The sequence below is a fragment of the Xiphophorus maculatus genome, chromosome 6, assembly GCF_002775205.1.
Source record: "Xiphophorus maculatus strain JP 163 A chromosome 6, X_maculatus-5.0-male, whole genome shotgun sequence".
In the NCBI taxonomy this organism is placed as follows: domain Eukaryota; kingdom Metazoa; phylum Chordata; class Actinopteri; order Cyprinodontiformes; family Poeciliidae; genus Xiphophorus; species Xiphophorus maculatus.
Window position 1 is genome coordinate 18775891 of NC_036448.1, and position 288358 is coordinate 19064248.

Here is a 288358-nt window from a genome sequence, read left to right on the forward strand (position 1 = left end):
GCCCCAAACCTGAAAGCGCCATGGTGGAACAGGTGAAGGCTTTAAGCACTTACAAGTGCTTTGACAGTGAAGAGCAGTGTGCCTATGAGGTGATTACAGCATCCTATTAGGAGATTTTGAAATATTATGATGTGTAACAAAATTTATTTATTTCTCTCATATGATTTTTCTTCTTCCAGATTGTAAAGGAGATGCCTTTTTATCTTGAGATCAAGCATACTTACCTGAGCAGCCAGAAAACATCAAACATCAACTTTACATTCAATCCACCTGCAGCTCCTTCCTTCTGCTCAATGAAGGTAGGTTTCTGTTCTTTGATTTTGTATAATTTTTTTTAAACATGTGTATTATGTCTTGATTGTGCAATCAATTCATGCACCATGCCATTTTATGGTGCCCAAATTTGTCTGTAATAGAGTCGCTTATTAACTCTGCACAGGGCCTCGCAACCACTTTGTCTCCTGCAGTGACAAATCCTTACTGCCTCCTCCACAATCTTGTTAATGGTATGCAAATTGTATATATATATATCTCCACTCTCTAACTTTATCTCTACACAACAGGAAGTGGTCTGAGCCAGGTCCCAGGCTACATGGAGATCTGCAACAAAGGCTTGTGCCCTTCAGTGGAATCAGTAACATGCAACAAAGAATTGTAACTTCTAAGATGTCAGTGTCCCTCATTTCACCTTTTCTTTAGGTTTCATGTGTCTAAATATTCTCTAAAAATAATTTCCATAAACTGATCCCCACAAAGCAGTTTTCTTTTCTTACTGATATTAGTGGAGTTTCATTAAATGTAGCAATTAATTCTTTGAATTCATCAACATAGCCAACAGACATGTTACATTAAATAATTTTCTTCTGCAAAACTATTTTGTTTTTACCTTACATCCACAAGCATTAATGCATTTTATGGTGATATATGTTGCAAATCAACACAAAGTGGTGTTTTTGTGCATGATTGTGATATGAAAGACAACTTTTGCAGGAATGATTTCCAAATAAAAATCTGGAAAGAGCGGCATTTGTGTTTACTTTCTCAATGACAGAAGCAATTACACAAATCAGACCTGAATGGCATATGGAGGAACTGTGAATAAAGTCACTTGTGAAATTCAGTTTTTTCTACAGCTATATTAAGATATTCAGACCTGCCAACTGTAAGCAGAGCATCTTGTGGAAAGTAGGACGATTAAAGAAGTCTGCACCCATGGGCCTTGGCTAGAACATGACCATATTAAAGTATAATAACACTGTGTCACATTGAAGTAAAGTTCAGGTTTTAGCCTCTTGTGAGGTGACACAAGTCACAGAACAATTTTCCATTGTTACAAAGAACATAAGATAGTCGTTGTTGTTGTTTATTTTTATTGCCGAGTGCTTTTACACGGTCCGGTTAAACTGTAAATAAAGTAAGAAAAAACAAAACATCAATACGTAGTATTGCAGAATTCAATCAACACAAACTTAAACATAGATTTATTAGCTAGGCTTTACTAACCTGTTATAAGGCAGTTTATTCTTAGAACACTTTGTCATATAATAAACATCGGCATTCAACTATCAGCGCAGCAAACACAGCTAACATTGGGCTAATTAGCGCTAGCAAATTCAGCAAGCTCCCGCTTAGAACACATAACAAAAAGCTAATCTCCCCACAGCTTACAGCATTAATAACTCACCACGTTGGGCAACACTCATGAACGCCAGTAGAATATGATTTTTATTGTAGCTTCAGCTAACGGCAGTCTCGGTGTACTTGGTATTACTGGCTTGCCGCAAGTTTCTTCTCTTGTTTCACCTCCCCTCCACTACCAATGCAAAACCACTACAGAGCCCCCTAGCGGAATGGGAGGAGTGAATCCAACATCCACACTTCATCCATGTGAACTCTAACATGAAAAATAAATTCTCCATCTTTATTTTGTAAATTTCTGATTTGATGTTCACAATAATTATGACAGAGGTATGGTTTGTAACATAATCTTAATATTTACCTACAGCATTTATCATGTCGTGAATCTATCTATTAATAGATTCACAACCATATTAATGGAAGTCTCAATCAGTGCGCACAAAGCTATAGGATTATGTAAAAGTCTTCAATAGCAAAACAGACTTTTGAATAAATCAACCATAACCTTTGGGCAAATTGTTTGTGTACCAAGACGTCAGGCTGATTCCTTCATCACTATGTAACTCTTCCTGGTTTTAAAAATTCAAAAGTTTTTCTAAGATATATATATATATTTTTTTTTTGCAGGTCATCCTCTTTCAAGAACTTTATGAGTTCCTGATAAATGAAGTTGAAATAATTAGCACTGAAATATACTGAGTGTCCCTAAGAAAATGCTTCCCATAAATCTGTTGCAACTATACGCTATATCAGTAAGAAAAAAAATACATTGTTGTATAAAAAAGACAGTGTAACATTTCTCTTCTGACCCCTAACCGTAACAGTTTGTATTAGTTTTTTGTTTTTTTTTTGTCATGATGCCAGAAGAATTTAAACTGCTGTGGTTATGTGATGCATGTGACTCTTTGTTTTCACATTGTTGGTCTGAACCATGACTAATCCAGTTGAGCTGTGAACAAGTAGAAGATAAAAACTTTGTCTGCTTGAAATTGATTTGATCCGGAATATGACTTGTGGCTCTTGTGGTTTGTATGTGCACAAATGAGTGCTTTAAAGTGTTTGAACTCTATCAAACATTTCCAGATTGGTAGAAGCTGATATCAGCTAAAATTAATTTCCCAGGTTATTTGGGAAAGTCCTGATGATGATGTTATAGCTATGGAAGTACATGTGTACTTTTCAGCTTCACCTCTGAACTGTTTCCTTGGCTAATTTCATAGAAAAATCCAAAAACATGAAAATATAAATATAAAAATATTTGTGAAGCTCCACTAGTCTGGTTTATCAGACTAGTCTGGGATGTAAGTCTGGTTTTGTTTGTTAAATTTTGGACCCTCCCATTAATCAAGAAATTAAGAGGACGCTGGTGGGTGTAGCGGAGATGTTTTTTGCTTGTCAAATGTGTGGGTGTGATTAAAAGGCTTAAAAATGATTTAGTGGTTTAACTGTGAAACTTTCTTCATTCATTCGTCGTCCCTGTTTTAGTTTGTTCAGGTTGTTGGTGGTGGTGGGTGGGTTATTCCCCAGCTGTCACAGGGAAAGAGGCAAGTGAACCCTGGGCAGATTTAGTTAGAGAGCCGATGCTGAGACACACAAGATGGACAACCACGCACAATCCCACTTGCCCCTTTGGTCGATGTGGAATAGATCACACTTCACAGCTCTTAACATCCATTATCCCGCTGTTATTTCTAGCAACAAACTGGCTCATTAATTCAAAGTGCCAGAAGCCTCCACAGCCTAACTGGCTTGAAAATGAGGGAGGGAGCATAAACAGGAAACCGCAATAATTTGCTGACTTTAAATGTCATTCTTCTCATTTGAACTTGCAGAAATAATTACAATTTGGGTATTAACAAAATGTGAATAAAATGTATGTTTCACATCATCAAGCTAATTTTAGTATCAGGCAAATATAACTTGATTAAATAGAAAATGTAGTGCCGACATGATGGCTTCGTTATCAAAATGTTACTGCCAAACTTGTAGAATCAAGAAATCACTTAATAGAATCTGCATCATTACACAAATGAAGTAAAGTAAAAGACCTCAAAAAGCAACACACTATGCCCCAATTGACAGAAATTTAAGAACAAAAGTTAGCTGCAGAGCACTTTTCATAGTCAATTGTAGAAGCATAAACAGACATTTAACCTCGACAGACACAATGAAATGATCAAAATGGTTATACTACCTAAGCAAACAGTCAAAACAAGTAATTATTTGTACACTAACTGAATAAAATTAAGAGAAATGAATCAGTTATAGAAAATGAGGAAGTGTGAAAATGCAATTAAGTACATTGGATTAGCAACACTGGAAACAATGGAGATATTCCTTGTGTTGGTTCAGTTTTCATTGCTTGTGTTTTGGATTTGTTTTGTTAGATTAGATGTTAGATTATGTTTGTTTATTGTTCAGTTTTCCTTTCCTCTTTCATTCTCTTTGTTCATGTTTCACTTCGCTTCAGCCTACCATTCTGCTCCCAGTCCCAGCTGATAATGATTTCCTCATAAGGCTCCACCTGCTCCTTCTCCAGCTGCATCCATTCACCTGTCTCTCTGTGTGTCATTTCCACTTCCTCCCTAGTATAGTTAAGCTCCCTGGTTTCATTATTTTTCACTGGTTCCATCCATTGCAATCTGCTGGTTTTCCTGTCCTTCTTTGGCATCCAGTGTTGCTGTGGTCCAGTGGTTTCCTGAATGTCCTCCATGCTACATTGTTGTAAATTTCTTTTTTATTCTTGCCTGTTCATCAAAATCTTTCATCTGCCAGTTCTCTGAACTTGGATTCTCCATTCCATGCCAAATGAGAGACGTTGTCCACAGTTGCTGAGTGTATGAGTGACTCATGTAAGAGGTCATTAAAACAGTCAGAATATCACTTAAAGCAATGTTAAGCTAACAGTGTTAGCCTCAGTTAAGTGTCATTATTTTAACAATAAAAAGACTGAAAAATGGAAAATGCCAAAGCCACTGCTGATCAAAAGAACACAAAGATCTGTTTCATACGTCTTAAAAAGTCATGAATTTTGTAAAAATAATATTTCTGAATAATATTCAAAAAATAATATTTCAGCAAGGGCGTAGGTTTGGTCTAAGTTTTGGTGGGACCTTACAACTTACTGACCACCAACCTGCCCCTTGCTCTGCTGTCTGAGCATCCTATGTGAAAAAGTATTACATAATTAACAGACCTATTCTACCTCACATTCAGTGCTGACCTTACTAAACACCTAACTTTACAACAAATGCGTTGCGTGATAGATATCTAACTTATGGGTCCACTCACTGTACTTACAGCCGAGGTAGCGAAATAACTTCTAATGTCTGTCGTCCTTTTCTTTTTTGGTGGCAACATGGTCTCGGAGACTCATAATAAATGTCAAACTCAGAAGGAGACGCGTTCACTTTCAGCACCATGGACCAAGCTTCCGTTCCGCGTGTGGCCTGCTGGCCGCCGCCTGTTGCAGCTAATCAAAGAACGTAGATCCACGTTCTTTGAGCCAACAGCGGCATGGGTCGTCATAGTTCATAACAGCGGATTTTAAAATGAATGCTACCACTGCGTAATATATTGAAATATTAAACTAATCAGAGTAGATTTTCGTTTATTTATTTTGTTTTTGTTAAAAAATACTTTTTTTTTTAATTAATATGGCAAAAATTGGTCGGGACTATTTTATATCCCTTGAATATTGGTCGTGACATGTCACGACCGTCCATACCCAAACCTACGCCCATGGTGTTCAGAAAACTTATGCCACAGCTGACAGTAAAACATGATGGTGGTAGTGTGATTGTCTGAGCTACTTTGCTGCTTCAGGATCTGGACAACATGATGTAACTAATGGAACCATGAATTCTGCTGACTGCCAGAAAATCCTAAGGGAGAATTTTAGCTAAAATGTTTGTGTGCTCAGTTTCATAGAAAGAAGAAGAGCATTGCTTTAAACAGGCAGTCCGTGCTCATCTTGCTGAATTAAAACAATTCTGCTCATCAGAGCGGGCCTAACATTTAGCCTCTATGATGTAAAAAGACTCATCTCTAGTCATTACACTTGATGGCAGCTGTTCCCACCAAGGAAACGGCATACAATTTACATTTCTTCTGGCTTTTTTCTTTTTATTTGCCTGATTTGTTTGAGGACCAGAGCCAGACAAAAAGTGGGGGGAAATACTAATTGCCAACACTCTATGGAGATTGTAAGATTTTCCTCTTATTGAACGCTGCATTTAATCTGTCTGCAGAGGGCGCCAGATGCCAACTGTGGATTGGTTCCCTTCTTAAAATGCTGGTGTCCAGGACAACCAGGACACGACTCTGCAGAAAAAGCAACGGAGTGTCATTTGTTCATTTTTGCTGCATTTTTAAGCTGGTATGTGTCAGAAATAAGATTTAGATGTGGTACCTCTTCAATGAGGACATTTTATATACTGAATGCTTCTGACACATTTTGAGAGAAACTTTGTGTGTGACCTTGCAAAATGACTTTGTGCCTCAGAGCTTCTGATGAGAGAACAGCTCCATAATAGGCCACTTATTGTGTCATCTTGCAGTGGCATCATGCCAATGTTGTCATAAACGCAGCATGGGCCTCTGTCTCCATCCTGTGATTTTTCTTTTGTTTTACATCACGTGCTCAAAATCAAGCTGCGTTTTCCACTCCTATTCCTTGTTTTCTGACTTACCCAGCTGGCTAAAGAGTTGAAATATTTGAAAACTAAAAACAGCCTCATTCTTGACCAACATTTTTTAGAAATATATATTCTGAAAATCTTCAGCAAAAGATGAGATGTAGCTTTAATTCTTTAAGCAGTTTACAAGAAAATGTAAGATAAAATTATGAGTTACATAAAGAACAAGTCTGTTCTTATATATTCTAACCTTGTATATTAAAAGGTTGGTCTTATATAAAAAAACAACATCTCAGAAATTGTTTATGAAGGTGCAAAAAAAAAAAATTCATTGTAAACAAAGTAAATGAAGCTGAACAATAGCAAGACATAAGAACTGAATCCAAATGGAATCAGAAAGACCTGACAATAAATCAAAAATGATGATTGGCATGAATATCAAGAGGGTGATTACTGAATGAGGACCCATTGTACAGATGGGTGACGGTGGAAATTGAGGGAATCATCTGGTGTGCATTACAACAAAAAGCCATGGATATATATATTGTTCCAAATATAGAAAACCAGATGAAAATAATCAAAAATTCCATTTATTTATTCAGCACCTATTCTCAGCAAATATATTAATTAATCATTCATTAATTAATTTGGTTGAATTTGATCATACCATCAGATCAGTTTTAAGCTTTTATATCCAAGTTTCTAGCTCATGAAAAATGTGTAGCACATGTCTTAAGTCAAAATCAAAACTGTAGCTTAGATTGTGACAGGATGTTTACGCTTTCCACAAGCAAAACGATTTTCCAGCTATAGTCCTGGAATCATGCATATTTGGTCACAGCAAAGATGCTGCAGCGCTGAAGGAAAACACATGATCTTTACAAACAGGGCTTTTATTTAACCAATTCACTGTATTGTATGATGAAACTGAAATTCAGGAACAATCAGCAGGCTGATAATCCGCAGCTAAGGCAGAGCCATTCATTAGTGAACTCCAAGAAGCCGGGAGCTTTGTCCAGTGCACTTCCTACTCAGAGAGAAAAGACCAAAATTAAAACTCTAGAACACTTAGAAGTGGATCTGGAAATTCTTCCACTGTCAAGTGAAATAACTTCTTACCTTTGATTACATTGCGAAGGTTACAGTAGTTGGTGCCGTTAAACAGGCTGAACCAATTTGCTGACACAGATGTTCCCTAGTTGCAGATCAGGAAAGAGGATTATTTCAGTTTGATGCAGGGCTAAGGGAAAAAAAATGTATATAACTTGTATAGAATATGCAATGCCTGCAAAAATATTCACACCCTGTAAATGTTTCCACATTCAGTCATATTGCAATCACAAATGTCATTGTATTTTCTTGGGATTTTTGGGTGATAGACCAAAAGAAAGTATTTCATGCTCATGAAATAGAAGAAAAGAAAAATTATGTTTAAAATTTAAGGTATTTTCAAATAAAATGCTGATCAGTGATTAATGGATTAGTATAGATTCCTCTTGATTTATTACTCTGCATAAGCACCCTTTGTAGCTATTACAGTTGCAAGTTTTGGGAGTATGTCTCCACCAGCTGCTTAAACCTAGAGACAGAAATTTTGAGTATCTATGATAAACAGGTCATACTAAGCTAAAAATATTTACACAACATGTGTCTGTCTTCCTCCACTTCACAGTTATGCCCTACTCTGTATTTATCAAATAAAACTTCATTACAACATACTTAAGATTTTAGGTTAACAAAATGTGAAAAAATTATGTGTATGGAAACATTTGCCAAACATTGTTGTATCTCTTACTTGTACATGGCAGCCCAGGATCATGGAGGTCGGTATCATAGTGAAGTTAACTCTTTCAAGTTGGCCAAACCCAGACGTGTGATTGGCCTGAATTAGTTTTGGAGTCACTGAAACAAGCTGGAACACAAATATAGAAAAATGAATATGATGCTGTGCTGCTGGCAAATATATTGTGAAAATAGACAATATACTTTGCCTTACTTTGTATGATGCCATGGCTTTAAACTGAGTGAAAAATACATATATATTTTCATTAGATTCATACATTTATGTCATCCAAAACTCTTAAAAAAACAAACAAACAAAAAAAAAACAGGTAGCTGAAGTCTTACCAGACAATCTTGCAGCTGGCGCAAGTTTAAACCTTAAAGTTTAAACCTTAAAGTTTAAACCTTAATTTCAAACATTTAGTTTAGTTTAGTTTAATCGGAGGAGCGGTCCGACAGCCAGCTGAAGATTTTGGAGTCTGCTAGGGATCAGACGGAGGAGATGACGGTGGGGCTCGGGCGACCAGTGGGTATAATCCACGGCGTCACGAAAAAGGGAATCCAAGAAACCAAAATGGAATCTTCTCGGGAACTCACGAGGAAACACCTGTACACAGGAAAACAGCGAAGGATTACTGCGAGTAAATCTAAGGAAAGCACAAAGAAATAGCTCTAGAGGGCTCTGGGTACCATTACTGGCATAACACTCAGGCGATGAAGTGTTCTTCTTCTTCTTTTCTATTATGGCGGATCACAAGCAACTTTAAGGTGCATACCGCCACCTACTGTACATGAGTGTGTAGCAGCATTACTTCACATCTATTAAATTCTATTTTTTAATTTTGTATTCTTAAGATAAATAAACAATGCTTTCCTTAATTTGTGAATATCTGTTATGTTTCCTTCATTTCCTAATATACCTTTAAGATTCCATTCATGCCCTATATAGGCGATGAAGTGCTGGCAGTCTGCTCCTTAAGAATCCCGGAGATGATGAGCTGATACAACACAGGTGCGCTGCAGCGTGGGACACGCCTCACCATGGCGATGGCCACTGGCGCCCTCTAGTGGGTAGAACAGTGAAGCAGCAGGCGAAAAAAGAACCCACAAAAAACCGACCAAAAACCCCAGAACCTAACAACTGGAGGAAAAGCATAATGAGAATTTGCTAATATCTCCTACCTTTTTTTTTGAGTTGCCTCAAAAAAAGGTAGGAGACATTAGCACAACTTACGTAAACAGATTATTAAAGTTCACTCAAGTTTGATTTATTTTCCTTAGTGTTTTTCCAGTTAATTAAATTTCGGTACCTAACACTGTACATTTATTTTCCATTTCAACAAATAGAAAATAAGATCCTCACCAACTGTGCATTTCTGTGGGACATTTATTAGGATTAAAATTGATAACTAATATATCAGTAAACACACCAAATATTTCAGTAAAAATATTTGAAAATATCCCTGCTATTCACAGAAACATAATTCAGAATTTTAAGAACAATATAGCTAAATATAATTGACATAACAAATCATTTTTGAAATTTTTAAAAATCCTAAAGAACCTGATATCAACCACTGGCAGATGTCAAATAATGGGACCAAAATCCAAAAAGTTTATTATGGTGCCAAGAATTGTTATTATTAAGCTATAAAAAACGTTGCGGATAGAACTTCATATTATCTGAAGATTTGAGACTTAGCTTTAGATCACAACTGTGTTGACAGTGTCATCACTGCAGTCATAAATAGACAGTTTCCTAACAAAGAAGCAAACAGTCCCACAGGTAGAACGAAGTGCCATTATTGTTCAATACCATGAGAAAACAGCAAATTATAATAATATAATAGAAATACTTTACGCAGAGGTGGAAAGAAAGCAACGTCTTTTAATACAAGGCAGCGCTCATTGTTTGATTATCTGATTATTTTGACCGTAAATACACAGTAAATATATTACTAAATGTTTTATCTCTGAAAGTTCAAATTCATTAAAAAAGTTTAAGCCGTAATATGATTTTTGACAGTGCCACGTGTTTTAAAGCAGACAGCATATATTTTTTTATTTGTGAACATACTGTATGATAAACAATATCACCCAGAAAAGAGTTAAGTGTTATTGAATATGTAAGCTGAGACTTACCAAATGGCAATTCTTTAAAACGTGTTTGAATCTGTTGAACAAGGATCAGACTTGTAATTAGATGAACCGCGCTAATCCTCGCCATTCTTTCACTAAGACTCTGCCGCAAATAAAATCATAAATCCTCCAACTGCTGTGCCATAAATGAGATATCTAACTTTCAAGAAAAAGAAAAACAAAAACCGTGTAAATACTTGATGAAAACACTGAGCGATGCTAAATTAATTACCTCAACATTTTACAAGGACATTTTGCCATTAAAAATAGCGCTGATTTTGAGCATTAGGTTGTCATCAGACCGAATGTGCGCCGGACTACTTTTTGATTATGTGATGCTGATGTCCAGACTCCAAAGCCGTGCAAACGTGGCGTTCAAGTGGTGTGGGAATTTTTAGAAAATGTTACTTTAGCTTTCCCCGAATTTTTGATTTCTACAGGATAATGGAGTTACTGTTTCAAATATCACATTCTTTAATTTTCCAAAAGGTGCTTCAAATTAGTTGTTCTGATGTATTTATTCGGAACCATTTTATTTCCATATATTTCTCAACACTGGTTCTCGTTTCAGGTAGTTTTCATCCCAAACTGTTTTGTGGACAATTTGAGCAGATCCGAAGCAACCATTTGACATACAAGTAGCCAGAATTCTCATATTTATCATGACAATGATATACTTACTAACTGCTAACTAACTTCCTCAAACGATGGTGATTAAAACAAAATCTAAACTCCAAAATACCACAATACATACCCTCTATCCTGTCCTCCTGAGGAGCTGATTCTGCTGACTGACATAAATGTTCAGAACAATTGAAGAAAAACTTAACTATTGACATCAAATACCACTTGCCTTCAACTACACTTTAATAAGCTATCAGGACTATTTAGAGTACAGTGGTAAAATGTCTGGAATACAGTTACAAAAACTTTTTCCACTATATAATTTAATTAAACTGTTAATCAAGATTGAGTACAATCTAGTGTAACATATTTCAAGTATTCATTCAGGAAACCCAAATTTTAGTTTTTCAAAAATAAAAGAAACCGTGAGCCACAACCCCCTGTTCACATTAGCAGATGATTGCTCGTACTGAGCCAGGTTCTGCTGGAGGTTCCTTCCAGTTAAAAGGGAGTTTTTCCTCTACACTGTCACTACACGCATACTCGCTATGAGGGATAAGATGTAAATTCAACGACGCAAGTGACTGTAACAATGTGCTTGTCCATGAGTGAATGCTGCAAGTCAATGACTTGATGCAATCTGTTGGGTTTCCTTAGAAACTTTTTAAACTTTGAATAATTAAGCATACTTCACTTTGGTTATTTGATTAAATACATGACAAGAAAGCATTATACAGTTTTCTGGTTTTAATCAGACTTAATGGGTTACACTGAAAAGGAAAAGAGCATTGCAAAATAAAAAATAAAAAGTGTTTTCACTGTGGCTTAACACAAGAACACTTTGGGTCAAAGCAGACTTGAAACGTTTAAAAACCATGTGAATACTTGTTAAACTGGAAAAAAAACAACACAAAAGGCAACCACTTTAATCACAAGCTCTTAGTGAGAGTTAATCCTTATTGATTCATTGCTTTAATGTGCAAAATAAAGTCACAGTCTACTGCAAGGGGAAAAAAAAGAAAACCACACTTTACTAAAGGTGTTAAGGTCAGTTTAACACCATACTACTTTTTAAAGCACAGAAAAAAAAATCACGTGAAAAAAACCCCACAGCTTTTGTGAGAAGATTGTATTTTGTGTCATTTGCACTTTCTCACCCATGTGCTTCTAGTTAATTTGATTTCAGGTGAATGAATGAATTAGAAAGTATAAATATTGAGTCTTTCGAAAACCAGTCAAATTCTGTTTATCGGTTGTTTCAAGCACATTGATGAATAAATCGATATCGAAGGACCAGTATATATTTGTTAGGCTTTAAGATCAAATATGAAACATCATAATATTAAGCTGATAAAATCCTATTGTCTAAACTGTGCAAGATAACCGTGTTACATTCCCAGTGTGTGTTTTTAACAAGGAAGATACACAAAAACAAACATGAGCATGGTCCAAGTTTCAGTACTGCACCATTTCTGTTACTTCTGGCCTGCTATATTTACTTTGAAAAATAGGGAATGTCAATATCATTTGGCTTTAAGGAGAAAAATAAATAAATAATGAAGCCAGATTGATCCAATGTTCACTTCAAGTTCATGGGCCTGAGAATTAGATTAGCACCAATATAGCACAGTTGTCATTAGCATGGTGGTTATTGTGTGAGAATAGGCTTCTGATTCCATATTTCTAACAAAGCTTTATACAAGTACGATTCACTTACCATTTCACCAAAAGTGAAAAATGTGGACAGAAAAGAAAAAAACCCCCAAAAAACACAATACTCTGGAATAGCTTTCAGTGTAAAAACTCAGCATTTCAGGAGCTCAACCTCAAAGATGAGGGTAGAGTTTGCAGGGATGATGGGTGGATAACCCTTGCTTCCATAAGCGTAATCCGGAGTGCAGGTCAGCTTGGCCAACTGACCAAGGCTCATCTGTGGAGGTAGTGGAAAGAGAGATGGTGTAAAATCTTTAGTAAGAATATCCCTAATATGTTAAGCTAAAGAATTAGTCAATCGAAAACATATTTGTTTGCACACTAACCATTAAGTGCATCCTGGCTCCATCTCAAGCTTACATTAATTTTTTTTTTCTTGATTATTTAATAGGTAACAAAAACAGAGGTAAGACTACCATCTAGCTTGAAATCTCAATTACATCAAAAATTGACATTTTTAATATACCGTATTTTCCGCACTATAAGGCGCACCTTCAATGAATGGAATATTTTAAAACTTTTTTCATATATAAGGCACATAGAATAGACTCTACAGTAGAGGCTGGGGTTACGTTATGCATCCATTAGATGGAACTGCGCTAAAGGGAATGTCAACAAAATAGTCAGATAGGTCAGTCAAACTTTATTAATAGATTACAAACCAGCGTTCTGAAAACTCCGTTCATTCCCAAAATGAATAAACAGCTGTTTTATTATTTTCCCCGAGGTAAAGTAAGTGACGTGGTATTTTCGTGACACAGTTTATCTTTTAACAACAGCAAGGTATAACATATAGTGGAGGGGAACGTTTCCTTGGTTCAATAAACATGTAAAAAAACAATCTGATACTGTTACAGTAAATCAAACGTTAGTGCAATCACAATATATATCCACTTCCGCACCATTGATTCGTTCATGTTAAATTCTCGCTGCTGCTCTATTCCCGTGTTCCACTGCGTGACTGATTGCCTTGAGCTTAAACTCTGTGTCGCAAGTGTGTCTCCTAATAGGAGCCATTTTGGGGTCTTTACACAAAGCCCAGCGTGCACCGCGCGCTTCTTCTTCTACGGGGGAAAATGAAGTCGGCGGCTGTTTACTGTAGTTGCAAGACCTGTTGTGGCTCAATATTGGTCCATATATAAGGCGCACTGGATTATAAGGCGCACTGTCGACTTTTGAGAAAATCGAAGGTTTTAAGGTGAGCCTTATAGTGCGGAAAATACGGTAATCACAATTTATATTAAAGTTAATTACTATGAAATAAAGAGATCAGAGTAATTTTGCAATACACATATCTTATTTTGGTGCCAAAAGTCTCAGTTTCCTATACACTAATAAAATCCAAGATGGAGATATTTCCTTTGACATCTTTACATTGGCTTTTCAGCTGAATAGAGGAATTAACCAATAGAAATGGGTGAAAAATGAGTTTCATGACAGTGAAAAGCTCAACCATTGTTTAGGGAAACTTATTTATATAAAACATGAAAGCCTTTTGAAACATCTTTGAAACGTCTCTCAGCCTTTCAATGTTGTGGTGTTTGCACAATGTTTTACAGTGTAATCATTGCACAATGTTTTACAGTGTAATCATTGCACAATGTTTTACAGTGTAATCATTGCTTGCTGTTGAATTGAATACAGAAAGACCACTACATCACAGGCTAATCAAGCTTTTATACTCATTCTGATATATATCAATATTTTTTCAGCATTTCTAATTCTTCGTACCTGAGCTACACCTTCATCCCAGCCGCGGATAACTTCACCAGCTCCCAGTTTAAACGTGAAGGGCTCTCCTCGGTCCCTGGAGGAGTCAAATTTCTTCCCGTTTGTTAGCGTGCCTGTTAAAAGAAGAAAAAAATACTACAATTTGCTGTCCAATATTTAAATAAAACTAAGCTAAAACGATGGAAAATTTTTAGCAGTCAGTTCGACGTCTGACGACATCGACACGCCTGCACTAAACATGAAGGTGCTGTCAGTGAATGGTTAGCATACTTAGCACATGCAAGAGGAAAAGATTGGTTTGAAAGATGCTCTTTCTAGGCTTCGTTTTAGTGCTCGAATTAATTGCCGTTTTGTAATGACCAGGAAGCAAGTTCTGAATGTCGGAGAATTTTCATAATTTTATATCATTTTCAGACGGGAGTCGGGCCATCTGCCCCCGTGTTTCCAGGCTATGTGCTATGCTAAGCTAAGCTAGCTGGACCATTAGCTTGTTATTAGCCTCAGTTTCTCTGCTTATACTCAGAGAATATTTCCGTTTGGTGGTATGATTCCCATTTGACATGACCGTTTATCATATTCAAAGTGAATGGTCGTTTTGTTTTCATCTTTTGAGGAGCGAGAAACGAAACAAAGCTCACCGACGTAATGCACGGCGACCATGCTCCCCTTCTTCGGAAAAGTATTTCCTGCAAATACAAGCCCAAATTTTATTCCAGTGCAGCGCCAACTGAAAATCACATGATATCCGGAAAACAAATCGAAATCAATAATATTTACCGTCTCCGGGTCTAAGAGTCTCGACGTCAACTCCCATTGTTCTCTCGATGCAGTCTTTCCTTTTCCAGGAGAACGGTGTGTCCGAGTCTTCAATGAAGGGCGGAGTTTAACTTGTCATGTCACGTGGTTTACAGGCGCGCCTTGTGTGGCAATATTATCCCGTCAAAAATAGTCCAAAGAGGTGGACGCAGTTTTTTCTTTCTTTCCTTCTTATAAGTACTTTCTGTCTCAGTGTAGTGACTGAAAGCTTATTGATCACAAGAATTTTGTCTCTAATTCTGTATCCTAAAGAAAAATATAAAACTTCAGATATCTCACAAACGAGACATTAACATGCATGTAAAGTCTTACAAAACCCTTATATTGAAGCAGAAAGACTTTCAGTATTCAAGACCCCGCATTGTAAAGACATTATTGCGGGGGAATTTAAAAGTATACTTTTGCGAGGTAACGCAAAAGAAAAAAATCACCATGTACTCCGAGGGGTTCTGTACTTTTCTACCTGTGATTGTAGCGTCCCGGTTGAATAAGATGGTCTCTTAAACTGATGATTCACATTCCTTTATTGAACAGCCTTTTATTGTGAACTCACCGTAAGAGCTACAAAATATACAAATAAAATAACATTAGTACTCAAACAGTGTTGTTCTGACCTTAACATATAAATCCTTTACCTTCTGTGCTAAAATTATGTTTTACAATAGATGTATTTATTAAAATCCAAAATCCCTGTCACGAAATAAAATGCAACGTATTTCAACTGTTGACGGTTGACCATAGTAAATCAGCACCATCTAGTGGCAAAACACAACCGTCACACCCGATAGAGAAATACACGTTCCGCAGGAAAAATAAACATATATACACGACAACACACTCACCTTGTTCCCTCATCAACCAAGCGCCAACCAACCGATTGTCACCCTGAATCACACCCCAACTATCTCCCCTTCACTCCGACTCGTTCATGTCAACTTTCTCTGCCCCAACGGCCGCGCTACTTCTACCGTTTTGCGTCAGTCACCTTACCGTTCCAAGCCCTTTCAAAATAAAAGCATCGACTATCATGTCAACAAATACATGACATGAGGAGACACTAAATATTAGAAAAGTCATTTACACTCCCACCAAATCATTAGAGCTTAACTAAACAAATAGAGCGATAATGATTTCCTTCAGAAAAAATGACCTGTAACCTTTAACCTCTATGAAAACACGAGACATAAGAAAGAATGCAACTTAAACTTAAGACTATAGTTAAACAGTTTCTAATAATAGAATCAGTTTCTGCACTGGGCGTTCCACTATAGAAAGTTTACGGGAACTCTGTCCATTCTCCATCTTCCGTTCTCCAAAACGAATCTTTACTTTTCTTACAAGTCCATCTTTATCTGTTACTACGTCCATTACGCGTGCTAATCTCCATTCATTGCGAGGTAAATCATCCATCTTCTCCATGACAACATCTCCAACCTTCAGATTTCTCTTCGGAGTATGCCATTTCTGCCTTGTTGCGATGTTAGATAGATACTCCCTTTTCCAACGTGACCAAAACTGCTCTGATAGGTACTGCACTTGCCGCCATCTTTTCCGTGCATAAATGTCTTCCTTGATGAAGTTACCTGGAGGGGGCAGGGCTGCCTTTGATTTCATGGTGAGCAGATGATTTGGGGTCAATGGCTCTGGGCTGTTTGGATCACTGAGGTTATCCACTGTAAGAGGTCTGCTGTTCACGATCGACATTGCCTCATAAAAGAATGTCCTTAAAGATGAGTCATCCATCCTGCCTGACGAAAGTGAAGCCGTCGAGCGCAGTATGTTTCGAACCGTCCTGATTTGCCTTTCCCACACACCTCCTGTATGGCTTGAATGAGGCGTGTGCATGTTGAAGTCACACTGCTTCTCAGCCAGAAATGTGATAATGCGGTTAGTGTCCACTTGTTGTAAAGCTTCCTGCAGCTCATTTTTAGCTCCGACAAAGTTGCTTCCTTGATCACACTTTATCTCGCTGACTGCTCCTCTTATGGCTATAAAACAACGGAGCGCATTGATAAATGCGTCTGTAGTCATATCATCTAACATTTCTATGTGCACTGCTCTGCAACAAAGACAAGTGAAAAGAAGTCCATAACGCTTGTGCACCTTTCGAGCTTGTTTGGTTAGAAAGGGACCAAAACAGTCCATTCCACAAAATGTGAATGGTGGCAATGGCTCTAAGCGCACCTTTGGTAGATCAGACATTCTTTGTTCCTCTGTTCCTCTTCTGAGTCTGCGACACTTTACACATTGGTGTATAAATTTTGTTACAGCTCTGTTGATGCCAGGAATCCAAATTCCATTTGACCTGATCTCATTGATTGTCATTCCTTTCCCTTGGTGTTGCACCTTACTGTGGAAATGAGCAATTAATAGCTGAGTGACATGGTGACCCTTTGGAACTAATACTGGATGTTTCAGTGAGGAAGAGAAAGAAGCATCCTTTAGCCTTCCTCCCACCTTAAGGAGTCCATCACTATCAAGAAAAGTGTCCATCTGAAACAGCTTGCTTTTGTGAGGAAGTGCCTTTCCATGTTTAAGCATCTTTATCTCCTCTGGATATTCATTTGCTTGAACATCTTTTAGAATAACACATTCAGCGTTTCGTCTTTCTTGTGCTGTGCTGTGACCTGTTGTTTTATCTCTCTTGGCACAGCGAATCAGTCGAGCAACAGCTTGAGTGGATTTGTACCAAGAAGAAAACTTTGTTAACTTGTCTGCCAAACCTTTCTTCTCTGTTTTGAAAGTGTTCAGCGCATGTGCCCTTTTAACTTCTGGATCTCCAAGTGGTAAGTCCATGTTGATCTTTGCAGCTGGAGGGATTTCTTTGTCCCACAGAAACTGTGGCCCTTTGAACCAGTCTGATGAGATGAGTTCACCTGCGCTTGAACCTCTGGAGGCAATATCTGCTGGATTTTGCTCAGAGGAAATGTATCTCCACTGCTGAGGGGTGCTGTTGAGCCTTATTTTTTGAACTCGATTGGAGACAAATGTGTGAAAACGGCGCGCTTCATTATTAATGTAGCCTAAAACTACCTTAGAGTCCGTCCAGAAATACTCATCAATCTGTGTCAACCCAAGCTCATCCTTTAACATGTTGCTTACAATAATGGAAACAACAGCGGCTGTTAGTTCAAGTCTTGGTATTGTTGTTACCTTAATAGGAGCAACTCTGGTCTTTGCTGTAACTAAAGCACAATACACCTTATCATCTTTGTTTACATATCTTAAATACGAACACTGACCATAACCATATGAACTTGCATCAGAAAAATGATGAAGCTCGGTTTTTACTATTTGGCCAAAGTCTTTAGGAACATAACAGCGTGACATTGTAATTTTCTCCAAGTTCTTCAAGTCATCTTTCCAGTTATCCCATACTGGCTTTAGTTCACTGGGAAGGGGATCATCCCAGCCTGTGCCTTGTTTGCATGTCTCTTGAAGCACTCTTTTGCCTGTGAGTACAAAGGGGGAGATGAATCCCAATGGGTCGTACAAAGATGCAACCATAGATAGAATGCCACGCCTTGTAGCAGGTTGGTCATTGGATTGAAAGCGAAACCTCAGTGTGTCTGAGTCAATGTGCCAGTGAATGCCTAGCGCTCTTTCAAGTTTGGAGTCATTAAATGCTAGGTCACATGCTTGCAGTGGAGAGGCACGTTCAGATGATGGAATGCTTTCTAACACTGTTTTGTCATTACTTACAAACTTGTGTAGTCTGAGGCCACCTGAAGCACAAAGTGTTTGAGCCTCCTGGGCGAGCTGAATAGCTTCCTTGACGCTTGCAGTACTCGTTACACCATCGTCGACATAGAAATCTTTCATTATGAACTGAGATGCAAGGGGAAACTGTGTCTCGTTTTCTTTTGCAAGATGTTTTAATCCATAATTGGCACATCCTGGTGAGGATGTGGCACCGAAAAGATGGACTTTCATTCGAAACTCTTGAGGCTCAGTATTCAGGTTGCCATTTTTCCACCACAAAAATCTTAAATAGTCTCTATCTGCTTCATACACATGAAATTGATGGAACATTTTTTCAATGTCACATAATAATGCAACTTGATGCCGTCTGAATCTGATTAGAACACCATTTAGATTGTTCAGCAAATCTGGGCCTGACAGCAAGTGATCATTGAGACTGTTACCTTTATATTTTGCTGAGGCGTCAAAGACTACTCTGAGTTTGTCTGGTTTTTGGGGATGATATATTCCGTGGTGGGGAATATACCACCTTTCTCCTTCCTTTGCTTCGTTTTGAACTTCCTCTGCATCACCCTTCTCTATGACTTCGCCCATAAACTTTACATATTGCTCCTTGTACCTTTGGTCTTTTGACAGTTTGTTTTTGAGGCTTTGAAGTCGCACAGTGGCGATTTGCTTATTGTCTGGTAACAGAGGTCTCTCCTTAAATGGAAGTGGCATTTCATAATGTCCTTCATTGTTTTTATAAATTCCTTCCTTAAGTGTATTCAGAAAGAGAATATCATCTTGAGACACTGATTTGTTATCCTTGCTATCATCCTTAAAGTCAGACTCGAGAATCTTGAGTGCATCAGTGGGAGTCATTAAAGGGAGTTCTTTGACTGTAACTCTGTGGCACACAGTAGACATGCTGAAAGAGTCATTGTGAGATGATGTGGGGCCTACAATACTCCAGCCCAATGCTGTGCAGACAGCATAGGGTTCACCTTCTCCTCCTAAGATGACCTGCCTTGGTGCTAATGCCTTGGAACAGTTGTAGCCAATTAAAAGCCCAACTTCACATTCTAGCTGTGGTGGAATCTCATTCACTATTACCTTTAGATGATCCCATTGCCTTGCCGTTTCACAGGAAGGAATGTGAGAGCGGTTGACTGGTATACAGTCTTTAGTGTAAGCAGGAGGGAGTTCTATTATTTCTGAGGAGTTGTAGCCTCTCACTTTGAGACCTGAGACACGCTCGCTTGGCACAACTGCATTTTTACCAAGCATTGTGGTGAGTCTTAATCTTATTGGGGTTGACTTAGCTTTGAGACTGTTAGATACGTCTTGGTTAATGAATACTGTATCACTTTGGGTGTCCAAGAGTGCATAAACAAGCCTTTCTTCATCTGGTTGTTGCTCTGAAGAAACCCATACTGGTACAATCATAGAAGTGCTTACACATTGTTCATTGGTTTCTGCATTGAGAGACAGGGTTGTTGCAGCCTGTTCTGTATTCGTTTGAATTTGGTTTGTCTGTGATTTGTTGCTCTCATAGTTAAAATCGTGCAGACAGGTAGGGTGTTTTTTCTTGCACATTTCACATGCAAGTCGGTAACGACAGTCCTTTGCGCTGTGTCCGGGTTTGAGACAACCGTAACAAAGTCTTTTATCTTTTATGTATTTTCTTCGTTCCTCAAGTGATTTGCCTTTGAACTGAGGACAACTGTGAAGCTTGTGTCCGTTGTCTTGACAGAGCATGCATGGTGGTTTAATATTTGACCTTTGTTTTGTGCTTTCCGTTTCTGTTACCACCTGCGTATGGAGAACACTGGAGGTGGGCCTTTTTTCTTTCTGGTAAACTTTACTGGTGGTTTTGGTGACGTCTGTTGAGTGGAGAGCCTGAAATGACGTGATGGGATTGCACACAATCTCAGCTTCAGAAGACATGAACTCAGTAAAGTGCCTTAAACTTGGAAACTTCCCATTTTCTTTCATGTACTGAGTGGCCTGACGATTCCACCTTGCAGCTGCCCAGTTAGGTAATTTTTGAACAAGTTTTTGGTTCTCACAATCATTGAGAATGCTTAAACCTTCTATGTGTGGCATAGCTTCATGACATGTTTGAATGAAGTCAGCAAATGCTCTAAATCCTGCAGAGTCATTTGTTTGTATCTTTGGCCATTTTGCCAGTCTTTCTCTGTACGCTTTTTGTACAATAAATGGATGTCCATACCTTTGGTTGAGGCGTTCCCATGCATCCTGGTAAGCATCACTGTCATTTCTGTAGAAGATGCCATCAAGTGTTTGTTGAGCTGAACCCCCTACATATTTCTTTAAGTAGTACAGCTTGTCTGCAGGTGATATGTTCCTTTTATCAATGAGTGCAGCAAATGAAGCTTTCCACTCGATGAACTCTATTGGGTCACCTGTGAAAGTGGAAGGCTCGGGCATTGGCAGTCTGTTCATGGTAACACTGTCCTGTAATGCTTGGGCTAAATAAAGAACATCAGCTTGTGGAGGTGAGGTGGACACAATGTTGCTTTTAGGGACTTGAATGGGAGCAGAAACTATGGAAGCCTTCTGAGCTGCTCTGGTACTGTCAACATGAACACTGCTCTCACTCTTTATCTCATGGTCATAAGTTATTAATCTAGCTCGAGCAGCCTTTAACTCTTTTTCAGCTTTTAATCTCTCTAACTCACGTTTTTGAGATTCTAGCTCCTTTCTCCGTCTTTCCTCCAAAAGTTGAATCCTTTCTCTTTGTTTTTCTTCTTCTAATAACACTTCATACTCTGCCTCCTTGGCTGCCAACTCAGCTGCAGCCTCTGCTCTCTTTACAGCTACTACTGACCTTGCAGAGTTTGAATTACTGGTGTCTGAGCGTTTACTTAAGTATGTGATAGAAGAACTGTAAATGGATTGAGCATAGTCTGGATTAAGAAGTTCACGTAGACGAGCCTTCACTTTCCCACTGTCATAGTCATCTATGCCAGAGAGTCTTTCATATGCAACTCTGATAATGTCATTGGTGACTGCTTCGCATGCATCTATAAGTCGCCTTGTGTCACTACAGGGAGTAATGATTTCCCTTATTTCTGTATATAAGTTTATGACACCATCTCTTTCTTTTTCTAAGATGTCCATGAGTGAAGCAATTTGACTGTTTGTTATGTCTCCCTTTAATTGCTCTCGTGCCATACGTACTTGCCTTTTCCATTGATCATAAACTTTGATTAGACGTTTTTCCTTTTTGTGGGCCTCCTCCTCCTGATATGCTCGCATTTTTTCTGTGGGCTTCTTTTGACGAACAGAGCATGGAGGCTCCTCTTCCTCGTTGACAGGTAGGTCCTCTGTGTACTCTGTTTCCTTTTCAGATGCTTCCATGCTGAGGACAGGGCTATACTGTTGACCATCAAATCCCAGAAGACCTTACTTGGAGCCGTGAAGCTGGAACCTTAATGTGGCTTTCACTGGGACCTTGGTGCTGAGAATGATTGAACTTCTTAGCTCAGGGTGAAGCTCTTCTCAGCTTGGGTCAAGCTCTTACTGTAGCGTCCCGGTTGAATAAGATGGTCTCTTAAACTGATGATTCACAGTCCTTTATTGAACAGCCTTTTATTGTGAACTCACCGTAAGAGCTACAAAATATACAAATAAAATAACATTAGTACTCAAACAGTGTTGTTCTGACCTTAACATATAAATCCTTTACCTTCTGTGCTAAAATTATGTTTTACAATAGATGTATTTATTAAAATCCAAAATCCCTGTCACGAAATAAAATGCAACGTATTTCAACTGTTGACGGTTGACCATAGTAAATCAGCACCATCTAGTGGCAAAACACAACCGTCACACCCGATAGAGAAATACACGTTCCGCAGGAAAAATAAACATATATACACGACAACACACTCACCTTGTTCCCTCATCAACCAAGCGCCAACCAACCGATTGTCACCCTGAATCACACCCCAACTATCTCCCCTTCACTCCGACTCGTTCATGTCAACTTTCTCTGCCCCAACGGCCGCGCTACTTCTACCGTTTTGCGTCAGTCACCTTACCGTTCCAAGCCCTTTCAAAATAAAAGCATCGACTATCATGTCAACAAATACATGACATGAGGAGACACTAAATATTAGAAAAGTCATTTACAGTGATTATTGCCTTTTTTGTATCTGATCGTTTTCAATGGATTTCTGTAATTTACCACAAGATGCCGCTCTTCCTTTGTCGTGTAAAACCGGAGTTGAGAGCAACGGAACAGCTTAGAAGACAGCAGGCACGTGCAGAGGGGGGGGCTGGGGGTGCTTGAGCACCTGCCCTTTTTTCTCCTTGCCCTAAAGTGCCCTTTTGGTCCAATTTTTTTTTTTTTTTTTTAAAGTTAATTTCCTAAGCCCTCCTCTGATATGTACTAAAATTATTATTTTTTGTTGTTGTTGTTGTTTTTATTTAAAGAAAAACAACATAATAAGCCCTTCGGGTCACCTTGTTACCTTTGACCTTTTGTCCGTGACGCATGACGCAGCTGCCTCCCGCTCAGTCAGTGAGACTGCGCAGTAGCTTACTGCGGAGCTCAACGTGGAGGAGGAAGGAAGGAAAAGTAAGGAAAAACTGTTCTTATCTATCGATTCAGTATTTTATCATACAGACATTAGGCTGTTGTTGTTGTCCTATTAGCTAGCTGTTAGCTAACGAGTTTGGTAGCAAAGCAAGATAACTAAAAAGCTTCTTCCCTGTATCGCTAATGATAGCGGTCATTCTTCATTATTGCTGATGGGGCCACATCAACGATCCAAAACCGATCATCTCTCTATAATGAATATATGTCCGATTATCTAATTTCCTTTGCTGCATAATGTATATTAATTGCATTTATTCTGGCATTAGGTTAATGCATCTTGAAGGGGAATAGAATTTGCAAAACTGCTTGAATTATAATGATTTATTTTTTTTTAACAAAAAGTTTTATTTTAATTTTTTTAATTAAATAACTAAATTTTGTCTTGTTAACTTAAAAAGTTCTTTGCAAAACAAACTTTTATTTGCACACATCAGAATTCTTTTGTTGCAATTTTCGGCCCTGCCCACGACGTCATGTGAGAAGCAAGCAAAACTTTGAATCACAAACAAAAACTTACAATAGCAAGAAAAGATTTATGACATGAGCAAATAAGTTTGTTCACAAATAATTTTTCTCACTTTGAGACATAAATCTCTGATTTTAATTTAAAAAAAAAATTTTAAGCAAAACTTTTGTTTAAAAATTGTTTCAATTCAAAATGTATTGATCACAATTGTATTTTATTTAATTGAGGTTATTATTATATTTTTAATAGAATAATTGTGAAACATATTGAGCTCCACAGCAGAGGCCTCGTTTTCTCTGAAATTAATATTATGTTGTGCTAAGGACTGAAAAACATATTGGTTTAAACACAAAGGTAAATAATTGGTAGTGTGGTTAATACAGTGTTCTTATCATAATTCATTATGTTTTGCTTTTTTCAGTTCAAAGATGCCACGTAAAGAAAGACGGCAGAAACAAAAAAGAAAAGAATTGATAGATGCAGCAAAAGGTAGTGGATTGTTGACCGACTGGGTCAGAACGAGTACTGCAGGTACGAACAAAAAAAAATGTTCTTAACATTATCAACATGTAACCTTTGGTAGTGAACAATATATTTAATATTACAGGGCATCTGTTGTGTTTTTCTTATGCTAAGATGTACTAAATTTAGGTGTAGAATAATGATTAGTTTGTTTCTTGCTCCCAGATGGACAGAAGGAAAGTGATAGATCAGAGGAGGAGACAAAAATGCAGTCAACAACACAGGAAGACAGGCAAGGAGAGGGACAACAGTCAGAAATAAACACTATGGATGAAAATGCAGAGCAACAAGTCAGAGAGAAGCCATTCATATTTTTAATGGACCTTCCACACCCAAATGACCCAGCACATGTCTTGCAATTCAACATAAAATATGATGAAGCATTTATCCAAAATTGTGTAAACCAAGGACCATGCCAACCAGAGCTGTCATTTCCTAAAAATGAAGAAGGAAGGTCTTTTCAGAATAAATGGTATAAGAGTAACCCATGGCTGGAGTATTCTCCCAGTTTAAATTCCATGTTTTGTTTTAGCTGTCGTGTTTTTTTGAATGAAGAAAAGCACATGTTCCGCAAATCATGGAAGACAATAGGATTAAACAGATGGAACAAAGCATTACAGAAAATTAAAGAGCACAGTGGATCATATGCATAGTGTTATGCTCCATATAGAGTTTTTCCTTAGCTTATATTGTATGTCTCACAATTTTGTAATTTATCATTTTTATTAAGCTCTGAAAGCTGTGTGGTTTTGTTAATAGTCTTTCCTAGAATGCGGTTAGATGTGCCCTTTTTTTTTTTTTTGAGCACCTGCCCTTTCAGTGGTCTCTGCACGGGCCTGGAAGACAGTGTTGCCCAGCAACACGGAGAAACTTGACTTCATTATGTCTGATTGTTTAGTAGTTGCCATTTAGTTTATTTAGTGTTGGGAAAAAACAGAAACATACTAAAACATTATTATAAATAACATTTCAAGACCCAGTTATATTTCCTGCTTACAGATTCTATAGTTGTTTTGACTAAAATAGGAGAATCGATTCTTTTGAATCTATAGAGCAAAGATGCTTCAGTAAATAGAAAAAGACTAAAGCAGTGAACACATTCTCCACTTTGGAAAAAAAATTGTCTCCAAAAGCTTTTACCAAGCACCAATTGCAGATACATAAGAAAGAATGCAAAAAAATTTCAAACGGAAAAAAATCACACTGAATAATAAAGTGGAACAAATATAATACATTTATATTCTACTCTCAATGGAGTAATGGAGTCTAAACCAGGCTAAGGGTCAGACGAGGTCTCAGTAGTGTGTCCTGATGGATCATACAGTATGTTGAAGAAGGAGAAGTCAGTTGTATAATTAGGTTGTGCATCCTGAAAAAAAGATAATATGGTGTAATATAACATAAAATAAAGTTCGTAAAGTGCTGGGATCCTTACTTACATGTTGCGTGTGGTCAGACATGTCAAACATGGAGATTTCTCTGGGAACCTCATTATTCGTTATTGTTGACGTGTTCCTGTCAAATTAAGTCAATAACATGTCTGTGCATATTTTAGTATTATTATGTATGTTATGTTCATATTAGAGGTAAAAAAAACAAACAAAGCGACCACAAAAAAGCTTACATCAACTTCCATTTTCGGTTCAGCATGAAAAGGAACATAGTGATGATGCTTCCAATCAGCAGAGTCAGACCAACTGCAAGGCCAGCGGAGAGCGCATCTACAGAAACAGCAAAACATGGAGATAAATATCTGACAAGTAAATTAACTGGTAATTTCTTTCCAGGAAGAACAACAATTGTTTTGCTTCTAATTAAGCATTCTAGGTATAAATAGTTACTTGAATTATTTGAGGGAAGAACCGAAGGCTCAGAGTAGCAGCTGCTCGGTTGGATGGTGATGTCATCAAGAGCCACGTCTCCCTCTGTACTCATTCCTCTTTGATACACAAACACAAACTGTGGGGAGTGAAAACAAATGCTCAAAAAAATATCTGGTAAAAACTGTTACACATCTGGTTGCCTCTTTGAGAGAGGGGTCAACGATCACATTCAGGCTTCACAGGCTGAGCTGGACAATAAAATGTGTGCCATGTGACCTTCCGATAATGTTTCTTTTTCCTGGAGTTCATAGAGACTTTAGTTTCAAGACATGTATCATCGTAACTCTTCGTAAAAAGCAGTGGATCCTGCTGTGGGATCTTACAGTGTTCCTAAGCTCTCACTTATAGCCCAGTCCTTGTTCAGCTGTCCCTCGCTTCAGCGCTCAGACAGGATTTTCAGGCTTTTGAATCTGCCTGATTATCCTTAACACATAATTAAAATTAAATTGCAATATAAAGTAAAATATCTCGGCTAGATTCGTTGTTTTGGGCTTTTATCAGACTCAAAAAGGAATGTTTGATCTGCGACATACTGAATTAGTGCTGATTTGAAAGAAGGAATTTCATTCACAGTTCTAAACATGACCTTTTTCCTTCTCTGCTAGTCTCTCATATATTGTTATTCTTTTTTCCTACCCCTTAGATAAAATTTGAATACACATGAACAATTGTGTTAATTCGTGATGACATCATTTAGCAACTTGTAGTAACTTTTCGGACTTTTCGGACAATCTCCTTACTGATGGGTGAGAAACAGTGGGGGCACACGTACACACACAGCTCTCAAAGAAGGCAACAGACTTACATACCACACATTTAAAGCAAAGTGTTTGTTCATGAAGCAGGAGAGAATTTGTTTTCTGTAGGTTTTGAAACAAAATGCGTATTTTCTTTTTTGTATTTGTGTTCAAAATAAACCAAAAAATAAACCTACTGCTGTAATCTTTGCAATATGCTTACAAACTGTGTTTACTTCAAGTTATATGAAGTTTAAAAAGATTGCACTAAATGAAATACATTAAAGTCCAAAATTATTCCTACTGCATGTTTATAATCTTCCAACAGAGGCGTGTAGGTGAACGTTCTGCACTAAAACCTTAGATTTCCTAACAGTTAATGCATTTATCAGAAAAAAAAAAAATCAATGTTCATTACCCAGAATGCTTCTTCATGTTTAATAGACACACTGTCCTGCAGCCACTGGTCTCCACTGTTTCCTGCTTTAGTCCACTTCAGATGTCCTTCCTCGTTGCCTCCATCTTGCATTTTCCTATAAACCATAACGAGTCAAAATAAAATTAAACCAGGCCAATTTACACTAAATTTCTGTTTGATATTGATTTTTCTCAGACCTGTCATTGATGTAGACATTGAGAGTCCCAATGTGGCTGCCATACATGTGGTACCAAAATGTAAGGCAGTGTCCCCTTGAGGATGGCTGGAACACGTCACTGACAAGGTAGGACATGTCTCCCCACTCACCCACCGAGCTGTCCACATATATGTAGTGACCTGAGGAAACAATGCCAACGTCCCTCATGTTTTCTATTACCGTCACATCGAATATGGATGATCTGCACATCAGACTAGTTCCAAGATTAGAAGTGCAAAGTAAAATCTGATCAAAGAAAGGCTAAGTTAGTGTACCTATAATCCAGACTATGAGTAATTTTTGTATTTTCAAACAATAAGATACACAGCATCAGATTACCATCAGAGGAATTAGTTGTGTGATCAACTGTGGGTCCAGTGTTGGGGTTTGGGGTGGCTCCTGCTCCAAGGAGCCAGCCTCGCTGGTCGACTCTAGCTCCCAAGTTGCTCCAGCTGCAGAAGGACCTCTCAAAGTCACAGAAACCATGCGGAGGGCACTGCGCATCTATGAGCTGCACATCGTCAAAGGCCATATCTCCCTCCAAGGTTGGGCCGGTCTTCACACCTTCCACCAATATCTAAAAGCACACAGCGCATTCCTATTTTCAGTGTAAATATTTCTTAAAATCAGATTTATTAATATTTTTGCAAGAAAGGACATTTATAAAAGATTTTGGTACAAAGGGTTTTCAGACATAAAAACCAATTGGTTTGTTACATTTTTTGTCTACAAATAAACATCATATTGTACATAACTTTAAATCAATTGCAATTTTAAACAGACTGTGCAAAGATCCTTTGAGAAATCAGTCCCTCAAAATACGAGTGATGTCTAAGTTACTAATGCTGATTCCAGTTTGATATGATTTGATGTCAGAGTGCAGAACTGAATTCAACCACCAATAACTGCATCAGCTGCATACATATTTAGCCTGCAAGGTGCATCTCATAGTTTCGATAGGTTCTGCATATTCAGTTGTTGATCTAACTTGTCTGGGGTTTTCACTCCTTATGATATTCAAAGTGGAAGAGAGACTGTATTAGCTTGCTGCAGCTTCCTGTCCACTTGCCCTATGTGTCATGGCTAGACAGCTCTCAGTTTGGGAACATTGTGTACAGTGTGCAAGTGAAATACGAGTTGCTAAATTTTACAAGGTTAAAATTAAAGTGAGGAATTTATGCACCAGATAAAAATATGCATGTACAGTTTTTCTATACAATTTGTTAGAATCACATTTCAATATTTCACTAACTGACTTATCAAGAAGTCATATCAAAACATAGAGTAAGTAGGCTTGGCTTAACCTTCAGTCTTCAGCTAGCCGTGCAGAACAACAGCAGCAGCCAGACATAAATATGTAACTGTGAACAGTGAAGTGTCACATTTTTATAACCTTACAGGAGATTTTCCAAATATGCTAACCACATTAGCATATTCTAATACAATATGAAGTGGTAGAGCTTCATATTGGAGCCGCACAGCAAAAACTATGGTCGGGACAAAATTTCTGTGCTGCAAAGTCCTGAGATGCATAGACGTAAGCATATGCATACAAAGTCACACTAATGTTTATCATACAATGGTGATGAAAGAATGTGTGTTATTTTAATGCAATTTGAATTGCCTAAGGTTTTAAACATATGAGGTCAATTTTATCTTAATCATAATGCAGTTTCAGATTTGGTGTGTGTATTGGTCAACTAATTTATAAAGTGCATCAGATCTGTACTGGGATACAAAATCTTTATAAGGCTTTCAGTAAAAACATCTTCAGAAAAAGCAATCATGACAAATTGGAGCATAATGTAAAAAATATATACTGCAGCAAAGTATATATGCAATCAAAACTTTTATTATGGCTTTAATAAAAGATCTAATCATGAACTGTAATGAAGTTCACTATGTAACTTCATTACATAATGAAACTGAATTTGAGTGACTCACTCTGTATGGCTGAATCCGTGGCAGGAGCTCAGCCTGAGCGAACCTCCACAGCCGACCCTGGTCTCCTGTCTGTGAGAAAATCAGAACCTCCTTCCCATCTAGACTCTGCTGATAAACATTCAGTGTGCCCATTCCTTTGCCATACATGTGGTACCACAGCTGCAAACAAGATCCTTTACCTGAACACAGCAATAATGATACAGAATTTTATAATTATTTTTAACATAACTTAGCATTTACAAGAGTTTGAGTTCTGCCCAAATAAAGCAGCTAAAGACAAATAGTCCTCCAAACGTTCAATTCTAAATGTTTTCACAGTGTAATGTTGATTCTCACTTTCACTGTATAGAGGCGAAGACATTAAAGCTTTTTGGCCAGCTTGGTCGTCCATAGAGGAAGGCAGGTAGTAATAGTGACCCGTGGGTGCGTTGGTGGTGTGGTCACTCTCCGGTCCTGTGTTGGGGTTGAGTGTGCTGCCCCACTTTCTGATCCAATCAAAGTCATCTGATGCTTCCTGCTGCCAGTTACAGCTGCCCTCCTCGAAGTCACACAAATCTAAAAAGCAATTTGATATCAAAGTTTTACTATTTTGTGTTTATGAAGTCACCCAAATATCATTTGCTGTTCTCATGAATTTAAGGATAATTACAGTTTTACTTAGGTTGTGCAATAATCGTACCATCACACAAAATGGAGTTGCTGTAGTTTTGGTACATGGTTGTGCATATTTTATAAAACCAGGTGCCTGCTGCTTTTCCCTTCACCCGTTTTTACTTTTGCAATTTTAGTAATTTTATACCTCACTATGTTAGGATTGAAAAAATGGTCTACTACAAAACATCTCATCCTTACCATGCATCAGTTCTATCCTATCCCAGGGGGATAATAAGCACACACTTTGTATCACAATTGAAATAAATGTTCATTTATCCATTTAGCCTCAGGGAGGAAATAAAATATTTGCCATTTACATGATAAATACCATATCCACTTATCAGCAGAAAGTTATTTTAAGGTATTTTAGATTAACCATGGGCCCATAATTAATTAAAAATGTCTACAAGGAGAAATAAACAGATGTACAGTACAATGTCAGCTTTAGATTTTGAATGCATCTAAAAATTAACCATTTTTATGGCCTGATACCCACAATACCTCAACTCAGACTAGCAAAGTCTGAGCTTTACTCTGTAATGTCACTGCTTAAAATGGAAGAGGTGAGTATTTTTGACATTGGGCTTAAAATGAGAAATGTATAGTTTCTGGTGCAGTTTTGGATGATAAAAAGAAAAAAAAAAAGGTAGATATGCTCCATTATGGGAATTTTGTGCTTTATTACCAGAATCAGGACAAGGTCCATGGATAAGTGAAATGTCATCAATGGCTATGTCACCAGCCTCTCCCCCCACGGAGGCCTCCAGAATCACTTGATGCACTCTTTGCAAGGTCACATGACTCTGAACCAGCAACCACTCATCCCTTTGGCTTCCTGATTGTTGCCACACCTACAGGAAAGACAGGAGGCTGAATCACTTAACACAATGAGGATGTGGGGACGTTTTTGCAACCCAGAGGTATGCATCAAAACTGAGCAGTTTGCAGCCATTGTGCCATACACAAATATCATTTTGCAATCATCATTTCACAACTGTGAGAAAGTTCTTTTAACAGAGAGACAAGTAAGAGGAAACAGCCTTAAGTATTGCTCAATCAGCTACATGGTTGTTTTCCAACAGTGCAGCAGAGGGAAGCATCCAGACTGCAGAGATACAGAATCTGATTGATTGCATTTAAGATGAAGGACCAAAGTTATACATTTATTTTGAGTTTTACCAGTATTTTGTTCAACGAGTCAGCTGATTTCAGAAACATCTTCAATGAACCCACAGTATCTCCAAACATGTGGTACCAAAATGTGAAACAGTATCCTTTTTCACCAGCAGGTGGCAGCAGTAGAGACTTTAACTGTGCTGTGTTATTCTTCTCACTTGGATGAGAACTCTCAATATACAGATACTTCCCTGCAAAACAAATACAAAGACTTAGTGACCTTTGGTCCCTTGCTAGAACATATAACATTCCCTACCTTGTTGTTTGCTCTTATCTGAACTGAACAATTTTCACAATTGTAGAGACAACAAAAGAAATAGGGCAGAAGAAAGAGACTAGGGAACATTTATGTAAAAACTGCCACAATGGTTTAGTCATTCTGCCTAAATAAACAGAGATAATTCACTGTTGTTGAATTATCTCTGACTTAAATATAACCTAATTATTTGTTTATTTAACTATTCTCTATGCTGCTAAAGTCAAAATTCTTTCTAAAAATGTTCACTTGTGGTCACACATGCTCTGTCTCAGCAAACCCTTACAACTGGTTGCTAGCACATAAATCCTCGCAAAGCATATCATATTTATGATTCACATAAGTTAAAATAAATCATATTTTTTAGACAGTTTGGAAGAATAATAACCTGTTCCAATGGTGTGGTCTCCTGCAGGTCCAGTATTAGGGGTTTCAGTGGGACCTGAGCCAATGCTCCAGTCCAACTCATCTTCAGCTCCCTGGACCCAAACACACAATCCATCTTCAAACGTACAGCCATTAGAAGACAGGGCTGAGGAAGAAAAAAATACGTATTCTTAAACAAATGGAACTTTCTGGATCATGTGGGTCACAAAAACCTCAAATTCTAAAACTAAATAGAACCAATCTGTTAGGAAATTTGATGGAACCAAAATCACCTGGTGGCTCATAGGTTGTTTCACAGTTAATAAAGGCGATGTCATCCACAGCAACAACATGGTCTCCAGGAGAGCTGATGGGTCCTGTTGCTCTACTTACACTACTGAACCAAACCTGAGAACACAGATGGCAACACACATTTTTAAAATATCTATGTAAGCTACAAATTTTCCATTTCAAAGTTTTATTTTCAGCCTTAGCTTATATGGGTTTTCAGGGGGCAGTCTTTTTAATTTATGGAAACTTCAGAAAACATTTGTCTACTCCTAAATAAGTGGGTCTTCATCTATTCACAGCTAAAAAAAAAACATAAGAATGAAAGAATAACATAAAAACTATTGCTAGATGTGGGGAACTAAAATAAATGAGTTATCTGAATTTAGACTTAAGCTCTTTGAAAGAAGAATATTTTCTTATTTAGAATAATCTTGCAGACATTTACTAGTTTTGCATTGTGGTAACCAATAGCAACCTTACCTATGAAACATACAATATAGGAAAATATATTGTATGAGTTTCTTATATTTAATTATGCTATATATTCTGCACAATCTGAAACATCCTGCATGTATTAAAATTAAAATCTAAAATGATCCTTTTTTTTAACCAGACCATACATAATGCCCTGCCCATATGTCCATGTTTTTCTAACACTTTCTTGAGAACTGGAAAAATAAAAAGTCCCAAATGAAATGGTAAAAGTGTTGATTTAGAACATGAGTATATCTACCTTGTAGGTCTGCTGAAACAGGCCTATAGGCATTTGCGCTAAGGCCCAGTGGGAGACAGTGTTGTGACTGCGTGACCACAGGATTGCTTCACCACCCTCAGCTTGCTGCATAAGCACTCTGAGTGACCCAGTACTCCCTGCACTGATGTGGAAGTGAAACCTGAGTATGTGGAAGAAGGAAGGAAGTGGAGAAGAATGTCGGATTAGGAGGCAGGTTGCATGGCAGAGAGAGACGGGTTAGGGAGTTTTGCGTTAAGCAATTCATGCAACAGAATATTCAGCTGTAATTAGAACATCTAGATTTTGGACATTTTAGATAATGATTAGAGAGATTTTGTTACTTACAGTAGCTGACAGTAGGGGGATGAAGGTTTGAGTTGGGGGCTAAGGAGTTTGGCTTCTGTTTGTGTGGAATCCTGACTGAGATTTACTGCCATGTAGAAGCCTAAGAAAGAAAGAAGCCTAAATAAACAACTCTGCTTGTAACACTTAAGGATGGAGGAGTCTTAACTGCAATTGCAATCCAAAATATGAATAAAATGTGCAATCTCATAACGCATAAATAAGGTCACCAGTTTGGGTAGTGTGATCTTCAGAGGGTTCAGTGTTGTTATTGGCTTTCTGTCTCTGCCATTTTGCTGGTCCATCACTGGCGTCACTCCACAGGCACTGATCCTTCTCAAATGTACATGAGCCTGGAACAAGTACAGACGTTAGGGAGTATAGGTGAAAGATGAATAACTAAATTATTAAACTTTTCCAAACTTCAAAACTAAGAGACCACCTATTTGCATTTGATTATAAAAGCAACCAGGAGGAACAAATAGTAGATACAGTATGGTTTAATTATAAAAGAGATGCATTTTAAATGCTCACCACAGCCAGACTCATCTTCTCCTTCAGGGCAATCTGGATAATAATTACACTGTAACATCACAGGAATACACACTTTCCCAGCAGAACGCCTGCAAAAAAACTCATTATCCTGCAGGTACAAAGACAAAGACCTTAATTAATATATTTTGAATTTTCAAAGTAGACATTCAACTTACTAAGCTTTCACATACCTGGCAGGGACTCATAGGTGTGGTTGTTACTGGAGGTGTATGTGGGGAAGAGGTAGGCAATGTTTCGGGTAGTTTGCTGTTTTCAGGGTCAAAAATGCATTCCCTGGAGAAAGAGATGTCATCGAGGGCAACAAGCCCTCTTTCAGTGTCCCCAAGCTCATATCTAAAAGCAATCTGAGGAGGAGACATTTTCTTTTGTTATTGATTCTTCTACTTTATGACAGGCATTTGTAATGTAGTCAGACTTTTAATACAAAAGACCATTTTGCGTTAGCTCCCACAGACCTTGCTAATGACTGAGGAGGAGAAAGTGACCTTTGCCCTCTGCCAACTATAGCTGTGGGAGGATCCCCTGATCCACAGCATTTTGTCATCAATACCAGACATCAGTGTTCTGGACTTGGCTGTCAAGTGAGCTGAATCATCACTCATGCTGAAGTAAAAGAATCTCACCTAAAAGGTTCAAATAGTAAAAGAAAGAAATATAAGTATTGCAACATAAAAAATATTTCAGCCAGCAGGGAAAGTAAAGAATTTATGGAGCAGAGACAGGTTTTAGACAGGCAATAAAAAGAGCAAATACTGCAACATAATTGTATATGTAATATATGAGTACAACACTAGTCATTATTTTTTTATACTACAAATTTTGTTATCTTTAATCACCAGTAAAGATTCTCAAAAAGTCTTAAAAGAAAGAGGGTTTTTATTACAGGAGTCTAATCCCACACAGAATATATATATATATATATATATATATATATATATATATATATATATATATATATATATATATATATATATATATATATAAAATCATAACCCAAAATCAATAATTTGAGTACATTTTTGTTGGTAAGGATAAATATTACATATTTTAACAACTTTTAACAAAATCCAATTCACAAATGATAGCCATCCTACTTTGTATGGCCCCATTTTGCCAACAAGACAGCACTTAGTTGTTTTTTTTGGTTTTTTTTATACAATGTTTTACAAGGTTATAACACACAGAGAGAAGTGAATTTAATTAGTTACACAATGTGTACTTAATTAGAACTTCTAAACTAAACTAAAGCATTAAAATGCTCAGAGTAATTTTTTAAAAGGACCATCAGGGGTACCAATGAATATGACAGCGGAAATGTTATTAAAAACTATTATTTCTTAATGTTAGATTGCTGCATCAATTTAATAGATTTTTTCTAAAATATTCCGAGTGAGATTTTGTTAATATATGTTTTATAGTTAGGTTCCAACATATTTCTCTGTAGATGTTGTAGCCCCTTTAACATTTAATCATCTGTCTGAAGGGGTTTAAAATGGTCTTATTTTTAATTTATTTAATGGTGGAGAAAATGACCCAAAAGAACACCTAAAGATGCATTTTCCTTTATGTGATGCATGCAATAAATGAACAAGAGACTCACAGTGCAGTTAAAGCTTGGTAACAATGTCTTTGAAAGAATCTCAGACATCTGGCCCCTTTCAGTCAGGTGACTCCCAGGTGTAATATAGTGACCTGTTCATAAATAATAATAATAATAATAATAATAATAATAATAATAATAATAATAATAATAATAATAATAAAAACCATTGGAATACAACTGAAACTTAAAAAATATTGGAACATCTTCAGCTGAGACTGTAACTATTGATGAAGAGAAGTGGTAAAAGCATCTCTGAGAGTTTATTATACCTGTGGCCAAGTTGTGAGTGTGATCCCTCGGAGGACCATGCCTGGGCCAGCCTTCCTCTCCTGCCTGCCGTGTCCAATCACCTCCTGTTGTGTCCACATCACTGTTTGCCCAAGAACACAGGCCTTGTTCAAAGTTGCAACGCTCCACCACACCTTGATTTTCTGTATATATAGAAAGTAGAGAAGGAGGTAGAGTTTGAGCGGCTTAAATTGCTAATTTAAAAAACAACAAATACATAAAATAAAATACTTTTTATTGTAGATTTACAGATTTAAATATCGAGCTCTGATGCTTTTTGACATTTGTGATTTTTGCGTCTTTACTGCTTTCAGCAGACAGTGTAGAAGCTCACCACAGTCATTCTCATCAGACCGGTCCCCGCAGTCATCGCTGAAGTCACAAACATGGCTGGGATCAATACATGCGCTGTTGTTGCACATGAATGTATTCTCGGAACACGACTGGGGTTCTACAAAGAAGATCCAAAACTTTGAAGTGAATAGAAATTTGATTAAAATAAATTAGATAAAAGCGCTCAATAAGCTAGTGGACTACCAGGAAGGGAGCAGTTGGTGAAGTCGATGTCATCTACAGCAACATGTCCTGGTTTGTTGAAGTTAGTGGAAGCTTCAAACAAGAGGGTAAAATCCTGGGGAATCCGGCCAATCACAACATTGCTGTGCTGCCACAAATCTCCATTGTTTCCAGCTAGCCACCACAATGTGGTGATCCTGGGGCCTTCCTTTAAAAGCACCTTTAGCTCTGACTCTGAAACAGTTACAAACAAGCTTTCACATAGGGGGAATCCAAAGACTTTATATTTCATAGATTTCTGTACCTGCAGACATACGATTATAAAACATACCCTCTCCATGCATGTTGAGGTAAAACTGTAGTGTACAAGTAGAGCTGGCCTCTTTCATGATGGGACTTTGCAGCGTAGCAGGACTCATTTCTCCCCCTCTATCAGCCTCCAATCCCATGTACCAACCTGAAAGGATCACCCAAGTCCTTTGTTTATGTGAAAACTTATGTGGTGCATAAATTAACAAAATACAAATCAGGGCAGAACAAATATTGCAAGAAGAAATACTGATTTGTTGTAAACCAACAGATTTCAAAATATGGGGAGAAGAGGCGCTTTAAATCTTAGAATTAACACTTAGAAAACTAAAACTCTGCTTTGCAGATTTGGAAAAACATCAAAGATGGAGAGATTTTCTGTTTAGCACAAGCACTTAAATGGCGCAATCCAAACCCATGCAGGGATGAGGAAACTGTGGCTAACAACACACAGCATTCCTTGCATATGCAGCACAAAAGAGGAAACAGAAAAAAAAGTCATATTCAGCTTCTTTGTTTCTTCTAACAAACCCCTCATTATGATGCTGGAATCAGGTTTTTATGTATTGTGGAGAACTGACTCCCATAATGGCAGTCAACATTGTTATCTTTGATTTTGGAGAACCTTACCCAGCTCAGTTCCTAGTGTGTTGTCCACAGAGGGTCCACTATCCACTGTGCCGTTCCTTCCTCTCACCCACTGGCCCTGTCCAACGCTGATATCCTGCCAGTCACAGGTGCCATTTTCAAATGAACAGCCCTCAAATCCTCCTGTTTCATTTTCTATAAAGAAAAAAGTTGTATTTACCACAAAGTATGCTTATATTAGAAGAAGAAGAGGACGACTGAAAATAAAAACACAAGTACCTGGGCAAAGACCCTCTGTGAGACTGATGTCATCAATGGCAATAAATCCCTTGTTGTTGCTTTCTGCCTCAATCATAAGCTGTTGTTGAGAGGATGCAAACAGCTTAAATACTGCTGCTTAAGTTCTTAGATGTAATGGATCTTCTTACATTTTTCTATTTACAAGAAAAATTATACATGATTTAAAATGTGTGTTGCAAATATTTCCAGGCTCTTTTACCGAGATTTCCCAAAACATGATATAGGACAACTAATTGTCTTCAGAACTAAGCCAGTCAGTAAGAGCACACCCACATGCAATTTAATCTCAGTACAATTACACCAATGGTGTGAAGGCCTCAGAGGTTTGTTAGATAACATTAGCAAACAAAGAGCATCATGAAGACAAAGAAGGAACACAGCAGACAGAATGTTGTGTAGAAGTTAAAACCTGGGTTAGGTTATAGAACAATGTCACAAGATTTGCACACAATAACCAATCATCTAAAAATGGAAAGATCATGCCTACAAAGACTATGCGGTCCATCAAAGCTGACAGGCTGGTCAAGAAAAGCATTGATTGGAGAAGCAGACAAGAGACTCATAATAACTCTGGAGAATATGCAGAGATCTACAACTAAAATATGAAAATCTGTGGACAGAAAAGGTATTAGTCCTGCACTCAACTATTCTGTCCTTTAAGGAATATGGCATAATGAATGCAGTTAGTCAACAGTCCTCTGCAGAAACAGGAGTTCTATTCAGATGAGACCAAAATTGACCTTTATGGCCAAAGTGCAAAAAGACCCCATCCTCACCACAAAACATAGAGTTGGAAGCAATATGTGGGGCTGCTTTTCTTCAGCAGGAACAGTTAAAGTAGATGGATGGAGCTAAATATAGGTCAATCCTACAAGCAACCCCAGTAGTACTTGCTAATGCTAATTCCACAGGAAACGCCTGTCACAGGCCACATAGGACTTGAGGTTCACCTTCCAGCAAGAAAAGAACACGAAACATGAGCCCAGAGCCATAATTCACCGGTTTAGATCAAAGTCCACATCAGAAATCTAGTTCCTAATCTGTGGCAATAACTGATCACTGACGTTCAGATGCTCTCCATTGGTTTCTATCCAAGAACACACAAAAATAATCCCAAGATTGGAGAATATCAAATCATATTTTATTAGAAAAAAATACATTCTTCTATTCCCTGCCTTCAGTTTCACAGCTACATGCTACTTTGACCTGGTCTATCAAATAACACCCCAATACAATTCACTGAAATTTGTATTTCAGTTGTTCACATGAATGTGAACAACTCAATGAATATGAATACTGTTGAGAGGCATTGTAATTTATTCCAACTGTGGCGATTGTTTTGATTTACCTGAAAAGATTCGGATATGTAAACTGACTGGGAGAATTGGGTCCAGCTGCTGCCACTGCTGTTGCTATGAAACATTAGAGTCTCCTCTCCTCGGTCCGAATGTGCAAACAACCTTAATGTGCCAGAATCACTGAGAGAAAGAAAAAAAACAAAAAAAACAACATTTTTTTTCACATTTCTGCAAAATGAAATGATTCATTTTCCAAGATTTTCTGGGACAATTACTCAGAGTGTTCTCATTCATTTTTCTGGGAAAATAGCTATTTTCCTTGTTTCAGCTTGTAGGAAACAAACTGTTAGGCAAGATTCTTACATCTTTTGGGCTGCTGTTAATGGGATAAAATTATTCTCTTGGTTCACTGATGAACTCTGATACACAACTTCTCTTAGTGTTGCACAAAGTGAAGCAGGTGATTCATGTCTAAATGACTTTTGTTCGCACTTCCTGAGGAAGTTAGTGAGGAAACAACAGGATAATGTCCATCCTTGTACTTTACTGTCACTCAATCTAGGTTAAAAAGCCTTGATGTGACATGTTTGGGATATTCTACGCTCACCTGCTACCCATATGGTACCAGAAGGTGAGACAAGATGGGGTGTCCTGCAGTTGGATCCATTCAGACACAACCTGTGCTACGCTGTGTTGGCCTTGGTGCAATGCTGAGCTCAGCAAAAACCAACCTGCAAGTAAACAGAAGGTAAATGTAAAATCCAAAAAGTCAATGTCTGACAGCTGTAATAATTTATGATAAGTTCACAAGTAAATTACCGTATGTAAATTGGCATAAGCTGGGCAATATTAATGGGGCAATATCAGAAAAAATATCTAAATCTGTCAGTTTTTAATTATTTTTTAAAGATTCTGACAAGCCATAGTTGCAACAGGATCAGAGTGAAGTTGAAAATATTACTTTATTTAGCTAATTGGGATTTATTGCAGCACACAGAGGAGGCAAATCTGGTCTCGGTCACAAAAACAAAGTCAAACTGAAAAAGGCCCTGTAGGAGACTAAGAGTGAGACTTAACCAAAATAATAGGATCTTGAAACAAATAAGAAACTATTTCCCTTTTTACAATGTAAAAAATTATTTTAGCAGCAGTAAGCATAAATTTTCTTTGCTAGTGCAAATTCGAGAAAAAATCCACCAAGTTTAGGTTCTATATATTTAAAGAAATGTGTTTTTCATTTTACACACTGCAGCATAAGGATTACCATCTGAGGTTTGAGTGGTGTGGTCCATTGGTGGTCCATGGAAGCCTCCGTGGGACATGACCCACCCATGTCCATCTTCTGTGTGCACGTTGACCCATGTGCATTGTCCAGACTCAAAGTCACAGCTGGCAGGAGTAGAACAAGCTCCATTCCTCACAGAGAAATCATCAATTTTTACAGTATTGTTGGTGCCAGGCACATGAACGGACTGAAATACCACCTGAAATGATTAGATTTATTGGAAATTGATTAAAAAAAAAAAGGTCAATCCTGGTTACAAGCTTTAAACAATGTATTGTTATTAATGTTAATTTACATTAAAAGGTGCAGGTGAGGACACAGTGACCTCAGCCACTTCCCAGTGTTTGGAGAGGAATCCAGAGCGACGCCAAAGGACATCGCCAAGCTGCCCACTTCTCAGCACGTGAACAGAAAGATAGCTGGAGGTCTCTGCAGGCAACATGTACCTGAAATAGCATGCACATTTATACCCAGACTAGAAGATAAATTAGACAGTTGTGTATAAATGAGTGTGTTAGTAGTACTGGACCTACCAGAAGCGTACACACATCTCTGTATCTGAAGAGTACAGTGGGGAGAGCAGCTCAACTGTCTCCTTCTGCTCAGAATCTGGTATCATCACAGACATGTAGAATCCTGAAAAATATACAAGAAAACAAGCTACTTTTTGCAGACATGGAATGTTTTAATCTTTTAACAATAATTTGTGCCCACTACTTTTCCCGTCCCTGCATGGTGCACAAATAGTCTTAGTATAGAATATTTAGGAATCAGTAAAATTACCAACTAAAGAGATTAGAGGACAATAACATTGCTTCATTATAATATCTGATCAGTATGCCTAAGCAACATAGTTTATCATGATGCTGTAGTTAGCAGCAACCACTGGTGTTTTGTTCTTTGTCCAAAACATTGAAATTGCTGTTGCCATGCACAATACACTCTGCAGCACACAGTAAAAGTTATATCATTTCACTTCTCTAAGGCAAACAAATTTTTATTAGATTTGCATTTTTAAAAAGATTTTTTTTACAATTATTTTTTAAGCAGTTATTTTAAGGTTTTAATCAACTATACACTTTTTGATGATGTTTGTATTTTTTTTTTCCTTGCCATTTGGTCCCAGTTTCATCCTGAAAATTAAGTTTGCCTTTCAGAACAGGAAAGGTTTGATCAGCAATGACTTTTTATATCACAAGTGACATCTATAACAGTATAAGTGCATTCTTGCATCACTTTGTAGTTGCACTCTGACACAGTTCAGTACTGACCATTTTCAGTCCCATAAGTCTTATCCACACGATGCTTTGTTCCCCTTGTGCGATTCCAGAGACCCCTGTCACTAAGGCGATTCTCAAATTCACACCAGTCCGAATCAAATCCACATTCATCTGAAAACAGATTTAATTTGGAAATGCATTCAAAAATCAAACTGTAAGAATTTGGCCTCATTTTAACCTAAGAGTTTACATACTCTGATTACTGCAGCTTCCCGCTCTCACTGTAATGTCATCAATAGCAATGAATCCGTGACTATGGATGTTCCTCTGCCCACTGAACTTTATCTGTTAACAGATTAATGAAATCAAAGTGAGACGGGTAATATTTTGAAGCCAATCCATGTTCTGGATTCTGTTTGTGAACTAATCAATTTAAAGATTTTTACATAATAACATACATTTAGAAAACAATGTTGGCTGCAAAATTTAAAGTGACAGCAGTGCTGCAACAGGTTTGAAAAAGATGAATATATACTTTTGTAAACAATTACCTGAAGTGCGTCAGTAAAGTTTACAGCTACTTGTGTTCTGATCCAGTCCGGGTTTTGGGTTCCTTGACGAGTCCAGGCCAAGATTTCAGAGGACTTCTAACATGGAGTAAAATTCTGTGAGAAGTGTATTTTATGCAACAGTTGCATGAAGCCTATTTGGTTACATACGGTTTGAATCAGCAGATTCAGGGTGGATACTGACGGCCCCAGCATATAATACCAGAATTGAATACAGCTCTGTGACCAAAGATGAGAGACAGAAACCGAGGTAACAGCCTTCTCACCATCCTTCAAACCAGATCCATTCAGCAGTAAAAAGAAACCTTTGTAAAGACAGAAGACAAAAAAATGTTAATTTGAAAAAGCATGTCAGATTTCTCCACAGTTGTTCGTTTAAGACATATTATTTTTGTGTACTGAAAAATACACAGAAACCATTTTGCTCATCTACAACAGTTATTTGGTGAGAGAGTACACACAGGAAATGTTGCCTTGACATCACAGGACAAACAATTATGCAAAGGCACACACCCATAAGGCCAGCTCAGACGGAAAAATTGACCTAACATGCAAATGTATGGACTGTTTGAACCCGGACAAATCCGGATGCTTGGAAGGAACATGCACACTCAGTCCAAAAATACCTCTGGCTAGGATTTTTACCCAGGATATTCTTGTTCCAAAACAACAGTACTAACAACTGCTGCATCATTCAGCCAGGTGGTGATTTGTGTCATCGTCAAATGGCAGTACCTTGATCACTGTCAACAGTGTGATCATACTGAGGCCCATTCCACACGCCCTCCACTTGAAGTCCATTGCTGAGAGTCCAGCTTATATCATCAGTGTCCTCCTGGACCCAGTTACACAAACCTGTTTAACAAGAAGCACACACTGAATTAGACAAACTGAACTTCATTAAAAAAATCTAAAATTTCATCAAAAGAACCCAAAAAGCAAAACGCAGATGTCTATGTTACTATGCTATGTTACTTGAACTTAAATCTTTGAGTTTGACCTTTTTCAAAGCTGCAGTCCATGTTAGAGGGTGGAGCACTGGTAGTTGTGGTGGGAGGGTTGGTCGTGGTGGGGATAAGATCTTCGCAAGATTTGCCTCGGATGATATGGATATCATCTAGTGCAAAACTTTGGTCATTTCCAACTGGACAGTGGGCTTGTAAAATAATCTGCAGTCAAAAGTACAATTATCAGATTTTAGAGCTTTAAAATAAATTCAAGCACAAGAAGCCCAAAAGAAACACAATAATGAAAATGTGAAATAAAATTCTAAATAAGTAACCTTGTGAAGACTGGATGAATTGTAATTCACTCTGTCTTGAATCCAAGTGGAATTCATGTAACCATTAGTACTGAATAGGGGATGCAGAACACCAGCCTCACTTAAAAACACTGTTAGTGTAATGTCTGATGGTCCTGAAAGCACCAAAAATTATCAGTGAGAAAACAAAACAATTTTAAAAAAGATCATATTTACAGATGTTCAAAAGAAATATTTGTTTCTTCAATAAGAGTGACAAAACTAAAACTAAAAACTGGATGGATGCACAAATTTTAACTGAAATTTTGCACATAAATGAGACATTTAAGCACAAACCCTTTTTTATTTGGTAACTAAAGTTGGAACGTTCCTGAAGGACAATGATTTGAATCAACTAAACAAACCCCAATGAAATGATGGACAACAAATAGATAAGTCAAGATAAATGTTTGTTATGCCAAAGTCAAGTCTAGCTTCAGAAATAATTCAGACTGTTCTTCATTTTGGTTAAATTAAACATTTTTTAAGAGAACAGTGGGCCAAAATTCTTTTAATGGTAATGTTACAGACTCATACTCTTCTATCCTTTTTCCAACAAACTTTAAAAACAATGCGACAAAGAAATATGTTAAGATTTTTATGTGAAGTTTCTGGCAAATACAGAATTGTGAGCTTCTGACTCTTGCAACCCACTGACATAAAAATGGTCCAGCTGAAGAACTATACTGTATATATCACAATAGTAGAGAAAGAAAACAGGCACACATTAAGGCGGAAAAAAATCAATGCATTTGTATGAGAAATTTGGTGGAAAACAAAAGCATTTTAAAGAAAGAACAAAATTATCTAATGCCATGCGCATCAGGAGTCTCTAAAGGATTTCCCAGAAACACAATGTTCCCTAGATGTAAACTTCAGGGATAAGACGCAAAACCAAAAGCTGGAAAAAATACAGTAACTGATTTCTATTAATTGCTAAAGAAAATGTAAAATGTACTTACCAATACGCCATCCTTCAGTGTGGTGCCAGATCTTTATGCAACCACTTTCTACTGCTTCCATGGACTCACTCTCCAACTGGGCAATTTCTTCTTTTTCAGACTTAAGGGGCCTTAAAAATGCAAAGTGGCCTGTGGCAACAAAATGCATCATATAAATAAACTGAATTTATTAATTAATTTCAAACATGACTGAAAAATATACAATTAAGATAACTTGTCTTTCTATTCAAGAACACAATAACAACTTCAACATTTTAGTGAGAATTGGCTGACTTTCAGTTATGGAAGCTATAAACTTTTAAAAACTGCTGGTTCATGTCCTCAACCCAAATCTCGCTACAAAGCTATACAGTATATATATATATATAGTTCTGGCCTGAAATGTGGGACCTTTGTTAGTAGTTAATGTTATCTTAAAGGACTGACTGGGGTTTTAATCACAATTAGGCCCTTTCTGTGTGGAATCTGCATGTTCTCTCCACTCCATCTTCTTCCCACGGTCTAAAAACATGAATTTTACCATGACTGGCACTCAATTACATCAACAGTACAGACCAAAAGTTTGGACACACCTTCTATTTCAATGGGTTTTCTTTATTTTCATGACTATTTATAAGGCAAGAAATCCCACTTATTAACCTGACAGGGCAGGTTGACCTATGAAGTGAAAACCATTTCAGGTGCTTTCCTCTTGAAGCTCATCAAGAAAATGCAGAGTGTGTGCAAAGCAGTAATCACAGCAAAAGGTTGCTACTTTGAAGAAACTAGAATATAAGGGGTATTTTCAGTTGTTTTACACTTTTTTGTTTAGTGCATATTTCCACATGTGTTATTCATAGTTTGGATGCCTTCAGTGTGAATGTACAATGTCAATAGTCATGAAAATAAAGGAAACTCATTGAATTAAAAGGTATGTCCAAACTTTTGGTCTGTACTGTAAGTGTGTGCTTGTACACCAGAAGAAAGACATCGACTTTAACTGTGAGTTCAAATGGATTAAACAAGTATAGAAAATAGATGGATTATTCATTTTAACCACCTTTACCGTAATTTTTTACATCACTTTCCACCTCTGACTTAAATTAACACAGAACCGTTTGACTTGGTTAGTAAAATAACTAGCAAGTTTAGGAGTGCACCTATGAAAAAGGAGACAAAACTTCTACAAAGTTAGATCATGACTGTAAGAAATTCTGCATGATGTATGATTGCTCACCTAAAGGAGAATTTGTTGAGTGGTCTCTTCTAGGAATAAGACGTCCATCACTTTGGCCTGAGAGCCAGTCCCACTCTACTTCAGACTCTGCTGGGGGATTGTTTACCCAGCTGCAGAGGTCCATCTCAAAGTCACAAAAGCCTTCAATACAAAACACAGAAAACACATTACCACAATCAAACTGCTTTAATGCTTCCAAACATGCCTAAATATAAAGCTAGACCAAATTTATTCATTGTCAATTACCTGGTGGGGGACAGATACCATTCAAGACGGTGAGGTCATCAATAGCAATATCTCGCGTTGGTTCATCTCCAGCTATTGCTTCAAACACCACCTGGTAAGTAGAGAACAAACCAAAATTTAATCAAATGTTTTAGGCATTGTTGACACATAAATGTACTGTGGGTATAGATTACCTGTCTTGGATTAAAGTAATTTTATCCATGAAATTAACTCCAGAAAAAGAGAAGAGAGATGCTACGTCCTGATTTTTACACGGTACTCACACATCCATTTTATTTAATTTACCTGACTTCAAAAAAGCATATTTTACCTACAATAACAAACTGATAAAATAAACCCCTTGAATATTTTCTTTTAATAAACCAATTTGATTTTGAAAATATCATTAAAACCCATAAAGACAAGAAAATATACTTCTGTGAAACCATCCAAATGTGTGTAATAATCTCCTTTTTTATATTTTCATTTATTGCTAAAATTGATAACAGGAATAAAATGAGTTAATATTTGATTAAATTTTCCCCCAGAAATCATAATCTGCAAACATGATGGTAATGCGAGACTGAGTAGCTACCTGGTAATTGCTTTCTGGATTGTAAAGTGTTACTCTCCCATGCCGCCAGTGCGATCCCTGATCGCCTATCCTTGTCCACAGCTTGGTGGCATTTTCTTGGCTGTCAGTTTGAAGGTAAACACTCAGTTCACCCACTCCTGTTCCTTCCATGTAATACCAGAACATTAGGCACTCCCCATCGAGCGGTGTAGGCTCCATCAGAGATATCATAGCCCCTCTGGATCCCACAGAGTGTTTCCATAACCCGGCACTCAGGTAGTAACCTACAAATAGAGAAAAATGTCTCACAGTGTTGTTTGGATGCACCGATTATTATACAGTAAACCTCTGTATTTTACCGGAAAGTGACAGACTTATCACAGTAATGAATAATTGTAAAGTGGAAGGCAAATTGTGCATTGTCTTCAAAATTTTTTACTAATGAAATGGGGTCTATATACTGTGTAGCATGCTTACAGTAGATGACCCTCTGTACCCGGACAACCTTAAATCAAATTCAGTGCAACTTCAAAAGTAAAACATATAAGTAGAGTTCATCTGTGTGTAATCTAGCTCAAGTTTGTTAAAGAAAATTAGTGAACAAAAGACTCAAAATCGCCAAGAGACACAACAGACATGTCAAGAATAAAGCTGATGATAAGCTTAAAGCAGAGGTATATAAAACTATTTGCCAACATCTCACAGAGCACTGCTTAATCCAGTGGTCTAAAACTACAATCCTCAAGGGCCAAAGTCTTGCAACTTTTATGTCTCTGCTTTAGCACTCTTACCTTCAATTTGAACTCATTAGCAAAACTTTGTAGAGCTTGACTGAATGCTAGTAAGGCAGTTTAACCATTTAATTCCAGTGTGTAGAACAAGGGACACATCTAAAAGTTGCCAGTCCTCAAGGAATGCAGTTTGAAATGACTGATTTAATCCTTCATCTGAAAATGGCAGGGTATATAGTACAACTAAACAAATTGACTAAGGAGGTCCAAAATGATCAGCAATGCATTCTATAAAACTGTCTCTTATGGGAGAATGTTAAAAAGAAAGCTTTTTGTTGACTTTGTTGATTTGAAGTTCTACTTGCAGTTTGCACATCATTCTGACCTCACCTTTCCAACGATAAAACATAACGGTTGCAGCATCAGGCTGTGAGGATTAATCTCTGCACCGTTTTTTTATTTGTAAAGAAAAAAAAAAGAATAAAAACCACTCCCTTATGCATTACAATAAAACCCTACTTTGTGTTGGCCTATCAAACAAAATTACATTAAAACACCCTCAGGTTTGAGTTTATAATATGATGGGAACAAAAAAAAAACACAACAGAAAGGCTGGATGGATATTTTTGCAAGATGTCATGTAATGAAGCTGCAGACCTTGCTCTGTCCCCAGAGTGTGATCTTTGGTGGGACCTGAAGAGTTGGCTGGCTGGGACATGCCTGTGATCCGGTCCCAGCTGAAGCTCGCAGAGGGATGAGGCTGCATGCCACAAAGAGAACCCTGGAAAGTACACTCTCTCTCAGGTGGACACAAGCCATTCAAACTAGTGGCCACCTCAACGTCATCAATGGCAATGCTCCCCTGTGTGCCGCCCACCACAGCTTCTATAATGAACTGGAGAATGAATTGAAGTGAAGATTCAGGACATCAATGCATCTAAATGTGAATACACAACTCTAAATCTACATGAAGGTGACTTATTTATTTCTGATAATTAACCCTCCACAATTGGCAAACTATTTTTAATTGTCAAAGCAAAAATATGTAAATCATAAACTGTAATGACCTGTATTGGTCTGTCGCTGTTGAAGGTAAGATCTGCAAACCGCCATTTGTTTCCCTGTGTGCCACTTCGCATCCAGACGATTGTTTCTGGTTCTCCAGAGCGTTTAGTAATAAACCTCAGGGATCCTGATTACAACAGCAGAAGTTGTTGTAATTACTGATACTTTATAATATTACAGTACTTTATGATAAAATGCTAAAAAGCCTTATTTTATTTGTGGAATAGATGTGTGCAGGGAACCACATACCAATGCTGTTCCCAAATATGTAGTAATGGAAGCTCACACAGATAGTTTGGACGGCAGGTTTAGGGAGGCTGATGAGCCTGGCTGATGATGATATATTCATTTGGTTCTGAGCTTTTATAAGCATGAAGTAACCTGTAGAGAAAGGAGAAACGGAAATACAATTCGCTTTATTTATTTTTTTTTAACTCCACAACCAATCTGTTCATACAAACATGCAGAAATTACTGATCTGAGTGCAAGTATTTAGAGTCAAAAGTATTAATACTTCTTTACCCTTTTCAGACACAACATTTTATCGATCTAATATTAATTTTAAGTACTATAACAACACAAGATAGTACTTATTCAGAAAACCCACAGACAATACTTTACAAGAATCTGTTTTCATGGCGATTGCAACAACAAATCTTTGGGGGTAGGTTTCTAACAGCTTCTGACATAGAAACCTGATTTTGTGTAAACATTTCTTTGTAAAAAAGCTTTAAGTCTGGACAGTGTGGGTCATTCCTCCTTCATGTTTGTTCAGTCCCCAAATGGAGTTTGGAAAGCTGCAAACTGGACTTCAGGATTCTTTCAAAAATGATTGTCTTCTTGCTGCTTTAGAATGGAAAATTTGTGGAATGCATGACTAACACAGGGGTGTCCTGCTCTTTTTAGATGTGCCACAAGTACAAAACACTGGAATGAAATGGCTTAATTGCCTCCTTCTTGTGTAGATCAGTTCTCCAGAGCCTTGCTAATGACCTAATTATTCTATTCAGGTGTGGTGCAGCAGAGGCACATCTAAAAGTTGCAGGGTAGGTGCCCTCCAGGACTGGAGTTTGACACCTGTGGACTAACATATCTAAACCAAGCTGATGTCTTTACCAGGGGTCTCAAACTCCAGTCCTCAAGGGCCACTGCCCTGCAACTTTTAGATGTGCCTCTGCTGCACCACACCTGAATAGAATAATTAGGTCATTAGTAAGGCTCGGAGAACTGATCTACACAAGGAGGAGTTAATTAAGCCATTTCATTCCAGTGTTTTGTACTTGTGGCACATCTAAAAATTGTAGGACTGCGGCCCTCGAGCACTGGAGTTTGAGACCCCTGCTAGCCCCTTCAGAGTTACAATGATCATCCATGCCACTTTCTCTGATTAATGCTAACACCTACTTTTTCATTCTAATTCACAATTGTGCTACTTTGAATTAGTCTATCACAAAAAATCCTAATGAAATACATTGTGAAAAAGTTTAAGGAATATGAATAAATTTGCAAAGCACTAGTTGTTATTGCCTGTCTGGTTAGGTTTGTTTTTATGATATGCAAGTTTCTAAAAACTTTGACCATGAACTGAAAGTTTTAATTTCTCACTTCTCTCCTCTCAATGAACTCCTTATTGCAATGCTTACCATTCCCAGTTAGGTCGTCATATGCCCCATTGCTTCTCTTCCACAACAGACTAGCTGTGTAGTCATGGTACCAGGAACAGGTATCCTTTTCAAAATCACATGAGAGGTTGCCTGATTCCTCTGGGATGTCTCCCTCTGCACAGTTCTCAAAGCTGATATCATCCAGCATAACATGTTTTTGTTCCCCAAATGAAGGCTTGAAAGAAAACAGCAGCTGTGCAGAGACAAGACCTTATATTTGTTGCAGAAAATCAAAAATGCCGTTTTAAACACTTATATTCAGGATTTTTCTCCCATATCTGCTATACTTGAGATTAAATATAAATATCCCAACAACATAAATGCTTTTCTTAGCTAGTACAATAAAAATATTCAGAACTGTATTACTCATTGTCCTCAAAAAATGTAAAACAATGCCCTAATCTTCCATTTTAGAATGCAGTGTATGTGTTTATGCTTTCAAGTGGAAATTTTTCTGAAGTAAAGACAACTCAGTATCAGAACTTAAAACTTCTGTAATGAATTGTAGTATGCAAAATTTAAGATACCTTCAATAAAAAATAAAAAGTTTTAAAAAAACTTAAAATAAATATTATATTGCTGCATCATAATCTTACACTACTTTTAAAAAGGTGAATAAAGAATAGACACTTAGGATCCTGAGTTGTTTTTGAGATTTGATTATTTTATTTCTTCTTGTGTCGACTTGAATTTACTGTTTTGTCTTCTGGCATGGCCCCCTGTGTTTTTTTTCTGTGCAAATTTTTGTGTTCAACATTAGATGATTTTTTTATCATCTACTCCACTGTTCTGCATTTTGGTCCACAATGAACCTCCACCAAACATGACATGGACAAAGATCAATAAAACCTGGAAAACACTGCATGAAACAAAATAGAATTTGTTGGTTTTTAAGTCTTCAAGGTAAATAATAATTTTACTTTCTAAACAACAAATGAATTTTTTTTTTAATCCACAGAATAAACACGTTTCTTTACCAACCTGGTAGCCTCCTGGTTGATTACCAATAAAAGCCGTTGCATTCTCCCAACCATCAGTTTTTATTTTGGAAATCTTTAGTAATTCTCTCTCAACTTTGCCTCTGATCATTTTTAGTTTAAGGGATGATGCTGATGTTGGGGATGAATTGTCTTCATAAATATGATACCAAAAACTGAAACATATGTATGAAGAAAAGCAGATGACTTTTGGTACAAAAAGGACAAGATAAAGATCCCACAATTTGTGCTAAATAACAAATGTGAAATGTTAGTTCTTGTTACCTGATTTGGCATGCCAAAGCAGCCAGCTGGTTGACAGGATACTCCAATGTGGCTTCATATAAGAAATTACTTTTGTCACCATCTATATACATGACATATCCTGAGCACACAAAAAATTTAAATAAAGTAAATAAAAAAAAGAAGAAAACATCTGCTTCTTAAAGTGTTTTAAATGCTCACAATGCATGTTGACAGAGAATTAATTAAAAAAGGAACACTAATGATTACCCCAGGGGGTCCCTGTGGTGTGGTCCTGTCCTGGTACTGAGGTGTTTACCATCTGCCGTCTCCAGCTGTAGGATGATTCTTCACTGGTGTCTTTCCAACCACATGTGTGATTCTCAAAGTTGCATGAACCTTGAAAATAATAATTAATGAAATACTAAAACAAAACTTGATGAAGCCTCTTTGATAATTATATTTTGATGATTTTTTTTTTTTTTACAATAAAGATGAGTATGCCCAAAAGACATATTATCATCCCAGCCTTTTGAAAAAGCGTTGTTAAATTATATTTTACTATTACGCACCGTGTTCCGGCTGGATGGTTATTTGTGTTGCGTAAATCTCTCACTTCCGCCTATGAGTTGTAGACGAATGCTATGTGCTAGCAGCTATGGCTAGCAGCATAATCCTCAAGTTTGGTCCGGGACAAGCAGGGGGGATTTCATTGACAGATGAAAATGTCTGCGTTTTATCCTACTTCTGGGGACGAACAAGCATACCTAAAATAACCGGCGCAACGCATGAAACATGACAGCCTTTCTCCAACCGGGGCTGCAGCCTGGCGGCTGGTTCGGAGCGAACGACAGGGAACTGCGCCGTTACGTTTTCATGCAGGTGGATAGAGATAGACTGAACACAGTGGTCTGCTGTAGCTAATTGTTAGCGTAGCTTTACAGACAAAACTGAAAATAAATTTACCACCATCCCGGTCACAACAAACGGGTGGCGGAGCGGAGCATACCTGGCAGGTGTGTTTCTGTGCATGAGGAAAGTACCAAATCCTGTCGCTAACGTGGTCACGACAGCTATAACTAACTGACTGTGAGAGTTTCTTAAATTGACTGAAGATGAATACACTAAAACTGGAGTATAGATATATTTTTAGAAGTGTCTTGGTGAGCCTGCTGCTTTATTATTAAGTTGAATATAAGTTCGGATCTTGTCTAAATTTTAAAAAGTGAGCTTGGTATATTATTCACAGGTTAATTTTCTAAACTCCAGAAAAGTATTTGTTAGGGATGCACAAATATGAAAATTTGGGCTGATGTTGATATCCGATATTAATATTGCTGTTATGGCAGTATTTATCAATATTTTGTTTTATCAAATTTTCTTTATCTGGTTACTTGATTAATCAGCAGAATAATCAATAGATTGCTCAATTACTACATTAACCATTTAACAATAGCCCTAATTGAAATGCATCAATTGTAGTTGAATTTGAATTTTGCAACAAAAAATTGCTTTCTCCTATTATTGTTACATTAAGCAAATAAAAACTGTTTTCCAAATTCTAATTGATTTTAATATAGCAAAAGTTTTTTTGGACCTAATATTAGTAAAGTGATGTCTTTTTTTCAATGGCGTATATAAAAATCTGGTTTCAAGTGATTGTCCATGACAGGAAGTAGGTAGAGAATGAAGTCTGATGAATATGTCTTACCACAAAACTCGTCATCTGAGCCATCTTCACAGTTCTCTCTAAAATCACAAAGTTTTTGTGCAGGAACACATTCTCCAGATTTGCAATTAAAATTCCCACTGGAACAGCAGGACACAATAGTCCCCAGTCCTGATAACAAGTAGAAATGTGAAATATATGGAAAGAAGTTCAACATCCAATTGTTTTGAATTACTTGATAAAACAGAACATTGATGTTTCCTACCTGACAGAAGCACAAATGTCTTCAGTATCATCTCCAGTCAAGATGAGACAATATTCTGGGGGATTCCAACAAAAATACAGGGTCTGATGCCTAACACAACATATCTTTCTAAGCTTTCAACAAACACTGAGCTGGAATAATCTAAATGGCATCTTTACTACATTAGATTAGCCACAGCTGCAAAACCTTATCACCAAATGACAGCTTAAAGTACAGCATGCACTCAGTAACCTGCAACTTTTGTCATCATGCTTCATGCTGCTTGTCTTTATTTGAAAGTTAAGTAAGACTTAACTTTCAAATAAGTCTTACTTATTTGAAAGTAAGACTTATTTGAAGTCTTACTAGTAAACATTTATGCTTATTCTAGCATTTATGCTAGAATAAGCATAAATGTTTCAGATAAAACTAATCTAAAGTTTTATAGCATCCTGTATGAAGGTGAACTTCGACCTCCCTAACTTCAAGTGCCATGCAGAGCTGAGGAAAGAGTCAAGGTTTTATTTTAACAACATTATGTAAACATTAAATCCAAATATCTTAATATGCAGGAGAATAATCTGTGAAAAGGTACAGTTACGAAACGTGTCACAAAATATTGGTTTTAACTTTTCTTTCAGTGCAAAGAAGAAAAGGGAGACATTTTTTGTTTAATTGAAAAAAAGGGGTAATAACTTGATCAGTTTTACAAACAACCTTTTGTTTGGGGATCTGGTAAAAACTTTATTGCTTAGAGTCTTATTTGCTGGGGTGTTTTAGTAAAATATGGATTTTTAGTGAAAAAATAATATCCCACCAAATTGCTATTATGGCAGTATTTCCATCCATCTCTGGATGGATAGTTTATGTTTTGCAAAGCTGAGGTACATTTGGTAAACTGTAATTAAGCTTTACATGCATTTGTCTCTTTTCTGCTTCAGCAGACTCACACAAAAAGCCTTGCAGTTACAAAGGTTGATATTTCAGCAAAATACTCCAACTCAGAAGAAAGGAAAATAACCAAAGAGGAAGTGAAAATACTAAATGCTATGAAAAATGTAAAGGAAGAGATGGACATCTGAATTTCTCCACTCCAACACAGGATATTATGTTGCTTCACTCAGGATGAACATAATGTTGTTTATATCAGCAACATTAAATGCAACTCTTGTCTCAAATCCTTATGAAAGACTACATGCCTCCTTACATCTGTTACAAGATGTAAAGCTCACTATTGCAAATGGGGGAGAAAAGGAAATGCATCCTCCATCATCTATTCCTTCCTGCTTGTCCTCGTAAGGTCCCATGGGTGAAGGAGATTTGTTTTACCAGACTTAATTTAAAATTGAGGATTTCAGATTAGTTTGGAACTGGACATCTCTGGATGGATAGTAAGCCAAACTGCAAAAACAGTCTGTAAAAAGCACATTTGTGATTCAAGAACCATCCAGAAATTGTTGCCAATGATTGATGACAATATTCCATTCAGTTTAGCAAGGTATGTTATTCATTAATGTACTATAGCTTAAAGATAATCCAGCCAACAGGACTGTTACACAGTGACTGCTTTTTTTCCTGCTGTTTATTAATTGATGTATTTTTGTGTTGGAAAAGCTTTAGTTGTTATCATCTCTGATGTACAGTGAAGGTCAAACTCAATTCTTACAACACAAGATGACCAATTATCAGCCAACATTTAGACACGGGATACTTAGGCATGGGAAATATTTTGATAAATAAACTCCAAATGAGATTGCACATAATTACATAGTTCCATAAAGTTGGAGCTGCTTTCATTAAGTTGGAAGAGCAGCTGTGTTTCATATGGATAGTTGTTGGTTCAATTCCAGCTTCCTTACATATCAGTCTGATCTTGTGTAAGTCACCTATCCCCCTAACTGATTACTAATCTACACATCAGCGTAAGAATGTTTGAGCATGAGTGAATGTGGTTTTAGTGAAATTCCGAATTTCAAAATTTTCTCGAAAGTCAGTGAAGAGGTTTAAGGAGCCTCGTGCCAGAAGCCCATTAAAATGCTGTCTACATCGTTTTTAAACTGTGATTGTGATCGTGAGTGGGAATAAAAATAGCAATAGGTATTTTGTTCCATATAACACAGTAGGAGTGTAACGGGTAAACCTTTTATGGATGCAAACTCGACTAAAAACCCACCTGTTTAGAATTGTATTTGAAACTTAATTAATTCCAAATTTATTGATGACTTAATATCGTGTTTTGATTGTTGATTCTATGTTGCATTGTGTTTCTGTATTTGATATGATGTAAAGCACTTTGAAATGCCTTGCTGCTGAAATGTGCTATACAAATAAAATTTGATTTGATTTTTTGATTTGATTTAGTGGAAAAGAGATTTGAGGTCATAGAAAGAGTAGAAAGCACTAAAAAAGCTCAGTTTAATTGAATCTGAGGATTCAAACCAGAAAACTAGGTAAGAAGTGGGATCCTTGGTGGCATGTGAATTTTGCTTTGTTTTTTTCATACTCATAAAAAAAACTTCATATATGACCCAGATGTTAATGAAAACACATGCTGTGTAAAAACATTCGCTTAAGGCTGCTGGATATTCAAAACTCTGATAAGGTAACTAAAAAGCTAAATCTTTTCACACGTTTTGCATGAACACATAACAGTTGCTAATTATTGAAAACAAAATCTTTAGTTATAGTTGTTTTGAGTAGCTGGAAAATGGATGCAGTTGCAACATAAGGTTAAGTCGTGTCAACCTAATGCCTCAGTGTTTTTTTTTCAAAGTGCATTGTGGTCCAAAATCTCAATCATTCACATTTCTATTAAGAACGTGCTAAATGTTTTCTTATTTATTTGTGTTTACCCAAAGTAATTTTTTTCCTATAGTGAGTGGGGCCATCTTTTTCCATTTCTGGAGTGTAACATCCTTGCGAGGAAAAAACATGTTTGTGTACTAAATGTTTTCTGCATGAATTGTGCTTACCCAAAGCAGCTTTTTTTGCATAATGAATGGGGCCAGCTTTTTCCATTTCTGGAGCGTAACATCCGTGCGAGGGAAAGGCATGTTTGTGTATGTGTTTTTGTGCACGCTGTCCTTACTTCCTGCTTTTTTTTTAGCCAGAAGCAAAATGTTGAAATGTGCCAATCTGAAACATGACCGTTTCTCAATGAAAAGAGAAAAAAAGGAGAACATGTCGGTGTGCTATTAAGATTCCCTCCTTTTCATGTTTGTACTCATATGTCCTCTGCTTGCAATGCAGGGATGATGTCTGCTGCTTTGGGACTTAGAAGAATGTCACCTAAAAGGGTTGCTCTTGCAGCCCTTGTGCTCCTCATGCTAGCATTGCAGGGATCGACAACATTAACAAATGGTATTGTGTAACCTATGTTGTTCTGTATGTTACTTATTATTATGTCAGATTTTGGTGATGATGTTTCTTGTGCATTTTTGTAGATAATTATTGGTGCAGATTTGCTTATAGAATGCATGCCTGAAAATATATTTAATAGCTTCAGATATCCTTTATTGCTACATTTGCAGTATTTTAGCATTTATTTTATATGAAACATGTAACATTTTGACAAATAAGCTTATAAGGTTCTAGTTGTGGCAGTTTTAATTTTATTTAATGAAAAACAAAACTTTTATAAAAGAATTTTCAAATGAAGTGAGAAGTGGTATTTATATTTAAGTCACAGAGACATGCAAACAGACAAAAAAAAACAGACATTAACAAATACATAACCACACTTTGTATTTAAACCTTGCACTTGAATGACTTTAAATTTTGCAGTGATGCTACAGTGATACTACAATTATATATATATATATATATATATATATATATATATATATATATATATATATATATATATATATATATATATATATATATATATATATAGTTTTTCATATATATATATATATATATATATATATATTTAAACTTTAAGTCATAAAACCTGTTTTATTGTTTTATTTTAAATGTTTTTCTTTGCAGATTCCCCATTTATCCTGATGAACAAGGCCACTGGGTTTTGTTTGGCTAAAAGAGGTACTCGCTGCACTGAAATTCGCTGGACAACCGGTAACCGGCTTTTTGTGGTTTCGACCAAGAAATGTCTGGGTGCTCAGGGCAAAAGTGTAGGGAGTGAGGTGAGCCAGTACGACTGCGACGAAAAGAGTGACCTGCAGAAGTGGGTTTGCCAAAACAGAACCCTGCTTAATCTGAAAGAACAGCCGTTCTACATTGAAGTCAGAGCAGATGAATCAATCGTTCTGTCCAAAACTGTTGGGCCAAACAACCAACTGACCATTGTGGGGACATCTAGTGGGGCCTGTACAAGAACACACAGAGGTACAAATCATTTGTGTTTGTGACTTTGTGGGTATGTGGAAGTTGTAAACAATGAAACTATTGAACATCAGTGAAATGTTCACTTCTTTTTTTCCATTTCCTCAAAGTGGAAAATTTGTAGTAAAAAATACTTAAAAGACATGAAAATAATTTTATTCTCTTGAAAAACTGGGTGACTTAACATAAAGAACCTTTTATTTCCCCTGTAGAATATTACACAATTGGAGGCAATGCGTTTGGCAAAATCTGCATGTTTCCCTTCATGTACAAAGACCGATGGTATGGAGACTGCACCACATATGACTCCAAAACAAAGCGCAGCTGGTGTGCAACTGAAACCAAATATCAGCATGAACAGCAAGGATACTGCCCAACTTCTTGTAAGTTTGCCAGCTCTTGCTATTGCTAAGCTCTGCTGGAAATGTCTTTATATGGAAAACAATGTCTTGTTAACAAAATATGACAGTTCTGGCTAATTTAGTCTGATTGAAATTACATGAGAGAATTACATCCTAAGCATTTTATCATAATACGCAGAGATCTGGTAATGACCATTTTATGTGGTTTTGATAAAATAAACATCTTAAACATGCAGGACACATGCCATCAAGTACTGAAATTGCCGATCACAGTTCTAATAAGACAACACTTAAAAGAAATATAGTGTCTGATATATGTTTGAACACAAAACAAAGACAATAAAACAGTTGTTTTTTTATACCTGAACAGCCACAGAACACTGGAACAGAAACTTTGTTACAGGAGCTTATTACCAGGTGAACAAGCAGGCAGCTCTGACCTGGGCTCAGGCTGATGCCAGCTGCAAACAGCAGGCTGCGTTTCTGGTTAGCATTGTCGATCCTGTCGAGAAGGCCTTCCTCACAGGTAGGTGCAGTCGGTTGATATTTTAAATAGTTTTACAAATGGTTTTAGTTTTGCAACTTAACTGCTCCCTGTAGCACTTTTTTATTTTACCAAGAAGTGTTTTTTTTTAAATATATTTTGATAATATAGCATAATAACCATGCTACCTCAATGCTAGTGTTTTTAAAATAGTTGTTATAACTTGAAAAAGAAAAACCTAGGGAGGCAACAACAGCTACAATAGAGAAAACTGAAATAATAGGAATAATATTCCGTCTCGATAATGACAATAATTTTGTCAAGAAAAAGTAGCAACAGGAGCATGTCCTTGCGTCAACAGACCTTCCTCCATGTTTAAATATTCTCTGTGTCTTTATGTAAATTGTAAATTTCTCGTGTATTGTAGTTTCATCCATCATTTATCCATTGTCCTCCAATCCTGGCCTCAATGGTCAATGACCTGCGACTTTTGGGTTAGTCCCTGGGCCAACACATGTACATTAAATGGCTGAATTACTTCCTGCTAATGAGCTCATTATTTGGCTCGGGTGTTTTGAAGCAGAGACACTTCTTAAAGTTCCAGGACACTAGGCCTTGAGGCCTGGGTCTGAAGACCCCTGGTCTATATCCTCTTGTCCTAGCAAATTATTGTTTAATGATATTATTTCAACATCATCAAAACTCCAACATTAAATGTTAGTTAACTGTGGCTAAATAGTCTACATAGAAAATATTGTAGTGGTGCAGTTTTGCTGTTAAGCATTGAAAAAGAGGAACTAAGTATTCACTTTTCTTTTGTTTTGTTTTTTTTACCCTTTCTGCCATGAAAACATTATGCAACTCTCAGGACTAACAGGAACAGGAAGACACAAGCTTTGGATTGGATTGAGTTTGGGCTCAGAACATGGCTGGCAGTGGACTGATGAAAAGCCCTTCCGTTACATAAACTGGGATGCCGGTAAGTTATGCATCATTGATCATCTCAGTAGTAGAGTTTTCCTGATCAATATGAAACAACTGAGGACTTGGTGAAAATTTCAGCTGTAACCATTATTTAAAGGGAATGTTTTACATAAAAACTTAAATTCTTAAATTCAGCCTGTTTTAAGAAATTAAAAGTTTTTGATGCATAAAAATCTAGTAAATTGTAGCCTGAAACAAAAACAACACAGCTTGAATTGTTAAAAAAAAACCCCAGATATTTGAAATTTTACTGAGTTAAAGCTTTTCATTGTTTTTTCAAGTGATGTTTAGATGAACTTATCTGATCATTAGTTGGAGGAAGTTATGTTGCGAGAAAAACTTTCGAGAAACATAAAATATTTGAGACTTAGCTAAAACTTACTGCAAACCTTAGAAAGCATTATGGAGACTGTTATTAGATATATTTTTTTTAATAAAATAAACATTTATACTAACAATAATATTTCTCTAAAATTTAAGAAAACCTTTGTTAACACTTTAACACTAATATGTTCATATTATTTAGACTGTGCTATTGTTTCCCTTTGGAATGTTTCTCTTATTAAAAAAGCTGTGATGCCATTTCAGGTTGGATGTTTAAAACCCTTTGGAGTCTTGGGTCTAAATGGCCGTTTTGGTCTAATTTTGAATTTACCCTTATATTTTCACCATAAAAACTATTTACCTTACCTTGTTTGGTATCATTATTTTCAGAACATCCTAAACTTTGTGATTTTACAGTGTTTGTTTCATTTTGACAAAATTTATTATCACATTGGAGCAAAAAACACACACAGAAACATGACGTCATGCCCGCCACAGGGCGGGCGTCGACCTTAAAAGTTAATATCCCTTCTTCAGTTGTATTATTTCAAATCACATAAAGATATTATTTGGATTATTTGTCCTAAGATTACATTTAAAATGGTACCCTAGCCTGTTGTAGACAGGACGCATCTTACCATGAGTTTGTTGAAAAAACTTTTTTTTTTTAGCTTCTCAGGGAGACTTAATGTTCTGGCTGATTTTTGCTACACAACTTCTCTAAAGGCCAACAAATATCTGGTTACTACTCTAAAGTTACATTATTTGTCACTGCAGGCTGTATTAAACCACCTGCTCAGCTGTTATTCTTTAATTTGTTTCACATCTACCAAGAGGTGAGAAAAAGTTTAGCCTTTTGTGACAGACTATCACTTGAACAATGGCCTTGGAGATGGTGCTCTTCTAGGACCCATTGTTTGATTGAAAACCGATCAGGTTGATCAGTCAAAAAGGGAGATTGATACCCTCTTGCTTCAAGGTTGACTCTTGGAGCACAAGTTGTTTATATAATAACATCAGCAAATGTATTAATGTTCTCTTGTGAAAGTGATGATCTGTAATAACGGCTAAAATATGCAAAAACAAAAGCTATATGGAATAAAATTGCCACTGTTTCCGTATTCTTGGAGGATAGATTGCTGTAAATCAGGTGACTCAATGCAAAAACATAATATTAAACATATGTTTTCAACAGTTCATATTATAAATGAAGCTAGATTGCATGCATAACTAGTGATGAATTGGATGAGAATCTACCTTTCTAATTAAATTTCTGTGAAACTTTGTACTTAACAAACATAGCTACTCATTTTCGACTTGCGACATGTTATGGTCATATATGTGATGGTGCCTTTTTCTTATAATTTCCTTAGTAAAGTGTAAATTTGACTTAAATTACCATATTGTTTCAGGGCACCCACTTCCTAATCCCGGACACAACTGTGCAGTTCTTGACACCTCTGGGCAGTTCTTGTGGCAAAGTTCCACTTGCACAAAGAAACTTGGCTACATCTGCTACAAAGGTGGAATCCCACCAGCTCCGCCACGATGTACTGAAAATTACTTCACACTGAAGAATTTTACATTTGTATTTTCCTCTGCATTATTACTTCAAAGAACTTTGTCATTCAGTCTCTGTATGTTTGTTCTTTTCATCAGTTGAAGAAGGACTTTGCTCAAATAACTGGACCCCTTACAATGGACACTGTTTTTACCTTTACCGCACACCAAAGTCATGGTCCAATGCTCTGACAGAGTGTCGCAAAGAGGGAAGTGAACTCGTTAACATACGCAACATTGAGGACCAAAGCTTCGTCATCTCTCAGCTTGGATATGGTACAAGACATTCTTATATTTAATCACAATATTGCGTGCTGGTCTTTTGTTTCAGTGCCATCGGAAAACAATTGAAAAAGGCCTTTTCCACACCAACAAGGCAGTATTTGTCCTACGTAAAGAAATAGTTCATCAGACACTGCAGAAGGAGAAGACATGTCATTATCAATATGTGGTGGTGACTTCCTCTTAAAATAACAAAAAAGAGGCAACATCAATCTCTTTGCTATCCAGAAATTACTTTAAATTTGATTTTTCAAATGATTTTTGGCAGTATGATGGTTAAACTTGGCATTTTCTGTATATGTTTTCATTTTGAATGGCACAAAATTTTATAGCCAAGACTAGAAGATATATAATGGCAAACAAAATGAGTCCATCTGCTTTAGTAAAAATAAAAATAAATTCTCACAGATTTTGCAAATTGTGCCTTCTGCTAAGGTTTAAAACACCTGTGAATCTACCAACCTGTTACTCAAATTACATGTAAGGACATAAGTTTGCCCATTAAGCCATGGTGTTTCCTTCATTTAAAATCTTGTTTCAAACACTCCAATTGATGAAGAGACAACATGCACATTCAAACACGTGCATACTGAGACATAATTATTTCCATGTATACAAATCTTTGTAGATATTTTAAAATATTTCACTCTTAATGTCCATAGTACCCTCTGATGAGCTCTGGATAGGACTGAATGACAGAACCACTGAAGGGTTGTTTGACTGGAGTGACCACACAACCGTCACCTTCACCAGCTGGGAACCTGGAGAACCCACAGTGTCCACTGTTGAAGAAGATTGCGTTCTCATTAAAGGAGAGGTAAGAAGCATCTGCATTTGTTTTTTTATCTATTATTATCTATTATCAGTAAGACTCACTATTGTCACATATTCACATATTTCAGATAATATTCAAATGTTTGTTTCATTTTATTTGTCTACGTTTTTGCAAATCTTAGAAAAAAGAGATCAGAATGCATATCACTATAAGAGGAATTTATAACTACACAAGGGACAACAATTTTCTTTTACCTCTTAAAATATTGAGGTTATAAATTGGCAACCTAGCTACCAATTGCTGAATTATATGAATTGCAACCTAGTTACCAATACATATAATGTTTTTCTGACTGGAGTATACTACTTTTTGGTATTCATATGTACTTAGTTTCTGCATATATGTATATTTTTCTTGCTATACAATTGTGATGAATAGTTCAGTTGTTCAAATAAAATCAAATTTATTGATCAAATCTTACATAAACATGAACAAAAGATAATATTTTCAGAATAATTTGTATTTGCGCCTCTTACTTTGCCTCTGATCCCACTTTAGACCGTTTGAAACAGGATCAGAGAACAGAAGCAACAAAACTAACAGCTAAATATGAGCATTGCTGTTATTTTTGTCTACTGTGTTATACTTTCACAATTTTCATTATATGTTTTGGGTTTTTATATTGAATATGCAAAAGCTTTGCCTTGCTAACTGCACCAAAAAGTTGTGATAATTGATCACAACTTTTGGTTGTGATCAATTATCATGCTTTTTTGTAGTATTACCAAACACACTTCAAAAAATATATTATATTGATGTAAATGGTTTTAGTACCATCCACCTTTTAAAACACTTCACTTTACTTTTTGCAGAATGGAAATTGGGCGGACCGTTACTGCGATGAAAAGCACGGATATATTTGTATGAAGCAAAATGCCATTGAAATAACTGGAGATGAAGTGGAGTTACAGTTGGATGTCGGCTGCAAACTTGTTAGTGAATTATGAATCATATGTTTTCAATATCTATCGTTTTACATGAGAAAAAAAATACATTACAAGATTACAAGGTTTGTTATAAATGTTTGATTCTAATCAATCACCAAAATCTTTTTAGGGCTGGAAAAGACATGGCTCTTTTTGTTACTTTGTGGGTACTGAGACCAAAACCTTTGAAGAAGCTAATGAAGACTGCAAGAGCGCAGCTTCCTACTTAGCCGATGTCTCAAATGGGTAAAAATTCTCATAGTGTTTAATTACTAACATCTGGATGTTTCTGAGGCAGACTGTAGGTATTAAAATTTACCCAACAATATTTAACAATTTGACTTGCAGCAATGGTTCAGAAACATTTTAACATTCAAGCCCAAACCTTAAGACCAGGCAGCGACTTTCACTACTGATAGATGAAGCATAAATACACAGATTTATTAACTTTTATAAATACCTACAGGGTGGATAATGCCTTCCTTGTGAGTCTGGTAGGACTGAGACCGGAGAAACACTTCTGGATCGGTCTCACTAATCAGAATAACCATGATGTCTTTACCTGGACCAATACAGCGTTTGTGAGATTTACTCACTGGAATGGTGGAATGCCAGGTATATGTCTCTGTGAAATATCATTGCTCTATTTAAGGCATACAAAGCAGAAAACAAAACAAACAGACAAAAATAAAACAATCACTCTTATTTCATGAATCATTTAGGTAACCTACAAGGTTGTGTTGCTATGGCGAGTGGGGTTTCGGCTGGACTCTGGGACATACTGCCCTGCACCAACAAGGAGAAATACATCTGCAAATACATGGCAGACGGGGTAGTTTCAACGGTACCGCCCCAAACTCAAACTCCTCCCAAGTGTCCAGACGGTTGGAATCGAGTGGGAACAAGAAATGTTTGCGCGAAGGTAAACAAAAGTAGCTTAGTGAAAGCAATTCACACGAAAAGATTATTTTCTCTTAAAATTAATTTGTGATTATTATTATTATTATTATTATTATTATTATTATTATTATTATTGTTATTATTATTATTATATGAACTATTAATTTGTGAATGTGATGATTTTCCACACTTCGGTTTAGGTAACTTTTTTTGTTGTTTTTAAGTTTTTCACAGGACCACGTTCAGAGGAGAAGACCTGGTTTGAAGCCAGAGATTATTGCAGGGCTATCGGAGGAGACCTGTTAAGCATCCACAGCTCTTCTGAACTATTGGTTGCAAGGTAATTACTAAACACGTTACTTCAAGTGATCGAAAGTCCTTTTTTCCCCAGACAGGCCCACTTTTCAAATTCTATTCAAAGCATCCAGGGGGCATTCTTTGATTGATGAAAATGTCAGAGTTTTCATCGTTTTTCAGGGAACCAATAGGCATACCTATTGCCTATTGCAATACCTATTGCCTATTGCAATACCTATTGCCTATTGCAATACCTATTGCCTATTGCAATACTTGCAATACCTGGTGTGGTGCTTGGAGCAAGACAGTCTTACTTTCATGTGATGTCCTCCCTTTCCCGAGCTACTACCTAGTGAGTGGTTCTTATCCGTTCATAAACAAAACATACTGTGGCACTGTGCTACAGCTACAGCGCTGCAGCTGATGTTTCTAAAGTGCAAGTGCAGCTTTATGAATAAACCGGAAAATAAATGTCCTTTCTTACTGTCCCGGTTGCAACAAATGATTGATGGAGTGCACCATGTCCATATTTGGGACAAGAGTTTCTGTGTATTAAGAAGGTGGCAACGATCCTGTAGGTCACATGGACATAAAAACTATGAAAAGTTTGTGCAAAGTAAACTAAACGTTTATCTATTAAAATGACTGAGGATGATTAAAGCTAAAACTAATGACAGGAGCTTGCACATTAATTTAATAGGTTTCTTTGTGAGACTCCTTTTAATTATTTTTATTATTAAATTGTATACATCATATTTTGTGTATTTTTTCTCCAGACTGACTTAAATAGTGTGCTATTATTACATTGTTAAGTGTTCTAAGTTGTAGAGTAATTATCAGGAATGCAAGATATAAAAATTTGGGTGCTGCTGTTATGGCAATCTTTATATTTTCCTACACTTTCAACACTGTGCAAAAGTGATGACCACACTATCTACTTTCCTTCTCTACTTCAGTTAAATGTGCCACAATCCTGTTCTTGATTACTATTTCATGTCTGAACAATCACAAACAAGATGGAAATAAACAGTGGTTGTTCATATTGGTGCAGCTCTGCTTATTGGACAGATATCAGAATGTGATTCCAAATGCTGTGGACTTTGAGTTCTCCTTACAACCTCAGATTGTTTTCTATGTGATTAAATCTGTAATGTATTATGTTAATTATATCACGTAAATAATTAAATGTGTTTTGTGTCTAAAAGTATGTTGGACTTAAAGTTTCACATGATTAGGTATTACAACTACTTAGTGTTTATTTACAGTTATCTCCTGGCTGCCAACTTCTGGTCTTAAAAAGACTAGATGTTAAAAATAACTACAGGCTTATACAGTAACTATTTTGGAACTCCTAAACCTTCCTATATAAAATTAATAAAGTGAAATGCAGGTTTATGTCAGTTGGCCCTCTTTGATTTTTTTTTTATTCTATCAATTTTGTCGCAAATTAATTAAAGTATTTGTGGGTCCTAAATCTGTGCACACCTGAAATTGTGAGTCTTTCAAGTTTTAAAATGAGACATAGAAACAGATCTCCTAAAATAACACAATACACAAGTAGCACTGCATTTACCCACAGCATTTAAAAACTGTTTAACACATGTATTTCAGGAAATTCTTATGAATATAGCTATACATTCAAAGACAAGAGCTGTCCTGTTAAGTATATTAAATGAGAAAACGTACCCTATGCTAAAAGCAATTATTTTAGAGGGGTTGTGCTGTTTCCACCTTATAAACAGGTCAGAGGTGAAACAAAAGGTAGAATTCATTGCCTCTTTTAGCTTAGTCCACTCAGCAGCTTATTTGCATAATAGTGACATAGCCCTGAAACATCTCATTACTAAAGGAGCTCATAATAGACAGATCTGTGAATGATGTAAAAAATAATAATAATAATAATAATAAGCACGTTTTGTACAGCCACAGACCTCCTAGTTTAATAGGTACCCTTTAACAGGAATAAATTATATGCTTAAAGGAATTTTTGAATAGAAAATAGAAATTTTTGTGATAAATGTTTCTGTGGAGTTCATAAACCAGTCGTTCTTATAGCAGACAAACCAAGCACCAGCTCAAGGTTGTGGTATCTTTCACAATTGTCTTGGATATTATAAGTTTTACCACATGTTTCAGGGGGCGGATAGATTCAAATAATATGCTGGTACTCAGTAATTCACTTTTTTGTAATCTCTAACAACAGCTCTATCTTATACCAAAGTTTAATCTCTGTGACTTGTGTAATTATGTGCCTACAGCAGAGGTGGCAAAGCTTGGATTGGACTTCACTTTGAAAATCCAAACGGTTATGTATGGACTGACGGAAGTGCGGTTAGTAGATTTTAGTTTTCTTTTTTAAACCAAATATCAATCTGTTCTGTTTTACCTAACATTTCTAAAATAAAATTAACGAAACACTCTTTACTATATCTTTTTCTTATAGTTAAACTTCCAGCACTGGCAGGAAGGAGAACCAAGCAACGCAAACAACGATGAAACCTGTACTGAATTTGTGTTGTATAACTGGGATGAGCAAGGCTCCTGGAACGAGCTGAATTGTGAAAGCTACAATGACTGGTTGTGTCAGATTCGAGCAGGTAGAGAGAAAATATACCTTTTTCTAAAAATATATTTTGATGGTTGTGTGTGTTTTTAGTTCAATTTGTTTATATTACATAATTATATAGAGATAAAAAAAATTTTTCCTGACTTGGATCCAGTCTCACTCAATGGCTGGTGTCACAATTTACAATGTGACATCAGACTGATATTCAAATGCAAAAAATTAAGAAAATAGCATATTTCCCTAAAAGTACTTGCATAACATTTAAACGTGCTTTGTGCTTTTACAGGAGCAACTCTAAAACCACCTCCCAACAATACAGCACCAGGTAAGACTACATTGACATTGTCCTTAAAATTAAAATGCTGAATCCTTTAAATATACTAATTGAACTTCTAACTCACCATAATAGCTCTGGGCTGTGATAAAAGAATGCAGATTAATAATTTTTTTCCATCATAGAAAACTAGCAATTACTTTTAATCATGATTGGAAGAGGGAAATTAGTATACTTAACATACTGAATATACTTAGTGCTGATGTTTAACCCACAAAAAAAAATCCTTACAAATTTGTCATCATATAACAAGAAGCTCTTCAATGTTCATTGCTAATAAGCATTGTTACAAAGAAAACACCAATCAAAATGTCTTTACTTTTTATATGCCAGATTAATAACTTGAATAGTAATGTGACATCCATTCAAAATCTTACAGAATTTAACACCACATTAGACGGTTGGCTTATATGGAAAGGGAAACAATATTTCCTGAACAGAATGTCTAAATCTATGGAAGAGGCTCGTGACTTCTGCAAAAGGAGACATGGTGACTTGCTAGTAATCAACAATAAAGAGGAAAACATTTTCATATGGAAACAGGTGGGTAAAGTCATCTTACCCCACGGCACACTTATATGGCATATATGCCTGTTCATATACAGCATTTACTTTGCTTTTCTCTACAGATTTCAAGAGGCTATGGGTTATGGTACATAGGCTTATCAGTGGATCTTGATGGGTCATTTTGGTGAGTATTACTAATACATACTAGTTATGTATATTACCTAAATAAAAATTGTGCAATTTTATTTTATTTTTAAAAAAATTATTTTTAGGTTCCTTTCTGTTATTTGAATGTGACAGAACCTAATTGATTCAGTTAACCTGACTGTGTAGTCATGGGGGAAAATGCATAAATAAGGGACATATTTTGTCAGCCACTGAGTCTCTTCTCTGTCAAAGGAATTTTTAGAGAATATCAAGGTTTTGTTTGAACTGTTCTGTTAAGATGTTAATATCAGTAAATGTCTGACAATATTAGATTTGCTTTTTATATTGTCTAAAGGTTTCAGAATGAATAGTCAGAGCATGGCTTAGAGAAATGTGGACTTCTGCCCATTTGAAACAATTCTAAAGTCAAAAATGTCAGTCTTTGATGCGAATGCCAGTTTAGAAACATTTAAATCATTGTTTGCATTAAATAAACTATTCCTATTATATTTGTCTAAGGATCCCAGAATGGTTAGGTTTACAACTTAACAATGTTCCAGTTCCAAGTTTGAGTTCTACCAGATTTTGCTCCTTTTTATGATCAGTGACCAGGGAGAGTTACCAATATAAGCTAAAACCTGTTTAATTCTCACCATTCTGTTCCATAACCATTACATTAATTACAATAATATAGCATAGACAGCTCTTTTAACATAAATATACATTACTCAAATGGACTGTCTGTGGTACCAGGTGGTTGGATGATACTCCAGTGTCTTATCAAAGATGGGATGAAAATCAGCCGAATTCCAATGCCTTTGATGAGAACTGTGTTACTATGGGTTATCATAAGGGTAAGTACGGTTATCACAAATGTGCATATTTAAAAGGTATCAAACACTAACTGAAATGTCTGAAAATATTAACATAGTGCTTCAAAATGAAGATGCTATTGAGTGAATCTATGATGTCCATGCAGGATATTGGCGTACTTCTAACTGCGGAAGAGAGGCTCAGTCCATTTGTGAAAGATCAACCTCACCACCTGTCAACACCACTGCAGCCCCAACAATATCTCTCAAAGGTGGATGTCCACAAACATGGAAAAAATTTGGTTCAAAGGTAAAAAAAAAAAACAAAAAAAAAAACAATAAACCAAATCTAAATTAGATTGTGAACCTATGCCAGCGGTCTTCAAAAACAATCCATGAATGCCACTGTTCTGCATTCATGGATGCATCCCTCCTCTTAACACACCTGAATCAAGTGAATGATTAATTTACTGGTGTCTCATCTATAAAGGATTGCATAGAATTTGTACTAAAAGTGTACGTATGCCCATATGCAGGAATGGCTTACACATTATTAAATCCATGCACACATGACAGAAAGCAATTTTCTGTATTTTAGAAAATACAGAAAATTGGTAGTAATCAACAATAAAGAGAAAAACATTTTCATATGGAAATGAAAATATTTCCATATGAAACATTTTCATATGGAAACATTTGAAAATGTTTCCATATGAGCATAGATTGATGCTCTATCTATGCTAGAGCATCAAGTTTGTGTTTTATAGATCACAACCTTTGAAATGACACCAGACTTGTATATAGTTATTCCAGACCCTCAAAAATGCTTTATAATAAAATCAATCATTTCCATTCACGCAAACCTTCATACGCAAAGGATGGCGAATTCCTGGAGCGACAGCTTTTGTCTCCAGTAGGTGAAATGTGGTGTCCATGGGCAAGGACACAACCATGTGAATGGAGCAGGAATCATGTCTAATGATTTTTATGGACAGTGTGGTCCAATTGGCATCTTCATTTTGAAGGGATCCTGGAGCAGTTCAAGCCAGATACCTGGCTTTTATTAAGAATATATTGTGTAGGATTTTAACATCAAGCTTTGTTTTCTTTACATATTTCAAATGTTTTTGTTGCCAACAGTGTTACAAAATAGTAAGTGACCGCAAGGTGACTTGGGAAGGTGCAAGAACACAGTGTGTCAATTTTGAAGCCAAATTAGTTTCCATTCCTACAAGACAAGTTCAAGGTTTGCTCTCATATTAAATATTAATATTTATATCTTAAAAAACCTGTTATGTTCAGTCTGAAAAAAAACCCTAAAATTTGATCTTTGAATTTACAGCATTCTTGATCACTAAAATGCTTACTGCAACAAATACGGATCTATGGATAGGATTAAACTGTATAAGGCAAGATGGATTTTTCTGGAGTGATGGAAAAACAAGGCAATACACCAACTGGGGTTATTCTGTAAGTATAGTCTCAGTTATACTACTGTGTTATGCTTATCAGCAGGGTTAATATGAATTCCTAATTGTCTTATAAATAAATTAGTTTTATTAAACTAATATGCAAACACATTGTTTAAAAACAATGCATATTTTTTGTCAACTTTTGCTTTACTGTACTGCAATGTGAAAAGAATATGATTCAAAAGCAAATGTTTCCATGCAGCAGGTTGTGTTTTTCCTGACCTCATGTGACTAAGAAATTATATTGACTGATAAGGACTAAAGGACTTATTTTTTCCTTGTTTATTCACTCTGATCTATAAGATATTTAGTATTTAGTTAGGAATAATAAAAGTACATCAGTTCTTATCAATAGCATCTGCCTTTGCCCTTTAGAAAAATCAGAGACGTCCTGGATCATTTTATCAAAGATGGAATGAGGTAATAAATAAAAATAAATCTTACATAAATGTTTTCCATTTTTGCTTATTATGGGTTTGAAGGTAATGATAAGTTTTAACAATATTTTTTTATTACTCATAATCAGGAGGAGTGTGTGCTGATGTCCAGCAGTTCAGCTTTCGGGGTTGGTAAATGGCTGATAAAGTCGTGCAATGACACAAACGGATATATCTGTCATAAAGATATCAGTGAGTTCAAGCTTTTGCTGGTTTGGAAACATTTTGATGCTTATAACCTTTTCACTGAAAATAAAATTGCTTTTGCTTTGCTCCCATCAGATCCGACTATCTCAGATAACTCAGATCCAATCAGTCCTACCACTTATGAGAGTCTGGGAAATGACAGCATCAAGGCTGTGACTCAAAATCTAACATGGGCTGAAGCCAAGAAAATGTGTGAAAATGATAAGGCCAACCTGGCTAGCCTACGAACCGAGTGGACAAATGCCTATGTTGAGTTACTGGCTTTGACTCTCAAAACTCCTCTGTGGATTGGACTTAACAAAGATGAGGTAAAGAGCTGCAGAGATCTGAAACCCAGTCATAGGTTGTTTCAAAGTTTAATAATTTGGTTTTAATGTATAATTGTGTTTGCTCATTCATTTTGGGGTTTTCTAACATGCTTAAAAGAAATCCTTTTCTTAATAAGAAATTTGTCCTTGCTTTCAGACTCAAGGTTATTTTAGGTTCATTGATGGCTGGCACTTGAGCTCCACCAACTGGGCCGAATTTGAACCAAGCAGGAATAAACCTTGTGTGTATGTCGATGTGGATGGAAAATGGCGGACAGCTTTCTGCAACCAGACTATGAACAGCGTCTGCATGATGTCAACAGGTGTGACTATTATGGCAGGATTCAGAACAAAATTATATAAAATTCAATCAGCCACTCAACTCATCAAAATCCAAATGCGCCACATTATTGGGTTGCTTTTGTTTGCTCAGCATAAATTTATATGCACTTGTGATTCAGAGCAAATTGCAGGTATAATATCAAGTTTTAATGAATCTCTGTTTATTCAGCTGACTATATTGTACTTTAATTATATATTATTTTGTATTTTAACAATTTAGGCTGGTTTCAGTTAAATGTGGAGATGGCTTTGGCTGTTTGGTACTGAATAATCTATTTGAAATGTGTAAAGAAATACACCAAGACTTTAAGGTTGTACAGTTGTGCATCTTATAACAAAATAATAAAATGGAAAGAATTAAAGAATCTCCCTAAAACACATGTATTTACAAAGATCAGTCTTAGCATATAGGTGTTGCTATCTTCCAGGTTGTAGAAAGTAGCAAACAAACAAACACTCACAACTGCATGTGAAAGTAAGGATAGTTTAAATTTGTTTTTTATGTCCATCACAATTGATGATTTCTTTTCTAGATGTTCCACCTACAGAGTCCACTGTATTTCCTGGACGCTGCCCTGAAGACACCAGTGTGGAGTACCAGGATAGTTACACCTGGTTGCCATATAAAGGCAACTGCTATCTGTTTGTCACAGATGAAATTGAATGGGCAGATGCAGCTAGCAGTTGTGTAAGACATGGTAAGATCAGTTTGTTTAAAATTATGTGGTCAGTTAATATGAGTAAAAAAATGATCCAGTAGGTGCTGAGAAGTTGCTACAACCAAATTATTTTTGATGTTAAGGTGGTGTCCTGACAAGTATTGAAGATCCCTTGGAGCAAGCATTTCTTAAAAGCAACATAGAAGTATTTCAAGACAGCCACACCTCTTTTTGGATTGGTATATTTAAGACACACAAAGGTAAGAAGTTTTTTAGCCTGCTAATTTTTATATAAAGTGTTTTATTAAATTGTATTTGCAAATCACTGAGAATGTACAACTTACTGCAACACCTTTAAGCCTCTTGGGCTTTCAGCTGAGCCAACTGAAACATAAAATATAATCACTTCCTTAATTTTAAAAGTGTTGTCAGCATTTTGTTTTTTTGTCATTAGGGTCGTGGGCATGGCTTGATAAAACTGTCCTCGACTATATCAACTGGGGTGAAGATGAACCTGATTCTGATTTTGGAGCCATAACAACTAAAGATGGGACATGGAGTTCAGGGCGCAGATGGCACGACAGAGCGTATATCTGTAAAACACCCAAAGGTAAGCTGCTTTATGATAAAAAAACATATGATCTCATAACACAATCTGGCCACTTTAGAAATCCCATAAAGAAGAAAAGTTTAAAACTCTTTCAAGACTGATTTTTAAGATTTGTTTTTTTTAAAAAAAAAAAGCAACACAATGAATATGTAAACAATAAAAATATCACAGTGCAAAAACCTGAAACCTTTTCAAGAAGTTTAAAAATTCAGCTTATCTTTACATATCCAGCCAAAAAAAAAAAAACACTTGTCTGCTTTGGTGTTTTGACTTTTGTTTTTCAAATGTTAAGCACAGCGATGGAGGGTTAATGATTTGGCCTAATTCTGCTCCCACACAACCTTGACCAATTAAATTCACTGAGTCGACCTTAAAATGATCTTATTACACAAGTATTCTGTAGTAAAAGATACTACAGAATACTGTAGTACTACAGAATACTTTATTTATGGCAAAAGTCATACATAAAAGAATGGCAGTAATTGCTGCAAAACTGAATTAAGAAGTTACCGAACCATGAAGTGGGATTAGTTTCGTACACTCAGTTCTTCCACTTTGACTAGATCTTTGGTTGATACATACTGCCAGTGGAATCTATTTATTGCTGTGTACACTTGACGATAAACTTCATTATCTGGTTTTTGTTAGACTGTATCTTGATGTATGGACCCAAAACTTCAAAAAGGTTGCATATATTATTTTGTCTTTTGATTCCATGAAGAACATTCATTGATAAACTCTGTAAATTCCAGTGAAGCCGCTCTAAATTACACACTTTACAAGATATAATAAATAATTTCCCTGCTGGGATGAATAAAGTTATTCTATATAGACTACAGCTGAACTTAAGAAAAGAGATTAATTATTTCACCCTTTTTTTTTCTGAACAGTTATGATGACAGATACAGATACAAAACTCCGTAAGTTGAACCTCTTAATGATTTGTGCAATTTTTGATTACTTGTATTTTCTTCCAATATTACAGTCATATGGCACTGAGTAAAAACTTATCCCTGTCTACTTGTTGCATGTACAGAGCCTCATACAGGAGACGATCCACGCAGTCGTGTCCACACAAGTTTGGTGGTTGTGATGCTTATTGCCATCATCTCGACAATGATTGTTGTCGCTTTCTGGCTCTACAAGAGATCTCCTCGTCCCTTCCCCACCTTTGAGAATCCATTGTACTTCAATGGCGAAAAATCTCAGCCTGATGTGGTCGACACCAATAAATTGATCGAGAATGCTGAAGTCTCCGAAGTCTCCGAAGTCTCCCCAGAAAATCCAGAGCCCATTTTCATTCTGTGATTTAGGAGTTTGCACAAGTTGAAGTTGTACAAACTATTCTGAGATTAATTTTACTGTAAACACAACTATGCTTCAGTATTTTGTTTTTAATGCAAACAATAAATATTCAGTAATTTAACAATAACTGTATTTGTTCTTTCTCTACCCATGGCAGAATGTATATATAGTGGCTACATGTGAAGCTCATTTTCTAGATGCTGTTTATTACTTTTACTGTTTGAATGTAAAATGGAGGACACAGCCTGTCAATGTTAAAAGAAGACATTAAATCGTTCACCATAATATACTGTTCATTTTTTATTACATTTCCACATCTGTTTAGGATTGAGCAATGTCAGCATGGTAATTATTGATTTCTTTGAATGAATTCTGCATAATGATAAAGAAAACAATAAAGAAAGCAGGGAGAATGTTTTTTTCCACTGTAATCATGGTAGAGGAAGTCACAAAAACTTTCCCTTGGCACATTTATATATGGCAGCTCTTAATTTAGTACAACACATTTTCATCAGTAAAGAAGACATTTCCTGTCAAATTCTGTCGAAAGAAATCAAATTTAGACTAAATTTAGTGGCACTGCTTATATGTTAAAAATTTAAAATGCATATCTTTAAAGTGCATTAAGTGTATTTGTAATAAATGGATCCTATATATATATACTGTATATGTATATATATAGTACAGACCAAAAGTTTGGACACACCCTTCTAATTCAATGGGTTTTCTTTATTTTCATGACTATTTATAAGGCAAGAAATCCCACTTATTAACCTGACAGGGCACACCTACTATATGAAGTGAAAACCATTTCAGGTGCTTTCCTCTTGAAGCTCATCAAGAAAATGCAGAGTGTGTGCAAAGCAGTAATCACAGCAAAAGGTTGCTACTTTGAAGAAACTAGAATATAAGGAGTATTTTCAGTTGTTTTACACTTTTTTGTTTAGTGCATATTTCCACAGGTGTTATTCATAGTTTTGATGCCTTCAGTGTGAATCTACAATGTCAATAGTCATAAAAATAAAGGAAACTCATTGAATTAAAAGGTGTGTCCAAACTTTTGGTCTGTACTATATATATATATATTCATGATGACTGTACTCCGAGGTAGCGGAGTAGTGCTTAGTGCCAATATAAAGCAAGAATGTCTGTATAAGAACACAAGAACTACTACAGGCAAATGACACAAACCGAAGGAAGGTTTCTGAATTTTGGTTTGAAATACGATCCCTTATTATTAAAAGATAACACCGCATATTTGCTCCCCTGGATGTTTACAGTCAGTTTATTCCTCCGCTGAAAACAAATGTACTTGAAAGTGTAACACAGTTTTGCCTTTTTATTTAATTTTCCAAAAGCTACATTCAATGGCAGACAGTAGTCTCACAGTATAAATATCGAAATAGACCAATCACATGGAACCAATTCAAGGCATTAACAGAAAACATTTGCTGAAGTTAAGGTCTAATCAGAATAGGGAAGTAGTAGACAGTAAGATAAGTAGGAAATAAAGTGGCATGTAATTCACAATGTTAGTTTGTGGATTAGGTTTAAAAGCAACGTCTGAACTGCTTGTTGTTCAGATTATACTTTGTTAGCATGTGTTTGTGTTGTGAGACAAGACCAGACTTCAACTTAAGCCAGAATTACTTATATCCATGGCAAATTTAGGTTTTCTTGTATGGAGGGTTGAAACGGACATAATTTAAAAAAATCAAAAGAAACAGAGTAAATCAATCAATAAACTTAATGTACCCTTTAATTTAAAAATGGAGTGTCATGGTGAGGGGTTACCAGGACTCGAAGGCAAGCAACAACTACGGACACCAAGCGCAGTTTAACAGATTTATTGAACAATGAGTGCAAATGGGGAGAGAATAGAGAGGCGTTGATCTGCAGCAGCAGGGAGGAACCGGGCCAGAGGAGGAACTGAGGAAAGGTGAGTGGTTAAACAGGGAAGCAAATGAAGGGAATGGTGGTGTAACCTGGTGATGGCTTACTGTCTGAGGGTTAGGATGAGCAGAGGTGGGTACATGGGTTTTCCAGCAGTCGGTGCAGTGTGGGATTTCCGGGGGGAGGAGTTCCAGCATGAGACTGAGGGTGGACAGGCAGCAGCGGCTGGTGGTAGTGGAGGTATCCAGGAGCTAGTTTTAGCAGAGCAGCGAGGACCAGGTAATTAGGTAGACTGAGCACGAGGGGTTGATCAGGGCTGGTTCTCTGAGGAGGGAATAGATGAGAGAGCAGTCAGAACAAGCTAAACACAGTAACAGCAGCACAGAGAGCCAGAGTATACCACTATAGAAGCAAAATCATCTGGCGTCTGCCTCAGGGAAGCCGCTCCTATTAAAGGCCTTCGCTGATTGGTCTTGATGAGCACCAGCTGGATCCCTGCCTGCCACCCTGTAAATGTAGAGAAACCACTCCCCTGCAGAACCCAACATGGAGAACTTTGCCTCTTGTTTCATAATTCAATTTACCTTCATAGCAATTTTTTTCAATTTAAATATAAATTTGACTTTTTTTTAAATTTCTTTTTACATTTTACTCGTGCAATTATTTTATTTTTTTAGATTTAACTTTATAACATATTCCTATTAGTTTTTATTTCCATGTATTCATTTTACATGTTTGCGTCATTTGCTACAGATGTGCATTAATGTTCACTTGATCCTGAGCCTTTTTTGTGGTGTTAAATATGTGTGACAACATAAATTGAAGTGAATAAATTGATGGTTAATGTGCTTGGATGATCTAGCAATGTTAGCCCATGTAGTATTTTTCCATGTTTATCATCCATATTTTTAATATGTAATTTTACATAACTTAGCAAATTCAAGTAGAAAAAGAGAGATTATTTGTGGGGGTTTTTTTGGTGCTTTTACCTGTGAAAGGTCCAATTATCCTTATTAGGTAAGAGCACACTTAATGAAGAGCTCTGCCACTCTTAAACTTTGCTATGGCCTTGAGAAAATAATGGTCATTAATACATTGTAATGGGCAATGCACACATTTACTTAAATGGGAGATTGTGGAAAAATCAGCTTTGGTCCTTGCAGAGACTTGTGAATCTTTGTCAATGTTAAGTTCCTAAACAACAAAAGTTGTTAGAAAGTTCAATGTGATTAAAAGCTCATTTCCAAACATTGTAGAACACTATTCCTGTGAAATATAACGTTTTTCCCTTTAATAAAAGTTAGACTTTTGAATGTTTAGCAGTGTGAACTTAATGAAATGTTTTCCAGAGAAGTAAGAAAAGAAAATCACAGTCAGCATTATGAAGACTTCCCTTTTTGCAATTATTTCCCAATAGTTTCCAGATAATTTCTGAAGCTGACATCTACTACATTGGTCTAAATCTTTGTAAACCACAAAATAAATCACATCCCTAACTGTCTACTTTTCATTTTGTATGATTCATAATGTATTGGAGACAGTTGTTGTAAATCTAAGACATATAGCTCTCAAAGACTTGAAAATCATTTAACTTAAAGTCAGTGCAGTTCTTGAAATGCATGCTCTTTGAATATTTAGTGACTTTCTACAACTTTCTATTAAATTGTTATACAAGTTAATGAGAAGCACTTGATGTTGAAGACAAATAAACAGTTGGCTTTCTGATAAGTTATAGTCTTTCTCAAAACACTCTTTTGCAACCACAGGAAGTCTGTCTGTGGTCTCCGTCTACACACATATTTCCCTGTCTATTGGGATGCAAAGACAAGTTATAGCCCGAACTTGGTACACAGAGTATCTTTCTTCATACCAATTGCTCATTCAAATTTCAGGAACTACGTGGTAATTGCTTGTTAGTCAGAAGTAAAAGCCACTAAACTAACCAGACATAACGCTGACTAAATAGAAAAAAAGAGATGTGATGACGTGGCTTGACATGATGCGTCTGCAGATAAAAGCCACAATCTCTTCATATTGACCAACACAACTTCTTGATTTTGTGTAGACATTACATGGATTAAGCTTTTGCCTGGGAAGAAAGTCTAAGAAGAACCATGAGGAGCACATGTATTGTCACTGTGCTCCTACTGAAAATGCTACAGTGCATGGCATTAGATGGTGCAGTATTCCAACTCTTGATTTCAATCTGTTTCAGATTTTTTAAATAGCAGTAGTTGAATATAGAAATCTGTCTCTACTTATTGCTTTTATGTCGGTATAATATAGACAAAACATTTTCTAATAGGTGACTACTGGAATATTTATGAGAACTTTTCATTTTTTAACAATTTCTCTTTTCAGATTCACCATTTCAACTTACCAACGCAGCTGGTTTTTGCTTGGTTAAAACGGACTCCATTTGCCAAGAAATACGCTGGACAACTGCTGACCGATTGCTGGTGCCTGGGAAAAATAAATGTCTGGGAGTCCAGGGAACAACTGTGATGAGTGAAGTAAGCCTCTATGATTGTGATGAAACAAGCGAGCTCCAAAAATGGAACTGTGCGAATGGAACCCTGCTCACCCTCCAAGCGAGCACCCAGCACAAGCTATTTGTTGAGCTCCAAGCAGATAACAGAGCTGTACTACAGACAACAACAGGACCCAACAGCAAACTCACGATATCAGGGACATCCAGTGGAGCTTGCACAAGAACATACAGAGGTATAAAACTGCATTCTTCGCAAGATCCAAGTAACTAATTTTTAATCAGTATCAAATGGAGTACTTAATCACAACTACTTTTTTTTGCTTTTTTTTATTCACTTTTCAGAACTTTATACGATAGAAGGCAATGCAGCAGGAAGGCCCTGCATGTTCCCTTTCTTTTATGAAAACCAGTGGTACTCAAGTTGCACTTTGATCGACTCCATAAATAACCAACACTGGTGTTCTGTTGAAACTAAATTCGAACATCAGACATGGGGCTTTTGCCCAACAAACAGTGAGTACTGAAGAATCTTTTCATCTTAGTAATATAGTACAGTTAGTGTTTTAAATGTATGTTGTTATGCCATTTTAAATTAAAAAAGCACTTTATCATTAGTGAATGTTGATCTCTTAAAAAAAAAAACTTGAGAAAAGCAAAATAACATAAATATGCTACCTCGGTAAATTGGTAAATCTTCATAAAAGTGAATGAAACTCAAGGCTGGTTTATCATAAGCATAAAAACTATAAAAGAACAATAATAAAAGTGCTTTCCTCACAGTAGGAAAGGGTTTGGCAGATAAGTTTCCTTAAGAAACAGGTTTAACTTTTGAGGATTGTAAAGCATTTAAGAGTCTTGGGATGCCCCCCCAAAGTATGGACTGAGGCTCAACTCGAGCCACCAAACACAGATGTGTTTGTATGCAGACTGATATTTCCAACAGCACTTGCTGGGTTTGAGTTCACAAGCTTGAATTATTTCACTCTGCAGCTAATCAATCTATACAATGTAAAAGTTACATTTCTTTGTTTGAATTCCTGAAAAAATCAAGTTTATTTGCTATTTAACCCCTAAGCAGTCACCCTGAGAATGCTTACATGTTATATCTGATATCCTCATGACAGATAAGTTTTTTTTTTAATTTAGTTAGGTGAACTTGTATATAATATTTTGCAGATAAGGACAACTGGATCAAACATCCAGTAAGTGGAGTACTTTATCAACTGAACACCAATTCTGCTTTGACGTGGTCAGAGGCTGAAACAAGCTGCACGCAGCAGAGCGCCTCCTTGCTCACCATCACTGACCCCCATGAGCAGGCTTATATCACAGGTTCAGTGACTTATAAGAACTCAGACTGGCAACAAAATACATGAGCTCTTCATGGTCTTTCATTTTAAGTGTACTTTTATTTCACTCTTATAGCGTTGCTCGAGCCAGCAGGTGCCCACCAAGGATACAAACTTTGGACCGGGCTGACTCTGGATTCAGAACATGGCTGGAAATGGTCTAATGGGGACCCTTTTCGTTACCTTAATTGGAATTCAGGTAGGATTTTTCAGTCTCGTATTTCGATAAAAATCACAAGGTTCACAAATAGCTTTCCTTTAACTTTTTACAAGCTAGTGTTGCTTTTGAGCAACTGTTCTTGTCATTTATATACAACAACAAAAACTCTAGCCACAGATTTGTATTTACACAATCATTTTCTGTCAAGATGAAAAACTAAACACATTGCAAAATTAAATCCTGATGTGAATAAATAGTTATAAGTGACGCTGCAACATACCTAACATTGTCCATCATGTTGTTTTAGGACACCCAGTTAACAATCCAGCACATACCTGTGGAATGATGGATGGAACCGTACGGTACGCATGGCAAAGTTCAATGTGCAGCAAGAAATTCGGCTACATCTGCTACAGTAAAGGAGTTCTGCCTCCTCCAACGGAGGGTAAGAAAATTTTTATTATCAGTTCTGGGAGAAATAAAATATGCTTATGATGTTGGTTACTTATATTTGTACATTCTCCTTTTTGTGTATCCTGCAATCAGGTCTTGATACGGGATATTGTTCAGCACCATGGGTTCCATACAATGGTCACTGCTTCCGACTTTATCAAAATGCACAAAGTTGGTCTGGTGCTCAGACGGCTTGTCGTAAAGACGGAGGGGACCTTGCAAGCATTCGCAATATGGAGGACAATAGTTTTGTCACGTCTGAGCTTGGATATGGTACCCCTATTTTTATATCAATCTTTCTTCTGGTGGTTTCTTAGTTTGGGGTTTTCTTACACTTGACAAACCATCTAACTGCTAACTTGAACATAAATACAAGCTAACTATTTTGCATTTCCTTTTAATCACAATAAGGAATTCTCAAACTAAGCACATAAATTAAACTTTATGAAGTCCAATAAACTACTGATAGATATATAGATGTATAATAGCCATTCCTTTATTTATTTCCGCTGTCTGAAGCCTCCACTGATGAGCTTTGGATTGGACTCAATGACATTAAAACAGAAGGCCTGTTTGACTGGACTGACCACACCACAGTTACCTTCACTAGCTGGGAGTTTGGAAAACCACAAGGTGCAACTAACCAAAACGATTGTGTTCTTATCAGAGGAGAGGTGAGAAACATTATGTTCTCTTTTAAATGTGACAAATTTGAATCTGGTCTGGTATAGTGAAGCTGGGCCAAAAAGCAAAGCTCTCAATTTACCAATGCATTTATAGTCGCTCAACTTATGAGATAGGATCCATGACGGTAGATGAGCTTCCTTCATAGAACATTAACTGTTTCTCCACATAGAAAAGAGTTAGTGGAGGTAGCTCAAGGATTTGATCAGGTTGTCACCCATTTGGAGATTTTTCAATTAAATCCCATTGATAGGAGAACCAGAAATCATTGAAGGTATTCCAGTAATTTTTAATAAATTAGAATATAAAATCCGATGAGTCTTGTTTGTCAGATTAAAAGTACCTTTTGACAATAACAGCCTTTAAGCAGGTTTTAAACATACTTTTCATTAAGCCATTTGTGTTTTTAAAAATAGTTTTATTGCTCAGATGTAATACTTTCATTAATTGTAAGTGGAAAATCATCATAATTTACAGAAGTATACACATTCAAACATCCATCTGCGTGTAATTAATCTATAAATTATTTTCACCTATTCGTTAAGTTCCTAAAATAAACTAAATTTTCTATATTATTTTGAATGGGTCTGCATAGATCCAATCTGTGTATTTGGACAATATAATGTAAAACAAACTGTATATTTTCTTCTTGTAGAATGGAAACTGGGCTGATCGTGACTGTAAGGAGAACCATGGCTTTATTTGTATGAAAGCCAGTGCTTCTGAACCCACTGGAGATGAAATACAGCAGGATGCAGGTTGCAAAACTGTGAGTGATTTTTTTAAGTCTGGAAAAAAATGTTTGATATGTTATCTGGCATAAAAGCAAAAGAGGGAAGATTTCACCAAAGTAAATTTTAAAAATTTCTCAGAAGTGCTGAAAACACAGACCACAGTTTTCATAAGTGATAGAACTAGAAATTCCCAATTTCTAGTTTGTTTTGCTACCTGTTGTATTGTTTTTTTGTTTGTTTTTATGACACAGAAAGAGATGAAAATGCACTTTTTATTTTTCTTGAAAAGGGTTGGAAAAGATACGGTTCCTACTGTTACTTCATTGGAACGGAGAGAAAGACATTTGGAGATGCGAAAGAGGACTGCAAGAGATCAAATTCTTACTTGGCAGATGTTTCAAGCAGGTATATATACATATTTTTACAGGAATGTTAAAAAAGAGAGAGAGTGAGCGAGCGAGGCAGATTTCTAACACCAAAGAGATTTTGTGATACTAACAAGAAACATTTGTTTATAAGAAACATTGTTAAAATCATGAAATACAATTAATTTTCTTGTGAGAATAAACAAATTAAACAAATTTAAACAAAAGAAGAAACAACTGGTCCTCTGAGATAAAGAAATGACAATTAAAAAGCCTTAAATGTATAAACACATGAAATGTTACACCATGTCGTTCTGTATAATCTTAGACCTAGTAGGACTACGTAGCAACAACATCTCATTCATAAAATCTAGCTGTTTAACTAATGTGAAACATACTGTAGTTCTATCATGTTATTTAAGAAATATCTTTACATTATTGCATCTAAATAGCTCAGTATTTAGGACTAACACACCTAACTTAATCTTTATATTTAGCTAAATTAACATATTCGGTACCTCAAAATCAAATATGTAAGTTAAATAACAAAAATCATTCAGTAATACAGCGTCCAAGGTAGGTGCAAGTAAACAAAAGTGGTAAATGATTTATTATTTTATTGTCCATGTTTCCAGGGTGGATAATGCCTTCCTAGTCAGCTTGGTGGGCCTCAGATCCGAGAAACATTTCTGGTTAGGGCTTTCAAACCAGAAGAACCAAGATGTTTTTGAGTGGACCAGCACGGTCCCTGTGAGATATACTCACTGGAACAGGGAAATGCCAGGTACAAAACATCTATGTTCATATAATGTGTTTGAAAGTAACTTTTAAAATGACAGTTTTTAATTTCTTTGCCAACAAGGCCACAACCAGGGTTGTGTCGCAATGACCACTGGTAGCACTGCGGGCCTCTGGGACGTTTTACCATGTACAAACAGAGAGAAGTACATCTGCAAATATCAAGCAGAAGGGGCAGCTTTGACTCCTGCACCAACAACTGCTCCCTCTGACCATTGTGCTGATGAATGGACCAGAGTCCCGACAAGACCTGTCTGCTACAAGGTGAAATTTGATGTTTTTAATGTATGCACTGCTAAACTGCAACGATTTGTCAACATAAGCAACAATGTCAGTTAGACAAAATAGCTGATTGCAATTTTGATTGTTTAAAGTTTTCGAATAATTGAAACACTAATAATATAAGCCTCAATGGCTGCGTTATAATAATTTGAAACCATGAGTTTGCCTTTCTGAGTGTGATTTTTCCCTTTTAACTTGTTTGAGGCAACCTGCACATTTTCTCATAGTTTTAATGATCATGACAGTTTACTGATAAACAAAATACATCAGAGGGTGAACTACAGTCTGAAAGGAGACATCACATCCACTCGAATTTTGCTCAATAATAAGACGAGGGATGAATGGATGCAGACAGATAACAGGAGGTGAACTTCTTGTATTTTTAGGTATTTTCGGAGCGTTTAGAGACTAAGTCATGGTTTGAGGCCAGGGACTACTGCAGAGCAATTGGAGGAGACCTACTAAGCTTCCACAGCGCTGCTGAGTTGAATTTGAATAAGCAATCATCTAGGTACAGCATGACTTTCTTTACCTACTGCCATAAACAGCTATTTTTCAATGAGATGCACCAGAATGTTTTTTTTTATGTTTTCTTTTTCTTTTTTTTTGTTTACAAAATGATCAGTATCCCTTTGGTATTTTCTCAGTAATTGCTAATAAGGCTGAAATCACATTATGGATAAGAAATATGATGTAGCATGCTTACATTATAAAATGTTGTGTATATGTGCCTTTACAGTGAAGTATACTTTTAGGGGTTGTCCATAGTATGCCTCTGTGGGATGCATAAGGCAAGACTGCAAGACAGATTTAAATGAGTAAATACATTTATTAAGCAATGAAAATATATTTAGAGATTAAGCAAGCCCAAAATTTAGATTTTAAGTTAACAGAAATTAAGAGGCTGGTTGCAGGGACAAAGCCAGTGAAACTAGAGTCTCTGAGCCTTTTATAGGAGTGCAGGGAACTTTGCGTATTTGTGAACAGTGGTCTTACAAACCGTGGTCTTTATTCATACTCATCCATATATGGGAGCCTACAGCTGAGGAATGTGTAGGTCACCCAAAGCACAAAGGTCTCATCTTGTACATCTTTGTTACTGAAACTTAAATATATAACTTGTTTCCAGATACTCCTATAGCAGGTATTCAACACTCTGGATTGGACTTAGTGCCAGTGACCAGGGCACTGGTTATGTGTGGAGTGACGGATCCCCAGTGAGTAAACAGATGTCTTTCTTTGCAGGACTTCTTAGTCCGTGTCAAAACTATTTACGCATGTCTTTATCATAATGCTTCCCTTAACAGGTAAACTTTCAGCACTGGCTAGATGGAGAGCCAAACAACAAAAACAATGTTGAATCTTGCGTTGAATTCTCTTCACGCGATTGGGATGAATCAGGGTCTTGGAATGATAATCAGTGTGAAACACGTAATGGCTGGGTTTGTCAGATCCGTACAGGTAAAACGTGGCTATGGCATACAGTTATATAAAGTTATTCTTAAAAACATTTAATGTTACCAAAGTTCTTGTTATAGTTCCCAGTTATACCATATCTTTTATGATTTCTGGTGTGCTTTTTATCTATATGTAGGATTGACTCCAAAGTCACCCCCACCCCCTCCAACTCCAGGTGAGTGTATTATGTCATAACTTCAATACAATAACTCAGTTTTTCAATTTGAGACGCAATAGTCAACAGACTTACTGGCGGTGATGCCAATCATGCTTGGTGATACCCTTGGCAAGCCCCTCATTCTGTGCGCATATTTTTGCTCTCACAAATAGAATATTACTTTTTGAAATTCACTAATCACAACTGTGTTGTTAACAGTCTGTGATCAGTCTGGGTTTGACTGGTTCTCTTCCGGTTCAGGTAGCATGTTCTCCTTGCGAAAAGAGTTTAAATCCTGAGAAGTGCCTTTCTTTATATGTTTACATGTCTGCCAGCATTTCCCCCAGAAAAAATGCTAAGCCCAGTGGTAGGGGCGCGAAGATGGTCCACCAACGGGCCACCATGTTTTTGTAGTAAAAAATGTCAAGTTGACAGGAAATGTATAAATATTACTGGATAATTATAGGTTATTTGTTGACAACACATATAGAGTCTTAAAAACAACAAACAAAAATACAATTAAAATAAGTAATCTAGTATTTTTGCACCTCTGTTAAATCCAAATTAACTAATTAACCAAAGGCTTTTCAAACTCTATGTAATGCTGCTCATATTTAGAGCTGACTCTAGGCATAAATGAACTAAGCAGCTGCTTAGGCATAAATGCTAACATTTTATCACAGACCATAGATGCAGAATTTTAACATTTGCTTATTGAGAATGACAATGTTGCTACATTTGATTTAATGATTTCTGCGTAGATAAAAAAAATGTTTTAAATTATTTAACATTTAAATTTAAGATTTAAATGTGGTATAGAAGTTTAATGAAGAATCTTAGTTAGATTGTTGTGTTACCATCTGATGCGATGAGTTTAATGTTTGTGTTTGAGCTCGGTTTGTTCACAAATACATTTCAGGAAATTACAGTCATCAGTGATTTCTTCTAAGCTTTGCCAGTTAATCTAGGGCTGCAACCTGCCTCTACTGTATCAGACTTTACTCATATAGAGTATCTAATATGCATTATTTGCTATGGCAAATGCGCAGATTACAACCATACCGCTGATGGTTGGCTGCAATGGGGGGGAAATCAATACTTTTTTGAAACCCGGGAAATGGCCAATGACGACGCTCGGAAATCCTGCAGAGAGAAACATGCTGACCTTGTAACCATCAACAGTGAAGCAGAACGTGTTTTCCTGTGGAAACAGGTATGCTTATTCATTCTTCGGTATGGCACAATTCCAACAGCTCATTAAAATATAACTACAAAATACAATAAAACTCAAATTTAGCTTGTCAAAAAGAAATCAACATTCACCAGATTTCAGTGAAATTTTAATTTACTTTAATCCAGGGGTCTCAAACTCCAAGCCTCGAGGGCCGCAGTCCTACAGTTTTTAGATGTGCCACAGGTACAAAACACTGGAATGAAATGGCTTAATTACCTCCTCCTTGTGTAGATCAGTTTTCCAGAGCCTTAATGACCTAATTATTCTGTTCAGGTGTGGTGCAGCAGAGGCACATCTAAAAGTTGCAGGACTGCGGCCCTCGAGGACTGGAGTTTGAGACCCCTGCTTTAATCTATATTAAAAATTCTGTGAACAGAGAGTTTCAAAATCATTCATACCCTTTGAACTTGTTTGCATTTTATCATAAATATATAAAATGTATTTCATTGGGATTTTGTGAGTTAAATTTACACAAATGTTCATGACATTGTGAAGCTGAAGAAAAATAATAGATTTAAACATTAAAAAATAAGAATCTAAAAAGATTAATATTTGTTTTCAGCCCCCTTTTATTTGTCAGTTTTAATTGATCTTTAAAAAGTCTGATCTGCAGATTCCAATTTTGGCCAATCCATATTTTTTTGTCTGAAAAGTTAAATTAAATAGCGATAAAGTCTCTAAGTCTCTCTCATGGTATAGTAAAATGTGACAGTGAGGTTTAGGTAGGTATAATTGGTGGATAAGATTGGTTTCCTATGTAAGTTTTGGATGATCTCCCAAAACTAAGGAAATCAGTGACCAGTTTATCAGTGTTTATGGTAAACATTTTTGCATATCCGCCTCAAGCTAAAAAGCACCTGAGATTGGAGTGTAGATTTATCTTTCAGCATGAGAGGGGAGACCTAAAAAATCTTGCAGCATGTAGTGTGTTTTGCCCTGGCTCAATAACAGATGAGACCTAAAATCCATGCCCCAAGATTAAAAATTTCTTGCTACAGACATTTTTACTGGGCTATTTTATAAAGAAGAATTAATATCACCCACTATATATATTTAAAGCTGGTCTAGATACGCCCCAAAAGACTTCAGCAATCACTTTGGAAATAGTAGGTTCAATAGAATATTAATTCCAGGGCTAAAAACAAATGTAGTAATTTATAACAAATATAAAAACAAATGATAAAAACAACAAAAAAAGGAACTATCATTTCCCATTCCTTTCACAATTAGTTTGGAATATGACAATTATATTTATTTCATTTAATTTTTTTCCCCTTTTGTAACATCAGTATTACAAACTTTGTATTTGGATTATAGTTTCGTTAAGTTCCTCATTTGACTGAGCCAAATTAAGAACTTTATGAATTGGCAAAAAATAGGTTATATGCAGCAGGATTAGAATTGTATTTGCCTTTTGCAAAGTTCACTGAAGTACACAATGTTATGAATTTACACTAGTTATTCCCTTCTGAATTTATTGTTACATTACTCTTACATATTCTCCTGCACTCATAAACTAAAATAAGCCTTTGTTTGAGTATAGATATCCAAACGTTCTGGTTCTGTCTGGATTGGACTAACTGTGGATCGTGACAAGTCATTCCAGTAAGTATATGTTCCAAACATATCTGGGAAAAAAGGAATATCAATAAATCTGTTTGCAAGCTTTCTTCCAAAACATTATAACTAACTATAATGGTAATAGAGCAGATTAATGGATTAGTGTTTTTTCCTTTGCCTGCTTGACTTTGTCTTTTCTTGCTTTAAGATGGATGGATGGTTCTCCAGTAATTTATCAAATGTGGGATGAAGGACAACCTGATTTTATTAATTCTGATGAATACTGTGCTGTCATGAGATCATTCCATGGTGAGTAGACAACTAAATGAAAATAACTGAAAAAAACTATTTTATATGTGTTGTCGTTAGTAATAGGAGCTTTGATATTTGGGAACATTTTAATTGGAATGACCGTGATGAACTGATCATTACATCTTACATCTTTTGAAGTTTGACTTCTTTTGTGATTTTCTTTTTTCTTGTGACTAAAAAGAACTTTCTTTATTTTGTCCTTCTGATTGTATTTTTTTAGATAATGAAGCAAGAGAATAGGGTACTGCAGAAAAATGGTTCACCAGCTTTTACTCATTTAAAAAATACAGATAAAACTAAGACCAGGGGAGGGATATGAACTATTAACAAAATAGTTATTATTATTATTATTATTATTATTATTATTATTATTATTATTATTATTATTATTATTATTATTATTATTATTATTATTATTATTATTATTATTATTATTATACTGCCATAATAATACTACTGGTATTTTTATTTACTTTATTATTTCACATTCACCTACACCCATAGATTTTCTTCTTACTTATCGTATTTTTATTTTAAGGGCCACTACAGAAAGGTTCAAATCATAACAATAATGAAGAAATCAGAAAAATGAAATAACAAGCTATCTGTGTACAGCTAAGAAAAGAATATGAGTAAATTTTGGAATTTTTTTTTTAAAAAGTACAAAAATATGTAAACATGAATAAATGTCACCAATCCCTATGTATAAATACTGTACACACAAAAACGTGAAATGTATATTGTGGCTTCCTAACTTATCATTTATGGTTTCACAGGGTTCTGGCATGATTACAACTGTGGATATGAATTCGGCTTTATTTGTAAGCGCAGTAGCTCACCTCCTGTCAATGCCACCGTGGCTCCTACAGTCCCACCTAAAGGTAACTGCAAAGAAGGCTGGAAGAAGGTCAACTCCAAGGTGAGAATTATCTGAGTAAATAATGAGAGAAAAACATGCTCTTGGAAACAGTTGAGATGAATATGCTACAAGTGATAAAAACCCGTCTGTATCTCTCATAAGAATGCAAAAAATGATCTTAAATGACACATAAAATTGTTGGAGTGATCTAAACTGGCCCTCTGGTTTCAGTTTTATATCTTGAGAGTATCTGGCCCTCTTCCCATTGGAGCTAAATCAAATGCATTCAGTTGGAATATACACAAGTTGTAAATTAATTTCTCATGTCTCAATTTCAGTGTTACAAGATCATAAGTAACGAAAACCTGACATGGCTTGATGCAAGGCAACGATGTAAAGACATGGGAGGAAACTTGGCCTCTATTTCCTCAAGACATGAGCAAGGTTTGTTTTCTCATAAAAGTTTTAAACATTTACTTCAGTTCAGGTTATTTGCTACAGATATATTTACTTGAGTATTTTGCTAAGCCATCAGCTAGCCATCTGCTTTGCTGTAGTTCAGTTATCATTGAGTTTTTACTCCTATTTATGCTTTGTCTTTGGCTACTAAACACCCTCATTAGAAATATTGTTTGCAGGTCTAAACATGATTGGGTTTAAACTGGAATGCAAAGTGATGGAAATTTCCATGCCAATCAGAAAAGCCAGACATTTTATTATATTGTTGATCTGGAGTTGTCTGGGATTTTAATGCCTGTTTTCTGTTTTCAGTGTTTTTAGTGTCTGAAATGGCTAACACACCAAATAGAGACCTGTGGATTGGTTTTAGGAACTCGTATAGCGATGGGTTTTACTGGACTGATGGACGGCCAAGGTCTTATGTCAATCTTGATTTTTATGTAAGTAAACATTGTATGTTTGTGTTGTCAATTTGAAAATGTTATTACTCAAACAATTTATTAAATATAACATTTTGTTTTATATTTTATTAGCGAAACAGGTATTCATCCTTTTCACACTATCCACACCATTATGGTCATATGGTAAGATAAAAACATTCAGCTTTCTTTGTGCAAAATCAGTGGTTCTACAATTTGTCTCCTGCTACAGAAAAATGTTTGACTAATGAGTTGCTACTGCTTCACAGTTTTAGCAATCTTTACAAAAATGTTACTTGATAATTTTGTTTTAATCCCATAAATATTGTGAAAAATAAAGAATAATTTTGTAGTTCATTTACTTATAGAAGAAAAGCTTTACAATTAACCCAATAAAAATGAACTTTTGGTTTTCATATAAGCCAGGTAACCTCCTATAAATTTGCATGTGTAACTGCTTGAGAGCAATTTATTTGTATATTTAATATTTTTAAATCTTGACTTAAAAATTTATATTTGAAGTGAAGATTTCTAAGCTATTTATGGATTATTTATTTTTCTTTTTGGATTCTTTTGCAGCATTCCTATGACGAAGACGTAAGTAATTCTTAGATTATTTAAATTTGAATAAACAGAAACTATTCCTTTTGCTAATGAAACAAGCTTCGTTCTGACCCACTGGCAGAAAATTATCTCCTAATAGTGAGGGCTGTAGACCAGGAGTGGGTTGTAGAGTGGGACCTAACAGAGACTCAATGAAGAAAATATGACTGAATAAATATTATCTCTCTCTGTAATTCTGTTCACAATTTTCTCAGTTTTCCCCTGCGGGGATAAAAAATGTTTCTCTGATTCTGAGGTATACAGATTATAATAATCTTAAAATGTTGGTTTATTTTGCAGTTGTTTGTAATAGTTCGAGATGAGGTGAGTATTTTCTAAAATGTAATTTTTACCATTTTACACTTAACTTTTAAAGGTTTTTTGAACTACATCTGCTAGCCTGTCATTTCTAACAGAAAGAGTGTGCTGTGATCAACACTAATCCTTCACTTACAATTGGAAAATGGATATCTAAATCCTGCAATGACACCAATGGATTTATATGTTTAAGTGGCATACGTAAGTCATTTAATGTGGTTCCTCCTGATAGTTTTCAAAACAGTAAAATTTTCACTTGCCTTACTTGCATACTACTACACTTATCTGTCCCACTTTTAACTTTCAGTCCAGGTCTAGTTTATTTCTCTCTGTGAAAAAACAGCAAATGATTGGTAAAATTGCAAACAAAATTTGCATAATTAATACTTGTAAATAAGAATGTGTAGTTGTGAATTGATTTTTGTAACCTTGTAAAAAGGATTTTCTTTTCTTTCTTTTGACTGATTGGCCAATCACAAATGTAACAATCCAATAAGATTATGGCTGGGCTTGGCTGTTGCAGCCACAGGATCTTATTAAAACCATTTTGATTGCATAATCCTTCTACTTTGCTCCAGATGTCCAAATTTACTTACGTGGTGGTTTTTCTCCTGCAGCGAAGTTAGTTTTAAGTTAGATATGTGACCAACATTCTCCTCATGTTTTACTACAAGCAGCAATGGCTTCTCATGCAGTGTGCTGTTACAGCATGAGATATGTCACTTGGGAAGACTCAAAGTACTTATGCAGAATGCATTGGTTCAATAAGGGACCACCAACAAATTCCAGTTGGTAGAAACATATAAACAGCAAGAACTCAAACCCTAAGCTCAATAGCTTCCAAGTGACCCAAAGAGTGATACTGAATTATGTTGCTACTCTACACTAATGAGATACATCCGATTCTATGAGATTTTATGGATCTCCTACAGAACTTCTCTGTAATCTTAGTGGATTGTTAAATTTTTAATTGACATGGCATTGACCAATCAGCTGTAAAAAATTAGTACCTGCAAGTAGAAACTCACACGAAAGCAAGGGAGTTTTTTTATTTGCATCAGTAAAAGGACATTAACAAAAAGAATTTGTAACTTGAATAATTATTTTTTACAAATACAATTTTTTTTACACAAATTCTTTACTATGGATGCACAAAAAATGTTTCTCCATTTTATTTTACAAGGTTACACAACTCATGCATTCTGATTTACAAGTAGACAGTATTTAATTATGATCATTTATAATATTTAAATGTATACATCTTTAAATGCACACTTTTGCAATGACGTAAATACCATGATGGAAAACTCAAAAAAACGTTACTTATCATTTCTATTTTGAAACAGAACCAAATAAATCTGATACAACTAAACCAACAAATACAGAGAATTACTTCAAAATCCTAAATGATTCCATCAAGCTTGTTACCCAGCAAAAGAGTTGGTATGAAGCTCAGAAGACCTGTGAAGCTGAGGGTGCCAAGCTGGTCAGCGTGCGGAGCGAGTGGACACAGACTTACATTGAGCTGCAGGCTTTGAATCTTAATCATCCTCTGTGGATTGGACTCAATAAAAACCAGGTATGGTCTTTAAAGCCTCTAAAAGTAAACATTTATTCTAGATTCCATTCAAACTTATTAGATGTAATGCTTTCATAATAAAATGCTCACAGGGAATTGACGAAAAGCAAATTTTTACAGGTACAGCACCTGTCTAATGTATTAAGTGGAAATATACTGTTACAAGAATTTCAGTTTGATCAGTTGAAAAATGTTTAAAAGATATTTTAGATATTTAACAATGTTTAGCCCTATTTACCAAATTACACTGAATGTTTCTCCTAGAGTAACACTTTAATTGTAAAACAAGATATTAGCATGTAAGAACATTTACTTAACACGAAACATTAGGTAAGTGAGCCTTATGTATTATCTCCTTTTTATTTTTTGGATGTTATTTTTATTTACTTTCAGACTAATAACTACTTCCGATACATAGAGGGCTGGCCAATGATTTTTACCCACTGGGATGAAAATGAACCACGTAAAGATGGAATTTGTGTTTATGTGGATGTTAATGGAAAATGGAAAACCAGTGATTGTAATCAGAACTACAGCAGTCTTTGCATGAAGTCCACAGGTAAAAGCAAACTAAATATATTCTAAATAAACATATAAGCAAGTACGTCCCTTAATTTTCTTAAATCCACACTTTACTGTTTAAATTTTCTTCCATTTTGCTATGTAATGCTAAATAAATTTTAATAAAACATTTTTGAATTATTAATATAAGTAATTTGTACCACTGTTTATATAATACACAGACATACCACCAGAAGTTAAGTCAGACAATTTTCCTGGAGTTTGTCCAGAAGACCCGTCTCCAAGTAGGTCTGGATATGGGCTTTCTCGGTCTTCATTTGGCCAAAGTCGGTGGCAGACCTGGAAACCTTTTAGAGGTTTTTGCTACCTATTTTTCTCTGAAATAAAAGAGTGGCAAGATGCAACTACTAGCTGTCTGGCACATGGTAGGTGTTTTCTGTGAAAAATCTTTTCTGCAGTAGTTAAAATTTATGTTGCATTCACAAAAAATAACTACTGGTGTGTTCTGTGAAGGTGGAACCCTTGCCAGCATTGGAGATCCCTTGGAACAGGAATTCATACTTAATAACATTAAAATATTTCAAGACACATACACATCTTTTTGGCTGGGCCTGTTCAAAACTAATAAAGGTAATGAATATCACAAAAAGGCAGTCTTAAAGGAAAAACTATCTAAAAATGGGTTTTCTATGTTTTACAAACGTCATTTGTTGTGTCTATCTTCTGCTCTTTGAGTCAATTACATTTAGCGAGTTTTAGATTTTGAACCTAAATGTGTGAGTTTAGGATAAACTTACTGTAGTAAGTTGTGTCAACATTTTTTAAAATTTTGTCGAACCTCTAAGTGTTTTTAGGTTAGCACTTAAAAAAAAAAAAAACTGTAAGCAGAAAAAGACAGGAGTGGTAACGGTTTCCCAGAATGCTTAGCAGCATGTTTTTGTATCCTGAGATGGAAGTGTGTGAGATTGAGCTGACTGTTGTGTGTTATTAAGGCAAATGTTTATTTTCAGCAATTGTTAGCTTACAAAGCTTGAGGATAATGTCCTGTTCACACTAAATATTTGAGAGCAGAATTCATTGTAATGTTTAATAAAACTCATCACCAGATCCAAAATTTTGTTCATGCAATTTGAAGCAAGAATTTAAATTATTCTAAAGTAATTATTTAACCATTTAGTAAAATAAATGGTTTAAAAATAATCTTGTGTTATTGTGAGTGAAAATAATAGAGAAATGTGGCTCTTTAACTAGGTGAGGGCAGTTTTTTCTTTCATATTGTGAAATAATTATTTGGTTTAAATTGCAGCATTAAGTTAAAGTTCACAATTCAAGATTAATGAACTTAAAAAACAATGTTTATGAACTTTAATTTCGGAGTTAAAACCAAAACAATTTTCTTGTTGACTGAAATTGCATTTTCAAGGCAGCAGTTTTTCAAGTTTAACCACATTCAAATGTTTTACAATGTATTTGTGTAATTTGTTATTTATTTGTATTTTTTAAACATTTTAGATATTCCATAAAATACATCATAATAAAATAAATATCTGTCTATCCCCAGGAGAATGGATGTGGTTGGATAAAACGGTCATGGATTTTGAAAACTGGCAAGAGAATCCGTCTCGCTCTTTCGGTATGATTAGTACATCAAACGGGAAATGGCATACGGGGAATCGATGGAATGATAGACCGTACATCTGTAAAGCAGCTAAAGGTAAAACTTTACCATGAATTAAATCTCAGCTGTAAATATTTTTTTTCATTCCATTTTCTAAATCTATTTAGGGCATGTCAGTTATGGTAAATAGCAACTATTGTGTGTTTCACTTTTTACTTATGAAAAGGGAAAAAATAGAAATAGCCTTAATGTTAAATTTACTTAAATGTTATTTTTATTTATTGGAAATGCGTCACATTTTCTTGGTGCTTCACCAACTCTTTGAAGTGACCCGTAGTGGTCTGGAGTGAAGTTTCTAGCAATGACATTTTGAAGTGACCTGGAACTGCTTTTCCTTCAGGTCACTTCAAAATTTTGTTGCCAAATCTTGAGATCTAGTGTCATACGCACCGCTTATTCTATGTAGCTAGCACACTAAAATCTCCAAAGATTGTTTTTATGACCTGAGGGTTTTATGACCTGATTAAATCCCTGTTGGGTTTGGTGTTAAAAACTGATGTATCAAAGGTGGTTCTATAACTTTGTATTACTCTTTTCTCAATTTCTTTCCTTCTTAAGGAAAGAAGTGATATCTCACATAGCAATGTAAGATATCACAACTCCAAAACTGTGTGTAAATTAACTTTTTTTAAACTCTAACTTCCAACTGTTGTGCTATCAAAATCACTTCAATAGCATGTCAGACAGTTCCCTAGCAATATACTTCTCATTTTAGCTATAGTAAAAAGATTGTAGTGTAATTAATTTTATTATCTTTGGTTTTATATTTTCTTTACAATGTAACTTTGATATTTACACCGTATCTAAATAAATATTTCTCGTACTTTTCCTCAGTTTTTTAAAGTTTGTTTATTTGTTTGACTTAGTTAAAGAGCATATTGATACCTCTTTCATTCTTTTGAGGAAAATAGCTGCCAAAATGCTTACATTTCACTGTAAAAGACACATAGACAAACAAACACGGTCCTCTCAACATTAGAGTGCAAGTAATTTAGAAATGCAAGTAATTTCTAGCTATTAAAAAGAAGAATATTTTTTGATAAAGTTTTCTTTTTCTTTCCAGTGTTACTGTCAAAGCCATCACCCACACCAAGTAAGTCATGCTTTCATCTTTTTCTATTTGGGAAAAATATTTGTGTTTCTCTTCATCTACTTTTTTTTCTTTGTAGATGTTGCCACTAGTCGTCAAGGTCGGAGTCGCACAGCTTTAACTGCTGTGTTAGTCATTGCTGGGATCGCAACGGGAGCAGGTATTGCTTTCTTCCTGTTCAAGAAGTCTGGTCGTCAGATGAGAATCATACCAATCCCTGGAGGGTTAACGGCCTTTGACAACCCACTTTTCAACAGCAACCAGTCACAGAAAGATTTGGTGGACGCTAAAAAACTATTGGGGAATGCAGATGAAGATAACAGTCAACCTGTAATAACTATATAATTGTAAAAGACAGCAGATGGTGCATGGAAGTATTCTCTGTTTGGTCTTCTTTGGATTTGTACAGTCATAAAATCATTGTAAATGCAAAGAATGATTTATACAAGAAGATGGTGTAACAATTAATTTACTGGAATGTGTCAAGTAGCTTGTATGTATATTGTATTCTAACTACTGCAAAAGCTTAATTGCCAAATGAGAAAGAAGACATAAACACTCATTGACTTAAAGCAGTGATTCATTTAGAAATGATACAACACCTCTCTAAATATTATTGTTAGAAAAATTTGTTTGCTAAAAAGATCAATCAAGACAGAATTCACAAAAGTTAGAGAGGTTCTATAGATCTTTGATTGTAATTCCCAGCATGGAGAAAATGCAGAGTTACACAATTGGTAGGTTCAGAGCATTCTCTGACTAACAAAGGAAGTTATCTTGCTACATTTCCTACGTGATTAGTGCAGATGTAAGGTGGTGTTTTGCAACCCTGCAAAAACACCTATGACCAATGATTTCTTGTCTTTGCTAACAGTCTTCATCTCCAGCAGGAAATGAACTTATGAACTTAGCTTCCTTACATCTATAATGCTGCAACGTGTAAGTTTCACTTCAGCCGTCAATATGTAATGTTATTCTGAAACCAGGAAATGTCTAGAAGCATAAGGTCAAAAGGCAACAAATGAGTAAATGATAAATCAAATGAATGTGATCAATAAATAATAATTAACTAGTATTTTTCCAACAGTTACAAAAAAAATAATTGCAAGAGATTATAAATTTTGAAATACTAATGTTATATGTTGTAATATTTACAGTTGATTAAAAAATGGCTTATGGGAAATTATACACTTAGCAATAATTAATGTAAAAGCCTTGTCCTGCCATTACAGTCATCAGTGTATGTTCCTACTGGTATTATTAAAGAGGAATGATCTTTGAAGAGGTTTTAAGTGTTTGGAGCTCAAAAGGTCTTCCTGCCATCACAAGAAATCCATCAATATTAAAAAAAAAATCAAATTAACAAAACTTCCTGTCAACTAGTTGCTTTGGTAAAAAAAAATAAAAAATTAAATGGAATCTGCTAATAAAGGTATTCATTTTTCAGTTTTATTTTCATTTTTATAAAGTTGACCATATTGTATAATAAGTGGGATTTATATAGAAGAAATGTCTGATCTTAAATCTGTCTGAAAGATAACTTTAATTATTTTTTTGACTATATAATTTTATTGATAAATTAGATCTGTTTTGTAAAGTGCCTTAAAATGAAATTTGTGTGATATGAATAAAACAAAATGATTACAATTTTATTGATTTAAATTGTCAATTCAATTAAATCATTTTAATTTGAAGGGTCAGAAAAGCTATAATTTCGGTGGGGAATTTTACACAAATCATCGGTAATTATTCTGTTTTGATAATATAATAAATGATTCAAGTTCTAATATCTCTATTTCAACCTGGAAAGACTTGAGCACACAAAGAGCAGCAGTTTGAAAGTTTTACTTGACATGGAAGTAAAATGCTTTGGCACTTGGACTACGGCAGAAGACGTGTGTGCTGAGAATCCAAAATTTATGGTTCCAATTCTAACTTCCTCCTGCCACATGTTGATGTTGGGCAAAGCACTGAACTCAACGTTGTTTGAGGCACAGGAGCTCAATTTTTTCACAGATTAACTGTCTCCTGGTATACAGTCACAGTATAGTTAAAAAATATATTTATATATTATATAGATGCGTACTGATCTAAGATAATTGACAAAGTGTAACAATGAAGAAGCTGGTTCCCAAAGTGTGCCAGGGTAGCTTTGCTCTACAACAATTATATCTGGAAATGGTAGCTTAATTGCATGAATGACTATTAGCATAAGTTTAGATCTGACGTCAGAATAGACAGATGCATAAATAAAATATTAACCTTCATCCACCTGGGCTACTTGCATGAGTGTCTGTCTGTGTGTGCTAGTTTGTCATCTGGGATAGCAAGACGTTTTAAATATGAAAAGAGTTGCAGCATGCATCGCCCCAGGGAGGCAAGGAGTGGGTAGCCTTGAAATGAATGACAAATAAGTTCTTTTTACCAGGACAAATACTTTCAGATTGTTTTGGTGACCCCGATGTACCCTCTCAAAATTTTAATAACTTTGCTTTTCTTTGAAAATAATCATGATAATTGTTCTGTTCCATTTTTGTTTTATTTTATTTTATTTTTTTAATTAAACCTCGGTAAGAGTTATTGTAATGCACAAAGTGTTTCTTGGACAACACAACACACTTGAATGTGAACTTGAAGTATTAACTGAATCAAATTAGGAAGTCAGAAACTGGGTTTGAGAAATTAACAATGACAGTCAGCATTCTGGAGACTTCCTTTTTGCAAGTTTTGCAAAACGGAAGGTTTTTAGTTACCTAAGGCACAGTGATTTGATTTACTATTAAATTGTGCTGTGCACATTAAACCACAGTTTGACTGACTTCCTGTTTTTTTGGATTTCTTACATCAGATTAAAAAAGTAGAGAAATTGTGAAAAGCTTGAGACATTTATCCCTAAGGTGAGTTTATAGAAATGTACCTTTCTGAATTTATTTCAGTGCTTTGTCTGGTTGTGTTGAGTCCTGCATTGAATTTAGGATGATTATTTTAGCAAATATACACATTATAAAATTATTTCAAGTTATTAAATAGGTTAAAATGTTTTTTTTAATAACCAACTGCACACTGAAATACTTGAAAATGTGTTGATATGATTTTAATCAAAAATAAATAAGTATGAAACAAGTCTGTCAGAATTCTGACTTTAAGGAAAACCTCGAAAAGGAGATTTAGTGACGTGTTGCAGCGAAATAAGTCAGTGACTTTAAATCCTTCACTTTTCTGAAATCTCTAACATCACTTCTACATTTTCTGCAGGCGACATATGGATTAAATGCTCAACTTTGGGGCATTTTAAAGGGTCATAATGCTTATCTTATGTGTGATCCTGGGGCTTCTTTTTTACAAATTCCCATTTATTGGAATCAAATGGTACAGTATTCCCGCTTTTGATAGCAGAACGTTTGTGAGTTTCTGGTAAAATGAATGGTTGTAAGCTTTGTTTTCAACCATTGCATATGGAGATTTGAAACAGTTTAACTAAGCAAAAATCTGTGCCTGTGTTGGTAAGCTGAAATGGTTAATCTGAAAAGAAAAACTGTTCAAAACAGTTCAATGAGTAGCTAAAAAAAGTAAAATAAAAAAAAGTCTGTAGCTGATGAAAAAATAATAATCTGGTGTTAAAACTTGTAGCACGCGCGACGACATATGCTGGACAACTGGCAATCGACTGCTGGTTCCCAGGGTGAATAAATGCCTGGGAGTTCAGGGAAAAGGTGTTGTGAATCAAGTAAGCCTATACAACTGTGATGAAATAAGTGAACTCCAAAAGTGGGAATGTAAGAATGAAAAGGTGCTTGCCCTCCAAGGCCAGGAGCTTTATGTGGAGCTCAGAGCAGATAACCAAGTTGTACTATCAAAATCAGAGGGACCCAACAGCCAACTCACCATTTCAGGGGCATCTAGTGGAGCTTGCACAAGAACCTACAGAGGTAGGAGACTCTGTTGCTGTTTTTCTTTATTGTTCAAGGCTGGGTGGTCTATCGTGATCTTTCTGTTTGTTGTAAGGCTCTGTACTTCTTTAATTAAAAGGATTTAGGTGTGTTCATTAAATCTCTTCTATGTTTTTATGTACTTACTTTACAGAATTGTATACAGTTGAAGAAAATGCAGCAGGAAGGCCGTGCATGTTTCCCTTCATGTACAAAACTCAGTGGCACTAAAGCTGCTCTTCAGCCGACTCTGAAAGCGGCAGCCTTTGGTGCTCAGTTGAAACAACATTTGAAAATCAACTGTGGGGCTTTTGCCCAACCAGCAGTGAGTACTGCTACAAAGTTTTGTTTTGGCAATAAGAGAGAGACATATTTACAGTGCTTTCTAAAACTATTCATATTGTTTGAACATTTTGCAGATTTTATTGCAGACCAGCACAAAATATTGGCTAATGGTGAAGAATAAGGAAAATGGTGTAAAGCATTAGTTATCACTTGTTTAATATCAAACATATTTTAATATCAGACAAAAACAACCTGAGTAAATAAGAACATTCAGTTTTCAAGTTTCATGATTTCATGTATTTAAAAGCTATGCAAAGTCAAGCATTTATATCTTTACATTTTTGGTCACTCAGAATATGGCTTTGGTTTAGAAATGTGCTCCAAACCCACTCCGAGGCCTGAAGATCTAACGTGTTAACAAATACAACATGGATCTTTCACATAAAATTCCAAAAAATAATACACTGAAGATTAAATAAATATATAATCTTTCATAGATAAAGACAACTGGATTAAGCATCCAATAAATGGAGCAGCATACCAGTTGAACACCGTGTCTGCTCTGACGTGGTGGCAGGCTGAAACCAGCAAGCAGCAGAACGCTTCCCTCCTAAGTATCACTGATCCCCATCAGCAAGCATATATCACAGGTAAAGTGATGAAAAGTCAAACAAACGCATTCATTATCAGATGTTTAGCTCTTATGTATTTAGTGAGGCACATTTCATGAAAAAACTGTTTGAACTCATCAAACTCATATTTGAACTGTTCTTTGTCTCTGCTTCAACAAATAAGCGCTTTATCTCCACAATGTGCTTTTAGCAACGTGTTGCCACCTGCTGACAAAAGCAGGAAAAACAACCTTCCTAAAATAATGGCCTATGTCATTTTTTGCCAAAAGTGATTTCTGCAAAAGTGACATCATCCTTTGGCAAAAAGAGGTGCAATATTTAATGCAATAACTGTTCAGTTATTTGGAAATAAGTAGAAATCAAATTTAATTATTCAATTAAAAACAAAATCAAAATACTGGATTAAATATAAAGAGAAATTGTGCCCATTTTTTAAAGATTAAGATCATAAATAAAATCTTTATTTAGTACTCAGTTCAGTTGAGCTTCAGACAATGGTTGACAATCATAATTTATTTATTTCGTCTTCCATCTTTGACTTCACTCTTACAGCACTACTCGAGGCAGGAAGTAAGAAGCAAAGGCATAAACTTTGGACTGGGCTAAACAGGAATATACAATATGACTGGGGGTTATACAATCTGGCTGGAAGTGGTCTAATGGGAACCCGTTACAATACCTGAATTGGGATTCAGGTAAGTTTTATTTGTATTAGCACTCTCCATATTAAATCCATTTTGTGTTAAATAAAACCCAAGACATTTAAGTAAATTACAATTAATTCCACATGGAGATGGTGTCTATGGTGCTTATACTCACATCCAGTAAAATTCATTATGTCACAGCATAGTGGCTTAATACTCAGAGAAATATAGAATTTATTCATTACACACAAAAACTCAGTGTTAATGACTTGGATGATCTGATTTAATGTTATCCATCATATTTTCAGGGCACCCGTTATCTGGTCCTCAACATAATTGTGAACTCAATGATGGTGCTGTGAGGTTTTCATGGCAAAGCTCGAAATGTGACAACAAACTGGGTACATCTGCTACAGTAAAGAAGTTCTGGCTTCTCCAACTAAAGGTAACAATAAAGTTCTAAATCTTCTCTCTGTCAATGTAAATCAAAACACATTTTCTGTTACTTCACAGGTCTTGATGTGGGATTTTGCTCAGCACCTTGGATACCTTATTTATACTCATACTGAAAAACCTGGTCTGATGCTCAGTTAGCTTGTCGGCATGAGGGAGGGGACCTTAAAACATCCACAATGTGGAGGATCAAAGCTTAGTCATCTCTCAGCTTGGATATGGTACGTTACTACTAAGCAACATGAGTAAACTATCTGCTTCTCAATTGCCAGCTTTAAGCAAAACTTTGCAAACCTCACTTTGTTGCTTGTTTACACAAACAAAACAAAAAGAGTCAGTGACAGAAACAAAAAATAAACACATTCTGTTTCAAATATGATCGAAATTCAGTCTATTGCAACCTAGTTACAAAGCGAAACTTCATACAGTTTGTTAGTGAACGTTATTACATTGTCATTTTATAATTTTATTCAACTGACAATATGGAAACAATGACTTTTTTATCTACAGCGTCCACTGATGAGCTTTGGATCAGACTAAATGATAGACAGAGAGAAGGCTTGTTTGACTGGAGTGACCAGACCACAGTTAGCTTCACCAGCTGGGAGTCTGCACCAGCAGCTGGAACTGACCTTGACGACTGTGTTCTTATCAGAGGAGATGTAATATCTATATTATATTTATATTGCTTTATGTGTTTATTATAAAATCTATACAGAAAAAACATTAAATGGTGTACTTAGAGACATGCTAAGTACACGTTTCTATGTACACTTACTTATGTACAAGTAAGTAGAAATGTACCTATGTACAAAGCAAGAACACTATGGAACACTTAATTAGTACAAGAAAACATATTCTTGCAAAAAATTATTTAATTTCTCTCAAAGAGTTTGAGACAACTTATCTAGATACTCTGTTCAGAATGTTTTTGAATCATAATGAATTTGTTTACCTGTCTGAAACATCAGCCAAGTAGGAACTGGTTCTCCTGCAATGATCTTTTGCTTGATTATATCTTAGACTCAGTCCCAATAGAGTAGCAGTAGGAGCTATGTCTTTTCCAACCCTTTCATTGAAAATAAAAGTTACATGGTCATGTGAGTACATGATTTCCCCCTTTGTTTTTACTACCATGTAAGTATTGTAAAACAATTCTATATTTGGAAGTTGGATTTCCTCTTAATGGAAATTAGACTTTTATTACATTCTTAAGTGAGAGTGAAATTTCTGCCTTGTCTGCCTTTGTCTTTTCTTGCACTGAATTAGAAATATTTTCTTGCCTGTTTTTCTAAATATACTGCTTTTAAGCAGGTTACATGACATGAAAAAGCAACATTGTTTTGAATTAGGTGTTAAAACTGTTATAAAATCAAAAGAGAATTTAACTCAAACGTTTGCATCCCAGATTGAGCTTTACTCCATCTCCTGAGGATTCAGAAGTACTTTTTTCATACAAATGAAGCCATGTTCATATTCACAATGTCTGTCAATCCAATATCCACCCTACAATAAATAGTAAGCGATGTGCACCGGTACAGTAAACATCAGTGTTCAAGCAATTTTGTCTTTGTGGTCCTTAAATATTAGAATAAACCAAAACTCAATTTAGAAAGTAAAAAGTCACACAAGGGCTCCTATCCTTAAATGAAATGTGAGACAGCATATAATATATTTTAATGATTTTTAACAATAGAATACATATCTGTCAAAATGAACTTTTGAATGCTGTACAAAATTATATAAACAAAATAAATCTACAAAGGAATAATCAGTCTTGTTTACTCAATGCAGTCATACTCATTAGGTCTACAGTACTGAGTAGTGTAACAGACTCTCCAGTCCTCCCTTCATTTAAATAGCAAGGCAATTATGAAGTATGTACAAATGCATAGATTGTATTCAAGCAACATGTTTTATCACAACAAAATGCATAGATTATTCTGCATACACTGAGTGTGACCACAAGATTAGTCATGCTTCCAGATAGACCAAATGCAAGAAAGCAAATAGGTTCAGACGTTTTCAAAAGTAGAACAGAAAATATGTTTATATTAAAATTATATGTATTATATTTAGGTTTTAGTGCTTAAAGTAAAATAAAGCAATAGCGTTCAGAAACTAATTAAAGTGCAAATGTGAAGAAGAAAATTGCAATAGGGAAAGACACATAAAGTGGTTTCTTGAATATGTAATTGAAATATTCAGAAAGAAATTGTGTTTTTTTTGTACAATGTTGAAATTTTGATTTGCAAAATTTTAAATGACTTCACTTTAAACCCAATCCAAGGTAAAGATGAAATTCAAATATCTGCTACACAGAAATTAATGAGCAATTAGAACTTTGTTAGCTAAACTTTTCTATATATGATTAGCTATTTCCAGTTAAGTTTTTAAGTTCTCTTTATGATTGTGGTTTTGATTAAGGAGGAAATTAATGATTTTTTAAGTTTTTGATGACTGATAAATGTATTGCCTATATTGTTGATGACATAGACTTGTAAAAGGTATGTGCATTGCTTATCATATTTGATCAATACATAAAGAAGAATTGACAATAAAAATGGAAAACAGAAAGAACTGTTTTGTCATTTTCATTCATGTTAAAATTATACTGAAGAAAACTTTCTTTTGTCCAGACAAGCGTAAAAAATAAGAAGAACCTCAAGCAACGTCAGCGAGGATAAAAGTGTCTAATTTCTTTTTTGTAAAGGGTTTAAAAATAAAAGCATGTGGGATTATTCAACAGTGTTGGGCTGAAATTGCTTTTAGGTATAGATTTTTCCACATTATTTGCTCCAGGTGTCAGCACTGTCTGTGCATCTAATTTATAAAGCAAACAGCACCGATTATGTCATAGTGCAAACATGCCTGTCGACAATGGTAGGTTTGTGCCAGATCAATAATGCAGAAAAATAATGCACAACCCAATTGTTACCTTCAGCCACAAACACAGCAGGCACATAATGTGAAAGAGAAAAAGACAGACTTTTGTATTACAGAGACCTCCTAATGCTTGAAGGATCATCTTTTTCACCTCATCAAAGGGGAAAAAAATTTAGGGATGGCAATTTTGAAATATTTATTCAATGTCAATAACCTGCACAACTACAGATGCAGAGGGACAGCCATGAGACTGAAACAAAGATGGCTAGATTTTATGTAGCGTTTTGAAAATTTATTTGAAGATTACAGAAATCATATGAAAAGTCAGGCACTCCTGAGTCAATGAAAGGTTCCATCTGTGCCTTCATTTTATAAAGGCTGTAGTGTATTGTTTTTATTTTCTTTGTCTGATGTGCACTTCTTACCAGAATTCATGAGTTGTTAAATGTTTCTCAGTAATTGTATGTGGTAAAATCCAATGCTTTTAAATTACAAAAACTGAAATAAATATTGGAAATACTTCCTATACATGCATGCATAATGCTTTATTGAGACTTGGAAAAGTTGCAGAGTCTTGTAATTCCCCCTTTGAGGGTGTGAATTAGAATTTGTAGTTTGCTTCTATTTTTGTGGAAGATAAAGTGAATCTGTGTGGAGAACGCTGTGGTGTTCAAGAGTAATAAACAGTATGAAAGAATAGACTACATTCAAAAATGACTGTTTCACCTATGAGTGCATTATAAAATGGGAAGCATAAAACTGCATCAGCTTGGGAGTAGAAACATGTCAGTCATCCATGTAAGAATCTTTGTGCCACTGACGTGCATCTCTGTCTCTGATTCGATCCCTATCGCTCTCCCTGTCCTTGTATCTGTCTCTGTCCTGATCTCTGCCCTGGTGGTGGTAGCTGTGATGGTTGTGTGCAGGGTAGAGGTCTGCATGGTGTGTCCGTGTTGGGATATGCTGGTGATGCCTCTGATGTCGGTTGCGTTCGTTGTGCTCCTGCTCATAGCCTTCCCTGTCATGCAGCTGGCCACGATGGCGTTGGTGATGATGGTGATGATGGTGGTGGTTGCTACTGTGGTGGTGATGGGTATGACCCCGGTGGTTGTAGTGTATCTCCTCCTCATCGCCCTCCACCACCACTTCCTCCACCTCTTCCTCCCTCTCCTCATGCAGGGGTCTCCTTGGAGGCCTTTGGCTGTAATCTCTACCTGACTTTACATTCATGCCACCAGATATTTGGCTGTGCTGAGCGTAGCTGTGGTGTTCCATCCGGCGGTGATGGTGGTGGTGGTGATGGTGGTGTGTGTGCTGTGGTCTTTTTGCTTCTGTCCTCAGAAGTCGCTCCTCTTCTTCCTTTCTTTGGCCTTCTTCAACTCTGTCCTCCTGATCTGGGGCGGGTGGGGTCTCCTTGTCTAGGTGGTTCTCACGTGAACCCTTCCTCTTGGAGGCACCTGGCTTCTTACTCTTCTGCTCATCCTTAAAGGAAAAGGACCAGATGAATATCATTTAACTAGTCACACAATAAAATTAAATAACGTGCAATTCCAAATCACAGAGAGAATATGGAGAGATCAAGGTGAACAATGAAAACAATGTGAGGAAGATGGGTGACAAATTTTCAAAATGACAAGATGGAACATTTTCATTTCCAGCTTAAATGTAAACTTTGACCTGGATTTCTTCTGGATTTGTTTAAAAGAACAGACATTATTTTGTGAACATGTTTAAACTATGGTTAAATCCTCACATGTGTAGAAAACCGAGACTTTCAGTTGTTTCCATTCACTGCTAATAATTTACATAACCACTGGTCAGCTTACTTTTTTAGACCGCAGTATGTCAGGTTTTTAAAATAAAATTCTTTCTATCAAGCAGTCATCTAACTATAATAGGCTATAAATTACAGACATTACATAAAATCATGTAATGATTCTACATCATGTTTCCCATACCTACAAAACGGGTATAGTAATATTTCAATAACTCTCACTCACCAGTTGTTGGCCTATTTCATTTCTTCTTCAACTTTGCATAGTAATAGGATGAGAAGACATGAAATTAAAATGTTAGGTGGACTGGTGGAAAAACGTACAGATGAAGCAAAAATAATGCTAAAAAAAAAAATTCTCTAAATTTAAACAAATATTTGTTCACATCACATGAATGAGATGAAGTTTGATGAGATGAGGTGATAGGAACATTTTACATAGTATTTTATATATTTCAGTATGTTTTCACTTTATAAATTGTGTGTTTTATGCACCGGTACTGTTGTTGGAGAGGAAGGCAATGTGTTCTCAGCCAGCTGTGCTACAAGTGCATTTGAAGGCTCCATCTCTGGTGGATGCGTTGCTCTCCAGTAAGATTCAAGGTAATCCGCGATGTGCTCACAGGCATCAGTAAGCTGGTTCTCATCTAATATGACATCAAACATTTCCTACAGACAATAGAAGGTGAGAAAGAAATAGAACAAAATGTGAACACCAGGATGCATGTGTGTTATGATGTTTAATGCAGGAGTAAGTTTATTGAAAACTATATCTGCACTGTGTGTCAACAACTATCTAGAAAAATTAAATCCAGAAAAATTAATACTGCAATGTATAGAACTTCACTGGTGGTCAAGTAAGGTGAGATGTAAGACCGAAAAAAAAAACCAAACAAAAAAACCACCCGAGCATCTGTTATTTTACTGCACGTTAAAGCTACTCAGCATTGATTTTAATAAAGTATCAAACTTGGTCTCGGAGAAGATAAAAAAATTACTTGACATCAACACACGGCATTAGCCAGATTTTCATCTCTTGAACAGAAAAAAAGCAGTTGTAGTTTTTAACAATGTCCAGCAGATGGCGCTCACCGGCGGACACTGGGCCAGCTTGTCTGCTGCCACAAGTTGAACGTTTAGATGTTTGGTTTGAGATTTTCCTCTTGTCTTGATGAGTCTCGTCAGCACCTACACAACACAAAATAGAACACAACTTAAAAAAATGTAAGTATCCTATTTCTTTTGACAAATACAGGGCAATAAAAGGTGTACAGATTTAGAGAAATGCATTCTATCAGGTAGTGCATGGGTGACTGATGAAACCTACTTTTGGTGAAGATATCTTCACATAAACAAGAATTGGAGCAAGCGAAGTCTTGGACACTTGCAGTGGGTGGTTAATCGTGTCTGCATCCAAAACGACTAGCTGCATGCTCCGGGCCAGCTCAAATATACGCTCCACCTCCCCTTGGATCTGGGCTGCAGGAACAGAAAATGTAAGCTTCCAACTCTGAGACAATTTAAAATATACATGATATACAAGATCTCACTGGAAACCTCTAAATATGATAGTACACATATTGAGACTGACAATAGTAGGAATGTTCTAGATCTTTATAACTTTATTCTCATATTTTATCTTATTTTATACTATTATAGAAAAACTGTTACAGTAACTTTAAACAATTCAATAATAATACATTTTAAAAGTTGCCTTACTTTTAAATAAATGCTAATTTGCTGCAAAGATTATTTAGATTTAAATCTGTTAACACTTAATTCAACATGTACAGTCTGGCTTCATAGGAGTGTTAAATTATTTACAAAAGATTTTCTGCTTTACTTGAACTTGTAAACAACTAATAAACAAAGCAAATGACAATTGACATCAGAAATAAAAAGCATGTAAAAAAAAAAAGCATGTTCTACACAACAAAAGAAAATAAGACCTTGGCAGCTCTCACCAAAAGCCTTGCACTAAAATATTTAGTTTTTTGTTATTATTATATGTATAATTTCTTCCCACCACAAAGATAGATGCATCAAGATTTCTTCAACTCATGGCAGGAGTAATATTAAAACTTGTCCACTAGAGGGAGAGCGGGAAAGGACATCAAGTTTTAGTCCTAAAACATATCCGACAACCCACTCACACAGAAGCACTTCAATGCACTTTAGCTATATATTTCAAAGCTGCACAGGATGAAGTCAGTTTTTGTGTAAATGTACTATAAATGAAGCACACAGAAGTGAGAGGGTAGCAGCAGCTGATACAAACATGGGGGAAATGAGAGAAAGAACAGAAAGGAGGTGGAGCTGTCAAAAACACAAGGAAAACCAGTGCTTTCAGTCGTACATACCGGCAGCATCTGGGATGAGACGGCAATGAGAGAGACAAGAGAAAAGCAAGTAAATCTTATCCCTGCTCTTGTTTTAACTGATTTCCTCCTCTTCTATTGAAATGGGTAGAAAGGATCAGAGGGTAGATAGGGAAATGGTTGTGACTATTCTACAGTATAATGTCACAAGGTAAAAAAAACAAAAAAAACAAACTCATATGCTTGGTTTGAACAAGATGAAACTTCCTAAAACTAGGAAGTTTTCTAACTGACAAACTGCTGTAGTTTAAATTTCTGACTAAGATTGTGCTGGTTCTGATAGAAATATATGAGAATAAACAAAGCCTAGCAGCTGCAGATCTGTCGATGCGCCGCTGTTAGGTTTGATTGGCGAACACCATCCTTTTAACGATGGGGGGTTATTATGAATATTTGCAGTAAATATATTTTATGGCATGGTGAACCTGCTAAAAACAACCAACTATTGTTTCAAACATTATTTATTACATCCACTATGTCTGGGAGATAAAAGCAAATAACATTTCTCTTAAGTCATTTCCTTCTCAAAGCAGGAACATGCAAGCTAAAAGCTGCTGAGCAAGAAACAAGAAAAAACATCAGAGGTCTCAAAGCTCTGAGGATCACAGTCAGATTAAGAACCCACTCAATCCACTCAAACCGAAGTAAGCCTGATCTGTGGAGGCTACAGGCTAGTTATTGACTATGGTGTTAGTAGCAAAGCAGCTTTCATGAGACATTCTGTAAAATCAAAGTCACAAAAAGTCTATCTCTATCTCAGCATCACAAAGTCATGACTCATTTGAAGTCTGGGTTACCTAGATTTACGAACGGTTCTCTGAAACATCCTTGCAATAACCCACATCTTTGAGATAACAGTACAAATATACTCAGCAGAATAGAACACCCATCTTGGTTCCAGATTTAGGATATGTTTGATTTAATGTTGTGGCAACTCTGCATATTTAAGGCAAAAATTGAGCAGCAATGGAAGCCAAAAGACAAAAATAGCTCTGACACATTCACTTCAAATTAATTTAGACAGAATGAGACAAAAATTAATTAGGACTTTAAAAATGTGGGGGATGCCACAAGGGAAGTCAAGTTTTCCAGAAAGCAATTATAATAACTTGTTTTGAAACTGATTTAGTTGTCTTTTCCATGAGTGAACTTTTAGAGTTGTGTTCTATCCATGTATTTCTATTAAAATGAAAGAATTCCCAAGGATAATTAGTGCTCTGTACTGCCAGATGATAAACTACAGACCTAAATTAGAGCGTGTGTTGGACCGGTCCATTAAGGCCTTCTTGCCAGGGTTGTTGAGGATAGAGCGTTTCGCCAGCGAGATGTCAGCCGTCACCCTTGTAATAGTGATTCTGAAAAGAATACAAGAGAACAAGCATTATTTCACAACTTTATTAAATTTTACTGTGCATAAAAACAGGTTTGATAATGACAAAGAAAAACTTACCTTCCTTCAAATCTGTGTTTTAGAAAGTCAAATAGTGCTTTTTGCATCATGTCGGTAATCTAGAATTACACAGAAAAATAATAATTCAGCTTGATTGCTTGTTATTGTCGGTGCCATACTGACTCGCTTGGCTGTTAGCTGCTACTATTAATTTGTAAACTACAGTACTTGCAATTATCATTAACTATGCTCTCTCTTTGTTTTTCTTTGTTTAGAACATACACTTGACCTGGGTCGCTTTTCTGAATGGAGCTATTGATAGAGCTTTGCATTTATCTTTGCGTACTCGTTCTTATTCTTTCCCATAGACCCGACCTGACGTGTCCTTTTGTGTTTAGCTGAATCTCCTGTTTGGATGTCATCATTGAGAAAGCTTTAATGAATTCCTTTGTATTTTCCTTTTCTCCCCCCACACCTTCCAAAAAGGCACTCTAGAACCAGTGTTTCCTCTTTTACTTAGCCTGTTTCTGCTGGAGGGATTCCTATTGAACAGGAGATGCTCCTCTCCAATACCGGCAAATGCTTGTTCATATTGAAAGATGGCTCTCTAGGCATTTTATTTATTTTGTCATCATTTAATTATTTTTAAAAAATTTTGATTGAATTGGACTGTACATACTAGAATCTAAATATGACTATATTTTTATATTCCTTTATTTAATCAGGTAAACCCCATTGAGATCTAGATCTCATTTTCAAGAGGGACCTGAAACAAACTTCACTCCCCGTCGGGGAATCGAACCCCGGTCTCCCGCGTGACAGGTGGGGATACTCACCACTATACTAACGAGGAGAGTTTTGTGTTCTCATTATATGATGAGATGTAATTGGAAAAAATCTGGATTTATTTCATTATTTGGTATGAATTAACCCTATTTGTCTTCAGGTGACAATTGTTATGATTTTTTGCTAAAATTATTGAGTTGAGTCAAATGTCAGAAGAAACTCACCTCTAAGCCCTTTAATGATGGTCCCATCAGAACCACTGGTCGCATTGTTGGCACAACATCATACATGGTTACCTGTTCCCCCTGTAGACACAAACACATTGTATGGTTTGCATGAAATGCATCCATTTTGCTATTGTTATAAGAAAGTTGCATTTTGTCTCTCGAGTCTCTCTCAAAAGCCTTAGTTTGTGTTTTAAATAAGCAGGAAAAGCAATACATCTAACACGAATTTGGCATTCAATTGTGTTTTCTGTAAAGAAGATAAAGTAACTGAACATTTAATGAGTTCAACAATCTGAAAATTTCAAGTTGGGCTTTGGGTTTGCCGTACAAAGAACATCTGTTGCATTAGAATGTTGAATTTTCTTGTTCCTTTACTAACCATGATCTAATGTGTCCAAGATCTGAACAAAGATGTTTAATAAGCAAATTGGTTGATGATGCAGTTGCAACATGTCAGCCACTTGTCAACAGAACCACCAAACATTTTTGTTTCTAGTCTCTTATTTATGACGTTAGACTAAATCTATTTTCATTATAACCAAACATGAAGGAATAGGAATCCCATCTGGGAACTGAATACTTTTATACTTTAAAATAAAGTATTTAATATGTATGTATTAAGACAATGAATCATCATTAACAACCCTTATTGAATGGATCCAGGCATTTCTAGAAAGAAATCTGTGTTTAAGAGGAACCTTTTAGAAAAAACAGGTTTATTTGAACGGTGCCTAAAGTCCTCAAATCTGATGTGTAACGAATGTGAAGCAAAACTTTTGTGGTTTCACAACAGTTATACAATTTAGCTTTGTCCCTTACCGGCTTCTTTTTCACCTGCTGGTTGGCTGCTCACAAAGAAAAAAAGAAGCCATGTTAACTTAATTATCATTAAGGACAGATTTTACCCATATGCATTTAGTCTTATTCGGTGCACAAACTGACCTTGTGAAGGAGGAGTGTATTTCTTTGAGTTCATATCTTGAGTTGCTTGAACTGCTGCTTTGCTGAAACAAGACATGAGTTATGAATTATCTCACAGAGATTTGATCAAAGTTCACCGCTTTACTTATAAAGGTCTACAGTCAGTGCTCATTAGGCGCGGGGTAGGTTACATCTGAGAGGTTACACCAGTCCATCACACGGCCACACAGAGACACCCAGCACAAACAACTGTTTACACACACACACAATTAACATAACAGTCAAGTCTGTGTTCACAAAAGAAATGGTAAATAAAAAACACAAAAATCAACCAAAAATAAAATTCAATAATATTTGAATGGCTAGATCCTACGTCTATTTGCTAATATCAGAGATATTACTCTCTCTGTTAAAATTTTGCAAGGTTTACTCAGTAAGAGAAAAGACTGCTAGAAAAATGAACATAATGAGAAGTATAATGACTTAAACTTGTCTAAAGCTGCAAATTCCTCATGAACAACAAATGGCAACGGGACTCAGTTTAAATTTGGTTTCATCTTTCCACTGCTGTGCTGCTGGCTTGTTTTGAGGGATACTTTTCACTGTTAAGATGTGTTATTTTGTAACAGGTTTGCAGATTTTTATCCCCTGTGGTTCTTCTAGGTTGATCCTGGTTATCAATTAAACCAGGAAACTGAGTCTGACTTATTGGATTAAGAATATGCACAATTTTCTTGGTACTATCAAATCTCAAAGACATTTCACAAATATTTTCTAAGATTTGTTTTCCAGGACCCAGTTGAAATGAACTAGTATTGATTTTAAAATTTCTTCTTTAATACATTGGCTTTAGGTTCCTTCCTTAAAAAAATGCAAACTGTTCAATCAAGCAGTATTGTGTGACTACCTGGCCAAGGCCTTGGCAGCTTTTCTGGCTTGGACTTCTCTTCTGATAAGAATGGTTTCCAGGTTAACCGGACTGGGGACGAAGCCCACCACCCCATCCTCCTTCACCGGCCGTCCGATCCACCATTCATTGTTAAATTTCTTCCAATTGCAAAGCAAATCAAACAAGACATTGAACTGTGAATAAAAAACTTTAACACTGATGTTCCCCATAATTATTAACCAGTGTTAATTATAGAAAATGCATCATTACTTGTCATATCTATCAGAATAAATATGGAATAAAGCTTAATAAAACCAAGTTTTTCTAAAGACAACAATATTGTATGCATGTCAGTCTGTGTGGATAATTAAATTTTTTGAGATTCATCAGTACATGTTGGCTTTTTTTCAGTGCATACCTCTTTGACATGCAGGAAGTCTTTGGCCTCAAATGTGACAGCTTGGCCTGGTACAGGGACGTTGTCGTCGTCAGCTGGCATGTAAGAGAAGTTGCAACGTACAGCAAAGGCCACAGGCTTGTACTGAGGGCATAGGACAGGTGCTATAGTTATTTAAAACAAGAAGCCTAAATGTGGAAGAGGTAGAGTACTATAAGTGATGATTTGTAAAAATTAATGGAGGCTAAATTTGATATACGTACTTCAGTTTAACTATCATACATTAGTGAGACAGCAGAGCTAAGGCTAAAGTTGTAAGTAGCATTTGTTATATTCACACTATGACAAATGAGTATGTCTGCTGTGAACAAAAGTGTATTGTGTCTTTATCTTTGCTGTAGGTTAGCCACTGTCACAACATTGCTGACTGAAAAACTTGTTGCTGATGTAATTCTATAGAAGTCAAATGTCAGTAGCATAATGATCAAGCTGCTAATTACTTCACTTTGGACAGATGCGGCTTTAGGGCCAGCAGAGTTACAAGCTGAGGAAATTTTCCATGTTAATTATGCAGCACCGGTGAGAGTACATAAAATCTGTAGAGGAAGATCTGCTTCAATATTCAACAGGACATATCAGCAGGGGTTGCTTAGGGGCCCAGTATATATATATATATATATATATATACAGTATAGATAGATAGATAGATAGATAGATAGATAGATAGATAGATAGATAGATAGATAGATAGATAGATAGATAGATAGATAGATAGATAGATAGATAGATAGATAGATAGATAGATAGATAGATAGATAGATAGATAGATAGATAGATAGATAGATAGATAGATAGATAGATAGATAGATAGATAGATAGATAGATAGATAGATAGATAGATAGATAGATAGATAGATAGATAGATAGATAGATAGATAGAAATGTTACTTTAAGCTCATTGCCTCGTGTTTGTCATTGCAGAATTGTTTGAAATCTGTTAGTTGAAGTACATGAATTGAATTGAATCAGGAATTATGAACGTTCAATATTCCTTTCTGTGATGTAATCTCCTTTTGGACAGTCTTTCTGTACATCTAGTCTGCATGGTAGAAATGAAGGAAATGATGCAACAGCACAACAGTACCTTAGCCTTTTCCAGCTGCACCTGGGCGTTTCTTTCCTCAACGATATCCGAGTCCTGACGCTCTCCCTACAAACAGAATATAATCACAATGTTAAGTGGAAAGTGTGGAGTTACATAAAATTATTTAAAAATATACTGTCATTAAAATACATAAGGACATTTTTGTGCAATGTCTTGTTAATTCTATTATTTTGTGTAGAGTAAGCTACTTTATCTCCAATCAATTAAACTCATCATGCTTAATTTACTTAATAAAATGACACTGAATGCACCTGTTAATGCAAGGCGACGAATAAATAATCAGATAACTTTGTGGCAAGAAATGCAGGTTAATCCCAGAGATGAACTTGGTATTTTGAAATTCCCAAATTAAACAGTAAATAAATCCAAAGTACCAAAACATAATGTAAAAAACATGACATTCAAATTATTAGAAGAAGAAAAAGTATGTCAACACTAAAACTAACAGAATCAAGATCCAAAACACACTGAAGTTACTGATTATGTCAGCATGTGCTCTGGGCAAATCACAATTGAACTCAAATTCAAAAGAAAAATATGACAATTTTTGTCATTATTTGGGGGTTTAAACATTTACTACTGAACTTTGTCCTAATTGGGAGTTTAACATGTGTACAGTCTTTGCAGTAACCGCTGTACACCGTTGCCTAAGTGCTGATTGTTAATGGTATTTCTTTTTACAACACAAAATGTGAAAGACCAATCCTCTATACTAGTTAAAGTCAGTTAATCTTTATAAAATGTTTTAGACTGATTGAATGCTTCACTGATAAACGTTTGACTTAAGAAAGTGTCCTTGAATCACTTTAACATCCTTGGATCAATTTATCTTGAAACCCCTTGTCTTTAATTTTCAGCAAGTGTTGCCACAGATTCCCTGCGCTGGATGCTGGAGTTGCTGTGCCATGTCTCTCAAAGATTAGATTGTCCTCTCAAAGACATGGCAATTAATGGCCTTTGTGTCATAGCCAGGGGGATGGCACAGCCTCTAGTGTGCACTCAAGATATTCACTTATTCCTATTGTCACAAATCACCTCCTCAGTTTCAACAACTTAGTGTGGTGCATTTTAACACAACAGAGAATTTGGCTTCATCACAAATTAAAGCTATTGCCCTATTTAAGACATTAACTGTGAAAACTATGATGTACACAAAGTGAAAATAATTTCTGCCACCTCAGAAAAAATGCACCCCAGATATCACTGCACAGTAGTACAAGTAGTTAAAAAGAGACATCATTAGAAGTTCAGTACACCGTGTTCCAAATTATTATGCAAGTGATATTTTCTCAGATTTTCTTAAATGGTCAATGCAAATGATGGTCAGTATAATTTTCAAGTAATGAACTATTACAGTATAAATCAAATTTTACTGATCAAAGCTCCCCATGAGAACAGTATTTTTTTTCAAAAGTAAAAAAACTCAAAATGCACTGTTCCAAATTATTATGCACAACAGATTTTCTAAACATTTTATAGATTATAAAGAACTGCAAACAGTCATTCTACGAATGTGCAGCATTAAGTAGTCACATGTACTAAAATCAAAAGCTATTTCAATCAAAAACATCTTAACCGACCGAGTTACATGTTAACATAGGACCCCTTCTTTGATATCACAGCACAATTCTTGCATCCATTGAACTTGTGAGTTTGTGGATCAATTCTACTTGAATTTCTTTGCAGGATGTCAGAATATCTTCCCAGAGCTGCTGTTTTGATATGAACTGCATTCCACCCTCAGATCTTCTGCTTGAGGAAACTCCAATGGTTCTCAATACGGTTGAGGTCAGAGGTCAGAGGAGGATGGTGACCACACCTTGAGTTTCTCCCCTTTTATGCCCATAGCAGCCAATGACAAAGTGGTATTCCTTGCAGCATGAGATGGTGCATTGTCATGATGAAGATGATTTTGCTACTGAAGGTACGGCTCTTCTTTGTGAACCATGAAAGAAAGTGATCAGTCAGAAAGTCCATATACTTTGCTGAGGTCATTTTCACACCTTCAGGGACTCTGAAGGGGCCGACCAATGATTCTCTCCTCATGGTTTCAGCCCAAAAAATGATTCCACCACCTCCTTGCTGACGTCACAGCCTGGTTGGAATGTGGTGGCCATTCACCACCAACCCACTACTGCGTCCATCTGGACCATCCAGGGTTGCACAGCAGTCATCAGTGAACAAGTCTCTTTGAAAATTAATCTTCATGTACAGCTGGGCCCACTGCCACCGTTTCTGCTTGTGAGCTCTGGTTAGCGGTGGCCCAATAGTAGCTTCATGCACCGCAAGCCTCTGGAGGATCCTCCACTCTGAGGTTCCAGAGGCACCAGCAGCTTCAAATAACTGTTTGCTGCTTTGTAAGGGCATTTTAACAGCTGCTCTCTTAATCCGATGAATTGTCTAACAGAAACCTTCCTCATTATGCCTTTACTTGTACAAACCCATTTTTGTTCTGAATCAGCCACAAATCTCTTCACAGTACAATGATAACTACACTATCTGATGATTTTTGTCAGCAGAGATCCTTTCTCTTTCCCATATTGCTTGAAACCTGTGGCCTACTGTACTTAATAATGTGGAATATCCTTCTTAAGTAGATTTTCTTTAATTGAGCTCACCAGACAAACTAATCAACCCAGCTCTCTGAAATTAATTATAGTGATTCAAAGAGCCCTGACACACAATACCGTCTATAAATTTAATAGCACAACAAAAAATGTTATCTTTATGACACTAAAATCCAATTTGCATAATAATTTGGAACACGGTGTAGATGCACAAAAGTTGAAAGCAGAAAAATAAACTTTTGCTAACGGTTTATATTTTGAAAATAAATTATATCAAAATGCATTAACATTATTAGAAAGGACACAGAGAGGAAAAGTAAAAAAATTCCCCTGGGACAAAATTATGCCCATTCATGGGTTTTTGTTTATCCATGCCTGGTGTAGACATCTGTTCGCGCAGCACTCGCCTCTTCTGCAAGCCAATGTCACCCAGCCAACAGTGTAAAACAGCCCCACCGAATTAGACCTGTCTTTTTTTCATTTACATGTAGTCGTAGTTAAAAATTATTTGTTCTTTTCATTCACAGGATATAAAACGAGCCTCATCGGAACACAAATTACAATTTTCACCCTTTAGGAGGGCATTAACAGCAGGTGCTGTATGCTAACAAATAATCAAATAATAATATGACAAGCTCCGTACATGCATTACTTTTGGCAGCTTGCTAAGTTGAAACTTCTAAAATGTGTGTGTGTGTTAACAAAATGATAAAGAGGAACTGACTGTCATTTAAGATAAGCCCAATCCAAAGCAAGAGGAAGGAAAATGTGTGTCCCCTGGTAAAGCTTTTCAGAAAAGGGAACATCATCCCAATAGTGGAACAAGGTGATGGTATTTGTTTTGTGCTTCAGGACCTGGATTACTTTCCAAAATTGATGGTCCCTGAATTCTTATCAGCAAGTGTCCGGCCATCAGTTTGGATTACGCAGCAGGACATTGACCTAAAACATATGTGCTAGTCTACTTCTAATTCACTCAAAAGAGAGAATTTAGGGTTTTGAAGTGGATAAAAAAAATTTTTGTGTTTAGTTTAGATTGAGCTACAGTGACATGATCTTTAACAAGTTATTAATGTTCTAAAACTCTCTAAAGTGAATTAGTTAGACCCATTCTGTGTGAAAGAAAGGACCAAATTCCTCTACACCAATAAAACCTACTTTTCCATTTATCATGCAACCATATCTAGGTTTAGAGGGAGTTTTTCACAAACTGTCTTGTTGGTTTGGGTAATTTTTTTCCCTATTAATAAATTAAAGCAACACTTTAAAGCGAAACTTTGCTTTATATTTACTCAGGTTGTTTTTTCTGATATTAAACTTTTATCTGAGACACTTAAGCCGAATAAAAGTGAAAACAGAAAGATCCAATAGCTTTTCAGCACTTTGTAGCAAATGTTTGTATTTAACCAACTATGAAACACAGTGATTGAGGTTTGGTGCTTGGGGCTCTTTTAGTAGCGTTTGGAAGTCAAAACAATTGAAGTGTTATGAAGTAAATTTGGATGCCAATTCAATGCTGAGTCTGGGTCAATACTGAGTAGTTTATTAGGGCAATATTTACCACTACGAGTCAATCTGCAAAAGATGGACTGAACTAAAGAATTAATGACCCAAGAAACCTCCACCATCAAGTTTGGATCTCAGCCAGAGTAATGGTGTGACGAACTTCTAGGAACTATGTGTAAATAAGATTAACACACAAAATGGAGCTCTTAATCTCAGTGTTGTCAAGCTTCTAGTGAAAGAAAACTACTTAAAATTATTGTCCCATATTTGGAGTTTCAAATTATTGAACATTATAGAGTGTATTTCTTTTGTTTGTTTTGTACACCCCTTTCGTATTTTGACACCTGCAAGTTCTATGTTCTTCATTGATCTCCCATCCCAGTCAGTCATATTTTCACCATGATGAAGAACCAGATCATCATAATTATAATACTGTGTTAAGAAAAAGATGAGTCTCTCGTGGGGCTCTTCTCTAAGGTCTCCCAGTAGTCTGTTAAACTTGAGATTAAGCAAGTTTAACAGATGCCAGTGTTTGGACATGGCCTTGAAAAGGCAACAAAAGAAAAAGGAAAAAAAAAGAGACAGCCAACGGATGCTTTAAAGTCATTTGAATTCTGTCTCTCATTCTGTCTACATCTTCTCTGACTTGCTGCTCTTACTGCAGCAAGTCAGCTTTGAGCACCTCTCAGTTTCATCTGACAGGGAGAGAAACCTCTAGAATTATTTTACTGTTGTACACAGAAAATAAGACAACCTCATTTCACATGCAGTTATCTATTGAAGCAACCTGAAACAACAGCAACAAATGCATGACAAAGTATTTGCGGCAATGAAGGCTTAGGCAAAGTAAAGTGAAGGACAAAGATAATGTGAGCAAGTAAAACTGGATTCCATGATGTTCAACCTGAAGGTGACTCATTTTCCATTCAAAAGTGTTTACACAGCTCTTTTGGTGTATGCCAGAGAAGTGCATTAAGAAGGAAGCCTCTCATTGGGAAGATGAAAGTCCCTCATAGGAAATAATCAGAGGTGTCAACTGGCTGACCTGTAGCACTGGCATTCCTTAAGAGGGCGAACTAAAATGTAGAATGGGTCCTTTAAGAAATGCAAACATAAGGGGTATTGCTACATTAAAGATGATAGCAGTGGGTATGCCTTTCCTGGTCAATTTTATAGTTTTCATGAGTATTATTCTCATTAAGACCTAAATGTGTTTACATTTCTAGAAAAACAGTTAGGTTACCAAAAAAACAGCAAAACCAAAATTCTTCTGAGCTTTTGGTTAAATGAAGGTTTGTAGGCAAATTACAATCAATTGTAGAGTTGTCTGTCTACCTAAAGATGGTTTTCTTGTTGCACACTAATTTAACAGATGGGGAGATGTTTCCATAGCAACCATTCAGAGAAATGTGTCACCTAAACACAAACATCGCCCACAGGAAAAGCTAAATCTCCCATTACAACAACTCATCAAAAAAAAAAACTCTTATGAAGAAATTTTAGACCTTTAATTCATACTGCATGCTGTATGGAGTGCGACTTAAAGGATATAAAGTCCCTTTCCAGCTACTGTGTGTTGATACATCAAATGTGTATAAACTGTGTGTTTGTGTGGCTGGTTGTTTGTCCTGTGTGTCTCTCTATGTTGCCCTGTGATGGGCTGGCGACCTGCCCAGGGTATATCCTGCAGTTTGCCCGATGACCACTGGACATGGACACTAGCGCCCCCGTAATCCTGCAAGGATAAGCCGGTACAGATCATGGATGGATGTTTTAAGATCTGCTCTACAGATATTTTCAAAGGAAGCTGATGCATTAACATCCTCTGTTTCCAGATGTTTGTCAATGCTTTTCTATTTTAAAGTCAGTGCAACAGTTTACTAATCTAATTGAGACTAATATAATCCACCAGTTGGAAGTAAGCCCAGATCTCTGTATATTGTTTTCTTTCTGCATCAAAGGGAATATTATCATTTTATCTGATTACAACGGTGCTCTTATTGTCCTCTTATTGTCCATTTGCCAGTCACTAACGTTTGGTGAATTATTCCAAAGACTGAGGATTTCTTTGCCACGCAGTCATTTGGTCATTAACATTTGCGCATTTGCATAATGTGTGTTCTCCAATACACTTTTCTCCGATCCCTGTTTCATCAGCTGCCTTGCATAATTTGTCTGAAGGAGACTGGCTGCGTACCCTCTGCCTGATGCTACTTTGGAGTAGATAAGGCAGCTTTCACATAACATTTTAGATATTCTATTACTCATTTAAACAATTAGCAAACTGGCTTGTACAGCTTGTTTGATATTAGTGCTTTTTATCGTTACTGTTTATGTATGTTTCTTTCAGAAGGAAGTAATATGTAACAGATTCAAAAAGTCAAATTACTAAAATATACTCATGATGTGTAACATTTTAATCAATGCCTAATTGTGTCTTGGTCCTTTCCTTTTGTTCTCCAAACAGGCCTAAACCACCAAGACAAGACTACAGTTAACCACTGATGCGTGCTACCTTAACTACCACCAAGATGTTATCCCTGAAATCCTGTAAGTTGTGAGGTTAGGCCTCTGTATATCTAACTTGATTTCCAACACTTTAAAATTGAGGACAGGGAATTTGGAGACCAAGTCAGCACTTCAAATACCAACGCAAGGTTATAAAACTATTGCAACGTGATTGTTGAGTGCAGAATCATTAACTTTATACATATTACTAAATCTTGTTCAAATGTGTTGAAAATATTCCAACAGTTTTGTTGCATTCTGAAGTAGTTGCATTAACAGTGCACACAGTACCATTGATAGGTTTCCCACCATATTTTTAATGAAATGTATAAAAGTATCAGTGACAATTATAGAAAGGGAATTGACAATATAGAATATGTGGATTGGGATTATTAAACTCCCATTAAATTAATGTAATCTTAAATTTAAGGTATTTGGTGGCATAAAAGCAAATTGGGAAATAATGTTTGAATGGATTTCAACATGAATAAAAAATTCTAAGAATGATTATAGACAACAAACTCTTCTTGATGTTACAAACCAAATATTTAAGATAAAACTTATCTGAATCTATGACCACTCTTCATAAAAGGGACAAGTAGAGTAAGAAAATGCTTGTTTCTATTATACTGTTTTCTTAAAACACCATATATCTGTTCAGATTTAGCCGAAACAATCAATACAGATTCAATAATATAATAGAAAAAAAAATTGTTAATCGCTGCACTAGGATTGCTCCAAACTAGTCACATAATAATCAGCAGTGAATCCCATCAGTAATATTTTCAGTTTTACGCATTCAAAGGTGAGTAAAACATCTGACTAATGAAGTATGAGATAAGGTAATGTTTTCACTGGGTGATTGTTGGTTCTTCTTTTCTGAACAAGCAGCAAATGCTTCTGTAAGTCCACATTTCACCTCCCAAGACCTTGTTAGTCTCTCATGGTTGAAATATCCCTGCTTTGCTTTTACAGCCTCCTGCTTTTATCTGCAGTGACAAAAGTTCAAATCATTACACTTGCTCTTTCTTTTTGCTATTTCAAACAACTCAGCTTTGAGGACAAAATCTTTGCTCTCTGTCTGTAGTATCCCAACAACTAGTAGGTGCCTGATGATGAGATAGTCATTATTAAACACGTTAGTTTTTAACAATGACTATCTCGGTGGTCATTGTTTTTGTTAGTGGTCAGTGGTCATCGTTTTATGCATGATCAGCACAAAATATGGCATAAAAATAAGAAGCAGACCTTGACAATAAGGGATGTGAATGCATGAATAAATATTAAAGTGTATTCATTATACTAGTTTTAAGAAATGTAGCTAAACTCATTAAGAGGATCCGTTACCACTTTTTGTTGCTGTCCTGAGGTTAATCACCCCGATATGTCTTGGTTTCTTATAAAATAATGACTACTGTATGCACATTCTCTTTGCTTTGGAAACATTTTATAGTTTCCAATTTTACTGTTATCATTGCCCAGTTATTCATCAGAAGAAAAAAGCAAAACCAAAGTCATAGCACCAGAGACAGAATAATAATTTAAAAATCTTCTAGGAGAAAGGCTGTGTGTGTCCTAAGCCTTCTCTCTCTTACATTTTCTTCCTATGTCTGTCCGGGTCTCTGTGTAAGGAGATTAAGATAGCATGCGTCAATCTAGGATTTAGGTCCAAAGAGACAAATGCAAATTCCACATTGACTGCCAACCCTGCTTCCTATGACTATGAGCCCACAAGTTCAAGCTCCATCATCACAAACAGACGAAGACTCCATTAACTGTATCAATGTAATTTAATGCTTGACTTTTAGCTCTTTTAATAGATATAGTTCTGGATGTTCCTCAACTCTGTACATGATACAGTGTGTTGCAATATGGCTGGAAGAGTGAGGTCTATTTCTTTGTATGGATATTATTAGGAAAAAAATTGTTATGCTTCTTAGAAATAATTTCCAATTATATTTGAACTACCTGTACTTGAAACTATCTGCAACTCCTCTGTACTTTATAGTCACAAAGTAATGATAACACATTACACACACAACTTGTGTGTGTATATATGTATATATATACAGTACAGACCAAAAGTTTGGACACACCTTTTAATTCAATGAGTTTCCTTTATTTTCATGACTATTGACATTGTAGATTCACACTGAAGGCATCAAAACTATGAATAACACATGTGGAAATATGCACTAAACAAAAAAGTGTAAAACAACTGAAAATACCCCTTATATTCTAGTTTCTTCAAAGTAGCAACCTTTTGCTGTGATTACTGCTTTGCACACACTCTGCATTTTCTTGATGAGCTTCAAGAGGTGGTCACCTGAAATGGTTTTCACTTCATAGGTGTGCCCTGTCAGGTTAATAAGTGAGATTTCTTGCCTTATAAATAGTCATGAAAATAAAGAAAACCCATTGAATTAGAAGGTGTGTCCAAACTTTTGGTCTGTACTGTATACATACTGGAAAGTAACTGAAAACAGGTCTAACTACAGATAATGAAACCTAACAGACAGCTCTAAAGTCTTATTGCTCTACTTCATGCTTGGGAGTAGAACAGATAGTGTAATACCCCAGTAACAACTACTAAGAGGCTTTTCCTATTCTAAGTAACAAGCAGTGGGCCAAACCTGCTGCAATCCAAAACAATAGGTCATCCAGAGACAGATTTTTTTATTTATTTATTTTCTACCTTTTTTTGTTTGTTAAACTTGAAGTTAAACTCAAAAAATTAATGTCTAAGGCTAAACAATATGAAGAAGTAAAAGGTTGAGGAAAAGTCACTTCAACAACAGAGAGAGACTTTGAAAACAGTGTTTGGGCTGGGTTCAGTGGACAGTAAGATCATTATAAATCAGCTTACTGAGTAAATAAATCAAATGAAAAAATCCTGTTTTGTTGTTTGCCGTTTCACAGAACGCATTTACACTTTCCTGTCTCCTTCATTAACGGACAGCAGGTTCTGCAATATCCAATGTTTTGAGTTTGGTAAAATATAAATACATACATTGGATAAAGTTAGTGACATACAGTGAACACATCTTGATTACACTTCAGATTTGCATTTGCCATACAAATACATATCTGAAAAGGGTTGTGTTAGCACTGGGTTCACTTGAGTCAATAATTTGTAGGACAACCTTTCCCTCCAATTACATGTGCAGATATTTTGTCTCTACCAATTTTGCACATTTAGAGGCAAAATTGTTGCCCATTATCTAATCAGAAATGCCTAAGCTATGTCATATTGGATAAAGAGCATCTCTGAACATCAGTTTTAAAGTCTTGCTACGAATTCTTAACTGGATTTAGGCCTGGAGTTTGACTGGACCATTCTAAAGTGTACGTTTTTATCTGAGTCATTTCATTGCAGCTCTGGGTGAATGTTCAGGGTTGTTTTACTTCTGCAAGTTAAACCTCCATATAGTGGATGTCTATAGCTCCTCCAGTGCTACCTTGAGCTTGTTGGCTGGTAAATAAAAAAAATACTCTCCTTGTCAGTTTCTTCAGAACTAGGAGTTCTGAAGTTTTTCATCTTCATAATGCAATTTATTTTATAATGTAGAAACCTCTTAAGCAATTAGAGACAGTTTTTTTTATATTGGACTCACTAACCAATGATTCTGAAGCCAATTGGTTGAGCTGCATTTCATTTAGGCCTATTAGAGGAAATGTGACTGTTTTTAAAGTTATTTGCAAAAAAGTAAATAAATAAACAAAAACCATAAAATATTGTTCTTCCACTATATAATTAGGAACTACTTTGTGTTGGTCAATTGCAGAAAAGCCAGATCAATTACAATAAAGATTAGGGTGGTATCTATTAACGCAAATGAGTTTGTCTTTATAAAATTATCATAATTAAAAAAACAGATACTGTTACAGCTTCAAACAACAGAACTGACCAAACTTTCCTTTCAGAAAAGTTTGATCAGTTTAACTCTCAAAAAGTCCCTATTTCCAGTTGTGATTTTTGCCCTGTTTTGTTGTTCCTTAATCCATTTGCTGCTTCTTTAATGCTGGAGCAAATGGGAATTCACAGTCAGCCACTGGCAATTCCCACAATATGAGAGAGAAAAATCAAGGAAAGAGATTTAATCCCTCTGATCCTCAGACTATTAGTTATGCAACTCTCTGAAGTCTGTCATTCAGCAGGACACATGGTATGATACAAGCATGTGGAAACGCAACTCTCTGCCCCTGCAGCGCTGTGGCTGTTATAGTGAGTGCAATGAAGTGGAAAGGCCTAGCAGACGGGATTAACGCCCAGTGCAACAGATGGTGCCTTTTTTACGCTTCCTGTTCAGCACACACTCGCAGATACACACTTGCAGATACAGGTAAAAAATAAAAATAAAAAAAGAAGCAAAGCAAGAGAATCCTGGGAATTTTACCTTCTTTTTGGGCGGCATCGTTGAATAAAAGTGTCCACCTGCGTTATCCTAACAACCTGACTTCACCGTTCACCTGGCTCCAGTGAGTGATACATGAAGCATGCCATGAGAATGCGCTTACTTCCGTTTATAATGTGTCACATGGATCGATCTCTGCGCAAAGAAAAGTCCGCTCTTTGCGCGCTATTTTTAGCGTAAAATTTCCCAAACGAATCGCGACGCGCAGGAGAGCACTGGAGACGAGTTTGGAAGCTGCGCCGTGTTGAGTTGAGGATAGTTACCCTTTCCAGAGTCCTCTGGGTATTAAAGGCTTATTTCTCAGTGTGGCATCTGTTGCGCCGCACACCGTTCACTCTGACCTCAGGCTCCCGACCACGTCAAAGTTGTCCCAACCTGCCTGTTCGCTCCATACATCCAGAAATATTTCAAGGTGAGAAACGTCTCATTTGTGCAGCAGATTTCATCCTCGGCAAGTGTGACGCTTGATGAATGTGTTTGTGCATCCCGTGCGACTTCCTGGGGTCTGGCTGCACAAATGAGAATATTTTTGGCCCGGCTTCAGGGGAGAGAGATGGAATTAGAAATCAGGCAATAGATAATGCCTTTGTGCGCCCTGTTTACAGCTCAGGACACAGACAAACCCAGCATTCCTCATCCGGAAGGAGTAATCATGAGATTTTCTCACCACTAACACTGTGTTCAGCTGCACGCGCACCCACACGCACACAGAATGATTGTTATATGATGAGGTTATCCCTTCATTGCGCGTGGACTGCATATGGCCGGACATCACTGCAGAATCCCGACAGAAGGACGACTGGTGGCGGTTCTTGCATGAGTGGCGCACTGGGCTAGACCCTTTCAAGAGCCAAACGAGCCTCAAATTATAATGTAAATGAGTAATTAAGCACATGCTTAAATATGAAATAATCTAATTTACATTATAGATTCCAGCACTGAATGAATTGTTTCTTTTAAATTGTTCAAATGTTTAATTTTTAAAAATAAATATGGGAAAAATTGTTTGATTCTAATGTATGTCAGCAGGATATATAATTATTTAGGCGCTTCATTATTTAGCAGCACTTCAAGAGTTTATTTTCATCAGTCAGCCTTTGTCAGTAGATGAGTTGAAGGTTCACTCATCAGATCTTATTTTCTGAATTATTGTGGCATCTTAAATAATCATGATGGGCCAAAGCATAGAAAATATGAAACAATTTTAAAAACTGCAAAATACTATGTGTGTCAGAAATTGTGATTTAAGTTAATGATTTCCACAATTAAGTAGGCATTTATTTGTGTATTCAATCATTTTTGGGACTCATTTAAATAATCAACTATGAAACAAGTATTTATAGATTCATATTTGTACTTATTTAATGCATTTAAAACAGTTTTTATACGCTATCATATGTCTAAAAACATACTAAAGATTTTATTCATTAGAATGTTGCACTGTTGGTCCTGAATAACACCCTCGTCCTGCACTCAGTACACAATATTGAATTCACAAAATGAAATGTTTACTGTATTTTAGATTATTAAAAAAAATCTTCCTTGTGCCTTTTTTAATTTAATAAAACAAAGTGTGATTTTTAAAGAATATGTATTCAGAGCATTCAAATTGGTTCTTAATATTTATGCCGTCCTAATATAAAGTTTTTTGGGGTTTTTTATACCAAAATAGTAATTAAAACCCTAAAAGACTGTATCCAAGCATTGTGTTACATTTTATTCATTTGTTTCTTCATTTTCACTTTTCTAAATCAAATGTTTTGGCTGCTACATTCACCACTCTTCTAAAGTAGGTGATGCAGCAAGACCCATTGGTCACTGCAGCTGGTTCCTATCCACAACTGTGCAGGGTACATCAGCAGATGGGTGATGCAGTGGGGTACTAAAGTCCTCTCGGAGAGCTCTGGGAGGGGAGAAACACAGATGAGAGGTTACATAATTGAAAATGGAAAAGAAAGCTCCATGTCTGTTGTCAGCTTGGCCCAAGCCTGTGACCTCTGGGTCAGACATAAATGTCTGCCTAAAATACTAAAGCACAAAAATCTTTGTACTCACAGACACAGGGAGTGTATGTGATCTGAATCCACATATTTCCACAGTTTTTATAGCAATTTGACAATTTTAGACCTCCTCTCTCTTTTTTTAAAAACCTACTTCTGTTAATTTTATTAGCCAGCAGGACTCATCATTTACATTAATGTTAAGAAGACTCTGAACCAGATGTTCTTATATTCTTGGGACCCCCTGTCTGTCCCTGGTAGTCTGGTTTCTAATCCTGTCATTATCTTCTCCTTGGCCTTCAAATCTCCTCTTATAAATAGTGATACCAAAACAAACAGAATCACACACATAAAGCACAACTTTAAAGCAGTTCCCCCTAAGCTGTTTCACATTCTGTCATTTTACAGCCACAAACCAAAATGTGTTTTCTGTTCATTTTATGATGGACCCAAAGTTAAATTTAATTGTAAAGAGAATAATCTTTAAAACCTTTGTAAAGTACACTATGAGTATGACCTGCATTTGTTTTAGGGTTCCACAATGATGTTCTCAAAACATCATTGTAAAGGAATATAATTATATTTCAGAATAAATATGGGTATTCTGTAAAGAGCTTCAAAGATCTAGTTTAGATCAAATCATTCATATGTGTTTAAGTAGCAAATTCATAATCCACACCTAAAATCTGTAGTAATACATGAAAATCGATTTAAGCCAATCTTAAAGAGCTGGAGCTAGTGAGTAAGCTTTGCATTTCCATTTTTTCGAGCACTTCATTATCACTTTATATAAATAAACACGCTGCTTTGAATTTTGCATTCAAGAGAATTATATTTCCTTGTATGCAATTCTTTTGTCTTAAGGTTACAAATAAGGTTTTATATCCACCATGAAAAAAACAATCCAGGCTGGTTTAGAGTCAGTTGTGTTTCAACTTTGGTTTGGCAAGCCAGTGCCAGACCAGTTCTAGCTCCAGTTGTAAAAATAGATTTTGGAGATAGTAATATTATTAAGCAGCCAAAACACACAAGACAGGGACTGTTGTATGTGGGCTGATTCTGATGTGTCTTTTCCCACAGTGACTGCTTTGATGGGTTTGTACAAATAGTTTGCTAAAATTCATTGATTCTTTTGGAATAACATTTATGATAACACATTTTTGGCCTAAATAATGTGTTTTACTGTTTAAATATTTTAAATCAATCCCAATTTTCTCTTTACTACATTTTTATACACTCATAAAGTTGTGATTTTCAGGAGTCTTTCGGGGGATTTTCTTTTGGCTTTGGCTGCTTCAGTTTCACTGCCACATATGTACCTGACCACTAAAGCATAATGTGTAGTCTAGCTCAGATAAAGTTTCCAGGTTTTTACCAAGTAAATGTTGGTATTTTTTTTCTAGACAAATTACTTTAGAATCTTTAAAAACACTATGAATTTATAAGGGAAAAAAGGCAAGGGGAACTGAATGTTCTATCGACTGCCTTTTCTCTGGTAACATATTGAGAAGTTCTTCCAAGTCACCTGAAAGAGCTTAATAGGCTCAAAAGATATGCAACATTCATTAAATTTCTGCATACATCTCCTCAGAGCCCACTACTGTCAACCCACGGCTTATCCACTCTATCACACGTGTTCATGTGCACAAGTCCGCTCACACATTCATAAACAAGCCTCCGTCACTAAGCCTCTTACAATCAGTGTGCTTGTATGTGAGTGTGTGTTGTTATTTGAGGCCAGAAATGCATGATTGGGCTTCTGGGCCAGAAATGGATGGCACGCACAATTACCGGCAAAGCTCCAGATCCTAACCTCTTACTCAGTCCTCCACTTTGTCCACACAGCTCACTAACGTACATCTGCTTCCAGTCTAAAAACAGAATCCTGACTCCATTATTATAAGCAAGGAAGCCGAAATGCCGTGCTCAGTTTGCCATTTTAAACTGTGGCAATTAAGTTACACCCATTTTCCCTGATTTGAGATGAATCATTGTCTTCCACAATCTGGCTCTCTAATGCAGCTGTAGGTTATGTTTGCCTTGGTAGGAGGATGTGATGCACGGAGCAGAGGAAAGATAATAGCTAGTTGGTTGATCACCATCTGTTTCATCTGACTTTATCTCATCAAAGCAACACACGCTGAAAATGTTCTCATCATTGGGATACAAGATTGTGTAGAACTTTACAATTTCACAATTGTTTCAGCTGAAGAGGAGCCACTTCCACCGAATCATCTGGGCCGTACCTATCGGCATCATTTGCTACAACTTATCTATCAACTGTAGCTCCACCAATAACGGAGAACGTTTTTGGATTTTGTATCTGCTGACAGAAATGAAGATGATGGGTTCGTGTGCTTTCCAGGTTTTGTCATTGTTTCAAAACTTCTCTTCAAACTTCAAACTCACAAACAGCTGTTCTGTCGAATCTGCTACTGAGGCAGAGTGACACAGCATCTGGCATTCTCGGTACATATTTACTTTCTGGAAAGCTGTCTATTATGAAATCTGTCCTCTTCAGGTAAGGTAATTGTCACTGATAATAACTTATCCAACTTTATGCTGGAGTATTTGGGTCATGCATCAGAAATACATATAAAGAAGACTAGCAAGGCCACATCTAAATGGCTGAATATGCTCTGGAGTGGCCTAGTCAATGTCTGGACATAAATCTAATGAAGAGATTGTGGCAACAGGTCAACAGGCCATTTAGGCTTGAAAAAACTCCAATTGTGGCCAAATTAAACAAAAATCTGCAATGAGTGGAGCCCATTTCTTTCACTCTGATGTTAAAGACCAATTTCTCAGTTACTCCAAACACCTTCTGACAGTTTCTACCAAGAGTTATTATATTTTACATACTTTGTAATTACTCAGCCAGTTTAGTTTGGTCAGCTTTTTTCCTTTTATTTTATTGAAAGGATAAAAGTTAATTTTTTATTACGCAACTAGAAAAACAAAAAGCAGCAGGATTTGTATGTAGTTTGTTTAACAACAGTCTTTTGAAAATAACCTTCAAAAATATGGACGTGCAAAAATGTGTTTTTGAGACTGAATTTGTCTTAAGACAGTAAAAGTCTGTCCCTCTCTGGTGTCATCTACTGCAGTTAAGATGTCAACAACTTGCAGTCTTTTTCCAGACGCTAAGGTAAAATTATCTGAACTATCCCTTTTAATCATGTTTGGTTGTACAACTGTTCAACACAAAACTGCTGAGGAGCAAAAAATACCTTCCAAAATGGTAAATTACAAAGTAGTATGTGAACAGAAAAATAATCTCCTTGTAAAAACTGTAATAACCCCCTTTTGACCAGATAACACTAACAGCAAGAAAAAGTCTTTTAAATGAACACTTCAAATCAAGCAACAACTCTCCCCCTCTGTCCTAGTTTCAATCCTCCCCACATCCAACCTGATAAGGAGCCAATACTCACCCAGGAGACGTTCTTTGCCTTCAGCAATTTGGACATGGCCCGCAGGTGGAAAGGCAGAGAACCTGACTCCCGACAGACTCAGTCACATGCAAAGACGCCCAGACTGCATTTAGCAGCTGTGGCAACATCCTCCAACCTCCACTGTCTGCCCCCTTTGCCAACAAACCTCCCCAGATTTACATCTGCCTGAAGCCTTGCCTGCCCATCAGACCCAGCGAAACATTCTGCAAGGAGGAGGAGGAGGAGGAAGAGGAGGAAGAGTGGGAGCCAAAGAGAAACAAAGACGAGCTCCAGAAGTAGCTGTCAGAGGCAGAAATAGAACTTGCATAAAGTTCCCTCCGTCTTCTGCCTGAATCATCCTCTTCTTCCTCTTTGTTGATGGTTACCTTATCACCCTTAAATGACTAAAATCCAAGAGAATGTGATGGTAAACATCTAACTGAAGCATGGCGTAAATGCTATGAGAAAAAAACTTCAGTCAACTTTGCTCTCCTAACATCTGGGGGAAAAGAGATGGGACATGAAGGAAGAAGAACAGTGAGGAAGAGCGATGATTGGAAACTGAGTAAGGTGAAATCAACCAGTTGGAAAAGAGCACAGCAGGTTGGAGGGCAGGGTGCTGAGCTCCAGCTTTAGATGAAAGAAAAACATTGTTTTCTCTCCAACGTCTTTTTTTCATTCCATACTATGTCAAACAGAGAATAACAGGGGGAGGATGAACCTATTCAGCCTTCATGCCTGTATCCCTGCCTGTGTTATCTTCTGCTGTGATTGTAATCTGGCCGATGAGCCTCTGATTGGTCAGGCAGGGAAAGAGAAGGATTGGTAGAATCAGAGATTAATGAAATTATACACGATTGCCTGTTTTTCCAGACCTAAAATCACATTCAAATTGAGCCGTTTCTGGAGCTTTAGTGACAAAACATGATGTGAGCAACTCTGCAGTGAACTTTGAACAAAAAGGAAGAACATTTATGTTTGCGCAATTATTTTGTAGTTGCACAGATGCTTCTTGGCAATACAGCTTGTTCTATTATTTTATAGTCCATTTACTTCCCTTTAAATTGTGTCACATTTGTGAGAAAAATATATTTGCTGGTTAAGCATCATTGTAGTGTTTGCAGCACAATCATAGTTAAGTATATGGGTTTCCTTCCATAAAAAAACTTGTCAAATTCTCTCTGCCAATACCAAACAGATTGTAACTCTTGTTTAATGATTTTGATTGGAGTGGATGACTAATATGTAAAGAAAGAAAACATATTGGCATTTTAACAGCTTATTTAATTTAATAAAACGAGATCTGAGTGTGAAAAACCATAAAGGGAAGCATAGATGCTTTTTAGACATAAGTATTGCCAATAAACAATATAAAAGGGAAATCCTGCTTGATTGTAAAAAGAATAGATTTATGGCCTACAAAATATCTTCTTTACATTTTTTGCACAAAATCATTCTCAATTAATGAGATTTCACTTGCTCAGTTCTGCTTCTTTTTTTATAGCTGTTTTAATGTCTCTTGTCATGCCATGCCACACCATTCAAATTAGCATTTACACTCACACTTTATACATGTAAAGTTTTTAAAATTTTGTTGTGCTTTCTTTCGTGCACAATGACAATAAAATGAATTTTGATTCTGATATGGAAATATCTGCAAACAGATGCACAACTACAGAAGAAGTGGAGCCTCAAGCACAACCATCAAGGAGTCAGCAAGAAATTTCTGAAGGGAACTTTAACAACAAAACATTTGTCTTTTCTAGCAGTCACTGTACACCACATACAGCAGTAAAACCAGCTGACCAAACATGCTGGAGCTCCATTTGGGTTGCTAGGTAAAAGGCTGGGCTACTTGAGGTGGCTAGGTAATGGGAGAAATGTCCACTGATTGTGACTTAGTAATCAGGAGGTTTTTGTAACGGCTAGTTTTCCAGATACCAAAAAACATGAACTTATTGCCAGAAAAAAGGTTGAAACTCTTTTCTGAGAGTGTCAACCTCAGTTTCAACTCAACTCTCAGACTTGAGATTTTTAAGCTCTCAGACTATTTCTTGGAGCAGTAGAGGCTCAAATGGAAGTATAGAGCTACATGTGACTCATAAATATTGGCACATAAGTATTTTTGAAGGATTATAAAGTGAAAAAATAGCACAAATTGGTAATAAATCTGAACTGTTTAGTCTTTACTGAGCTCAACCTTTTATGTTGGGTTTCAGTAACAGTGCTCTCTATTTGACTACACAATGCAGAGCACAATTCAATAAAATATGATGTTCTGTTTGAAACAACTGATGCTTTTATATTCAACAGTCTTTACCAAATTATGCTCACATACATACACGTTCATCAATGAGTCTTCATCAAATGTGAGCACCAGGTATCATTTGTTGTTGCGACTCTGCTTTTATTCGACCTGATTTTCTAAGCTCCTTTTTTTTTCTGGCTTGGTGCTGAGGTGGGCACTCATGCTATGCAGCGGTTACAGCGCGCTGTAATCTGCAAGGTTTTAAGCTGACAGTCGAGAGAGTGCCGAGGGCCAATAGTAAGCCAGCTTCATGAGGGGGAAAATATGGCGACGATAAGGTTTTCTGCAGTTGACGCCATTACAAAATGCACAGCTCTAATTAACATCATAATATCAGCATTAACAGGAATTACCAAAAGAAGTGGAGACACATGTAAAACTCATGCAGTAAGTAAAGATGAGTTGGAGGAGAAAGTTAGAGGAAAAGTAGAAAATTGAACAGAGTCAGAAAGAAAAAAGAACAAAAAGACTGCAATTTCTGTTCAGTCTGGTCATCGACAGATTGGTAAACCTAAACTTGTCCATTTTCTGCCAATATTATTCTATTTACAAAATATGTCTCTGGAGCCTCTGGAGAATCTCGACTGGTTCAAAATCTTCTGTATTGATTTTACTTGATTTCAGTGAGAAATACTTCATCAAAACATATTGATTGATAGACTTTAAATATTTTGGCAACTATCCAGGTGAATGAAGATCACACTTGTGTAGTGTTAGATCAGGGTTCTGATCTCAGGCAGCAAAATCTATAAACTCTCGGTAGCTCAGTTTATGACATGCTAATAACACAAAACATTACAACTCTGTTTCATCACAAAACCAAAGTCATATAGACTCACTAAGTGTGTCCATGATACGGACAACAGGATGTGTCAGAACCTTAATGCAAAAAAAGTTAGAAGCCATTGTTTTTGATCCGAAAAATATATGGTTAGAAATCAGCAATGAAATACAGTGTATAATATCCATTAAAGTTTTTTGTCAAGTACACCATCCATCCATTCATTTTCTAACACCCTTGTCCCTAGTGGGGTCGGGAGGTGCTGGTGTCTATCTCCGGCTAACGTTCCGGGCGAGAGGAGGGGTACACCCTGGACAGGTCGCCAGTCTATCGCAGGGCAAGTCCACCCACAGCTGTAAAGCATTGCCAGAATACTAAAACTACAACAAAAAAAAGAATCTGGTGCAAGCTTTAAGTTTTTGTAGATTAATGACTGTTTTTGGTGTCTATTAATCAGTAAACTCCAGCTTATTCAAAATAAAGTTTCTTTACTTTGTTGCAAGGTACTTTAATTCATTTGTGTATGAGTAATACAAATGGTAGGTGGCCTGAAGATCTTTCCCAGTCATATTAAATACTCAAAGATCTTTACACTGAAGCCACATTAATACATTCACACTCATATCTATATACCAATACTCAGATAAGTAGGCAACTGGGGTTGAGTGCCTTGCCATGGGAAACACTAACGTATGACAGAAAAAAGCAGGACACAAGCCCACAACCTTCCAGTTACAAACTCTTTACACCAGTAAAAAATCTTCCAATGTCTGTTACAAGAGGATTACTTTGGAAAATAAATCTGAATCATTACAGTAAACCGTTAGACACTCTTTAAAAAAAAATTGTAATAGATCTAAGCCTGACTGAGAATAAACGAAGAGAATAAAGTGCAAGAGTCCTCAGTCTAAACTCACTGTTTGTGTAATTGAGCATGCAAACGTACTGCAGATGAAAGACCATGCATAAACGCACATCTGAATGAGTGAATTAACTGCTATACCCCCCTGTAGTCCCTTTGCTCTACCCCGCCGCAAGACTCCACTGTTGCTATGCGATCAAAAGGGTGCGTATAGATCCTGCAGGTGATGCTGCCACTTACATAGGTGGACTGCACTCTCCGCCAGTGTCCCAGCCCACAGCAATGCATCAAGACATCAAGTTTTAGGGAGAGAAGGGGACAGGCCAGATGAGCCTCCCGGTTGGGGGATTAGGGGAGGGTGTCACTTTAAAACCAGCTCACAAATTTCACTTTCACGGTCCATTGAGAGAAGCTCATCAGGGAGTTTGGGGATCCCGTGAGAGACGAAGACTCCAATCTACAAAGTCCACAAGTTGTCGAAGGGGTGGAGAGAGAGGGGAGGTCACCTGGGGAGTCAAGTGTCTGCTTCCTCTTTTGGTCCAGGTGAGACTGACAGCATTTATCTAGATATCCACCACCTATGTAGAATATGTCAGTCTGAAGAGCAGCGGGATTTCTAAATCTCTTGGCATGAATATGCTCACCTCATCTTTAAAAGAACAGGTGGTTCATCTGTCGGTCTGCATATTTGCCCTTCCATCCCGCCTCACCTCTATCAGTGTCTCAGCATCCCCTGTTGAGAATCCTTCAGCCTGCACTTCAGTTCAAACACAGAGAACAGTCTGCTGCTGGAACTAAATATCATTTTCTTCTCTGTGAGTCTCTCAGCGCTCTTCAGTCTCTCCCATTAGTCTAGTCAGAGATCCTGCATCACTCCATATCCATCTTGTGCTCATCCCTCTCTCTTAAGCTCACTGTAGGAGTCCAGAATCAGACAGTTTCAGGTTCAGTGCTCTTCAGTCTTCCTTTTCTTCCTCCTTAAAGATTCCAGCCTTGTAGCCCCTCCTCCTTCTCAACCACTGTCTCTCCTTCTCGCTGCGCATGCCGTTTCCTTCACCACAGGGGCACTGCCTCTTCAGGGGCGTTTCAGCTTACCTGAGTCACTCTTTGCGATCCTGTTGCGACTGTCTGTGCACGTGTATGCCTGTGTGTGTGCAGAGGCTGCAGCTGAAGTGCTGCCCCTCTCTGTTGCCATGCTAGAGCCGGGTAACATTCGGCTAGCGCAGGAGAAACACAGCCTGAATTCAAATGCACCTCCAGTCTGTCAGATTTACAAAGCCTCCTCTTCTGCTCAGCAGCCCCCGATCTCTCTTCTGTCTCCCCCTCCTTCCTTATCTCATGATCTGCCCTCTCTTTATCTCATTTCTCTATCTTATTTTCCTCATCTCTGTTCACCTTGTCCACTCTAAGTGCCTCTGCTGTTGTTCAATTTTGAGTCATTTTCTTTTAATTTTGTGCATTCTTGTATAGGGCCCCAAAAAAGCTTTTTTCCCCCCAAACTTATTACCAACTATATACAACTTAAACATAATTCAGATTAAATTAAATGCAATCTGAAAGTATTTATAGTTGTAGTGAACCACTTGATTGTTACACACTGCTTTGTGTTGATCTGTAATATAAAGTCCCAATAAAATACACTAGAGTTTTTGATTGTAACATAACAAACAACACAATATTTTTTCAGCTTTCTTTGAATTGACTGCACCAGTTCTGAGCTACTTGTTATGACTGTACCCGTTACACTTTCGTTTGTTTCACAATGAACATTATTTATACCTGAACCTAATTAAACAGATACAATTGTCATTTTTTCTTCTTTGTTAAAATTCTCCTCAAGGTAAACTTTCTACAGCCTTGATCACCGTTCTTGGTGTTTTAGACTTATTTGTTACTCAAATTGTGCATAAGCAAAATTGGATCATTAGTTATTATCTTGTAGCCATTCTCTAACTTATGTTTAAGATATGTAATTCAGTATTTAAATGGACATGGTATGTTTTTTTTCCATTTTGAAGAGTGGTTAAAGATATGGGCTTCATGTTTATTCTGCAAGAGAAACAGGAATAAATAAAATAAGCAATGATAAACATATTTTATCAAGTGTTATTTATTCTTACAGAAAGAAATTGTATTGTCATATATGTTTAGTATTACTGTGAAAGGAGTTACAGTATATACTACAAAGTTTGCAGGAGATTTGCATGAAAACTTTATTTGAAGTTGATAAAATGGCAAATTTTGAACTCATCATTGATGATCAGGGATCTTCGAGTCTCTTACCAAGAGAAATGGTGTCCAGACTGCTGTTTTCTTTGATCTTTTTAAGCATTCAGTCTGTCATACTAATGAGAAAGTGTCCTCCGTCACACCAGCAAGCTGCACTCCAATAGCAACCATTATTTGTAATGCGAGATGCACTAATGCCTTATTGCAGATTATGGTATGAATTATTGAGAAGCCGGAAGATCATGGCTGTGGGGATATTAGGGAAAGTTAATTTCAGTTTTTATGCTCATAAATGAAAGCCATCCAGATCTGGTTCTTTACTGCTTGAGCTACAGCTGCTTGGCTGATGTTTTATCACTCACATGGTGTATAAGGTCTTTAACAAGTTTCTCCCAGGGCTTCATAGGAATGAATTATTTCCTCACCTTATATGATTTTATGTTTTTCTTTGTCAGCTGAAACTAATCTACCACAGGAAGAAAGAGCATGTGAATCATGGGTGTAATTCTGTTTAATGTGTCCTGGTAGGGGTGCAGTATAGTTACTGCATTGTATCGGTGCAGCCACTATAGAGGTCTGCACTGATACAAACTCAAACATCCAAAAGAAAACAAAAGAAAAGGACTTAAAATCTAAATTATCTTCAAAGCACAGGCAACATAAATATGATTTTTAATTGATTTGCTTCATGTTTTACATTGTTTTAATAAAACCTTGATTCCTGTTCTGCCAGAACTCAAGTCTAACTACTCTTCATCCTCCTTTAGTCTTACATTTTGGTTATGAATGCACTCCATTTACTTCTTTCCTGATTCCACTGCAATAATTTATTCAGTTAATGTTTAAAAGATAATCTATTACCTCTGCTTAAGTTATTTTGGTTAGGTGTTGTCCTTTAAAGATCTCAGAATCATGTTTTCATTCAACTAAAACCTAAGCAATTTCAGCACGGACCTTTTTGAATTTCAGCTGTTTTTCTTTCAATATTCTTACCTTGAGTTAAACCTGTTAATATATAACTTCTCTTAACAGCACCCTCACATATTTAGTTGTATAAATCTAAACATTTTCACCTGTGTTTTTTCTCTATCAATAAATATGTAACTTTAAAACGTTTGATTACTTTCTGCGTTTAGAGATGTAAGGATTTTAAAGATTAAATGTAGCAAGAAAACAAGTTCAGAAAGAAAATAAATATGTACAATATTTTCCAAAGTACAAATGACAAAAAATATATGTGTGAAGTTGGTGAATATCTACCCCATTATTTTCTTTTACTTAACAGTTATGCACCATATTTAGGCCTATCATATAAAATTAGGATACAATACAGTTGATTTGATTTAATTTGACTGTAATGTGACCAAATGTAAAAAAACAGCTCAAGAGGTATCAATACTTTTTCAAGGAAATGTATAGATTTAAAGAAAGACAGACATGTTTTTTTTTTAACATGTAATTGACATAAATACACTCATACCCAATCTATATACCCTTATATATATCATAAGGCTAATAATTACACAAATGATGTTTCAGTAGGAGTCTATGGTGCTGCTCTTCAAAGAAAACAGTTCAAACATCCACAGGTGAGTTGGGGTCTTTACGCTCCTCCTCAGAACATACTGCTTCTTTTAAATATCCTCAGCTTGGTCATCCATGTGAAATAGATAAAAGTTAAATTTACCAGAACATTTTTGAGAGGATATAGCAAAGGTGTTACAAAACCAAAAACAATAATCAGTGCAACTCGAATGATGAAGAAAGGAAGATCCTGCAGCATAGCTCCAGCAAACGGCAGCAGGAAGCTGTGGGGAGCAATGATCATGCGGAGACAAGAAAGGAAAGCCAGGATGTAAACTGGGAACACCCAAGCTGAGTAGAAAATGACTGGCTCCCCGGAAACTCGCACCATCTCCACTGTGTCCAGCCAGAACAAGAAACACTCCACAAATACCTCTGCCCTTCCATCTTTCCTCCACAGGAAGCTTAGGGGACCCGAGTAAGGCATCAGTCTTGGGGTGGAAGAGTACAGGTATGAAGCGTTTGGTCGTGTGCTGTGAGGGGACTCAGTGACATCCTGCCTTTTGTTGGTTGTGCTGCCATTTCTGGCCTCTGCCTGGCCTGGAGTCACACTGTTCTGGCCTTCATCAGCTGGCAGCTGGCCTGAAACACTGGTCACATGTGTCAGCTGGGTCAGGACAGGTCTTGACATGTCGTAGTCAGAATCCATAATATTAGCTGCAAATGACAATACTAGATGTTATACAAGCTTAACAATACATTGTTATGTTTAAAGTTTGGCATATAGCAATAACAACGGCAAACTGAAACTGGAAGGCAACAGCAGATAATGAGGACAAAACAAATGTCTTGCCTTTCATTCCGAAAGTGAAAATATGAGATTATATGGCTTTGTAGACTCATATTGCTGTGGTGTTATTGGCATAGACGTGCATTTTTTATTTATTTTTTTGCTGCTGTCAAGCATTTTCCTATCTTAACATGTATACTGGAATAATGAAAATATGTTGCCGGAGTTTAAACATGAGAAACAAAAGATGATCATCTGAACACTAGACCATTCGCCATCTTTTAAGTGCGCAAGTTACTATTAAAGCACAGTTCTGAATAGTATGTGTATGGTGGGATCAAGTGTGTAAAATTCAAAGTGTTCCACTGCTTTAGGATTAAGTATGTTTGTTTTTCAGAAAAGTCCCGCGATGCCCTTTTTGTTTCATACCTGAGAGTCCACTAACCGTCTGGGAAGATTATGGACACCGCTACAATGTTTGAGTTGTATATTGGACAAAACAAATGTCTTACAGATAAAGAACTGAGTTGAACTTATAAAAAAATTATCTTCTAAGTTGAAAGCTTACCTTTACCCATGAGCTTGTGAGGCCGTATCCTCTCTATGATATCCACACAAATCAGGGAGAAAAGAACCAAGGAAACAGGCAGCTCTGTGAAATGGTCGAGTTTTTGTTGCTTGTCCAGCTGGACCTACAGTTCAATAACAGCCAAATGGATATTAACATCTTCCCCCATGGAAGTGCTCAGATAATTTTCTAAAGTGAATTTGCAAGAGAAATGTGATTTACAGTAGTTTTGCTGGATTTCTTTTGTAGCAAATATAAACAAGGTGAAGCATTTTGTGATTACACTGTCACTTTGATTCCAATTTCCTTATTTAGTGGGAATATAAATCTGTGAAAAATAAGCTTTGAGTAAGCTACTGCTTTTAAATCCAACTTTAGCATCATGAATAAAATAAAGCAGTCATTTCCTGGATGACTAACACTGCATCACATGTGGAAGAAGCATGCCTGGGTGTTCTTTACAAGACTTTGTCACTCCATTAAGGTTTGCATATATTTGCTTCCACATAGTTGTCTCATGGACACATGATGGTATTTAAGCCAGATTCTGATGTGTACTTAGATAAAGCCATTGTAACACTTTTTGTAGCCACTCTGTTGTAGATTTAGTGTTTGGTATCATTGTCCGGTTCAACACCTAACTCCAGTCAATCTTTAGCCAATGGATAGAGAGCCTCATGAGTGACTCTGTATTACACATACAATGAAATGCAGAGCTAATACAATGTACAAAGACATTACACTCATATGTCACATTGCTTAAGTTCCAGACAGTCCAAGATCAAAATGTCAAAGAAACTTGGTTATTATGATCCATTTATTTTGTTTATCCATCTCAGGATGAGTGTCATTAAAATTTGGGTTAATGGAAAACCTGTTTTTCTTTACTATCTGTTACTGAGTATCTAACATAGACTGCACAGTCTTGTGACATTTCACTGCCCTGGTCTGACTTGCAATGGTGACAAAGTCCTGCTCACTCTTTTGTTAGTGGTCAAATACATCTGGATTGAAGAGTGAACGTGAAGTCGGTTCTCAGTTCTGAGTGTTTACAATTCAGGGGCGAAAAAGTGATCCGTTGTGTTTGGTGTAGCCAAACTTACTAACTAGTCATTGTGCTGTTTCAATTAGTTGTCAGTTTATTCATTAAACACTATACTTCAACAAACATATGAGCAGAAAAGTAAGCTTGCATCAGTTATTATGCTCAGACTTTTCCACAGTCTTCGGATTGGTGTTGAACCGGACATCATATGAGAAATGTTCTGAATGTTAGTGATTAAGTTTAATTTAACTCAATAAGTTGCATAAGTTGCAAAAGAAATCTACAACTCTTCATCACACTGTAAATCTTGCAAATGTAGATACACAAACTAAATCTGTCATTTGTCATATATCTTAATGTGTTTTTAATGATTGACCAAGAAGAGTAACTTAATGTCCAGCTAATGGGGGTCCTTAACAATAAATAACAAAATCGGTGCTTAAGTGTGCCAGATTGACAATAACGGCTCTAAGTATTCAAGATCTTGTTTTTTCATCCACAAAGGGATGGTAATGTGGGTTTGCACCTCAAATAGGTTATTTAAAGAAAATATGAGCCTCTTCAAGGACCCAGTTGGCGTATGACAGAACAACACATCAACAGGTGCATCACAGAGACAGCAGTGATCAGTCTTGAGGGAATTACCTTGGAACTGGCTATTAGAATTGCAAAACATGGCAGCGTTGACAGCAGAAGATATGCCAGTGCTGTCGGTCTCCTGAAAAGTGAATAAGGTTTATGTTGTTAGGGTCACTGAAATATGAGAAATGTTTTGCAATCCAATTTGATCACATGGCACATTAATGTACTGTCTTCTGGTCATTATCAGCATAGGAATGGTTATGTGTGCCTTCGTAATGTTGGGGAAAAATAAACTCAAGCAATAAGATCCGTCAATAAATATAATAAAGAACCTTTATGCGGTGAATAAAACTGTTATACTTCACATTCACCGGCGTTTTAGGGAAAAGTATGTTAAGAGCTGAATGGAAGTGATTTGACTTCCAAGTATTGCTACTCCTTGAGTATTTTTTTTTTATGAAAAACATTTAATCACACTGCCACTATTTTCTGCAATGCATATTACTGAACTTTCCCAGAACAGAAAAACACAATAATTGTATCCAAACAATTTTTTGGTACAGTTTTGTACAGGCTGTCTTTCTAAAATTTCTGTATTTTCCTTCGTCCATCAGCTCATCAACTGACAATTCTGTCGATGCAGACGTAAAGAATCCTCACAGCATATTGCTGCCACCACCATGTTTCACAGTATAATTTGTATTTTCATGATTATGTGCAGCGTTAGATTTCAGTATTCTGCATTTTGATCTCATCTGACCAAAGCACCTTTAGTATATTTGCTGTTTTCCCTACACTTGGTGCATTTTGCAAACATTTTTATTCTTTTTTGCCATTAGAGACACAATTGAGGGGAGTGGAGGCAATACAATCCTGAGAACTGATTCACCAAACTGAGCAGAGGATTTCTGCAGGTTATCCAAAGTTACCATGGACCTCTTTGTTGCTTCTCTAACAAAAGTTATACTTGCTAAGTGTATAACTTAGCAGTTTGATGGATGGCAGCTGATGAATGACATTTTTTTGTTTAACTTGTGCCGTTTCTCCTGTGGTGTCTGTTGTGTTCCATGGTCTTTGTGATGTTATCTTTCCAATAATGTTCTCTAATAAACCTCTGAAGCCTTCACATAACAGCTGGGTTTTTTCTAAACATCGCAATTCTATTTACAAATGAAGTTGAATGCAAATGTAGGGATTGGTATCATTATAATTTGCTTAATTAGGGAAATGAGCGAAATTATGCTTTTCTTTTCACTTCAGTATGTAGTATGTTCTACTTTATACAGGAATGAAACATAACATGACATACATTTAAGTTTGTAGTTGCAGTGCAAAAAAATGTAAAAATATTCAAGGAGTTCAAATATTTTTACAAAATATGCACCAATATGCTCTTAGCCACACTTGATGCAATCAATAAAACGGATTTCTGAATTAGTTACAAGTTTTCATTCCTCCACCTCTTAAAGCTCAACAGATAAAATATTCAGGTTTATGTACACTTTTAGAAAAATAGAAATACCTGAACTGATTCTATTCAATACTTTTAAAATATCAACCACAACCTACAGGGATTATTCTGCATCACAATCTACCTTTTGAGCATATTATTTTTGTAATACTCAAAGGACTCCAATTTATTTCCCTGAGAATTCATATTTTTTTGCAGTATTATTACTTTAGTTTAAGCCTCAAATGTTCCTGATAATCTAAGATTCATTTCAGTCCTCACTAAGACAACTGAAGACAAATCATTGCAACTCACCACTGTGTGATCTCCGAAATGAATCTCCGTTTCTTCAGGATCACGTATTTGAGAGGAACCCACACCAGCAAGGTTGCAGAGGTCACATAGGCAATAGAAGCCGCCACCACGAGCCAGTAAGCAGTCACATTCTGTCCTTTCACGTCTCTTATAATCCTGGCAAATCTCTCCATGACTACAAAAACAGGGACAATGAGAGCTGCAAACTGCAGCACCTCGTACACGATGAGCTTGACCGTCTTCCCTGAGAGCACCATCCCTGAACGCTGGTGGCTACTTGGAAATTGGAGCTTCAGACTTTGACAATCATCTCCCTCAGAATGTCCCTGCAGGAATGTTGAACTCTGCTCACTGCTTACACTGCACTGGAGGTTGTATTGTTTTACTGCCCGCCTAATGAGCTGGTCACATTCATCCTTTTACAGCTACAAAAACAGAAGCAATCCCAATCACATAACCTCAAGAAGAAACTGCACAGTGCTTGACTTATGCAAAAGTTCTATAGAAAGTACAGTTGCACTAAGATCAGACATGCTCTAACTTTCTTTACAGATAAAGAAATTAAAGCTTGGTCACATTGCTCTATTTGTTTATGTTAGAGGAGCAAAAAAGGAATGGAAAACAAAAAGCAGAATTTCCCAAAAAGCCTCCGTTTCAAATGTCACGGCAGATTCATCTTTTCCTACATCAACAGCTAAAACTACATCTCCATCTAGTGGCAAAGAAAAGTCAGCTGCTGCTACAACTGGAAAAGGATTGATCAAAACAAAAGCCTAGTATAGGTAACATTTTAATTTAAGCACATCTGTACACATATTGTTACAGATACAAAGTTTTAATGTTCACATCAAGCTTAAATGTTCAAAACTATGCATTGGTATATATATTTTTAGAGCATTGCTGCAACCCCATCATGGGACGAAACCCAGGGCAGCTAACACTGTCAAACATTAAAGCTCTACTGAAAACTTATTTAATCATGCAATCATTACTGCAAAACTGATTCCTCTATACTATGAATATGAAAAAAGAAAAAGCCACACACATTACTCTGTACACTTGACCTGGTTTTATTGTATACCAATTATTAGGTATGGTTAAAATAATACATAGAAACAGCAGAGTACAAGTTTGGACAGAACCTTTACAATAACGTTGAGATTAAACTTATGAACAGGCAGCATCTCAATCCTGTACAAAAAAAAAAAAAAAGTTACATCGGGGCTGCAGTCCAACACTGTGGTGCAATAAAATGCTTGGTTCGGATGACGTATGACAACAAACTGGCTCCTTCTCTCCTGGTCCCAGAACAGCTACTCTGGTTGAACACGGTCGATTTGACTCATTTGGTTTGTCTCAACTATATTAATATTTAAATTAAATTCTCCAAAATGGAGTCTGAGTACCAAGTCTAAATTAAAAGTTGTTTTGCATTCTTAAGGTGGCACGCGGATGGCAAGACATTTACACATTTGAAACAAGAAAAAATGAAATCAGAAATGTTTATCCAGAGTACAGAAACGTGTCCCCACTCTAAAGTTTACTTCAGCATTCGTACTTCAAATTTCCTTCACAAAGCATAGTTAAATATAAAACACAAACAACTTTAGTTTTCCATTTTATTAGCTTATTGAAAATCTGTTTTTCCAATCAACAAATCCTTCTTAAAGACTTGCTACAGGAAGAAGTCATATAAATTATTCAGGACTAAGAACACACTAATTGCATCATCTAATGTTGGGTGAGAGTTAGCAACTAAACATCTTCAACTAATGCCTCTTCATCAGAAACTTCCCTCAAATCTGAGAAAAATCACAGAAAACACACGTGGGCTCAAATTCAGCCAGTTCTAATGTCGCCATTTAACCTACAGTACAATAAGAGAAACGTCCAGGTTCTCGTCTGAAATATACAACTAAGTTAGGCAGAATATCGCACATTCCACTCTATTCTTTGAATACATACATCCTGCAATACTTCATTAAAAATATCAGAATAATTAAGCATAAATTAGAAAGCACTACAAAAAAAACAAAAAAAACAAAACAATGGCAAACGAGATGTTTAAGAAAAAGAAAAAAAAAATCAGTGGGGATCAGAGTTTTTCCCCGTTGTAGCCAAGCTGTTGGTGCACGCATGTTAGCACAGCCCTGATAAACACAGAGGACTGCAACCCTCTGAGAAAGGATGCAAAGCTGCTTGGATTGAAAAGGAAAATGGGCATGTAGGGATGGCTAATACACCTTTAATTCACCAGGTACATGCAAAGACTGCAGAATTTAGTTTTATGGCTGTGAGAGCTGCGCCAACACACAACCAACCTCCTGGGGTCTATTTTAATACAGTATATACAAATGTCATGTTCATGCTTCTGCTGTCCTGGTTTTCTTTCCCTCCAGAAATCAAAGAGGCTTCAGTTTTCAGTACTTCTTAAAGCTTTTGTGGCAAGAACGGGGCTGAAATTGGCTGTAGTGGATGAATTTACCGTCTCACACTGAATGTGTCTCAATGTTAGTGTTTTAGTCTACATATGAAGGCCTGTTAGTGTTGTCAAAGAACTGCTGTGGATTTCATGCGTTATGTGGATTATCTAAATTATTATACAGCAGGTGCAGTTGCACTTGTTTACTCTAATTGGTAAAACTTTTGTTTACAAAAAGCTCACATTTTTAAGAAATATGGGACAAATTCTAATAATCACAGGTGAATCACAAAATTATGTTTTAGGTGTTTGTTTCTGCTCATTTGAATGATTATGGCTTAAAAATAAACTCAAACACGAGTTTCTAAGAAAAATTATTTTACATTTTGTCCATGTTATGGGCAATATAACCATGAGGAAGACCCTTACATTGACAGTTGTCCAGCACTCATAGTCAATCTTCACAAGGAGAGTACAAAACAATAATTTTAAAAAGTTGGCTGTTCCTCTCAAATTCTCATTAAAGAGTTTGAGTGGAAAGTTCAGTGGAAGGAAAAAGTGGAGCAGAAAAAAGGATACTAGCAACAGTGAGAACACAGTGTTGAAAGGACTGGCGAAGCAAAGTTCCTTCAGCATTTTGGGTGTATCCAAAATGCTTTTCTTTTTGTTTTAAATGAATTTTAAGTTATATTCTAATTTTGTGACATGTTGAATTTTTAAGCCACAATCATCAAAATTTACTGAAATAAATGTCTACAACTTATCACTCTGTGACTAATAAATTTATTCAGATCCACCATATGGATTTTACTGGTAAGCTATTATAACCTCTAAGTGTAAGATGAGTCTACATGTCCAGATAGTCGCAATCATATTTAGAAATTCAAGATTCGAAAATAAAGAATTCAAATGATATTTTGTTGTTTACAAAATTATTTAAAAACAGGTCGGCAAGACCCTTTTAAATGGGTCATTATAGTTTTTGAAAAACAAACATAAAGTAATAATAATGTCCATAAAACTTTAAATCAAGCATTGCTTAATTATTTATAGTCAGATTTTGTACATAAAAAGTGGATTTCATGCTGGCTGGATTTAGATTAGGTGCTTAGGATTATACCATGAACAAAACATAAACCAGCCCATCTAACAGCAGCCGAGGAGGTAAAAATGTGCAAAGATGATCAAAAAAATAATAAATTATGCAAACCTTCAAAATGACATACTTGTCAGCTCAAATCAAAACCTTTTGAATACCTCATGACCAACAGAAAGAAGTAACTGTATTCTCACATGTATATTTGCCAAATAAAACACAAGGTGCACCAAATGCCAGTGTTTGCCTGATACAATTCAAATGATCAAACCTGCTGCTCCTCCTTAACGGGAACAACAATGAACTAGTTCTTACCGTGGGGTGGCTATGTGTGTTTGTTTATCCTATCTGTAAGGAGGAGAAGGAGGGGGGCCTATAGCAAGGCTTTCTCTGAGTAAGGGGCCTGCGCGACGTCTGAGGGAGGTGCTAAGCTTGTGCCAGAGGGGACGCTGTAGTTCGCAGGAGCTGTGCACGGTGCGGGGCCCGCAGCACTGGCTGGGTTTGGGTAGGACTGAATGTCTGCTGGAGCCATAGCACCAGGCGCTGCGGCGTAGACCGGTGGCTGGCCCATGTACATGTGGACATCACTGTGTTGAGAGTAAGAAGAAGAAAAAATAAATAAATGATATTCAGGTGGAATGTTTCAGCCAATTTCAGTTTACTATAAAAGGAGGTCACAAAGTAAGAAACGGCTACAGAACTGGTTTTGAGTTATGAAGTTAATTAGGTGACGTCAACATTATTACATTTTATTGGGAGCTTTTGGGGCTTTAAATGACCAGGCTCACGAACATATATCTGATTTATTGGTCTATTAGGTGCTTTCAACCAGTGGCTTCAACAGATGGAGTTCTAGTTGCTGAAAGCTGATTATGATTTGTGACATGATCTGAACATTTTTAGGACTGCCATCTTTTTTTGTCTATTCAGCTTGTTTAATGCCTGTATTTATGTTGTTGTGGAGTCTTTTGAAATATAACAAAAAATAAGACTTGACAAATTAAGTTATTCTCATAAGTCTAATTGTAAATACTACATAATTTAGAAGTTGTTTCAATTCTGCAGGATAACAGCTAAATAAAGAGAAGTATGCAAAAACAAAAAGAAAAAGGTGAATATTAAAATTATAATGACTTTTGAAGAATCCCAAATTTCCTGTGAGGGGCGTTCAAGTCCTTAAAAACAAACTTGCAGGGAAACATTGAAAACAATAAGACAAACAAGCTTCCAAATACAAATGGCAAAAGTCAGTATAAAAGTGAGCACAAAAATCAGCAAATACAGTAGAACACATTTCTAAATTTAAAATAGAAAGTTGGATTCTGCCCATACTTGTGTGTGTTAAGATGTAACAATCTTAACATTTATTACAAAATTAAACACAGAACAGCGACAGCTTAACAACACATTTAGAAAAAAAAAAATCTACTAAAATTTCTAATCTTCCATTTGGCTTTAAGAGTAAAAATCAAACCTCTGTTAGAAAAGTGAGAACACTATTAGAGCGGTACTAACAAAACTCTCAAATAAAAATGACAAATTGAAAACTACAATCAAAATGATGGGGAAAGAACTAACCTATTGACTCAGACAGCACAGGAAGAACATGTAGGCTAGAAAAACGTATATTCTTTAGTGTATCAAGAAAGAGATTTATGTTTCAGAAACTCACCTGGGAGCTGGCTGACCCGGAATGGGAGCACCAGCAGGAAGCTGCTCCACAGGAACCGTATAGCCTTGCACCCCGGTGCCGCTCATGGCATATGTCCCCGACACGGGCTGACCAGGGTAGACCTGCAGAGATAGAAACATCCACACAGTCCGTACAGAAACCTTATGAACAGCACACATTTTGTAACTATAGTTAGTGCCCTTAGTGTGGTTTATAGTAAATAAAGAATCCATCACATTAGTTCAATTCAAAAACTCAACAGCCACATCCCGACTGCGTTGCAATCTGACTCTAAATTTTACCTGCTGTGCCGCGCTAGCATGCTGCTGCACGTAATACTGCTGGCTCTGCAGCTTAGCATACATGGCATACACTGGATCTTCATTCATCAGCTTTGCGTATAGAGACAACGCTTCCATGACCTTTACATTTAACTCTGACAGCTCAGAGTGCTTCCTGATGAAACAAACCAAAAGGGGAAAGTGTTAGCAACCTGTCATTCATTATTAAACTCGCACTGGAACTAAAGATTTATTTAGCAGGATAAAGCTGCATAGTTTGGAGATAGATTAGAAAGGACAAAAAAAAGCATTGAACTGTACAACGTGGTGATTCATATGAGGATGCAAAACAAAAAAACAACAACAAAAACAAATCCATGACTATTTATATAATGTGGCATAGAAAAGGCACCATCATACCTGTCTATGTCCTCCAACTTCTGGTCAATCAGAGGTCCCATTTGATTACATGCACCTGAGGAAAAACAAAAATAAAGCTTATGTGTTTCCTCTCTGGTAAACAATAAAGAATTCTAACTTCATTCTATACCACTGATTTAATTTATAATAAGCTTTGTTTACCTTCTAGCTGGAGTAACTCCACGCTGTCCGACTGGTTGTCTGTAGGATCTGCACTTTGAATCATCTGGAGCAGTTGATCCATTTTGTCCTAAAAAGGTCACAAGCTCATGTGAAAAGTTAAATCTACACAATCCTTATGAAAACTCTGAAATTTAGTAACACCACTGATGTTAGTGTTAGCAAGTAACAACTTTGAAATATCATAATAAAGCTCTTTACTGATGTAAGTCACAGAAGGGAACTCACCTCGTCTATATATACAGGCTCCTGTTCAGGCTCTATTGTCTCCACCTGGATGTCCTCGCTGAACTGTACAGTCTTCTTCTCTGTCTTCACTGCAAGTACACAAACAGCATGAGCAAGCGTTTAAGCACAAAACAATTCTTGCATAGGAACTACTAAAAATCTGCTGTAAGTTTTTGATGCAAACATCCATAGATTTTATGTGAATATATGGCTGTTTTCATTTTTGTACTTTGTTTTACCAGTTACAAACAAAGAATAGACTCAAACTTTTGTTTTAACTTGCAATAAAAAAGTATATTAATAGTAGGACAGCACAGCCAGTAATAGACAAAAAAGTAAAGCACAACTGCCAAGACAGGGGCATGGTCTTATATAGACTGATCACTGCTATACCAGTCCCTACCAGAGACTGGTATAGACTGCCAGAGACTGGTATAGACTGCCAAAATTGGTCATTACTGCATTAAGGAGGATAAAGCAACAAAAAAACCCTGCCTGTCAGCTGCTTATTACTAAAAACGCAAAGAGTGATGGTGTGAAAACTAACAGCACACCACGCATCACTCAAATCAAGGCGATGCTGTTTTAAAACTAGTCGGTAAGTTTCAATAGCAAGTATTTTAAGCAGCTGACTGAAACATTGTTGCATAAAAAAAACTGAGATTTCTTCTTAAATCTACATCACAGAATGAAAATAAATTAAAGTTATGGCCAACACTTCAAACTGCAATTGTAAGAAATGTTTCAGCTCAGCAGCAGCTAGAGTAGTTGTTTGTCAGTTCAAAATACCAGCATTTACATCACATCAAATGTTTTATTTCTAATTGTTGCATAAATACAACAGCTTTTTGTTCACCATACTGGTTAATGCTATATGTGATTTTTTTTTTAAAAAAGGAACCAAAGTCAAAGACTAACAAGAGTAACTAAAACAATTGACATTTTTCAATTCTACTATGCTATGCTATATGATCAACCTCCTTTCTGTAGGGTTGAGTCATACAATTTATCCTAGTAAGATTACAGCACAGTTTATTGAAATCATTTTAAGACAACGCACAAACAAAATCTGCTGACATTTTCACAGCAAATCAAGAATATAAACAACTCATGGAAAAGACACGGCAATGTTCTGAAGAAAACGAATGGAGAAGGAGAGAAGGTGTCAATTGTGCGAGCACACAAATGAATTGTACAATGAAGCTGTGTGCTAAGTGGGAACTGTAGCCAAAAGCTCTACACACTTTGTTTGTGACTACATGAACACATAGAGGGATGCTGTTTAATGCATGACTGGACCAACCAACAGGCACTGGAGTCTTATTTATTTATCTTATTTTAGTTGTTCACTTGTTTACAAGTAAAGTTTCTTTCACTCCAGGATCCATAAAGCTGTGTTACCATGACTGAATATAATGAATAGAAGAAGAATGAGTGATTTCTGAATAAATGCTTTGTTGATCTTAATACTCACTCATCTCAGGTTCTGCAGTGAGATCAGCAGTGACAAAGTTAGAAGGGAACAAGCCGACTCCCTGGTACGTTTCCCCTTTCCACCAGTTGGGGTCACTAAAAATATATCAACAACTATTTAAGGATCATCGCTACAAGAATCATGGTGAATGACCAGTTTATTTAAACAAAACAAAATAATAATAAAAAAAAATCTCCTTAGTTAGAATTTACATCGGCCTTTGAAGAGAAATTTCAATTTGTCAACTGTCTTACACCACAAGACAAATAGAAAAAAGCCCTGTAACTTCAGAAATGTCAACTTTCAGACTATTTGTTGAATGAAGTTCACCTGTCGTCCAAGATGGTAATGATTTCTCCGGACTTAAAAGTGAGCTCGTTGTCCTCCGCAGCCTCGAAGTCGTAGATGGCGCGGACTTTTCTGCCGTCGGACTTGTGTGTAGAGAGAAGAGAAGTGCTCGGGTAAAGGCTCGACAGGGACGCCTGCGGTTGCTGTCGTTGCTCCTTTAGCGACAGCTCGATAGCTGCAGACCAAGAGAAAACGCACTTTGTGATTTTTAAATTCATTAGACAAAAGAAAATTTGCAAAGGTACGCATTTAATAAACATTTTTTTATATGTGTGTTTATTTAAGATGTCCTGTGGTTTGATCATCAGCAGAAAAAGCTGTAATTCGCTGTGGCCATTTTACCTTTGGCCAGATCTTCTTCCTCTTTTTTGTTTGTGGTGGTGGAGGGATCCTTTGCCACCAACGCTGGACTTGCTTTTGCTTGCTCTGCCGCCTGGGAGAAGATAATCACACATCAGATGACTGAATCATTTTTAAGCATGCTAAATTGCACATTAGATCCACTGGTACTTAAGGCACTATAAAGACTAAATGTCACATGACTCAATGCACTGCCAGCAGACCGACCTGGGACCCCACAGCTGGGAAGGTGACCCCTTGCTCGCGTAGATTCTTGATCATCGCTGAGATCAGGCTGAGCTGCGGATCATTGCGGAAGTCCTCTGCCCACTCCACCATCAGCGCCTTCAGCTTTTCACACACTTTCGGGTGACCCTAGGTGCAGCCAAATTAGAAAAAAGAAAAATATACAAGAAATGACCACAAGTACACTATGTTTTTGACTTGGCATTATGCAAAATTAAAATTGACCACACACCTTATTTAAGACGTTACTGACTTCACTGGCGAACTCTCTAGAGCAAACCTCCAAGTGGAAGATTTTACCACAATTTGAAACACAAGCGCCGAGGAGCTGTGTGGGCAACGACAACAGGAAGCAACGATCAAAGAGATGCAAATTTGAATTCAGACATGACTAAAATAAATCTTGTATTTCAGTGATTTCCAAATACACACAGAGGTTGGGCAAAAGGACCTTAGGCGGGGTTGAGGTCACAGGACTTTTGAAGCATCTATCCATTTGTCACAACCTGTTTATTAATATTTGTCCTTAGCACATGTACAAATTAATAATGCAAAAAGAAATAAAAAGAAGTCTTTGCAGGAAAATACCCCCTTTGAGGTCAAGAACAAACAAACATCCCTAAAAGGAAAAGCTTTTTGTTCCTTTGAGGTTTTAAAGAAACCCTTCCTGGAGCGATCTTCAGATGTTGCTTGTTTTTTATACTTCCTGACTTTTGCTTGATCAGGCTAATAAATAGCTGCTACATTTGAGGACAAAGTATCATATTTTTACTTTTTATCTCATAGCTATCCAATCAATTTTACAATCGAATGCTAATTCTATGCAAAGAGCATTTCATTGTAATATACTGCAGAAATAATCCATGTTTCCTTCTGCAAATTCAAAAACTATCAATAAATGTGTGTGTACATAATGCCGGTGGGTGCCACAAATGCCTATATCACAAGATGTTTTAGTTCCTTTTTTATTTTCCAGACAATTTCTTTTTTTTTTTTTAAATCTGTTCCAAGCTTAATATTTCAGCAAAATGTCTGATGTTTAATTTTGCACCTCTTTTCTAGAGGTTTGGGGATGATCAGCAACTTCCAAAGAACACTTTGTTTTGGTTCCCATATATCTTTATATGAAATGTGTATGTTGACATTCTTCACTTGGCTTTATTTTACAAAGACGTTTCTCTTGCATACGGTGAAGAATCTACATTCATCTGCTGCTTCATCACACTGCTTCGCAGGCCAATCCTGGAGCTTGTTGACAACAGCAGTTTTTGAACTTTCAAGCATCATATCCAAATTAAATTTATTTGATTTTGCTTCCCATACATGAAAAATGTGGAGCTGAAATCTCCATATAGAAGTGCTCATTGCAGGACAATTATTTGTACAAAAACAAGGTTTTTCTTCAGTCTTGATGTAAGCAGCCTTAAATTCAAAGATGACAGGCTTTTTGCTAGAAAAGCAAACACTATACCAGCATCCAGTTCCTTCCAGACTTAACTGTGTGCAAAACACTGCTGTTTGTTTACAGTCTACTTACAGTCAATGCCTGCATGGCTACGTGGGGATCCTTGTGGTTCACTCTTCTCATTATGGAGCGGAGACATTCTTTTGGCCTAAAAGACAAGAGCAGAACTCTGAAGAAATAAACAGAAAATGTACAGAAGTATTTACAACCCTTCAGCTTTTCTACATTTTGTCATGTCACAACCACAATCCACACCACACTTTTAAGAATTTCTTTGTAAATCCAAAAGCTTGTATTCACAATTATGTATTGTGTTTTTGTCTTTCACATAACATTTCAACAACATACATCAAAGTTTGTAGGTTTTTTGTCATTAAATGTGTACTTCATCATAAAAACACTGCATGTGGGCTCAAAAAACTGTGAAAATGACAAAAAAAAATAATCTACTTCAAAATAAGGAGGATTAAGTTACCCAGTGCGGGACTGCCCTATCTTATCACATATGTCCAGAATGAGGCCCCAGTCCTCAGCTGTGTTCATCTCACTGGTTGCTTTCTCTGCAGGAAAGATACACAGCATGCAATACAGGCAGAAATCAAACAGATCACATCATTATTTTTTAAATATTTTATAGAGAAAGGTATGAAAGAGAGGCTTTGTTAAATATATATATATATATATATATATATATATATATATATATATATATATATATAAGATTTAAAAAATTATTTGCAAGAGGTGTGTCCAGTTTCTATTTATTTGCTCATACATTGGTGTAAACAAATTTCTGCTTCTAACTTGTCTGTGAACTAAACAAATGGGTGGATTGTCCAAAACTGCAAATGAGCATAATCATGAAATGGAAATCTAACGGCATAACAGAAAACATTGTCATGTCAGATACAACATATCAAATTCAAATTCTAACATAAATATATATATCAAATGGATAAATAAAGGACCTTCATTCATTTGTTTTAAAAGTTTGTTAAGCCTCTTTATTCCTCTTTTTTAAACATCAGAAGAAATTTTAAAGTCTGCCACACGTATTTACATGTCAAAATGTTTCATAATAAACTGGATCTTTGCATGTGTAGCAGGAGCTCGAGACATTAGGTATATTATGTTTTCAGCAAGCCAGTATATTTTAAAAGAATGACGTTTTAACTTAAAGGGAGAAATAAAACTATTGCAATTAGTATTTGTTTGTTTTTCTTTTCTAAGAAGAAAATTAATTGATACCATTGGCAAGAACAGAATGATAATAAACATATAAAGTGTAGCTTCCTTCACAAAATTAAACATTTTGAAAAAGAAAATAATTAGTGTGAGTATCACGATGACTATATTCCAATTTATGTTTCTAATATGGCCCATATATTTAAACTGTTACATCAACAAGAGAGAGTAAAAGCAATTGACTGCAGATATTTGTTACACATCTACCGCTCTATCAGGCCGATTAACTAGCCAGACATAAGGTCATCAACTATTCATTAAAACAGGGGTGTCAAACTCCAGTCCTCAAAGGCCACTGTCCTGCAGTTTTTAGATGTGCCACAGGTACAAAACACTGGAATGAAATGGCTTAATTACCTCCTTCTCATGTAGATCAGTTCTCCAGAGCCTTGCTAATGACCTAATTATTTTATTCAGGTGTGGTGCAACAGAGGAACATCTAAAAGTTGCAGGGCAGTGGCCCTCCAGGACTGGAGTTTGACACCTGTGCCTTAAAACATAATCAAAGCTAAGCATATAATAAGGAAAAAAACGACTATAATTTTAAATTATGACAAAAAGCAGGGATTTAATAATAATAATAAAAAAATCCTAATAGCAGTTTAGCCTAAACTGCTATTAAATGCTGGGTCAGATTACATATTAGCCCCATCTGTATGGTGCTGATTTTCCTGCTCACTGTTTATGCCAATGAAGTGGTTAACCACTCCACACAGAACAAAGAGAGCTGGAGAAATACAGCGTAACTTCATGGTTTCAGATAACACCACATCCTATTTCACTTCCACTTTTTGGTTAATGTCGGGCTGGTTAACCCACACGGTGGGATACAGATGATGAGGCAGGGAGCTCATTAGCTGCTGTAGTTAGCTGATGACTGCATCTGATCCCCACTTCTGTTTACACTTACGCTATCACAACTTAAATAAGAAATATCTATAGTCGCATTTGTAATACTTTTTTTTTTTTTTTTTTGCTAAACGAATGTAAGAAATTTTCTTTTAGAAACAGCAAGTGATCTGAAAGGCTGCGAATCCCCAAACAAAGCTGTTTGATCCCAGCTACTTATGTTAGCCTGATTACTCACCAACATCTTGGTCAAAGGGGTTGGTCGTGAAGAGAGGCATCGCTAAGGTGTTGACAACAAGATATTTCTCCTTCCTTTAAATATTGTTTTTCCCCCTCCTCTTACTTCATCCACGATAAACACATAGTAACATCAACTACATAGATGTCAAATGGAGCTAGCTGATTCTTTTCTACACAGTCACTCCTTCTCCACAGACGGCAACAAGCGAGGCATGCTGGGTAAATGAAGCAGACAGCCTGGTAACGAATAAAACTGTGACACCGACAATAAATCCCGCTCTCAAAGTCAAACACTTATCAGCGTCTAAAGTCCCTTTGAACCAGAAAAAAACATAATCAGAAGATACAAATTTTCTTTGCTGTGGAAAAATAAATAAATTAGCATGTCATCGTCAGGTGACGTTGGTCACATGACGCTATGTCATGTTTATGTTTAAATGAAACTGATTACAAATAATTTTACAGCAGTACGGATTGTAGGTGCATTCTAAAACAAAATAAGTGAGTGTATGTCTATCAGATTCAAGAAAAAAAAGCAACAAAAAAAATCACTAGTTATTTTACACAGCTGTTTAGAAAGCATTTTTAAATACTCTATAAAGCTCACGTAAACTATAATCAGTTTATTTGTTTGCATTGCTGTCGTCTTGTGAATAATTATTTTATCAGGATAAAACACAAGCTACGGTAAATATGCCCTTGTGTGCCCAAATGATCAAAATGACGTCTTTGTTTTCATTCATTAATCTTTTTCTTTGTATTTACATTAATTAAATTTTAAATTATGTTTATTTTATTTTCTCTTTAATATAAACATATGTTTACAGTAATTAAATTCCTCCTTTAAATTGTGTTTATTGTGTATGCACAGCTGAAGTCATTGAGAGGCATTTCAGAAATAGACTTAGAAGACAGTTTTGAAGGTAAACAGAGAAGAGTGCAATGGCCAAATTTTTTTGCCAAATATCTCCGAAGATCATTTCAAGCCACAATGCTGAAAAAATCCATTTGGTCTGTTTGTTGTATTCCAATAAGATGATTATTATTTTATTGTCTTCAGAACTGCTACCTCTCCTACTAGTGTGCTCACAAATTAACCAGATGGAAATCTTAAACAGGGATAAACAGATTTCAAGTTAAAACTCTAAAGACACAGTAAGCCAAACTTAGCAAAAGCGCTGCCACCTATTGTTTCTGTGCTGTTTATTGAGGTGGTAGTAAGAAGGTGAGGTTTTGTCCTGTAACAGGTGGGTACCGGTTCAAACCTTACACTGTCCATCTCAGTCATCATGTCATTGGGCAAGATTCTCCACCATCGTGTCTACTGGTGGTGGTCAGAAGGTCTGGTGGAACCGATGGTATGGCAGCTCCGCTTCTGTCAGTCTACCCCAGGGCACCTGTGGCGTATGTAGCTTATCAGGGTGTGACTGTGTGTATGAATGGGTGAATGACTGTGTAAATCCCTTTGGAGTCCTCTGACTTGATAAGATACAATACTGATGCAAGCTATATGGTTGCTCTCATCATTTGCTCCAGTTTCACCAAACTTCACTCCCCTTTGGGGAGTGAAGTTTGTTTCAGGTCCCTCTTGAAAATTAGATCTAGATCTCAACGGGGTTTACCTGATTAAATAAAGGAATTATTATATATATTATGACTAGAAATATCTGTTATGGTTTGGGGGTGATACTGTTGGGAGTCTAAATCTGGCTCAGAATTGTAAGGTTTAACCCCTAGCAACTGAAGTGGATAAGAGGTTTGTTAAAAGTCTGTCAAAAGTAATTTGTCAATGAGATGCTGTGGTGGTACAGGGTTTAAGCACAACCCAGATAAGGAGGGCTTAAGTGTTCAGTGACCTTTTAGTTTCCATAAAGAACAGTTTCAGTATCCCATGGAGCTTCAGGATGAGTTGTGCCCTGCGAGTTGTGCCAGATGGTATTGAGTATGCTAGCTGCCATCCACAGTACAAATATGCTCAAGTGTCAGGTTTATTGGTCATACCAAACTGTCTTGTGATGGCCTAGTCACTTGTCGTAACAATAGCATATGTACCAGCCTCCCAACAGTCCAATAATGATGAGTGGCTATAGACAATGGATGACTGGATGAATGGAGAAGTGTCTGAAAGGTCTGACAACTGTGAGTTCTGATACCTCAGATTAAAATGGTCAAGATTGGGTTTGTGGAAAAATAAGACACTAGTCTAGACAATATCATTTCATTTAAACCTAATTTTAAAAAAAGCAAAACTCAACACAGAGCATCTTTATTGTTTTATTGCCTTAAGTGTCTTGGTTGATCATTATTAGCTTGGTGAATTAAAAGAGGGACCATCAAGCATCAAAACAGATTACAAACCACAACTTAATAAGTAATACATGGTACAGTAAAGATACCTTTAACATCAGTGAGTGGCATTGCAAACATTTGTTTCCATACTGTATTTGGCATATTGGATAACTCTCTTTATACTGGTCTAAACTGAATTTACATGTTTTAAGAGCTATGAAATCGCTGACAGGTAAGATTCTAAGTAATGTCAACCCTAAAACAGCAAAACTGCTCTGTGCTCATAATAATATTTATGATTGGAACCTAGTAGTTTATGAACAGTGACATTTACTTGCATTTTACTTATTTTCCCATACAATATTGGATTGGTTTAGTGAGTAAATGTGAGTGCTTTGCACTGCAAGATTTTATAAGGTACAGCATCTTATAAAAAGCTCAGAATCTATGAAATATTACAAAATAAAAACAGTTTTCACCTTTTCACTCTCCAAAATATGACAAAAAAACCTTTTTTGTATTAAAGATTTCCAAGTATAAAATCTGCAAAAGTGTTAAGCATAGTAATGCCAAATATCAAACAGTACCAAATTTTATAGAATACTATTTACAGATATACATGAATAGAACTGGCTGCACCAAATCCTAATTTGTTACAGCTTAAAGACATAACTACAATCTCATGATACTTCTGCTCCAAATCTCAGTTGGTATTGTAGTGGAATATCTTTGCTCCTTCTTGGGTTCCACAATTTGTTTTAAAGTGCCTTGAAGAAACAACAGGCACTAAAAGTAATTATTTAGAATTTTCTTCTCTAGTCTCCATGATGCCTGACTGAGCCGGCTTTATCTTTCAGTCTTTCAGTCGTTTTGTTGAGCTCCTTCCTTCACATGATGTTTTTGCTGCACCCTCAGCCCCAGCTTCATGCATGGAGGAAGTAGTAGATGGATGCTATAAAACTGGAACCACCACTATGAAGAGAAAAACATGACATGTAAAGCATATAATTAACATTTATTTATTTACTGAAAACAATGCTTTCAAAAGTATTTATACCCCTTAGACTTGATCACATTTGACACATTACAACCACAAACAAATGCTTTTGATTAGCCTACATCCAAAAGTCTGTGTTTAGAAAAAACAACCAGCACGTCACCATCAACCTTCGTCACCCTTTGAGTGAATCATTTGGTGTTAGGATTGAGCTGTTAGGATGGCGGAGCCAAAGCTACAATAGATCAAAGAATGTTCTTGTGCTAATCCAATCAATGTACAGACTTATTAAAATTACTACTTGAAAATTGTTACTGACAGACTCTCTTCATTCAGACTATATGAGCTTAGCTATTTTTGCAAAAAATAATAAACTGAAAACTGGTGGAGAGTGGGAACCTAGGAGTTTTATGTGAAAAATATTCTCCACTTCACAGGATAAAACACACTAACATACACTTAAGTTTTGGCTGTTGCATGACAAAACATGCAAAAGTTTAAGGGGTTTGAATACTTGTAAGAGGGAAGCAAATTCTTCTGCCTTGATGTTATGAGACAGAAAAGCATATTTTGAATGCCTTAGTTAAAATTTAAAAAAAGGTATAAACAATTTTTAGACACAGTATTAAGATTTTAAGTAAGTACTGACACTCGGATGAACGTTCACATATGAACCCAATGCGGTCTGTGCAGTAGAAATCATTCCAGTTAGCATTACGGATAAGACCCGCACAATCCTCTCCATTTGCATGACCGTGAGTCCAGTTATCGGGCTGACCAGGTTTCCAGTTTCTGATAATGACAATGCAAATGTGTTAAACTTATTCATGCCAGTATGAAGAAATTCAAAAGGAAATTTATAAATTTATGACTCACGTAAAAATCGGTATGGTTCCATCCACCCACTTCCAGACATTTTCTTCTTCCTTGTCAGTAAGACCCAACCAGAAATAGTCCTTTGAAATGGCATTTCTTATGAATTGCTGGCAAAAAAATAAGAGAGAAATAAACATTTGATGATTATTTTAAATAATTGGTCTAATTATGTCAAATGTGATTTCATCTCTACCTGTTCTTCATTGTCATTGATTATGAGCATATGAGATGTTATGTTTTTACAGAACTTGTTTGCTTCATTAAAGTTGAGTCTCTGGGAACCAGAAGAAAAGTAGTAGCAGCTGTCCCCAAACTTTCTGAACTTTGGAGGACAACCTGGAAAACATAAATATAAATATTATGAAGTGAAATTAAAATATATGTGGATGCAAACTGTCTCTGTCTGGCAAAAATCTCATCTTTCTATTCTTAGACATTTTAGTTTTCTTGTAAAAACTAAAATGACTAAGTTTTTACAACAAAAAATTAGTCACTTTTCAATAGAGTTTATTTTTTTTGTAAAAATGAACTCTATTGATCACCCTTCACATTTGACTAGGATGTCACTGATACATTTCCCAGTAAAAAGCATCAAAAAGAGCATGAAATTTTGGCCAAACAGTAGACTGGAATACATTTTGAAGCAATATTTTCTGAAACATTTTTCAAAGATTCAAGGATTCTGTTTGGAAGTAGGTAAATTCAGGTTTTCAACTGACGTGTGGCTCACCAGGTGTTGGGGTGGAAACAGCAGCTGGGGGCTGTTCCTGTGCAGAGTCTTTTGATTTCTCTGTTGGTACTGAGGCTAAAGTCGGTAGGGGAGGTTTGATGACTTGAGGGGCTCTGGTTGCTTTTATATTGACAGAAGACACAGGGCCAGGCAAGCCTGGAAGGCCTGGAGGACCAGCAGGGCCAATTGGGCCAACAGACCCACGAGGCCCCTCTAAGCCTGGAGGTCCTGCTGCTCCTTTAAGTCCCTGTGGCCCTTGTGGCCCTGGCAATCCAGGATTTCCATTGGCTCCAGGGTACCCATTTGCTCCAGGGTCACCTTTCTCACCAGGATTTCCAGGTCTGCCTCCAGAGCCTCTAGACCCTTTAGGTCCTGGAAGCCCCCGAGCACCAGTGGAACCTTTTGGACCAGTCGCACCTGCTAGTCCAGTAGGACCTCGGTCTCCTTTTGGTCCCACCAGGCCTGGAATTCCTTTGTCTCCTTTATCTCCCTTCTGTCCTGTCATTCCCATCGGCCCTTGCGGACCTTTATCACCTCTGGAGCCTTTTGGACCTGGCGGACCTAAATCAATAAAAAAAAAAAACAAAAAAAAAACTTGTTTGTATTGGGGTTCTATTGGATCTTAATGAAGAAAAGTTAAATTGTATCTGTACAATTTATACTTCCATGTTTAATGACTTTTAGGGAGAAACAGCTGTGATCAGGATTAGATCCTGATCACAGCTAAATGTCACAATATCAATGTTGGGTGCCTCTATATAATGCACGATTATTCTAAAAGCAAAATATTTTCAAATAGCTAATTAAAAATGTTGTTTGATCTTACCCTGCAGAATGGTAAAGTTTGTAATAAGCTGTGAATGTTTGCTGTCTATCAGCTTCATCTCCTCCATCACATTGGACAGGTTGTTCACCTCTTGGTCCAACCTGGCTGCAAGCTCATCCTGCTGTGTGCGCAGATCTTTGCTGTTGGTCTTGGCCTCTTCCATGGTGCCATTCAAGTCTGCTAGCAGGTCCGTATGCCTCATCACTGTCTCAGCACAGGATCTCAGGCCGGACAGGTCAGAACTGATGACACCCAAGATCTGCGTGGCAAAGCTCATGTTTCCTGTCACACGGTCCATGGTGTTCTCATGCTTGTCCAATCGTACTTCCATCTCATCAAACTTTAATGAGGTGGCATTATCATTGTCTCTCTGGCGATCCATCATTTCACGCAGGCCTTGGTCATAACTCTCTGTGATGGCTGAGGTATTCTGGATTTGGATGGCCAAAGCATTAAGCTGGGTTCTCAAGTCATCCAGTGTGTCTCCATTGGAGCTGGCCAGGGCGGAATTATTTGTAGCCAAAACCTGAAGATTATGGACCTTTTCTTTCAGCCACTGTGAGTCTGAACGCGTATGATTGGCTGTTTGCTGCAGAATCTGATAGTCATTCTTCAGTTTCTGTACTGCCTGACTAACATCTTCAACTGTCTTCTGTAGCAAGCCAAGCAAGTTGCGCTGCTGTCCTTGGGTGATATTAAGTGAATTGACATTCACTTGAGTCTCACTCTGCACTTTGACCTGCTCCTGGAGCTCAGACTGGAGTCGTGCAGTGTCTGCCTGGAGGTCGTCAATCATTCCACTGTAGGAAGCCAAGGATTGATTGATCCCACGCAGTGAGTCTGCGTTGCCATCCAGGACACTTTGAAGTGAGACATGGCCATTCTGCATATTGTCTCCTGTGACTAGCAGGTCTTCTAACATGTCTCTGTTGCTTGTTGCTCTACTGCTAATGTCTTTCAGTTGGTTTTGTAACACTTCCAGATCTGATTTGAAGGTATTGATTTCACTGGTGGCATTGAGGGACTTCTCTCCTGCTTGATCATCTGTAAAAAACAAAACAAAACAAAAAAAAAAACAGCTAGCACTAGGTCAGAAACATTTAGAGATGTACAAATTAGGTTTTTCTGTTGAATGGTATTACTGCCACTGAGAAAAATGTGTTTCTGAACACTATCCAGTTATAGTAGGATAATTATGGAAACACCTTCATAGGACTCTAGATGCCACATGATATTAGGTCCAGGATTTACATGATTGCATCACATTAGTTTTCTTCTATGCCTTCGTTCTACACCAATGGGGTCAAATGAGTCACACCATATCCATGTTGAATACATTTAAGGTGGTGAAGCAGAAGCCTCCCATAACTCTCCAGCTAGTCACAGAAAATCACCACATCTCGAGGATTGGACTGATTTTTCCTTCTGTGCAGGCCCATTCTTGTTTAGGATCATTTTTGGAGTATCCATAGTATTAATGATTTCATCCACAATATGCAGCAGCACCAGTATCTCTACATGTCTTAGGTCAAGTATGAAGTAAACCATGACCAATTAATGTAAATTGTAATGTAATGCAAATTGTAGTCTTCATTATGAATGCAGCATGCTGCCACAAACACCTAGAGGAAATTACATTTATTTGAATATTGTACGAATGTGCAATTATATGGTATATTTGTACAATATATTACATTGTATTATGTTGTACATTTGTACAATATAATGGAGACACCTTCATAGGTAGTGTCAAAAAACTTATTTTCTAACAGCAATATGCTTCCATTTTTTAACCAATACAACTTTTTTCCTTTAATCTCACACTTGACAATTTCAATTTGAACTGACTATGATGTTGTATCATGAGGATTGCAACAAATAAAAGAGGAAACATTTGGTGTAAGTGCTTTGACCAAGGTTGTAGTTTGAAAAAAATGAAGGAGCAAGATTATCCCAATGCATTACACCATGGGTGCCAAACCTGAAATAGTTTTTTTCCATTAAAGAACAAAAAATGTGTATGAAATTACATATATGTTGTAGGTTGATGTGATTATAGACCAAAGATTGCTTCAGTTCTTTGCTTTGATGGATTAATGAATGTAATAATAATAATAAAAATAATAATAAATAAAAATAAAAATAATAATTGTAATCTGGTGACCAAGGGGAAAATTGGCTTATTCTGATCTCTGATCAGGTGATTGGTGTACTTCTATAAATATTATGTCAGACTCAATATCAGGTTCAATTATTGTATGATAAAGCTACCTGATTCCAAACAGTCTTACCTAGTTTCTTTAAGTCTGTTTCGACAGCATTGATCTGGCCTCCATAATTCTGCATGCCCTCTGTGACATTGTCCATCCTTTGGACAACTAGAAAAAGGGCAAAGAAGAGATTGATTGGAAGAGATACGTAGAGAGAATATCACTTTCTTAAATATGAAAGTGTTAGAAGGTAAGCAGCAAAAAGCAGTAGTTTAGTTTTCATTTTATAAACATGACATTAATTTAATTAAACCAGCAGAGGGAGCTGCTGTATTCTTCCTTCCACTGCAGCAAGTAACCAGGCAACTGAAACTGTTGACTTGCCAAAGCCAGAGGCTGAGATGTTCAAAAATTCCACTTCACAAGAATAAATATGAAAAACAGCTTAAATTACACATCACCACACGTTAAGTCCAACTGTAATTTATCTTAACCTCTTCTCCACAACTAAAGTTCATCTCTCATTTGTGTTTTATTTTTTTGCCAGTAGGTGGGTGTCTCAGAACTCAACTGGAAAGCATCCCAAGCGTTTACTGTTATCATTCCAGGAGTGACAAAAACACAAAGCAAAAACATACACTTAGGCCAAACATAACAAAGTCACAGTTTGAAATACCTCTTGGCTCAACGCTGAGAGACTGAGTTGTATCTTTTTCTACATCTCTCTAAAGTCTGTCCAAATCAATCTAATTCTTCAATGTATATTCAGCAGTGGCGGTGGGTTTCAAAATGTTTAAAAAACCCTCAAGTATTCAGTCATATTGCTACCAAAGTTTAAATCTGATTCTCGTTTTATTTTAATGCCAACTGTATAAAACAAAGTAAAACATTGTGTGTCTGGGTTCAGTCAAAGCATGAATGATTAAATTAGTCACTAATGCATTAAATGAAAATTTTCATAAAAAGTCGGAGAAAGGGTCAAAGCCACTGCCTGTCAGCTGGCTGGAAGAAGAATTAAAACTACAGTTGACGAGATGCAAGTGACCTGTCTATGAAGCAACCTATTCCCGATTGATTGGCTTATCCAATAACCCAACCAGCTAGTATCAGTTTGTGTCAGTATCAGTTTCAATATTTGTTCTATTTTAAGGTACAAATTGTAACATTTTGGACAGCAAGCAGCTGAAGAAACAAATATTTTAAATTTTAGATAACACATAATTTTAAATATTTTAGTTACATTTCCTGTAAATGCTGTGAAAGCTGTCTATTTATTTTAAACATTATCTCAGCGAAAGAACCCTATACCAGACCTTGCCTAATTTATATCCCTCTCTTCTTCAATGATTCAATAATAATCATATTCTATGATTCAATATTCTGTATTGAAAAAGCAAAGCAATTTTTTTCCAATGATGATTGAAAATTGTGAAAAAATGGTGAAACTATTTTTGTATGAAAATGTCTATTGATGTCCAACTGGGCTTGCAAAGTTGTTAGCATTGATCAAATTGGCAAACTAATGTTCAACATTTTCATTTCTGGACAGACCTAATCTACTAACATAGAATACTTTTCACCATAATTTCTTGAACTAAATAAGATGTCTATTAACCTTCAGTGTTTGAAGGACTGAGGCTGACGTGAAGCTTACTTTGGCATTAAAGAGCATTTGAAGAAAGTTTGCTAACCTAACTTGCTGGAGCTGGTGCAGACACTTTGTGACACAGCAGGTAGCAAAAACACATCTCCAACGGGGTGAAGTATTCAAATGTTGACATTAGGCTCAGTACACAGAGAAGACCAAAGAAAAGGAGAATACAGCTTGCAATGGTTTTCTTCAAAGTTCAGCTGTTTTTGACACTTGTAAATGAACTTGTAGTTCACGAGACAACAAATTGGTCCCGAGTAATAAAATTTTTCTTTGGGTTGTTAAGCTATAGTAGTCACTGCCTGGTCATCTGGTACACATTAGAGGCAAACCATCAAAATAGCATGGGCTCCAAGCCAACCCACCCATAAAGCTGGAAACCTACAACAATTCTGACAACTTAAAAGGCAGCTGTTAGCTTTAGATCTCAACTTGTAGACGAAGGCAGTCGTACTGCCAAAGAGAGCTTTGCAGTGCATTTGGACCAGGTAATACTTTAGAAAATTTTGCTCAGATGTTTTGACAGGTATACAGTACAGTTCTGGATATTGGACAGTTCTCACTCTGCATTCTCTTCTGACAATGCTTTGAGGTGCTGGAATGTATCTCTGTTTTTATTTAATGTCTTCTAAAACATTAAATTAAACATCTCAAAACACTAAAACGCTTTGCAATGAGGTCACTGTCACACACAGGGTTTTCAAGTCATGACTAATCTTTAAACAAAATCATACCAGTGAAGAAAAATGTGTCATAAAGGCCTGTTTTAATCAGTAAATGTTTCTCTGAACTTTCTTATTTTGCTGATGGGACTGAAATAATGTGAAATTCTGGATTAACTCAAATTGCTTTGTGAAATTCCCTGATCTGCAAAACACCAATTTTACCAGCAGAATTTATTAAAATGTTTCCAGAGGAGTCTGAATGTGTCTTTGTAGTTTTGTCACAGTGTGATATAATGTGAAAATTCCAGTAAATGAATGCGGCTGGTAAATCTTTTTTTAGAAAAGATGAATAAAAAAATAACACTTTTTATGTGTCTTTCAGAAAGTGTACAAGATCTGTAACACGTAATATAATGTTAGTTTACAGAGTGTAACAGTTAACTTCCTTTTAAACTTACCTTTGTACCCAAGGACAGTCACTGCTATAGTGAGCAGGGCGCAGAGCACATAGAGGAGAGCGATGGCTGCCCTTAGTGCCCAGTCATTTTTACACTTTGTGCACTCAGTACCCTCCTGAATTCCTGCAAGACATAACAGGATATGTGTTACTAATCTGTCTACAGAATGCAGTAAGTCAGCTTAGTCATATTCATGAATAACAATGAGGGCCAGCTATTACTACGTAGCCAAAGACGGGAGGCAAAATAAAACTAAACAAGCCAAGAAAAAGTGAATGCACTCAGTGTTTTGTTTTCTTTTCATAACTAAGTTAAATCCAACATGTCAACACTGGGACACCCTGTACTTTTTGTCAGCCAAGGCTGAATTGAAAACATTTGGACGCGTGAGGAGACAACACAACTCACAATGAAACTGCAAACACTGTCCATGTGCTAACCATACCACAACACCGCATTCCTTACCGCCAGCCGATCTACAGCAAGATGACAGAGAAACTTTTTATAATTCATCTCCCAGATGTTCACTGAAACATTTTAATAATCCTTTGAAACAATGATTCAATGATAAACATTAAGCAGGATGTTTACTTTAGTTCAATAGAACTGACCATGTTACTTCCAGCAAGCAGAGCAGGAGAACAGCTGGCTGAGACAGTGATGGGTATTATGGGAATTGAAACCTATTGAAACTTAATGAACTTTAAATGAAGATATGGCAGTTTATGTGTTTCAATATGGTGGAAAAATAAAGTGTTTAAAAAATATTTTAGACATTTAGACATTATACATGAAAGAACATTAAAGTATTCAATATGATTTCTTGGTTTTCCATTAATACATTTGCAAAAACTGCAAAGTTTTTTCCCCTTTGTCATAATGGGGCATTTATGATTAGTGCCCCATTATGACACGAGTCCATGGACTGATTGACTTACATGTAAGCATTTTGAGGTTGACAGTTAAGGGGTTAAGACAATATTCGGTATACATATCTGTAGCATTATAAAATGTTGAAAATGTGAAGCACTGAATTCTTTCCAGATGCACTGTGCCTTAAATGTATTTTATTGGGATTTTACACAAAGCGTTTTCAGTTTTACTACAAAGTATTTGTATTCAGCCCAACTAATCAATAGTTTGTAAAACTAGCTTTTGGTACAACTTCAGCTACAAGTCTTATGTGGTATGTCTCTACAACCTTTGACCATTCAAGGAATGAACATTTTGTCCATTGTTATTTGCTCCAGTTCAGTTAAATTCTCAGTAAGATTTGGGCCATGATTTTAACTTAGCCATACAAGCAAACTAATATCTTTTAATCTAAACAATCTCACTATGGCCCTGGCTGTGTACAGTATACAGGCTCACTGTCGAACTGGAATTTTGACATCCACTCCAGTCTCAAGTCTTTTAAAGAAAAACATCACCATTCTATGTCCACCAACATCCATCATCATGGGGATGATGTGTTCAGGATGTGTTAGTTATGCTCCTCATTCTACCTGTACAGCAAGGCAGGGAGCAAAAACGTAACTAAGTCATGTAGATGACACATAACCACATGTGTAAGACAGTGATCTGGTCAGAGGAGACCAAGACTGCTCTATATTTGAAATGATATATCATATCCTCAGGTAACTTTATCCTTTCACACACAGCAACTTGCTCTGTCTCTTTAAGTCATGTCAGCCATGATGAAACTGCAACCAAGAAACTCTATCCTTCCCAGAGATGGGTTGGGCAGGACCGCAAGAGGAGTACTGGGGTTTAGCCTATCAGTTTTGGACCCACACATCTGTACAAACATGTCTTCTGACCACCTCAAGGGACCCATTTATGGACCAAACTTGAATACGTAGGTCTGTATGACTTGTACTAAGAGCTACATGATGGGGGCGAATGCAGAGAGCTTGATCAGAGAAACCTCCCTCTGTTCCTTACCACATGCTGATGAAAGTACAACAAAACACCATGTAAACAGGCGGCTAGACGGCTGCAGGTCATGGGTCAAGAACAAGGGAGGGAATAGTTTTTTTTTGTCTCTCTTGATTAGACTTTGAACCACAGTTGGAGAACTTTTGTGTTTATCCTAATAGGAGGGTCACTTAATTTCAAATACTACCTACCTACCAATCAAATCAGTTATTCCTCTCATATTTCATTTTCACTTATATAACTCATACATATGCACAACTTCAAGGTATGATGCACGGTCATAAAAATACTTGATCAAACTGTGTAAAATTCTAAACTTGATGGATTTCTTTATGACTGCAATATTATTTTTGACAACATTTCCCAAAAAAAAGTTGCACAACATGGAAAATCCAGATATCTCTCTTTTCACATCGACTCCAAGTTTAAATATATAAAAAGAATCCCTAGTGAGGTTAGTTTATAGTTTTTTAAAACAAAAATCTAGAATACTGCAGACAATGCATACTGTAGCAAAGGTCAATCACCTTTGGGAATAGAATGGATGTTCAACTTAATTGTCCTCCATAAAAACAGGTGTGTTTCTGTGCTGCTTTTATTTATGCACATACATTTGTGAACATATCCGCTGATTGCACATACAGTAGATACAAACACCTCCAAATATGCGTGCATATTGTATGTCTAGCATAAAGACCACTGAGGCATATGTATAAATAAAATTATATGTATACATCCCCAGATAAAAAAACATTGATAGTAATATACACATGCACATACAGACATATTCAAACTCATAAAACAAAGCATGTTGCTCTAACATTTGTTATACACACCATCAAAATTTAACGCACATTGCGTTATCAAAGTTGGCAGAGAAAGGATAAAAAACAGACTGAAACTGACCATGTTCTCCCCTCAGCAACATGTCAAGCAAGATGAAAGCAATGAAAATTCAGTCTGAAGAGTCTAGTTTTGACTCTTTCCAAAGGTGGAACATTTTCCATTCCTGTGCCTGTCTAACTTTTCAGCTTGCATCCAAAGGTTTTTGCTTAAAACAATACAGTTCTGTCTCATATGGTGAACAGACTAAAGATGGTGAGTAAAGGTTTCCAGTGAAGGTGCAATGCTTTATTACTCTGGTGTCAGAAAAAAACTTCGAGGTTCCATGGAAGAAATCTTTTTAAAGGCCAAAGACTGTATATATTTGGGGATACTGAGGTTTTTGTCACGTGAAATCGTATAAAATAACAACTTAGAACTAATTGAAATGTGTTATGCTTGGATAAACAAAATCTTTCAACACCAAATTTGAAAGAAATATTAAGCAAAGTGTTAAAACACATGCAAAAATAAAAACCAAGTAGTTTATGTCCTCTGTGTGTGCTGTGTTTTCAGATTTTTCCATTCCAGCCACCTGTGAGATTTAATGTGAGTCAGCAAGTTTCTTATGTTTCATAGTACGACTGTTCCTTCTTACTTTCTGCACATAAACTATCACAGTACATAAACACGCTGACACATGCATCCCACAGACTGCAAGAGAACACACGGCCTGGTACAGAGCACAGGAGGGCTGAGCCTGTTGAGAGTTAAGAACCTGGACAGCAGCCAGGACGTCCCAATCAACAGGCTGGACCGGAGCCAAATAATTTCCAACAAGTGAATAAATGCCAGAAAAGCTTAGAAGAATCCAAATGCTAAACTATGACTGATGTTTCAAGCTTGAAGTAAGACATTGTCTGTATTTATATTAATAATCTCAACATTTTAACTTAAAGTTATGAAAAGTATGTACTTGTGCTTTAGGACCTAGACTAATACACATGGACAACAGAACCGTTTCCTGCAGCTTTTTCCTGTCAAATGCCAATGAGGCTGGCACTTTTTTTCTAAAATTTTTAACATCTACAATTTGTACAACTGCTTCCTGGGTATAAACATGAGGAAATGAAGGTGATTAGGTCTTGTGATGTTTTTAAGTATTTGTGTTGTTTTTGATACGCTCCTGTTCATGTATGCTGGAGACTGATGGCATGAAGTTCAAAGTGTCCTGCACCATTGTGATTGGGTATGGTAGCTTTCCATGCTGTTACCACCTTGCTTGAATTTTTCATAATAAAGGATCCACTAGAATTGTGGGAATACATTTCTAATGTTCCTTATATGTCATAGTGTGTGCTATTTATGAAAATTTTTGATGTATAGACACAATCTAAGATTTTTGCAACCATGAATAGTTTCAAGGACGTAAGTAGGTTTAGAGGATCGGTTTCACCACAACTTCACGGTAAAAATAGAGGAGACGAAGATGAAACAGAAAAACAGTAAATGGACACAGTATGTCAGTTTCCTTTAACTTTACTTACTAGTTTCTGTGAAACTATCTGTGAAACTTTGTACTATGACTAAAAAAAACAACAAACCACACTAACCCACCATTTCCAAGTACCTGCCATTAGACTAGCATGCACATACCATCTCACTCCAGGCTGGCAGTGGAAATTTCCATAGCAACACAAAGAAAGCTTGTACAGGCTTGAGTCTTTTTTGTGTGAAGAGCCTTTGTGCAGAGTGTTAATACTGTGTCATATTCAGAAAATGGGTGGCTACCACAAAATTCTTTTGACTTCACCACCTTCTACTTGGGGTTGTCAGAAAGCTAAAAATGTTAACAATTAAAATACCAGTAGTAATATAAACTGACCTCAAGTGACAATCACAAAATAGAAAACTTATTTTTTTGTCTCACATTGCATGAAGGAAGAGACATATGTCTTTAAGGTAGTTAAGTTGTGTAATGTTAATTCTGCACCTAAAATCTACAATCAGAAATCCCAATAACAATTTATTCACACATTGTGGTTAAAGATACACATTTACAGATACAAAAAGGTTTGGTTTAATCCAAAATTTTTTATTTATTTTTTTTTCCTCTCTGAAGAGTTTTTGCAGCGCTAGTGGCTCGTATTTTTTTGGCAGTAGGCAGACAGGAAGGAGGATGAGGAGAGGGGGGAAGACATGCAGCAAAGGTCGTCGGGACCGGGAGTCGAACCCGCGACGTCCGTGTCGAGGACTAAGGCCTTCAAACGTGGGGCGTGCTAACCCCCTGCGCCACCACAGCACGCCCCTAATCCAAAAATTTTAATTAAAAACCAAGAGACAAGTTATCTGCAGTGGAAATTTGAGACAAAGATATACAGGGAAATGATAACTGTATCATGTAGTGAAAAAGTGCCATTGGATGGTGACCAGAGCCAGGCTGTTAGCCATAGATTGCAAAATTCATGCATACAGGGCTCCTTTTAATGTGAAGAGCCTTTCTCTACTGTGTGGTTAATGGCTCAGCGGGGATCAAGAATGTCTGCCAACTGGATAGTTGTCTGTTCAATACTGTGCTTCAACAAGCACAAGTGTCCTTGGTCAAAAAGCTTATAGAACCGATCTGCAAATTGGTGTGTGTGTGTGAATTTGGCTTGCAGTGTGAAAGTGTTTTAGTTGGTTGTTAAGACAAAGTAAGAAGTATTCAGATTTAGACAATTTAGCATTTAAAAGCACAACATGTAATTACCTCTGCAGCCATTCAAGATGGCTGTGGGACAATTTTTATCCTGATTATTTTTCTAACCTGCATCCATTTTATACCCAGAAACCAATCTTTTCTTCTGAGTTGTACTCCACCGTAGCGCATCAGATTTTAGACTTTTAAAAGATTACTGATTAAATAAGGAAATAAATTATTGCAAAGATGGTTAAACCTCTGAAATAATGGAATTAAATTTAAATGTGATACTTTTAAATAGGATCAATTTATTGGTAAATAATTTTCTCAAGTTTTTAAATTACATTTCTGTTGATGCACAAATTACAAGATATGACCCATGATCATCATCATAATCCTGCTGGTAGATATAGTTTACCGAACATACATACCAATATTTTCTTTAGATGATAGCAAAGGTTTTTATTGATTGTTATCAAAAAAGGAAAAACACCAAACAAGGTATGTAAAAATCTAACATAATGTCAATATTAAATGTCCCATGTGTCAGCAACTCTGTCTCTCAACCAGAGATTGAGAATATTATGAAGAATGAAATACAGTGGAGGAATGTAGCATGCGTCTAACATGAGGTTTTCTTGCCATATATTCGGTCTCGGTACAATTCCCCAAGACTTTTCAAGATGAGAACTAATGAACATCCACCCTGCTCTGTGTTCAAATGTATTTTCTGCATAATTCCTACTGACTAACCCTTAACTAAGTGGAGCTTTTTAGTAGTGTCACTACCTAAATTGGTGGCTTAGATGTGTAACACATGCAGATTGCCACCTCTGTTCTTTCAAACAGAGACAAAATGTCCAGAAGGCATTCTAAGGTCTTGACTTTTCAAATAGGATCTCTGTATACCTGAGATTTTCCTCCATGTTTGCACCTCCAACCCTTGCCTATGTTTAGTCTTTGTTGCAGAAAGCTATTGTTTCTAAAAACCCTTAGCCAACGGGAAGACTTTCAAAAATTCTGTGTGGACTGGATCATGTGTGGGCTCTATATCCAAAATTATATTCAAAAATTATAAAATAATAATTTTAAAACAAATGTAGATTTTTTATGGATTGTTTTTACAAAAATGTGTCTCTTTGTCCCGACTCTGTACATGAAGCTTATAAATTGAGCAAGAAATATTAATGACTGAGAGAAAATATAAGAATTAAAAAAAAGCAACAACAAAGTTTACATTTATTTGGATTGAGTATTTTAACCTGCTTAGATAATACTAACAGTCTCCCTTTCAGGAATTTTGATGCAATAGTTGTCAACAGTCTTTGACTTGTGTTATTTCTCTCTTTTGGTTTTAATTAGGTAACAGGTGGTGCCATTTATTCATTTGTTGCAATCATGTTAAACCCACAGCGATGCTTATTAAATACACTGAGGCTTTGGTGTCCTCCTCTGGCTATTACAGCTAGCATTCTCCAGCAGGAATGTTAACTGGAAAGCATGAGGGAAGCTACCACTGCAACAAATTACTACATTAGGTTGTCTAAATTGCTGAGTCAGTCATAGCATGTCTGGGCTTTCTGGGTTTTTTTCCTATTCAGTCTTCACTAATAGGTTTATGATTCTTTAAAACGAGCCCCAGAGCTCTCAAACATCTGGGTCGGGTTAAGGCTGAGCCAAAAGAAAGGACACATGAAAACATTTGATACATCATTTCTTCATAGTAAGCATGACAAGAATGAAGGGGTTAAGTCTTAAGTTTGCCTTATTGGAGCTATTTTCAGTGTTTTTACAAGAACCACATTCACAGCTCTACTCACTTCCCTCTTACAATGATAATAAAAAGCAGTGGGGTAGGCTTACATAGGAATGTTAAGGTTATTAAAAAACATTGACACATATTGTGTCCTATGATGTGAAAGCTGAGATGGTTTAAAAAAGTGAAAAAATAAAAAAACAATATCTTAGTATTATTCAATGATTTAATCCTAATTTGATAAGGATGGTGATTAGCATTAACATTATTTAGTCTGTCAATTAAAATTTACAAAAAAAATATTTTATATAATTTAGGTTCAAAATTCTAATTTCCACTGAAGCTTTGTGGGGAGAAGAACAAAAGCAAGTTCTATATTTTAATGTCTGAATGTTAGAATGCAATAACTCCTGGCCACCATACGAGACTGTGCTATTTAAAAGCACAGAGACATTCTAACTGATCAAAAAGTAGGTCTTAAAACTGAGATTTAAAATCCAGTAAAACAGTGAACATTGAGTGGATTAGGTGGCATTTTCTCATCACATCTGTGTGTGGTTACATTCAGACAGGCTATGACAAATGGGCCATGTGCTGTAATCCTCAGGGGCAGATTTTTGAGAACATACACGAGCTTCTTCAACTAAGCTGCACCACTGTTTGGAAAATTTTATGATGTTGGGTTGAATATCAAGTGACTCTCTTTTTTCAGTCAGTAGCTACTCCTAAATCGCATTCTTTCCTCCCTTTGGTCGTGAAGTGCAAGATGAGATATTACAGTTTGGGTCACATCTGCTGGTTAATACCAGCTCAGTGATGCAATTTAGCTTGTCATTTTAACTCGTTGAAATAAAGTGAAATTATGGCAGACAGATTTCCTTCATTTTGCTCAGAATTCATATTTACCACAAAAGTAAAATACATGTTCTCACAACCCTGAATTATGCAATATATGGTTTCACATTTTGACACATTGCAACCACAAATATCAATTTATTTGACTTAGATTGAACATGTAGACTGTCAGAGGACAATCTACAAGTGATATTTACAAGCTGCATATCACCTTCCTTCTAAAACAGAAAGTGATATGTAGTAAATTGTAGTTTGTTCATGTGCAGCCTCTCCATTACCAATGCTTTGCCCAATAAGTGGCAATATGAAGAAAATGACACAATTTTACAAATTCAGCTTAATTGTACTGTCTTGATATCTTACCCACAATTTCTTCAAGAACATTCTGCCTCTAAAAACATCCTACCTGATTCAAATAGTAATGTCGTTCCTCTTATCAGGTGTTTTTCCCTAGGCACTAAAAACAGCAGCTATCAAGCCAGTGCTAAAAAATAACAATCTGGACAAATCACTACTGCAAAATTACAAAATTACTGCTGATGAACCTTCCATTCATCAGCAAAATGATTGGAAAAGCTGTTTCAATGGTTAATTAGCTTAATATTTACCAACCACTTAAATGTCTTTTAATCTGGTTTCTGTGCTCGATACATTTACATACAGTACAGACCAAAAGTTTGGACACACCTTTCTAATTCAATGGGTTTTCTTTATTTTCATGACTATTTATAAGGCAAGAAATCCCACTTATTAATCTGACAGGGCAACACCTATGAAGTGAAAACCATTTCAGGTGACCACCTCTTGAAGCTCATCAAGAAAATGCAGAGTGTGTGCAAAGCAGTAATGACAGCAAAAGGTTGCTACTTTGAAGAAACTAGAATATAAGGGGTATTTTCAGTTGTTTTACACTTTTTTGTTTAGTGCATATTTCCACATGTGTTATTCATAGTTTTGATGCCTTCAGTGTGAATCTACAATGTCAATAGTCATGGAAATAAAGGAAATTCATTTAATTAAAAGGTGTGTCCAAACTTTTGGTCTGTACTGTATATGTAGACTGTGGAAAAACCACAGTGCTGGTACTGCTGAACCTCAGCAAAGCAATTTGACACTGTTGAAATATTACTGAAAAGACTGGAGAGCTGGGTTGGACTCTTTGGTCTACCTTGACTGGTTCAAGAATAGGGAGCTCTTTGTGTCATTGGGTAACTTTTCATCTGAGTTGACAAAGATTTAATGCGAGGTGACCCAAGGTTTCACCTTGGTGGCCTTCTAGTTTAATATCAACATGCTTCTGCTAGCTAAGATTTTTATAAGTAACAAGATGAATTATGCAGATGATACACAATTGTACAAGTTTACATTAGCCATTTTCTTCCTCTGTTTTCCATTTTATAATTATGGGCTAATTTATTTCTGTCTATTTCATAAAATCCCAATAAGATATACATATGTGCAACTTTATGGATTAAAAATACTTCTGAAGGGCTTTGTTTTGTAATCATGATAATGATTAAGATAGTCCTGTCTCTATACCATATTTACTGCTTTTTTACTGACCACAACCTGAACATTAATATATTGTAATCTATAACAATATAGACAACTTTCAGAGAGCAAGCTTTACAGTCCAAACAGATTACCTAAAATATAGTTGCATCCAAAACACAATACGAGAAAACATTTCTTTTATCACTAATTTTCATGCACTAATTAATTAATTAGTTAGCTAATTAATTAGTGCATGGTGAATTGTTTATTTAACTAACCAATTAGTTAGTAGTTAATTAGTCACTCCTGCAAATTAGTTAATTAATTAGCTAATTAATTGGTTGTCCTCTTCAGAACCAACACACTTTAACATGCAAACAATTTGCAATAAAAAACCTTCTCTTTAGAAATGACATTTTTACAAGCGTGCATGTAGGAAAACATGGAAGCCATAACTCAACTTTATTGGACTTAGAAAAGAAAACAGAACCTTCTCACTATTCCTACTCATGTTCCAACAAAGGTATGTTGGAATGAGTTTATTTCATTAAACCCTCAGTGAAGCAAAGCACACTGACCATTCATATTCATAGTGTGTCATTCAAAATCTGTTAAAATGTATTACATGTGTTCCACAGATACACACGTTTATGTATTTGCATATATTGCTGTATATGTAGCTTAGAGTTTTTATCAATAAATTATTAGATAAGTGGGTTTGTGTAATGGCAACATCAGGAAAATTAAAAACTGTGGCTCACTACACACAAAACTATGTGGACTTCTTTCTGTTATACAGTCTTGATGTGAAATCCTAAGAGCTCAAACCAAACAGGACCTCTTAGGCAAGACACTGAAAAAAATCAAACTGAGTGCTTTCATTTCTTTGGACTCTTTTTATTATAAAATACTAAACTTAAAAGCTTTGAGTCAGGAAATTTAGTTGGCAGATTATTTTCTGTTGCCTTATGTAAGCAGATCACTTTTAAAAGTCCTTTAAGGATTCTTAGTCAGCAGATTAGTCATGATTTGATCAAGATACAGCAATTAATGATAGTGACAAAGTGTTTAGACTTTTGACATTTACAGAGTCAAAACAGATGTTTGAGTTAGCTGACAACATTCTTTTGAATAGAGGTTTGGAAATAATCAAGCTTTAACTTTTGCAAGTGGCTGAATTATAACCTTAACATTGGCTAAAGTGGCAGAAAATGTGCTATGGAATATTAAAATAATAATGACGATCATCTTTGAAAAGGAAAATCTGAGCTCTGTGGCTTCTGAGGAACTCAGAGCAATAGGACACCCCAGGCAGAAATGGAAAGAAAAAAGTGTGAAAAAAAGGAGTGAGTGCAACTATTCACTGATGTCTGTTATATGAACTCATTGAACTGTTTACTGTTTAATGAGTTGCATTGAAAGAACAAATTACAACAACCAGCATCAAGCAACAAACCGTAACCACTAACATTAAAGCATCACTGTGATTCATCTACGGAAAAACTGAGATTCCACATTTTACATACAAAAGATTTTAGCACTAATTTGGAATGAGTAAATTACTCATTCAAAGCACACAGCTACAGAGCAGACTAACTTTGTGGGTTCCATTATATTGTTTTTATTGGATGGAGGTAATGTGGAGGACGGTGGGAGGAAACTGGAGTACCTGGAGAAGCATGTAAACATGTAAACTCTATGCAGAAAAATCCTAGGTAGAGAATCGAACCCAGAACCTTTTTGCTGCAAACCAACAATTCTACCAGCTGTGCAACTGTGTATAAATTGAATTCAACCAAACTCTATTAATTCAAGAATACAAAGAAGAGTGCCTTTCAAAAACAAAAATTAAAAAGTGTGTTATGAGTTAAGACTAGAAAAAAAATGGTTGAGAAGAACACATTGGTTAATAAGAAGTGTAAAAAAATCATAGCAGTACCAAAAGAATGATATAATCATGCAATATAATGCATTTTATGATATAAAAAAACCTCGGATAATTAAATAAAAGATGAATATGAATTGATTGTTCCTCAGGATCCAAAGATGAAAATTGTAAAAAAAAAAATCTTATCCTTTCATATCAAAGCAATATTACTGTGGGTATTTAAACTTCTTTATACACAGTGTAAAGATTTAAGGATCTAATTATTCTCATAACAACACTACATCCAAGAAAAGCTAACTGAACTGTGTAAAAGGTAATTAAGAGCTTTAACTTTGTGCTCCAGATGTTCATTGTTTGAAATATTTCATCAAGTTGCTAGAAAACTTTGCCAATTGCAGTGAACAGTCTTAATCTGTCTCTGGCGTCTGTTCAACTCACTGACTGTTAAGCAGCACGCACTTACAGATCGAGTAAAGAAGAAACTTCAGTAAAGGTTGTACTTCTGACTTAAACCCTATGTGTTGCTTTGTTCTACACACCATATTATTTCTTTTCTAGGAATGCAATTCCTTTGTTACCAGAATGCAGCAGTTTGCATAAAAATGAGCATTGCATAACTGTGAATAATAATAATAATAAAAAGTTATTAAATTGTAACCATGTGGGGGACAAAAACAAAAGCAAACAAGTGAAAAAAAACATTACAGTTTATATAATGAATCCCAGCGTGAATTCTCACAGATATCTATCTGTGTCCCTGGAAGAAATTTAAAATATCAGAGCCTCACTAATTTTACCCTCCCAACCACAACATGAGCATAAATAACCGAGACATGTTTTGTTACTTTGATTCAGAAGACTTCATTATACTCTCATGTAAGTCCAAAACCGCTGTGTCTGTGAGCTGAAGTTGAAGAACACTGGAGTTAAATCTTAGCATCCATCTGTGCAGATGGGATTTTTTGTGGTTGTGGCTGCTGGCTGTGCAGCCCACCATGGAAGCAATTCCAAAACTGAATCAGCAACAACCTTAGCTCAGCCTGATGTGCAGCACCCCGTCCTTTCTGCAACCCTCCTGTTTATAAGCTTCATCGGCCAGCCGAGCCAGTAAAACCACAAAGCGTGCACCAAACCAGCCGTCCAGCCAAGAATGGCTTTACTTTGTGGGAAAAGACACTGAGCACAGGGAAGATGGTATCTGAGTTCCTGTTTTACTGTGGTCCATATCACAACCAGAGAAGAAATTATGCAATGCACTAGTAAAATAAGTCTTTAGAAATTGATAACACATGCAAACTCTCTAAGGTACAAAATACTGAAGCAACAAGTTACTAGGTCATTACCCTGCCTTGAGACATCTGGTTGTTTGTCATTCATAAATCTTTAATATTGTGCTGACATATGGTGCTGACATCCAAATAGGAAGGCAACAAAACACACTTGATCTCAGAGTTCTACCACTTCAGAAGGAGACAGAGAAACAGGCACAAACCAGAGGATTAAGATTAACACCAAATCGGGAGGCGTCTGGAGAGTGAAGAATTTTTATGTATACTTCAGAGTTCTGATAAGATCTTGGTGGTTCCCAGCATTAAAGCTGGATAGACCATTGCAAATTGTGTCCGCATATATGCAATGCATTAAACAAATGTGTGTTAAATAAATACACATTGTGTATTGTATTCTACCATACAATGTGTATTTATTTAATCTTGCAAGTAGCAATAAAGGACACATGAATCGTTTTCACTATCAGCTTAAACTGGATCATCCAACCCTTGGCCAGCTTAAATGTTCCTTAGATGTTCGTTTAATTTTTCTTTGAGACTCTTTGGTTAGCGATATATTTTCTCCAACCCTTGTTCAGCCTACAAGGCACTGGCCACTGTTACAGGGGCATTCCCATTACTTCCATGATTGCATAAAGATTTCACTTAGATACAGGCCATGTCACCAGGATTTTCACTCCCCAGCATTTTTTTTAAATACTTGGTATGTGGTTAGACCCCCTGCTCCGTCAGAGCTGCCCAGACTGTTTATAATATAGATTCAATAAGGTGTAGGAAACATTTTAGTTCATATTGTCATGCAGTTCCACTACATCCAAAAGATATCATATTAGATTCAAGTCTGATGACGTTGTAATGCAGTGAACCAATGGTCAGAAACTAGCTTGAGATGATGGAGGTGAATTGTAACTTGGTTACTACCAGTCAGCTAAGAAAAGAAACTCCCATTTTTATTGGCAGCAGCTTCTAGAAGTGCTTCTAAAACAAGAGAAACCCTGGTTAAATGAATAGAAGGCACAATTATGGGAAATTGTTATGTTTCAGAAACTGATTTCATCTCCTGAGCATAAACTTGACCTTGATCTTCAAATCTGATTGCAACACATAGAGGTGAAGTTAAACTGGAACACTCTGTAGGACTGAACATTGTGTAGTCGACCCCACAAAAATTACATTTTCCATCACCGTTCTTGTGTGAGAATGTGTGTACGTTATCAGAAAAGATCATGCTTTCATTTATCTTTTTAAACATTTGAGAAACCTTGCAAATGGAAAAACTCCTCGCTATTAAACACGATGAAGCCAATCCAGTATGTTGGTAGAGGGCCAATGTAAGCACAACCACAGGAACAAAAGTGCTACAGTCAGATCTGGGAGCTGGACGGTGAGCAGCACTATAACTCATGCCAAAACAAAACAAACTGAAAAAACTTTCTTTTGAACTTTCTTTGTATTATAAATAGAGGATGCAGTGAGGTTTGAGCTGGCCTCTTTGGGACCAGCAGGCCTCCCTTGGGCTACACAGTATTGCAGAGATAAATGTACAATTTCTTCACTGATAATTAACTGAGACACTTCTGATATTGAGTCTGTTATTTCTGTGATGGAGCCAGACCTGGCTTTGGACAAAGATCTTGACAAACATCTATTATGTGAGAGAAGACACCTTATCAGATGACAGCGGGTTAAAGGCGTTCTGTTGAAATTGGCCCAGATCTCCCATGGGGGCCAACAGGGGAATGGTGAAACAGAAAATTTGATGAGGTCGGTTAAGCTAATTCCAGTCAAAACTACAGCAGCAACATATAAAAAACACTCACACACAGAAGCTCCTCTGCAAATGCATTTTTTAAATCATTTAATAGTTTGAGAAAAACTAACTCTAGTTTATTGCATGAAGGAGATTCTAAAAGAGAATTAAAAATTCAACCATTTGATAAAATTTTTGTTTCACTTTTATCAAAAGTAAATCATCCATCAGTGCCTCCCATGGCTTTAGCAAATCCTGTCTAGAACAATGTGCCAAAGAAGAGTTTGTCAAGTTATTACTAACGTCTGCATGTCAGACGCACAAAATAAATAATAGAATCAGGAGTTAATCCGGACATAATTGCGCTAAGGGTTCTGGATAGTTGACCTGAGCCCCATCTAAATCTGTCCTCAATTTGAGCAGAAATGCTTGTTGCATACTTTGGATTTTCTCACAGCAGGATGCAGATATTCTGCCCCTGTCTGGCATACATTATGCCTCTCTTCTATTGGTCGATTAAGCACTAACCAAAGATTATGTGACCAATAACAGCCTGAAACAATTTGAACAAATCATCCAAGCAAATATTATACCTGTGCTGTTTTATCTGTGTACATCAGATAAAACAGAACAGATACACACACGAAAAGAAAGCTTTGTTTCTGCTTTCTTCTTGTGCAGTTAACCTTTTTCACAATCTCTACAATGCTCTAATGCTTGTGCTTTTTCCTCCTTCGACTCCCCCCCCTCTCTGACTGCTTTTTATTAAAAACACAAGAGTAATCTTTCATTAGGATACCAGCGCACACACTGCATGCATGCCCCGGAGTGGGGTTGTAAGTAGAAGGCAGGCATTTTGAAGACATTCTTTTCTCATAATAAAGTCCCCGTAAATTAAAGCCACTTGCTGTTTTGCTCCCAAAAATAAGTCAGGCAAGGAATGTGACTCCTCTGCTCAAAATAAGTGTTGACAAATGTTTCCCCACTGAAAAAAATACAAAATGAAAAAATCTAAAATCAAAAACAACCCTGATAATATAAAAAAGTAGGTTGAAAAACGTTTTGAAGGAAAAAAAAAAGTTTCCATCCCTCTTGCTTCTTCTCTTGCTCACAAACCTGGATCCTGACTCCTGTACACTCCACCTCTCCTGCTTTCGGCGTTTACAAGTTTGGATTGAATAAACTTCCAGTACGGACACAGGAAGCAAATCATCAGCGTCTCAGGTTTGGATTCACAGCGGAAAAATAAACCCTCTGTGGAAAGCAGATGCCAGAATGAGTTATGTACTTCATTCCTCTCCTTGCTAAAAACATATGAATGGCAGAGCAGCCAGAGTTTCTGTCAGTGCACAAGTGTGTGCAGTAGACAAGGAGTTTACATGTTTGGAAAAGGCATTTGCTTTTTTTCCCGCATAGATGAAAAGATTTAGTTCAGAGCAATAAACTGAGAGCAGGAGCCATGAGGTTTTTTAATCACAGGGCAAAACAAAAGCTCAGTTACTAAACTTTTTTTTACATTTTGTCACATTTTTACTATCACAACAAACATCAGTGCATTTTACTGGGATCATATAATTAACCAACAGTAAGTAGTGCATAAGTGGAAAAATAAGTGGAAAAGGGTGGTGTGCATTTGTACTCAAGTTTTTCTACACTTTTTACTCTCATCTGCATCATAGTTTTTAGACCAAGATCTCAAGATTAGAAAATTTCATGGAACACTGTTCATAATCTGTAAAAGAAAATGGACCTCAAACCTAACAAGACATAAACGTCCACCTAAACTGACAAGCTGGGCCTGGAGAGCATAAGTCAGAGAAGCAGCTAGAAGCACAACTGTAAAAATAAGGGAGATGCAAAAATCTGCAGTTCAGGGAAATAAATCTGTTGACAGTATAGCTATTTGTCACACACCATACAAATCTGGCCTCCAGCTAATAATGGCATGAGGAAAGCCGCTGCTCAAAGAAATATAAATTTAAAGTCTACAAGTCACGTAGAAGACAGCGACCATGTGAAAGAAAGGCTCTAAAAAACAACAGTTTTAGCCTACACACAAAGAAATATGAGCAAAAAACTAACATTGTTCTTCACCATTATCACACCATTCCCAGAGTGAAACATAGTGGTGGCAGCATCATGTCGGGATGCTTCTCTTCAACCTTGTCAGAACCAATGGGAGAATAGATGAATATAAAAATGTACAATCTTGAAACATAACCTATTAATTCAGACTGGAAATGAGATCCACCTTCAAGCAGAACAGCAACTGCTATTACAGAATGGTTTAGCTTGATGGGTAATCATGTGTTAGAATAACTCAGTCAAAGTTCAAACCTAAATCTTATCAAGAATCTGTGGCGAGACTTGAAAACCCACGTTCACTGAGACTCTCCATTAACTCTCACTGAGCTTGAGCTATTTTGCATAGGACTGGTAAAAAAAAAAATCAGTCACTAGATGTGGAAAGTTGATAGAGACATATCCCAAAAGATTTGCAGCTGTAATTGCAGGGAAAGGTGGTTCTACAAAGTACTTAAAATCTCAGTACAATACTTTGAAGTTTGTGGCTGAAAAGAGTTAAACGGGTGTAAATACTTTAGCAGAGTGATGTATTTCTCCATAGTATTTATGCTCAGTCAAAGTAATTACCACATAATGAAGGCTCTGTGAATGTTTTGTAGGAGTTTATTTATTATCAGATACTTAGAAGATGGATTTTATGTGGAGTGATCCTTTAACCTGGGAGCTGATTGTGTACAGCTGTTTGGTAACCAAACGTCAACCCTATACATGAAACATACATATGCTCAAAATAAATAACAAATGCATTAATCCCATTTTGGTGACGTGAAGTTGTCCATAGCCAGACAAATATTTAGTTTGGAACCAAGAAAATCCAAACTAAAAGCATCAATACATGCAGATGTCAAGCAGGCAAGAAGACTGCATAAACTAAATGTGGTGACATATGGTCTGTGGATTCCTGCTGCATTCGCACCTCTTGACATATGTGTGCCTAATGCTTGAGCAACATATAAATGAGCACTAAAACACCTCTTAAACCAAACAACCTCAAGTGCAGTAACTTGATCTTTGCAAAAGGCCCCAGGGTCAACCAATACATCATCCAAAAGTTGCAGCAGCACAAGCCAAAGGAGGTAGTTACACAAAAGAAGATGTGCGGGAATTTTGGATCAACTTTGCTGATTAGTCAAGTTGCATTGGCTAATTGGACAAAAGACATTGCCTTGCTTGAAAGATCAAAACTCCCACTGCATTGAGCCCTCAACAATGTACAGCATACTTGGTAAGGATGAGAAAAAAATAAATTCATCTTTTATTAAAATGGTTTCATTTTACACTTATAATTATAAGTACACTTATACTTATACACTTATATTAATTAAAAGAAAACAAACAAAAACTGAGAAATATTTTTCAACCTAATCATTGGTGCACACACCTTGCATTGCTAGTAAAATATATGAAACTAAAACATGTCATTCATTTCAGAGCAATCACTGCTGTGAATGAACTAAAACACTCAAGCGGAGAAATAGTGAGTAGAAAAGTTGATTCACAAAAGAATAGTTTTGTACTGAGTGAAATGAAAGCACTCTGATATTGTGAAAACAGTGCAAAGTCAGCAGCTGGTCAGGAACACCCAGAAGTCTGTGGTTTCCATTTTTACTGTACACAGTAGTCGTATAAAAAGAAAAAGAAACAATGTAGGAAAAGGCCAAAAATGAGCTTGTTTCTGGGAAATTCTGGTTTCTGTTTGACCTCAGAGATTAGTGTAGGTGGGATCTACTCCAAACAAAACACAACAGCCCCTAAATTGCAATAACTTGTATTAACATTGTGTCATTGGGAGTTAAACTAATTGGAAGAGTGGTCAAAGCTAGAAACGAAGGAGGCAGCCAATGCTTACCAAACCGTTTATAGCCGAAGGACTGCACCTCCTCTTCATCAGTAAATTCGTCTGCAGAGAAAAAAATAAATTAAGGAAAAAAACATTTATTTAATTTAAAAACATGAAACAAAACAATAGATGTTTTAGCCTTTAGAGGTGCCGGTCATTTAACATGGTTGGTTAAGTATTTTTATTCACATTTCTGTAAACAAGCTACATTAAAAAAACTAAATGAATACTATGTGTTGATAAAGGTTATTTTATGCAACTTTGATCAAAATGACCTAGACAGATCATAGAAAGAAAAAAACAGGACAGTTCATAGGATAAAAAGCCTCCATTGAGAAAATGTGGTTTTGTTTGTTTCTGGGAAATGACCTTCTAATCACAGTTACCACTTAGCAGACCCCACAATGAGCTAAAGAGTGATATGAATAATCCAAGCTGTTGTAAAAGATCCAAAGGAGGAATTTTGGCTTTCCCAACATCTCCACTAAACATTTTCCGGTTTATGTTTATGAGCGGCATGATTGTGTTTGTATCACACTTGGACAACATGAGCGTCCCTGGCTGCTCAAGAGTCATTCAGGCGAAATCACGCTTCGCTTTTTATTTCCAAATGGCTGACTTAAAAAATGTGAATCAGAGTGAAGGTTGTTTGGATTTAATTTATAAAGGCTACAGCTGTACTACTTTGCAGGAGGTTGCTCAATATTAACATTTCATCAGATGGGAATTTCATTTGTTTTACAGACAAAACTGAGGGACCTTTCCCTGTAATCTGAACGCAGAACATTTCAGAAGTATTTCATCATTACACAAACGCGGATAAAACAAACTATTTAAAAGAAAAGTAAGACCACTTTTATGATATCATGCTTAATACACCGTATTAATGCATGTTGACATTGACAGCTGGCAATCCAAATAGTTTGGGTTTTGTGGTTGAAAGGAATTGCCATCGCCTGGGTGTGGTGTGCCAGGTATAAAGTTTTGTGGCGGTTGTTTTATGATCTGGGATTATTTTTTAGGGGTTGGTCTTTGGCCTTCAGTTATGGTGAAAATACGTCTTAATGCTACTGCTTACAAAGAAATTCGAGACAATTTTATGCATCCAAATTTTCAGAATGAGTTTGGAGAATTCACCAAGCAAGGTCGAGAGGAGAGATTAAAGTTGGTGTGGAGGAACTTCAACTGCCTGATTTCGATCTTAAACTAGAGTTAAAACTACAAACCAGGTTTCATCTCATCTAACCTTATACATGCACTTCTGGAAGAATGTTAAAAAATTCCAATAAACACACTTACAAACTTTGGGAAGAGCCTTCCCAGAAAAGTTGAAGTTGTTATAGCTGCTAGGGGCCAGCCAAGTCTATATCGAGATTAAGGTATCATTACAGTTTGTGTGTGAATGTCTGAATGTGTGTATGTGCGTGTTTGTGGCAAGCATCTTGATATTTTTGGCAATATAATGTAGTATAGTGTATAAACTCTGCAATCACTTTTAACCCACTGTAAGACCAACAAAAACTGTTAATCTAAAGTAGGATTGTATCCAAAACATGTTTTGTTTTAGAAAATCTCCAGTACTATTCAAGTGAATTTCAAATGGATTTCAGTGAAATAATTAAAGCTGGATTTTAAATAGTTCCCTTTAACACATTATTGGGGTTTGATGTTAAGCCGTTACACCGTTCTTCTGCTGGCAATCTCTAACTGGTTTTCTTCCATTTTTTCCCCAAGTGTTGGGATCTTACACTTTCACACACTAAATTTCCCCTGTTAAGTAAAACCATCCTCCACAGCATGACAAGCATGTTTTGAAAAGGTGGTGGTGTTTTCAGTGTTGCAGTGCTAGTTTTCCAACAAATTTTGTCTCGTCTGAATTTGCTGTCTCCTAAATGTCTCCTGGCAAACTGGGAATATGACCTCTAAATGCTTTATACAACAAATAGTGTCTCCATTTTCAGGCTGTCGATTAAGCAAAGTGCCATGAGCTACATGGCACTTTGTAGCTCTAAGCTTGGTGTTTTGTTTTAGAATCTAATCCTTGAAATTGAAAATTTTCCTCAACTTTATGCCAATTGTGTTCCTCTGTCTTCATCATGCTTGTTTGTTCTGTAATATTCTCTAACATACAGACACAAAGGGGATGAAATCTGCGCCCCATATTTCTTTTAGATATTTATTTGCAAAAAATAACAACAACAACAACAACAACAACAACTGTGTATCATTAAATCCCTTCTTATTTGTGGTTGTAGCGTGACAAAAATGTAAAAACATTCAATGCGGTGTGAATACTTTTGCAAGGCCCTGTTGTTATTCTCACAATCTACAGTTTTCCGAGAACGACCACAAGGGGGCAGCGTTGTTGGGATGTTAATTATTTCCCACAAGTTCATAGCCTACTGACTTACCCAGAGAGGCTGGGAACGACATGCCTCAGTCTTTATTTAGCAAAGTCCAACACATCAGGGAACCACATGAGCCTCACATCCAGGCGAGTTTATTATAAGCCTTTGTTTACATCAGCGCCAGCGTGATTCATGCGACGTATTTTAGTGTTTAAAAGCAGCAGGAGAACAAGTGAGGCCACAACGAAGCTTTTAATTTGCTTGAATTAAAACTGACTCATCGGTTCCTGCAGCAGCACTTGATTTATCTGAGCCAGGGTCAATTTTTAAAATAAGTGCATGAATGAGAGCTACATAATCAAGCGCCATTTGTCTAAAGTCATGTGCATAACTTCTGTTTGGGACAGCTGTTTTTTTTTTATCTGCCTTTCTGTCTGATGTTCATCGGTGGACAGATGCAAAACAATTTTAGGCAAAAGCTTGGTAAGTGAAACCAGATGTTAGAGTAGTAACCCACGCATTCCTCTCCTCTTGTCCCAGAGCAGGAGAAAGAATGAGCGCAGAAAAATGTGACAAGAAAAAAAAAAAAAAAAAAGAGAGCGAGGAACAATTGATCAGTCATCACTGACACGTGGCGTTTATAAGCCTGCGGTCGATTTAAAACAATTTTAATAGTTATCATTAAAGTGAAGCCTACCTTTCATTTTGGTTCGCTGGAGTCTGTTTATCTATTGGTTGAAGTCACTCCAGCATCGCATTGGAATTTGCCATAAGGCACCTTGAATCTGCAGGTATCACACTGTCCTCGTTTTATCAGCAGGAAAAACAATTTAAGAAAAAAAAAAAAAAAATAGGAGGCAAATCCAAGTGTTTTTCCCTACTGTGTAGCTCTCTCTTTCTTCTCTTTCAGTGCAGGTATTGTTGCCAAAAAAACAAAATAATTAAAAAAATGAATCAATAAAATAAAAAGAACTTTGTTGAAATGATGCAAACTTCATATGAATTTCCCTGGCTTCTGTCAGTGCAGAGAGATGCTGAGATGAGCTTGACTCTCTGTCCTACTCGGATCTGAGGTGGTTCTCCTGCCGCTGCAGCAACAAGAGGAGCTTAAAAACTTAAGGAGTCCTAACGTGAGAGGAAGTGCTGCACGCACTGCTTGGAGAAACCACGAGCCCCTCACATCTGTGCGCACCGTCTGCACACAGCTGCTTTCTTTGCGTGCGCTGCTTTGTGATTTTAAACATCGAGAATAATTAAATTTAATGACGACAAACAAATTCTGATTACACAGTTTGAACTTGTATGACATGGAGGTTTGGATAAGAGAGAAAATAAAAAGGTGTGAAATGGATCTAACAATTTTCTTAAAAATGCAGCACTTCTAAAATATTTTTAAAAGCACAGCCTTGTTTTGAAATTTGAATTAAAAAGCAGTAATCTCCAGTTCTTATTTTGACTTTACTTTTACTTTTCTAAGCTGGATAGAGTCCACCTGCACAGTGCAAGCTTAGTATTCCGCTTTGGCCACTTGGGGGCAGTAAAGATGATGATGTAACGGTGATGTTGGCCAACTATTTTCACACGCAGCACTTATTTTGGCCTGTTTCAAGTTTGGTCATGAACTAAGAGGGAAATTGAATAAGGGACCAAACATGTAAAGGGTTCAGTCACAGAACTAAAATATCCTTTCTTGCGGCTCAGTGGTGAAATTCAGGACATAAGTACATAAATGATAGGGCCCAGGTTTGAAAACGTTCTAGAAAATCTTTATCATATTGTTCAAGATAAAATTAAATGAATGATGTGTAGATATAATACAAATCTATGACTACATTTTGAAAGTTTGATTAAAGTGATTACTCGTAATTACTTAGTTAATAACACTACATTAACCATTCATATGCTTTAGAGATTGTTTCGCATTTACATTTCTTAACATTTGTTAGAAAATGTTTTGTAGTTTGAGTAACTGCATTGATTATGTGGATTGTTTGAACCGTATTCCAGGATTGATTTCTTTTTAGGTAGTTCACTGGAATAGACAAATAAGTTCTGAATAAAATAGAATAACTTTAAAATCAAAAACAAAAAGCACGACACATTCATTTTCATATGAAGTCAAAAACGTTGTAATATAACCTCATGAGGGCCCCTGCTTTAAGCAAAAACACATTTCTCATCTCAGTATGTTTAATGTGACCACATGAAGCTCCAAAGGATGCTGTGTCCTGTCAAACTGAAGTTTTCTGTTGACTGAGCAACACTTAACGTTTCTCAGTTCAGTTTTACCTCAAAGAACATCCATTCATCAGCCCTGTTCATTGTGAAGCAGTTTATGTCCTTCATCTATTTGTCTCCCAGACTAAAACATACCAATGTGATCATGTTCAACAATTTAGTGCCTAAAGCTCTTGTTTTACGTTGATCTCTCTGTGATTAATTGCTTGCCTGCAGTCTTTTACCACTTGGTTTTACTATAAAGTCTTTTCTGTGGTTTAGGTGGACCAGGGGATAATATCTGGTAAAATATTCTCCCTATGGTGTTATATGAACCAGGTGCTGAAAGTGCCAGCAAGGGCTAAAGTTCTGTCTGCTTCTGATTATGATCCTTTAAGGACTCAATTTTCTGGGTCACAGGCTCTGCATAGAGCACAATTTTTTTGGGAGGAGGAGGAATAGTTGCAGAGAAAAACCTAAGAACATTGTCCTGTGTCACACATTGGATTCAAATCTGATGAGGAGATACGTTGAAATCATTTACAGATAAACAGATCCTTGGTATTTTTGGTTTGTCAATGCAAAGAGGTTTAGGCTTGAGAAATTAGTCACATCCCATTAACTTTTTATTCTATTGTCATACGACAACCACAACTTTTATTGAGTGTTACTGGGATTCTATGTGATATCTTAACACATATTAGACTCTAAACTTTGAGCTTGTAGGAAAATAACAAGTTGCTTCTGTTTTTGTTGTCACAATAAAAAATCTGAAAAGTGTGGTGAGCCATCTTGTGTCAATGTTTATGTCTTTTACATCAGATATTGGGATATTTCTCTATCAGCTTTAAACATATAGAGACTGAGATTTATTCATCATTCTGCTTTACAAGACAGCTTCAGCCTCAGTCAGACTTGATAACTATCTGTGAACAACAGTTTTCAAGACTTGCCACAGATTTTCAATTAGATTGAAGGTCTTCTGGGCTTTGATCAGGATGTTTGTCAATCCAAACCATTTCCATGTAACTCTGGCTGTATGTTTAGGGTTGCTGTCCTCATATTACCCCACCTGATCTGTGAATCTCTGCAGTTTCTTGAGTGTTACAATGAGTCTCTTGGCCATTTCTGTTTCGCTGATGAATACTCTCCTTGCCTTGCCTGTCACTTTAAGAAGTGGACATGTAATTGTAGATAGTTGGAAGTTGTACCATATGCTTTTACATCTTTCTCAGATGATAACTTAAGGATATTAAATAAAGGGAGGCTGATGACCACCATTGCCTCACACACTATTCACATACTTATTTGTAAAACAATTGAAAAACAATGCATCACATTTCCTCCACTTCAGAATGATTTGCTATTTTGCGTTGATCTATCAAACATTGAAACTTGTGGCTTTAATCTAAGAAAATGGGTAAAAGTTTGGGAAATGGAAAAGCCTTCTCAAAGAAATGCTCTTGCAGTAGCAAACAATGGTAGTTTCTTGGTTTCCAGAACTCCTTGCAGTGAAAATCAGTTGGGATCTGAAATTAAAATCGTCTTGTTGATCTAATTTCTTCCTCATTTAGAAATGTTTCCTTTACCCAAACAAATTAATCATCAAACACCACAATAACTAAAACAATAAAGATGAGCTCACTGTGATGAAACATCTTCTGAAAGCGTTTGTATTGTTAGGACCAAGACCTCGACGATTCCCACTGACAGATGATTTAAGAGCTGATGCCACAGAAGCGCTGCACATGTTTAGAAATCAACCATCTTTTATTATTTTTTGGTAACTAAAACTATTTCCAGCCACTAGATGCTCATTGCAAATGACCAAAAACTAATTAGTTTTGTGAACAACAAGCAGCTCCTTTGATATGACCACTTACGCAAATCCTTCCTCTGAGCATGCCCAGCGGTGGATTAACGGGCATCAACCTCAAGCAAAGACAGTAAGAGGATGAAGTTCACATAGGACGAGCACAAATAGATCTGAGCAGGTCAAGATAACACAAACACTTCTGTTCACACAAAACACTTTGTTTTGTATCAGAAGGAGGAAGAGCTTCAGTCTTCTGCTGGTGAGTTGTTTTAGTTCTGATGGACCAATTTTTTTTCAGTCCAAATTTTTCAGTCTGATGTAAATTTTACTTGTACTTCCTATTCCCTTAGTGAGATTTCAGTACATCCGACTCTTTTTCATGATTTGAAAGAATTAGCTCATTTACCTGCTCCTTTACAGTGAGATATCTTCCTTGCTTCTAAGATTTTTAGAAATCTTAGAAGCTTCTAAGATTTTTATAAAAGTAAGGAAGAAAATCCTTACTTTTAGAAGTAAGGATTTTTTTATCATTTGAAAATGTTACAAATATTTGGTTCCATCTAATCCATCTACATCCAACTAATATTTTAGCCATCTGAAGTCTATAAATAAAGGTTCAATTTGATGGCAGCAGGATTTAAACAAGCAGATTTTATAACCAGTTTAAACCCTGGCCTCAAATGGGTACATCTCTTGTATTAAATCCTCATTTGGTTGCCATATTGTATAACTCCAAACTATAACTGGGGATAAAGCAAAGCGGATAGGGGAGTTCAGATGCTGAATCAAAATTTTAAAAAAAGATATACAGTATATATATATATATATATTCAAAATTTGCTTTGAATTTTTATTGTTTGCTTGTTTTCTGAATATTTCCATAACTTGATGGAGCTCGGTCTCCTGAAACAGCAGACGGTCGCTGACGTAAACACTGTTTTCCTGCTGAGTTGAACCCAACAATGTAATCTATTCAGGGCTCACACACTTAAGTTGGCCTCTTTGCGGTATGGCTTAGACTAAAAACTACAGTCAGATGTGAACGCCAAAAGAAGAAATATGGTTATAGAACAAATGAAATGCAGTGAAAAACAGACCTTCAGTTTGCTTAAAGTGCTACAAATAGGAAAGACATGCAGCCATTTAAATCTTCCTAAACATATTAATCTCTACTTATAACTGGAACTTTAATATAAAGTGCAAGAAAGTCAGGGTAATTTTCTTTCTTGCCATCAGAAGAATTCATTTATTACCAATTAATTTTTTAATAGTTTTGCTCTTGAAAACTATAAACAGAAATGTTCATGTGTGATCAAACCAGAAAAGAATTTCCAAGTAACTTTACTTTGTGAGCAAATGTGTAGCACCACCTAGTGGCAGATTTGATAAGTGCCTCTTGCGTTAAATTACAGTCAAGTTAAAACCCTATTACTTCTATCAGATTTAAAACAAGTGACAAAAGTATTAACAAGTCTAGATTTTTTCCCCCATATTTTGTAATGTCAAAACCGCAAAGACCAGTCCAGGATGTTCCACATCTCTCACCCAATGACTGCTGGAGATTAGCACCAACCTGCAACCCTGCGGTTTAGGCAAAGGATAGATAACCATAAAGTTCATTGTATGTTATTAGGATTTTAAGTGACACTAATTAATGGATATTTGTGAAATAAAAGGGGGACATTACATGGTTTATATATATATATATATATATATATATATATGTGTGTGTGTGTGTGGGCTTGTGTGTGTGTGTTTTCTTTTACAAACAACCTGCATTTCTATTCAACCTTCATGAATCAATTCTTGTTAAAGAGCATATTTTACAAAAGTTGCAGATGAAAGTGTTTTTTCTCTACCAACTTTGCATGTTTATCCTTTATCTTGTAACCAGGTTGCTATGTATTGCAAATTTTTGCTCAGGTCCCTCTTGAAAATGAGATCTAGATCTCAACGGGGTTTACCTGATTAAATAAAGGAATATGAAAATGTTTTATCCTCTGTCTTGTTGTAAACCCTCAAGCTCAGGCAGGTCAGATGAAGAACATCTGTGATTATCAGTTTTCAAGTCTTGGGACATTTACTCAATTGGATTTTGTCTGGACTTTGACTCGACCAGTCCAACACATAAACATGTTTTCATCCAAGCTATTCTTTATAAAATATAATATTCTGTGTAATTCGTATTGGTGCTGGAGGGTGAACCTCCACCTTACTGTCTATTCTTTAGCAGCATCAAAAACATTTTCCTAAAGGATTGCCCTGGATTTAACTCCATCTAGGTTGTTTTATTACCCAACACTTATTTAAACTTCTCCAGAACATTTTTCCTGACTCATCTGCTCATTGTTCTTAATAATGCTTCGCGTAATGTTTTCTAACAAACCCTTTAGACCTTTGCAAAACAGCCGGATTCATACTGAGATTAAATTACACATAAGTGGATTCCATTTACTCATAAAGGTGGCATCGCACATCAGTTAGTTGTAGTATATTTTATTAATGAGTGTCATAGTAGAGGAGTGTTTTCTCATTTGTATTTGTAAAAAAAACCCAAACAAAAAACCACTCTGACATGCATAAAGTTGACTTTTGGTATCAGTCATCAAAAAACTCCTGCAAAAAATAAAATAAAATAAATGAATAAAAAAAACTTCTCTTTTCTGTTTCAGACTGATCTGAGTCACATCACAAATCGCCACTAAGAATGAAGTTCCTTCTCACTTTGACGACTCTCGTCGCTGCATCATGTGTCTTTAGTTTTGCAGACGCTGACCAAATGAATGTCTTCTCAGAGGACATCTTAAAACGTAAGTTGGCAAGTCAGAATCTTTTCCAATTCCTGTTTCAATCCAGACAAAGAAAGACATACTGTATGTTCCAAATATTCCTTTAAAATCGGTTCACACATTTCAAATTTTTGTAAGTGTGAGAAAAGGAAATACAGTATTGCAACGTGTTCAATTTTTGTCTCAGAGCTGTCAGAGGATGGTGAGAAGCTTGTGAATGAGGAGATGAAAAGAGCGCTGTATGGCGTGAAGCAGATGAGGGAGGTGATGTGGAGGAATGAGCAGAAGCATGAGCACCTCATGAACTCTCTGAAGCACAGCAGTGAGAAGAAGAAGGCGAGAGAACTTGCCTGACATAAATGAGAAAAAAAAAATATTCAAACACGATGAAAATATGTTACAAGCTTTCACTTCTCCCACCAGGGGGCAGCCCAGCTAGCAAAGGATGTGAGTGAGAAGCTGGAGGAGGCGGAGGAGCAGTGCAAAGACTCCCTGCAGTCAGAGTGGGAGGAATGTAGACCCTGTCTGGAGGATGCATGTAAAACCTTCTACACCTCCACTTGCCGCAGGGGCTTTGCTTCTTTCCGCAGTAAGGTATGACAACCTTCTTCTTACAATGTCAAAAAAGAATTAAGAAGTTGGGTTGAGACCTTCTATTTTGCTTTGGAACATAACTGAGCAGCTAGTAATCGCTTACTTAAAAACCCTGCAGCATGACAATACAAGCTCTTTTATAATCAGGAGTTTCCATTTATGACTAGCTGTCCTGCTGAGCAAAATCAGAGTACTTAGTTTACCTCACAAGTTGTTTTCTTTGGTCTTTAGAGGCCTGGAAGGTGTAACTGCAGTGTCCACCAGAGAAGAAATAATATAAAATACAAGCTAGTCTTCCTTATGTTAGATCCAGTTCATAAACGGATCATAAAATAATGTGACAATGGAGACAGACAACCAATAATTTCCTCATTTACCCACAAAGACGAGACATTAAACAACCACAGATAGGGGCCCAACACAGTTTCAATAAATTCAGATTTTAACTCAATTTTCTCTGCATTTGCAAAGAAAATTATGATATATTAAAGTATGAAATTTCTGTCTTTTTTGTGTAGCCACAATGCAACCACAAGCTTCAATGTATCTTATGATTTTAATTGCATGATATATGAAATTTAGTAAACAAAGAGACCTTGGATGCTTATACAATGCTCTCCTTGTTTGGTGTCTATATTTACGTGGACGATTATTTCACGTTAGGTTTGTAGCATGCCATATTTTTACCACTTTCAGATAACTGCCTCCTATCCCAGTTGTTAAATAATCTCTCCATAACCCTGGCAATCATCTCACAACCCTCAAGCTACAAGGGAGGATAGCGGTCAAATACTGGAACTGCCATAACATTCATGTGTTGCAGGTTGAATCCTTTTTCCAAAGAGTCTCCAGACGCTTTGGTCCAAGAGAGCGCCCTCTGGAGGCAGGCGACATCTTGGTGAACCAAAGTCCTGATGAATCAGAACCAGATGTAGTTCAGATTGAGAATTCTTTCAAGCGAGTTATGAGCAAGGTGGGGACCTTGGTGAACTGCAGCATCGCTTTGGTCTCCAGGATGAGCAGCAGGCTTGACGGAGTCCTTCAGAAGGCTTTCCTGAACAACACCAATGAACTGTCAGAGGAAAGCGCTTCCGATCCATACTACCCTGGGCGCGACTCCGGCTTCCTGCAGGGCGTTGGGCTGGAGGAGGTGCTGGAGTCATTCTTTGACTTTGGAAAGAGCGTGGTGGAGGAGTTTGGAGCTGTGGTTACCCAGGTGTTTGATGATATCCATCAGACTGTGGAGGAGGAGACTAAGAAAGGTAACTCAAGTCTTTTCACGTAGCCGATGCCATACATGTGCCATTGGACCAGAGTTGTGTGGATGTAATTATATGCACATTTTTCACTTTTGTCCAGAGATAAAAAGCTTCCCTCGCTTCCTGCAGAACAGGAGGCTGTGCAAAGACCTTCGCAGGCAGACATCAGAGTGCTGGCAGCTGCAGAACAAGTGTGAGGCCTGCCAGGGAGCTTTGCTCACAGGTGAATCGCCTATTCACTCAAAATGTATTATTTTTGTCCAGCTGACACCTTTACACACCACAGCTCATGTTTTCATTTCACCACAGAGTGCACCGGTGTCCGTGAACTGCATGTGGAGCTGGATGAAATATCCCAGCTGCTGGATATCTCCAAACAGCAATATGATGAGATCTTGTCCATTGTCCAGCATCACACCGACGAGACGGTCAAGTGGCTGACCAACATGGCAGCCGAGTTCAGCTGGGTGGCTCAGGCTGTGAGCAACAGCAGCACTCCTCAAAATGTTTTCCGCATCACAATGGTGAGTAGGCAGAGTTGACAAAAACACGCAACAAACCAGAGGAGGCAAAAGTATAACTGAATAAGCTGTGAATATGTATTGGATCAAGTTTTCTCCATGTTCCATAAGTGAACTTATTTCAGCAATTCAATTTAACAGGTAAAAATCTGAAAACCATAGGGAAGACAAAACAATCAGACATCATCCGGAAGCTCATTGGTAAAGACGTTAGCTGCTCCCAGATGCTGCATACAAACATGACAAAACGTTTAGTGGAAGGAGAACCTGTGGTGGACAAAGGTGCACGAATATCAAGAATAACAGACATGCTTACTCTTTAACAACTCCTACAAATCTATACCCTGCATTCTTTGCAGCTTTGATTGTACCCCTACAAGCAATTTTAATTTGTGCTGCTGAATTCATTAGATATTTTCTACAGAGCTGTAAGAGTCACTGTATCTAAAATATTTGCTATAACTGCTGCATTTCCAGTGCCATTCGTCCCTTCAAAGCAGAAGCAACATGAGAAGCATCTCACTTTAGTTAAGAAAAAAGGAGTGGACTCCTCCTCAGTGGTTCAACGTCCTTCTGTAATATCAAAATAAATTTACCCTCTTATCTAGACAACATCCCGGAGTCTGGAGGAAGAGTGCAGAAGTACAGAATCCAAGCTGTTCTTTGCTCAGTGTGAAGTGTCCACACTTTAGGGCAGGGGTCCCCAAACTTTCTCCTGTGAGGGCCACATAACTTGTCCCTTCTCTGATGGGGAGCCGGGGTCAGTTTGTAACAGAAAAAGTGTGACGATTGTAAGAGTGCTAAACATAAAAATGTATTGTTTTTCAGAAAGCACAATCAAATAACCTTTTCTGGATTCTTCAGAGAACAAAAGTCAGGAAATAACACTATTTATGAAATAAATAATAACCAAATAACACTGGGTTCTCCACATAAAAAAAAAAGGGATAGGGTCAATTATATGCATGTATAAAATAGTTACTAACTAATAGTTAATAATAAATAAAGTTCATTACTAAGGAACATTTTATTGCAAAAGTCCAACTTATCAAATAAAAATGCACATATATGAAAATACTCTGGTATTGTTCAGGGGGCCGGACCAAATGTGGAGGCGGGCCGCATCTGGCCCGCGGGCCGTAGTTTGGGGACCACTGCTTTAGGGCAACAAATCATCAGCTGGTGTTGGTTCACTACGATGTTGCAACACGTCCAAAGAAAGTGCACCCATCAGTCAGGGAATTTTACATTTTATGTTGTTTCCCAGAGAGAATCTATGAAGTCTTGTCAAAAGGGAAATGAAACATCAGAGCCAACAATGCAGAACAGCTGAAGGCCACATTTAAAGCAGAGGTTTTCTCAAAAATCTCAGCAGACCCACAATCTGACTGTGTCCCTACTGTAATATGTGCAAAAGTTAAACTGTAAAGCAACATTTCCTTTCAAATCTTCTGTTATTAGTCTTATGTAATATTTAAATTCTCTAAGATGAATTTCACTATTTTCATTAGCTATTAACCTTAATCATCAGCATTAACAGAAGCAAAGACTTGAAATATCACAATATGTGATGATTAGGCTTCACAGAGCTGAAATCGCAGGCTGAAGATTACCAGCTTTATCAGAATGTGTTTCTGTTCCAAATTTATTAAAGAAACATTTTTATTGATATCCTGAACTAAAAAAGGGGATGCATCTGTGTCTGCAAGAGAAAATGCAATTACCTTTTCTTTTCTCTAGGTGGCACCAGAGAGCCACGAGGAGCAGAATATGTCTGCCACTGAGACTAAGGTGGAAGTAAACGTCCTGAACTCTCCCCCACTCACACTCAACATCCCTGGGGAGCTGGAGCTGCACAATCCAGCTTTCATCCAGTACGTGGCCCAGGAGGCTCTGGACAAGTACAAGGAGATGGTCAGGTGAGTCTCACTTAACGGCTCAGCTTTAGCAATGTGGTCCACTTCTTTGATACCATATAAACCATAAACTCTTGACATTCTTGCTCTGTTGCTTACAGTACGTTCTGTTTCCCCAACAGGATTGAAGATGCGTAACACTGCTCCGTCTTCTTTATTTTCCGCACTTCATAGTAGTAAACATCTTCGTGTTGATATCCGAAGACACTACAGCTGTAGCCAAGATCTATCAGACTCTTTCAAGTTTTCTTCTTGTTAAATAGTGTAACTTCACAAAATATGTTCTATTCACAGACCAAGTGAAATGAGACACTTTCTGAATTTTTTAGTGGATGTTAAACACATGAAAGCTACATGTAACATTTAGTTTATCATTTTATTCTGTACAAAATCATATTAGTTAACATTCTCATAACTTTCATTTTCATCATGTGTACCCACACTAGATCAGGTCTCACTCTTAAGGGACAATCTCTTACATGAATGATGCACAGAAAGAAAAAAAAATTCACATCTTCAATATTGTCTAATTTCTCATACTTTCAAGGATTCTGTACCTGTGAGAATTTAAACAAATTTTGACATATGTATTATTTATTAAAGAACTAAGCCATGGCTCAGCCATAGTCTCTGTTATGTGCTTGTGTTATCCGAGTTTTATTAGATTAGGTTATGAGTGTGAAAGTGGAGGCAAATGTCACATACTCAAGTACAGAACCTCCTCACATATGTGTAAAAAAGCTCAAAATAAGTTCATCTTTTATTTGCAGTACCATATTTTCATACTAGCTGTAGTTTAACAGTAGAATTTGAAGATTTCTATTTTTTAACCTCCGTTCCCATCCTCCTCGCTGTGTGGAAGTGGAATGATAAACCTGCATCAGTTTCTGTTATTTTAAACTTTGCTTTGACTGTAGATTTTGCTAAGAGCATACATGTGACTTATTGTAACCAATTTGTACCTTGGTTACAATAAGTAACCAAGGTACAACTGGCATGTTCACTTACTTTTCCCATTTTGAAGAGAGTTTATTAAAAATGTAGTTATATGCCACAAAACAAAACAAAAAAACAACACGAACATATTAGCTAAAACTAAAATGTTCCTCAACATTTTGATCAATTTAAAAAGTACATCATTTATTTAAAATAAATAAATAAATGTGACTTTTAAAATTAAATAAATTTGTTAGGTATATTTAGGGGAGCCACAAAATGTAAATTCCTGAATCCGCTCCACATAGGATGTCATAAATTGTCAATTAGAAATTCAATACCAACTAGAAATATATATTAATAAAAACAAATAAAAGAGCTAAACTTATTTGAGTTATTCTTTTTTACACATTTACCAAAAGTCTTCCCTGTATGTTGCTAATTAATTAGATTCCTGAAACTGTTATTTAATTGTGAGCAACTCAAAGTAAAAAAAGAAAAAAAAAAAGTTTATTAGTGGAGTTATCCACCAAACAACACAATTTGACAAATTAAATCAGATAATTTCTTTCCCTAATTGCAGTTTAAAGTTCATTTATAGAAATTGTTCTTTTTAAAAAAAAAAAAAAAAAAATCTATGTAAATGATCAAAATGTTGTTTTAGGATTACCAAATTAAAATGACAAAAAAAGAAAGGCAAAAGGAAAAACTGAGTTTTCAGTTCAAGTTAAAAATCATATAAAACCGATCTCTTATCCTGAATTGTCCATCTGATCACACCTGCTAAAAATATGTTTTTAATATAAACTGTATGTGCATCAGCTTTGATCTCTCAGTACATTCTTACATCCATTCAGCAGACCTTTTTATTTAATTAGCCACATGCTTTACACTCATATCACATACTCAAGTTAACCAGTTATTGGTCGCTTAGAAAGACGTCCTTAATCCACTTACGGATTCAAACCAAACGATAGTTCATATAAAAGATCTGGATTCAGATTAAAAAAATCTGACTTAATAAAAAGAGGGAAATTGTAAGAAGGTGGGAGAAAGCCATCATTTAAAAAGTTTAGAGAGGAAAAAAAAAAAAAAAACACCTCCATCTGTCTGTATCACAGTGTTGTGGCCAGCTCGCATGAATTTATTCTGATAGTTTCCCAGAGCGTAATATACCCATTTGCACACTTGGTCCCATTGTACATCAGGGACAATCATTTTCAGAGGCCAATGTTGTCATGGCCTACTTTTTAATTGCTATTTTAGTGTAAAACATTTTTTTGATCTCCACCAATGTACCTTAGAGTTTAACCTAAATCCCAGGATTAAAGGTTGTCCCCAGGCTGGTATAGTGGCTCCGTAGCTGTAAAGTAGTCTTCCAGGAAGGACTGGATGTATTCGAACGTCGGCCTTTCGTCTGGCTCCTTCTTCCAGCACTGCCTCATCATCTCATGCAGCGACTCTGGGCAGCCCTGGGGGCAGGGCATGCGGTAACCGCGATCTACCTGCTCCAGTACCTCTCTGTTCACCATACCTTGAGAAAAACAGAATCAAAATTTGAGTATAGAGAAAATACATTCTAGTAAATAAGGCTTGCACTTCTAGTGTTGTTTGGGGAATCTCGGGGTTGGGAAATTTGGGGTTTAATTAAGAGATTTGAATGGTATCAAAGTTGGTTAGTCCAATCACTACTGTACCCCCAAACCCAGAGTTGGTCATTTGGCCAATTTGATGGTTCTGGGTAGCTGTCTGCCCCAAAACTCAAGCTTAACCATTCATCAGTTTATATACACTTGAGGGATGTTTCAGACCCACTTTAAGAACCAAACATTTTATGTAATTTTCTACATTCTACTCAGAGTCCAGTTGTTCATGTCCTAGAACAACCAGACATAAATTCAATTCAATTTGGCAAGATTGAAAAAGAAAAATAATAAAATCGCTGGATGTACACTGCTCATGTTAATCAAGAATAGGCAAGATTTCAATATTGAGACCAGTAGAGACATGCCCAAAAAGGTATGATCGCATTGAAAGAAAGTCATTTTCTTTCCCCTTCAAAGGTTATGGACTACTTTGTGTTGGTCTGTCAAATAAAATCTCAATAAAATACTTGGAAGTTTTGTCAGCCAAACTCCAGACTAAACACCCGGACGTTGTTATTGTGTCTTGTCTCTTGTCTTGTCTTGTCTCTATGCTGTAACTGCAAAGTAATTTCCCTGCTGGGATGAATAAAGTACTTCTATTCTATTCTATGTAAAAACATAAAAAACTTTTTTGGTATGCTTTTATAAAACACTGTATAAGAAGACTGACCAGCAGTAAAGATGGTAAAGATCTCAGACAGAGAAAAAACAAAAAAATGTGGAGCAGAAGCAGGAAAAAAGATTAGTTGTGGGGAGGGAAAAATTTGGCCAACACATGTTATTCAAATCCGTATTACCACTACCCTCAAATAGTCAGAGAAAACATGGAAAATTTTATAATGTCAAGAAGACTTATTTGATTAGATGATAAACACAGCATGTTGTACTTCTGTCAACTGCCTAGAGAAATTGCCACAGAAACCACTGTTTTAAGAAGGAGAGTTTCAGAAACTGACAGGAAGCTGGGCTGTTATTTCCTGAGAGACCTGCAGTAAACTTTTAAAGCAGCAGCTCTGACAGACCAAAGACATTGTTAGGAGTGTTGGCATAGATGCCCCAGAGTGGTTAACATGCTGCCATTTGTCACCACCAGCATTGGTGTCAAGCAGAATGCCAATCAGCGCTGCTTTATCCTTGAGCTGTGGATTCCGCTCTGAGACAGGAAGACAGCGATGCTGAACTCTGTGACATGGCACAGAGACCGCTCCGCTGGGAGCTCAACTGCAGCTAAAAGAGGTTATGACAGAATCAGTGGCACAGCCGCGGCCTCATCCCCCTCCTCTCCGCTCCGCTGTGGGAGAGTGGGGATCAGATTATCTCGCACTGGGAGAGAGAGCGGCAGGGCTCAGAGCAGCTGCTGATTCTGGGATACGATAGCCCAGTGGTATGCCGGATGCTACAGTGTTAGCATGATTTATGGCTTTCATCTTAAAACCTGAACTCCTAATTAAATGTTTGGTCATCCATGTTTAGATATATTTATTACGACAAAGGTAATTTAAAGAGGAAACAATGTCATGATCCCATTCAACATCTGCATCAGAACATTGGATTAAAAAATTAACCCCCGTCCTACACACAAAAAAGAAAAAAAAAATAAGTGCACATCACATGGCTTAAAAAGGAAACAAGGGCAGAATTAATTAAACTGAATGATTTGAAGTGAAAGCAAAGCCACCGTAGCCAGATGGTCTGGCAGGCTGACCTGGTGGTGCATTCAGAACGCTGATAAAAGCCCATACAGACAGCCGAGCTCAGCGTGCTCCAACTGGGAGAAAGAGATCACATTGGTGGAGGGATTTTCCCTTGACTGACAAGTCACAGGACACTGGCTTTGACTCAAACCAGTTAAACCCATTTCTATTCTGATCCACACAGGGGAGATAATAAAAGATTTAATTGACAGAATTAAAATATGAAGGGGGACGGGATCCAGAAGCAGCACATCCTTATAAGACATCTTTCATGTGTGTGAACCTCCATGTTCTGCTTACCTGGATATGGAACTCTGCCCTTTGTTACCAGCTCTGTCAGTAGTATTCCAAACGACCACACGTCTGATTTGATTGTGAAGCGACCGTACAAAGCAGCTTCTGGGGCCGTCCACTTGATGGGGAATTTAGCACCTGGGAAAAAAAAAAGAAAAAAGATTACGTTAAAATTTTAAGCATGAGATCAAAAAAAGAGATAATTGTACAAGAATAATAATAAAAAAAGAAGAAAAATTAAGACAGGTATCATTTCACTCCTACCATTTTTCATGGTGGGATGATTATATACAACATGCAGCTCTATTGGTCCCACTTTTGAATTCACTGCACATTTTTATCTATTCCAGATTGATGCCACATTTCAAATACAGGCTCTAATACACACATATATATCACATCCTTAATAATTGGACAAAAGTTCTTTAGCAACTTAAAAGAGAACCAACATTCTTTTAGTAACCATGAGAAACTTCCTGGATGAGTTTGGTTTGAATGTTTAGCTGCTGCTGGTTCTGCTGATGGAACCAGCACCAAATCAGACAGAAGCAGAAAGAAATCTACCCCAAAGAGAGCTCTGCTAGGGATGCAGAATTGGGTCTGATTTCACTTTTTAAATCCCATCATGGATTCTGTTGAGAAGGGAAGCATCCAGAAGGTGCAGATTAGTGGCTTCCTGGTCTTACCCAACCCTTATGTGTAATAATCTAAAGCAGTCTTTCAAAGGTGTTAAAAGATGGTCTTAAAAATACATCAGCAACCATGTTGAGTGCACCAGTGGCATGACGGTCCAAACACGCACCTTGACGAGCCGTGTACTCGTTGTCCTCTATGAGCCGAGCCAAACCAAAGTCTGCGATCTTACAGACCAGGTTGTCCGCCACTAAAATGTTGGCGGCTCTGAGGTCCCTGTGGATGTAGTTCATTCTCTCAATGAAGGCCATGCCGTCTGCGATCTAGGATGTGCAGCACAAAATAATGGGAGGACATGTCAATGTGAGGAATACCCCATAATACTGCCAACACCACATTTCACTGGTTTTGTACAGTTGATTCATTTCTATAGCATAAAAATCCTCCCCTTCATGATGTTTGCAGCTGAGCAGGCAAGAATTTTATATAATTAAATGTCTTATTTAGCGTACCTGTGAAGCCATGTCCACCAGCTGTGGAAGCTTCAGATGTTTTCCATCTCCTTCTTTCAGAAAGTCCAGCAAACTACCTGTCAGAAGTAAAAAGCAAAAAAAACAACAACAAAAAAACACTACAGTTAAGGAGAATCAACAAACCTGTGTGCACATAGCTAATGTCGCAGGAGTCTCTGCACCAACCACAAAATATATGGCAAACAGACCCACTCTGAGGAGGCATGAATGTTTTGGCACAGATAATGTGGGACTTTTGTTCCCACTAATCTCAATCCTCATATGGATCTTGGCAACTAAAAAAGAAATCTACTTTTCTTTTACTTTGTAACTAAAACATTAAATCCAACTTAATGATCATGAGTTACACTGATGGAAGGTTATGCAGCACAAAACAATTATTATATGTGGGAAAATGTTTAAAATGATTTTCTACTTATATGTTAAGAGGTTATTTTAGCAAAGAAAACCACACCTTTTATAAATAAATTTTGCTTGATCTTCAAGTCTCAAAGGTGTGAGAATGTTCTGCAGCAGTCATTTAGAAAAGCAAAACAGATTTAAATAAGAAGTTAATCACCAACATTAAATTGGCTTCTGTTAAGACTGAGGCAGAGAAAACACAATACAGTACAGGTTATTCAACTTCCAAAAATTATGTTATATGACTTACAGTTTGAGAGTTTTATTGTTGGTAATGCAGTTGTGTTCATAAATATAGGAAAGATTTTTTATTTTATGTGTGTAGATACTGGTGAAAACTATTTCTATGCAGCAAATTTTTACACCTTACATATATTTCCCTTTTGAAACTAACAATAAATTTTGCACACCATGTATGGGAAGTGTTCCTGCTTAATCAGAGCAAAAACCGTCTGCTGGAGGGAGGAAGTGTCACCTTTAAGCAAGGACAATCTGTCAGGACTGATTGAGATTTATTGTGTAATGACTGGTTGGCAAAATAAATGTGCAAGACGGAGGGGGAAAATAAAAAAAAACATGTAGAAGCAATCACCAGCTGGTCAATCCACAGTCTGGAATACATCACATTCAGCCTATTTGCAGAATAAAATGATGCTGTTAAGAATAAACTGTCGCTTTGCATTAAAACAACCACTGTTATATCTGAGTTAGCCATATGGTCAATGAGGGAGCGCATGCCGTCAGCAGTGCTCCAACTGATGAGGACACCATTTAGAAATGCTGTGCTGGCAAAATCCCTGCGGATATGAAGTCAAAGTGGCAAGGGCAAACTCTGAGTAAAAAAAAATATCAGACAAACATCATTTATGCCAACGTCCAGATGTTTGTTTGAAAGGAGGGAAAGTCTTGCTCTTTTTCACAATGTAGCAACAACCTTCCAGTTCGCAATGTACAAACTAGCGAACTACTGTAGTTTGCCACTATGTAGTTGTATTTGTTTCCCACTATGATCAAGTCTAAGCTTTACGTGAGATTTCTAACTTTTGTTTTAAGTCTTTTTAGTGCATATAAACTTCTGAATTTGGACAAAGCTAAAAGATGTTTTGAACAATATGTCCTCATTCTGGTATTAAGCAAACCTAATTAATGTTGCTAATGCTAACTGACCTAAAAGTCTATTCTGAATTGTCAGAGAGACAAAAAAGTAGCTACACACCTTTTTATACAGTAAGTTTCTTTCTTGAACTAACTGTTTTATGAAACATATTTTTAAAGGAGGCAAATATGTCACTTTATAAAAAAAATTATGGTTCGGTAGAAAAATCTGCAAGGTTTATCAAAATCTGCTATAACATTTTCCAACTTATGCCATTGAACTCTGCTTACCTTTACCCATGAACTCAGTGACAATGTAAATGGGCTCCTGAGACACCACGGCGTAAAGTGGCACCAGCTTATCGTGTCTGAGTTTCTTCATGATCTGAGCTTCCTCCAGGAATGCCTCTGGGGACATGGTCCCTTGTTTCAGCGTCTTGATTGCCACTTTAGTGGTTCCATTCCATGTGCCTTGGGTAAAAAAAAACAAAACAAACAAAACATAATCAATAACATTTTCCTATGAGGCACATAAAATGACTTAATATGATCCTTTGATATTGCTCATTTCTGGGAGTTCTCCCATGTGCACAAAAAAACATCAGCCACTTCCTGGTTGGGTCCAACTTACTCATGCCCTGCTTGCGTACAATGAGCCGAGGCTGGCCTTTATAGATGACTCATACTGACCAAACTCTGAAGGACAAAGTAGGGCAAAATACACTCAGCATGCCATCTGAAATCGGAGTGATAGTACAAATGCTCCAGAAGCGTAAAGAAGATTGACAGTAAAAAGTTGTAGCAGAGCAGGAAAAATCCTGAGCAAACAGAGCAGGAAGAGGCAGAATGAAATTCCTGGGATTATGAGCCGGAATCGACATGCGAGCAGAGACTCGCATGTCGTGGCTTGCTGCAGGCCAGCCTCGGTTAAAGACAAGAGTCGCATTCGCTCAGAGGGGCCTGTCTGAAATGTAGGCTGGAGAAATGAAGCGTATGACGTGACCTGTGGTTACAGAACTCTGTCACAAAAAGAGCCAACAGCTATCAAAAATCAGCCTTCAGTATGTGGGCTGGTGAAGCAGCATGATGATCAGCTTCATTACTGACACACACCAATTAAACAGAGTTTACACACGCCAACCGTGTTTCACATTAAAACTGCATCAGCTATGAATAATGTAAAGAGGATCTTTATCTCTGTGTGTAAGCCCTAATGGCTGTGTTACTGTATGCCAACAAAGCTATTTGCCTTCTTTATTTATTCATAAGCCAAGTGTCGAGTATCAATACCACTAAGTAGATTTATCCTCAAGTGTTGCTGACATGGGCAGTACAACATGAATAGTTAAGGGCTGTGGAAACAAATGAATCCCTTTGTGTCCTACAGAACAAATCGGAAAGAAACTTAGCAGTTAATGACTGAAACGTGGTTTTAGCAGATAAATGTGTGAACCATCACTCTGAACACCCCACTGCCAGCATCATGCTGTAGCGATGGAAGCATCATGTGCTGCTTTGCAAATGCCAGCCACTAGCAAGGAAGGTAGCACTGTGCCTATGTCAAGGTATATTTCATTACCAAAATTGTAGATGTGCTCCAAGCAAAAATACGCGAATATTCTGCGAATAATTTGGAGTTATGTTACACAGAAACATCCATTAGTAGAGTGAATCTGCAAATGAACAAGTGTCCACTTGGACAGCAAAGCTGATGTGTTTTAATCTCATGTGCAACACTGACAAAAGCAATGGTATTTATGGAACTGTACACCGAAATGAATAAATCAGAGAGATTGAAAAAGCTTGGGTGAAAAAGCACTCTATAAAAGTTTGCTGTGAATATTTACAAAAGTTACTTTTTTCACTTTCAGCTGACTATTTACGGTAAAAATACTCCACTGAGCTAAGAAAAGCAGCTACTGACATATTCCTCTCAAACCCGCCTCCAGAAGCCAGGAGAAAGCCTCTAGCTGAGTCACTTGCTCTACGGTAAGTACCAAATGTATTTACAGTAAGCTCAGGCACATCACAGTTTACTCAATTAATCTCTGACATTCAGCCTTATGCTTGAGTGCAGTGTAATCTGCGCCTTACCCATCCAGACTTCCCCGAAGCAGCCCTGTCCCAGTTTGACATCCAATCGGAGGGACTCTCGGGGGATTTCCCAGGCATCTTTAGCAAGTCCCTGAGTTTGCGGCTTCACCGTCGGGCACACAGTGGTCAGCTTGTAGCACAGACCGTCCACATGTTCTGGGAAAAAAAATAAAATAAGACAAACAGGCTGGAGTTATAAAACAGTCATGATAGACTAATGGAACAATAATCAAATTGGATAAAACAGAACTTAAGCACATGCATTTTTTTTATTTAATTGTGAGAAAGGTGGAAAACCAACAAGTCGTATTCATTATCTGACAAATGAATTAAATCCTCAATATAACCGCTCTCTTTAAATTGGCTTCTGCCAGGAGATCAAAAATGATTTAGAGCGATATGAAGGAGTACAGAATTTTGAACACAGTTAGTATTTATTACTTGAAACTTTTTTTTTTAAATGACCAGACATCAATATATATAATTTTTGAATTTTCAATAAACTCTTTGTAGTACATGCGTTAACATTCTGCCATGCTGTCAAGCTTTCTTGTAACAAACCAATGGGGATTTTTTTAGAAGAGGCTGACTGCTCATCAACTCTGTGCAGATCAAAAGATGCATTTTAAACATTTATCTTAGCATCACATGATTTGCTTTTGGGGCAATGATGTTAAGAAGATATTCTGCTCATTACAAATTTGTAACATGTAAGATTTAAAGTTTTCAACCACAAATTTTTGGGTCTTGTAGAAAATGAGACAGACATCTCTTAAAAGCCAATAAAACTATGCTGAAGGACTGTTACTTTTGGGGGGAAAATTAAAAAAAAAAAATCTTCAGTCAGAAAAAAACAACCAAACTCTTCTTATAACTTCTGACCAATAAATATTTATTGCTTATCATTGGTGATGAGTTCTCTTTAGCTCTTGCCACAGATTCTTCATCAGGTTAAAGTTGGGGTTCTGTCAGGCATATGAATACTTTTGGGATTTACTGTGTGACACAGCACCAACGAGAACACAACCTTTGTGACTAGAAATACACTTCTACAATAAAATAACTTCAAATAAGAATCTTTTTTATGAAATTCAGTCTAGTTTTAGAAGAATTTTTACATTGTCTTCTTTTCAGAATTGCTTCAGTTCATAGAAAATGATCAACATGACTAGCCATGACTTTAACAACTTTTTGAAGTACCACTAAAATGTCTGATCATTTTAAAAAAGTTCTTCCCTGTTTGTGTAATTCTGTTTTATTAAATCCAACACTGTGTCATGAGGAATGCGACTTTACCAACCCGAATCATTTTGACATTCCATTTTTAAGATGCATTCCAGTGGTAACTCTTTTAATCCCATTTTGCTTTGCACATTTATAACCCCTCAACACCCTTAATATACTAATAAAATTCTGTCACCAGCTCTTGTCTTATCTTTAAGCATTTCGTGGTTTATTTTTTATTCTTTCCTGATAAAATGTTCAGGGTTTCATACAATTTCTACATGTGAATAATATTTTCCTCTACAGATGGAGGGAGTCTGAACTATTTAAATATGACCTCAATCTATGGCAGGTGCAAAATAACATTCCCTCTCCAAGACCATTGCTCATGTCTTTCCTTCCTTGCCAGCACTTAAAACAAGAACACCGCCCAGTTTCACTAATTACATTCATATCCTGGTTACACAACCGACAAACACAAGACATGACAGGTTGGAAGAAAAAGCAATTTAACCCAAGAGTTCTGTTCACAAAGGAAACAAATATTTGTGAAATGGCTACCTGAGAAAAATGTTTTACAAGGCAGCATACCTGTGTAATGTTTCACCAGCATCTGTAGTGACATAAACTGCGCTCGTGTAGTAATGTAATAACCCCCATTATCCAGCTTGCGGATCTTGTAGTGTTTGACGTTGTCTCCCTTTGTCTCGTCCCAGTCACGTAAAGAGAGAGAGTAGGCTCCTTTAAAATCCAAAGACATGAAGTTAAGTGTGGATCTCAGAAAAAATGGATAAATACTGGAGCAATGCATGTTGCCAGATGTAAGAGGAGGAAGTTTGCATTTCTAAATTTAATCTAAACATTTACAGAAATTCAGAAGGAAAAAGAAATCAATGTTTAGCTTTATGAGTGGGACATCAGCATTTAACCCTTTCACATGCAGACTTTCAGAAGAGTCAAAAAATTCATTGCATTTAAACCAACTAGAGATATAAAGGTCTTTCTTTGCCTAGTTTCTTTTTGAATGCATTATGTTACCTTTTGTTGTTTCGCTCTCTCTTATTAAGAAAGTACCCCTCTCATTTCCTGGTAGCAATAAGAGACGCTCAGTGTCTTTTCGGCTCAATTTCCCAAAGTACCACCTGCGGAAGAGGGGGAAGGGTGTCAGAAACTTGAACAAACTGTAGACGATTGCGAGACGTTCTTATCAACAGAAGAACAACGCATTTGTGATGCAATGTCTGAAAGCTGGACACCTGTCTAGTTCATGCCGTATTAAAAATGGATCTGAATGTTTTTTTGTGCTTCTCATACGCAGGTAGCGAGTAAATATTGTGCATGCTCCAGGCACTACTGCTTATAGCCCGATCTAATAAATATTTAGAGATTTCAAAAATTGTTTATTTCTATAAATAAGAAATAAGCTTGCAGCTCTAGACAATCTTACTTCTTTCAAAAACAGAGCACAGTCTATTTCCAGACGCATCAATGAGTTCAGTCAGTTGTTTCATTAGGCGGTATCGCATCCCGTCGATAACAGGTGCTCACTTGAGTTTTTTAGACGTCTGGTGAAAGTAAATTGGCTGCTTTCCCCCCCAGTGTTTAAAACATCCGGCATTAATAAAACTGTCAGAGCTAAAGAGGAAAAATATTTTGTTGTCACACCTTGAGGAACTGAACAATAAGAAAAACATAAGCAATATGTTGTTTTTCCTCATTCCAAATCAGGTATTTTTTCATCTTAATCAGAAGAAAATCAGAAAAGAAGTTGGTAAACATGAGACTAACAAGTCGAATCTAAAGTTTCATGAAAATGCTTGAAGTAGTAGTAATTTGGCTTCTCACTCTTCAGACTGTATGGAGTCGGCTGGGGCCACATAATTGCTGGGGATGTAACCATTCTCTCCTGTGTTGATGGAGCGGGCCTCCCACCAGTCACCTTCCCTGAGGAGGCAAGTAAATCACCAATAAGAAGCATATTAAACAAACAAAAGCATCAGAGAGAAATCCATTCACTCTCGTATTAAGACTGCACAGCATACAAGAAGATAAAAAGAAGCAAGGCCATTTCACGCGTCACTCGTATTCTATTGGGGGCGGAGTTTAACCTTGAGTTAGAGCCTTGCTTTTCTCATCTAAACCTGATGACACCTCTGCAGAAAGAAGCATCCAACCAAGACTTCAAATGGAAGTAAAGCAACAGGCAAGTAATAATCTTTGTATTTATGGATATGGGTTGACTGTTTTGTTTCTGGTCTTATTAATGATAAAATTATGTTTTGTACCGTTTAGAAAAGTGTCATGTGGTGAGAATATTAAATTGTTGTTTGAATCAAAAACTAAAGACAACTTTACAACAAGTAATCAAAATTATCCTCGGGCTGGTTAGAGACCCAGCCTATTTTTGATACACAAAGATTTCCTTAAGTGAATTAGAAAAAAAGACTGCTATATCACTTTTTTTTTTTTGGTTTATTATCCCTCTAATGCAGGGGTGTCAAACTCCAGTCCTCAAGGGCCACAGTCCTGCAGTTTTTAGATGTGCCACAGGTACAAGACACTGTAATGAAATGGCTTAATGAAACCTCCTCCTTGTGTAGATAAATTCTCCAGAGGCTTAATGACCTAATTTTTCTATTCAGGTGTGGTGCAGTAGAGGCACATCTAAAACTTGCAGGGCAGTGGCCCTCCAGGACTGGAGTTTGACACCTGTGCTCTAATGTGAATGTGCCACACACATCAGTGTTTATTCAGAGAGTAGCGCTAGATCGGCTCTTCTCCCACACCCGTTGCTACACACTGCGGGTCTGCTGGCTGAAAGAAGGACCGCACAGTTTTTACTTACTTAGAAAGAACTCTAGAAAAACTAAGATGGACAAATATGGGAGTTGCAGATATATCTGGTCAAGAAAGAACTTGGCACTATATAGTTATACAAGTTTTCTGTTTTAAATTCATCAGATGTTTTTTTTAATGCTCTTAAATATCTGTTGTACATTTATAGGCACATGATCAAATTATCTTAAAACTCAAATTTCCCCAGTATCCCGTGGTGTGCAATATAGTTGTGCTAAACTCATTTAACATTAATGAGTTTATTGTTCAAAAGCCCATTTTCCCTCTCTATAAACAGCGACTGATACTTCCGTCCAAAACAGAGTTTCTGGAAAGCCGTCCCTTTCACACAGAGACGAGAAACAAAGATTACTAAAACTGCCTTTATTTTACTGTTTGTCTGTGTGCCTCAGTGTGAAGGGCACACTTACACTTTAGAAACCCAGAGTCTTGGATCAACTCCACAAAATTTTCAAATTGCAATATTTCACAAATTTAATATTGAATTATTTCAGATTTTCCATCTGCAGCTGCCACATTGTGGAAATCCTGAACAATGATCATGGGAAAGCCTGGTATATTTACTCAAGGTTCCCCAAACTGTGTGAATCTGGCCAGTTACAGCCACAAGTCACTGTAAATACGTATAATGAAAAACTTTTTAAGCTTTGCTTTTATTAAATTTAACCAATCAAATCATGCTAAATGCAATATTAAGTCAAATTTAAACATTGAACAGGACAAAATTGTTAGGGATAAATTAATTTTCTTAATTGATGAGACATTTATAAAGCTCTAAAGAATACTGACATACAGACGGTTATATTTTTTTTTAAAAACAGCACTTGATCGGAAAATAGACTCCAGAAAATGCTTTCAAACTTTACAAATAAAAGATTACTTAGAAGAAACCCTGCAGAAAAATAAAGACATCAGATCCTAAATTTATCTGAACCAAATTCAGTGAGATCAAAAAGCAGATCTGAGGGCTTAAAATTAAGATGAGAGGAGCAGGGACGTAGAGACAGTGCGTCTGGTGGCATTTTGAAAGAACTTGGTTTAATCTGTCCTCTTCCCACCTCTGCTTTGAAAGCAGATGGCATTTTCATCACTATAAAAGCCATGTGAGCCAGACAGCGGTGGGAAGGGAAGAGGCATGTGATGCACTGAGGAGAGCAAACTTGGAGCGCTGCCCATTTTCTCAGCTGTGCACACGTGGGAAAAGATTACAGAGAAGCAGCTGATGGGGAGATGGCAAAAATGAGTTTTCTCTGAGTAATTTATCATCTCTTTTGCACGCATAATCCACATTGTTGAGGTATTTTGTAATGTTGATTAGATTGACAAGCTTTATATTTGATTATATTCCAATACTCCAGAGTACCTGAAATTCATGTTATGTATTACACAAAATATGTCAGGTTAATGTTATTCAGTTAAACAGCAGAACTCAAATTTTAGCCACTAACTCAGAGAAAAGGTCTGTGCCGGTGCAGGTGAAAAGCAATGGGAACTTAACAGATGCTGCATTAATGAAAGCCATTAACCCAGACAGTTCTCAGCCCTCATATCAGACCTCAATTCAATAAGGGATTAAACAAAAAAGCTGAAAAGAGTACAAAGGAAACCACGAACAGACACAACCATGCAGCAGCTTTAGTTATCCCCTGTAAAAATACAAGTACTCACGTGTTGTTGATAATCTGAAAGCGATCCCCTTTTCTGAACGACAGATCATCTGACGTCCTTGCTTCGTAATCATACAGGGCGACAAAAAAGGTCACTCCACCTAAAAACAAAAACTGAGGCTTAAGTATCTAGAAATAATATATGGTAAATACAGTTAAAAGCAGTTAATTTTCCACCTTAACCCTCCACTTTATATAAAAAAAACATTACTTTTTAAATTAGTCGGTCAAATGTCAATTTCAACTGATCAAATAATAAATCCTATATATTAGATAAAATATATCTGTTTTGAAGTATCCCACTTCCTGTGGGTCAGAGTGTGCTCTAAAAATACAACTGGACTGCTCAGCTGTGATTTATCTTGTTTATTGTTTTTAGGAACTCTTTGGGGACGCAGATTATTCCCACAGCATATCTCAAACTCGTCTTATGAGTGAATCATGCAATCTTATTCATTTATAATAAAATATTTTAATATATGTTGTGGGGAACAGAAATACAATTTATATTTGATATCAGGAAGGCTGAACATGGTACAGAAAAGTCACACTGTGTTACCCTTTTGAGCTTTTAACTTCTGCTTATCAAGGAACGTCCACATTTTGGAAATGTTGGGAGTCTTTGAGAAATTTCAAAGTCAAGGTCAACATTCTCCATGACAGAAGAGGTCAACTCCAGTCCTCATGAGCCAGAATGCTCCATGTTGTAGATGTGTCCCTAATCCAACATGCATGATTCAAACTACCAGATTAGCATGTCAAAGTTCTGCAGTAGCCCGCTTAAGAACCATTCATCTGATTCAGGTGTTCTGAACCAGAGACACAGCTTAAACATGCAGCGCACTGGATCTTAAAGTCTTGTTTTAGAAAGAACAGATGAAGTCTACTCTTTACAGTTGAAAAAGCTCATCACGCTAACTGCTCATATGACAAACACAAGTGAAGATCTGAGTGTGACATCACTCCCTCATCAAACTTTTAACTTCCAAAGATACAAGAACATGTTCTTTGTTGTGACATTTCCCTCTAAGCACTGCTATGACGATAGTCACAAAAACTCATCTCAATTTCTGACCCACTGCTAACTTTTAACATGCATGAAGGAAGTCAATGAATTTTGTGAATTATATTCCCTTTTTTCTCCGTTCAGGAGAGTCTATGCGTGCTTTGCCTCCCATATCACCAGACCTATTTTTGTTTTCTCTTCAGCCTTGGTGTTTTGCCTCACTCATTTCAAATGTCTAATTTGCATAACATCTGCTTTGTCTAACACCCTGTGAATAACAAATGTTCAGCTGCAGTTGTTTCAGATGGATCGACAACAGAAGGAAATGTTGAAACAAGGCAGAGTAAAAATCTTCGATCCCTAGAGGATAGAAACCAGCAGGTGTTGGTGAAGAAATAACAAATAAACTTAAGATAATTATGTTTCCCCAAAATAAAACAGATTGTGAGGCACCCTTTAAAAACGGACCTGTGATCACAGCAGGAAAGGGGTTGTTCACAGTCACGGAGGTGAACGATGTCGAGGCTCCACCAAAGGGGGTCATGGCCGAAGAAACTCCACCAAAGGGTGAAAGGGCAGCGGGGTGGCTGTTGTTCTGCGTCTTCATGGCTGGTGATTGACCCATAATTGTGGGTTCTGGCCCATAGTGGCCCAGGTGAGCACTGACTGGCACCACATTGGAGTTATCGGGTTGGTACTTCAGCGCCGGGCCCTTGGCTTCTTTACTCCTGACGCAACCCATCGTCAAGCCTGCAGGGAAGAAATAGGGAAAATTAAAGCACAGAACTGTAGTTATTTTGAACTAGTATCCAATTTGGGTGGTGATAAACTGACAAAATATATTCTTCAAAGAGGATGTGAGAAATTGTTAGAATAGCAACTACAGTTAAATCTAAAGTTTTTCATCCTCCTGACAAATCTAGGTTTAAAGAAGTGTTTTCATTTTACCAACTTGTTTCTTCTGACTGGAGATGATATTAAGGCTTTTTGACCAGACCAGAAACCCAGACTGAATCTGAGGAGGGAGCTAAACATTAGGGTGACAGCACAGAGGCCTTCCATCTTCAAAGTCTTGGTACTCTTCAACAAAGACAAAATCATAAAACTACCAGAGTAAACATGCAAAAAAAGAATTTCCTTTTAGTAATGCCAATACAGACATTTCTATTAGCTATTAAACTGGGTGTGACTGGTTTTCACGTGATTTGTTTAATAAAATGTAAATTAACAAGTTCTTCTTACCAACTTTATTGTTCAAAGGATTTATAGATTAGATACTGGAGAAAGTGTTGACATAACTTGACGTAACCCGTCCCTCCCCTCCCTAGTGCTGTGTGCTTGTATTGTATTAAAAAAAAGAAAAAAAAAAATCTCCTGTTGTATCATCACTTTTTAAAAATGTTTACTCTTAAGAGTAGTATTTTCTGCGATTACATATAGTGATAGATTTATAGCCAAAAAGATGCAAATAATTTTGATACTTTAATCCTCATTGTCATATTGATTACAAAATATTGAAATGAAATTTTACGTTTATGTTGACCTCTAATTTAATCACACCATTGGTATACGATTTAAAATAGGGGAAAAAACATTTCCTGACATAAATTCTCTACTGCATGTAAGCCTTATATCTTCGGCAACCATTTCAGATTTTTATGATTTGATGGATAAAATAATGTTCAAAGAATGCAACTGTTATCTTCAAGTTCTATTTATGTGGCCCTCTAGAGTCTTAAGAGTCACATACATAGTTATGGAGGGCCGGATTTAGCCCATGGACCTTGAGTTTAACACAGCAAGTTCTAAAGGAAGTGGGCCGGACCTTAATCCACCGATGACTGGCTGTATGAGTCGTGCCACACCCAGTAGGAGAGTAAACACCGTCCTTTATAAATCAATAAACGAGATTATTGCTACATCAGTCCTGAAGAGAAATATGAGCGTGTGTAGTGTAGGAGTTGGTGCATGTGTCATCAACTGCTGCTGAACTCAACACCGACGCGTTTTTCTGTCACATTTGGCCTCTTCGTTAAAATTACTTCAGTACGGTTTACGTGTGTCAGAGGTACAGATCAAATCAGAGAGCGTACTGCTTTCAGTGACTCATATCCTGGTATCTGACAGACGTTACGACAGTTTCGAGTACCTGCATGTGACACCTCCCACAGGTATGTAACAGTGTGGACTGCATGTCAGAACGCAGGAAAAATATTGCATATGCTGGAGCTGCCTACAGCATAAAGCAAGTAAATAAAAAAAACAATAATTTTAGAAAAAATATGCATATTGTGCCCTAGTGAGGGTGCTCCTATCCTTGATATGAAAATAACGAGTTGATCCTTGTGTCCTACTCTCTAAAACTGCTACAAAATTACCTCAAATACAAGAATTTGATGGATCCAACTAATAGAAGAAAAGAGTTGAATTTGGTGCTTCACTAGCCAGGCCATTGCAGTCAACATGTTCTGTATGAAGCAAACCATAGAATAATGAGCTGGTTTTTACCAGTTTAGTGCAGAGTAAAAGTGTCAAATATTGCTATTTGCTAGTATTTTTTACTATAAATGCATTCAGATGTAAAAAGAGGTTTTATTGTAGTCTATAAAGAAATTGTGATCATAAGTGTTCAGTAGTTGTCTGGCATACCTAAAATTATAAATGTTCAAACAATATTAATGCAATTTTTCTGTTAAATGTATGTCTTATGTTACAAAATATGTTTATAGGGTCCAAAATGCATCAAGAGAAGAGGCATGTTAGAGCAAAAGATGCAAAATTAAACAAAAAAAAATATTTGATTGACTTGAAAATTCTTTGCAAAGTACCTTGACATGACCTTTGTTATGAAATGACACAATATAACTGAATTTAAAAGATTTTTTGTAAAAATTAATGGCAAAATGTTGCAAAAGAAAAAAAAAGCATTGTGGCCTCAACTGTGAGCTGAAAAACAACTAGCTGATCAAACTTTTAGTAAATATTTGTCAAAAATGAGACAGTATAATTAGCAATGTGTCTCTTATAATTAAAAAAAACAACACTCTTTCCAAGTCTTGATTAATTAAAGGGAACTATTTGATCAAAGAAACCAAATTTAAGGCTGCTCAGAGCAAGTTAAATTGTTGTACTGACTTGTGAAGCTTTGATACAGTTGAAGTCCAACATACCACAGCATACTTTTGGTTTTCCTCTTGGTTTTCTTTGATTATTATGCTTTTATATCATTATAACAATATTATATTGTGACAAATGGAATGAAGGAAAACGCTGTTCTTTGTAGACTTTGGAATAATTAGAAACATACAATGGAACATATTTAAGAAGTTCAGTAAAAACACCCCAATAGCATTTAGACTCCAAATCTGCTATATGGTATGGGTATATTGGTGTTATATGGTAACAACAGAAAAGAGGGTTATGTAGACTTCTTGTTTTGGGAAGCAGTCCAACTAAATTTCAAATCCAACAAAAATTTACTATAATATGCCAAATGTGTTGCACCACACTAAGGCTAATGGCCATGGCCTCTGAAAAGCTGCACCAAACCTGGGGAAGTCCAAGAATCAATCCATGGATCTATTCGTAGGATATAGAATATTGACTTTCTTCTAAAGAATAAACAGTGTTGACAACAAAGAAACACAAAGGGAATAGAAGCAAAATAAATGGGAGATCAAGAGGTTTGCCTTAAACTTTTTTTTTCTTTTAGTTCAGCAGTTCTCACAACTTCAATTATGTAAGTCTCACAACAGATCTCTCTAATGACTGCCATTTTAGTTTTATTTGTTAAACAAATTCTTATTGTGATAACTACAAGAACAAGTGCAATTTGGTCAGAGGGTTTGCAGCGGCAGAGGAAGTGATTTCTAAAATCACGGTCAAAAGTATATTTTATGTTGGATTTTAAATTCTCTATTAGCTTTCTAATATCAGCCCCAAAAAACTTGCATGTGACCCTAACCCTCTGACCCCATTACTTCCTGCATGTCAGATTCAGCATTATCCCAAATGTCTGCCAGACTCTGTAGCTGATGTGACAACAAAGTGACAGCTGTGCTTACAAAAAAATAGCAGAGAAGAGTCCCAAATGAGAAGAAAAAAACAGCTCAGTGTTAAAAATTTCAGGCAGGCTGTGACTAACAAATGTAGAAACAAATATAGGTAAGCATTTTCCTGTTATTCAAAAGTTTTACTTGGAAGCATTAAATGTCTGAGGCAGAAAACCAGCATTTTCTGTATCTTTTGACGACGTGTTCAAATATTTTGATTCAAATTAACAAAGAGTCATATCAAAACACAGAGCTAGCATTTGCATAGTGGTTTACCTATTGAAAACATTGTCAATACGAACAAGATGTGAGCTTATTGGAAACTGTTGAATCAAATCCATCCTTGGAAACAAATAAAAAACAGCTACATTCGTACTGTACTACTTGGGAACTGTCCAAAAAAATAAAACCAGGGAACCACATTATTATTCTTTAACTGCGTTTTCAAGCCTAAACATGATTTTGTTATTGCAATATCAGATGATAGATTAGTCCTAATCAAATCCAAAGTATCTGAAAGGCTTTATAATATTGTAGTTTTTAAGGATTAATACAAGAGTTCCTGACAAAACTCAATGGCCAATTTGTGTTGTTAGAGTGCAGCCTGTGGTTTTATGTTAGCTGCAACCATACTTATAAGCAGAAAACTGCCAATTTTTGGTTACCTCAGAGCTTATTTCCATGCAATTACATTCAGAGTGAGAGACTGCACTGACAGCTGAATTTCCCTGTGTCTGTGTTAGTCTCAGTTTATACGGCCGGACAAAATGTTCTGTTGGCTTTGACAACACAAAATTAAATGAAGTCATTCTGAAATATGCCAAGAGTTCAATTATCAATGGGTCAACATGCTAGCTCTACCCTAGTTCTTTAGTGAGCTGCAGAGCATGAAAACAAACATATTCCCTGAAAATATTAATTGAAAGACTAGACTTCGTCACTAATTTTACATCCCCAATACTGCTCATTGGTGATTCTGGATCACTAACATCTGAAGTCAATGTGATATCCACCCCTTGGTAAACATGAGGAATTTAAACACGTTTGTAGAGCAGTGACTCATTCTGAGACCGTTATAAACCAATCACAAGCCTGAACAAGCCCACATCAGGTGAGTATTTGTGGTTTGTCAAACTGGTTCAACAGCCTACACTTTTAGTCAAGAAGTGAAACTCGGACAAAAACAAGTTACTGGTGAGAAAATATCATGCCCAGAATCTCAGGAGAATGTTTTGAAGATTTTCAAAAAAAAAACTCTTGAGTTTTATCAGTATATCTCTTTGCACTCCCTAAATTCTCTGGATTCTTGTAACGTTAATCTTGTGCAAAACATGTTTTGTGTGAGCTTCAAAAAGTTACATTGCAAAAAGAAAACAAAAGTGTGACATGATCATCTCTCATAATTTAGTCCTACAAGAAGACCGATACTGGCTTCTCCCTTCTCAGTTACATCTGCTTTTTCATGTACACAAAACAAAAGCACCTAGTGGAGCTTTTTCAGAGGAGCAACACGCAAACAAACCCAAGCCCCAGATAACATAACAAAAACAGAGCAGAACAAACGCTTGTAAAAATCAGTGTCCTTACACTGAAAGTCAAAGCTAAAAAATTAACCAAAAATACACCAATTAAGAATTTAATTGGTGTATTTTTACCACCACAAGATGCCTCAACAGTTTTAAACACGCAGCCACAGAAACAAAGATCAGTCAGTCTTAAACATTTAACAAAGCAGAATGAAACCAGTTTTAAACAAGAAAATTGTTTGTGACAATTAAAAAAGAAAATGCATAAATAAATATCACAAAAATTCTTTGTGGGACAACTCAGCTTTATGACAAATTAAATTCCTTGCACAACACTGTGTCCTCTCTGTAATGGTCTCCTAAATGGGGCTTTTATACACACAATGACATAAACAGAAAGAAATGTGTTCTCTTGTGCTTCAAACTCAAATGGTGATGCAGGTCACATATTAAAATTCAGCCCCTTTAGCTGCAGGTTATTTTCTTGTGGATGGCCCAGCAACAGTTTTAAGGATAATGAACTGTGAAGTTTTGACTTTTGAGCTTCTCAACAACTCTTAAGAACTCTTCATAACACAACTAGAATTTTTAATAAACCTCAAATCGCTTCAGTCTGTAATTTGTTCTGACTTGAGTGTAGTATAACTGAGTTATGCCTACTTGCATAAGTGAGTTATGACAACTGCGTTATGCAAGTAAGCATTATATGTTTGATTTTCTGTTTATAACATTAATCTAACAAATTGGTCTATACCTATAAACAAGAAAGAAATATCAGAAAACTCTGCCAATACATATTTTATGGGGAACTTCTCCCTCACAGTAACAACAATACACAAAAGACACCGTTATTTGGTCAACTGAGTGCTGGGGCCAGACCCCATCCAAGGACATGTGGAGCTTCGTGCCAGACAGCCTGTGATGCCATGTCAGATTAAGGAGACACAGGCTGTTGCTTCCCACAGGGCCCAACAACAATACTGCAGCACTACAGGTGGGACGCTTTTCTTTAGCTGCCACACATCTAAACTGAAAAAGAGAAACAAAGATTTTCTGAATGCATCCTTTGAAACTGTCATCCTGAAACTATTTTATCATGAGAGATTTCTACAAGCAGCCTCATGTATGTCAGTTCACTAGACCAACATGCACAGATGCAACAGAAGATTGTTGCACACTTATACTTTTCGTGAGATGAAAAATAATGTAGACCCAAACTATAGCGAATAATGAAATAATATTAAACTCTGCAGAGGCCGTTTGAGTTTCCACCTTATGCAACCTTTACTGTCACTGTGGATTAATTTGAGACAATGGAGACCTTTGCGGATTCAGAAATCACCACACCACATAAACTGAGGCTTTTATTTCACAGAAATTAAGGATGACAGTTTCCCTTCCTGGAAATGTCTTGCAAGAGAAATAAGACACCCCAACACTGTATGGTTGCTGTTTTTAACCATCCTATAAAGATAAGGGTTTTGTCCGCACACACAGAAAGGTCCATTGAAATGAATCGGTTAATAGCAGTTCTGAACATGCATAATAAGCCATTTCAACACATGCACCACAGCTGACATTTTGCAGTTATTTCCCTGATGGCAGCTCATGAGAAGACAAATCAGATCACATCAGATGAGTCTGACCTTCAGTTGCTTTGTAGTACATGTATGCACATGTTGCACTATTGCAAAGCACAAATGCTAACTCAAGCCAGTACACATTTTAATTTGTATAACGCATGTTCTGCTTATGAAGTGTTAGAATCTATTTCACAAGGAGGATCCAACCGCAAAGTGATTCTCTTGATTTATTTTAGAAAAACGGTGCGTTTAGAAAAGTATTCACACTCCATGAACTTGCCAAAAGGAGCTGAAAAGTTGGGATTATGGACCCCTGACTGTTATTCAGGAATGGTACAAATGTGGCCTCCAGTAAGTGGGACCAATGCGAACGCAAACTTTTTGTAATTTTTTTAGAATGATGTTTACAGTGAGAGAGGTAATCTTTAATTTGGGCCATTTGTTTTATGGCAAAATAATTCATTAAACTTGGCTAAATATACCAAGGGCTTTTGAAGTTCTCATCTTTGCTGCTGGGAAAAGACAAAAAATGTTTTCTAGAGCAACACATTGTAAACATTTGATGCAAAGTTGGGAAACTGTGCACCTGACTTTTATTATGGTAAACATCTGAAATCCTTTCTCAAACATAAAATAGTTTGTTCTACTTTGCTTAATTTATGGCTGAGTAGGCATAAAGAAAATTTGCATTCAAAATATTTTTTATTTTAAATTGGAACAAAAACATGGCACTATGAACTGTATGAAGGTTAAAAAGAATCCATATTAACATTATCTGACTAAGACATTTTGAACTTTTTTCAATCATTTCTTTGAGTAACCATTCATCACATAAAAACATAATACAATATTTCAGAGCATGCAACAAAAATTGAAAACCTTTAAGGATGCAATTTTGCAAAAATGATGTTAAAAAGCTTATTTGAAAAAAAAAAATTAAAAAGGAGAGATGTCTATTTCTTTTTAATCAGAAATAAACCAGTGCAAACGCTTTCTTGAGAAAGATGCTACACTGTTCACATAAACAGCTGCAAACGGAAAAAGAAAAATGCAAAAATAAAACCTGTGTTCACACCTGTCATTAACATGTGTCTGTGGAGAGACGATCACAAATGAGGGGCTCTCAGTGGGTCACACACATTCACACTTGTTATTAGAATTCATCTCAGGAGACAGATCAGCACTCACTCCAGCATTTTGCATGCAAATAAACCTCACTTCCGCTTTCAATGACCAAATGGCGTTTAATTGGCAGGTGGCAACAATGACAGCATTAAAGTCAGATTGTAATGATAAAAGCCAGTTTGAATAGGTTGTGATAAGAAACTTCCTTTTCTTTGTTTTTTTGTTTGTATGAATGACATCTTTCTAGTAAAGAATTTCAGGCATGTACCAGGCCGTTTTGTCAAATGTCTTGAGAGATTTACTCGATCACTGCGGCATTTCAAGAAAATCCTCGTGAGCTTCTGCAGTAAGCAGCCCCTTTGAAATAGCTCAGGGGTAAATACCAGCTCATAAAATCTACAACCAAAACTATTTCAGCAGAAACCAGCTCCCACTAATCGAACCGGGTTATTCTCCATGCTGCGGCTTGTCCTCATCTTCAATCTGGGCTGCCAGCGATGCCAATCACAGTGATTGGAGGGAAGCGGCCAGCGAGAGGGGAAGCGGGGAAGGCGAGGGGGGATGAAGGGTTGGACTTCCTTCCGAATCCATTCATGCTTTTTGAGGCCACCTGCTGTGCCTGTCAAAGGCTGGAACGAGGCTGGGAAAAAAAAAGCGAGCCATCTTTCAGCTATAAAATTGAAGAGCAGCTTCCACTACATAGCTGGGAAATCTTGCGAATTCTCCTTTTGCAGGTGGGGACGTCCCGTGACAGCCTAGGTTCTCTCTGTTCCTGGCACAAAATCGTGGAAGTCTCTAATCAGCAAATTGTAAATGATGATGCAGAGTCTTATTTGTGTCATGAGGCCACCCAAGGAGTATGTGAGGATCCTCAGCAGCTCTAGTTAAATCCAAAGTCCCTGAACCCCGGCCAATGCCACCTGTTCCTGCTCCTCACTCCTCCGCCAACAGTCCTCTTGCTTCCAGCTGTGAGCGAGTGCCTCTGTGTGAATGTGCGTGGTTGTGTGTGGAAGTGGAGGAGACACAACTGTCCGGCCAACTGGGGCTGTACTGACAGAGAGGGATTACCGTGGAGGAGGATTACTGGGCCACTGGAGTATACCAAACAGAGATATTCAGTAAGGGAGACAGTTATAACAACAACCATTGCTGCAGGATGTTAGGAGTACATGAGGCTGAGATGTTCCTGCTCCATTTTGCAATGATTTGTTGAAACTAACCCGCATTTTCCTATGCGTCTCCTTGTTATTCCCCAAACTTCAGAAACTCCATCTGTAAAGTCTTGATGAGGTGTGAGCATAAAGATGAACCCACTGGTTAAACATTAAAACTATGAGTAATGTTATACATATCTGACCAATTGGGCATCCAAGTAATCCTTTTCAATATTGCACATATCTGTACAGAAATCTGCATATCTTAGGGGCACCTTCACAATAAAAGCATGTGAGAATTCAGAAAAACTTTTGGAAAACGCTTAAATAAGAAGTCTTGGAGACTCCCATGGGTATTGTTTTAAAGGCCTCCAACAGCTGAGGCCTGCAGCAGCTGATTGAGTATATTGAGAGTGTGTGTGGGGGAGAAAAAAAATGGGTGAGGCAAACAGAAAAGAGCAGATTGTTAACTCTTAATTAGCAGGGCAAATAAACATTTCTTAAAAACTCAAAATGCAGCTCTGAGTTGTTCTGTTTTCCCCGTGTACAGTTCATTTAGAAACTGCTAAATAAATAAATTCCGACAATAATTGTTGTGGACCTCCTGAGGACATTTTAACAAACTAGCTTGGAAAACTCGAATCCCGGAGCAGATAGTGACATTGTACCACACCAAAGTTAACTCTCCTGCTCCTTTCACCAACTTTTACTGGCTGTAGACCGCAAGGCCCTGCTCACTCCACTTCCACGACAAAACGTGACTTTCCCGTGTCTCTAAGGCGGGCATTTCTTACCTTAAAACCAACCTTAGCAGCGTCGTACGTCGGCTACATGCGTCCTGTGATCGTTTTCCCCTCCTTCTGTCCTCCAACACAAGGCGCTTTGTAGTTTCTCGCGGAAGAATCCAAATAGGAGGAAACAGCCGACACAAGCGCTCTGAACGTGGAATCTCAGTCCTCCGTCTGTCCCATGCCGATTAACTACTTCACCAGCTCCCAATAAGTCCTTCACTAGGGTCCTTTCTTTGTATCCCTACACAGAGAGGACACTCAGCCACGCCAGAAAACAATGCTTAACGTGGCGGTAAACACGCGAGGTTAAGTGTAAGGAGTCGCCGGCGGATGGTAGGTGAGGGTCGCCCAGAAAAGACGCACAACAATAGCAGGACTAGTACAGAGGAGAGGCAATGAGGCCAAAGAAGGAATCATGCTGCGTTCACGGGTAGAGATTAGACTCGGAACATACATGTTTGGTTTAGAGGCTAATTTTTTTGCAGCTTGTGAGATATGCTATCTCAGTTCTAAAATAAATATAAAAATAATAAATGTTACGGTCCTTCAGTGGCTGCTGTCGTTCTCAACCGAGCATTTCCAGCCGAAGTAGTGAAAATTACGCATTTTACTGTAAGAAGTCCAACTAAATAGAAAACATGACAGTGATTTGAACTGACTGAAGCTACTCTTCAGTCAGAGTTTTCTACTCTGTTCTAATTGTATCCTTTGATATTATTCTATATTTCAGATGTACACCAGAAACAAGAAACCGTTACAACATTTACTTCCATCAAGAACAAATAAAATGTACTGTTCCTGAATAAGGATTAATTCAGTTGATCATGTGTTGAGTGAGTGAGAAATATAGCTGTCAAAAATGCTAAATTAAATTCATAGGTTCTCATCTCTTCAATCTTAATTTAAAAAAATGTTTACCAACAAATTACAGTTTTACATTTGCAGTGATTGTTTTACACAGGTGACTAACAATAGATTGTAATATTTCTATTTGAAAAACGTTTTGAAGCCACTCATTTTTAAAATATTTATATAAAAAATGAACAACTGGTTCTTAAAAAGGTGTCAACATGATATAAAGTTTCCAAAAGGCAGATTACGTAAGCAGAATTTCTCCTGCTAAAGTAATATGCTTTCCTGTTTTGTTTTGATCAATTATTTTATAATATTTTTATTGAACTTTTATATATAATCAAATGTTAATTACTGCTCAGTTTTTCACAAATCAATATAGATGTTTAATAAGATATTAATTGATCTGCAAGAGAATTTTCTACTTTAAAACATACTTGTTCTATTAAACTAGTTTTATGACATCAAATGTATTGTTTTTTGTCAGTATTCCCCATAATGATAGAAAATATGTTACTGTTTAGTGCGGTTATAAAACAGTTTGTCCTAAAGCTAAACTAGTTTGTAAATCTGCAATTTACAACTGTGCAAAAACAAACTAATATGTCCAAACTTTATTTCACAAACTACATTTGGAGAATTGTGTCTCGATATGTTTTCCTTTCTTTTTCTTTTTTTGTGCTATATATATATATTTTAATTGAAATTAGTTTCCGGTTGTGTTATTTCCGACAGCACTTGAAGTTCACAGCGAATCTTGCTCAGTGTGTATCCAATATGGCCGACGTCCCTGTGTATTACAATAGAGTGAAAAAAATTCGGTCAGTCTTTGAGCTGCATTAATACTACACATGACATTTATACACCCTAACAAAATATAGAGAAAATATCTTTTCAGTGCCAGGACGTTTAATAAAAATGAAATTGGAACTGTTGTATTTCTATGTTTAACCTTTGAACTCAATTACAGTGTAAAAGTGTTTGCTGCCCCCTACAGTTGTCTTTTTTCATCTACGATTTGAATCTACTGCCTGAGGCACCGACAGTGGAGCTCTGCGATGTCCCATTATGCTTCTAGAAAATCGTGTTCTCGTTTATTTTTCACACTGCTTTGAATCCATTTGATTCCCATTATCAGTGCACTATACAGAAAGTGTGGTGGAGGGAAAATATTTTGAGGAAAAAATGTAATCTTGACATTGAAACTTAAGACATTACTCAGAGGGTTTGCAGATTAAACACTTTCTGCTGAATTTTTTTAAAGGTTTTGAGGAAGGATTTGCTGACCTCTACTGACACTAAGTGGACAGCATGCAAACTGTGTCTTGCTAGAGATATTACAACGTCACACACACACAGGAAAAGGTTAATATTAAATTAATTTTAAGTGAAGGGATTTTTGTTATTATTGTTTTAAGCTAGTTTATCTAATAAATTAATTAATCCTTATTGATAATCTTCTAACTTTAATTCATTAATTTTAATGAAAATAAACTGTCATAAATGTACTTAAGGCACTCCCTCTATCCTGTTCCTGTTCATCAGTCTGTTCACAACAGCAAATCACCAAATGATTTCAAAGGCAGTTTTTTATTGTGCTTTCAGTCCACTATGACTTTGTCAACAATGGATTTTACTCTTGTCTTCTATAAATGCCAGATTTGTGGAGTGCATGACTATTAGTTTCCTTGTCAACAAGTTATCTTATCATGGTGGGTAGTTATGTCTTGCTAAGCTGTGCTATCTTTTCATTTTCAGTTGATGTACTGAACAAGGTTGATGTTCAGTGCTTTGGATACAATTTTCACATCTAAACCCTAAGTAAAGATATTATATTACTTGTAACCTAAGCAAAAGGAAAAAGGCCATTAAAACCTTTATTTATTTATTTATTTTTGGCCGTTATGCACTACTGTGTGATGATAAGTCACATAAAATCCCCTCAAAATACTTTTAGGTTTATTTCTGTAACCCAAAAAAATCTTAAAATTGTGTAAGGCACTTTAAAACTCTAAGTGATTTGAGCTACATTTGTTGAGCTTAACCAGACATTCCTTGAGATGTAAAATTAGCTCTTTTGAGCATTTATTTATTTATTCCGCAAATCGTTTTGGTTTGATTTAAAGTTGGATTTGAATAAATTGTTCACTTTCTTTCACACCTTCTGGCATCTTTCACATTCAAAGACGTGCACGCAAAAAAACCCCGAATCTCATCAGTTTTTTAAATCATATTTCACTTCTTTTCCTCATGATGGCGCCGTTTGCTCAAGGTACTGATCCGCATCTCCACCTGCTGCACCGAGCAGGCCTAATATTAGTAGTCAGCTCCAGTTCAGCGGTATGGGCTTTAAGTTGGGCGTTTCACAGCATCACGTCCTAAGAAAAAAAAAAAAAAAAGTTGTGGATCAGGCCCCTCCTGGCGGTGACTGGGTCTCTTCGTCATAATGCGTCAGCCTAAACAAAACGCTGACGTGCGCCTCTCTGGCAAATTCTGCAGGTTATTGGTGAGCTTTAGGTGTGATTCAATCAAATCAAAAGATCAGCTAAAGCTCCCCATCGGTGACCAGGACGAACCCCCAAAGAACCAAACGCGTCTATCTGATTAGTCACGTTTTAATGGAGGAATTCATCCTTTAAACTCGGCATTCTAAAACTCTTTCCTTTACATAAGCCAATAAACAGGAAGGTTTAACTCTCATAATGAAGTGGGCCATTTAATGGAAGGCATGGATGTTACTAGAAAGACTTAAAGATTGGGGGACATTTAAATATATTGGAGGATCCACACCCAAACCATAAACCAGGAGAAATCAACAACTTAATCTTGCTGTTATCATATAAAAGCTATTTAAAAGAAGAATACAAGATAGGGGGCCATTTCTGGATATAGAAATGGACTGCATAGAGATTTCTTCAAGATAAATTAATCAACATGACCTCAAATACATTTTTAAGGTTCAAGATCTATTAAGACATTATCTTTCATTTATCCAGTATTGGGTCATAGGGCTCACAGGTCCTGAAGGAACAACCAGACAGATCTTTTCCCAATAACACTCTCCAGCTCATATTTGGTGATCCCAAGGTGTTGGCAGGCCAGAGGGGATGTGATGGGTTTGCTTCGTTCCGAGTATGTGCCTGAGAAATCTCCAAAAACGGAGGTGAAAACAGGAGGCATGCTATTCTGGTTTAGGATATATCCAAAATCATTTACCAGATGTACTCAGCTTATGTGTAGTAAAGGGAAAATACTTTTGTTATAATGAATTTGTCATTCTGTCACACTTTTTTACTTTTACCTTGAAAGTTTTTCAGTATTAGTTGCGTGACGTACATATTACATTGCCCTATTTATTTTTAAATAATTGAAAGCTGTTAAAAAGTAGCTAGCAAAGGGTGCAAATCTGCAGGATAAGTGAACTAAGCAATTGCTTGGAGCTCCAAAGCCAACAGGGGGCCCCAAATGCATGTGGACTGTAACACAAGTCATGTTTGAAAATGTGTTTTTTCCCCCCTCCTCACTTTTAAAAAGTGTTACATCAGAAAAATCGTGCAAAGGAAAGATGTGTTGTCCTCAATATTTAAAAAAAAGGTTCTATGTAAATCTGCTTAGTAAGAATGTGAATGCTTTTTTGAGCAAAATAGCTACCCTATTATCAATGTGCCACCTTTCAACAAGGCACAACCACCTATACTGAGGGGGAAAAACAGAAAAATAGTGCAGTAAAGGTTATATATGATGAATTGAGCATCTATGATGCAGAGGGATTTTAGGCCTGCAGTGAAGTTATATGTTTATGGCCTGAAGAAGCCGTGGATTCAGGAAATCTCCCCCCAGTTTTCTGAATGGGAAGTAAACATGATGTAAGCATGTGGTAGTAAGCCGGATCCTTTAAACTTGACATAAACTATGATGCAATTTGGATTTTAAAGGAGGTGATAAAGTGTTGTACATTCATGATGTAATGATTTATTGGAAACGTTTAGCAAAACCCAGCAAGATACTTCTTTGTATCATAAATGATACATTAGGCTAATCGTACAGCAGAAGATGTCTCTATTGATCACTTTTGCAGTTTCATGGAATCTGTAAATTCAGCTGCATATTTACTCCATAAAGGAGCTTTTTGTGCACATTCTAATTGTTACACAGTTAGTGATCTCAGAAATATTTCTAAAGATACACATGAATCATTTGCAACAACAGCTCCAGACCTTTCTCAACGTTTTTCGTTTTCTGAATGTAAACAGTGCATTTTAACCACACAGTGGCATGCTGTTTTAATAAAACGTGACATACAGAAATAGAATCATCACAAAACCTACATAGGCTGTAGGTTTATATCGGAAAACGCTATCCTGCGTCACCAGCCCCTGTTTAAATTCAGGTCCCTTATGTATTTTAGAAATCCAAGAGACCTTGTACTTCAGCTGTGTGGCCATTAAAGCCACCACACTCGTTACCGAACGAGCAATTACTGGAAACGATTAGAAAATGCGACTCTGAAGTCTGGAAGCGTCGCAATCTGAGCCGATTCATTTCAGCACCGGACAGCTCCGGCGGTCCCCAGAGGCCACGTCTATCAAAGCCACATGGTTACATGAAACCACCAGATGTACCAGCAAAAAAAAAAAAAAAAAAAAAAAATCCCCTTTCGGTGGTGGTAACTAAACATTAATTTGTGACGTGAATCAAAAAGACCTTGAAAAAGTGGTCATAACATCTGAAACTCTGTTTTTTTTACGCATACCTTCCCCTACGTTAGCAAAAAGCTGAAAGTTTTAAAGTAAACTTCAATCTGTGGATGGAGGGAGGGCGGGAGTCTGATGGATGCATCGATGAGGAAGGAACTGTACCATTATATTCCGGGAGGAAGACTTGATGACGTCCATAGCATCCTTAATGTGACTTGGTGAAAGGAGGAGGAAGAGGGGGAGGAGGGAGGTGGGGGCCAAGGCTTACGATGCGCGGATAAAAATCCACGGCAATCAGCAGCGCAGGACAAAAGTTTGGAGCAGCGCTATGTAGAAGAACACCTAGCGCAGAGTGTTTTTTTGTTTGCGACCAGGCTGCGTCCCTTTCAATTTCACTGTGTCTATAAAAGTGAGACGGGCTGCACTAAAGAGTGGGGGAGATCAACACAAGGAGACCCAACGGAGGCGCTTGAGCCAGGAAAGAAGTGCTGTGAGGAAGAAACACCGTGTCTCAAACTCTCACACACGCACAAACAACAAAGCCGCGCCCGGATCACAGCGTACACAGCACAGCGCTACACCTGCTTTCCTGCTCTAGGTATGTGCGCCTTTTTTCCCCCACTGTCTAATTCAAATTCTTTTTGTGAGGAAAATCTGAATCTCAAACTTTCACCACAAAGAAAAAAAAATACCCAAACAAAACCTAAATCGTTTTATTAAGGCAGCATGTATGGCTCGCTTTTTTCTTTAGTTAAAATAAATATTAAAACCAATAGCAGCCAGCGTCTGTTACTGTGATTAAACAAAGAGTGTTCATTTCTCAGCAGAGAAAGTAACCTGTTTCCTGTCTGTATTTCATCAACAGCATGGCCAGTTCGAGTAAAGCCACTTTAATCTTGCTCATCTACGGAATCTTAATGCACTACAGCGTCTTCTGTACACCTATAGGACTAAGTTACCCTAAGATCAGGTAGGTTTGTCCTAATCCTTCCTTACTGAAGCTATACTTCTTTAAATTACTCATTTCAAAATTGTGTTTAACAGCATATTTTTCAGTGTCCCAATCGTACTGTTATCCTATGTCTTTATTTCAGACAAGTGCGCAAATATATGCGCAATTTTAGAGCGCTGAGCTGGAAAAAAAAAACATGGGTGTGCAATAATTTCCCCAAAGCACACAAACGCAGGTGTTCAGTGGAAAATGCCTATGGAAATTGCGTACATGTATCAGTCCGGTGGGACGGCTCACAGAACTCCCTCTTATTAAAAATGAGAGAGCAGTCGGTGCGCTGGATAGCCCTTGGGATGACGATGGACTGGCGTCACCAAGGAGAGGCGAGGCAAAACGAATCGGAGAGCTCTTCCCATTTAAGATTTATTTCTTTTCTTTTTTCCTGCTAAAAGCATATCCAGAATTAAATTTGGGCGTGGTTCTCTTCGATTCAGAAATGTTGCAGCTATTTTTAAGCAGTCTTTTAATTGATTTATTCCCCCCATTCTCTTCTGAGGCTCCACCGCCCACACTCTTATAGCCTATAGGCGATCTTTTTCAACACCTATTGTTTCGATTTTTTAATAATTAATGTGTCTGAAGTCTGCGCTGAAATCATCAGCAGTAGCAAGTTGGAATATAAAACAGATTTTCTACCAGAAGGAAAAAGGGTTAATTGAAATGTTTGTCATTTTAAGTAATTATTTTAAAAAAAGTAACATTTTAATACTTCTCTTACTTCATCAGAAACACATATGGCGTGCCTGCTGGTTTGAGGCACGCATCTTAGTTTTATTTTGTTTTATTTTTTTACTGCATCGGATTTCTGACGACTGCCTTGCACATTACAGACTTGAAAACGACGCGTTTGATGAGGATGGCAACTCTCTGTCCGACATGGGCTTTGACAGCGACCAGCTTGCTATACGAAGCCCCCCATCTCTAAACGACGATGCGTACAGCCTGTACTACCCATCAGAAAAAAGGTAAATCCCACTTGAATGCGTACTGCAGCTGGGACAGAGAACCCCGTGTAATTTGTCCTGTCTTACTTCCATACCGAGTAGCCTCAAGTTGTTGTTTCCATTCTGCTGAACATGAAGATCACGGAGGGAGAGCATGTTAAGGCTTTTTTTTTTAAATACTGTTTATTTATTTTTTAAATTGGTATTATTATTATTTTTGAACCTCATGCCGATGGGTGGGGACATTTTAGGCTGTCTTGAATCATTTTTGTCTGCGCCTCTTTTTAATTTCATTTATCATTGTTTCTGTTATTATTATTTTTTCCTTTAAGTCTCTGATGATCTATGTGTTTTTTGGCGTTTTATCATCTCAGACCAGAAAGGCATGCTGAGGAAGAATTAGGTAGAGCCTTGAGGGAGATCCTGGGTCAGTTAACAGCGAGACATTATCTGCATTCTCTGATGACTGTTCGTGCAGGGTAAGGGCATTTCTCTTCAGCGTTTTTTTTTTATGTTTCTGCGCTGCACAACTTCAGGCTGCTTGCATCACCCATTATATGTGCGTGATTTTATTTATTTGTTTATTATTATTTTTTGTGTTGCCTGTCCATAAAACCCTCTAGAGGTCTTCATTATGCATATAGTATTTCTGTTTTGCAGAAACGAAAGCAATAAACACAGGAGTCTTATTCTAAAATTCCCTGCAACTGAGGTGTGATTGCACCATTAATTTCTGAATTAACTGTTCTAAGTCTATGCGCTAATGAAAAAAATCATGCGTCAGAATATCCATTGGGCTTCAACTGAATAATTGATACGCTTCTTTAAATCAAATGCGCAATTCGGTATTACCATATTTTCCACATATTTAAAAGAAAAAAAAAAAAAAAAACGAAAAACAAAAGAATAAAGGCCCAACTGTTGATCAAAGCGTAATGATAATCAATTTTTGTATATAGTAGTAATAAAAAAACAATTTAGAAACACAAATTTATGCTGAACTTGCTTGATTAACGAATCTTATCGTGATTTCTTCCGTTTTGTATCTTTTTCCCCCGATTATTTTTCAGTGACGACAACAGCATGGAGGAAGAGTCAGAGCCCCTGTCCAAAAGACACTCAGATGGGATCTTCACCGACAGCTACAGCCGCTATAGAAAGCAGATGGCCGTGCAGAAATACCTGGCAGCGGTTCTGGGTAGAAGGTACAGACAGAGAGTTAGGAACAAAGGACGCCGGCTCGCCTATTTGTAGCTCCGTTAAAAGAAAGAAAAAAGAAAGAAAAAGCGCCCAAAACTGCCCTCCTGTGTATATACATCCAGTCGTTAACTCAAAGTCATTCAGATATATCTGACCAACCAGTGGATTGCGCCTGTGTTCTTTCAACATGTATTTATGTATGAAGTAAAGCCATTAAAATGAATATTTTATTAATAATATCGTTTTTTTCTTTTCCCTTTTTGTACAAAAGCACTTGATACCGCACAGTTATAGCTACTTTGTGGACCAATATTTTTATTTTTCATGTTGAGATGTTGAAAACAACAGAAAAAAAAATGACAAAAAAAGATGATGATGAAATCAGAAAAAAAAAGATAGATGTGCACCTTCAACGTTTATGCGCTTGAAATCTCCTAAGGTCATCCACATATGCAGAAAATAAATAGATTTTCAAAAGACAATCAAAGTATTGAATGTTACTACTTATTTTTGTAGTCTATTTTTTTAGTGTTGTTGTTTTTCTTTCGTTTTTGTTTTTGTTTTCCAAAAGCAGGCCCAAAGACGCAGTGAGCATGCTACGTGAGGCACATGTGGGCTTATCATAAATGATAGATGCTACCCTCTTTTTTCCATTCTCCCTTAAATGGGAGCTCTATGGGTTTGGAGAGTTTTGCTAACCCCCAGGGCGTTAAAATGAGATGGTTTCTGTTGGACAGCTTCTCATCTGATGGATATATGGATGATTTACACATCCATCCATTCTACTGGTAAAATATACCCTGTTTGTGTAGAAAGTATGGATACTCAGTCACACATGGGCTTTTGCAGGGGGATTATTGCCTTTACAGGAGATCTGGTAGCAGAAAGCACTGCCTGGTTACTTGCCTCAAAGTCATTTCACAGTAGGAGATAAATCACGCTCTACAGGACTGTGCAAAGAATGTTTGATCCTCTCAGTGTTGTAAACCAACAGAAATATCTGGAAAATTGTGCTTAATCTGTTCATTGTATGCAGGTAACAGAGAGAGAGAGAAAAAAAGAAAAGCAGGAAACAAAGCACAAAGGAATCATCAGAATCCTGGATGCTGAAAGAGGATATTTAATTTTTATTTGGTGCATGTGGAAACTGACACCTTGCTAATTCTTGCATAGAGACTGCATGCCTATGTGCTTTTATTGCTATTTTTGTAAAGTGGGCTGCGCCAAGCTCATTTCCGAAGCCCTCCCCTCTGTTATATTGTGACAAAAAAATGTGAACAATGAGGGCTGGAGGTGGTAGATACTGGAACTGCACTGACTTGTTGAATCTTTACCTCCCCTGCCACTGTCATGGTGGATATAATAGAACGCTGATTACTTTTTGTCTTATTGTAGCAGTTTTTTAAAATTTAGTTTCAGTCTAAATGGCCTTTGCTGATTTAGTGCTGTGTTCAACTGTTAGTGAGAAGCTGATCTGTGTCGGATGTCTGCTGTGCAGTGAGGAAAAAAGAACGAGAACAAGTGTTAGGTTGAGATATGGAGATGAGAGAGTGTAGAAGAAGAAAGGGAAGGAGAGGTTGCACAAGAAACCAGCCGCAGCAACTCAAGAGTCAGGGAAGGCAGGATTTGTTAAAAACAGAGAAGAGGTGAGGGCTTCTTCTGCCTCAGTGAGATTAGGGTCAATGAGTCTGATAAAGCAGAATATCAGATGTTGAATTCCCCTCACAAAGGTTTTCCTGCGGGATGATAGGTTTTCCCTCTAACGCCAGAACACAGCTGAATGAAGTTCACCCCTTCCAGCAGACAGGAAACCCCCTATGACTTTTTATAAGGGAACATTCCAAGTATTTATTCCCTAGTATGCAATTGCAGCTTTGTGCGTACTCTTGCAATCGAATCAGCGGACTGTGTTCTCCCCATAGAAAATAACACACTCGTCTTCTAATTTGGCTTTAAACCACAAGCTTTGTGGGTATGCGTGTGCATGGGGTGTGCGTGCGTGTGGGCGCGCGTGTGTGTGTGTGTGTGGCAAACACACATATATGTGTATTATGAGTGACTGAACACAGACGTGGAGGTGGAAACAGCTTTTGGCTTTTGTGCCTTGCTTTGATGTGAGAAACCTAAAAAAAATGAAAAGAATAAAAAAAAAAGAAACCTAAGAAAAATTCGCCACGAGTGACAGATGGCAATTTCAGTGGCCCTACGATGCTGCAGTCCATTAGCTTACATTGAAACTTCCTTTTACTCTGTTTAATTGCTCAGCTTAGTCTGCCCTAACAGTAGTAGAATTAGGCTTTTGTTTTCACAGCATGGCCAATGAGTTTTTTTGAGTAAAAAAAAAAATATTGTAGACAAGAATAGAATGTATATGTTGGTGGAGCAGGCAACATGCGTGTGCGTGTGTGTGTGTGTGTGCATGAGTTTGAGTTGTTTAGTGTCTGTGAGAGTTTGTGAACAATGACCAGTGTTTGTTATTATTGATTATGAGGTGTTGTCGATTATTCTGATATTGGTCAGTAACTTATATGGTCAAAGAATAGCCCCTATATATATTCTTTACAACTCTGTGCAACACTATTTCGAATAAATAAAAAAAAGGGTCTAAGAGCATAATAGCAGAGATGTTGTTAAGATAATAGAAAATGCCTGTTGTTGATAGTTCTGACAGCGCCCAACGCCTTACTTCAATGTGTAAACTCTTATCTATTTGAGAACATTGTGTTTTAGAACTTAACCTCAGTGCAAAGTGGCATCGTTAAACACACACAAGTCCTTATATGGGGTTCTTACGTTTCTCAATGTCATGAAAGTGTTGTAAGATTTGTATGAATAAATTTTTGTAAACAACAAAACCCTTCCAATCGATGTCTAATCTTTGATACTTCACCCTTCCGAGAGGATCCAACACAAACAGTTTAGTCACACACAAAATGACTCTGGACTTAATATATCTTGGGATTATACGATCAATGTGTACCTCTGAAGACAGATCATCTTCCATTGTAAACACAAATATAAACTCACAAAAGAAAATAGGCTTAGAAATTCTCCAGCAAGTATAGTAAAAAAGCTCTAGTGGAGTGTGTCGATTTCAAGTCCACTTGATGTGAATGCACTCTTTTCATAGCAAAATCATTAGAAATGAAAAAAAAATAATCATGAAACAAACTTGAAGCACACATGAAGCAGAATCCAAATGATGTTGTTTATCACCAATTAAATGGTAAAGTGTATGTATTCTAAGAAAAAAAGGGGTTGATATTTATTGGTAGTAAAACTTAATTTAACCAACAATGAACCATCGATCATCACAGCCAAGGAAAGCTTCGACCCTGGACTGAGCAGCAGAGCTCACAGAGAGGAGACCACTTCCCTCCTGTTGTAAGAGCCATGTCTCTCTCCCCTCTCCATCCTCGGCCTTGGAGGAGCAGCTGTGTCCCGCGGGAGAGGAGGATGGGTGTGGCGTCGAGTTTGTGTGTGATCTGATCCTCATTAACCGGGAGGAGCGTGTGTTGTGAGTGTAGGGGTGTGTGTGACTGCACATTCACTAGAGCTCAACTAACCCAATCAGAGAAATGTTGCATGGCAACGGTCCACAAAGGGACACAGTTGTGTGTGTGCGTGTGTGTCAAGTGTGTTTGCTTTTGTCTGTGTGCAGACCTTGGTCAGAGTCTGCATTGGAATGGAGTTCTGCATAAAACCTCACATATGTGACTCGAGAACAGAAGATTTTAATAAGATCCAATTATTGGAATAAACACAAGTATCTTCAGCATAGAGGAGCACAAAACATTCATGCTCTTGGACATATATCTTTGTTTTCTCCCCTCTTGAACAAGCTGATTCATGATGTTTGCCCCACTGGTATGAAAAGGCTGACAGATTGTCAACTGTCAGTGTCTGAGCCACCTTTGGGAAATATAAGTTGTCTCCATTCTTTATTTACGCCCTCATGTGGACTTTTCAGCTGTCACAAATAAAAGCAGGGATGGGACTCTTGACAAGAGAAGATTCACAGATATTTATTGCAGCTTTTTTTTTCTTACTAATAAAACAAAGTATATGAGTATGGATCAAAAGAGTGGGGTTAAATGTCCAAACAAACAAGGAAACAAAAAAAATCACATCGGATTTGAAATGCAAGCTCCCATACGCCCACAAGTGGATATCAAGGCAATTGCTTCAATTTGTTGGCACAGCACAGGACTGCACATGAGGGGCCACCCTCGACCAATTTGTACATAATGTACATTAATGCCTGAATCAATAAAAAATGACTCCTCCCTCCTCTTAGCGCTGCTTTGCTTCTGCTCTGTGGCGTGCATCGCTGCACTTCTCATCTCCCTATCATTATCTTTGCTCTGATTGATCTCATTTTCTGTGTCTTTCAGGAGAGCAGTTTCTTCTTGCAGATGAAAATAAGACAAGCTCACACCTTACCCAGCTTTAAGGGATGCACTGCGCCTTATAATCTTTCTTCTGGCTCTAGACACATCTTAATCATGTTCCAAGTGTCAGAGGGGAAATGGTTGAGGGGCTATTCCTGGGAGGATTCCCACATTCGCCTCCAGCATTGCAGCCACACCCATCCTTCTTTGTTCCAGTATTTTTGAAGAGTATGTAAAACCAGAAGTGTGGATGCATGGTTGAAATGGATCTATTGTTTGAGACTTTACATTCTCTGCCCTTTACTCACTCTCTCCCTCTCTTGCTGTGAGGTTTTGTACAAACACTCCCCTCCTCCTCCCAAATCTCTCTCGCATTTTCAGGGTTGGAATAAAGAACTCATGAGACAGGCCCAGACACAAGTGATGATGCAACCATCCTCCCACCCACTGCACTCCTCCTGAGTGTCAACTCATGAATTATTCAGTGGCTAGGTTTGTTTTATTTATTATATTTTTGGGGGTGGGGGTTATAATCCGGCCATGGCTTTAATGGGACTCCTGAGCATGGTAGCAATGATGCTACTTTTCTCCTAAACACAGACTCATGGAGAGCTCTGTCATATCTGTCATTGAGCAGGAGGTACTCTGCTGTAAACACAAGCCCTATGAGAGCAACAGAAGACAAAGAGGGAGAAGTGAGTGAAGAGAAGGAGTTGTGGGCGAAGGTTTGAAGACATGGACCACTGATCAGGAGATGTTTCCAGCTCAGAGGGTAAAACTACCTCTGCTGACTGACTAACCAAGCATGACCACAACTATCTGTCATTTATTGCAATGTTTCTTGGCCAGGAAGCAAAAAATAACCACATAGAATACTCTTAGCTACCAAATTTCAAAAGTCTTTCTTTCTATTTGCTGCGGGAATCAAAGGTTTCTATCATGCAAATGAACTATTTTGGGTTGAAATCCTGAGAATTCATCAGCAAAATAATCAGGTTTACTTCATCCCAGAGAGAAATGGTTTTCAGTTTTTCTCAGGCAGGTTTTGGTCTCAATTGACACACACTCATTACTAGTAATGGATAAATATCATCAAAATTCGGTTTATTCAAGTATTTTGAATAAGAAAATGGAGCTCATACATTGTGTGGATCAAGTACACTTAGACTGATGCAATTAATTTAAAACTTTTGCTTAACACATTTAACACTTTAAAATGCTATTTATATTGTTTTATAATGATAATGGTTTATAGATAATAGTAAACAAAAAGTTAGGTTCTCAGAAACTAACACAGAATGTTAGTTTATGTTATTCCACACAACCAAAGTAAGACAGAGAGAAAAACAAAAAGTAGAAATAACTACAATTTTGAGAGGACTGTGAAGTAAAGCCAATTTAAGAGTTTGGAAGAGCTCATAAGGGATGGATTCCAACTCAAAACTATACTTTTAAGAAAGTCATATTCAATAACTTCATGTTCTAAAGTACATATGATACTCTTGTTTTAATGTTAAAGTCTGCTATATGTTTTGATTATAGTTTTTGAAACCTGATCCATCCTTGTCAAATGTTACTTGACCCCTGATTTTGTTTTAGTGACATTCTCTTCGTTTTTCATCCTATTATGGACCCTCAACTCTGCTAAACTGCAGAGTCAGCATTATTTAACAGAGACCAAGTTTTATTAGAAGTGTGTTCAACTGACTATTCCTAAAAACCACAAGCACATAACGCTTGGTTTCCTTCTGCTTTTTTATTATGCTTGTGAAAGAAAGTGGTTGGGAAACAGCAGGTGCTCCACAGCAGGAGAGCCTGCTGGTTTTTTAACTTCTTGGGATGCAGCGTGTTAAGAAGTTTTGTGGTGCACCCTATGGGATCACAAAATGTCCATTTTGGATACCATTTTACAGTATGTATTTGTTGTGAACCACAACAATTGTTGAATTTTGAACTAAATAAGAGTTAAATGAGCAGTCACCTTTTGCAGTTTCATCACTTTTGTCATGTTTGCTTCTTGCTCATTTAGTCAAACATTACTCATAGTGCTTAGAGCAAGGTTGTGCAAACACTGAATTATGTATAATTAGCTGCTGGGTGTAAAAAAAAAAAATAAAATTAAAAAACAAAAAATAAACTTGAGATTTGTCAGAAGGGATGTATTTATGCTCTTTGTAGTCCTGCCCCATATTTCTCACCAGGATATAAGTACAGAATACTACTTCTACCTATAGATAAACACAGTTGTAGCATCTAAATCTTGGGACAGATTTACTAAATGGAATAAGTAGTGTTTTCCCAGTTCATTCTTAAAAAGAACTAGTTATAAATTCATTTCAGTCAGCTAAAATTATTTAATTTGTTTTAATATATCAGCAACTAAACTTCGTAAGCTAAGTTCACATGACTGGCTTGAACCAGTCCCTGCTTTTTAAAATATATTTCATGAAATGAAGCTTATAAATAGGTCATAACATTATTCACAAATTAGCATATCAAGGATTGCATTGCCTAACACAAATTTTATTCTCTCTTGTTGTCATGTCTCACATGAGCCATTTCCTATAGTGGTGTATCAACTAGAATTGATGCTCTCATTCCCAAAGTGTAGCATTTTTGTATTAAGAAAACAACATTTTACATTTTTAATGAAATACAGCCCATTTAGACCATTTTCTGATTGCAATGGCTGCCATCAAGTCATTGCAGATGAGATTTGTTTTGCTCTTTAAGATGTTATTATTGTCAAAAACAAATAGTATTCCTAACTAACTACAAGAAAGGGAAGTTGTTCTTTATTAACACCCAAAACACTAATGTACCTCACACTTTTTATATTACTACATCCAAAATCAAAAAAATGTTCCAAATTCAATAATTTATGTCTTAGAAAAATTTAAATACCACATTGTTTCTCTTCTTGACTGTGTTTAAGAAAATTAGCCAACAAAATCTTCAAGACAATGTATGTATTGTTGTTTTAGGTGCTAAAACTGTAGGATGATCTGAGAGACAAGTTAGATGGTGCAACATCTGTTCATGTTTGCTTTACCTCCTATCTATGGATAAGAAATTTGTTGAGCCTTTTGTATGAAGGAAAATCTTAAGATAGTGTAGATAAGTTTAAAGCAAGGTAAGACGCATATGTCTATACATTAAATTAATAATTTAAAGTATAGACATATGCATGTCTAATTAATAATTATTAATTATTACATTAATAATTTAATGTATAGTATAAAGGGTATAAGGCTAAATTCCTTCCCCCACACACATGCACGCACGCACACAGACACGGACCCAGCAATCACTCAGCTCTCACCTTGACTGAAAATGCTATGGATCTTTTTGCATCATATATTCAAGTTCCCTTCTTAAAAACTGTAAATCTCCCTTTTGCTATTAAATTACTTCAGGGTGAAGTGTGTTCACTTTATGTTCATTAAAACAAGACACAGCACAAGCTTCTCATAAATGTGAACTCCTCTATTGAACACATTCATGTGAATGTGTCCACACACAACATTGGGGATGAGAGGTAATGATGACACAGAGAGAGTGAGAGGAAGAGAGACTAGTTGTCGAGTATGAGAGTAAAATTTGCACCCTAACACATAGCCTGAGCTGATGTCTCTTCTCTCTCCTTTTAATGAATGCAAGTTCAATCTGTGTCATCAAGGCAGGCAGTGCTTGTATGGTAGGAAAGTGTTTAATATGTCGGCAGAATACTGGCAAAGACAGAGGGATTAAACGGTATTAGTTCACGGGCAGAGTTGCAGACCAGACAGCCTCTTTGGACAATGAAAAACAGTATTGTCAGGAAAAAAAATTCACTGGAGAAGAAGTTATTTTCTTGGCTTACAGCCAAATCTAGCACTGAGTTACCTAATGCTTTTTATTTATATCAGAAATAGATTTAAATATAAAACATTCTTTTCCATGTTCTTTGTTATGATGCTTTCAAAAAGTGGAAGTCCTAGAACTCTCCTTCTCCTACTCCTCACTTGCACAACACAAAGGTAAGTGTTCACTTTAAGAAGCTGACGCACATAGCCGGTACAGGCTTTCCCATCTTTCACACGTATTCAACATTAAAGTAACTGCCTGTCAGCAAGCAACTCTTTGGGAATTGTGTGTGGCAGCTCTATAAAAAAATGAAGCTCTGTGAGAGGGAAAGACATAATATAAGAGGGAAACGTGGGGAGGTGCAGCAACCAACCAGGCTCTTCATTCACACCTGTGAGCGACATCCTGTACCCCCTGGGGAGGACAACAGTCAAATATCATCTAGCTCCCCCCTACACCCCGTTCCCTACTGTTGAACGACTCCCCTCCAACTCATCCCCTTTCATAATAGAGCCTTTGTTTATTGATTGAGACATGGCTGAAAACAGCTATACTCTTAAATCAGCAATCCGTGATAGTCTTTGTAATTAAAATCTGTCATTCACATTCTGTTTATCAGACTTATAATCACAGAAGAGGTTACTACATTTCTTTAGTTTTTTATAGACTAATAGAGTTAGGCTTCATTAATCTACTAACATTTAACTTCAAACTCTGGGCATCCCTCTGCAAGATTCTCAAAACAGTTTGCTGGATTTCTGGCCCATCCCAATTTAGCTCAGAATAATTCTGGCCACACGTGAAGATTATTGTCTGTTGTGGTAAAGAAATACAAAACATTCTGGTCTTTTAAGATGATGACCAACAAAGACTTTTAATAATCTTGGACCACCAGGTCCTCTTTGGATGATTTTCTAGCATGGTAAATTTTCTTTGTCTGTGCCTCATTTCTACCTTCTGCAAGTCTTTCTTTAAATTTTCACTTTGTACATCCTAGATATAAAACAACATTACTGTAGACATTCCAACTAATAGTCAACATGCTTAGTGTAGCACTTTGCATGAGAATGACAATTATGCTGATTTATGGAGTTCTGCTTGTTCAATCAGTTTATTACAGTAACACAGAACAGGAGGGTATACCGCAACAGATAATGATCCTGATGAAGACAAAGCTAGGGCACCATGAATTAGTTAGAGTATTAATTATCCTACCGTGTCTTTGAGGATATTCACTTGCTTGCACTCTTTTTCCCTCTAGGAACTTTATGAAAGCAAAAAGCCTTGTGCATCAAAATTCAGTATTAATGAAGCATCAAATGAGCACCTATGTGATACACTAAGGACCCAGCACTAATTCCAAAGTTGTTGTTTTCAAATTACAAAACAAATCTTTATGTGGAAGAAGGTGCTTGCCAGAAACACAGAACACAGTCAGAATCAATAGCTTCATTTTATAAAAGACAGTCGGCTGAGTAAAAGTGCAACCACTCTACGTTTTTGAATGTTCAAGTCAAGTCAATAAGAGTTATGCAATCTGTTTTCATGTTCCTTCAGTGCCCTAGCATTAGTTTGGTGTAATAAACTTAATTACCCAGAAGTGTCCAAATAAGACATTTCTCTTCAGCTTAAAGACTCACCTGGCAAGCAAATTACCAATAAAACATTTTACTTTTCAGTCCTTTGCCTCAAATAACATATTAGTACGCAATAGCACCATGCCTGAATGACTTTTAAGTCAATCTGTATTGATTAGCTGTTTCTATCCTCCGGGGAGAGCAGAACATACAACCATTTTTCCAACATAAATAAGGTTACATTCCTACACAGTCCTTACATGGTGGAAGATATTGTGAGCTCACAGATGTCACCCAGAACATGACTAAATATAACTTTTAATCATATTGGTTCAAATCATCTTGTTTCAATGATTTCAATATGAGACAGGCAGACTGTTAACAAAATCTGTTTTTTGGCTGGTGCCCATGCAGTAGTTTACTATGTTTGAGTGAAAACAATTTGTCAGACCAGGAGGCATCTCTATCAGATGCTCTTTCTACAGTTGCCTAGGTTACAAGCTTGTGTGCTTATCACACCCTTAACTACAAAAAAGCAGAGGGACTAGTAATGATATGTGACTTTTATTTGTTCAACGATATATATATATATATATATATATATATATATATATATATATATATATATATATATATATATATATATATATATATATATATATATATATAGACTTAGCACATATTTTTCTTAATATAAAGTTAATCTAGCTGAGACACAGGTTAATTAAACTCCTTAAGACCTCTTTTAGATTAGCTAAAATAAGAGTAGGCAGTGATTCACGTATGAATAAACTCAAAACATATTCGTCGGTTACCTGGGAATCTTTTGTCAACGTTAGTTTAGCAGTTTAAACACAATACTTGTGAAGTTGTAGCAAAATGCCCATTGTTGGGCTGTAACAGTTAAGTCACAGTATTTGGTATGCTTCAATCCATAAAAATAAACATATACTGTATAACTCATTTAAAAAACAAACTTTGATCAACAGTAAACAAAGACTCTGTCAATTTTTAGAAATTATTTGAGTATACTATGATCTAACACTTAAAAAAGAGAACAGCATAGAACTGACTCTGGATTTGCTTGGGTTTTTTGAATAAAGTAGCATCTTAATCAGGCATAGCCAGTGCCTGGACAAATAGACTATACAACAATATAGCCACTTGAAAACACTTAGCGTTGATATTTAGACATTTTTAAATCAGGCTCAGACTAAAAATATGTTTAAAATCTCAAATTTAAAATCTCCATGGAGTTATTTCAACGCTAAGATAAGTGCAGCTACATAATACTTAATTACTGCTGCTGAAACTATGCATTCGGTATCAAAAGTTTTTGGTGCGGCCTACCTATTTTCTACATGAGAAACACCAATGTGTCCAAATAGCAGAACGTCATAATAACTGCGAGTCCTCTGTTTTCATTTGTTGTCACTTTTATAAGTTGCTAGGGAACAATGCATTGTGAATGTTCTGCTAATAAACATTCAGTGTGAGTTAAAGCTTAAAACCAGGCTGTATTCATTCGGTAAGCATGCATTAACCAACAAGGCTGTACCAGGTATTTTGGGAATTAATACATACACCCTAATCATATTTCAGTCACATCTCAAGAGTACTGAATGGTACTGATTTTTATTACCTCTTCACTCTACATGTGCAATAGAGGTGTTGCACTATTCCAGTGCTAAATTGTGACAGAATTTTATATCCCAAAAATCTGTGGAAGCTGGAGTGGGTATTACAGTGTTAGATTAGTATTAATTCCTTATGCATAGACCCACATAACATATATATTTTTTAAATGCCAGCATACATTACAGGACAGGAAACAGTGTGACTACATCTTTACAAAAACATTGCCAAAAATAAAATTATGCATTAAGTCTACAATAAATCACAAAAATATGGTGTGGGTACTACTTAGTCTATGTTATGTTTATTTATAAGCACACCAGCAAATGTTGTGAGGGCTGAATGTTTGTTATTCTTGGACAAGACTCTTGCATGCCTGGCCTTCTGTTGTGAGCAGTCAGTATCTCAGCAGTCAGAGCAGTCAGTGTCTGAAGAAAACAAATACTTTTGGTTATAATGAACAGTTATAGATCAGGAGTAAAACATCCAGACTAGTAGAATAAGCAAACATTTATGACTTTAGATGATGAAACGGTCCACCTGAACCCATAGAAACTGTTTGTGTCTATTTGGACATGGTCAGTGAGTTTCTGGGTTCGTCTCTGTTGCTCTGTTATTTGTTGTCGCTGTAGAACAACTCATGCTTGTTTGTTTGAAGGCTTGTCAGCTGCTGAATTTCAGTGACATCATTATGCTGGCACAGTCAACGCTGACAAATGCAGTATGATAACATGGCATTGACAACTAAGAACCAATGATGTCTGCAAATAAAACAAACACACTGCTGAGAAGTACCCTGATTTTATTTTAATTAATATAAAGAACATTATCTCAAAGGTTTCTTAAAATGGTTTCCTTTATTGGTAAAACAAATAAATCTAACAAGACAGAAAACACTGAATCTAATTTTATATGATAATCATTCGCCTTTGTCCATGATAAAAAATAGTGTCAGACTAGACTCATTATCACTTGCTCTATATTCTCCATCTTATGCATGTGTTAAATTGACAACTGACAATTTTTAACACCCCCCCCCCCCCTCCACACACACACACACACACACACACACATTAAAGATCAGGGATTTGCATTCCTGCCTTCTAAAAAAGGAAAGGTGTGGGAAGCATGACTATAAATATATGATGAAAATATGCAGAAAGTTTCCTAATGTCCCAATTCTCTTTGGTAACGTTAAGATATGTTCACTATGTGCTGAGATGGCTCAAATATTAAATCTCTTGGCAAAACAGATTGTAGCAGGCAGGTGAAATATGCAACAGATGTTCCTTACAACAACTTAATGCCATTGTTAAGAACTTTACTTTATCGTGTGATGGACATAAAACAGCTTAAATTCTGCACATGTAGAAATAATTAACTGAACAAAAACATAGTATCAGTGTGGGAATGACTGATTTCATTGTAAAGAGTTCTGAAAAGCCCTATGTAATTCTGACGTCATTTCATTTCATTATTTTTGAACTACAAATGAAATCAAAACTATTGCCTTTGTAACTATGACAACAGGATTACAGGAGCCTCTTAGTACAATGAACAAAATTTAAGAACTGAACTGAACTGAACTGACAGGGAAGACAAAAAAAGAGCAGGAGTTAGTATGATATGAGAAAAGTGGAGAGATTATATAAAGAGGAGATGTGATCAATGACATCAGTTTATAATTGGGGGAATGTTGAGCAGCTGTGAGAGAGTAATTAACACAGACAGCTGAGGTGTCCACTTAGACAAATCAAAAAAGGAAAAAGTCTAACCCTAAGATAGAGGTGATCCAGAAGTTATCAAACCAAAACCCAAAAGCAGACTCTGTCTCTTTGCACTTCTTTGAAGAAATGAAACTCTCTTAGAACATAGTAGCTGACTTTTGTTTGAAGTTACAAATCATGCAATCCTCAAAACAATTATTTACCTAAGCTGACCCTCACCATGTTAATACTAGTAGATGAGACACCTGAGGGTGTGAGTTAATGGCAGCATGGGTGTAATTATGCTTTTAGTATCCAGCCCCCTGCCATTCCACCCTCCAGGTCATCTTCCTTATCTAAGGCTGACTGCAGCATAACTGGACACACACTGAGAAACAGCTGTCACTCAGTCGAGCCTCATAGGTGTCCATCACAAAGGCCTGTGGATCCAGATTTCTCACCATCTGCTGCTGTTTTGCTGGAGAGCAACACAGGCAAGCCTATTTCATGTCTCCTGCTTGGTGTGGGAGGTATCGTCACTGACTGACAGCAGCTTGTGAGCATGTTCGGAGCCATATGGGCAAAAACTGACTGTCGCATGTTGGCAAAAGGCAAAATTATTACTGCTTCAGTTGGAGTGTTAAATTAACACTCTGTCAGACAGCTGCCTCTATCGGCACATTTAAGAGATTTATGTAAAATTCTAAACCACCAATCTTGAGGCAAATCATCCTTATGCTTTTAATTGAAGAAGCCAATTTAAATAGCTCTTTTGATCAATGATCAATACAGCAGGATTTGTTTCGAGCACTCTGCTTGTATTCACACCTCACACATTTGGTCTGCTTTAAGCGGACTAGAGTTCTTTCCCCCATTTGGTCTGAACCTTTTGTGCAGGTGTGAAAACTCTCAAGCAAACCCTGGTGTCTACTGAACAACAGAGACCCACTTTTTGAGGTGGTTTTGGTCCACTTCCAAACAAAATAGAGTGGTTCATTTCTGTAATACAGGCCAGCCTTGATCCAAACCAACTAAAAGAAAAATATCTTTTTGAACATGATAAGCCACTGTTTCTGGATATCATGGTAATAACAAACCCTTGAACGTCGTTAATTTTACCACAATGAAGGAAGGTGTATGTAGAAACACTAAACCCACAATTTTACAATTGCATGCATGGCTTTTAAGATGAGAAGATAATTGTAGGCAAAATGTTAGTGAAGAAGCACAATGAACATGTTCAGTCTATTTACATGTCTTTATTTGATTTCTGATAGTTTTTTGTATATTTTTAGACCTTTGTTTTACTAGGGTTTTAACTGTTTTTACAATGTGTCATTTCTTGTCGTTTCTTGTTGGAATGAATTGTGTATACTTATGATCCACAATCAAGTGTTTTTTTAAAAAGAATTATGACACAAATATAACCATTTGGTACATTACTTCCACCACTTGAGTGCCTAATAAGTCTACTAGTTTGTTTAGATTAGCATTCAGGTTGTTAAGATTGCAGGACTCTGGGTTTTCTGATTGGTTTAGGAGTTTGAATTACAAACTAATACATTTACAGAATCAGAGATGTGTCCTTTTTGCTATAAGAGAAACTGTTTGTGGGGACGTACTGGAAGCCCGCCACTGTTTATCAAGGAGAACCAGGTCTGAATAACAAGGTCTCAATGTAGGCTACGATGTGTAGATTTTTGAATAAAAATGTGTTTAGAAAGCTGCATACAAATGGTCGAATGTTTGTGAAACACCCTAATTAAATGGGCTGTGAGATGAAGTAATAACCAACCAGTGTGGACCAGGAATAGTTGCTTCTCACTTCTGAGAGCCACAGAACTACTGGGAAAATGTCCAATTTCTGTATTTATTTTAATGTAGTAATGTTTCCTTGGAGATACACACAATCAGATCTGGAAAGTCCTAAAGAGACAGTACAACACTAGAAAAGTGTTGTACTGGTTTGTTCAGAAAAATTAAGACAGAGAAACTCCGACATTCCTAAGCGACGACCCTATGACAATATAAAACTTTACTAGCTCAAAAAATCTTTGTAACAAATCAAAGCAAAAGGATAACCCATGAAACACATTGCCAAAACAGTTCTCACACCTCCTTACAGTATGTACTCACACAATACATACTCACCCACACATGCTCATTAATGCTTCTCTCCCAGACTCAGTTATGTGAAAAAAACTCATCACAAGGACACCATCACAGAAGAGAAAGTTGACTGTAATTAGAGCAACCTTTCTGTATGTAAAACAAAATGTTGAAAGCTTTAAATGTGTTAATACACACACAGTCCAAAAATAAAAGTTAGTAAATTCTTCCCTTTAAATTCTGCTCATAGTAGCTATTGTATAAGAACAATGATTCAACAACTACACATAAATCTATACTTCATTAAAGCTTAATCCAAATGAGCTTGAGGAAAAAATACACAATATGTACACAAAGCTAATTGGTAAATACACATTTATATAACACTAAAAATTACTTGTAGGACTTTATCAATCCAATTATGATCAAGACTCATTTAAAGGCTGAAGAAGATCAACCAGATACCTGTTGCTGGCCAGCTGAGAACCCTTTGTGGTATGGCACTGAATTTCTTGAAAATGTGGCGTAACTATTGAGTGGACTGCTTGGAAAACTTTGGTAAAGTTAAAGACAAATCGAAATTGTTTTTTACCCTTTGCAATAACTTTGATAGTGAAAGCAAGACTATTTTCGCTGCTGCTACTTCTGCATAGAACAGGTGATCTGTTCTATGCTATGGTCTCTAGTTTATGAAGCAGGAAAAAAGTTTGTTCTTTCATTCCTGTCTGCATACCATTAAGCTGAACCTTTAATGAGGTATTGAACTTGAACGTGATATAAAAAAATATGTGTTCCTAAATCACTCAGCTCAATATTAAAGGGGAACAATTGTTTGTGTGACAGTTCTATTTGCTTTTATGGTACATTTCTTTGCAAAGTTCTTCTGCTGGGTTTACTGAAACAAAAGTTGTGTTTATGTCATACATTTTCAATAGCTTTAAAAACGGGGAAAGTATTGAAGACAGATTTGAATTTAATTTAAAAATAATAAATAGCAACAAAAAAATAAATGTTATTTTAACAAAGTTCAACTCCAAATTGATTAAAAGTATCAAAATAAAGTGATTAAGTGCATCTTATTCTTTCTCTTTTCAAATTCAAATGCATTTTGTCTGCATATTTTTTAAACAAGCTAACTTTGCTGCTTGATATTCTTTTGAAATAGAATTCTTTTACATGAGACCAAGACCCGAATTGAACATGCAAAGCAAAATGCGCCGCTGCAAAAAATGCCTTAGTTTATCCTGGGCACAAATTGAGAGAGTATTGATTTTTACGTGCAACAACTTCCTTGGTCAGCAACATTCTATTTCTGGATGCATCATATCATCAGGAAGCCAACGAGACTTGATTTGCGCTGAGGGACATTACATTACCTTGTCTTCCCTCCAGTTCCAGTGATCTATTTCTATCAAAGCACTCCAAACTATATTGCCATTTAAGTTAAATTTAGGTTATCCGGAGAGACTGCATGAAGGCAAATCTCATTGTTGTTCTGCTGTGGAGGCGGCTCTGCATCCTCCCCATTAATTGCCTCTCCTCTTCAGTATTCCTTCTGCAAGCAGTCTCATCAGCCCGTGTGACACATTACCTAGCAAGCATGAATGAAAACCGATGGTAATGAGGAGTACTTTTTCTATGTGTCAGCAGACACTCATATGTGGTAAAGCGGAAACGGGAACTTTGCGGCTTGTGCCGGAATGCTTGAACGTTTAAAACAACTGCAAAAATGTCAATTTGATCTCCAAGAGCTTGGGATGCAGCAAATCCTCAGATGAAATGGGATCGGAAACTCGTGAGTGCTTGTCAGTCTGAAAGTGACTGATGTATTTTTAAAAAGAGTGTAACTTATAATCTTACATATGGATTTCAGTACGTTTAAAGTGATGATAGAAAAATCAGCGTCAAAATGCAATACTCTCCCAGAGAGAATTTTCCATTATTTGTTCTTTCCATGTAATAGTAAGGTGTGAATGCAAAATTTGACAAAAACTTTGTGGCGGATATTTTTAATGATGGTAAACCTCAAATGAAAACATTTTACTGGTCTTTCACACCCGCTTTAGAACTTATGGGGGATGATCTTTCCAATCTGTTGCACCCAGACTGTCGAATGTAGCTTTTTTCTGTGAAGTTTAAAATCTGTGGATACTTTTAAAGAGCAGCTACGCTCTGGTGAAAATGCGTTGCAAACAGCAGCTAAACAGGCTACAAACAGGTGTGAACAGAAAGTGATTAATGATTACAGAAAATCATTAGTGCTAATTTCAAAACACAAATGCAATTAAAAATGCTACAATCACAAAAAAATAGAAGCAAAAATCTACAATCAAAACAAATGCAAAGGAAAAATGCTGCAACTAAAGGAAATAGGAGCAAGGGGGAAAGTGTTGCAAATAGTAAACACAACAGCAAATATGAAACGCTTCAAACTTGATCCAGAAAACGGATTTGCTCAAGGCCACTAGCAAGTGTTGACCAACAAATCAAATGGAAATCTCAGAGGTTCTTAGTAAAGAAATACGTTATACATAAAGAGGTGAACTCACGTGAGCTAGTGAAGTCAAATGGTCAAAATAGGTAAACAAAAAACAGCATCGGCAGCAAATTCTAGGTTAATCTGGTGAATTTTATTTTTTAGTATTTTTTTAGACTGGCATCGATTTCCAGCATCTGAAATCTTAGTGATTTTATACCAAATTGGCAAAACATTGGCACTTCAGTATGGAATAATGGAACAGGTCAAACCAAACAACAAAATCTTAACAGAGAAACAAGATTACTAATCTAATTTATAGACTCATCTACATATCTAAACATTTAGTACAGGGCAACTCAAAATGTTACTAGAAAAAAACCAAAAAACAATACAAAAAAGAAAACCCTTCATTTGGAAGAACCCAGTGGTGCAATCAGTGACATCACACAACCATTTAAGCAGGAAATGCTGGGCTGCCCACTCCCATCCACCTGCTCAGACCATAGCATCTAAAAGAGGCAAACAATGGTGAGTAGAAAGGAAAAAACAATTGACCAGAAATGTACCTTGAAACAAAAGAAACATTCTAGGCAGCCTTTTGTAGCTGGATTTTACAGTGAGGATGAAAGGTTGAGGCAGAGTCAGGTGGAACAGCAGTGGTTTATTCTTCTCACAGCATCAATAATCATTTCACAGGTGAAACTGCAGCCTTAAATAGTCCCAGCTGTGATGGACCAAACCACTTTTAATTCACAGGGAGGTCTCAATTCACCAATCTCCACCTATTTAAATAAAATACCTTTTTATTTAAGGTATGTACTAAATACAAACATTTCCACTTACTTTTTATAAATATTTTATGTTTTATCATTACACCATAATGAAACACCACAAAATCCCATCATAAGTAAGAATAAGGGACAAACAGTAAATAAAAATTGAACCACTTTATCACATTTATCCACAGGAAATTAGGAGGAAGGATTATATGTTTTCCTTGATGTCTTCTTCAACCTTGAAGTCTTTCTGGCTATTTAATATTGCCTACTCAAGACTCCCCCTAGTGGTCTGGATCACTGTTTTTGTGAAATGAATTTGCTGTTTTTACTATTAGTACCATTTCACCTTTAACTTCCATCCAGTGATTGGAGCGTTTTTTGTTTGATTGTAGGTCTTTGCTTCTATTTTCTGTGATTCCAACATATTTTGTTTGCAGCATTTTTCTGTTGCGTTTGTTTTTTTGTGTGTTTTGGAGTTTGCATCATTCATAGGTTTTCAGCTTGTTTTGCTGTTTGCCGCCCGCTTACACCTGTCAGCCACCATACATCTGTTTCAGATATTTATTACACTAGGTTTGTATCCTCTCCAAAATTGGGATGACAAATAAAAAAGAAAGAAAGAAAAAACAAAACTTATGCAGTTTTGATAGTTAAGGTATGACCTTTCAGTTTATATCCTTAAGTTTCATGTCAAACCAAAGCCAGTGGTGTAGTCAAGCTTAAAGCAACGAGAGACACTGAAAATATTGGATTTTCATAAAGACCACCTTGTGCAACACCTGAACCACACCTGTGGTGCTGGAATGCAAATGAACACAGACACACAGCGTCTGTGTGTCTTCAGAGCAAATGTTGCCGCTCTTTTCTGCACAGTGTAAGTCTTACCATCACTCCCAAATAGAAAGATGTTGAATGATTTCTGGAAGAGCTAGGTTCATTTTAAATTTATTGTGTAAAGAATGAGCCGCTTTTTTACTTCTTTCATTCTTAAAAAAAGTAACATCCACTCACATGGCCGGCTGAAACATTTATTCAATAAGAAAAGGAAAAAAGTCCTGATAAATACTTAAATAAAAATCAATACTTTTTCTTACTTTTTAAGCCTTTGTAATAGCCCTGAGACAACACAAGTCCCATTTTACCACTGTGCCAGAGATTTTGTTAACTAGACTTTAAGAATGTCCGCTAATGACAGTGTGAGGAACGATTTCCCTGAGCCAAGAAAAATCCTCTCCAGAGAAAAGCTCTGAACAATCAATGAATTCTGATTAAATCACTTATAGCGACGGTGAGGGGCCGCTACAGATGAGACGCCTGTCCGAGAGGGACGTGATGTGATTCATGACAACCTTGAGAGTCATTCATTCCCTTTTGGGCGGTCATCCCTCCGAACTTCTGGGTCAGCCCCGTGATAAATATAGATGTTGACACACAGATTCTACCAGTCATAGGGGCAGACGACTCATGTAGTGGGTGGGCTGAATGTGGCCCCGTGTCCACACCTGACACCCTCCAATTATATGTGACAGATGCTTGGCGCGTGTACACACACATTAATACTCTGCAGGGTGGAATCAAATCTCCATATACGATATCGGGTACCCCTCCACCACCACCAGCCCCCTACAGCTTCTTTTCTTTTGTTCTCTGGATGTAAGTGACCAGATGTGGCCCTACTACAAATTTAATAAGGATTCTGAGATGTCAGTGTGTGTGGCTGCCTGTTGTAAGATACACTTTAACATTTATTGAGTTTGTTAGATAGATTGCTTATGTATTACACTTATATGAAACTGGATAAGTGTATATGAGTATGTGTGACATTGTGGTGAGAGTGACACACACGTATTAACCCTATATAGATTGGTTTCTCCAGATCATCTCATTAGCAGGCTCCATGTGTCAATAGTTAATCCCTCAGTCTCTCAAGGGATGCCCCCCGTCCTGCTACCCTCCTCCTGTCAGCCCCTCATCACCACCTCCACAGATGGGACCTTTTATTTCCCCACAGAATACTAATGATGCCCATTGAAGGATTCCAAAAGGCTGGTTTCTCCCCTTAATACCGAACGTGGAACTGAATGGTGTAATAATGCAAGCAGTGGCCAGGGGAGGGAAAAAGGAGGAGTTTAGGAGCAAACAGACAACAGCTAATGCAAACAAAGATTTTCTCCATTGATGTTTAAGTGGCTCCTTTTGAATTCATGTTTTGTCTGTCTTGTCTAATAGAACAAAATAATAATAGACCTTTAATTCATCAAATTACCCAATGTACAGAGTTTTGGATGGATATATTTATTGAGAACGTACAATCATTAATATAGAATTGGAATTGGTATTCTTGACAACTGTACTTTCTGTTTTTTTAATAAAAACAAAAAAAACAAAATTACAGTAACTCATCCACCCCTCTCTTTCTCTCTGAATAGCAATGTATTTAGTTAAATTCACTTTGACAATTGCATTTAACACAACAACTTATGAGGCCAAAAATAAATAAGTGCAGTAGACAACATGGAACAGGACAACTTTTATGGGGATTTTGATTTCATTTTCCATCAGGACTTGACAAAGATACCTTAAAGGTTTGGTTTAATGACCATGATGTTATTATCCTTGATTGGTCAGCAGACTTGTTTGACCTAAATCCCTCAGAATTTTATTATTAATTGGAAGCTGAGAGAAATCAGATCCAACAATGCAGATGAGCCGAAGGCCATTATTAAAGGAAACTGGAGACGGCCTCCATGCATCAATTGATGCAGAAAGAGCCGCAACTAAGTAATAAGTCCATAAAAATTTCAAGTTAAAATGCCCTTTTTTATTGATCTCGTATAATATTCAAATTTTCTGACACTGATTTTTTGGGATTTTGTTGCCTGTAAGACATAATCATCAAAACACTAAAAAGAATTAAGAACTTGTGACATTTTACTCTGTATAGTGAATTGACATAATATGAGTTGCACTTTCTGGAATGAGTGAAAACAAAATATTGAACTTTTCACAATGCTCTGTGAAAACGTATGATAAAGTTATATTAGTTGTACTTCTGTACAGTCATATTTAATAAATTACAATATGTTCTGATTAACCTCATTTGTCAGATGTACTTTTTTAAAATGACAACCTTTAAGCAGGTATTGAGCATTATTCAAAATGTTTTTACTAGTATCTTGTATATTGTTTTTATTAGTTGTAAGTGGGGCAAAAAGGGTAACAGAAATACAAGCTTAATTTATTTTTGTAAAATCAGAGTCTGTAATTTGAATCAAATTAAATTAAAAACATAAAACAATGTTTTTCACAATTTCTGCAGCCTAGCGTACTTTTCCGAGCTACAACTGTTTTTTTGTGTGTGTGTGTTTTCACAAGATTGCAAATCTTCACAGTTTGTGTTGAAGCACTCCAATTAGCTCCCAGCATTTCTTGATCCTAAATGTTTGATGGCAGCTAATTTTTTATCCTGGATTGAATAAGAAATTATCCAATCCAGTCTGATCAAACTGCAGATGCTCCTCTGTATAGCACACCACACTGCAGCTATGCTGTATCTAAGCTGTAGCTTGTTTGTGTCTTTCCAGTTGATGTATTCGTGCGGCCTGCTTCTCTCTTTCACATTTTCTCTAGATAGCGCCAAAGCCAAAAGTTACAGTTATTAATGGCGATTCAGACAAAATATGGAGTTATTTTTTTCTGAAAATAAAAATTAAAAATTTTTTTTTTTAAATCTTAAAAACAGGAAGAAAAACAAAGATGAATGGATGAATTAAAAATGCAAAAGCTTATTGTACAATTCAGCAGATCAAGACCTGCTTGGTCCACCCAAAATACCATGCCTGGTTAGCAGGAACCTAAATCACTGTAGTTAGGTACTTCCATTGAAATGACAGGTATAGCATTTTATAAAAATAAAAATAGAACAAAAAATGTATCCATCAACAATAGGTGGAAAATGTACGTCTTAACTAACTTTTTTTGAACATAGAAAATATTAAAACCTGACTCTATCAGTAAAAGAGCTATCTGACCACTTTTCTTCAGAACTTCATTTATTTTTTGTTTTTGATTGCCCTCGTATTTGGAAAAATTTGCGAATGACCCTGAACTGTGCAGACAGTTGTGTGTGAACATGCATGCAAAATGTGGATTAACAAAATAAATAAACAACTGTCTGCATTACTGTTTCACATTATCTGCAACATTGTTTAAACTAACTTATGATTTTTTTTTTCTGCTAATCAATGCCCAGTCACATGGCTCTGTAAAGACGTTCTTGTTTTCTCCTTTCATTGCCGGTCTCTGTAGTTTTTGGCTCTTTATGTTCACCAATTAGTTTCTAATTGCAGCACACAGATGTAAACAAAGCAGAGAAGGCCGCCGGAGGTAAAAGATAACTAAGAAAGTTTGACTTTGAACGTTCTTCACAAACTCTAAACTGAAGAAAAGTAAAGTGTAGCACTCCTGACTATAAAATAAAGTTACACTGCATCAGAGTTTGAGTCGCATATTCTTCTTTGAGAAAGTAAAGCTTAAATAATTTTTGTTCAAATTTATGTCTGCTAAATATTCCTGCTGTCATCATATATGTAATGCAAGTGATAGAACTTCATAAAAAAAGTGTTAATTTGTTACAAGTAATCAAATTAAGCTTATCCAAGTAAATACAGTATATTACGTTTATTAAGTTGTCTTCTTAAGCAAACATATATAAAATAAGTTTGACAAACTTGATTTGATTACATGTAACAAATTATCTCGATATTTTTAAGTTGGAGCTTCATTCTCTTTTTTCAGTGTGTGATGTGGCATGCGATGATGGGAGCTAATGCCCATTTCCAGCAGTCATTGGGCTGTAGGTGGGATACGACGTTCACTGCAGCTGTTGCTTGTAATTTCTTTTTTTGCCAAAGATCAAATTTATGGTTGTGTAAAGTTTATCAGTTCCCAGGAAAATTTGGGTATTGGATATTTTTTTCTAATGAATCATCTGAGAGTTGCAAAAAAAAACCCTCCAGTTTGATAATGATACCACCTTTGAGAGCCAGATCTTTGGCTTCAACTTTGCAGCTCTTTGCTCTACTTTCAAATTAATAAGGCAAGCTGTGCAAGCTTGTCACAAGCTGTGACTTGCTCTTCAGGGACCAGTGTTACACTTTGAAGCAACAAGCATTGCATGTTAACTTATTGACAAGCACCGTGTGAGTTTGAGCAATCCACTCAGAGAAATGTAATAAGCAGAGTAACTCATTACACCCATCGCATTAACATCCACTCATCCATTTTGTTTTGCCCACCTAATGCAACGCTAAACCAGTTTAGATGAAGCTGCTCTGTGACTGATGCAGTGTGAGCTGCCATCCATCCTCCTCTCACTCACCTGGAGACTCAGGATCCATGTGTCAAACTGCACTGTCTGGGTTTCAGTTTTATGTTCAACATCATAATTCTTTAGACAGTAGCCAATAAGCTGCAGCTGCCTGCGTTGGAACCACTGATGTGAAACTGGATTTTAGAGTTTTTGACAGGCAGGAAACAGACTTGGAAAGAGCCATTGTGTCTCTACTCCACCATAAGACTCAATGCTGCCTCCCACGAGGATGTGTCCCGAGTTCTCTTATTACACTCTACAAATATAACCACACTACAGCGTAACCAGGTAAATATATTGTGTGGTTCGTGGGAGACACGACTTAATATCCTGCAATGATGAGTCAGGACAGTTGCTGCTTATGAATGTAATAACAAAAAGCAGATATGCATTTAAACTGTTCTCTCTGGTAGCAGCATATATATTTTAGGGATTTATGAAAATATGGATTAAGTGCACAAGTTTTAATATATTGTGGATTTTCTTAAGCTCACACAAGAAAGAAATGTTATGTTATGAAATGTTATCTATATGATGTTATTAAATGTCAGCATTTAATAATAGTATGTAACAATATTTGCTCAACCGTCCTTTAGAATCTTACAGAAAAAATACAGTCTTTTTGTAGTTTTAAACTAGCTTCTGGTATTCTTTTACCTAAATGTGTGACTATTCTTATGGAAAAAATATAGCAATGAAATAAATATCAAACTTCCAAAAATATTGCTAAAAGTGTATGATAAAGAGTAAAGGTCCTGGGAGAGAGCCCTGAGGGACACCAGATGTTACAGGAGAGGGTGTGACATAAGTTGGACAAACTGAGTATTACAATTAAGATATAAATTGGATGTTATAACAGGACAATAATCCTAAACATGCAGTAAGACTGATTTTGAAAGGCAAGCATCAAGACTCCACCACTTGGGAACCCAAAGCTTATGAAAATGTGAAAATGTGTGTCTAAAAACTCACCACATGCTATTAATTTTGTCTAGAAGTGACCAAACAATTATACCAGAAGATATCAGACAAGTGGCAACAAAAAACATGCACCTGAGTTCAAATTTGTTACGACAAATTACGACACTTAGCCTAAGCTTCTTGAATATTGATATGAGGCTGCATTCAATAAACTGATATCTCACTTTGTGAAACAACATAATTTTAAAGAAATTTTGTTTTTATTTTTAGTATATATATATTTTTAGGCTGGGTTGGATAAGAAATGTAAAGCAGATATGTATCAGCAAAACAGCTTCTAATGCAACATCTCACTCCTGAGTGCAAATCAGATTCCACAATTAACACAACAAGCATTTTATTGGATTGTCAGGAAACCTTAAGTCTTGGGGCGGGAGGAAACAAAAACATCCAAGCTCCACTCAGAGAAATACTCCATTCCAGGTATTATTTAGCCCAAGGAGGTTCTTATTGTGAGTCTATAACAAAGTTACATAAAGGTTATACAGAAGAGGTTTGTAAAACGCATCAAAAACAATGGAAATAATCAAACAGTCTTGTGTGTCTGTAGGCCTGTATAATAATGCAAGTTAGAAGTATCTTATGCCTAATCCCATTTCACTCTTTGCCAATCATTCTTAGTTTTAGTTCTAAGTTTCTAAAGTGTTGGAGGAGTGCTACAGAGTAAAGCTTTTTATCCCTTATAATAATGAGTTTTCAATTGTACACTTAGAAATGAAGGGCGGGCCACAGTCTTGCAAATTCCCTCACAAATGTGAATATCTATAATTGAACAAAAATGACTGTGATGTCCACTTCTGGTAAATTAAATGCTGTATGATTGATTATTTGTAAAAAAGTAGCAAAAGTAACTGTATGAAATGTGTAGTTTACATAAAAGAAATTCATATCAACTGATGTCGTATCACCTTCTTAAAGGATTGCCTCTTTCTCAGCAAGATATTCTAACCTGAATTAAGTTCCATTGGTAGAAGGACAGATAAAGGTACTGGGTAATCCTTTGGACTTAGTTTTTGTATGTTTTTCTTACAAAGGGTTGCAAATCCTCTGGAGATTCTTTTGAGATTGATGCGACTTTGTGACACTTGAAACCTAAAGTTGAACCTAAAATTACTTTGCTAAGCCACTCATCTTGCTTTGTAGCAAAGGTCCCAAGTGGCTTAAGGCGCTTTGGTGCTCCATACGACACTTGAGTGCAATAAGGAAGCCACAAAGGCAGCTTTACATCTCAGTATGTGAGCTTATTGAACACTCTTTCCCCATTTTTAGACCTTTACTGTTTGATTTAAACACGCTTATAGCACTGTGAAAAAAGTATTTGCCCTAAGGAGATTTCATTTGTTTTTTATTAGATCAGTTAAGTAATTCAAATGATCAAACACATTAATGTAAGAAAATTATAACTTGAGTAAAAACAAAATGCAGTTTTTGAAACGATAATTTTAGCTATTAATATAAACAATTTGACCTGGTAGGATAATTGCATCCTGCACCTAATGACTGGCTGTGTTGTTCATGGTATGTACATTAGCAAGGTGTTGTTCAGGTTTACCTTTCCTAAAATATACAGCACTTAAGTGAGATGGGAACAGCTGTTTACATAGTGAAGACTCAGAAGACTGCTGAAAACTCTTTGTCTCAGTTTCTCTCTGGGGTCATCATACTAGATAAGTGGGTCTTTGCCAAGCAGTCAATTTTGAATGATCTTCTCCACTGCAGTCTGCTTCCAGCAAACAGAAGGACAGAAAGAGTCCACATGGAATGGTTTTCCAGGAGAAAACTTTCAGTTCTGTTTACTTTGGACTGAGTTGTTGCTTATGCAGTGTGGGTTTGAGCTGGTATTAAGATGAGTTTGTTTTTGCTTTCATTGCCAGCAGCCTGGCTTGTTTTTTGTATTCAGTTGAGTATACATGTGAACAGTCTTACTTTAAATTAAGTTAAAAAGAAGGACTCATTAAGCGTTTTCTGCAGGTCGCTGCTGTTAGTCCAAAATCAGCCTTGAAAAAGCTATTTAACAAAGTTTTCCTTATTAAAGCAAGCAGCGAAAATAAAGTGTCCTCTTCCCAACTAAACATAAGAAAAACTGTCACTTTATATTTACACTCAGCACACAATTAGTTCGAAGGAACTTACTCAGACAGTGCTACAACGCAGAAAGAGCAAGAGGTTAGATGGTGCAGTCTATTTATCGACTCAAGATGCGGCCACACACTTCTACGAGATAGCACTCATTATTTTAGATGATTATGAGCACAGTTCTTAATAAGCAACCAAAAAAAAAAAACAAAGCAGATGGACTTTTTTTATTGTGAAACTGTCACTTAAAACCAGAAACTGATTTGGATTAAAATAGCATTACCTCTTTAGGTTTTTGTAGTGTTGTTCTATTTTTTTATTCTTTAAGATTATTGTTTTTTGTATATCTAATGTGTAAGCCTGCTTTAGCTTACACTTCATAAGAAAGTAAAGTGTTTCCTGTGAAGCTCTGGCCCCAGAGACTCTATAAACTAAACATCTTTTTCAGTAACCATCATCTCTGGCGTTTGTGCAGTGGTAGCCTGCAGCAATGTAACCCTTATTCCCCTAGGTCCACTAGACACCCTGTGAGTTTCATAGAAAAACAGCTCTTCATTTTAGCATCTCCTTATTAAAATTTAGCATCTGCCCTTTATGTATTTGAAGCAAAAGATTTTGGAAAAGGATATTTGGTCCTGTGCTGCCAAAACAAGCTATGTGCCGTTGCAGCTGTGGTGCAGGTTTTATTTTAAATGTTTAGTTGTTATTCCATCTGCTTCGTGGTTCACTGGTGTGTGAATGGTGGTGGATTGGGACTTGAGGTGTCACAAGGTTGTTGACGTGTTGCCACCAGAAAATGTCTCTGAGGAGGCAAAAATCTGACAAGTGGTTATAAATCTGTCTAATGGTTTGTGATTAGAAGGAAATCACCCTGACAATAGAAAAAAAAAATCATGTATATTCTTAGAAAGAAGAAAATGAGAGAGAAGCTTTTATATCTTGGCCATGATAGAGAAAATGTCAAATGTGGGTATGAAAATGAATTAATGCTTTTAATAGCTCTCTTCAATTTGAAAAAGTCATGATAATTGCCTTTATATTACAGTTTTTGCAGTAAGTACAGTTAACAGGTAATAAGGCTTTAATAAATCTTTAAATGTAAAATCCCACTTTGCAATACGCAGCAAACTGCTTTACACTATGAGATTTCCTACTGTTTTTTCAAAAATAATTGGCAAATGCTGAATTTTGAGTTATAGCAATAGCATACTGTTCATTAGTGTTGCCTATCCTCAATGACTATGTAGAATTTAACCAACGATCTCCTGTTGCTTATTATATTAAACTGTTTTGAAAGAACATTAATATCCCTGAAGCATCTAAATTTTGCTGTGAGAACAGCAAAAGAACACCTCTGCTGCAGGTGATAGGTCATCACAAAATGACAGAGTTGTGAAGTGAAACCAAAACAATTTATGATTTTAAGTTACTTTTTTACAAAGAGAAATCTGACAAGTTTGTTATAGATATGTGTTTTGTCACTTTTACTGTCAAACACCACAGGAAAAAATATGCAATAAGTCTTCTACTTTGCAAATAGAGTCAATGGGGCTGCTTTGCAGATCAGAGGAACAGATCAAACAGATAAGGTTGAAGTAGTTTGGACATGTACTGAGAACAGATAGCAGATACAATGGAAGGTGATGTTGGAGATGGAGTTGTCCAGCATTAGAAAACGAGAAATTCTTGAAAGATTTATAATGCTTTGTTTGTCAGCATCAACCAGTCTTTAATCTGTTGTTTACAGCTTCTACAACACTCTGGCACTCTCTTAGTAACTAACTCATGTAAACATGAACATATCACCCCTTCCATCTCTGCACTGGCTGAAGGTTCAGTTTAGGATACAGTTTAAACTGTTGCACTACATGGCCTTGCATCACTCTACTTACCCGATTGTTTGAAAACCCACCACCCCAACAGAGCTTTACGGTCTGCTGGAGGTTCCTCGATCAAAATGTAAGCAACGGGTGGTCGGTCTTTTTCTGTTGCTGCCCCATCACTACAAAATAATATTCACTATGAGTTGCACGCCATCTCTTACCTCCTTTTGGTCAAAGTCAGGATTAAGACTAATTTATTTAAAAAGACTTTTGATGTTTGTCTTTTAGTATTTTTATATCTTCTTTACTTTCTTTTAATTTAGTTTTTATTAGGTTTTTGCTTAGCCCTACATCTATTTTATAGTATTTTGCATTTAATTTTTGACTTTGTAAAAGCCCTCAGTGCGAGTTGTTGTTGGAAGGTGCTACATACTGTAAATTATGTGATTCAAACACTGAAAGACAACAAGAAGATGGTTGGTGTAAAATCTGTTGCAACCTCAGATTAGTTGTGAGAAGATTGCTTTAAAGGAATTGCCATCGTGGTATGTGCAGATAAGCATTTTCATCACATTATATTATCTATTTTTCTTTGTCTATGAATCATATCTCAGACTTACATTATTTAAAATGAAAACATAATGCTCTGCAATAGTATATAGAGAAATTTAGATTAAACACTAAATCGTAGTTTTGTTTTTTCTTGTTGAAAAATTGGTGCTAACAGATACAAGCTGTGGCTGTTTTTCCTGCAGGTTGGTCTGTCTTTTGTTTAGATCCATCTATGAACTCTCCAGGGAAATGTTATACCAGCTCTGATCAGTCCCTCTAACTGAGAGAACCGACTGCAACACTGCAGCATCACAGGGGGCTTAACTATTCCTCCACCAACGGCAGCCAAATCAACAAATCAGTCAACACTAGACATGGCAGTCCTACCATTACATTCACTTTGCATCATATTATTTTCTGTCATGGTTTTTGTTTTAATAAAAAAAATTAGACATTGGTTGGATGTAAACTGTGGTATCTCTTCTGATGAAAGAGGTGCATCAGAAGAGAAAACAACAATATATGCAAAATATCTACTTAAAAATGTGTAACATTTTATTTAAATTCTTTATTTGAACCATCCTAGTATTTTGTATCACATTCTATTAGTTTATGTCAACTGAATATAGTGCAAGTGAACTGCTATTTGCAAAATGTTGATTATTTTTAGATATTTGGCCCCTGGGTTTCATACAGCTATTCTACTGTTAGGAATCTGAGATGCAGTTTTGATTTTACTTTTAAACTAGGCAAACAGATAAATGCTGTTGTGAAATTTTTTTTTTCCAGCTTAGACAAGTTGCCAACCAAAGCTCGTGAAAAAGTGACTCATGCTGTCCTTATATGATAATTTAGACTAATTATCTCTGCGTTGCCTACAAACTATCCAAAATGAAACAGCTCATTTTTATCAGGTACTAAAAATGTCTCCAGTTCTGGCTTCTCTTCATTGGCATCCTGTGTGTTTTAGGATTGATTTCAAGATTGTATTTCTGTCTTTTATCCTAAATGTGATCTTCTTAATGTCCACAAGAGCATTTCAGTCAACCAATCATTTTCTCTTAGATGTTTCCTACCTCAAATTCTAGAGGGGATTGAGTTTTTTAAATTTGTGCTCCTAAACTATGAAACTGTTGAGACTTTTGATTCTAACTTAATTTGATACATTTATACTGATTGAATCTTTAAACAATTATTTAAAGATTGTTTAAACAAGTATTTAAATTGTTTACAAAACACTTTGTAAAGTGTTTTGATAGAATTTCAGACAAAGACAAAAAACTTAAGGTAAAATATAGCAGGACGTAACCTGCAAACAAAACTAAACCGATTTCTTAAAGAATTTCACATTTGAATTTGATATTTAGCTTTCTCTTAGCTTTCTCGCTTTTGCTGTTATTCATTCATTCCTCTATCATTCAGATATTGTCACCCATTTTCAGTCAATCGTCGGCTTTCTGCACAAATCTGCAGCCTGTCCAGAGCACAATGCCAAGTCTGCATCCAGCCTTGAAAGCAAATATTTACCAACCGTATTACCAAATGAGACATCCTGCCATCTGAATAACAAAAGACTTCACCCTTCTTTTAATAAACCTCAGATTCCTAAATCAATCTGAATTAAAGTATTTGATTACCAGTTTCCTAGCAACCAAAGACCACGGCCATCTGTTGCTTCTGCAGGCAGACGAGTCGGCCTGTGCTATAGCCGGCAGGGAGGAATTCCACCACGCTTTCCATCTCTTGAGCTCATGCAGAGGTCTTTCTTTAACGCCACAATAAAGAGAATGAGCCAAAAGGCTATAGTCTGCTGTATCTTCGACGGACCTGTTTTTGAAAGTGCATTCCCTTCAATAATTCAACCTTTGACTGCAGGGGAAAGAAATGCAATATTCATTCAGACAAATGTCCGGCTCCATTTCTTTTCAGACCCTGAGAGGATGACACACTTCCTCTGATACAGCCGACGACAGAGACCAACAGAGATATGCCAAGATAGGTTAACAGAGTTCATAAAATGACAACACTGCCAGTGTATAGTTGAGGCAAATATGTCTAACCACTTTATTAAATTTCTGAGGAGTAGATATGCAACAGCTTCATTAACATTGAACTCTAACTGAAAATATTTTCAGCCGACCACAAAGAAGGCAATAGTAGGGGAATGTGTTTTAAATTAAAAAAAAAGAATGCCCTTTATGGGGGCTTGTCTGTCTATATCAATTTTGTCATGTTATCTAAAGTTTTTATAGCTACCTTACTTTGTCTATAGGCTACTAACAACTGCTTCTTTTCAATCGAGGATGCACTGATACGGATACCAGCATCAGGCGTCTGTCCTATATCATGTGTACTTTTATTCATAAAGTGCTCAGAAAATACAGGACTCGGTACCAGAATAATGTAACAGACGTCAGTAGCCTGTCAGTTTGAGCATTAATGATGTAACCCAGTTAGCAGCTTTAATGCACCAAACTGAATGTGAGCCACATAAATAGAAAACCATTACGCACAGAAGCTAAGCTGATCAAACCAATTAACAGCAGCATGACTGTAACTACCTTGCCAATACCAAGTACATTAGGGTGCATTTTTTTAAACTCTTACTCAGTTTAAAAAAACAAGAAATAAATTTTAAAATAAATCGGGTATTGGTGCATCCCTACACATCATGCACCCATAGAGATTTTTCACTATTAAAAAAAGATCTTAGTTTTACCACAAAAAATACAAACCTGGCTTTATAATAACAGTTTAGTTTGTTTTGGGAGCTTTGCATTATTTGAACTCCCCACACAGTCTCATTTTTTCTATTTATGTGCATCAGAAATAGTTTGTGCCTTTAACTCTGTGCCGTCTTATTCTATTGGAAAAATAGCTGAGATAACTTTGCCTATCTGATTTAAGTTGTTGTGCGAGTGAGTGAGTTGTAAAAGTTACTTTTAAGTCCTCAGTTTTCTTCTTGATCATTTCAACTTAAGAATCATTAGACTTTATTTTGTGTTTTGCACAGACAACATAGTCACCGAGTAAGCCAATTATTTCCCACCATAGTTAAAATTTGTAGTGGGACACCAATTCGCCATCTTTATTCATTTTCGGTGCTTATTTCATGAACTCTTCATTTGAAGACTTGGGCTATATTGTGCCTCTATGTGGCTTCTTGACAGATAAGGGATTTCTGCAATATCCTCAGATTTCTAACAGCACTGTAATTTCACTCGCGGCTCAGTAAGAACCGAATGTTTTTGCTGTAATATGGGAGGTTAATGATCAACTTTTCCCAGCTTTATTGTATTATGGGTATTATCTCATTACAATCATCCTTGCTTTGATGGCTTTCAATGTCCACTCTGAACATAAACCACTTTGTCTTCAAGAGATTAAATTAGACTGTTGTGTCACGTCAGAGTCTGAGGTTTGCATCCATAGTCGTGTCAATAGTTAAAGACAGACAACACAAGCACTTTGGTGAAGGTTAAAGAAAAAGAATACGGGTAAAATGGAAATTTATGTAGTTAGTACAATATTTATCAATAGGTTTTGAAAGGCTGGGCTGCTGTGTGACAAATTATTTGTGTGACGACAACGATAACTCAGGAAATGTGTGTGAGTCTGTTCAAGTTCAACACTGAAGAAAATGACTTTAGTGGTCTTGGCGTGCAGGAGGATGAAGAAGAAAGGCATCAATAGCTTTTCCTGATGGGCTTCTCTATTTTTTTTCTTAAGCAGCCATGGTAGAAGCACCGTTTGGAAAAAGCATTTATGCTATGAGTCTCTGTATGTTACCAGTATTAATTACAAATTAATAAAACATCTAAGTGTGAATATGTCTTTTTACAATGCGGGACATGCTTAAAAAAAAGAGCAACCTGTATGTACTTTAATTATTTTTCAAAGTTAATGAGTGTGGGTTACTTTCAGGTGCTGTCCACAATCTGGATGTCATGGTACATACAGTATGCCCACAAAAAGAAAAATGCCAAATTCATTTTCTTTCTCATAACTTTGTACGAATTTATGTTTGTCACCAAGTCCATTTGAAATACATAACATTTTGTGCTTGTAACTTCACAAAATATTGCAAATTTCAGTGACTATGAATGTTTTTATGAAGCACTCTATAATTTGATGTAAAGCAAGTATCCAAGAGTGGACAGCTCTCACGCAAAACTGAAAAATACAACAGTAATCATGAACATTAAGTTGACAAGAAAGTCATTGTGAATAAACCACAGACCATTCTGTTGCATGTTGCCTCTGACATTATTTGACTATTTTTCACAAGATACATCTTTATATGTAGTCACTTTTTGACTCTTTTTAAAGGGGTAAGAAAGACATTGTAAGCAGAAACACATTGCCGGTGGTCCTTTTCACAGTCAGAAGGAGGAAAAATGGGGCAGACAAACTTTGTCTGGATTGACACATTCTGGATGAATAATGCCTCCTGCTGTGTTTGATTAAACCAACAAAACCTCATTTATCTCTTTAAAAAACAGTTTGTAATCTGATTACATTTTTAATCAGTGAATAATCCAATGTCCACTGAGATGAGCTGTCGCCTTGATGCTGCACACCCTATTAATTTAGACACAGCTGTTTCATCTGCCCATCTGTTTCAGCTGGCACTGTGTGCAACTAACAGTGCTGTGTGTTGAATTTTGTTGGTGGTTCTCTCTATTAATCTTGGGAGTTTCCATTATTTCTCGTCTGCCAAGTCGTGATTGCCCGAATGCATCCAGGGCTGGCAAATAAACTTCAGGGATCTCTCTGTGTCCTCTGTCACTGAGTCTTTGAAGGATACTTCAGCCGCAGAGCAGGGAGTGGAGCAGGTCGTTGAGAGTACAGATGACTGAGCACTGAGAGACACGTTAAGCTCTAGTTTCAAGACAGCAGTCAGAGTAAGCCACACAGGGATTTGCAGAAGTGAAATGACATTCTCACTACACCCAGAAGGGGGTTTGATTCTGTTTTTTTTAATTTTTTGGAGGGTGTTTGTGTGTAGGAGGGGGAATGTTTCATTATTTGTTGAGTGTGATTGATGCTAAAGCAGGAGAGGCGTGTTACAAGAGTAAGCTTGCAATGACAGTACAATTCTGACATGACAACTACTTGGAATCTCATTTATATTAGGTCAAAGACACATGTTCTAGTTTTTGTAATTGTGTTTAATTTGACAGGTCACCAACCTGTTAACATCATCTTAGGCTTTTTTTTACACAAACTGAGTGCAGAAAAAGGCTTGTGTGTTGAGCTAACTCTATCCCCAGTTTTCCCACTCCTCACCATCACTCCAGTGGAAGTGGACATGTGACAAAATGTTGTAAACAAACAAAAAGAGGAAACAACTAATGATTTTCTTTCATATTTATATATATGTTGACCACCAGGTCAAGATTTCTAAAAACCCTTCAAATTCATTATGATTTTACAGCACAATCTTACACAGAAAATGTATAAATATAATCATTTTACCGTTGGGAATTTTTTCTATTCTCAATAAAATATCACAAATCAAATAATACAAATCAACACATAAGGATTATTATTAATTATTGTGAATAAGGCATTGATGAATTTATAATGTGTCCTTCTAAATTAATCAAAGCATTGCGTAAATAATAATCAGTAAGAATTGATCATTTCCTTTCATCTCTGACCATATTCCCTATCCCTGCTAAAGAAAAACATCCCAACAACATAGTAGTGCCACCGCCATTTTAACTACAGTAATATACATTCAGGGTAATGTGTCATCAAAACAGACACAACTCCTCCATATTTACTATTTCCCCTTCATGGTTTGTGAAATGCTGTAAATGGGATTTCTTATGGCTTCGTGTTGTCCAACAAAAGGCTAAATTTGTGAAGTGGACCATTAAAGGTTTTCCTAACAACTGATTTCACTACCAGAGCTGTGGATTTGTGCAGCTCCTCCAGAGCTACTATGGGTCCCTTTATTGCTTCTTTGATTAATTAAAATAATAAATTACACAGAAGCTGACACTATTTATAAATAAAGTAACTTCTGAAGGCTCTTCATTGAATTGTATTTTACAGAAAGTGGAGTAAAAGGATTGAATGAAAATACACATCACACTTTTCAGTTTTTCATTTACAGAAAAAAAAATCATGTTGCATCTGTTGCACAAGCATGTAGTGCTTTGTGTTGCTCTGTCAAATAACTCAATAATTCATACACTGATGTTTGTGGTTGTGATGTGACAAAAATATATTTTATAAAAACTACAAAAGTTTTAAATATCTTTGCAAGGTACAGAAACTGACTGTCTTTCTGAGTAAAAACTTAATAACCATCTCCAGTTTCCCATCTTTTGTTTAGCATTTCCTGGGGACATGAATACATTTCTTACAATGTGTCTATGAATATGAATCAGTGGGTCCTGTAATGGTGCCAGCAGGTACCCAAATAACAGATGGCAGAGATGTATATATCTTCAAAGCCGGATGACCAGTGGGAGCAGCATGGACCTAACTGGGTTCTACCCAACAATGATTCACTGTTGCATTAGTCATACCATTGGACCAAAGGAATAGCAAAAAGGCTGGACCTTATTTTCTTTCTGTTATGAAGTAGATAATGGGAAGTTACTGGGCAAAGGTCTGGCTCTTCAAAAAAAAAAAAGAGAAAAAAACATCCAAAAAAGATCGGTTTAATGTCTGTTGAGCTATGACATTGGTAATATTGTATAAAAGTCATGTTTTACAAACTAAAACGAAACTAGAGCAAAAGAAATGTTTCAGATTTTTATGGCAACAAACTACACTTTTACCAGAGGTATTGTAGGACTGAAGGCTGTAGGCTCTTCATAAAAATAAGTTTGTTAGCAAAATAAAATAAAAAAAAAACTGCCTCACTGAGATTTAATTTGTTACTATAATTATAAGGAAAATGGTAGACAAGACACATAAGTGTTGTGGGGATTTTTGAAAGACATATTAAAAATGTAATATTCCCAGTTAACATCAACATTGGTGCTAATGGTCTTAAAATCCGATATTGGAAAATGTAAGTTGCTGATGTTATCTTTGGCAATGTGTTTTTGATACCTGCAGCTCTCGGAACATCTTGGGTAATGAAAATCCAATTTGGTCCATTTGAATTTTTTCATAAGATTATGTAAAAAATATATATAATATATTCATTCCCCTGACCTTTATTCTTTTAAAGGGTTCTACACAAGTATCACATTTTTTCACAGATTATCTCTCATACTATACTGTCAGAATATAGTGACCGTTTTTAAAAAATATGTAAAAGACATATTTATATAAAAGTTACCTAGTGCAGCTTTAAAGCTTTGATTAATAGGAGAAAGTTTTGTATGAAAATAAAATTGATCATGCCTGAAGTCCTGCCCACCAACTACATTTGATTTGATTATTGTTTATTTCTACAAACATCTTACCATAAACAGCATACTGTCATGCTCTAACTTAATCTCTCAATCCCAACGTTTACACAAAAATGTACCTTTAATTGCAGAGATGTTTCATTTACATTTTTTTATTCTTATTTTGTTGAATAAAATGTGTTTGGGTGTAGCTTTTGACCAGATAGTTTGTGAACCTCCTCTAATGAAGGCATTTGGCTGAGAGGACTGCAAATCAAGCCAAAGTTCAAATTATTCATCAAGCAAAATCAGGCATTTATCAGACCCAAAGGGGGACATTTACATGAGGACATTCTTGTTGCACAAGCATTTAACTGATCTGTACAGATTACATTACTAGCCTTGTATGTCATAGTCTGGTGGTTATTATTGTGCAAAAACCAGAATTGATAATTTTAAAGTTATAAAATGTATCTTTTATGAGACTACAGACTAAGTAAGAACTAGTTGTATTTGACATTTTTATATGTAGTTTCAAAGAAAAAGAAATGTAACTACCATTCTTTTATTATAACACTGATTTTAAATTTTAATTATGGTTTGTCCACCGTTTCTGGTACTAGAGCATCACCGCTATCCTCCTGGTGGGGTTACTGTAGAATTGAATCTGTTTGTGACCTGTGGTAAGCTAACAGCAGCTATGTCTGCTATCCTGCAGCTGCTGTCTTTAAGTGGTACATTTTGATGACTTTTTTTTTTTCTCAGTTTCTCATGTCCCTCAACATGCCTGTTCCCAACTCGCTGCCCTTTTCTAGGCTACACCTGTAAGAGTAATTTTAATCTGAGAAATGATCCTCATCAAAACGCATCTTCTAATTTATTGAACAAGACTGTACATGTAAAACCTAAACCCTTCTTCTGTTGTATATAATACATAAACCTATCAGGCAGTCATTCACAGGCAAAAACCGAATCTGAAAACTACTTAACTAATTATTTTCTGATAATCAGGTGGTGCTCCAACTTGGTAATTTTGATCTAAATGACTAATTTTCTTAATAATGACATTTGGAATTTATTAATAGTTATTCACATGTTGTTGCACATTTGTCCAAAAATATTACTAAAATAATGACTCATTCTTGTGAACCCAATATCGTGTATTGTCTAATCTCGTGAACTGCATGGACCATTATATCTTTCCACGCAATCCTGAGTTAGTAGTTAATCAACAAAAGAGAAAGTTTTATTCTTCAGAATTGCTAATGTAAGAGAACAATATGAAAAGAGTAACAGCTTGGATCAATATTTTATTTTTAACTCTTTTCCTTTGACATGTAGGAATCAAGATTCCTGTGTTCTGTAGTTCTGTAGGTTTTGTCAATGTCTATTTTTGAATGTGATGCATGTAGTTTTTCTGGCTTGTTCCTGCATGTTCGTTTGTTCACGTACAAAAGAACTGTATGCCACTGTGTGGGTTTGTTAAACCCCTGTATATTAAAATAAGGCGATCCGAGGGAGCAGGTCGATACAACTCCTGCCCACCAGTGTCACCCTAAAGTCTTACGCTGTATCTCCCCAGATTTGCCTGCCTGAAGTCAGCTTTGGTAATCACAGGGATCATATTTCTGCACAACTTTAATCATACTGGGGGCGGTTCTCAGAAGCAGAGTGTGCAGTCATTGAACTGCTGACCTATGCAGGATAGCAACTTCTTTAATCTTTGGGTGACAGTTTGTACTTCTTTCTGACCCCACAGGCTTAATTTGAGACACACGGGTTCCAAATGCGTCATATTTATGAAATTACTTAAATTTCAACGGTGGTGCCATGACAGGAGACTATATACAAACATCAACACAAAATCCAGTTATTTTTTTCTGCATTTCACCACAATGTTCATAATTTAATGGCCACAGCAAGCCAGTTTACTGAGTAGAAAGTAGAAAAACACAGAATAATTGTTCTGTTTTTGTGTTCCAATATTTATATCATGTTCTACTGCAACTCAAGAGATATCTGGGGATTTCTGGACCGGGATATCATCTCTTTTCTTCTACCAACACTGGCTGTTTATATGTACTTTAATTTGTGTGTGCAAACATGTTTAAACACAGGCAAACGTCAGTCAAACATACACCTGTCTTGAAGTCATTTTAAGCTTTTAAGTTGAGCCTCCAAATCTTTTCCTCCTCAGTGCAAACCTAAAATATCCACTTACGATGGCATTTATGGATTTCAAATATTTAAAATTAGATCTAGAGCAGAGCCAGAAAAGTGGCAACAAAATTAAAAAGCTTAAATAACAACGTTAGTAATTTGCATGTGGGCCACATCAATGAGCAAGAAAAAAAAGGGGTCTGACGCACAAAAAGATGCACTGAAGGTGATTTTAACCAATAACGGCTCCAAGACTCTGATATATGCAAAACAGAAAGATAGAAGATAATGAAAGATTAATGAGTAAATCTCTGCCTATGAATATTTGAGCATGGGAAGTCTGTTTAATACATGATCTCCTTGCGAATGACTTCCTGTACATGACGCCTCCACCGCTGCCGCGTCGAGCAGGTTCAGAGGATGCTTATTAGTTTTTCAGATGAATAGCATTTTCATTGCTCTGCTCTCCCATGATCTCCTCTCATAAATCCTCCAATATTGATTTTTTTTTTTGTTTTAGGTTTTATATTTATGGTTCTTGATATAGATAAATAAATAAAGAGATAAGGAATGATGGGATGTGATGTTTTTTAAGGGCATTTCTTGTTGAGACGTAAAGGCATAGCTTGATCTTTACATAGGAAAACTAATTCAAAAATGTGATACGCCTTGAGTTTATTATTGTTTTAAATATTTAACTAGGTAAAAACAATTGGGATTTAAAATCTAATTTACAAGGCTGTCTTAAAGGGCTTCATATCTTGCAGCAAATTTGTATGTTTTTTATGAGGACTTTGAATAATAGATCAACACAGAAACCTTTTTACAAGTCAAAAATCTGCAACATTTGGCAGACATTTGAATATACTAATATTAAATATTGTTCAACCTGTTGCCTTCAGTCTTCAGCTAATTATTAAATAGAGTTCCCCTGAATGCAATTAACTAAGTTTTTCTGTGAAGTAAGCAGAGATTTGTTCAAGAATATTCAAGAAGTTGGAAACATAAAATGCTAAACACACCATTAAACCCTGTTTCATAGAATAGGTAGATGGAGCAGGATATTCCTGAACAAAACTTGTTAGAGCTTGAAACTGTCATGGTGAGGTCTAATTTTCTTAACCACATGCAGAACACCACTGGAGAACAGAGATCAGCAAAATATAGTTTATTAATGTAAACACAGATTCGGTGGGTAGAACGACGAACTGTCAGGGGAGGGCTTCTGGGGAAGGCCGGCACATTGGGAAAATGATGATGACAGTCCTGGAGGCACTCCGGTGGATACCGGATCTTGGCTTACAGTATGTTCGAGTGACGTCCCGGAGGATCGGAGGAGGCTGCGGCCGAGAGCGGGCCAGTGTTTTCTGTGGTGGAGGACAGACGAGGAGCGGATCCACAATCCGCCGAATAATCCGGAAGAGGCTTTGAGATCCGGCCGAAGGAACGGAAACGGGGCTCGGGCAACCCGTGGGTAGGTGGTATCTCGAGGGGAGTCAAACCAGGAAGGATTCCTCACGGAGGCCGCTTGGCGTCACGAAGGAATAGCTGTAGGAGGAAAAAAACAACGAGAGAGATATTTAGAGGATCTTTCTGGAAAGGCTCGGAGGTAACTCTCTAGGGGCTTAGAGTACCATATAGGCTAACACTCAAGCGACGAAGTACTGGTAGTCCGCTCCTCTTAAGCTCCATGACTGAAGAGGTGATTAAACACCGGTGTGCTGAACCAAGGCCCGTCCCTCCAGAGAAACCTCCGCCTGTAGACGCCATCTGGTGGATAAGGGATGAAACAGCAGCAAAAAGGAAACCCCCCAAAACCCCGATTCCCAACAGTACCCCCCCCTCAACGGTCGCCACCTGGCGGCCGGGAAGAACAAGAAGCCCGATAATCCCTAATGAGAGACGGGTCCAAAATAAAAGAGCCAGGGACCCAAGAACGATCCTCCGGACCGTAGCCCTCCCAGTCGACGAGGTACTGCCACCCACGACCTCGCCGACGGGAGTCCACGATCCGGCGGACAGAATAAGCTGGGTGACCATCTATGTCTCGGGCGGGAGGAGGGGGCTCGGAAGGAGGGCAAAGCGTGCTGGTTTGGACGGGTTTTATCTGTGAAACATGAAAAGAGGGATGGACGCGCAGAGAGGCTGGGAGGCGTAGACGAACAGCTGATGGATTGATAATGGACTCTATTTCAAAGGGGCCGATAAATCTGGGAGAAAGCTTCTTGGACATAGACTTCAACGGGATATCACGGGAGGATAGCCAAACCTTCTGACCAGGAGCGTAGGAAGGAGCAGGAGTTCGTTTGCGATCGGCCAGTCGCTTGTTCTGTTCAGCCGTGTTGTGGAGGGCGTGTATTGTGTTCCTCCAGATGTTCCGGCAGCGACGGATGTGGTGTCGAATGGAAGTGACAGCGATGTCGTCTTCCTCGGATGAGAGTAATGGTGGCTGGTAACCTAGAGAAATTTCAAATGGAGACAGACCAGTAGCGGCAGAGACATGGCTATTGTGGGCATATTCCACCCATGAAATGAATTGACTCCAGTCAGAGGGATTAGTTGAGGTGTAACAGCGGAGTGTTGACTCTAATTCCTGGTTCATACGTTCAGATTGGCCATTAGTCTGTGGGTGGAATCCCGAGGATAAAGAAACTTTAGCATTGAGCGCCCTACAGAAATTTTTCCAGACTTGAGAAATAAACTGAGGTCCTCTGTCAGATAGTATTTCCTGAGGAATGCCATGCAAACGGAAAACATGCTTCACTAGAAGTTGAGCCGTCTGAAATGCGGTTGGCAGTTTACGAAGAGGGATTAAGTGACAGGCCTTAGAAAAACGATCAATAATTGTAAGAATAGTGGTCATGCCATTAGACGGAGGTAGGCCAGAGACAAAATCAACAGAAATATGAGCCCATGGACGTTTAGGAACGGGTAACGGTTGAAGAAGCCCTGATGGAGGTTGATGGGAAGCTTTATTTCTAGCACATACTGGGCATGCCAGAACATATTCTTTAACGTCTTTGTGAATAGATGACCACCAGAACTTACGGTTTATAAGCGATATAGTGCGGCTAACCCCTGGATGTCCAGAAAACTTGGACGCATGGATCCAATTAATAAACCTGGCCCGGACCGCAGCAGGTACATAGATCCTATTAGAGGGGCAAGAGACAGGAGCAGGTTCTGACTGTTGGGCTTGTCTGATGAGATCCTCAATTTCCCACGTTACTGCTGCAACCGTGCAACTGGGGGGCAGAATAGTGGCTGGAATCTTCTCCGAGTCATCCGAAGAATGCAGGCGAGACAGAGCATCAGGTTTGATATTTCGAGTTCCTGGCCGGTATGAAATAGAGAGGTTAAATCTAGAAAAGAATAAAGACCATCGGGATTGCCGGGGATTTAGCCTTTTAGCTGATTTAAGATATGATAGGTTTTTATGGTCAGTCCAAACCAGCACAGGATGTTCGGCCCCCTCCAGCCAATGCCGCCACTCCTCCAGGGCCAACTTAATTGCCAGAAGTTCACGATCGCCCACATCATAATTGCGTTCCGAGGAAGATAATCTGCGTGAGAGAAAAGCACAAGGATGAGTCTTGTTATCTAACTCGGAAACTTGTGAGAGTACAGCTCCAACTCCGGTATCAGATGCATCAACCTCGACGATAAACTGTTTTGTTGGGTCTGGTTGGATGAGTACGGGCGCACTGGCAAAAAGGCTCTTAAGTTGTCTGAAAGCCGCATCTGCCTCTGGGGTCCAACAGAAAGAGGTCTTGGTTGATGTAAGGGCAGTTAATGGCAAGGCGGTTTGGCTGTAGTTTCGAATAAATCGGCGATAAAAATTGGCAAACCCGAGAAATCTTTGTAGTTGCTTACGTGTCTCGGGAATCGGCCACGCCAAAACAGCCTTTATTTTCTCCTCCGTAGGTCTGATTCTCCCCCCTTCAAGAACAAAACCAAGAAATGAAACTGATGCTTTATGAAATTCACATTTTTCAGCCTTTACAAACAGTTTGTTTTCTAAGAGTCGTTGTAAGACCAGACGGACATGTTTCTTGTGTTCTGCGAGGGACTTAGAATAGATCAGGATATCGTCCAAATACACAAAAACAAATACATTTAGGAAATCTCTCAGGACATCGTTAACGAGTGCTTGGAAGAAAGCCGGGGCATTAGATAATCCAAAAGGCATAACCAGATATTCATAATGACCAATGGGTGTTTTAAATGCTGTCTTCCATTCATCCCCTTGGCGGATTCGGAGTAAGTGGTATGCGTTTCTGAGATCCAATTTTGAAAAAATAGTGGCACCATGAACCGGTTCAAAGGCGGATGACAACAGGGGCAGAGGGTACTTGTTTTTCACAGTTATCTGATTCAGTCCCCTATAATCAATGCAGGGTCGAAGCGAGCCGTCCTTCTTGCCAACAAAGAAAAAACCTGCGCCCAAGGGAGAGGAGGATGGACGAATTATGCCTGCGGCTAATGAGTCCCTAATGTAACTTTCCATTGTCTCTCGTTCTGGTCGAGAGATGTTATACAGGCGGCTGGTGGGTAGTGGGGCACCTGGGAGAAGATCAATAGCGCAGTCATACGGGCGGTGAGGCGGTAGAGAAAGAGCTTTTTTCTTACTGAAAACTGGTGCTAAATCGAGGTATTCAGGAGGAATGGATGACAGGTCTGGAGGGTCTGCTTCGGGTGGTTCTGCTGGTGTCTGAACTGGAGAAACTGCTGAACGGAGGCAAGATGAATGACAGAATGTGGACCAGGATTCAATATGTTTGTCCAGCCAGTTTATGTGTGGATTATGTTGTTGTAACCAGTCAAATCCTAGAATTATGGGGGAATTAGCGGTGGGAAAAACAAAAAATGAGATTAGTTCGCTATGATTTCCTGAAATAGTTAACTTCAACGGTTTAGTTTGGTGTGTAATTTGCGGTAGGGCTTTGCCATTTAGCGCAGAGACTCGGAGGGGAACCTGAAGTGACACTGTTTCGATCGCCATCTGCTGGACGAATGACAGATCTATCAGATTTTGTTCGCAGCCGGAATCAACGAGAACAGACAATGGGACTGGCTGATCTTTGTAGATCAGAGTAGCTGGAAATAAAAGGCGAGGAGAATCCTCCCTCCGAGCTTGGTCCGCCAGCCTCCTCACAACTACTGGCGGACCTGGGAGTTTAACCGGACGGGGCAGTGAGCGATGAAATGACCCGGAGACCCGCAGTATAAACAGAGGCGGGAGGTCATCCTTTTATGTCGTTCCTCCGGCGTGAGCCGAGTATGACCGATCTGCATCGGCTCGGGCTCCATTGGAATCTGTGGAGGTGTTACAGAATGAGTCGGAGCGGGAACTGAATATGCTCTAGCTTGCGGTTCTCTTCGGTTTCTTTCTTTAGTTCGAGAGCGGATCCTATTGTCGAGGCGAATGGTAAGACTTATTAGCTCTTCTAAAGTCTCCGGTTCATCTAAGGTGGTCAATTCATCCTTGATTTGTTCATTTAAAGCGTGGAAATAGGCACTCTTTAACGAAGCCGCATTCCAGTCTGATGCTGCGGCCTTTATTCTGAAGTCGATTGCGAAATCCGCTACGGTTCGCTGCCCCTGTTTCATTTTCCACAACTCCCGTGAAATAAACGTCTTGTCCGACTCTTGACTGAAAATTAGTTTGAATTCCCTTAGAAATTCAGCAAAAGTGCACCCATAGTTGTCGGGGATGGGAAATCTGGCTTCAGCCCAACTTAAAGCTCGACCTGACAGTAACGAAAGGACATAGGCAATCTTCGCGCCATCCTGTTCAAAACTTTGGGGAGCATGATTAAACATTATCGAGCACTGTAAGATGAAACCCCTACACTTGTCTAAATCGCCAGAAAATCTTTCTGGTGTAGGTGGTCGGACCTCAGAAAACGTGGGGCGGACCGACTGAACCGGATCGGGAGCTGGTGCAGGAGTAGAGGGTGGAGTTTGTGGAACGGAGTTCTGCAAGAAGTTTGTTAGATCTAATAAGTGCTGGTTGGTTTCGGCCTGACGGGTGCACAGCTCACGTAGGGCGGATTCATGAGATTGAAGTAGGGCCTGTTGTTCTGACAATGTTCTCCTAATGGCATCTGCAGGGTTTGACGGTTGGCTTGAGTGTTCTGTCATGGTGAGGTCTAATTTTCTTAACCACATGCAGAACACCACTGGAGAACAGAGATCAGCAAAATATAGTTTATTAATGTAAACACAGATTCGGTGGGTAGAACGACGAACTGTCAGGGGAGGGCTTCTGGGGAAGGCCGGCACATTGGGAAAATGATGATGACAGTCCTGGAGGCACTCCGGTGGATACCGGATCTTGGCTTACAGTATGTTCGAGTGACGTCCCGGAGGATCGGAGGAGGCTGCGGCCGAGAGCGGGCCAGTGTTTTCTGTGGTGGAGGACAGACGAGGAGCGGATCCACAATCCGCCGAATAATCCGGAAGAGGCTTTGAGATCCGGCCGAAGGAACGGAAACGGGGCTCGGGCAACCCGTGGGTAGGTGGTATCTCGAGGGGAGTCAAACCAGGAAGGATTCCTCACGGAGGCCGCTTGGCGTCACGAAGGAATAGCTGTAGGAGGAAAAAAACAACGAGAGAGATATTTAGAGGATCTTTCTGGAAAGGCTCGGAGGTAACTCTCTAGGGGCTTAGAGTACCATATAGGCTAACACTCAAGCGACGAAGTACTGGTAGTCCGCTCCTCTTAAGCTCCATGACTGAAGAGGTGATTAAACACCGGTGTGCTGAACCAAGGCCCGTCCCTCCAGAGAAACCTCCGCCTGTAGACGCCATCTGGTGGATAAGGGATGAAACAGCAGCAAAAAGGAAACCCCCCAAAACCCCGATTCCCAACAGAAACAGACCTGAATTTAATAGCAAATAGTAGGAAAAGTAAATATCCTACATTTTTTATTTCCCATCCTTAGGCCACAAAGTGACCCATGAACTTTTGCTTCAGAGGAAGTTATCCAATGACTATGCCCTCAATGACTTCAAATAATACTTAAGTTAGACATTTTTATAGGAACTTAAGGCAGATAAATAGTACAGAATAACAAGGACACTGGCTTCAGAATGAAGTTTATACCTGGTCAGATTTTGACTACTGATTATAACTGATGTAAACTTTGATGTAAAGACACATTCCTTGGTTATGTATTTTCTCTCTTTAGCAATTTTATGGAATTTGTTCTTAATTGCATGAGTGAATGGCTCAACTTTGTGTTTCTTCCCCACATAAACACAAAGTTGTTCTGCGTTCTCCGCCATTTGCATTCCAAAATACTTTCAGTTTGTCGATTCTTGGGTGACGAGGGCCACACTTGACATAACGTGGCTCTGCAGCTCACATCTCTAAATGCTTTGGGGGCTGACACACAGCAAGGGATCAAAGGATTAGTTTCCATGAGATGGGTGTTCTTGGGAGCCGTAGACGTGCCTGCCCATGCTAAGAGCGGGATTACGACGAGGCAGACAGGAGCTCTCTGGTCTGACGGGTGCCAGTCCGCTCATCCGGTGGCTCAAGTTGGTGACAAATGGAGAGCGCTACCGGCAAAGAGCCCTCACATCTTCAGCTCAATCACATTGAGTCAACACAGGAACTCACATTGTCAATCAGGTTTGCTCATTTATGCAAACCACATCCAATATGTAATCTGTTTAGACCTTATTTTAAATATTTTCATTTAATTGGTTTTATGTTTCCATTATGAGTGTGTGCTCCTGTGTAATATTATGACTCATTTCAGCTTCTTTTATCACATTACATTTGACAAAAAAAGTATTTTTTAGAAGATCAGTCATGTTACTTCCAGAAGCCTTTTTGTCAAGCCTAATTACAGCTCTGACACATAAGGCTCAAATATAACACAGAAACATGTTTTAAATTTTTGTCACAGTTCTTCCCGTATGAGAAAGCATGGATTATGTAATTACCAAAAAAGCGTGGATGGACATATTTTATTCAAGCTGCTGGTTAGATTTGTCTCTGACAGAGCCTCTGAGGTTTCTTTCACTATGAAAGATATTTATAGATCAGGGGGTATTTTCACTGCCTGTGGAGGGGAAACCCTGAGCTGTGAAGATGATTTATAGCTTTAATGAATGTACAGCAAAAAAGCAACACCAATGGGACAACTGGTCTAAAACAACGTTGGGTAAATTTGATTTTTGGCACAAGTGTAAATCAAAGCTTTATTGCAAATATACTCGCAAAGTTTATGTGCAGAATTCTGTTCTGTGTACATTTTGGCACCAATTTACATCAACAAATCTCACAATCCTTTTGTTTGGTACCTCCAAGCACTGTTACAGTCTCATTTGTGATTCTTGCATTCAGCTTGATCAGAGCAGCTGGGAAAACACCGGTGACAGCGGATGTAAGCGGTGCACAGTCTTTCCCCCCTACTTTGCATGTCATCAAAGTGGTGGTCGGGACTTCCGATTCCCCTGTCTCCTTGGCACAGTATGAATAATGCAGCAGTGCGGGGTTGCCTGCCTGCCAGAACAAGTTGATAAAAACAGCTGGGTAATGCTGCAGAAGACATCACTACACCAAAACAGGACTAAAGCGGCTAAAAATAAGTCAGTTAATTTTATTCAGTGAAAAATAAATAGAGGGATTTGACCATGCCAGCGTAAGCTGTGGAAAAAACAAGCAGGGAGGACATTGGATGGGACATTGGCATTCTGTCAATCATATCTACCTACATTGTTTTCCAGTGATACTTTTTCATCTGCTAGTCTCTTTGCCTCAAAGTAAAACACCGAAACAGGACAAACAACAGTGGTAACATCTGCTTTGAGATCTGCATGACAGACACCAGATTTCCTTTTCCAAGCAAGAACTTATTCCGGAATAGGAGAGGTTTTTGATTGCATTTAGACTGTACAATCATTTTATTTGTTTATTTATTTATTTATTCTAGTGGATTTTGTCTGTAATTTTATTGGATCTGAGTTACAGTTTAAATACAGTTTATGTCCAACAAGTTGCTCTGGTAAAAAACCCCAAAAAGAAACCCCAGTGTGGGCTATGGATAACATTTGAAACATGGTGGTGACAGCATCTTAATGTGTTTTTTAACACAAAGTTTTGGAACTTTAGACACTTCATGAAAGTGTGATGTGCACAGTTGCCTCAAGGCCAGTTGGTAAGTTTTGGAAGTTCTTCTTCTGCAGAGAATTATTCTCCTTCAGAGAAATGTTCTACAAAGGAGAGTAATTCCTTTAGCATCCCCACAGTTTAAGTATGTGGATATTAGATTGTGTTGCAACTCCAAACTAACCTGACGGGTGTCCTGTTTGCCTCTGTGTTGACCCAGTAATGGAACACCACAGCAGCATTTGCTCTGTGTCTCATGAGTGGAGAAAATAGATTGATGGGTGCATGCATTAGGAAAATACCATTCAGCATTTTTGCTGGCAATGGAAGTCATTGAGGATAGGGCACTTGTGAGGTCATACTTAATAAAACCTGTAACTCTGTAGTTTTTAAGTAAATTAAAATAACACATAGCCGTAGCTTCAATGGAATGTAGCTACAGCTTAACAAGATATATGTACAAGCACAGCAACATATTCAAATTAATGTTTACAAAAAAATAGATACAAAAATGTTATCTTGAAAAATAAATTGTTCAGTAATGAAAACATGAAAGTTTCTTCTTCAGTTTCGTACTTACACTCCAGTAACATTCTGAACACTGCAGTCTTGCTCTTGTATTATTCTTGACATCTTTATAAAATGTATATCTTGCTCCTGCTTTTAGGCTTTCCAGGCTTTGAAAATGTTTCATTTATCTGTTATACTTCTGGGCATAACGGGGTTGTGGATGTCGCCTTGCAGCTAGAAATCCTATGTTTGAAGCCCAGCCTGCTTCTCTATGATGGACTGGCCTCATCCAACGTGTGCTGCATCTCTTAACCAATGTCTGCTTGAGAAAGACATCAGCTCCCTCGCAACATTTCATGGATAAGCAGGTATAGACAATAGGTGGATGTTTTAATTGCTGATTTCAGAAAGAATACAGAGAAGTGATGAGAAATGTATTTTTAAATATAAAATAATGTGAAATATGCAGAAAGAAAAGCCAATAAAAGTGAGACTATAATTCTAATTAAAACAAAAGCATAGTTTACTAAATTGACATAATTGTCTATACTCAGAAACATAAAACATACGCTATTCTACACATAAAAGAAAGATAAAAAAGAAACAGAGAAAGACTGACTTGTTAAAGTAAAATGAATGTTTCTTCGAGTGATCAGAATATTTTCTGCCCTTTTTTCCACGTCATAAAACAACCTCCATGTGGACAACAAACATCTCCAATTTTAATCTGCTGAAATATTTGCTTTTAAACCTCCACCTGTGTCCTATTGTTTTCCTTTTCTTGAATCAATAATCTTCAGACCACCTGAAGTGAAGATGCATCCTGGCTGATCAGATTAGATCTCATTTCCCAGTCCGGTATGTAAATAGGGACGTAGCCTGGATCACACAATCAGCTTTTAGCTGGGCCAGTAGCAGATCATTAGCACGATGTGATCACAAATGCATTCTGAGACCTGAAAGATATTATGATGCATTTGGACATTAAAATGTTTCTGATCCACCTGAGTCCAATTTGGATTGGAATAAATATTTCTAAAAGTTCAGTGAAGCTAGTAATAAAATAATTTCTCATGTTTCAGAGAACAGTATCGTTACTATCCAAAAACGTGTCCTGATTTTTTGGATAAGACACAGAGATGGAAAAACACATGACTGAACAATGGACTCAGTAAATTTACACCCGAGTTACAATTTACTGAGGTTTCATGCTGTACAATCGGATTTGTATAAATACAATTTTAACATGACATTGAAGCTTTTATAAAAGCTTTAATATAAAATATGTTTTAAATATTTGCTAAAACTATCAGATTCTCATGACAGTATAGTATAAGACAGATAATCTGTTGCTCACACTCTCCTTCTTGCTCTTTGCTGTATTACAGTGTTTCCTGACAGTAGAGCCTGTCATAATAAAAAAAATGGGTAACACTTTATTTGACGGGTTGTGAATAAGGTCATTCAGTAAATCATGACACTTTTAATACAAAGTCATTAACCAAGAAATCATGATCTGACTTAAATTTGTTATAAAAGTATTACTGATTAAACTAATTATGTAGCTTTATGTTATTAAAGCTAAAGTTTTATCAGTAATACTTTTATAATAAATTTAGGTCAGATAATTATTTCTTGGTTAATGTCAAGTTGTCATAACGAAAACATTTTGAATAATGTCAACTTTGTATTAAAACTGTCATGATTTACCGAATGACACTTTATGACAATAGTCATAAATATTCATGAAGTCTTACTCATGTTCATGACACGTGTTATGTCATGTTTATGACGGTGTCATGACAGTCTTACTCACAACCCGTCAAATAAAGAGTTACCAAAAATTGGTTTATTTTTTATTATTATTTTTAATAAAAGTTACATACAGCAGCTTTGAGGTCATCTGTCAGACAAGGTTTCTACTTAGCATGAGGGAATGGGGTCCTATTGTTAGAGATGCTTTTCCAGCTGCTGCTGGGTTGTTGACTGAGAAGCTGTTTTCTAGTTTCTTGCTAGTTTTTTTTAGCTGCCCTGATGTCCCTGGTCAGTTATTGGGCTGCTTATGCAAGTAATGTTTTGGTTGTACAGGTCTTGATTGTATCAGGCCTAATCAAATACGAGAATTGCAAAAAACAATATTTACAAATTGCACAGGGTTCTCCCAGTGAGAATTATTAGCAAATCTATACTAATCCATAAGATATTTAGGCTTTCAACTTCTGTTGTTTTCAGTGTTTCCATACTGTGATGTTTGTCTAATAAGTTAGGTACTCTGAAAACTAACAATATTTTGTTTTCAAACATGAAGGTCTGCATTCCTCGTTTAGAAAAATTCACTCTTTTCCTTCCCTAACTTTTCATCAGCATGAAAACTTTGTCTGCGTTGTGTTTTGTTGCAGCATGACCTACCTTCTGTAGAGGTGTGCAGACAAATGTACTGACATTTTCCTGCAGAGCAGAGAACAAAAACTTATTACTCAAAGGTTCACATTCCATTTTTATTCATGAAGCAAGGAGACCCAGACGAAATCTGAGAGTATTCAACAGAGTGACACAAGGTCAGCAGCACGGTCATGAAATAAAAAAATGATTTTCTACTCCAGTTTTGCTGCTATGTCTTGACTGCTAATGTGTGATTTTTGGTTGTCCTTGGTTGTAAAAATACATATTTAACTATGCCTTAATGACAAACTAATTTTAGAAAAAACATGGAAACACTTTTTTAACCACAACGTTCGTTCTGAAAGTCTTATAAATGAACATACTATCATAAAATGCTGTGACATTTGAATTCAGTTCTTCATTCCATCAACAGGTTGTAATTTCATTGTTTGCTTTTCATTGACACAAAGTCTATAAACCTCTTCTAATTTCTTTATCTATACACCAGAAAAAATAAGCTAATCAACATTTATTTCTGTAAATATATTTCTAATGGCCCTATTGATATGAAATCCACACCATGTACTGGTTTCAATGTACCAATAGAAATAAATTTAAAAAATAACTCTATAAATAAGAGTAATAAAGTGGAATGGCATATGGAATACATATTTCACACATAAAGGAAAAGAAGGAAGAAAAGGACATACAACGCCAAGAAAAAAAAAGAAACTCTGTATTTAGATTAAGAAAACATCCATATCTGTGAAAATTAATACCACCTACTTATGGCCTTTACATAAATTGCCATTGCTATGGTATTGCACAAACACATCTGAAAGAAGGAGGAGGAAAAGAGCTTTTTTAAACCGTAAGCAACACTTCCAATTCCTTTTGCAATGTTCTTATTGTTACAAAACAGACAGATTGCAGTGGTTACAGAAAGACTCCATCATTTCCAAGCTATTCCATTTGACACTGTTGGTATCATGGAATTGTTTGATCAGAAACTAGTCAGGAGCAGAATTTCTGAAAGAAAAGTTGATAGGATAATCAGAAGAACATAATAAATAATGCACTCTGCCTTTTCTCTCTTTGCAAAACTCCACTGCTGACCATACCAGTGTAATACTGAGGGAACATAGCATGATGACCATTGAAGTCTCTGGATGTTATTGCAGAGATGGTTGGTGTATAGACAGCACCAGAAGTAAAGTTTGGAAGTCTGACTACTATGGTGTGGGACTTCTTATCAACATTTAGTGACAACAGATTTCATACAAATGAAGAAAGGATAAAAAAACTGTACTAACACATTCTGGATCAAAAGCAATAAAACAAGGGTGTGAGGATGCTGTACATGCTTCAGCAAGCTAAAATATAGAACCCTCTTCCATTATGTAGGTTGCATAATACTCTTAGCAAGTCTGCAAAGCAGCAGCTAAATTTCCTGACTCAATTCCTGTGGCATGCTCTTTTCATTATTCATAAATCTATGTTTTATAACATAAAAGTCTTTGATGCTGTGAAAATGTCCACAAGGTAAATGGATTTGCTGATTTGACTTGGCTGCTGTGTAATGAATTTAGTTGTAACATGCTTACTATGTATTTCCAAAACTATCTCACTCGAATGTGCTTTATTTGTGTTGTTAATACAACTTCATCATACAGCTTAGTCTCCTGAATACATATGTACACAAACATAGGTCTAAATACTTGCAGACGTGTATGGTTGGTGTGTACATGTGTGTGTTTGTACATCTGTGGCATAAAATGAATGCCAAAGGCTCACTACCGTTGCCATTCAGGCAGCTGCAGTAAAAAAAATCAATCCTTCCTTTTCCTCCTATATATATAAAAAAGGACAGAACCTCATCTGGTTCTGGTGTGCTGAAAAGCTGTATGCCATAAATTCTTGCTTCCCATTACAGCCCTCTGCTTTTCACCATGCCAGTCGACAGAGAGGTGGCAATTTAAAGTGACACACAGCACTTTGAGGGTGCAGCAGCTTTAAGGTTTGAGAAAAGGATATTTGACCAGCAGGACCCCAATTTGAATCTTTGAACTTGTTAGGAAAGCCTGGGTGGCATAACCACCTGAGTCTCAGTAGCAACATTTGCCCACAGTTTAACTAAACAGAATAAATCTAGGAAAGTCTCAGAAATTGTAATAAAACAGGAATTTATTTTGCCTTCTCTTTTGTATAGACACCTTTGTCCATGTCAGTGTTTTATCTACTGGCTCTCAATCTGCAAAATAGAAAAAAAGATTCCATATTAACCACAATGCTAATGACTTCAATAGTGAAGAATTGTTGAACTATGGACATCAGTCTGTTTTTGATCATTACTTTTGTCTTGATCATTAATAATCTAGCATCTCTTTCATGAAGTTGTTTTTTTCATGAGCTGTCATGGGTATTTTTTGCACAAAGAGGGCATAATAAATTTGCAACATTATTTACATGTCTTTTATAAGTCATAGTTTAGTTTAATGGCTAATTTCAATTATTCATTAGATAAATGAATTAATCAAATTCATTTGATTAATTAATTAATTGATTAACTCTCGTTATAACCAGACTCAACTATAACCCAAGAAAAATGTGAAAGAAGTTTTATTTGGGTGTCAAGCAGCCTCAATGCAGATGTTGATAACTGGGTTTGATTCTTGGCTCTGGTTCATTTCCCATGGACTCCGTGTCTTTCTCTACCACACGTCCTGTCCAGCACTTGTTGAATAAAGACAATTTGTGCATTATAGAAGTGCATTATCTACTGTTTTTTTTATTTTTTTTTTATGAGAAGTGTTAATTTCACATCTTTTTTGATTATTGTAAATTCAGGTTCAGTGAAACCCGATATCCAAAAATATCCAAAAAGACATTAAAACATTTTGTCCCCATTTTAGGTTAGATATGATCAACTAAATGAATTCCACTTGGAAAAAAACTAAAAAATAACAAAACATAAATCATGTCTTTTTTTTTCATAGAACAAGGATCAGAATACAAATGTGCGCCACACTAAGATTTTAGTTTTTTTTAATTAAAACATGGAGTTGGTACCAATTTTGCCTTGCAGTAAGAAGGTCTCAGCCTGGGGTCTTTCTTCATGGAGTTTGCATGTTCTCTCCTTGCATGTGTAAGTTTTTTGCTGGCTACTCTGGCTTCCTCCCACAGTCCAAAAACGTAACTGTTGGGTCAATTGATTATTCTAAATTGCCCTCAGATATGAGTATGTGCATCCCTGTGGAGATATTCACCAGAAAAAACAAGGGAGAATAGACAATCGAGGGATGAAATAAAGACAGAAAATTATCTTTAGACTTTCTCATTATTAAAAAACGTCAGTTTTCTAACTGCTTCAAAACAGATGGAAGAGCATTTTTAAACCCTCTTCATCCCAGATCACTAAGGTGTCTTGCAACATGTGGCAAGAATAATGCCTTGGAATAGAAGAAATATCTTTTTTTTACTTTATCTGACTGATTTAGATGAGCGCAAGTGAACAAATCAAACCAAGAATAGCTTTATATGAAAAGTGCTTGCCAATAATAAAGTCTGTGTGTGGACAAGACAGACCATCTGACTCAAACATATAAGAAGCAACGGTGAGTAAGAGATCTAAAATTAGTAAGAAATCTCACAACACCATACATGGCTGTTTAATGCATCGTACGATGATGCACACTTGCATATATCATCAGCATGTACACGCAAGCGACTGCAACATAATTCAGTAATAAATGAATGCAACCTCATGATAAAACAAATGAAGTTGATATACATGGAGAAGAAATTAAAGGTTTATTTCTGCTTGAGAAATCTGTTTTGATCTTGCTTTTCGACTTTACAACTTTCACCTGTTTCAGCGTGCAGGAGGCCAAAAAGCAAGAAATTCAACATAAAGTCATGTCTTGGTAATACACTGACACTTCAAAGCTAAGTTGGTTATGTGAAGTCTGGCATTATTTTTAAAGAAACAAATAAATAATTCAAGAAAAGATGAAAGATTCAGTAGTTTACTGCTTTATCACTGCAGTGAGATGGAATGTGTCTTTGTGAGGTCTCCACTTCCCTCCAACGAATGGACTGAGGAGGAGTGTAAGGTGTCTGATGCAAGGTACCCAGGTCCTGTAGATCCAAAAAAGCTTAAATAAATCAAACATGGACCAGTATTGGTGCTTCATTCTTATCCATCCAAACAGCATGCACAAGAAATGTCATTTTCTCTGGTAAAACTTTAGAAAAGATCAGTTGGTCTATACTGCTTTCTTTCAAGAGCAGAAACTTTCCCCTTGCAGTCTCACATGCCATCATTCTTCTGTTGTTATTTTAATCAGTAGTTATAATGTGTGCATAATATTTTAATTTAAACTCTGCTTTCCAATTCTTCTAAGTTTTGTCCTACTTTGCCTATATGTTGACTGTGATCTTAACTGTAAAGTAATTTGAGTCTTTTTTCTAATGGTTGCGATTTTTAGAACTAGTACCTTGTATTTTGTTAACTGTTTATTT

The 288358-nt window shown here is 36.8% G+C and overlaps 11 protein-coding genes across 20 annotated transcripts; 4 read left to right on the plus strand and 7 right to left on the minus strand.

Moving 5' to 3' along the window:
• Nucleotides 1–11547: 11547 nt before the first annotated feature.
• LOC102236571 (12 kDa FK506-binding protein-like) lies at nucleotides 11548–15167 on the minus strand. The gene is made up of 4 exons (XM_014469111.2): nucleotides 15042–15167; nucleotides 14903–14950; nucleotides 14265–14377; nucleotides 11548–12750 (listed from the first exon to the last, which is right to left on the minus strand). The coding sequence occupies exons 1-4, from the start codon at nucleotides 15076–15078 to the stop codon at nucleotides 12625–12627; spliced, it is 324 nt and encodes a 107-aa protein (XP_014324597.1). The 5' UTR covers nucleotides 15079–15167; the 3' UTR covers nucleotides 11548–12624.
• Nucleotides 15168–25167: 10000 nt separating this feature from the next.
• LOC111608989 (MAM and LDL-receptor class A domain-containing protein 1-like) lies at nucleotides 25168–52937 on the minus strand. 2 transcript variants are annotated; one of them, XM_023336103.1, is made up of 51 exons: nucleotides 52819–52937; nucleotides 52596–52724; nucleotides 51155–51283; nucleotides 50927–51026; nucleotides 50646–50817; nucleotides 49644–49857; nucleotides 48250–48381; nucleotides 48003–48127; nucleotides 47593–47830; nucleotides 46226–46488; nucleotides 45652–45742; nucleotides 45406–45546; nucleotides 44190–44318; nucleotides 43210–43343; nucleotides 42928–43096; nucleotides 42663–42782; nucleotides 42078–42232; nucleotides 41910–42005; nucleotides 41613–41703; nucleotides 41410–41529; nucleotides 40672–40774; nucleotides 40434–40584; nucleotides 40118–40337; nucleotides 39461–39584; nucleotides 38904–39033; nucleotides 37535–37613; nucleotides 37298–37450; nucleotides 36690–36815; nucleotides 36380–36592; nucleotides 36177–36293; nucleotides 35824–35985; nucleotides 35552–35643; nucleotides 34407–34574; nucleotides 34122–34295; nucleotides 33931–34039; nucleotides 33627–33749; nucleotides 33400–33499; nucleotides 33055–33214; nucleotides 32324–32438; nucleotides 32053–32196; nucleotides 31412–31599; nucleotides 30918–31083; nucleotides 29915–30133; nucleotides 29579–29757; nucleotides 27974–28211; nucleotides 27615–27774; nucleotides 27418–27532; nucleotides 26221–26338; nucleotides 26004–26100; nucleotides 25819–25894; nucleotides 25168–25748 (listed from the first exon to the last, which is right to left on the minus strand). In XM_023336103.1, the coding sequence occupies exons 1-51, from the start codon at nucleotides 52847–52849 to the stop codon at nucleotides 25656–25658; spliced, it is 7191 nt and encodes a 2396-aa protein (XP_023191871.1). In that variant the 5' UTR covers nucleotides 52850–52937; the 3' UTR covers nucleotides 25168–25655. The 2 variants fall into 2 exon arrangements, with proteins under 2 accessions (XP_023191871.1, XP_023191872.1); XM_023336104.1 differs by lacking the exon at nucleotides 25168–25748 and having other exon boundaries at nucleotides 25819–25919.
• Nucleotides 52938–56009: 3072 nt separating this feature from the next.
• On the plus strand, nucleotides 56010–74086 carry LOC102226999 (macrophage mannose receptor 1-like). Of its 2 annotated transcripts, none has more exons than XM_023335859.1 (31): nucleotides 56010–56157; nucleotides 56788–57144; nucleotides 57354–57524; nucleotides 57874–58029; nucleotides 58856–58966; nucleotides 60708–60845; nucleotides 60955–61131; nucleotides 61800–61954; nucleotides 62785–62904; nucleotides 63029–63144; nucleotides 63365–63513; nucleotides 63621–63820; nucleotides 64023–64138; nucleotides 66354–66426; nucleotides 66539–66692; nucleotides 66948–66986; nucleotides 67375–67538; nucleotides 67625–67686; nucleotides 68403–68503; nucleotides 68629–68771; nucleotides 69602–69707; nucleotides 69804–69931; nucleotides 70309–70353; nucleotides 70460–70562; nucleotides 70653–70885; nucleotides 71043–71208; nucleotides 71761–71925; nucleotides 72030–72146; nucleotides 72341–72496; nucleotides 73387–73416; nucleotides 73533–74086. In XM_023335859.1, the coding sequence occupies exons 1-31, from the start codon at nucleotides 56025–56027 to the stop codon at nucleotides 73802–73804; spliced, it is 4356 nt and encodes a 1451-aa protein (XP_023191627.1). In that variant the 5' UTR covers nucleotides 56010–56024; the 3' UTR covers nucleotides 73805–74086. The 2 variants fall into 2 exon arrangements, with proteins under 2 accessions (XP_023191627.1, XP_023191628.1); XM_023335860.1 differs by having other exon boundaries at nucleotides 66357–66426.
• Nucleotides 74087–77729: 3643 nt separating this feature from the next.
• Nucleotides 77730–96871, plus strand: LOC102227252 (macrophage mannose receptor 1-like). Its single transcript, XM_023335878.1, has 33 exons — nucleotides 77730–77872; nucleotides 78056–78418; nucleotides 78528–78698; nucleotides 79362–79517; nucleotides 79611–79733; nucleotides 80002–80139; nucleotides 80241–80420; nucleotides 80667–80821; nucleotides 81487–81600; nucleotides 81855–81970; nucleotides 82566–82714; nucleotides 82793–82992; nucleotides 83397–83521; nucleotides 84140–84227; nucleotides 84318–84471; nucleotides 84605–84643; nucleotides 85675–85838; nucleotides 87403–87464; nucleotides 87628–87728; nucleotides 88508–88650; nucleotides 88929–89034; nucleotides 89362–89489; nucleotides 89583–89633; nucleotides 90048–90065; nucleotides 90372–90395; nucleotides 90488–90590; nucleotides 91736–91968; nucleotides 92362–92527; nucleotides 92712–92915; nucleotides 93004–93120; nucleotides 94052–94204; nucleotides 95232–95261; nucleotides 95338–96871. Exons 1-33 carry the CDS (start codon nucleotides 77809–77811, stop codon nucleotides 95601–95603), a joined length of 4404 nt encoding a protein of 1467 aa, XP_023191646.1. The 5' UTR covers nucleotides 77730–77808; the 3' UTR covers nucleotides 95604–96871.
• A 5992-nt stretch (nucleotides 96872–102863) lies between these two features.
• Nucleotides 102864–135638, minus strand: LOC102227511 (voltage-dependent L-type calcium channel subunit beta-3-like). Of its 5 annotated transcripts, none has more exons than XM_023334725.1 (14): nucleotides 134636–135638; nucleotides 113994–114059; nucleotides 112871–112993; nucleotides 112471–112610; nucleotides 111585–111646; nucleotides 111462–111487; nucleotides 110640–110720; nucleotides 109690–109748; nucleotides 109485–109594; nucleotides 108222–108230; nucleotides 107189–107340; nucleotides 106954–107049; nucleotides 106357–106530; nucleotides 102864–105569 (listed from the first exon to the last, which is right to left on the minus strand). In XM_023334725.1, the coding sequence occupies exons 1-14, from the start codon at nucleotides 134681–134683 to the stop codon at nucleotides 104874–104876; spliced, it is 1842 nt and encodes a 613-aa protein (XP_023190493.1). In that variant the 5' UTR covers nucleotides 134684–135638; the 3' UTR covers nucleotides 102864–104873. The 5 variants fall into 5 exon arrangements, with proteins under 5 accessions (XP_023190493.1, XP_023190495.1, XP_023190499.1 ...); XM_023334727.1 differs by lacking the exon at nucleotides 134636–135638 and adding an exon at nucleotides 130445–130591; XM_023334731.1 differs by lacking the exon at nucleotides 134636–135638 and adding an exon at nucleotides 125274–125629.
• An 871-nt stretch (nucleotides 135639–136509) lies between these two features.
• LOC102227772 (transmembrane protein 236-like) lies at nucleotides 136510–143239 on the minus strand. The gene is made up of 4 exons (XM_005799979.2): nucleotides 142899–143239; nucleotides 141197–141269; nucleotides 139507–139630; nucleotides 136510–138865 (listed from the first exon to the last, which is right to left on the minus strand). The coding sequence occupies exons 1-4, from the start codon at nucleotides 143153–143155 to the stop codon at nucleotides 138240–138242; spliced, it is 1080 nt and encodes a 359-aa protein (XP_005800036.1). The 5' UTR covers nucleotides 143156–143239; the 3' UTR covers nucleotides 136510–138239.
• Nucleotides 143240–143952: 713 nt separating this feature from the next.
• Nucleotides 143953–155441, minus strand: stam (signal transducing adaptor molecule). Its single transcript, XM_005799980.3, has 14 exons — nucleotides 155402–155441; nucleotides 153545–153629; nucleotides 153142–153217; nucleotides 151837–151932; nucleotides 151587–151733; nucleotides 151362–151452; nucleotides 151002–151194; nucleotides 150672–150766; nucleotides 149198–149286; nucleotides 148952–149039; nucleotides 148790–148844; nucleotides 148391–148544; nucleotides 148089–148210; nucleotides 143953–147003 (listed from the first exon to the last, which is right to left on the minus strand). The coding sequence occupies exons 1-14, from the start codon at nucleotides 155439–155441 to the stop codon at nucleotides 146790–146792; spliced, it is 1545 nt and encodes a 514-aa protein (XP_005800037.1). The 3' UTR covers nucleotides 143953–146789.
• Nucleotides 155442–157664: 2223 nt separating this feature from the next.
• LOC102228282 (collectin-12-like) lies at nucleotides 157665–188008 on the minus strand. The gene is made up of 10 exons (XM_023336179.1): nucleotides 187548–188008; nucleotides 184512–184562; nucleotides 166106–166228; nucleotides 163413–163499; nucleotides 161122–162165; nucleotides 160296–160856; nucleotides 159759–159901; nucleotides 159566–159672; nucleotides 159339–159481; nucleotides 157665–158664 (listed from the first exon to the last, which is right to left on the minus strand). Exons 1-10 carry the CDS (start codon nucleotides 187552–187554, stop codon nucleotides 158645–158647), a joined length of 2286 nt encoding a protein of 761 aa, XP_023191947.1. The 5' UTR covers nucleotides 187555–188008; the 3' UTR covers nucleotides 157665–158644.
• A 3025-nt stretch (nucleotides 188009–191033) lies between these two features.
• LOC102228538 (clusterin-like protein 1) lies at nucleotides 191034–199533 on the plus strand. 2 transcript variants are annotated; one of them, XM_023335722.1, is made up of 9 exons: nucleotides 191034–191142; nucleotides 193556–193693; nucleotides 193860–194008; nucleotides 194096–194266; nucleotides 195090–195528; nucleotides 195626–195748; nucleotides 195835–196049; nucleotides 197787–197965; nucleotides 198085–199533. In XM_023335722.1, the coding sequence occupies exons 2-9, from the start codon at nucleotides 193591–193593 to the stop codon at nucleotides 198098–198100; spliced, it is 1395 nt and encodes a 464-aa protein (XP_023191490.1). In that variant the 5' UTR covers nucleotides 191034–191142; nucleotides 193556–193590; the 3' UTR covers nucleotides 198101–199533. The 2 variants fall into 2 exon arrangements, with proteins under 2 accessions (XP_023191490.1, XP_023191491.1); XM_023335723.1 differs by lacking the exon at nucleotides 198085–199533 and having other exon boundaries at nucleotides 197787–197969.
• Nucleotides 199534–199746: 213 nt separating this feature from the next.
• LOC102236830 (tyrosine-protein kinase Yes) lies at nucleotides 199747–224673 on the minus strand. Of its 2 annotated transcripts, none has more exons than XM_023335721.1 (12): nucleotides 224289–224673; nucleotides 214511–214792; nucleotides 213038–213137; nucleotides 210359–210457; nucleotides 209552–209655; nucleotides 209105–209254; nucleotides 207290–207445; nucleotides 205487–205666; nucleotides 203678–203754; nucleotides 203335–203488; nucleotides 202539–202670; nucleotides 199747–200432 (listed from the first exon to the last, which is right to left on the minus strand). In XM_023335721.1, the coding sequence occupies exons 2-12, from the start codon at nucleotides 214782–214784 to the stop codon at nucleotides 200224–200226; spliced, it is 1635 nt and encodes a 544-aa protein (XP_023191489.1). In that variant the 5' UTR covers nucleotides 214785–214792; nucleotides 224289–224673; the 3' UTR covers nucleotides 199747–200223. The 2 variants fall into 2 exon arrangements, with proteins under 2 accessions (XP_023191489.1, XP_005799984.1); XM_005799927.3 differs by having other exon boundaries at nucleotides 224277–224673.
• A 5437-nt stretch (nucleotides 224674–230110) lies between these two features.
• LOC102237093 (glucagon family neuropeptides-like) lies at nucleotides 230111–235833 on the plus strand. Of its 2 annotated transcripts, XM_005799928.2 has the most exons (5): nucleotides 230111–230420; nucleotides 230688–230792; nucleotides 231665–231799; nucleotides 232153–232257; nucleotides 232849–235833. In XM_005799928.2, the coding sequence occupies exons 2-5, from the start codon at nucleotides 230689–230691 to the stop codon at nucleotides 233030–233032; spliced, it is 528 nt and encodes a 175-aa protein (XP_005799985.1). In that variant the 5' UTR covers nucleotides 230111–230420; nucleotide 230688; the 3' UTR covers nucleotides 233033–235833. The 2 variants fall into 2 exon arrangements, with proteins under 2 accessions (XP_005799985.1, XP_005799986.1); XM_005799929.2 differs by lacking the exon at nucleotides 232153–232257.
• Nucleotides 235834–288358: the final 52525 nt, after the last annotated feature.

Bases quoted from the DNA above. Each gene is read 5' to 3' on its own strand.
- LOC102227772 (XM_005799979.2), bottom strand. From the start codon at position 143,155: ATGGTGCTCTCAGGGAAGACGGTCAAGCTCATCGTGTACGAGGTGCTG. The intron at 139,631-141,196 runs GTAATTCCCTCA...ATTGAACTGTAG, and splicing joins TTCTAATAGCCAGTTCCAAG to GTCCAGCTGGACAAGCAACA. The intron at 138,866-139,506 runs GTAAGCTTTCAA...TGTCATTTGCAG, and splicing joins TCACAAGCTCATGGGTAAAG to CTAATATTATGGATTCTGAC.
- LOC102236571 (XM_014469111.2), bottom strand. From the start codon at position 15,078: ATGGGAGTTGACGTCGAGACTCTTAGACCCGGAGACG. The intron at 14,951-15,041 runs GTAAATATTATT...TTGTATTTGCAG, and splicing joins GACTCTTAGACCCGGAGACG to GAAATACTTTTCCGAAGAAG. The intron at 14,378-14,902 runs GTGAGCTTTGTT...TTCTTTTAACAG, and splicing joins GGTCGCCGTGCATTACGTCG to GCACGCTAACAAACGGGAAG.
- stam (XM_005799980.3), bottom strand. From the start codon at position 155,441: ATGCCTCTCTTCACGACCAACCCCTTTGACCAAGATGTTG. The intron at 149,040-149,197 runs GTGAGTTCCCTT...TGACCTTTTTAG, and splicing joins AGCCTGTATATATAGACGAG to GACAAAATGGATCAACTGCT. The intron at 147,004-148,088 runs GTGAGTTTCTGA...CTCTCAACACAG, and splicing joins CCGGGTCAGCCAGCTCCCAG to TGATGTCCACATGTACATGG.
- LOC102228538 (XM_023335722.1), top strand. From the start codon at position 193,591: ATGAAGTTCCTTCTCACTTTGACGACTCTCGTCGCTGCATCATGTGTC. The intron at 193,694-193,859 runs GTAAGTTGGCAA...TTTTTGTCTCAG, and splicing joins CTCAGAGGACATCTTAAAAC to AGCTGTCAGAGGATGGTGAG. The intron at 195,529-195,625 runs GTAACTCAAGTC...ACTTTTGTCCAG, and splicing joins GGAGGAGGAGACTAAGAAAG to AGATAAAAAGCTTCCCTCGC.
- LOC102236830 (XM_023335721.1), bottom strand. From the start codon at position 214,784: ATGGGTTGCGTCAGGAGTAAAGAAGCCAAGGGCCCGGCGCTGAAGTAC. The intron at 209,656-210,358 runs GTGAGAAGCCAA...CCTCTTCCGCAG, and splicing joins GACTCCATACAGTCTGAAGA to GTGGTACTTTGGGAAATTGA. The intron at 205,667-207,289 runs GTAAGGCGCAGA...TTTTTACCCAAG, and splicing joins CTTCGGGGAAGTCTGGATGG to GCACATGGAATGGAACCACT.
- LOC102227252 (XM_023335878.1), top strand. From the start codon at position 77,809: ATGAGGAGCACATGTATTGTCACTGTGCTCCTACTGAAAATGCTACAG. The intron at 77,873-78,055 runs GTGCAGTATTCC...TTCTCTTTTCAG, and splicing joins ACAGTGCATGGCATTAGATG to ATTCACCATTTCAACTTACC. The intron at 93,121-94,051 runs GTAATGAATATC...GTCTATCCCCAG, and splicing joins CCTGTTCAAAACTAATAAAG to GAGAATGGATGTGGTTGGAT.
- LOC102237093 (XM_005799928.2), top strand. From the start codon at position 230,689: ATGGCCAGTTCGAGTAAAGCCACTTTAATCTTGCTCATCTACGGAATC. The intron at 231,800-232,152 runs GTAAATCCCACT...TTATCATCTCAG, and splicing joins TACTACCCATCAGAAAAAAG to ACCAGAAAGGCATGCTGAGG. The intron at 232,258-232,848 runs GTAAGGGCATTT...ATTATTTTTCAG, and splicing joins CTGATGACTGTTCGTGCAGG to TGACGACAACAGCATGGAGG.
- LOC102227511 (XM_023334725.1), bottom strand. From the start codon at position 134,683: ATGCATTGCTGTGGGCTGGGACACTGGCGGAGAGTGCAGTCCACCTAT. The intron at 111,647-112,470 runs GTAGTCACACAA...GTCTTGTTTCAG, and splicing joins GCTGCCAAGGCCTTGGCCAG to CAAAGCAGCAGTTCAAGCAA. The intron at 109,749-110,639 runs GTGAGTTTCTTC...GTGTAATTCTAG, and splicing joins CATCATTAAAGGGCTTAGAG to ATTACCGACATGATGCAAAA.
- LOC102226999 (XM_023335859.1), top strand. From the start codon at position 56,025: ATGTCCTCTGCTTGCAATGCAGGGATGATGTCTGCTGCTTTGGGACTT. The intron at 67,687-68,402 runs GTGAGTATTACT...CTGTGGTACCAG, and splicing joins GATCTTGATGGGTCATTTTG to GTGGTTGGATGATACTCCAG. The intron at 72,497-73,386 runs GTAAGCTGCTTT...TTTTCTGAACAG, and splicing joins TATCTGTAAAACACCCAAAG to TTATGATGACAGATACAGAT.
- LOC102228282 (XM_023336179.1), bottom strand. The intron at 166,229-184,511 runs GTAAGCATTGGC...TATGTCTTGCAG, and splicing joins CTTCGGCTATAAACGGTTTG to GAATTCAGGAGGGTACTGAG. The intron at 159,482-159,565 runs GTGAGTCATAAA...TGTCATTATCAG, and splicing joins GGAACCATACCGATTTTTAC to AAACTGGAAACCTGGTCAGC.
- LOC111608989 (XM_023336103.1), bottom strand. From the start codon at position 52,849: ATGATACTGAAGACATTTGTGCTTCTGTCAG. The intron at 42,006-42,077 runs GTATGTAACCAA...ACTCCATGTTAG, and splicing joins TGAATCTGCTGATTCAAACC to AAGTCCTCTGAAATCTTGGC. The intron at 27,775-27,973 runs GTAATCTGATGC...TTGTTTCCTCAG, and splicing joins CACAACTAATTCCTCTGATG to GTCACTACATATATGTGGAC.